At 47.9% G+C, this 288,358-nt stretch overlaps 2 protein-coding genes across 2 annotated transcripts; both read right to left on the reverse strand.

The window, feature by feature from the left end:
• Positions 1–17,852: 17,852 nt before the first annotated feature.
• Positions 17,853–155,804, reverse strand: trpv4 (transient receptor potential cation channel, subfamily V, member 4). Its single transcript, XM_038816919.1, has 16 exons — positions 155,668–155,804; positions 114,316–114,707; positions 89,492–89,664; positions 79,531–79,683; positions 67,963–68,103; positions 40,711–41,009; positions 39,524–39,703; positions 38,954–39,112; positions 35,544–35,636; positions 33,664–33,737; positions 30,850–31,015; positions 28,035–28,101; positions 26,891–27,225; positions 24,655–24,782; positions 19,750–19,874; positions 17,853–18,153 (listed from the first exon to the last, which is right to left on the reverse strand). Exons 2-16 carry the CDS (start codon positions 114,690–114,692, stop codon positions 17,993–17,995), a joined length of 2,631 nt encoding a protein of 876 aa, XP_038672847.1. The 5' UTR covers positions 114,693–114,707; positions 155,668–155,804; the 3' UTR covers positions 17,853–17,992.
• A 71,348-nt stretch (positions 155,805–227,152) lies between these two features.
• On the reverse strand, positions 227,153–281,919 carry gltpa (glycolipid transfer protein a). The gene is made up of 5 exons (XM_038817024.1): positions 281,698–281,919; positions 243,782–243,840; positions 238,914–239,047; positions 233,003–233,153; positions 227,153–231,875 (listed from the first exon to the last, which is right to left on the reverse strand). The coding sequence occupies exons 1-5, from the start codon at positions 281,798–281,800 to the stop codon at positions 231,693–231,695; spliced, it is 630 nt and encodes a 209-aa protein (XP_038672952.1). The 5' UTR covers positions 281,801–281,919; the 3' UTR covers positions 227,153–231,692.
• Between the last annotated feature and the right edge of the window lie 6,439 nt (positions 281,920–288,358).

A 288,358-nucleotide genomic window follows, 5' to 3' on the forward strand; every position in this document is an offset into this window, starting at 1 on the left:
CCCCTCAACACACTCCTGTTAGCTAACTCTTCAGCTAGCAGGGCGGCATCCACCCAGAGTGAAGAAAAATGGTCAGAAAAAAACTCAAAATATACAACCCCCTGATACCATAGCACTCCAACAGGGAGCTATATATTTTCACAACAGTTAGAACAAAAATCCACATAAAACTGAACCCCTACCTAAGCCCAACTTGTAAAACACCCCAACAAAGACAGAAATATTGCAAACATTAACAAAGAACCACAACAATCACATATCAACATGCCATCGCCAACATCCACAAACCTCAATCACCCCACGCCCAGTCCATGCTTCTTTACAAATTAACCAACCTTCCCCAGCACATCAAAAAAAGTATTTTCCCTCAAGTCACTCTTAGCCGGGCCGAGTACGCCACCCCAATCCGGACACCTCATTTGTACGGGGCGTCCTTGGCTTAGTTGAATGCAGCCCGCTTCTTTGCCAGCTCCGCTCCCCATCCTGAAATACCTGATGGTGTGATCTTCCCATTTGTAGTCGCGATGCTCTCTTGCCCATGTCAGGAACCGCTCTTTTCTTTGAAGCTGTGAAACTTCACAATTACCGTGGTTTGCCAGGACCAGGCTTCTGTCGGAGTGTCCGGTGGGCTCGGTCCAGCTTGGGAGGGGACGCAAGTCCATCCTCCCCCACCATCTTCCCAAACATCTCCACATAATACTCTGTGGGGGATGGGCTTCCCACCCCCTCTGCCAGCCCCACAATTCAGATGTTTTGTCTCCTGGAACGATTTTCCAAAACGTTCATTTTGGCCTTCAGCGCTTTATTCACATCGGCCATCAGAGACATCTCCACTTCCAGAGAGGCAATCTGGTCGCTAGGCCTCAAAAGGCCTTGTGTCATGGTCCCATGTACCTTTACCGTTTTGTTGGTCCTCTCCACTGCCAAACAGACGGGAGCCAAGGCCTCGTCCATCAATTTGCGGAATTCGCCCGACACAACCCGTCGGTGTTTGTCACATTCTGTCGTCAAGGTGCTGCTGGTAAACATCTCGGCCGTTAGTGGATTGGCCAGAGACCTCGAGGCTGCCTCTTCCATCTTTTCCGCCGGCGAGTACCGAGAGGCCTACGACTCTGTCGACGAACTTCTACCTTCAGCCTTTTTCCACCTATTTCACCTATGTAAGTATCTTATCACATTAAATGCGTGGTTTTTAAATGAAACTGCCCCCCAAAGACCTCCTGAAACTAAGCGAAAAGGACTAAAAGTGCAGTACCCTAGCGGAAGTCACCTCGTGCACATCTCCACTCCCCCCCCCCCCCCCCTCCCCCCATACGAAAATCAAGTGACAATTAAGTTGACATTCCAGTCTATACTTGTCAAACCAAAATGCAAATCCAAACTGCAGTGATCTAATGAGTAATCTTGATGCACGTGTACCTTCTGCTGCTTTCAGGCTCCTCCACACACGCTCACCCCTGACCCAGGAAAACTGCCTCCAGATTCTGATCATTGGCCAACTCCAACTTACTTTTTTTTTTTATTTAAAAAAAAAACAAATTTTATTGAAAAATTTTGAATTTATACAACAACATCAAACCATACTAAAATACCAACAATAACAATAATGACAACAATCATGAACCTTCGCCCCTCCTCAATGAACAACCCAACATATTAACAACAACTTAAATTAACACAATGTTAAGTTACATAACCGTAGCGAGAAAAAAAAGAATAGAAACTATAATTAAGAACTCACCCCCCCCCCCCCCCCCCCCCCCCCGGTTGCTGCTGCTATTGACCAAGTTACCTATCTTTGAGCCAGGAAGTCCAGAAAAGGCTGCCATCGTTTATAGAACCCTTGTATTGATCCTCTTAGGGCAAATTTGACCCTTTCCAACTTTATAAATCCCGCCATGTCATTGACCCAGGTCTCCACACTTGGGGGCCTCGCATCCTTCCACTGCAGCAAGATCCTCCGCCGGGCTACTAGGGACGCAAAGGCCAGAACACCGGCCTCTTTCGCCTCCTGCACTCCCGGCTCCACCGCAACACCGAAAATCGCGAGTCCCCACCCTGGTTTGATCCTGGATCCAACCACCCTCGACACCGTCCCCGCCATCCCCTTCCAGAATTCTTCCAGTGCTGGGCATGCCCAGAACATATGGGCATGATTCGCTGGACTCCCCGAACATCTGGTGCACCTGTCCTCACCCCCAAAGAACCTACTCATCCTAGTCCCGGACATGTGGGCCCGGTGCAGCACCTTAAATTGGATGAGACTAAGCCTCGCACATGAAGAGGAAGAGGACTCTCTCCAAGGCATCTGCCCAAGTCCCGTCCTCTATCTGCTCCCCGAGTTCCTCCTCCCATTTAGCCTTCAGCTCCTCCACTGACGACTCCTCCACCTCCTGCATTACCTTATAGATGTCAGACACCTTCCCCTCTCCGACCCACACCCCAGAAAGCACTCTGTCCATCGTCCCCCGCGAGGGCAGCAAAGGGAATCCCTCTACCTGTCGCCTAGCAAACGCCTTTACCTGCAAGTATCTGAACATGTTCCCTTGGGGAAGCCCAAATTTATCCTCCAGTTCCCCCAGGCCCGCAAACCTCCCGCCAATAAACAGGTCCCTCAATTTACTGATGCCCACCCTTTGCCACCCCCTAAATCCCCCATCCTTGTTCCCCGGGATGAACCGATGATTGCCACCCAATGGAGCCTCCATCGAGCCCCCTGTTTCCCCCCTATGCCATCTCCACTGTCCCCAGATTCTTAGGGTCGCCGCCACCACCGGGCTCGTGGTAAACCTCTTAGGGGAGAGCGGCAACGGCGCCGTTACCATGGCACCCAGGCTCGTACCTCTACATGACGCCATCTCCATTCTTTTCCACGCCGCAACTCCAACTTACTTAAGTACTTCCCTGAAGCTCTCCACAGGATCAACATTGTCGCTGTAACTTCTGATTCTGATTGGCCAGGCGCCAGGAGCACTGATGGCTGAGCATTGGTCTCCTACTGCATCCACTGGCAGATTCGTTCCTCACACTGCTGATCACTGTGGTGCACATTGTATACTTTCCCAGGTCTCGTCATGGGCCAGATTAGAATCTCCCAAGGGCTGGATGTGGGCCATAGTATGCCCAGGTCTGATCTATGTCCTCTGATCCGACCATCACCCACTACAGCTGAAGATCCTGATCCACTCTCTCCTCAGCCACCTTCTCCCCCACCCCAACAGGAGTTGACTGCTTTCAGAAAAATAAGCTTTCAAATTTGATTTATGTTTCTGAGATAATAATTGTTGTGTTTTTTTATAAACTCAACTGGACGAGCCATATAAATTCTGTGGCTGTAAGAGCAGGTCAGAGGCTGACTCCCCAATGCCTGTCCACCATCTACAAGACACAAGTCATGAGTGTGATGGAAATTGCCACCTGCCTGGATGAGTGCAGCTCCAACAACACTCAAACTCGACACCATCCAGGACATTGATTGGCACCCCATCCACAAACATTCACCCCCTCCACCACCGCGCAGTAGCAGCCGTGTGTATCATCTACAAGATGCACTACAGGAACTCAGAAAGGCTCCTTAGGCAGCACCTCGCAAGCCAATGTTTTTCAAAGTGCGGGTCGGAGCCCGCAGGAGGGTGCCAAGAGGGTGGCGGAGCGAACGGTTGCCCATTTCCATGGGGGTCCCAATCGTGGGAGAAGTGCCCAACCACTGATACCGGCTTATACATTGAGAACGGCAGCCGCTGCCGCCTTTTGAATGAAAATAAAGAGGCTGTGTGTAGTCCTCCAGCCAGATGTGGCAGCAGAGAGCAGATCATGCGTCCTGCAAGTACACTTGATCTCAAGCGTCCTTCCTGTACGCATTTATGGCACCAAATCATACAGCAGAGTTGCTTCTATTTTCCAGCTGCTGGCAAGAAGACTGTGAAGATGGATCGTTTTCTGAAAAGTAAGAAATGGCCAGAGACTCAAGTAGGCAGTGAACCTACTGGACAGGACCTCGCAAAAGAATCTGCCGGAGAGAACTGCATCAGGAGAGTTGGGGAAGGCCAAAGCAGTGTTGGTGTTAGCTCTGTACATAGCTCCATGGCCTCTGGTTAAAACCCTACAAAGAGAAACCTTAACTCAGGAACAAAGGTGTATAATGATGATTTCTTGAGGTATGGTTTTGTCAATTGTGCCAATGCAAATAAGGATGCACCCATGTGTTAAATGCAGAGTGGAACTGGAAAATGAGAGAAGTTTCTGATTTTGAAAGAGAAGTGGTGGGTGAAAAATTCCTTTTGCAGTTTAGACCCCAGAGTCAATTATTAACTTACAGTTCATTCCAAATTAAATGTCTAAGCTGCTGTAGCTGACCTGTGTTATCACAATAAAAACACAACAAAAGCCCATGAGGCTGTCGGTATTCTGACGTAGCATCTCCCAGGAGTATCCAATACTGAGTAAAACAAGCATTTTGTTGCTATTGACCTTCACGACGACCTCCATGTGCAAGGTTGGCTTTTCCGTTTTCATAAAGATGAAGACGGCACAAAGGAACTGGCTGTAGTCTGTACCTGATAAGCACATTGCCCTCTCCTCCTGTGACCCTGATTCATGTGATATTGTACGGACCAAGCAGGCTCCCCTTTTGTATTCAAGATAAGCGAACATGGTGTGGGTTGTGAAGGTCAGCCGGCATGGGTCCCGAAGGTCGGCCGGTTGGCAAACGTGGGTCCCGGGAAACAAAAGTTTAAAAAACACTGTTCTAAACCCATGACGACTACCATCTAGAAGGACAAGGCAGCAGGGATACGGGAGCACCACCACTTGGAAGTTCCCCTCCAAGTCACTCAGCATCCTGACTTGGAAATATATCACCCTCCCTTCACTGTCACTGGGGCAACATCCTGGAACTCCCTCTCTAACAGCACTATGGGTGTACCTACACGTGGACTGTGGCGGTTCAAGATGGTGGCTTACCACCACCTTCTGAAGGGCAATTAGGGATGGGCAATAGATGCTGGATTAGCCAGCTATACCATAGCCTGAAGAATTAAAAAAATTAAGAATTATACTTTAACACTGCAGTTTTTCTCCATGTTTACTCTCTTCATGTTGATTCTGGTGGCTGAGGCTGAATGTGCCATTTGACCCTTCTCAATGCTCAAGGCCCTGATATCTATCTCTAGAGTGCCTTAGTTATGCATTCTTTGTTAATCCTATGATTGATGTACAGTTGGCATAGGCCCAATGTTAGATTGCAAAAGAGATGGGATTCCTGGGCCTCCCCCATCAACCTTTTGTTACACTGCGTCTGGCATGAGAGTCCAGTCCCAATCTCAGCTTGACAAGGCAATGTGGACACGGGCTGTCTTTATTTCCTTTTCAGGGAAACATAGGGGCTGGTTTAACACAGTGGGCTAAACAGCTGGCGTGCAATGCAGAGTAATGCCAGCAGCGCGGGTTCAATTCCCGTACCGGCCTCCCCGAACAGACGCCGGAATGTGGCGATTAGGGGCTTTTCACAATCACTTCATTGAAGCCTACTTGTGACAATAAACGATGATTATTATTATTAGACCTGTAGTCGTTCCTTGGAAACAAGGGGGCAACCCTGACCCCTGCAAACAGTTACACGGCAGCAGGGTTTACAGCTCTGTCCTGATTCCACAGCCCAGTTCCCATCCAAGGATGATTTGGACCCCATTAGTTGAGTTTCATCCTGTTTACTCGGTGTCGTAGAATATTTCACAACTCCTTTCCAATCACTGCCAATGTAATATCACATTTCCCTTTATATACCATTTCCTCCCATTGTAATGCGCAGAAGCATGAGTTAAGGAATCAAACATGGAAAAAAATACTTTATTAGAAACCCTGTTTTAAAAACTGGTGCATAAAAGTGCTCACCCTCACGGAGCGAGGAGTAATTCACTGAATTTACAAGGATGGTTTTTAACATCAGCAATATGTTACAAAAATGGACACCCTAATCACTTAGCATCTCAATTTGGATCAGAAAGTACATTTCCAGAACTGGCCTAAAGGGAGATTTCAAGTTTTGACCAACTTCACATTAATATGGAGATCAGTCCTCGTGCCTTCTCTTCCGTGTCGGCTAACTCCAGCAGTGAGCATCTGACCAAGAGAATTGCAGCTAAAAACAGATTGCTTTGCAATTTGTTTATGGTCCTAATTAGTTATCTTTTCATCTAGATATACTTAAACAAAACTTCTCCGCATCAATCAGTAACTGTTCCCGGGGAAAAGACAACTTCCTAACTGATGGCTTCCTAATCTGTTGACCTAAGCAATTTATTTTTGTCATGTCCAACCCAATTATATACGGCTGTTAGCTTTCTGGCTAATCTTCAAGTTTTGCCAATGCTGCATTAACAGAAATACTTCCAGTAAGCCAAACTGTCGATGAATGTATCTGTCAGCTTTTAAATTCATAGAATTTGCAGTGCAAAATGAGGCCATTCGGCCCATTGAGTCTGCACCAGCTCTTGGAAAGAGCCAGCTACTTAAGACCACACCTCCACCCCATCCCTGTAACCCAGTGACCCCACCTGATTTCTAACAATTAGCTGTCGAATAAGCCTGCCCAACAATAACATTACTTTATGTAAAATACGAGAATCAATTGACACATTAGTTTCAAGACACAGTTGAGTAAATAGGGGGATTGAGCTCACTCCCCTCCTACTCCTCCGAAGACACCGACCCACATTGGAATCCATGGACAGGGTGAATAGATGGTCCATAGAATCCCTACAGTGCAGAAGGAGGCCATTGGGCCCATCGAGTCTGCACCGACCCTCTGAAAGCGCACTCTACCTAGGTCCATTCCCCCACCCTATCCCCGTAACCCCATAACCTTCCTAATCCTGCACATTTTTGGACACTAAGGGGCAATTTAGCATGGCCAATCCACCTAACCTGCACATCTTTGGAGTGTGGGGGGAAACCAGAGCACCCGGAGGAAACCCACTCAGACACGGGGAGAATGTGCAAACTCCACACAGACAGCCAAGGCCAGAATTGAACCCGGGCCCTGGTATTGTGAGGCAGCAGTGCTAACCACAGTGCCACCGTGCCACCCATGCAAACCTGGAGAACGTCAACAGATTATCATCTGATCAGCCTCAGGGCTAAATCTCAATTTGCTTTGCATCCACGCAAGTATACTTCGCAACAAGTCACTGGGCCAGGAGTACTACCTACCGCCCCCCTATCACCCCTGACACCACAGCTGGAAGCAGAGGCAAGGAATTGAACAAGGGGCCTGGTCTGTCTCGCCTTGTATACACTGGCTAATATATGGGCCACTACAGTGCAAATCAATATCATAAATATTGGATATGACTTCTGGTCAAAAGCTGAAATTTCCTTTTAAACACTCCACCATGTCCGTTGGTTGTCATCAATAACACAGGCACATATATAAATTTAACACTTTGCCTCAATATTCACCTACATTGCAGTGCAACACATCATGAAATATTTTATATTATTGGTTTGCATATCTATATAACACAAAGTTAACATTTAAAATTCATTGATAGGTAAGATAATAAAATATACAAAAGATATAAACTGGTCGACAAGCAGGGCATGTTGGATGAAGGATATGGCAGAAAACCTGTTTTTTTTTTAAAAAATTAATCTGGCCTTGACTATGAAAATGTATTTTTATTATCATTGTTGTAATTTTGTTCGGCCAACACTTAAACCTAGACCATGAGACAATGTCATTCAGAAAGTGCTCCATCAAGTGTTCTTCTCCATATGATCCAAAATCCTCTTCATCCCTGAACCCTTCAATATTGTTATTTTCCTGAAGCTCAAACTAATTATTTTTCAAAATACATTGTGGATCTCTGTTTCCACAATAACTTACGGCAGACAATCCTACACGTCCACCCGCCTTGTGAAGAATTCCTTTCTGACATCTCCTTTAACTTTCTCTGAGATTATTTTATATTTCTGCTTCTCGTTACTATCTTGTGGACAAGTGGAAACAATCTATCTCTCTTTAAGTTAGCTGATCATAATTTGGAAGATCTGAATCCGATCAACCTTTCAAAAGCCCCAAGTTCTCAAGTCTGACTGTGGGATAGTAATCCTTCAGCTGTGGGAGCAGTCTTGGAGAATCTCTGTTCCACCTTTTGCAGAGAACTGGAAGGGTGCAATGCAGATTCCCCAGAAACTTAATCCTTAAGAGAGTAGAAGATACCTTTTGTTAAAGACTGGAAGAGATAATTGGTTGAAATCGAAGGATTTTAGAGTGCACATCAGAAAAACAAGGGAATAGTAAAGAATGGGAAAGTCCATGAATTGTAGACTGCTGAGTTTGTCAGTTTTTTTTGCTTTGAGGTTGGAATTAAGCCCTTCATTCAACCATCTCTATTATTTTGCCCTAACCCTAGTGATTGGACGATACTGCTTATAAGACCATAAGACATAGGAGCAGTATTAGACCATTCAGCCCATCGAGTCTGCTCCGCCATTCAATCGTGGCAGATTGTTTCTCACCCCCATTCTCCTGCCTTCTCCCCATAACCCCTTATTAATCAAGAACCTAAAGACACTCAGTGAATTGGCCTCCACAGCAATCTGCGGCAAGGATTTCCATAGATTCACCACCCTCTGCCTGAAGAAATTCCTCCTCATCTCTGTTTTAAAGGATCATCTCTAATCTGAGATTGTGTCCTCTGGTTCTAGTTTTTCCTACAAGTGGAAACATCCTCTTCACTTCCACTCTATCCAGGCCTCTCAGTATCCTGTAAATTTCAATAAGATCCCCCCCTCATCCTTCTAAACTCCAACGAGTACAGACACAGAGTCCTCAGCCGCTCCTCATATGACACCCTCTTCATTCCAGGGATCATTCTTGTGAACATTTCTCTGGACTTTTTCCAAAAATCTGCACAACGCAATTTAAAAATGTCTGCAGTTATTTTGTCCAAAACCTCAATAAAATTCAAGGTGCTAAAAAATTGATTGCGGGGTTAGGCTAATTAATGACTACTTAGACTTTTCGTCTTCAGAGTTCAAGTGAGTTAGTGAGAAAATGCAGGGGGACGGGAATGTTACTTTGCATGTAAATTAGAGTGTTGGTCTTCCTGTATGTGGTGAATGTATTTCACCTAATACATGAGTTAGAACATAGAACATAGAACAGTACAGCACAGAGTTGTCTGTACTGTCTGTATAATGATGTGACCCATGACCTGGAAGTAATGATATGGGCTACTTCCAGGTACTGCACTGGAACCCCGGTGGGCTCCACCCTCACCAGGGCCATATATAGTCCGACCACCTGTGAGTGGTACACTCACTTGTACAGCCGACTCTGGCAGGCGGGTTCATGGATATTAAAGCCACTAGTTCTCACGGTCTCAGGGTGAATTGACGGTATAACACTGTAAAATTTGTGACAGGGTACGGCACAACATAGTCTGACACCCTACTTAGAACTTGCAGCCTAAGAAACCAGGAACAGAATGTCAAGGTGTCTTACGACAGCATTGCACCAATACAGTATCAGCTACTAGTGATAGATTGTGTTATGAACATGATCTGAGCTCTAGCAATCTGGAATAGCAGGCTGTGCCCAGCATGCGTTCAGACTGGTGATTCCCAATCACTAAGCTTCATTGCTTTGGGGAAAAGTATGAAGTGATTTTCTACAGAAAAGCAGCTGGAGGGAAAAATCCATTACTCACCCCCTCCCCCACGCACCACTCTGATTTTAAAAAAACTGTTTTGCTATGCTATTGGTGGGAGGAGGGAGTTAGTGGGCAGGGATAATCTGATTGCCTTTTAGAAGATTTAAGTTCCTTGTGAATCTGTCCTGTACCTTACCAGTTCTCTATAATGAAGAAGGTGGAACAGAGATTCACTTGAATGTCACCAGAATTGGCTGGAAGAAAAACAATAAGGAATTGGGAGAACCTCACTCTCCTTCACCGGCCACCGCACCCCCCCCCCCCCCCCCCCCCCCTCCAGCCCAACCCCACAAATACTGGCTTTGTTTTGTTTATACAGCACTCTTGGATCTAAACCAACAACCCTAAGCATTTCAGACCTCTGAGTTAATAACTCACCAAAGCTAGAGGAGGAGATGCTAGAGTAGGAAGGAGGATCAGCATCTCTGCGTGACTGGGAATCCAGGAATGCAAACAGCACATTGCTGGAAAACCTCTATTGCAAGTCCAGCAGCAGCGGTGGATGAAGAAACAGAGTTAACGTTTCGGGTCCGTGGGACTCTGCTTCAAGAAGAGCCTTATGGACTTGAAAAGTTAACTCTGTGTCTCTCTCCACAGATGCTGCCAGGCTTGCTGGGTTTTTCCAGCATCTTCTGCCTTTAGTTCAGATTTCCAGGATTGCAGTATTTTGCTTTTATTTTAGTCGGAATCCAGGAATTTTTCTAAAATGATGCACAGCTTATTGATGCCATAGAGGGTGAATCTCACTTCACAGCAATGTAAATACCACATAAAAATGACTGTCTTTTCCTCATTATCTCCCAGTAATGAGCCAATACCCTTGGCCAATGTAGTTTCAGCTACAATCTACTGGGCCAGGAACCCGTTACAGTAGAAATTGGTCTTGAGCCTGTGCTGAGTTTCATTCTCTTCAACAGAACAGAGCATTGATTGGCATCTTGTTTTACCTGCCCTATGATTCACATAGCGAATTGGGGGAGAGTGCAGATGGGCTGAGGTTATGTAGTCGGATCACCGGCAGTGATGGAAGAATGTTGCCCACCAGATATCAGAGTTCAAATTTATCAAATGTTAGTTTATTTAATCATGAAGTATGCAAGTTGATCCTTATATAGTGAGATTTATAAATAAGATTGAAGAGATCCACAAATGTTCTGCACAATTCCATATGAATCAATGTGGGAAGTGCACCAGTGTCGCATCCCTAATCAAAGACTTGGAATGGGAATCACTACAGCAAAGGAGGGAGGAACATAGACTGACCATGTTCTGTACAATATGGAAGGACAGGTGGGAATTGATAGAAACAAGCATTAGTTGCCCCCTGCCAATGATAAAACATGAGGCAGCCATCCACACAGACCACAAAGACTATGGGCTGGATTCTTCATCGGTGGGATCCTCCGTTTCGTTGGCAGCGAACTCATGCCTGCGGATTTCCCAACGGCGGGAGGGGCCTACAATGGGAAATCCATTGGCCGGCTGCCGGGACGTGGGATCCCGCTGCGGGCGGGGGCGCGCTGCACACGAAAACGGGACGGAGAATCCCTCCCTACTTGTTTCCAAGACAGTGTGTGTCAGCAATCCTACTTCTCGTGGACATTTCCACTATGGAACAAGCTGCCAAAGGAAATAGTCACAGCCCCATCACTGGAAATCATCAAGACCCATCTTTGGATGATTTCCATTTAAAACGTTTCATTATTAGGACCATTATCTCTGCAGGCCATGCCTGGTTTAGCTAGCGCCAACCCATATAACTGTTGGCGGAATTCAGATCTTAGTGATGCAGACACAGCTAAAACAGAAAGAAGCTAAACACATTGTCTGATGTCAGCTAAGTAGTTAGAAAATAAATACCATTTTGTCTTCATTCTAGCTCCACAGCTCAAACCCAAAGGGAGGCAACATGGCCCGAATCTTCCCTTTACCCCAGCAACAAAACTCCGAAAATCCACACAGTCCTGTCTTTAAAGGGAAGCTGGATAATCACATGAGAGAAAGGCAAGAGAAAAAATATGTTTATGGGGTTAGATGAAAAAGGGTCTGAGCAGACTTATGTGGAGCATAAGCACCAGAATGGAGCTGTTGGGCCGAATGACCTATTTCTGTGCTGTAAACATTAAAACAATATAATCCAGATATCAGTTATTGGCCATCTGGCAGGAAGGACTCTGATGAGAGGCGGAAAGGAAGCTTGTTTCTGACACACAAACCATTCTCTTTGCTCCCTTCCAACCTTACAGTTTTCATAAGGACCTGCTCACATGTCTGTTATTAGGTGTCACAGTATAGTCAGCTCTTGTGCCTCTGAGTTCATATGAAAAGTAACACAGTGTTGATTTTCTTGCTGCAGCTACATTACCAGTGGGATATGAATCACCCCTTGGCAGGAATACTGGGATTCTGAGAGTCAGCACTGTAGGCCACAACATCATGCAGCTTCCAATTTCAGAATCAGTTTTCAATCGTCACTGAAGGCACCAAAATAATTTTTAAAAAGTAATTGAAAACCACCATCTCGAGCAGAATCTGCTGATGGACCCAGTCATGGTCCCGGTGGTAGAGCTCTTCTACCACCCTCCTGCCACCTTGTTTTATCCAGCGTAAAAGACTCCCAATCATTTTTACTCGCAATGCCCACAAAATGCAACGGGCAATAATTTCTGTTAGTGCCGGGTTTGGGGATGGTGATGGGAGGGGAGATGCGGACCAGAGGTTTGGCAACTAAAACTGAGCCCTGTGTTTATCTATCAGACTTGTGTTGATCTTGGTCTATCGTGCTTTGCACATGCTCCTTCAAAGTGTCAAGGCTAATCATTAAAAATGTAATTATTTCATGTTTGTTTTTTAAAAGAGGTCTGTATGTCAAAAATTCACTTGACGGCCTACAGATTTCCCTTGGAAACAGTACCTAACTCCAGAACAGCCCAGGTTACAATGAATGTGATGTCTGGCTTTGAGACATAGAGGCCAATTTTAACCATTGTGCACAATGCCCTACCTGCTGCTCTTCTGGCCCATTTAAGGAGAGGAACAAAGCACAGAATGCACACACTACACCCATTCTTCCCTCAGAAGTGGCAATTACAATTACAGGATCCTGATTTGCATATTACAAGTGGTTTCCCATGGAAACAGGCGGGGATTCCAGCTATCCTTCTCAGGATCCCAGGTCAGGGCAGCATGGTAGCACAGTGGGCAGCACTGTTGCTTCACAGCTCCAGGGTTCCAGTTTCGATTCCCAGCTTAGGTCACTGTCTATGTGGAGTCTGCACGTTCTCCCCGTGTCTGCGTGGGTTTCCTCCGGGTGCTCCGGTTTCCTCCCACAAGTCCCGAAAGACGTGCTGTTAGGTGAATTGGACATTCTGAATTCTCCCTCTGCGAACCCAAACAGGCGGCAGAATGTGGCGATTATGGGCTTTTCACAGTAACTTCATTGCAGTGTTAATGTAAGCCCACTTGTGACAATAAAGATTATTATTATAAGATAACAGTGCTATTGTAAATGCGGTGGCAGGTGACAATATGCCAATTTAATGACTGCTACAGCCCATTTACACTTGGTGAAAGTATCGAGGCAGAGTGAATTATTCATCCAATAATGAACCTGCCTGAAATCCATGGGTAATATAAATTAGGCTTGTTCTGCAGCGGGAAAAGCACTTGCTGCATCAGCTAAAGCTGGACATCATCTCCATAAACAGTTGGCCCACAAACCTATTTATCTATTAATAAACAGGTGAGGTCAGCATAGCCGACCCTTAGCAGCAGAAGAATATATTGTGCGTTAGACAGTGTAATGGTTCGACAATTGCTAAACTGCAGATCATGTGAGCAAGTCACAAGAGTTGAGTACCATATTATTTAGCTATCATTATGTTTTGTATTATATGCACATTTATGCATAGTAGGTAATTTTCTCCCGTGGAACATGTCACGATACCTTATTACTTTCCTGAGGATATATTTCAATTTGATTTATCTTTGTTGAGAATAGGTTCAGGGTAGAAGCCAGAACAAATCAGTCACGCTCCTTACTCTGCGGGTTCTGGGTCAGGTACACTGACAGATACAGGAGCAATTCCACTCTGCCTGCAACTGGAGGCTGACTGAAGGCTCCAGACATGTTCAACACAACTTGGCTGCATCCAAAATGATAGTTAAGATGATGATACATCAGCTTGGTTAAGATCAAGTGTGGGATCAGGTTTGAGATCAGTTCCCTTTCCTTGTCAGCTTGGATCTAGTATGTCTCTCTTGCGGGGATTCAATTCAAATTTGTATTCAAACCTCCCATGTTGCGTTCAGGCTGGGGTGAGGTCGGGGGATTTTATTTGTGGGCCTCGGAGATCGGGACGCCATTTGAAAATTTGCAGATGATACAAAGTTAGGTGGGAGGGTAAGCTGTGAGGAGGATGCAGAGATGTTTCAGTGGGATTTGGACAAGCTGAGTGGATGGGCACATGCATGGCAGATGCAGTATAATGTAGATAAATGTGAGGTTATCTGCTTCGGTGGCAAAAATAGGGAGGCAGATTATTATTTGAACGGGTGTAAATTGAGAGAGGTAGATACTCAGCGAGACCTTGGTGTCGATGTGCATCAGTCGCTGAAAGCAAGTGCAGCAGGCAGGAAAGAAGGCCAATGGGATGTGGACCTTCACAGTGAGAGGGTTTGAGTACACGAATAGAGATGTTTTACTGCAATTGTAAACAAAGTATTGTGTGCAGTTTTGATGCCCTTAACTGAGGAAGGATGTTGTTGCTATGGAGGGAGTGCGGCGAAGGTTTACCAGGCTGATTCCTGGGATGGTGGGACTGTCATGTGAGGAGAGACTAAATCAGTTAGGATAATATGCATTGGAGTTTAGAAGAGTGAGATGGGGTCTCATAGAAACTTACAAAATTCTAACAGGATTAGACATGGTAGATTCAGACAGAATGTTCCCGATGGTGGGGACTCCAGAACTAGGGGTCATAGTTTGAGGATAAGGGGTAAACCTTTTAGGACTGAGGTAAGGAGAGATGTCTTCACCCAGAGAGTGGTGAATCTGTGGAATTCACTACCACAGAAAGTAGTTGAGGCCAAGACGTTTTGTAATTCCGAGAAGGAATTAGATATAGTTCTTGGGGTCAAAGAGATCAAAGGATATGGGGAGAAAGGTGGGATCAGGGTATTGAACTTGATGATCAGCCATGATCATAATGAATGGCGGAGCAGGCTTGAAGGGCCGAATGGCCCTCTCCTGCTTCTACTTTCTGTGTTAAATGCGCTCGCTCTGGGACTTTGTTCCCAATTGTTTGAATCGAGCCCTCAGTAATGGTGACCAGGACGTTTTTTTAAATTTTCAAATTGAGGGGAAATTTAGCGTGGCCAATCCACCTATCCTGTACATCTTTGGGTTGTGGGGATGAGACCCACGCAGACACGGGGAGAATGTGCAAACTGCACACGGACAGTGACCCGGGGCCAGGATCGACCTGGCCGGGGCCTCGGCGCCGTGAGGCAGCAGAGCTAACCACTGCGCCCCTAGGACAGCCATCATTGACTGTTGTGAAAACCCAGCGGTTCATTCTGGAAGTCTGCCAGCCTTACCCAATCTGGTCTACTTCTGATACCAGACCCAGAGCATGTGACTGATTCTTAACTACCCTCTAAAATGCTCCAACAAAAACCCCCACAGTTCATGTGGAACAAATGCTGTGCTTGCCAACACGTCTCATGAAAGAATAAAGAATAGGAACTGGACAATAGCAGCGTGTGCAAAGGGTAATTTAGTCTTTCTGGTTCTGAATCCAGGCCGTTGGCAGGGGTGGAATTAGTTGAGCACGATTATTTACTCTGGATGGGTATCAAAATTGAAAACGCCTAGCTTGTCCCATTGAATTTCCGAGGCAGAGGTTTCATGCTGACAAAATAACTCGCTACATGTCACCTGCACAGTTGTGTAAAGCCAGCCAACTGGTTCACTTGATCACTTGTCACAGAACCTGAAGCAACTCCTTCAACAAATCTCCTGGGGAGGAAACTAACTGAACTGGCACACAGCAAGAGGGCATTTCTGCCTTTGTGTAAGCCATGGCTTGGTTGTTGGCATTGTCAGCTCTGAATTGCACGTTTCTGGGTTCAAGTCACACTCCAGGGCTTGAGTACAAAAATCAAGGCCGACACTCCTGTGCAGTACTGAAGGAACACTGCCCCGCTGAAAGTGCCATTTGTCAGATTAGATCCTAAACTGAGGTACTATCTGCTCGGAAGATGTGGGAAAACCCCTCGGCCTGCATTTTTATCTTGTTGGACAAGTGCGACCGCTGGGATCGGACGTGGAGGTGAAATCCGCTCCCGTCCTCCACTTCACGCTCTCTCAGTGCGTCTCACTGGTCAGGGAAATTCTGGCCCATGCGCCAATACTTAACCTTCAGTCACTATCACAAAAAACAGATTGTCTTCTCATTATCACATCACTGTTTCTGGGAGGTTTCTATTAACAAATTGACTGTTGCTTTTCTGAAATTAAAACAGTGACTTCAAAAAGTACATCATTGGCTTTAAAGCACTTTGAGATGTCTGGTGGTAATGGGAAATGCTAAAGAAATGCAATTTAGCACTGGGCTAAATCGCTGGCTTTTAAAGCAGACCAAGGCAGGCCAGCAGCACGGGTTCAATTCCCGTACCAGCCTCCCCGAACAGGCACTGGAATGTGGCAACTAGGGGCTTTTCACAGTAACTTCATTTGAAGCCTACTTGTGATTTTCATTTCATTTATATTATTTATTTATTTTACAACCCTACTCTATTTCCTGATACTGCAGAAGTAGCACTAATCACCATTCCAGTACCACTGACAAGCCAAAAGTATCGTGACATTTGCACAGGCTGGGATGAAGATAATTCTTTCTGAGTCCCTGGAATGTGGAAGAAACTGTTACAGTTTTGACACCAGGTTCAAATCCTTTCTAACGATGCTATACCTGACAATAGAGATCTCTGAGAGGGAACATATTTCATTCCTCATACTATAGCCCCTCACCCTGATGATAGCCAGGCCAATAAGTGAAAAATATCATTCTTGGGCCGAAATCGTGTTCAGCACGGGAGCGGAGAATGGCCGTTTACCCGGAAACCGAGACCGGAGCCGCTGAAGCGATTCTCCGGTCCCCGAAGAATCGCTTGGGACTCGCTCGCATGTGATCTACACGGCGCGGGTAAGGGGCCATTGACAGAGGCACCCTCCCACGACTCCCCACGCAAAACTGGCTGAGTTCACAGCGGCGTGATTCTAACCACGTATCGGCCATCGGGAACCTCGGGTGGTGGCTGCGGTCGCCCTGGTGGGGGGTGGGGGGATCCTTCATGGGGTGGGGGGGGAACGGGGGGACGGCCTCATGGACGGCCAGGGAGCGATTGGGCGACACGGACCTCTGGGCGCGCACGATCTCGGGGGGGGGGAGCACAACGTTGTTGATGACGGTCCGCGGTGTGGGTCCGCCATGTCGCACGGCGCCGCCGCCAGAGGGCGCCGCCATGCGCATGTGCGGACTCCTGACCGGACGTGCAGGGCCCCATATCCACAACCAGAGCTCTGGGGTCTCGGCCGGAGTATTGGATAAAATTTGCTAGGGAATGTTTTTATGATGCTTGGTACAGGTTTTAACCAGTGTCTTTTAGTCAGACACTTACTCTAAATTTGGTCCCTCATCTGACTAAAAGACACTGGTTAAAACCTGTACTAAGCATCATAAAAACATTCCCTGGCAAATTTTATCCAATACTCCAGCCGAGACCCCAGAGTATTGGCTGAAATGTCTGTTGTTAATAGAACCTGCTCAATGTTTCCCCTTTTCTTCTATCACAGTTATGAAATCGGGGAATCCTTGTGGAAATTCTATCCCATAAACGTAATACCTGTGCCATTACCACACTGTATGATTGTCCGGTTTCGGGGTGGGGTGGGGGGGGGGGGGGGGGGGTGGCATTGGTGTCGTTGGTCCCAGTTAGATGTTACTGCAGGAGGGCAGAGTGAAAAATAGCTTCACAACAGTCGAGGGTGGGTGGGGAATATCTGAGGTAATCTGTCCTTTAAAGGCGGCAGCGTTTGAGTGTTAAACCAACACTGAACTGTCATGGAACGTGTCCAGGTCCCTACAAGGGACAGTGTGCGTCTTGTTGCACTAACACTCGATAATAAACATTCCCCCGTAAGAACCCCTACTTGGTTTTCATTTGACCCTGGCTTTGTGAATTGACTTCCAGCATTTATCAAACAACATAAATTAAATGTGGGTGTCATCCTTCTTCCGGTGGCTATGCTGCGGGAAATTGCCATATCCATATTTCCTTTCCATTGCGAGGTGTTCCATTCCCACCACATAATCGTCAGGACGGGAACTCTTGTTCAACTCCACAACTCGTGGAACCACAGTCGACCAGCGGTCTGCGTGAATGGAATAGGACAAGCATTTAGTAATCGAAGAGGCCAGGTAATAACTTGTCTGAATTGTCTGCCCATCACATACTTTCACCTTTACAGGTGAGAGAAGATAGATTTACTCAGTGATTTACCAATGCTGAACTTCAATGTTAGCTATGGTTAAGAAACACCCAAGTTTCTTATTTTTTAAACTTAAATTCTTGTTTTGTTTTTAATGGTTAAGTGCACAAGTCCAAACTTTATGGTTTTAATTCACTTGAGGAAGCATCTCAGATTCCAGGAGGTACAGTTTTTTTTAAATTCAGACACGGGATATGCACATCACTGGCTTGGCCAGCATTTGTTGCCCATCCCTAATTGCCCTTGAGAAGGTGGTGGTGTGCCGCCTTCTTGAACCGTCGCAGTCCGTGATTTTCATTTTTCATCTGATATTCATCAGAAAGGAGTTTATAAATAAATTGCAGCCTGGAATAATGGGTTATATGGAGGCAGACGAGGGATTTTTCCTCCAGATCTCAAGGTTTTGGCCTAGATTTCTGGTGCATATTTTTGTCAGGGCAGGACAAGAATGCATCAATGATCCAGAACAATCTTCCAGACTAAGGGCATTTTCAATGTTTTGGGTGGGTTGGCTGCCATGGAGTGGACACTGACTGACAGGCTGTCTGTAGGCCAACAAAGTTTGAAACCTCAACCTTTTTAAAACTTGTTACAGCCTGTACAATGGATTGTCTTTGTGAAGTGCCTTGAGACATTAAAGGGGATATATAAATGCAAATGTTACTGTTGCCCATAAGTTTTCTGCCCCTTTATAGTTGAAATGGACCATGTGCCACCCTTAATGCTGGACACCTTGACCTTGAATAGAAAAATCTAGGTCTTTGTTTTCATGCCCAATTAAGTCATGTGAGAACATTACTCAATGTTAGGTTTGAAGTTTTAAAGATTTTCTGTAAACTTTTTTTTCGGCGTCCCAGAGAAATTATCCCTTTGGCATAAGGTCATTCTCCAGGTTGGCAGTTAGGAACAACATGTCACTGTATTCAGTGACATCTGTATTAAAACAAACACTAACCCCAAAAAACTAACAATCATTGGCAGATCCAAAGAACTTGCGTGGTGAACAAAACTGCTCTGAAACCACGGACGTTTGCCAACTACCAACTACGGAGCAAGTGTACCTAGCCCTTTTACAGCTTAAACGTGGCACACAGTCTGTAGCAAAGCCACTGTATCTGGAACTTACACTGAGTCGGGTTCACTTCCCTTAACAGCCTGATTCCTGTATGCCCCCAAATTCTCATGATGTCAGGGCGAGGTGACAAGATTTTGTGCTTTAATGAAATGTGGAACTGTGTATACCCTGCATGAATAGAGGCAGAGAAATCACCCTATCTCTGGAGGTGAATGTTTTCACTGGGCTATGCCGGGGATACATTGGGTTCTCTGGCACTATGCATGCTGGGAAATGAACCCCCAATTTACCAAACTTTAACATGTCAAAGATAGCTGTTTCCAATGTCAAAGGTGTCTGTAATTTACAGGTTGCCCTGCGTTTATTATATGAATGGTTCTCTTGTAAGTGTAAACAAAACTCACCTCGTCGCAGCCGCCCAATAGTGTGGGTAAAACCAGCATCATATTGGTAAGTGTCACTCCTTCCCGGATCTTCATTGATAATTCCAACATTTTGGTTCCAATGAGACCAGTTGACCTCATCCACCCTGGAATATACATGGCGAGAGAGGTGTCATGGTTTTCTTATAAGGATAGGTTGAGTAGGTTGGACCTGTACTCATTGGAGTTTAGAAGAATGAGAAGCAACTTTATTGAGACATATCGGATTCTCAGGGGGCTTGCTGGGTAGATGCTGAGAGGATATTTCCCCTTGTGAGACAGTCTAGGACCAGACGCATAATCTCAAAACACCAAGGTCAGCAATTTAAGACAGAGGCGAGGGGGAATTTCTTCTCTCAAGAGGTAGTAAATCTGTGGAATTCTTTACCTCACAAGGCTGGAGAGGCTGGGTCGTTAAGTATGTTCAAAGCTGAGATAGACAGATTTGTAATCAGTAAGCGGATCATGGGCTATGAGGATAAGGCAGGAAAGTAGAGTTGAGGATTATCATATCAAATCAGCCATGATCTCATTGAATGGTGGAGCAGACTCAATGGGCTGGATAACCTACTTCTGCTCCTACATCTTACGGTTTCGCCTTTTGGGTTGGGTCAAATGGGAAACACCTGGAAGTAATTTTCCCCGGATTGGTCAATTGGTGGCCAGAGGGTAGATTGTCATTCAATTAAGGGCAATGGGCAGAATCATGGAATCCCTACAATGCAGAATGGCGCCATTCGGCCCACTGTGTCTGCACCAAGCCTGTGAAAGAGCACCCTAACCAGACTCCCACCCTATCCATGCAACCCTGTAACCACACTTAACCTGCACATCCCTCAACACCACGGGGCAATTTAACATGGCCAATCTATCTAAACTTCACATCTTCGGACTGTGGGAGGAAACTGGAGCCCCCGGAGGAAACCCACGCAGGCATGGGGAGAAAGTGCAAACTCCACACAGACAGTGACCCAAGGTCGGAATTGAACCTGGGTCCCTGGTGCTGTGATGCAGCAGTGCTAACCACTGTGCTACCCCTTTTGAAGCTGGAGAGCCAATAGGACGCATCCAACCTGGTCGGGGATGCAGCCTCCCATTGTTGGTAAGAGAGAGAGAGAGGATGCCCATGCCGCATATTTTTAAAAGGTTTAAATTAAACAATTAAAAATGCCACCATGTGGCCTACTCCAAGCAGATGGTGTTGTTCCTGTAGCTCAGGGGAGCTGTAGACTAACTGAAATTTTCGAGTCGCCCTCTAACAATCAGCCTTAACAAGCCATTAAGCATTCTCAATCAGCTACCCACCAGTTGGGGGCAGGTAGCCCTTTTGGTGCCCGACCCACCCATGGTAAAATGGCTAACCAACGTGCTGGTCGGCAGTGTGAATTTTCACGTTCACATACCTGCACACTCACCCCCATATGTGGGCAGAATTCCTGCCCAAGGGCTCTAAAATGACAAAAAGATGTTTCCATTGCAGCCAAAACAGTCTCTATATAATCTCTACCAGTCTCTAGTAGTGAATCATGACTGTGGTTCACATTTGGAAGATGATGGCCTGAATGTTATACCAGTAGAACAGTATAAACAGTGTGTAAGATTACACAGTCTTAACAGACTAGGCCAATTGCTATTTCACTTGAATGAAGATGTCAGATACATTATTCAACCCAACTACTCGGGATTGATTTGAAATTCCATCCCATAGAACATAGAACATAGAACACTACAGCGCAGTACGGGCCCTTCGGCCCTCGATGTTGCGCCGACCTGTGAAACCATCTAAAGCCTATCTGACCTACACTATTCCATTTTCATCCATATGTCTATCCAGTGACCACTTAAATGCCCTTAAAGTTGGCGAGTCTACTACTATTGCAGGCAGGGCGTTCCACACCCCTACTACTCTCTGAGTAAAGAAACTGCCTCTGACATCTGTCCTATATCTCTCACCCCTCAATTTAAAGCTATGTCCCCTCGTGTTGGTCATCACCATCCGAGTCCCTGCCAAAACATCTCACAAGTCCTGATATTTTTAGTTCCCTCTGAATTAAGGTTTCCATGAAACCTCAGACACTGTAAGCTCCTCTCAGTGAGCACAACTGTACATAAGGTTTAGAACAAAAGTTGGTAAAAGGTGGGTTAGTGTTTCAGGTGGAAACCGTTCTTGGTCCTGACAAAGGGTCTCAACCCAAAGCACCCTTTAGCTGCTGACATATTTGCTGTAATTTCTGACATTTGTTTTTGTAGCATTTCCCGTTTGCACGACTTGGGCCCTTTCTTGGGTAAGGAGCTGTAGTTGATGGGTGGATGTGTTGGTCAACTTGGCTACTGGCAGGTAACTGGCACCAAGAATTGTTATAAATCAGCCATGGTGTCTCTGCACTAGTCACTGCAACTTTCCCTTTTTAAAAATAAATTTAGAGCGCCCAATTCACTTTTTTTTCCAATTCAGGGGCAATTTAGCATGGCCAAACCACCTATCCTGCTCATCTTTCGGGTTGTGGGAGCAAATCCCACGGTGAATGTGCAAACTCTACACGGACAGTGACCCAGAGCCGGGATCGAACCTGGAATCTCAGCGCCGTGAGGGGGTTAGTGTGTGTGTGGGTTAGTGTGTGTGTGGGGGGTTAGTGTGTGTGTGGGGGGGTTAGTGTGTGTGGGGTTAGTGTGTGGGGGGGGGTTAGTGTGTGTGGGGTTAGTGTGTGTGGGGGGGGTTAGTGTGTGTGTGGGGGGGTTAGTGTGTGTGTGGGGGGGTTAGTGTGTGTGGGGTTAGTGTGTGGGGGGGGGTTAGTGTGTGTGGGGTTAGTGTGTGTGTGGGGGGTTAGTGTGTGTGGGGGGGGTTAGTGTGTGTGTGGGGGGGTTAGTGTGTGTGTGGGGGGGTTAGTGTGTGTGGGGGGGTTAGTGTGTGTGGGGTTAGTGTGTGGGGGGGGGTTAGTGTGTGTGGGGTTAGTGTGTGTGTGGGGGGTTAGTGTGTGTGGGGGGGGTTAGTGTGTGTGTGGGGGGGTTAGTGTGTGTGTGGGGGGGTTAGTGTCTGTGGGGGGGTTAGTGTGTGTGGGGTTAGTGTGTGGGGGGGGGTTAGTGTGTGTGTGGGGGGGTTAGTGTGTGTGGGGTTAGTGTGTGGGGGGGGTTAGTGTGTGTGGGGTTAGTGTGTGTGTGGGGGGTTAGTGTGTGTGGGGGGGGTTAGTGTGTGTGTGGGGGGGTTAGTGTGTGTGTGGGGGGGTTAGTGTGTGTGGGGGGGTTAGTGTGTGTGGGGTTAGTGTGTGGGGGGGGGTTAGTGTGTGTGGGGTTAGTGTGTGTGTGGGGGGTTAGTGTGTGTGGGGGGGGTTAGTGTGTGTGTGGGGGGGTTAGTGTGTGTGTGGGGGGGTTAGTGTCTGTGGGGGGGTTAGTGTGTGTGGGGTTAGTGTGTGGGGGGGGGTTAGTGTGTGTGGGGGGGGTTAGAGTGTGTGGGGGGGTTAGTGTGTGTGGGGTTAGTGTGTGTGTGGGGGGGTTAGAGTGTGTGGGGGGGTTAGTGTGTGTGGGGTTAGTGTGTGTGGGGGGGGTTAGTGTGTGTGTGGGGGGTTAGTGTGTGTGGGGTTAGTGTGTGTGTGGGGGGGTTAGAGTGTGTGGGGGGGTTAGTGTGTGTGGGTTAGTGTGTGTGGGGGGGTTAGTGTGTGTGTGGGGGGTTAGTGTGTGTGGGGTTAGTGTGTGTGTGGGGGGGTTAGTGTCTGTGGGGGGGTTAGTGTGTGTGGGGTTAGTGTGTGGGGGGGGTTAGTGTGTGTGGGGGGGGTTAGTGTGTGTGGGGGGGTTAGTGTGTGTGGGGTTAGTGTGTGTGTGGGGGGGGTTAGTGTGTGTGGGGGGGTTAGTGTGTGTGTGGGGGGGTTAGTGTGTGTGGGGGGGGGTTAGTGTGTGTGTGGGGGGGTTAGTGTGTGTGTGGGGGGTTAGTGTGTGTGGGGTTAGTGTGTGTGGGGGGGGTTAGTGTGTGTGGGGTTAGTGTGTGTGGGGGGGGTTAGTGTCTGAGTTTTGGGGTTTAGTGTGTGTGGGGGGTTAGAGTGTGTGTGTGGGGGGGTAGAGTTTGAGTGTGGGGGAGTTTAGTGCGTGTGGGGTTAGTGTGTGTGTGGGGGGTTAGAGTGTGTGTGGGGGGGGGTCAGTGTGTGTGTGGGGGGGGTAGAGTTTGAGTGTGGGGGGGGTTTAGTGTGTGGGGTTAGTGTGTGGGGTCGGGGGGGGTTAGTGTGTGTGTGGGGGGGGTAGAGTTTGAGTGTGGGGGGGTTAGTGTGTGTGGGTGGTTAGAGTGTGTGTGCGGGGGGGGGTTAGTGTGTGTGTGGGTGGTTAGAGTGTGTGTGTGGGGGGGGGTAGTGGGCGTGTGTGCGGGGTTTGGGTTTAGTATGTGTGTGTCTGGGGGTTAGTGTGTGCGTGGGGGAGTGTTAATGTGTGTGTGCGGGGGATTAGTGTGCGTGGGGTGGGTTCCTGACTGTGGGGGGTTAGTATGTGTGTGGGGGATTAGTGTGCGTGGGGTGTTGGTGTGTGTGGGGGGGTTAGTGTGTGTGGGGGGGTTAGTGTGTGTGTGGGGGGGGGTTTAGTGTGTGTGGGGGGTTAGTGTGTGTGTGGGGGGTTAGTGTGTGTGGGGGGGTTAGTGTGTGTGGGGGGGTATAGTTTGAGTGTGGGGGGGTTTAGTGTGTGTGGGGGATTAGTGTGCGTGGGGTGTTGGTGTGTGTGGGGTGGGTTCCTGACTGTGGGGGATTAGTGTATGTGTGTGTGTGGTGGGGGGGGGGGGGGGGGGGGGGGGTTAGATAACCCACTACGCCACCGTGCTGACCTCACTGCAACTTTCCCACATGTTCACAACAAAACTAGCTCAGGTATAAGTGAAAAGAGAAAAATAACACAGAGTCTGATATCTCTTCTTACCGAAAACACCACCTCCGATCAGGTGTACCATCAGAATTGATTCCCACTGTAACCATCTCTCCCGAACGAAATGCTTTCCTTAGAAACACTGGGAACGATCTCTCGATATCCAGGATTGTCGTGGCCCACTGTTAATAGCAATAAAATGATTTCAACAACGATTTTGCCTGTTTTATTTGAAGTTTAGGCACCTCTTGCAGCAGGAGACTGGATCCAGGTATCACAGCAGGCGAGTGGTCACATGGATGTACAACTACTTCTCCACCTTCATGTCTGCATCCTCAATTTCTGTCTCAGTCCTTTCTTTATTTCTGTCTCCTTCTTTCCCTCTCCCTCACTTCTGTCTGTCTCACTCCTTTGTTTCTGCCTTTCATCTTCACTTCTCTCTCTTCCACATCACTTTCTCATTCTCCATTTAATGCTCTTCCTCCTCCTTTGATTCTTTCCTTCCAATTCTTACTCAACTCTCTTTACTGTCATCTCTCTCTAAACGTGTGATGGGGTGGGAATTGTTTGGGGGAGGGGGGGGCAGTGGAGTCGGGGCTCAGGCAGAAAGTGAGCGAGAGGCAGCATCATCAGTGACCCTTGGGTCAGGGCTCGGTGTGAACATGCATTTATGCACCATTTGCCATGGCAATAACAGAATAGTTATGCGACTGGACTGGTAACTTAGAGACCTGGATTAAAGATCTTTTTTTTATAAATGTTTTTATTGAGTTTTCATGTTTTATATTGAACAAATTACAAATTATTAGAGAGAGAAAAAAAAATGCGCAAAAATTAACATATATATTTACAGGTAAACATCTTCGTAATAATAACTGTGGCCGCCCCCCCACCCCCCCCCCCCCCCCCCCCCTTTAGCCGGCATACATATTTTACATTCCCCAATATGGCCGAGGCACATGTTTATACGCATTTATTTACAGTTTGGTTTTGGGCCTTAGCTAGCCATCAAACCCCCATAACGAACCCGGATCTTAAGGCAAGAGTTCAAATCCCGCCATGGCACCTGAGGAATTTAAATTTAATTAATTTATTAAACCTAGGATTTAAAAAAAACTAGTATCAGGAATGATAGCCACAAAGCTCCGTGTCAGCTCCATGCTCTAATCCTGTTTACTTCTACATCCGCCCTTCTGCTGACCATGGAGTGATCATTTCACACAAAAAAAACATTATCAAGGATTTAATGATTACCTCAAGATTTGCACCGTGAGTTTTGGCAAACCTAACACTGCCTCTCACCCCTCAGATAAACACGGCCTGCCACTTAATCACAATATTCCCCACGGACAAGATATTCCCCATGGGTCTGCAGCCTTCTTCCGGCACCCCCCTCCCCATCACTACCCCCACCTCCCACCCTGTGGAGCCTGGGAATCAACACACTAGCTGGTACCACAAAATTCCATGCCCATCTGCCTCCCTGCCAACCTCTAACCGGCCTGAAAATTCAGTCTTGGATTTGTAGGCAAATATTTTCAATCAGAACATATAACAAATAAAATTGACAGACAACACCACCGATTCTCTGAGTATTGGGGACAACCATTCGCCTCACGCTCCAGTCAGGTGCTCTCCTCTCCTCCAGAACGGGTTCTAGAATCTAAAGCTTCTGCTGGTCCTGATCAGGAGAGAAGATGTTGGGAACAGGAGGCGGCAGTCAGCTCTCCCGTTGAAAGAGCCAAAAGTGGTGTCTGATTATTTATTCTCCGGGACGGACCACCCTGTCAGGAGCTTAGACACCTTATAATTTTGAAAAAATAGTTAGAAGTAGCCATCTCAAATTTTAAAAGGAATGATCTTGCTTGACAAATCTCAGCATTCTCTCAGTTCATTCCCGACATGGTAGATGGTAGAAATGCAGTGGATGTTGTATATATGGACTTTCCAATAGTTGCAGGGTTTAGAAAGAGGGTCAATTGTCACAAGAGATCAGAGATTGGGAGAAACCTCTTCACCCAGAGAGTTGAGGCTCTGTAGAATTCACGTCCGGGCTCCCTGATGGAGGCAGGAACTACGTCAACATTCAAGATTAAATGAAAGAGGGAAAAAGAACGAATGGATATGGGAACTGGTTGGAGGGGAGAGAGTAATTGGACATATTTGCTTGTGGGAAGAGTAAATGCTGACAGAGATTGGTTGGGCTTGTTGAAACTTCTCATTGTGATTAGGGAATATTCAAATCCAGGGATTCAGCTATATATGCAACATCACAACCTCTGACACCTACCTGCAATCTCCAGATTTGCTTGCTCTTCTTAGAGACTTGCCCCACAGTTTCCCCCATCAAGGCGATTAACATGTTCAGCAGAAGCACGAAGGTTAGGATGATGTAGGAGACCAGGAGAATGACAAAGACGATGGGGTACTTGGCACTGTTGATAACATCCAGGTCACCCATACCGATGGTGAGCCGGAAAAGTTCCAGCAGGAACTTGCTGAAGGATAAATTGTCTCTACAGATGGGATACGTTGAACTTGTGCAGTTTGGGGAGTCAGATGTTATATCACAAGTCTGAAGCGTGATATCGTCACTGGGACAAGTCATCAACAGTGAGACCAGAGCTGGAATGGAAAACCGAGATATTACACCATTAAAATGTTAACATTTACTCACTTACGTTTAACAACAGAGAAATGCAAATGTATGTGCCTCCATAAATTTGTTTTGAAAGCAACTTTAATAAAAGATTTGTTTCTTTAAATCTCCCTTTTGTTTCCCCGTACTTCCTGCTGCAATTATCACATAAAATCCAAAAGCCTGGGGTGCAATGCACCCTTACATTTGCCGGTGTAAACCGATCTTGAAAAGTGTGCAAGATAATTGTAGTAGTATGACTAGGGGTATTATGGTACCTGGGAGTCTGAGCTGCCATTGGTGCAGAGGACTCGCTGCCCATTGGCCCAGGTATGTCATGTGCCTCTCAGCCGATTGGCTGAGAGGTAGGTAGCTCCCCCTACGAGGCGGGGTATAAGAACCCGTGTTCCCCAGCAGTCTGCTATTCTTCTGTACGTCTGCTGCCGGGTCCCCTTCTTGTGTATTAAAGCCTATCGTTCGGACTTTATCTACGTTTCGTGTCCGTTGATTGTGCATCAATAATCCCAGAATAACTATAGCTAACCACTGTCATCTCCTACAATAGGACAGTTAAGATTATGAATGTAACATGTGAGGAGTCATGAGTACAAAGTCATGTCCGACCACACCCCTTCACCTTACATCTTCAACATTTGATGTGTTTCATTAGTGTGGACCCCTTTTCCACCCCCCCCCCCCCCCCCCCTCCCCCCACCCCATCCTGGCTTTCGTTTTAAATGCTGTTGTACCCTTGCCAATATTCACAGCAAGATGATGGTGTTTTCACAATACCAACCTGATGTGAAACCAATCATGAACAACACATAAACCAGAAGGAACCGGAAAAGATCTTTAACCAGGATCTGGAAAAAAAAAACAAGGCAACTTGTCAGAAGATTGAAATGTCTGATGGAAATATTAAATTACAATGGCACTGCATTTATTGATGGTTGGTGTTCTGCAGATGTGACTGTAGTTTCTGGAGCTTGCTGCAGGTGTCAGCAGAGCTACAAGATCTTCCAATGCTGAAACAACCATAGTGGCTTCCCTTGCTGGACTATTTTCCAATACTGAAATTGGAATCTTCTGTACAAGTCTCTGCTGAATGTGACTCAGAGAAGCTTAATTTTCATTCGGGACATATTGATTCCGTGCCAGACAAAACAATGCATATCACAAGCAATTCAATCTCTTTATCCTTCCTATCTATCGACTCACAATGGCCAAATGTTCATCTTCAGCTCTTTCCTCAGGCCAAAGAGTTACCAAAGTGCACCAAAGTACATCAGACACCAGCCCTCTAACCATCAGACCCAGAACCCTGAATCCTATGTCTAACGCACCAGCTATGGTTGCCAACTCTGCCCCGACATAATCCTGGAGTGTCGTCTCATGCTCGCTTGCTCCAACTACTCCCCACATTCCTGCTTCAAATCATTTTTTCTAATGCCCGTTAATTTTTCTCCTGGGTTGATGTCCAGGAGATTCATCTTTAGTTCTCAGAGACTCTAGGACCGTTGCATTGGCAATTCTAGTGCCAGCACACTGCAAAGTGTGCCGGCAGCACATGGTGACACTGTCAGGTGACTCATTAAGGTGGCAGAACCAATGTCAATGAGGGCTGCTCCCCACAATCTGGAGAAGCTTCTGCGGCAATGCTCCAATTTCCCAATACACATGAACGACATTGAAGGAGATTTTAAATCAAAGGTTTTGATCGTGGGTATGCTCTGGTCTTGCACAGAAGCCTTCCACCCCACCATTGTGCTTCAAAATACCACCTCCTCTCCTTTACCCTCCCCTCCAAAAATTCCTTAAAAATGGAGGCACTATCTGCGGCTAATTGCCTCATGATGTCTCACCTCGATTCGCTAAACAGATTGAGTGCCACATTTGAATATGTTAATGAGTTGATCTTAAGGGGCTGGTTTAGCTCACTCAGCTAAATCGCTGGCTTTTAAAGCAGGCCAGCAGCACGGTTCAATTCCCGTACCAGCCTCCCCGGACAGGCGCCGGAATGTGGCGACTAGGGGCTTTTCACAGTAACTTCATTGAAGCCTACTCGTGACAATAAAGCGATTTTCATTTTTCATTTTTCATTTTCATTATGCATGATGTTATTTAATTTGAGCTCAACGCCCAAGAAACTGTCATTCAGAACTGTGGAGCCACAAAAGAATGATCAGCCCCCACCTGTATCTGAATTGTATATGCTGCTTATTTTTACTGCTGGCTGTAATAGGTAGTACTGGTTGTTGATCATCGGTAGTCATTATTGTTTTTACAAATTGCCTCTCAATTAACTTGTCCGTTCGTTTTGACTGATCCTCACTGTAAAGTGATCCCAAACTCAGGCCTGGTACGTTACCGCCCCGCGACCTTCCACCTCCACCACGGGTGGGATTTTCCGGTCCTTCCCACAGGCAGGATCTTCTGGGCCCACCAAAGGCAAACCCTGTGGGATCAGGGGTTATGGGGAAAATGCAGGAGAATGGGGATGAGAAAAATATCAGCCATGATTGAATGGTGGAGCAGACTCGATGGGCCGAGTGGTCTAATTCTGCTCCTATGTCTTATGGTCTTACAGGACAGGGGAGCCACGCAAAATGCCATAGATATCGGCGGGATCTTCCAGTCCCTTCGGCGGCCAATGGGAACCACCGCTGCCTGGCAATGGTCAAATCAGGTATGTTTCCAAAAGGCCTTCCCTCTAATGTATTTGAATCTAAGTTACCCTCGGAAATGGCTGAACAAGCCGCTCAGTTCAAGGGCCACGAGGGATGGGCAATAAATGCTGCCCCCGGCCTGTGTCACCCACATCTCTCTACCCCTCACCCAACCTCCCTTTACAGGGAGGGTCCGTTAAAGAATCTTTCCTTTTAAACTTGAAATGTTTTGCCCTCAGGCTGTGTATATTGTTACAACATTTATAAATAAAGTACACTGTTGGGAAAAAGTATTGATTTCAGGTATCAGGAATCTAAATTATGGGAAATGGTTGAGGAATTTTGGAACAGGAGGAGGTATTTAGCCCCTCGAGCCTGTTCTGTTATTTCATCGGATCGATCTTGACTCCACTGACTCAACTTGTTTTCATATTCCTTAATACCCTGTGCCTAACGGGGAAAAAAACTATCATCGCAGTGTCGACAGTTTGAATTGATCCAGCCGCAACAAGTTTTTGTTTGGAGGGACAAGGTTCCAAATCTCCACCATCATTTGTGCGAGGGTCGTACTCCCTGACATCACCCCGGAACAGCCGTGCTCCAATTTTAAAGGTTGCCGCCACTTGTTCTGGACATCCGCCCAGGACGTTGGGCGTATCTTCACAGGATAACAAATGGATGCTGCAAAACGATGCCACAGATGTTTCAGGTCTGTGACAGGATAACAGGTTAATAATTAACAAGTCAGGGGTGGGCTGAGATCTCTTATTCAAAGGATGGTAGATTGATATGATTTGGGAATGGGCGGAGCAGCCAACACTCGTGATCAAGGGAAGATTGGATATATTTGTAGAAAGCAACAGGTTGAATCAAGCTTCTTGACTCCACGGGTCTTTCCCCCTGAACATGTGCAAGCTCCAAAGTGTTTTAGATCACTGTACCCACCTTCTGTATCATGATGCTGTAGGTCCCTGTTAGTTTCAGGCCTCTGGTGAAGTAGAGTGTGTTTATCCAGCCTAAGACCAGAGCAAACACCATTACAGCAAGATAGGATTCCTCACCGGCCACGTACAGTCCCGCCGACACCAACACCAGGATGGAATAAATAAAACTGCAACACAGGAGCACCATAGTGGCTTGGTCAACAGAAGGATAAACGTAACTCCACAGATAGACTGAACAACGGCCCACACTCTCAGAACCACTCTTAGCTGGACGGGCTAACAGAAGGGGTGGGATCGCAGCCACTCTCCCATTTCCCCATGTTTCTCCCGCTATATAGCCCAATACTGCAGGAGTGTGATTGGGCAACATGTGACCCCTGACCTTTGATCCTGAAAGCCAGTCCTGTTTGACCTGGTGGTTCTAATGTGTCGGCTTGTCTTGTGTGAAATTTACGAGAATTGTTTATAGCACCGCTGTCTCATTTCTGGATGAGTCCTAAGTTGGTTCGTGTTAAACTGCTGATCTGTTAGTATCAGCAGAATAACATAAATGTGAATTAACAAGAACATGGATCATATGAGGCTCCCAAAAATCCATGTTGCACATTAATATTGCCCAAGAATCAAATTATGAGCACCCTTGCTGTATCCCAATAATGTATCTTTGTGTATTATCACCTAGTGACCTATGACCAAATTTTCACAGGTTCTCACTTAACTGGGGCTCCTTGATGTCTGTTTTCTGGGTGGGCAGGGTGACTGGGACATGCCCTTAAAATACTGGAAGTCTTACAACATCAGGTGAAAGTCCAACAGGTTTGTTTCAAATCAGAAGCTTTCGGAGCGCTGCTCCTTCCTCAGGTGAATACTGGAACAGGGCCACTTGCTATCCAGGCACCAGCAGAAGGAGCTGTAAAGCAACACTGAAATAGGAATCTACACAAGCTCTGTCACAGGCTTTTCTGCGGCCAGTGAGTAAAAGGGAGCGGATTTCAGCAAAGCGTTTTCAAGGCAGCTCATCTTTTTCTCCTGCAACAGCACCACCAGCCCTCATCATGCACCCAAACACCAAACCCATCACCTCCTGAAGCCTGAAGAAGCGAATATGACCCGGGATCATGCAACACCCCTGATGGAGGCCATCAAACCCATTGGGCAGATAATTGATCTAGCGAAGCACGTCAGGGTTATGCAAATCTGGAAACATCCTCCAATCAAGGTGGAGGTGAAAGGTCTGGAGCTGTAGCTCTTCAAATATTGGGTTACAGGCATTTGGGGGAATATTGAAAGCATTAAATAAATGTGAATTGATTCTATCTGTATATTTCCACATTTATAAGCCTCCCATACTACAAGCGCACACCACCACTCCAACTTACATCCTAATTCATATCTCTTGATTTTTCTCCCAGTACCTAGGAGCATAAGAAATAAGAGGAATGAGTGAGACAGCTCCTTGAACCTGCTCATGCACTCAGAAAGATCTTGACTGGACTTCTGCCTCAACTCACTGTCCTACTCTATTCCCATAACCTTTGATTACGTTTGTGCCCATTTCAGTCTTGAATATACTCAATGACTGAATGGCCACAGCTGTCTGTGATAGAGAACCTCCAAGATTCACAACTCTCAGGGAAAACATTTCTCCTCATCGAAATCCTAAATGGCCCCAATCTCGCCACATAAGGAAGCCAGGAACAGGCCTCTTAGCCCAGGAGTCAATCTGGTGAACCCTCATCGCACCCTAGCCAAGGCAAATGTATCCTTCCTCAGGGACTGTACACAGTACCCCAGGTGTATCAAAGCTCTATATCACTGCACCAAGACATCCTTACTCTCATAATACAACCCCTTGCAATAAAGATGGGCGCCATTCTCCAAAATGGAGACTAAATGTTCGCGCCGTCGTGAACGCCGTCGTGAAAGGCGAACAGGGCCCGGGTCTGACCTATTCTGGCCCCCACAGGAGCCAGAACCTGGTCGACCAGGGGTGGACGGCGCCGGCGGGAACCAGTCATGTCGTAGCAACCACTCGGCCCATCCGGGCCGGAGAATAGCGGGGGCCTGTGTGAAGCGCCTCGATTACCCTCTCGGCGGATTCTCCAACGTGCGCGGCGCAGACCACGATGAAGCCGTTCTCGCCAGTTGTGAGAATGGCGGTACGGCGTCGGACCAGCGTCGTGCGGGAAAATGGCGAATCGTAAACATCGATTCTCTGGTATGGCGCGGCATGGGCGAATCGCGCCCCATATCTCTTGCACTATCAGCTATGTCGTACTATCTCTCTAAGTCTCACCCTTAAGACGGCTGTCTTGAACAATGTGATCCTAATGGAAATCTCAAATATGAAATTAAGATTTGCAGACACAAAGAGATAGCATTGAACAAGATAAGAACCTTCCTGTCTATCTGCAGGTTGAACTATCCATAAACTTGACATCTGTACTGAACAAGTTGGTTTTACTCTGATGCGTCCAAGTTGTATTTGCTGTGGACAGATTTGAAATGTTTGTTGGTACTTTCAATAGTTTGACTGATGAGGGATTAATCTGGGGGGGGGGGGGTGGTCCCACTGTAAATATTCTAGAATCCCTTCTGAAAGTTGTGTTCTGGATTCCAGGCTTTGATTTACAGCGCAAATCAATACAGGTGCTGTAAAATCTTGCATACAGGTCACAGCTTTATGAGACATCCTCGTTATTGTAGATGTAAGGCAGTAAATTATCTTCTAACAAAATTAAGACTTCTTTTTGCAAAGTGAGCACTTTATAATCTGAAGTTTAATTTACTTTTAGGGAAATAATGAAAGCCTTACTAAAGCAACTGGAAAGATCCATCAATGAACATGGAATTCACTCCTGGACATTTCTTCAGGAACAAATCCTTCACCTTTGGAACGGAAAAAAGATTTTATTTAGTTTACTTTCGTACACGAGGCATATTTTACACATTTTTTTCTTTCTCTTCATTGCTATCGGTTCTCCAAATACCAACGTTGAATTCCCCTCCTGAATCTCTGGCAATGCTACATTAATACAGAGAGAGTTGTGTTGGGGGTGTTGGGGGATAGAGATTGATATTCCTTCTGATTTTCACTTTCCTCCGCTCATCCCCGCTCAACAGTTTATCTCGAGTTGGCACCTCCCACAGCAGCACAGCTATAGTCAGTCTCAGCCTGTTCTAATTGGACCAAGGGGGGGTGGCCCCAGTGGCCACAATGCCCACCTGATGAATGCCTCTTTTGAAGGGCATCACTAAAGACATGTGAGTCACTTAAACTGAAAGATGCTTCAAGTAAAGCCACCAATTGAAATAATTGAAAGATGTAAGTCTGATTTCAACAGACAAAAGTAGGACATTTCTAAATTACATCACAATATTGCTCCGTGTGTCTATTAGACACGTCCCTTGTTGCGCACCATATGAACTGGTCCACAATGCATGCTTCCTGAGAAGTCTGCCTGGTGCGCACTGCGCCATAGGAGCAAGACAAGCACCCACAACAATCTGCAACCTTCACCATCCGCTGCACCCAGACGGCAATCACCCTGGAAGCATCGAATTGCTATTGCCTCACTGCTCCTGCGGAGGGAGCTCCTCACTTGGGGTTAGTAAACCCAGGTCTCCAGTGAGTTTGCTATCATTAAATGTGCTTCTGGAGGGACTACAGTTGTTTGCAGGAATCGTCAGCCAGGGTATCGGGTATCACAGCTCAGCAACTCTTGTTGGAAGATACACGTGCAGTTTTTGAGTAAGATCTGACTTGGTCAGTCAGGCTGTTCCGGATTCACTGTGGTCACATGGACAAAATAATGGGAGAGTTGGCAGTGCCTGGGGAATCCTATCCCAATGTGAATCAGCAAAGTCCAGGAAGGGAGGATACTGGAAGAACAAGGCCATTGTCTACCCCTTCCTCTTTTCAACTCTGATCATCTTAACTGCCCCATTGATCCAATAGGTCCCACACCACTGGTTCTGTGTTTCAAAGCAAATAAATTAACACATTTATATTAAAACAAACAAAATGTTCTTCAACAAATATTGTGAGAAATGTCCTGTGGTTCCTTCTATTTTCCCATCTTTACTTCATAATAGTCAGCGTTATATGTTTAGAATAAAGTCATTGATGAAGGTATTATAGAAAGGTTGTGGTATATTTATAAATGTATATTTTCAAAGCTGTTCAGTTCCGTGCACTGACAGGAAATGGCTCCATTTGTCCTGCTTAAGGGAAGTTCCTGACCGGGGGGAGGGAGCCTTCAATACTGAACTATCCAAGCCGGGAGGTCCCAGGCTGACCCCTGGGGCTTTGCTAAGCCAGATCATCTCAGCTGAAGTTTCAAGCCACTGATGTGGTGAATGTATAATACTTAATTCACACTATGTATCATTGTGTCCCTGTGGGCTCCGTCTGTGAGCCGTTGCGCGGCTCTGCCCACAGGGGGAGATGAGGATCTTGTACAGGGCTCCACCCTTGGCTCCGCCCATGGCCCCTCCCACTACCGGAAGTATAACGTGCTACAGCCTTGTGAGTCTGCCCTCAGTTCTTCTGGTCGCAGGCAGGCTCAGTTGTAAGTCTATTAAAGCCACAGTTTACTTCCTCTCGTGTCTCGAGTGAATTGATGGTCGCATCAACTGACCCCCATTCCCTTGGATTTAAGTGAGAGGCAAAATAAATAATGTTTCTCTGCTTACGTTTGTGAAGAAAAAGAAGATGGCGGTGACGACAGTGATCATTTCTCCAGCCAACCGTAGGTAGTCGCCTGTGGTATTGTACGGGTAAGGAGGCTGCGAGACATTTGAAGGAGAGAATTATTGATGAAGCTACAGTGAGTGATGGAGCAGGGCTCCAGCCTGAAACAGGAGCAGAAGGTTAGTTAGAGATAAAGCAAGAACAGGTTCCAACCTTCCCACTCCTACCGTCATAGGGGATACAAGATAGGGTGATTTCTGGAGTATGGGTGGGAGAGGGGAATCTATAAAGAACTCATGGAGTCAGAGGAAACGCAGAGGAGCTAAAGCACAAATGGGAGGAGGAGTTAGAGGGAGAGATAGAGGCAGGTCTCTGGATGGATGTGTTAAGCAGGGTCAACACGTCCACATCATGCGCCAGACTTAGCCTGATACAATTTAAGGTCGTTCACCGGGCACACATGGCGGTGGCCCGGATAAGCAAGGTTTTTGGGATATGCGAGAGGGCCAGCGAACCATGTCCACATGTTTTGGGCATGTTTGAAGCTTATGGGATTCTGGCAGGGGTTTGCATATGTCATGTCCACGGTGTTTAAAAACAAGGGTGGAACCGAGTCCAGAGGTGGCGATTTTCGGAGTGTCACAGGACCCGGAAGTCCAGGGGGCGAGAAAGGCTGACGTCTTGGCCTTTGCCTCCCTGGTAGCCCGGAGACGGATACTGTTAGCATGGAGGGACTCAAAGCCCCCGAGTGTAGAGACCTGGGTCAATGACATGGCTGGCTTTCTTAGTCTTGAGAAAATCAAGTTCACCCTAAGAGGGTCAATGCTAGGGTTCGTCCGGAGGTGGCAGCCGTTTGTCGACTTCTTTAGTGAAAATTAACTGTCAGCGGCGCGGGGGGGGGGGGGGGGGGTTAGTCTATATTACTGTTCTCGGAAGGTAGGACCTGTGAGGGAGGTAGAGGGTCTTTGCACTATGTTTATAGTTGTTTGTATATGGTTTACTGTTCTGTTATAAAATCACAAATGCCTTAATAAAGTATTTTACAAAAAAAAGTTGAGGCAAGAACTGTGTGCTGTATCTTCTATGCCTTCATTTTCTCCCCCTTCATTTGGTGTCTGCCCAGCAACCACTGCCAATATGGCGGCTACATATCCTTAGTCATTGTGTGAAGCCAAACCCATGGGGTGGGCCCAATCATTTCAGGATGGCTGACCCTCTGATCCCCTTTCTGCCCCTCCTGTGGAGTGGCATATCTAACAGAGGGGGCACTGGACGAGTAACCCAGAGACCCAGGGTTATGCTCTGGAGGCCCAGGTTCGAACGCCACCACGGCAGATGGTGAAATTTGAATTTAATAAAAATCTGGAATTGAAAGCCAAGTGATGATCATTGTTGATTGCTATCTGACATGGCCTACGTGTGTCTCCAAACCCACAGCAATATGTTTGACTCTTGTGGGAAAGCTACTCAGTTCAAGGGCAACTAGGATTGGACAATAAATACCAGCACTGCCATGTCCAATAATTTTTTTTTAAATGCTGCTGTACAGTGTACAGATGGCATCGTGGCACAGTGGTTAGCACTGCTGCTTCACAGTGCCAGGGACGCGGATTCGATTCTGACCTTGAGCAACTGTCTGTGTGGAGTTTGTTCATTCTCGACGTGGGTTTCCTCCGGGTGCTCCCGTTTCCTCCCACAGTCCAAAGATCTACAGGTTAGGTGTCCTGGCCATGCTAAATTGCCCCTAATATGTCCAATAGGTTCGGTACAGTAACAGGTTACAGGGATAGAGCAGGGATTTGGGCCTGGGTGGGTTGCTCTTTCAGAGGAGCGGTGCAAACTCTATGGGCCGAATGGCCTCCTTCTGCAATGTAGAGATTCTATGACTCTATGATTATTCTTTGATATTCTAAAGGCAAATGAGGTGGCACAATTGTTAATACTGGAGTCACTGATGCAAAAAGTTTTAACATTCATTTTGAACCTTTATCAAAGAGGAAACAATATTTGTCCTGATATTACTTTTAAGTATGCACACTCCTTTAGGTTTGAGCCGCTGGTTGGATTTTACACATTTATCAGACTTGCCATCTGCATTAAGGCATAGTTACACAGGCAGCTATGAATGATTGTTCAGATAGGCTGCAGGGAATTGCTCAACATGTTGTTAGCTCACTTTGTACCAACAGCGAAGCAGAAAAGCTAGGTTCAGCCTGCAGCATAGCATGAGCTCCTAAACAACACGGAACAGTGAGAGGTCAAGTTCAATTCAGCACAGTTCACCTCCTGGTCTGGGCAGCCAATGGACAGCTGAATGTTCAGTGGAGGCTGAGAAGACTCCCGATAACGGGAGAACTGAGAAAAACAGATGGAGGCATTCATGGACCTTGGATTCTGTGATCCTGAGGCAAAGTGCTGACGGCGTTTCCGACAGCGTCAGCACTCAGCCTCAGGACCAGCAATTCTGGCCCCTACAGAGGGCCAGCAGGGCACTGGAGCGACCCTCGCCGCTCCAGCTGCTGATCCCAGCGTCAACTGGGCACCACGGGGTCCGCGCATGCGCAGTGGCACCGGCGCCAACGCGCGCATGCGCAGTGCCTCCCTTCTCCACACCGGCCCCAACTCAACATGGCGCAGGGCTACAGGGGCCGGCGCAGACGAAAGGAGGCCCCCAGCCAGAGAGGCCGGCCTGCCGATCAGTGGGCTCTGATGGGGGGGCCAGGCTACAACAGAGGCCCCCCAGGTGTTGCCCCCCCCCCGCCCCCCCCACAGGCCGCCCCCGGACCCTTCGACGCCGAGGTACTGCCGACTAAGAGCAGATTAGAACGGCACCAGCGGAACTCGGGCCTTTTGTTCCGGCCACTCAGCCCATCCCGGCCCGAGAATCGCGGGGGGGGGGGGGGGGGGGGGGGGGGTGGTGGTGGAGAGCGGCTCCCGGCTAACGCCGGGTCCCAGTATCGGGGCAGCGTGGCGCGATTCGCGCCGATCACGCCGATTCTCTGGCCTGGCCCCAGGCTGAGAGAATCCCGCCCCTTATTCCTGTAGGTGACCAGTTAACCAGTCTATGAAATATATATTGTAGCGCAGAAGGGGGCATTCAGCCCATCATTGCTGTGCTGATCCTTTGAAAGAATACTTGCTCTCTCCTCAGAGCACTGCAAGCTTTTCCCTTTTCAATATATATATATGATTCTCTTCAGAATTCAGGCTCAAAGGGCTGATTTGCGAACTTCTGCTCCTACTTCCTAGGAATCTGCTTCCACCAACTTAGCAGACACTACATTCCAAATTCAAGATGAATCTAAAGGGCCCATCCGCTGAACTGAATCTGCCGCGCACTCCAAGCAAAGTTTGAGTGTACATCAGAACAGACAGGTCACTAATTGTTAGATAAGCTCCAGCTCACACTTACTTTTCCTTCCGATGGCCTGTAATATGCAATGAGGGTAAATATGACCATGGCCGTGATATAGGAGATAACACTGAGGTAGAAGGACACAGCTGCAAACTTCTTCCACTTGTCACGAAATAATTCATTAATGGGTTCCACAGCTAACATTTCATAACGATTCTACAAAAAAAAAGTTCAAGACAACAACAACTTGCATTCATATGGCATCTGGAACACAATAAAACTTCACACGCCACATGACAGGAGAATTATCAAGCAAAATATGACACTGAATCTCATAAGGAGACTCTAGGACAGACAAAGAGCGAGGTGATAAGGTGCATCTTAAAGAAGGAAAGAGATAGCGAGGCGGAGTGGTTTAGGGAAGGAATTTGGAGATACAAATGTCATCACCAACATGCTCTGCCAATTGGGGAGAGGAAGACAGAAGCATCTTAAATTATCCTCACCAAAATGCGAGAAATGGCCACCTTTGTGGGTGGTATTGGTGGGATCAGCGCACACATAGAGCCGTGTCTCAAAGGGAAACTAACACCAACAGGAGTGAGGGGAAGAAATTGGTTCAGCTACCTCTATCTTTCCATTGTAGACCAGAATCTCCAGCAGTGACACCTCCTCGCCACACGTGTCTATCGCTGAGAGATCGTAAAGCGAGGAATACACCGGTCCGTAGGCCCAGTCTCGAAATTTGCGGGAAAGGTGACGAGCGCTTTCATCCTGTATCTCTCTCCTGATAATGTGTTGAAAAACCTGCCAGAAATATAAACACTGTAGATTTAATAACATTGAGATTTTTAAAGTCCGATAGGCTTTGGAAAGTTTGTGTTGTGCAAACGCACTGTGGAAATCCCCCCCCCCCCCCCACACTGAACAATCAAAGACACGCTGTTGAAGTGTCATCACTGTTAGAATGTGGGAAGTGACGCAGCCAGTTTGTGCACAGGAAGCTCCCACAAAAATAGCAATGAGGCAGCGACATTAGCCGGTGGGAAAATATTGGACTGTAAACCAGGAAGAACTTCCCGGCTATTTGAACAATTCCACTGGATCTTTTACATGCGAGGCCGGGGGGGGTGGGGGAAATTTGTGTTAACAGCCCATCCAAACAACTGCATTGGAATGGGACGCAAACCCAGAACATTCAGACTCAGACTCAACGTGGCTGCCACTGAGCTGCATTTGGTACAGACACGGCTGATGTTTTGAAGCGATGTGCCTGATCAGACTTTTACTTACCCAAGGAAAAAAATAGTGGGGCCATACCCCAATTGGACTGGTTTAGCTCACCAGGCTAAATCGCTGGCTTTAAAGCAGACCAAGCAGGCCAGCAGCACGGTTCGATTCCTGTACCAGCCTCCCCGGACAGGCGCCGGAATGTGGCGACTAGGGGCTTTTCACAGTAACTTCATTGAAGCCTACTCGTGACAATAAGCGATTTTCATTTTCATTTAGTTATGCTTTGCTGCACATTATATCACAACCCCCCTCCCCCCCCCCCTCCCCCCCCACCCTGCGCCCCCCCCCCCCCCCCCCCCCCCCCCCCCCCGCGTGGACAGTGTGCAAATCCAATGTCCCACCTACACTTTTATTTAGGTCATGCAGACAGATTGGGTCCTTTCCGTAGGTTATTACGCAACTGCCGGCCCAGCACAAACCACCCTCTTCTCCCCACTTGGTTTCAGACAAATATTGAGGGAAACATCCCATAAACGAGATAATCTTAAACAAGCGCCTGAAGTAAGAATCTATTCAGTTACCCCAATCTTGCCAAGCTTCGCTGCCATCTTGAGTGGCGACAGCCCATCATTGTTTAAAATGGCCTCCAGGCTGCATTCCGGGTACACCTTGGCGCATTTGATGAGGAACAAGTCGTACATTTTAGTCAAGAACTTGGTATTCTCCCTGGTGTTATCAGCGATGGCGACCAAAGCATGCAGTACGGTGTTTCCCCGTGAATCCTGCCTTCGTAGGTCCACAATCTTATCGGGGTTCTCAGTGAGGTAGTTAACGATGTCAGGCTGGTTAGTGCAGGCAGCCAGGGAAAGGGGCAATTCACCTGAGGAGATAAAGACCTAAGACAGTTAACGGATGTGGAGAAAAAACACAGTTCATTCTTGGGAGGGAAGGACTGATGTGTTTTTCAGGGGTCTGATTAATTTTGCAGGGTGGGAGGCATTGGTGGGTCCTTGGGGAGTGTCTGATGAGATTTTTCAGTGGTGGGGGGTTGGGAGGGGGAGGGGAGGGAAGAATCGGCAGAGACTCTGATGCACCAGTGCCGAAGGTGTCAGAAACACAAAAATGATCAAAGACCTATCCACTTTGGCCATTCCCAGGCCGGGTACAGAAAGGATTAGTTACCTGAGCAAAGTTAACTTGAATCTTCCCAATGTGGAAGTTCATTTCTTACAGCCTCTGTTTAGGAAGATCAGACTTCCGACTATCCAGTGGATCCTGCTGAGTGGGCATCAGGGATTTAAAACCTTTGGACTGGCATTCATTTGATCACTCGACCTCCAGCACTGATCCTCCAAGTGCTTGTAGCATCACTCGGACGGCTCCACCTCCACATGTGGCCGCAATGGTCACTATGGCTGCATCTCTCGCCTAGGAACTTGGAATCTCTCACCCACCATAGAGAAGTTTCTCCATGCCCCTCCTCTTGACCTTGACTTCACTTCCCTCATTCTCTCTCCCCATGTAAAGAACAGGGCCTTCCTTTGACAGTACTGGTCACCTCCTTGGGTCTGGACATTATCAGTGCGACCGACATGGTTATTTGGCTAAGTTGGGATGCCAGTCTGTGGTCGTGTTGCTGTCATTCAGAGTACATCCTTACCTTTGGGGGTGGAAACTTAAGATCCGTTCCTCATTAGCTGAAAAAGGGGACGATTACTAGCATGTAAAATTCAGGATCTGTGAATTAATGACTCCATTGTCCACTCTCACCAAAGTGAATGGGATGAGGGCTCTTCATGGTTGGAATTGAGAAAATTTAAGAGATTAAAAATAACAAACTAACAGCATTTCAGCCAAGCATCAACAAATATATTATTCAGGAATAATTCCATTTCATTCAAAGGTTCCCAGTAAATGTCTCACTCCCTCAGGTGCAGACCCAAATCCAAGGGCAATATTCCCTGGCAAACATAATGGAATAAGCTACAGAGAAATCTTTATGATTTAGGGATACAGATGGAAAATGATCACCTTGATCCCAGGCATGTTAGCAGATGCTCCTGCTCACTCATTCTCCCTAATAATCCATATACAAATCAAATTGTCTATTTTTGTTGATAACATTTCTGTTTGGTCATTCAAGCTGCCTCTATTTGTTTGAATGTGGACAGAAAGGTGATCTGCAGGCCCTGACCCAACCCCTAATTCAACAGCCTTTCTCAGAATTACAAAATTAATGTACAGAATGGACAGAGCAAGCCCTTAATCCATCACCTTGCAGACCATTGAGCGATCAGACAAAAGATTTGGAACTCCAGAACAGATTGTCAGTGATAGTGGTTCATTTCAAAGGAGTTTGAGGACTGTTTGAAAGGGAACGGTATACGTCATATCAAATCAGCTCCATATCATCCAGCAATGAATGGGTTGGTTGAACATTTTGTGCAATCATTAAAGCAGTCTATCAAAGCCTTGAAGGGCCAGGGAACATTATCCAGCAGAGTAAACAAATTTATTTTATCTTATCGGATCGCTGTACATGTTACCATCCAAAGTTCACCGGCAATGCTGTTGTTCAAGAGGAAACTACAAACACAGTTTGATCTGTAAACTCCACCTGATACTTCAGAGATTGTCAAACAACAGCAAACACAAATTGCTAGGAGGCAGAAAATCTTTAAATGACAAGTATTCAACCAGGGAGAGAGTGTGCTAGCTAGGAGTTAGACCACTAATGAGAAATGGGTTCCAGCTACGATCCTAGCAAAGACAGGTCGAATATCATTCACCGTGAAGACAGATGATGAAAGAGTTTGGCAACTTCATGCTGATCAGTTACTTGCTGCATGAAGTGAGTTTGCAGAAACCTCTCAAGAGGTTCTACCTTTAGAAGATCTGGAGAGCTTTGGAATGGAGACCAGAGACAGTCACATGTTCAGATTCTGTTTCTGAGGACTTTTCAATGCCTAAAGTGACAGATACTGCAATAATTACTCAACAAGTACCATTTACAGAAAGGAATGAGGGCACTTCTGAAGTCGCAAGTAGCTGAGTTCAAGAACTCCAAATTCTACCAAAAGTAATAGGCGTTTACCACAGAATTTGTCTTATCGAATTGTATATTTGTATAGAAATAACACATCAGGGGATCTGTTGCATAAGTGTTAATTGTTGTCATTGCAGTAATGAAGTAAAGAGGGAGGGGTGATATGTATCTGGAAATACATTCTTGCTGGTTCTGTATCACGTGATGTGTAGTAACGTCAGCAGAGATCACACGGGCTTTTGGCAGATTACCGTCTTGGTTAGCACTGCTGCCTCACAATGCCAGGGCCCTGGGTTCAGCTTGGATGACTCTGTGAAGTTTGCACATTCACCCCATGTCTGCGTCGGTTTCCTCCGGGTGCTCCGGTTTCCTCCCACAGTCCAAAGATGTGCAGGTTAGATGGATTGGCCGTGCTAAATTGCCCCTTAGTGTCCAGGGATGTGCATGTTAGGTGGGGTTATGGGGTTACACGGATCAGGAGGGGGGAGGGGGTCTAGGTAAGGTGCCCTTTCAGAGATTCGGTGCAGACTCGATGGGCTGAATGGCCTCCTGCTGCACTGTTGGAATTCTATTCTATGTTATTGAGCAATGCCCCGACTAAACCCCTCAAGGTTCCAGAGTATGGGCACCTACATACATTTTCCCTTTGAGGCAACAAACTTGTGGGCAGCACGGTAGCATTGTGGATAGCACAAATGCTTCACAGCCCCAGGGTCCCAGGTTCGATTCCGGCTTGGTTCACTGTCTGTGCGGAGTCTGCACATCCTCCCCGTGTGTGCGTGGGTTTCCTCCGGGTGCTCTGGTTTCCTCCCACAGTCCCACAGGTTCCCATACCAGCCTCCCCGGCCAGGCGCCGGAATGTGGCGACTAGGGGCTTTTCACAGTAACTTCATTGAAGCCTACTCGTGACAATAAGCGATTTTCATTTCATTTCAAGATGTGCAGGTTAGGTGGATTGGCCATGAAAAATTGCCCTTAGTGTCCAAAATTGCCCTTAGTGTTGGGTGGGGTTACTGGGTTATGGGGATAGGGTGGACGTGTTGATCTTGGGTGGGGTGCCCTTTCCAAGAGCCGGTGCAGACTCGATGGGCCGAATGACCTCCTTCTGCACTGTAAATTCTATGTAACAAAGAAATGTAACAAATTCAAACTGAAATTGAATCCAATTCATGGTCCCCACAAAAGAGACCTAGTAGATCCAAGCTGACAAGAACAGGCATTACACCTGGTCACACACCTTGATCCTACCCTGATCCTAGCCTTAAGGCCGAGAAGCAATGCACGCTCCTAATTCTATAGCCTCGCTATCAGGGTGCCCACCCAACCAGGAGCAGGGTGGGATTTGCAGTTAGCAGTCTGACCCCAGTGTGACCCGACTCATTTCACGTGGGGTGGCTAGATTATATATTCAGAACATTAGTACAGTACTCCAAAGTTGCAGATCAACTCTGCTGCGTCATTCAGTGTGGGCACGTAAAGGGTCGGCCATCATTGGGGGGAAATGCCTCATGAAATCTCTGATGGGCAGAGGTTGGAGGTGGCAGATGAGCTTTCTGTCTTTCATAGTGCATGGCATCCACTTCAACGGACAGAGAAAGCCTCTCCCATATTGGGCACCTGAATTTTCACATAAAATGCGGATGAGCAGGCATTTCTTTCCTCAAGAGGATTGTGAATCTTTGTCATTCTGTTGCCCGAAGAGCTTTGGATGCTCAACTGATGAGTATATTGAAGACAGAGATTAATAGACTTTAAGGTGCAGTCCACAGGGAAACAGGACATCGGGACAGTGGGGCAGTTGAGGTGGAGATTAGCCATAATCGTACTGACTGGCGGAGCAGGTTTAAAGGACAAATGGCCTGCTCCTGCCCCTACTCCTGAAGTTCCAGTGCTGGTTTCAGACATCCACTAGGTGAATTCTAACTACTGCCCAGTTCCCTCCTGCACTTCAGTTTCCCTCCATGTCGAAGCAGTAGAGTCCCCACATGAATGTCACTCAGGCAGGTAATGGAGGATCAAATCCTGGCATCAGAGTACTTTGCAACAACACTCCAAACCCCATGTCGCATCGCATTATTATTCAAAGCATGTGGTGACCTATACTGTTACATAGGAGCTTATCCTAGATACCTGGACGGCTGAGGGAAGTGCGTCAATTATTTACAGTTAATTATACAACCTCATATCAGCCATTGGCTTCAGTCTACTCTGATCTGTGGAGCTGTGCCAGGTATCAAATTAACAATCTGTTATTTACCCCATTAAGTTCATACTATAGCTATCATCTCTGATTAGGATAATGGAGCAGGAAGCAGTTGCTAGGAGACAGATCTTAAAAGGTGATATTGAAAGTACCAAAGCAGTAAGTCATTTACCATAGTGAACACAAGTTGAATTCGCCCATAACAATAGAAAATTCTCAGCACCCACTGATGACCAAGTTTATCCAACACCCACTCAGTAAACTATCAAACTTTAGAAGCTACAATGTACCAGAAGGTACACATAAAAATGCGTGTATGCATCTTGTTATGGAACGCTGACAGGAAATTCTTCTTCACCTGGTCCATGTGTGGAATAGATTTGCAGGCTGGAGTAATGCAAGTGGGAACCATGGAATCAACTGGAAGCGGCAATGGAGAGACTGTCGGATAAAAATGAATTTAGATGGGCCAATGGCCTTTCTTGTCCATGGTTTTCTTCTCTCACAACACACACATTACACCAGCTTCCTACATACACACAGACAAACACAAGGCTCTGAATGGGCAGGTGTCTCGTCCCTCTTATCAGAAGAGGCCTTTTGTTACTTTTTGTCCCATCAATCCGTCACAAACTGAAGAGAAGAAACAATCACAGCTAATGTGCAATTGCTGATTAAACCGGTTAGAAACTGGACATAATTGGCAACGTGGAAAAGTGCCAAACATTCCTGGGTTTATAAATGCTTTTTTGATTACCATTGAAAGGAAACAGTAACAGGAATAGAAAAACCTTTCTGTGCTGAGTCTGTGGAGTGCCAGAACTCCTGTACCTAAAGGCATCTCCAGCATTAAACTCGCTAGACACAAGGTTAGCCACTGGGAAACGTTTAAACAAAAAGCTGGCATTCCCAGGAGCTGGCTTTTTGTAAAACTATTAAGTTTTTTTTCTGGACTAAAGCGAACAAAATAAGACTTGACCCCGTGGGGTCAAAGGGCCAAAGGGTCAACGTGTGCGTGTATTGATAAGCTCTCAAAAGAAGATGCTTAATTGGGGGAGGGGGACTGGGGAATTGTGTATGTAAGCCACGTTGGCTGGCTGTGGTTCTTGGTTGGGTAGGTGTTATGCAGGTATACCTGGCACCCCGTAAAACCTGACAGAACATCAGTCGTAAAGGCATCTCCTAATAACCATCTGACTCGGGGCCCTGTGCATCTCAGAGCCATGAGTGTGTCGCGCCCTCTCTGTCCGATTTATGTACAAGGACAACAACTGTGAAAGGCAGGGCAATTGTGCGTCATGAGGCTGGAGGTAGAAAGCAGAATCTTACAGAAGCACAGTCATTATTTTTACTGAATTACAAATGGAAATTAGATTTTTAGCATTTAGAAAGAAATCAATTAAGCTCAAAGTTTTTTTTTTGTAAATTACTTCCTTATCAAACAGCCACTTCAATCAGTTTAATAATTAGCTAATGGAATCTCACCAGATCTACCTGAACATGCCACTAGCTAAAAGAAGATCTGATCAATCATTATTATTTATTATTCAATAGACATGGTAGCATAACCCCGCGGGGTCAAAGGGTCAACGTGTGCGTGTATTGATAAGCTCTCAAAAGAAGATGCTTAATTGGGGGAGGGGGACTGGGGAATTGTGTATGTAAGCCACGTTGGCTGGCTGTGGTTCTTGGTTGGGTAGGTGTTATTTGCTTTGTTGTTTATCCTCTTGAAAGTTGTTGTTAAAAATTTAAAAATGAAATGAAAAATGAAAATCGCTTATTGTCACAAGTAAACTTCAAATGAAGTTACTGTGAAAAGCCCCTAGTCACCACATTCCAGCGCCTGTTCGGGGAGGCTGGTAGGGGAATTGAACCGTGCTGCTGGCCTGCCTTGGTCTGCTTTAAAAGCCAGCGATTTAGCCCAGTGTGCTAAACCAGCCCCAATGCTGTAACAAAAATATTTTCAAAATAAAAAGAAGATGCTTAATTAGAGGCAAAGAGTGCAAAACCAAGACGCTATGCTAAACCTTTCTAAATCACAGGTTAGGCCTTGGCTGGAGTATAGTGTCCAAATCTGGGAAGAGGCTTCAGGAAGGATGTCAGGGCCTTGGAGAGCGTGCAGGTGAGATTTACTGGGATCATAACCAGAATGGTAGACTTCAGTGACACAGAAAGACAAGAGTGGCTGGGGCTGTGTTCTTCACGCTGGCAAGGTTAAGGGGAGATTTCAAATAAGTGTTTGAAATTACAAAAGCTTTGATAAATAAGGAGAAACTGAGGGCCAATAATCCTCACTGGTTTAAGATAATTGTCAAGAGCACTAGGAGGGATATCAATTGGGGAGGATGGAGTGAGGCACTGCGAAGGGTAAACGTGACCTCCTCTTGTGCAAGGATGAGCCTGATACAGTTTCAGGTGTTGTACAGGGTGCATATGACTCGGGCAAGAATGAGTGGGTTCTTTCAGTGGGTAGTAGATGAATGTGAGAGGTGTGGGAGGGGGCCAGCGAATCATGCGCACATGTTTTGGGATTGCGAAAAATTGGGAAGTTTCTGGGCGGGAGTGTTCACGGTCTTAGCCAGGATAGTCGAGGAGGAGGTGGACCCGGACCCTTTGGTGGTGATATTTGGAGTATCAGAGAAGCCGGAGCTCATGGAGAGGAGGAAGGCCGATTTCGTGGCCTTCGCCTCTCTGACTGCACGGCAGCCAATTTTGCTGGAGTGGCAGTCGGCATCGCCACCGGGGGAAGCGGCTTGGTTGGGTGACCTGTATGATTTCCTGCGGTTAGACATGAGTTAAGGGGCTCCTCAGGGGGGTTTGAGGAAAGGTGGAGGATGTTTACGACCGTGTTTGAGGAACTGTTCGTCGCGGGGGGCGGGGGGGGGGGGGGGGGGGGGGGGGGGGGGGGTGGGGGGGGGGGGGGGTGAAAGAGGGAAAAAATCTGTACAGACTGTACAGTTGATTGTTGGGAAGTATGTTTCCCGGAATGTTTATTCGCTGTAACCTGTTTTGAGGCATGTTTGTAATAAAATACATTTAAAAAGAAGAGCACTAGGAATGACAGTAAGAGAGGTTTGTTTTCTGCAGCGAGTTTGATCACGGCGAAGGCACTGCCTGAAAGAATGGTAGAAGCAGATTCAATAATCATTTTGAAAGAGGGAATCGAATATAGGAAAATATGAAGTGCTGCGGGAAAAGAACAGGGAAGAGGGATGAATTGGATAGAAAGATGGAAAATAGGAGCAGGCGTGGCCATTTGGCCATTTAATACTGCTCCACCATTCAACGTGATCATGGCTGATGGTCTATCTCAACGCAATACTCCAGCGCTCTCCCCATAGGTCTTGACACCTTTAGAGTCTAGACGTCAATCTATTTCCTTCTTAAGTGTATTCTGTGACTTGGCCTCCACAGTCTTCTTGGTAGAGATTTCCACAGGTCACCACCCTCTGAATGAAGAGGCTTCTCCTCCTCCCAGTTCTAAATGGCCTACCCTGTATCCTGAGACTGTGACACCTTGTTCCAGATCCCCCCCAGCTAGAGGAAACAACACCACTCTCTCCAGACTGTCTAGGCCTGACAGAATGTTATGGGCGAAATTCTCCGACCCCCACGACGGGTCGGAGAATAGCGGGAGGGCCTTCCCGACATTTTTTCCCGCCCTCCCGCTATTCTCCCCCACCCCCCGCCCAACTCCCGACCCGAATCGCTGCCGCCGTTTTTTTACGGCCGGCAGCGATTCACAGCTGTTCGATGGGCCGAAGTCCCAGCCCTTTACGCCGTTTTTACGAACGGCAAACACACCTGGTCTGGCCGTTCGTTAAAAACGGCGTCACAAACTCGCTTTTCATAACCATGGCACCGATTGGCACGGCAGTACCACGGCCGTGCCAAGGGTGCCATGGGCCCGCAATCGGTGGGCACCGATCGCGGGCAGCGGGCCCGATGCCCGCGCACTCTTTCTCCTTCCGCCGCCCCGCAGTATCCATTCGCGGGGCGGCTGAGGGGCAACCCGGCCCGCGCATGCGCGGGTTTCGCGCAAATACGCGATGACGTCATCCGCGCATGCGCGGGTTGGAGTCTTCCAATCCGCGCATGCGCGGCTGACGTCATATGACGCGTCAGCCGGCGCTAACTCCGGCAAGCGGGCTTAACGATATTCGTTAAGCCCGTCATGCCGGAGCCTACGGCGTCGGGCTGCTAGCCCCGACCGGGGACCAGAATCGGTTCCCGGTCGGGAAGGGGCGCGCTGGCGTCAAACCCACCCGGGTTTGACGCCAGCTTTACGATTTCTCCCAAAACGGGAGAAATCGTAAAGCTGCCGTAAAACCCGGGCGGGTTTTACGGCAGCACGGCCCTTCCCGACCGGGGACCGATTCTGGTCCCCGGTCGGGGCTAGCAGCCCGACGCCGTAGGCTCCGGCAAGACGGGCTTAATGAAAATCATATGACGTCAGCCGCGCATGCGCAGTTTGGAAGACTCAAACCCGCGCATGCGCGGGTGACGTCATCGCGTTTTTGCGCGAAACCCGCGCATGCGCGGGCCGGGTTGCCCCTCAGCCGCCCCGCGAATGGATACTGCGGGGCGGCGGAAGGACAAGTAGTGCGCGGGCATCGGGCCCGCTGCCCGTGATCGGTGCCCACCGATCGCGGGCCCATGGCACCCTTGGCACGGCCGTGGTACGGCCGTGCCAATCGGTGCCATGGTTATTAATAGCGAGTTTGTGACGCCGTTTTTACGAACGGCAAGACCAGGTGTGTTTGCCGTTCGTAAAAACGGCGGAAAGGGCTGTGACTTCGGCCCATCTAACAGCTGTGAATCGCTGCCGGCCGTAAAAAAACGGCGGCAGCGATTCGGGTCGGGACTTCGGCGGGGGGGCGGGAGAATAGCGGGAGGGCGGGAAAAATGTCGGGAAGGCCCTCCCGCTATTCTCCCACCCGTCGTGGGGGGCGGAGAATTTCGCCCTATATGTTTTAATTAGATCCCCTCTCCTGCTGGGGCAACACGGTGGCCCAGTGGTTAGCACTGCTGCCTCACGGCGCCGAGGACCCGGGTTCGATCCCGGACCTGGGTCGCTGACCATCTGGAGTTTGCACATTCTCCGTGTCTGCGTGGGTCTCACCCCACAACCTCCTTTGAGCAGGTTTTCTAGGAGGTACTTCAGAACAAAGAAAAAGCCTCTATGAATAAAATGCAGTTAGAAACAGCACCTTCTCAAAAGGTGTTCTTCTGAAGTTCTTCTGAGAAAGAGCAGGTGCTCTGCCTGAGTGCTGGCGATATTGCCAGGTTGGCACTGCCAGGGTGCTGGCGATATTGCCAGGTTGACACTGCCAGGGTGCTGGCGATATTGCCAGGTTGGCACTGCCCAGGGATGGGGCAAAAGTGGAGAACTGAGGAGGGGGACCTGAAAGGTAAGGCCTGACAGGGAAGGCCTGACAGGGAAGGCCTTGACAGCGATTGTGATGGAGCTTTGCCACTGATTCGGGAGGGGGGAGGTGAACCTTGCAAACAATTGGGGGGAGAGAAGTTTTGCCGGTGATTGGGGGGGGGGGGGGGGGGGGGGGGGGAGTGCCTTAACAATTATTGTTTGGGGCCTTGCCAGCGATTGGTGGAGGGGCCTTGCCAGTGAGTTTTGGGTGGGGGGCCTCACCAGTGATGGGGACGGCCTTACCAGTGGTGGGCGTTAAGGGGCTTGGATGCTGCAGTGTTTTTCTGAGATTGGGGGGCCCTTAGAGGATCTGGCTCAGTGAATCAACCAAAAAGTATTCTAAGTGTGAAGGACAGCAAGTCTCACTTTAATGTGCAGATTTCCAAAGTACCCAATCTATTGCCTTTGCCTTGGAGACCTTGCGTGAGTGTTGTTCAGTAAGAAGTCTTACAACACCAGGTTAAAGTCCAACAGGTTTGTTTCAAACACGAGCTTTCGGAGCACGGCTCCTTCTTCAGGTGAATGGAAAGGCTTGTTCCAGAAATGTTTATATAGACACAGTCAGAGATGCCCCGGAATGCGAGCACCTGCAGGCAATCAAATCATCAAAGATGCAGAGAGAGAGGTAACTCCAGGTTAAAGAGGTGTGAATTGTCCCAAGCCAGTTCAGTCGGTAGGCCTCTGCAAGTCCAGGCTTGTTGGTGGGGGCCGAATGTAATGCGACATGAATCCCAGATCCCGGTTGAGTCCGCATTCATGCGTGCGGAACTTAGCTATAAGTTTTTGCTCAGCAATTTTGCGTTGTCGCGTCTCCTGAAGGCCTCCTTGTAGAATGCTGACCCGGAGATCAGAGGCTGAATGTCCTTGACTGCTGAAGTGTTCCCCAACTGGAAGGGAACAGTCCTGCCTGTTGATAGTCGCACGATGCCCGTTTATTCGTTGTCGCAGTGTCTGCATGGTCTCGCCAATGTACCACGCTTCGGGACATCCTTTCCTGCAGCGTATGAGGTAGACTACATTGGTCGAGTCGCACGAGTATGCGCCGCGTACCTGGTGGGTGGTGTTTCCACGTGTAATGGTGGTGTCCATGTCGATGATCTGGCATGTCTTGCAGAGATTACCCTGGCAGGGTTTTGTGGTGTTGTGGTTGCTGTTCTGAAGGCTGGGTAATTTGCTGCAAACAATGGTTTGTTTGAGGTTGCGCGGTTGTTTGAAGGCCAGTAGTGGGGGTGTGGGGATGACCTTGGCAAGATGTCCATCCTCGCTGATGATGTGTTGGAGGCTGCGAAGAAGATGTCGTAGTTTCTCCGCCCCAGGAAAGTACTGGACGACGAAGGGTACTCTGTCAGTGGTGTCCCGTGTTTGTCTTCTGAGGAGGTCGGTGCGGTTTTTTGCTGTGGCGCGGTGGAACTGTCGATCAATGAGTCGAGCGCCATATCCCGTTCGTACGAGGGCATCTTTCAGCATCTGTAGGTGTCTGTTGCGCTCCTCCTTGTCTGAGCAGATCCTGTGTATACGGAGGGCTTGTCCATAGGGGATGGCTTCTTTAATGTGTTTCGGGTGAAAGCTGGAGAAGTGGAGCATCGTGAGATTATCTGTGGGCTTGCGGTAAAGCGAGGTGCTGAGGTGACCGTCCTTGATGGAGACGAGTGTGTCCAAGAATGGAACTGAATTTGGAGAATAGTCCATGGTGAGTTTGATGGTGGGATGGAACTTATTGATGTCATCGTGTAGTCGTTTCAGTGATGTCTCGCCGTGGGTCCAAAGGAAAAAAATGTCATCGATGTATCTGGTGTATAGCATCGGTTGAAAGTCCTGTGTGGTGAGGAAGTCCTGTTCAAACTTGTGCATGAAGATGTTGGCATATTGAGGTGCAAATTTGGTCCCCATGGCTGTTCCGTGCGTCTGGATGAAGAATTTGTTGTCGAAGGTGAAGACGTTGTGGTCTAGAATGAAACGGATGAGTTGCAGAATTGCGTCTGGAGATTGGCAGTTGTCGGTGTTGAGGACTGAGGCTGTTGCAGCAATGCCGTCGTCATGGGGGATGCTGGTGTAGAGTGCCGAGACATCCATTGTGACGAGGAATGTTCCTGGTTCAACTGGTCCATGGGTGCTGAGTTTCTGTAGGAAGTCCGTCGTGTCGCGACAGAAGCTGGGTGTACCTTGTACGATGGGTTTCAAGATGCCCTCGATGTGGCCAGAGAGGTTCTCACACAGGGTCCCATTGCCTGAAACGATAGGACGGCCTGGTGTGTTGGCCACATCGAGGGCATCTTGAAACCCATCGTACAAGGTACACCCAGCTTCTGTCGCGACACGACGGACTTCCTACTCAGCACCCATGGACCAGTTGAACCAGGAACATTCCTCATCACAATGGATGTCTCGGCACTCTACACCAGCATCCCCCATGACGACGGCATTGCTGCAACAGCCTCAGTCCTCAACACCGACAACTGCCAATCTCCAGACGCAATTCTGCAACTCATCCGTTTCATTCTAGACCACAACGTCTTCACCTTCGACAACAAATTCTTCATCCAGACGCACGGAACAGCCATGGGGACCAAATTTGCACCTCAATATGCCAACATCTTCATGCACAAGTTTGAACAGGACTTCCTCACCACACAGGACTTTCAACCGATGCTATACACCAGATACATCGATGACATTTTTTTCCTTTGGACCCACGGCGAGACATCACTGAAACGACTACACGATGACATCAATAAGTTCCATCCCACCATCAAACTCACCATGGACTATTCTCCAAATTCAGTTCCATTCTTGGACACACTCGTCTCCATCAAGGACGGTCACCTCAGCACCTCGCTTTACCGCAAGCCCACAGATAATCTCACGATGCTCCACTTCTCCAGCTTTCACCCGAAACACATTAAAGAAGCCATCCCCTATGGACAAGCCCTCCGTATACACAGGATCTGCTCAGACAAGGAGGAGCGCAACAGACACCTACAGATGCTGAAAGATGCCCTCGTACGAACGGGATATGGCGCTCGACTCATTGATCGACAGTTCCACCGCGCCACAGCAAAAAACCGCACCGACCTCCTCAGAAGACAAACACGGGACACCACTGACAGAGTACCCTTCGTCGTCCAGTACTTTCCTGGGGCGGAGAAACTACGACATCTTCTTCGCAGCCTCCAACACATCATCAGCGAGGATGGACATCTTGCCAAGGTCATCCCCACACCCCCACTACTGGCCTTCAAACAACCGCGCAACCTCAAACAAACCATTGTTTGCAGCAAATTACCCAGCCTTCAGAACAGCAACCACAACACCACAAAACCCTGCCAGGGTAATCTCTGCAAGACATGCCAGATCATCGACATGGACACCACCATTACACGTGGAAACACCACCCACCAGGTACGCGGCGCATACTCGTGCGACTCGACCAATGTAGTCTACCTCATACGCTGCAGGAAAGGATGTCCCGAAGCGTGGTACATTGGCGAGACCATGCAGACACTGCGACAACGAATAAACGGGCATCGTGCGACTATCAACAGGCAGGACTGTTCCCTTCCAGTTGGGGAACACTTCAGCAGTCAAGGACATTCAGCCTCTGATCTCCGGGTCAGCATTCTACAAGGAGGCCTTCAGGAGACGCGACAACGCAAAATTGCTGAGCAAAAACTTATAGCTAAGTTCCGCACGCATGAATGCGGACTCAACCGGGATCTGGGATTCATGTCGCATTACATTCGGCCCCCACCAACAAGCCTGGACTTGCAGAGGCCTACCGACTGAACTGGCTTGGGACAATTCACACCTCTTTAACCTGGAGTTACCTCTCTCTCTGCATCTTTGATGATTTGATTGCCTGCAGGTGCTCGCATTCCGGGGCATCTCTGACTGTGTCTATATAAACATTTCTGGAACAAGCCTTTCCATTCACCTGAAGAAGGAGCCGTGCTCCGAAAGCTCGTGTTTGAAACAAACCTGCTGGACTTTAACCTGGTGTTGTAAGACTTCTTACTGTGCTCACCCCAGTCCAACGCCGGCATCTCCACATCATGAGTGTTGTTAGTACTGGTCTCCACAAACTGGGATCAGATGGAATGCCGCTTGTGAGGGTCTCCCCTGGGGTCAGAGGCACCCAGGTGCATGCCCTTTTGGCAGGCACAGCCAACCTGACACCTTGGCAGTGCCTGGTTTGAAGTGCCAAGCTGGCATCTTTTGTGTCGTGGTGATCCGGCTGGGGGAATGCCCTGTGTGGTGGTGGTGGGGGATCCTCCCATAGTCCGCTGGGACTAGGGGGGTTCAGCAGTCGTTTCAAGAGCTCCTGAGATTGGGACGACATTTAGAAAAGGTATCCGGATCTCTCGTTACAATGAGGAATTCCGGTGAGCGGAGCACTCAGTGCGCGTTCTCCGCTGAGGCTCCCTATCTAATGTGAGTGCAGCATGGTAGCACAGTGGTTAGCGCTGTTGCTTCACAGCACCAGGGTCCAGGGTTCGATTCCCGGTTTGGGTCACTGTCTGTGCGGAGTCTGCATGCTCTCCCCGTGTCTGCGTGGGTTTCCTCCGGGTGCTCCGGTTTCCTCTCACTAGTCCCGAAAGATGTACTGTTACGTGACTTTGCCATTCTAAATTCTCCCTCTGTGTACCCGAACAGACACCGGAATGTGGCGACTAGGGGCTTTTCACAGTTACTTCATTGCAATGTTAATGTAAGCCTACTTGTGACAATAATAACGATTATTATTATTATTTTATAGCATTGTGTTTCTCGGTGCTGCCAGTGCCGGGAAACACACGGCTGTGCGTGTTCGTGATGGGACTTTGTTCCCATTTAGTTCAATCCTGCCCATCATGTAACTTGGAGGGAAACTGTGAGGTAATGGTGCTGTCATGAAATTGCTCATTTTGTTGGTGTTCCGTGATTTTGAACTTAAGGAAACTTGACCCGTTGTGGTGGTATGAATGTGAGCACTGCCATTGGTGCAGAGCATTGGTTTCCCATTGGCTCTGGCTGGTCATGTGCCTCTCGTCCGATTGGCTGGGACTAGTCATGTGACTACTCACCAATTGGTCGAGAGGCAAGTAGACCCCGCCTCTGAGGTGGGGTATAAGTACCCAGAGTTCCCGGCAGTTGGCCTTTCTCTGTAGTCGACCACCGGGCTAACAACTAGCTGATTAAAGCCACAGTTTGGATCTTCATCGTGTCTCGAGTCCAATTGATGGTACATCACCCGTGTAAAGGTCAGTTAACCTTATTCTTTCCATTGAACGTGTGCAATCTACTTTACTGTGAACCCGGCTCAAACCATTTAATCTGCACAGGGAACTTTCTCCTAAAATAATCACTGATTTCTGGGCACAATCAACCAAACGTCACAATATCCATCCGTCTATCTCCAGATTTCCCTCTGGCCGGCTGCCCTGCTTGAATAAGATCATCAGAGAGCCATCAGACAGAATCACAGGAAAGTGCAACACTGAAAGAGGCCAGTTGCCCCATCAACCTAGCCCTATCCCCCAATCCTAGTGGAATTCAATCTAGCTCCTTTTTGAAGCAGCCAATTGGCTGAGCTTCAATTGCTGTGAGTCGCCTCTACATACATTAATCACAGGGGAGAAAAACGTCTCAAGCCCTGCTCTCATTTCTCAGTTTTAAACCTGAGACCTCCGAGTTCTTTGCTCAAGGTAGTTTCTTCCGGTCAGTGGTTCTCAAATCTTCTGGTCTATGGGACACTTCGGCAGAGTGAAGGATCCCAGGGATCACCTCGCAGTCCTATCTCACCTATTGCCATCACGGGGCACCTCATCAGAATTAATAGGAGCTGATGGAAACTAGAAATATTTCACTGCGTTCTCACTACTAAATATAATAAGTCTGTGTATTAATTTTTAAATTAAATATAAGTAAATTATTAATTCATGCCAGAAACAAAAGTAGAGGCATTTCCATGTTATTAACGTTAATAGATGCTTATTTGAAACATTCAATACCTGTTACAAAATCATTACAATAATCTTCTATAGAGAAATGAATCCTTACCTTACATCTACACTTCACCCCGGGTGGCACGGCGGCACAGTGGTTAGCACCCCTGCCTCAGGGGGCTGAGGACCCGGGTTCGAACCAGGCCCCACTGTCCGTATGGAGTTTGCACATTCTCCCCGTGTCTGCGTGGGCCACACACCCACAACACAAAGATGTGCAGGGTAGGTGGATTGGCCACACTAGCCTCTGGCTGGGCTGGTACCCAGGCAGTGCCACCTGGGTGCACTGCCAGGGTGCCAGGCTGGTGGTGTCAAGTTGGCATTTTGCCCACGCTGGGGATCGGATCTGTGGGCGCCCTGCCAGTATGTGGTGGGGTGGGATGGGGGGGCTCGCCGACCCCCAACTTGGAGGGGTCAGGGGTCAAAAGATCACTGGCGTATGCTGACTCACGATAGATTCAAATATCAGCAATTGTAGAGTAATCGCGTCATTCCTTTTTTCCCCCATAAATTTAGAGTATCCAATTCCCCTTTTCCAATTAAGCGGCAATTTAGCGTGACCAATCCACCTACCCTGCCCATCTTTTGGGTTGTGGGGGCGAAAACCACGCAAATACAGGGAGAAGGTGCAAACTCCACACGGGCAGTGACCCAGAGGCGGGATCGAACCTGGGACCTCGGCGCCGTGAGGCAGCAGTGCTAACCACTGCGCCACCTTGCTGCCCATCGCGCCATTCCTGATGTGGCTTCTGAAAATTCAAAGGAGCTAAAGATTTTACAAATCGAATTGCATTGCTGGCAGGGATACAGAGTTGGGTGGTGTTTCCATCAGACTTTTTCTTTCACTTTGATGTTGGGCCAGACAGAAAGTTAAAAGAAAAGGAACACAACAGGGATTATTGTGCCCTGGCTCGGAAAAGGAGCGAGGGTTTCCTCGGGGATCCACCTCATCCGTGACCAGCTCAGAAAATCCAGTGGAAGAGACAGGGCGGAATAAACAGAAAGCGCAAATGTCACCGAGCCAACAGAAGCACGCAGGGTAGGCCAGGCAGGAAGCCACACCCCGAGGAAGGTACTTTCAAAACACACATTTACCTCAGAACTTGAGCGGGAGGAAAACAGAAGACCTGCTTCTGAGACACTGCTCCTTTCATACACTTTGAGACACAGTCAACTAAAGCTGTGCCATTACTATGAATAGTCTGTTCTTCTTGATGACCTTATTTTAAGCTGCATTCTCCCTAGAATTGCCCCCCCCCCCCCACCTTCCTGCTAAACTGGCAGCAATTTATTACAACTCCCAAACATGGAATGTTGCTCATTTTGTAAAAATGTATTTAAAGATTTTGGTAACGCTTAAAACAGAGACTGTAAATTGGAACAGTCTGGGGGCCGAGGGGAGGGGAGGAAAAGAAAAAGACGATAGAAGTGCGATTTTGAAATACTGGCGAGAACTGGCGTGGTAAAAAAAAATCTGCTACTGGCGACATGATATCAGATCATCAGACCCAAGTTGGCTCCTTCGACAAGCAGGATTCCACGCCAAATTCCACCAGGAAAGCTATACTCAAGTCCTCAAGCTGTTGTGGGAACAGGGCCTGAACTGGGGTTAAAGCCCAAAAGGCCTTCACAGAATGGAATATTTAATTTAAATGCACACGTCTGAATGGGTTAGAGGAGCAGGGGGGGTCTGTGGGTAGAGATACACAAAGAACTATAGGAAGTGATGCAGATTAATAAAGCCATTGGATAAAACAAGCAAAACACCAGGACTCATTTCCGGGAGGGGCATCATTTAAAAGCAGCAAAGTTATGGGTGGCGCGGTAGCACAAGTGGATAGCACTGTGGCTTAGCAGCTCCAGGGTCCCAGGTTCGATTCCCCGCTGGGTCACTGTCTGTGCGGAGTCTGCACGTTCTCCCCGTGTCTGCGTGGGTTTCCTCCGGGTGCTCCGGTTTCCTCCCACAGTCCAAAGACGTGCAGGTTAGGTGGATTGGCCATGATAAATTGCCCTTAGTGTCCAAAAAGGGTAGGAGGGATTATTGGATTACGGGGATAGGGTGGAAGTGAGGGCTGAAGTGGGTCGGTGCAGACTCGATGTGTCACTATCTGTGCGCAGTTTGCATGTTCTCCCCGTGTCTGCATGGGTTTCTTCCGGGTGCTCCGGTTTTCTCCCACAAGTCTGAAAGATGTGCTGTTAGGTAATCTGTGTTGTGTTATGCTGCTTCGGATAATACAGGCTGCTACTTGATGCAGTCTTAACTAAAGGATGCTCCAGACTCTGAAATGAGTTCAACGTGTTTATTGAACTATTAACACAGTCCTCAAATGAGTTCGGCTCTCTGCTAATCTAACTGTAGTAACTCAGTCTAACTGTACCAGCTTGCTCGAAGCCACGTGCTGGGGTGTGATGCTGCTGATCAACCCTGTCTAACTCTCTGGATGTCTGTCTGTGGAAAGAAGCAGGGTGTGAGTGCCTCATCCCTTTTATAGTGTTTATGTCATGCCCCCTTGTGGTGATGCCACCTCTGAGTGGCCTGACTGCCCATTGGTTGTGTCCTATTCTGAGTGTTCATTGGTTGCATGTTTGCATATCATGACAATGTGGACATTTTGAATTCTCCCTCTGAGTACCCGAACAGGCGCCGGAGTGTGGCGACTAGGGGATTTTCACAGTAACTTCATTGCAATATTATTATTATTATTATTATATAATCCTCAACTGCACTTTCCCTCCTTATCCCTATAACCCTTGATTCCCTCACTAATTAAAAATCTGCCTATCTCAGCCTTGACCACACCAAATGACCCAGCCTCTTCAGCCCTCTGCGGTAAATAATTCCAGAGGTCCACTACCCTCTGAGAGAAGAAATTCCCCCTCATTGCTGTCTTAAATGGGTGACCCCTTACTCTGGGATTATGCCCTCTGGTCGAGACTTCCCCACAAGAGGAAACATCTTGTAAAGCCCCCTGAGAATTCTATATTCTTGTTTAAAAGTCCCTCCGCGGCCTCAGGCCTCCCTATCTCTGTAAGCCCCTCCAGCCTCATAACCCTCCATGATGTCTGCACTCTTTCTTTCAAGAAGGGACAACTGCTGAATGCTAATGGTCAAAATCATGTGGGCGTTTCAAGTGACTGAATATTTTTCCCTCAATGAATTTGAAATGACCATTTCTGGTGCAAATTCGGCCATTGTTCTTCCTTGAGCACAAGGGGAAACAGTAGCTTGGGAAACTGGAGCATGTTGGTGCCAGTTTCAAACCTGTATCCTGACTTTCTGCACAAGTGACTAATTCATTCTACTCTAATCAATGCATCTCTGAACTTACTTTTGTTTCCTAGATGGAATGGATAGGATGACCCAATTGGCCTTGTTTGACAGGTCCATAACCAGGGGGCATAGGTTTAGGGTAAGAGGTCGGAGAATTAAAGGGAATGTGAGGGGAACATTTTTCATGTACAGGTTAAGGAGATCTGGAACTCACTGCTTGAAAGGCAGCTAGGGGCAGAAACCCTCAAAATATTTAAGAAGTCCTTGAACATGCATTTGAAGTGCTGTGAACTGCAAGGATCGAGAGCTGGAAAGTGGGATAAAACCTGAAAATGCTGGGTAAACTCAGCAGGTCTGGCAACAGAGTTAACGGGCGAGATTCCCTGGCCTCCCTGCGGCGTGTTTCCCAGCTGCTCACTGTTGGCTGGTGGTGGGATGTCTGGGCCCTGTAGCCACCTGGGTTGGCCACTTCCTCACACAAAATGGAAGAACGCAAAGATTACAGGGAAAAATGGACATTGACAAAGAAACAAGCAGTCTGCAGAATTCCCTGTATTCTAGCTGCCACAGAAACCAGACAGAATTGTAACTAACGAGCTGCGCATATTAAGTGAGCGATTCACGGTGATTCCCAGGCACAATGGACACAACAGTTAACTGCAATCGCTACATTCTATGGAAGGTCAGACATTCTGGCGCCAGTAGAGTCTAAGACAAAGGACACCAATAAGGTGTAAGGAACTGCCCGGTGATCGAGGAACGGCCCCGTTATTGGGGAAATTCAAATCAATCGATTGGGAAGAGACCCAAACGATTGCAGGTTTAGAGAGGGTCCGCCCAGAAGGAAGCGAAGCCCCTGGGACCTATAAAAGTCAGGTCCCAGGACTGATTCGTTCTTCTTGACCAGCCGGCCCTCCCAGCAGAACACATTTGCAGTAGAAGAACCTTGAGAAGGAGAGGCCTGGCCAACAGCAGCCGCCATCAAGTAAGTGTCATACAATGTGGGTCATACAGACCCATATCTCTGCTGAACGCAGACGCCAAAATACTGGCCAAAATCCTAGCCAAAAGGCTAGAAGACTGTGTACCTGAGGTGGTCACAGAGGACCAGACGGGCTTCGTCAAAGGTAGACAGCTCACCTCGAACATCAGGCGCCTGCTGAACGTGATAATGACCCCCTCCGGGGAGAGAACACAAGAGGTGATCGTCTCCCTGGACGCAGAAAAGTCCTTCGACAGAGTCGAATGGAAATACCTCATAGAGGTACTGGAGCGGTTCGGGCTTGGAACAGGGTTCACCGCTTGGGTAAAGCTCCTGTACAACACCCCCATGGCTCGACAGGTGACAGATTGGCTCCATAGCTATATTGGCTCCATAGCTATATTGGCTCCATAGCTATCTGGTCCCGTAGTATTTTGAGTTTTTGTCTGGAGTTCAAGGGCCCTCTGAACACAACACCTCTCTCTTTCTCTGCATCTCCTCAACCAAGGCCGACAGCACAGCAGAAAATCCTGGAGCTAGTTGTGAAATTATTGAATGTTTCCCAGGTCAGATTCCGCTGTATAATGACTTCCAGCACCTGCTCCAGCCATGATGCACTTCTCCTTTAAGAGCTGCCAGCTGGTTTTTAGTACATAGATTAGCTTTAACTGGTGTTAGCCTTTCACGATTTTGGACCCTGCCAAGACGTGCAGCCATTCAACAGCATGGTTAGAGCCAGCTGGACGTAACAATGATGGTAATGAGCAGGCAGCATGAAGTTAGCGTGTTGTCGATATTGTAAGGAATGGGCTCAGGTTAATCCTGCATTGCGATCCCCAGGCCAGTTTTAGGGGCTGATGGGTATCGACAATATAAAGCAGTCTCAGGTATGGCTTGCTCCAGGCCTGAAATCCATGAAAAGTTCTTTAGGGTGTGTCATTTATTCATCAAAAGATTTGTTTGAATCTTACCAGTCCACATTTGTGTGGTAGGAAGGCAAATACATGTTTTGGAACCACATTTTTGAAATATAATTTCTCGTCAGAATCAGACAGGAGCAAGACAGGGGTCCGGAAATAGAGAAGGACTCTGGAGACATGAAGGACTCGAACCATTTGGGCTTATAGTTTGCGGATAGCAAACAAGGGCGTCAGGAGATTGAGGGAGTTAAAATTGATGGGAAGCAGCCACAAAGTTGTCAGTGCCTCGATTCAACCTTAATCTTAACGTATTCTCTTGTGTGAAATGTCATCAGTGTCATCTGAAAACCCAGCAATGATGTCCACTCATTCCATTCTATCCTTCACTTCAGTAGTTCCATCAAAAAACTCAATTATGTTACAAACATACACAGGATTTAGGAGCAGGAGTAGGCCATTCAGCCCCTCAACCTGCTCCGCCATTTGATAAGATCATGGCTAATCCGATTGTGGCCTCAACTGTACGTTTGTGTCAACCCTGTATAATCTTTGACCCCCTTGCCATTGAAGAATCTAGCTCACTTAGCCTTAAACATATTCACCCACCCTGCCTCCACTGCTTAATACCTAACTTCAATAGAATCCAGAACTGCTTATTCATTCCATACTTTTCCAACTGCTTACTAAATCTCATAATGGACTATAGAAATTTTCCTACAAACCTGTACTCAACTCATTCGAGTGCAGTTACTCAATTTGTCCCTCTCATCCCATATTTTCTACCTCCCAGTTTTCCAGTATTAGCCTTCAGTTCCTCAAGCTTTGGGAGATTATAACTAATACACTCCGCACTGATGCATGTCCTTAATTAACTTTGGATTCAAACCTGGCTTCAGGTTCAATGTTCCTGTTTATGCTAATTCTTGGGAGCTGGGTCATTTGTGACCTTAGTGAGTGGTAGTCCCTTCCCTTTTGTGAGTTTTCCCAGGCCCAGAAAAGCATCCCATGCTCAGGGTGAGGAGCCGGCGGTGGAACCAACAGATGTTCTGAGGTAATGGCAGAAGAGAGCCCCAAGGGACAACAGTTGCTTCCAGGCGGAGGATACTTCAGGAAGAAGGGCTTTGACAAAGAGTCATCCGGATTCAAGACGTTAGCTCCCGTTTCTCTCCATAGCTGCTGCCAGACCTGCTGGGATCTGGCCAGTATTTTCTGTTTTTGTTTCAGATTCCAGTATCCGCAGTCATTTTGTTTTATCTTCAGGAAAGTTTCCTTTAAGCAAAAGGAAGGCAATGAGAAACCACCTCACCCATTCTCCTCCCTTGTCATTTTACTCACTGAATTTGCAAAGTACAAGCCTGTGACTTGTGGGGAAATGAACAGAGGACTTGCTCTTCGGCAGACCAAGTTGGTCTCTTGAATTTCACTGCTTCATTAATCCATAGCTTTCCCGGTTCCTCTGGAATTGTAGACTTTTCCATGGTGAAGGTCAAAATGAGTTATGGTCTGGAATGCACGGCCTGAAAAGGCGGTGGAAGCAGATTCAGTCGTAGATTTCTGGAGGGAATTAGATGACAACTTGAAAAGCAAAACATCGCTCAGCTCTGTGAAAAGAACAGGGACTGCGACTCATTGAGGAGCTCTATAAAGGGCTGTCATTGATACGATGGGCCAAATGGCCTACTTCCGAGCTGCTCCTGTCATAGATTCTTCAGTCTCCTTGACCTGCATAAACATACGTTCCTTTATCTTGTTGCCATGTTCACATGCTCTGTAGAACATTCCCATCAGTTTTCCCATTCTTCCACATTCCTTAGCTCCACCCCAGAAGTTTCTGGATACTCCATCATTGAATACATTTAAGTCTGGGCCAGGCAGCTTTTTTGGTCTCTCGGCACTCGGGGATATGTGGAACGGGCAGGAAGGTGGAGATGAAGTCCGAGGTCAGCCACGATCAAATAGGATAGAGGAACAGGCTCGGCAGGCCTATCCTTGCTCCTATTTCCTGCATTCTTGTGTACCCAACATGATACATGCCATCCATTTGACCGCTTCCTATTCCCAGCTTTATAGTGCCTGACACTGTCTCCCTTCTATTTTTCCCACTCTTTCCAATATCTTTATAATCTGTCCTAACTCCTAATCGTGCCAAATTGCAGCATTGTCTCTGAATTGCTCCCACTCATACCCCTCCTGCAGGTACCTCTCAGTTCCTCTAATTTACTTGAAAAATTTCACTGAATTCACTGTGAGCAATGTATCCCCTTTTCCTGAGGAATTGTGTGGTGAGTTTGGGTTTGAATCCACTTTAGACGGAAAGGGTGAAGGTGTCCTTTCTCTGTCACAGGTAACAATCCAGGAATGTGGGCCAGGATTCTCCCCCAATTGGCGGGTGGGCTGTATCGGCGGCAAAAAGTGGCGTGAACCACTCCGGCATTGGGCTGCCCGTAAGTTGCGGAATCCTCCGCCAGCCGGCGCGAGTTAGCGCATGCGCGGGAGCGCCAGCGTGTTCTGGGGCATGCGCAGAACCGCTGCCAGTGTCCCTGTGCATGCGCAGGGGGTTTCTTCTCCGCGCCAGCCATGGCGGAGCTTTACAGAGGCCAGTGCGGAGGGAAAGAGTGCACCCACGGCACAGGCCCGCCCGCAGATCGGTGGGCCCCGATCGCGGGCTAGGCCACCGTGGGGGGCCCCCCCCCCCCCGGGGCTGGATCCCCCACGCTCCCCCCCCCCCCCCGAGGACTCCGCAGGCCGCCCTCAGAGCCAGGTCCTGCCGGTATGGACCTTGTATATTTCACACCGGCGGGGGACCGGGAGAAAACGGGCGGCCGCTCAGCCCATCGGGGCCCGGAGAATTGCCAGGGGGGTCGCTGCTAACGGCCCCCGACCGTCGGGACGTGATCCCTGCCCGCAAACTGGTGCTGGAGAATTCGGCAGCCGTCGTTGGAGCGGCGGGGCAGGATAAACGCCCCCCCCCCCCCCCCGGCAATTCTCCGACCCGGAAGGGGGTCGGAGAATCCCGCCCGTGATCTGTATCGATCCAAGTGAAATGGACAAATCCTATCCACACTGAATTACTCCTGAGATTGCATTTTAGTCTCCCACCAAGCCGCTGGAAGGCCGGGAGCTCACAAAATAAAGTAGGTGGCCAACCCCCCCACTTTCCTGCCCACCCTGGCCTGGCTTTAAGCCTTTAAGTGGCCAAGTAACTGCCCCACAAAGTCCTCAATTTGCCTCCCCGGCAATTTTTCAGCCTGCGAGGGAAGGCAGGAGCAAGGCGAGGAGCCTGGCAGCTTTGGCTGCTTGGGCTGCTATCGGGTAGGAAAGGGGTGTACCTGTTCTGGGATGATTCACAGTGCCCATTGGAGACAATCACCCCCCCCCCCCCCCTCCCCAAGATTATCCGCCTCCCATCATTCCTCTCCCAACCCCCTGGCCTTTGTGACCTGACCATCCTTGGTGGAAGTTCCACTCCGACCCAATTAAGGCCACCCCCAGCATAATATCACTGTGGGGATTTCTGGTCTGCGAGGTGCTGGGGGGTGGGGTGGTGGTGGTGGTGGGGAGGGGGGGGGGGGGGGGGGTAACCAGTCCCCCTGAAAATCCACCGCATGAACATCTGGTAGGTTGTGCTCTTACAAGCTTCATTCGCCTGATTTGTGACAGGATGATGTTTTCCACAATGTGCAGTATCTTTCTGCCAATATTGTGAGTGCCTTTGCTGAAATCTATCAGGAAATACTTACATTCTCATAGTGTGACTGCTCACAACAAAAATACCTCATGATACTGTCGTAATTCCTCTTCAATTGTTTTGTTAGTTGTTTGTTGAAATACTGACGCAGGCAACAAAAATACAAATAACAGATGGCAGCTGAATGTTGCAGCAGTTCGCAAAATAGAGATTTACAGTAAAATCTCTTTCCCTAAACCCCACCTCCCCATCCACCCTCCACCAATGGTCGACCCCTTGTAGGAATGCGGTTCCTGTGGCGCTAGCACAGTACCAAGCAACCATTCTTCATCGGCAAGTCTTGATCATGAGTGGCAGCATGCTATTTGGTCGTGGGAACCTTCATGAATGAGTCAGATCGCATCCTCACACAATGTACACTTTGCAGGTGTTGCTAGATGGTGATTGGATAGAAGGGGATGTGGTGATTAGAACTCTAACCACTAAGATCGAACAAACTGACCTACCATCATCCAACTGTGATCAGTTAGCCCATCACAGACTGGGTTCTGACAGCGAGGCCTTACAGGGAACTGTAGCTAGTTCCTCACCCCAAAGTGCAATTTATCATCAATTTCTGAGCCAAATGTTAACATCAAACATGTTCAAACATTTCTCCCCCAACATCTTTCAACTTCAGAGATTTTGAACAAGGGGGATGTATCCTCCAAAACACAGGAATTCTAGAGGAGGGGTACGGTGGTGTTGTGGTATTGTTACTGGACTAGTAATTGAGAGTCTGGACTAATGATCGAGATAAAGGCGAATTCCAACTTATCAGAGAAGAACCCCTTCCTTTCAAGACCTACCCAAGCCCCTGAAGAAAGGAATAAATTACTTCAGCTGTTAAATCCACATTGCTGGGCAGCACGGTGGCACAGTGGTTAGCACTGCTGTCTCACAGCACTGAGGTCCCAGGTTCGATCCCGGCTCTGGGTCACTGTCCGTGTGGAGTTTGCACATTCTCCCCGTGTCTGCGTGGGTTTCACCCCCACAACCCAAAGATGTGCAGGGTAGGTGGATTGGCCAAGCTAAATTTCCCCCTAATTGGAAAAAATGAATTGCGTACTCAAAATTGTTTTTTTTTAATCCACATTTCTATCAGTGCGGGTGCGGCCATTGCCAATGTCCGTCCGTCCGTCCGTCAATCCATCTATCTATCTATCTATCTGTCTGTCCATCTGTCTGTCTGTCTATCCATCTGTCTGTCTATCTATCTGTCTGTCTGTCTGTCTGTCTGTCTATCTGTCTGTCTGTCCATCTATCTATCTGTCTGTCTGTCTGTCTGTCCGTCTATATATCTATCTGTCTGTCTGTCTGTCTATCTATCTATCTGTCTGTCTGTCTGTCCGTCTATATATCTATCTGTCTGTCTGTCTGTCTATCTGTCTGTCTATATATCTATCTATCTGTCTATCTATCTGTCTGTCTATCCGTCTGTCTATCTATCTTTCTATCTATCTAACTGTCAACGTACTGTAATCAAAACATGAAAGAAAGAAGTATTGAATTTACATAACACAGTTCCGAAGTGTTGAAAGTTCCGACGCAATTAATTACGTTAATGTGCAGTGACCACTGCCAAGTAGACAAACAGGGTAGTCATGTCGTGCATGCCATGATCTATTGAACGGCAATATGATAAGTGGCTAGTTAATGAATGGTTTGTGCTATTGGAATGCTGGCCGGAACTGCAAGAAAATTCCATTCTGAATAGGCAGACAGGGGGTCCCTTTTGTGTCGATACGCAGTGCACACCTCTGACAGAACAGCACTCCCTCAGTCCTGAGCTGGAATGTCAACTTCGATGATGTGCTCAAGAACTAGAGTGGTTGCCATCTGAATGCGGCTGGTGCTAGTTTTGTGGTCGGCCAATGATCAGTCGGAACCGGATAGTAAATGTCGAACGTCGTCACAGCCAGCTGTTAGGACTTTTCATCCTGACATTCAAAACCAGCTCCAGATAATGGTGTAAAACCCACTGCCCCACCGAACGCACCAACCCTGTCTGCACCAAGGATTATCTAACAGCAATTTATTCGTCATTTGTACCTTTTTCCAATTTCTTCCTCTCATCACATTAAGTGATGAGATACTGATCTGGGATATTGATCTGGCCCAGGCTCTCTGCCAATGCTTGGGGACTTACTGGGCATGTTTGGGGAACAACCCTCTCCACCCTCTCTCAGTCTTTCTTTCCACTCTCTGTCTGTGGAAGCAACTAAACGGAACTGAAAGTGAGATTGACAAATGAGAGAGTGAAGTATCCTCTTACCGAAATAGAAGTATCCTCCTTCGTCTTTGGGCTGGAAGAATTTCCCTCGGGCCTGTGCATGGACATCAGCTCCCTTTTCAACCAGCAGTTCCACGTAGTGTTTACAACGACGTTCGATCGCGATGTGCAGTGCAGTCTGGCCTGAGACAAGGGGGAGAAAATCAAGTCAGATGTTTTTTTATCATTAAAAGGAAGAAGACAATTCTTCATTGCCTTTGGAGGGCTGCCAAATCTGGTTGGATGAATTCCTGGAGGTTTCATCCCATGATGTTCAACCTTGAGCCACGCCAATCCCACACTTGCATCCTACAACCTCCTGCCTTTCTTCAGCCAATTGGAAAGCTTTTTAATCTCAACTATCGGCCAGACTGTCTTTTTATCCAACTCAGATGTTGAAAGAAAACCCCCTGCGCTGGATTCTCCTTCGGCGGGAAGATCCGCTTCGCCGGCAGTGCACTCACGCCCACGGATTTCCCGACGGTGCCACAATGGGAAGCTGCATTGGCCGGCTGCCGGGACGGAAGATCCCACTGCCGGGGAGGGCGCGTCACACCTGAAAATGGGTGCAGCAGGACGGAGAATCCCTCCCCCTTTCCTAATGCCGCAATGAGTTTTCACCCAGATTGATTTCAGCTGCAATCTTCCAATTCCTGGACATCCTGGGAAGTTTGGCAAACTTCTCTCTTTCCTTTCTTCCCCGTGGCAGTGCGTTTGGCAAATCTCTGTCAAAGAAGGAAAGTCTCGCATTTCCCGCTCCTTTCACAAGCTTGGTAAATCCCAAAGCACTTTACACCCAATGAAGTCCTTTGAAGTATTCTGTGATTTAGTGTGGGGTGTGAAGAGCTGTAGTCGAGGTAGCTGTGGGAATCGGTGGATTTGTAATGGATATTTGTGGACAGTCTATCCTCAGAAAATGAAATAGAAAGGTCAAGGAAGGGAAGGGAAGTGTCAGAAATGGACCATGAGAAGGTGATAGAGGGGTGGAAATTGGAAGCGAAATTAATACAAATTTTCAGGTCCGGGGGGGGGGGGAACATGAAGCGGCTCTGAAACACTTGTCGATGTACCGTTAAGAGTTGTGGGAAGGACGCAGAGTAGGACTGGAACAAGGAATGTTCCACATACTCCATAAAGAGACAAGCAAAACTGGGACACATTCGGGTACCCATAGCCACACCTTTGGTTTGGAGAAAATGAGACATGTTATCGGAGAAATTGTTGAGTGAGAGGACAAGTTCAGCCAGACGGAGGAGAGTGGTGGTGGATGGGGATTGTTCGGGCCTCTGGGGGGGGGGGGGGGGGGGGGGGGGGGTAGTGCCATTGTTCAGGATTGTTCGGGGTGGAGGGGGGAGGGGGAGAAGATGGTGCTATTGTGGCACTGTGACTGGACTAGCATTCTAGAAACTCAGGGTGATGTTCTGGGGGACCCAAGTTCAAATCCAATCATGGCAAATGGTCAAATTTGAAATCAATAAAAATAAAATAAATAAAACCATTACTGATGATGGAAAAATGTATCTGGTTCGCTGATGTCCTTTAAGGGAAGAAATCTGCGGCCTTACTAGATCTGGCCTATAAGTGACTCCAGGCCCACAGGTTGGCTCTTAGCGGCTGGTTTAGCACAGTGGGCTAAACAGCTGGCTTGTAATGCAGAACAAGGCCAGCAGCGCGGGTTCAATTCCCGTACCGTCCTCCCCGAACAGGTGCTGGAATGTGGCAGCTAGGGGCTTTTCCCAGTAACTTCATTGAAGCCTACTTGTGACAATAAGCGATTATTATTATTATTAAATGCCACCTAAAATGGCCTAACAAACCATTCAGTTGGGGGGGGGGGGGGGGGGGGGCAATAAGGGAGGGGCAATAAATGCTGGCCCAGCCAGCAATGCCCACGTCACATGAAAGAATATTTTTAAAATGTACATGTCTACTTCTGTTTAAGGGGCCACCTTTATGGAGAAAAGCCAGATCAACTTTTAAATATCAGCCTGACTGAGGGATCAGGAAATGTGTAGAGGGTAAGTAATCATTGCAATAACCCTCACCTTTAAATAAACCCCTTAACCTTTTTCTTCAATCTTTGATCCAGAGAAAATAATCTTGAAAAACAAAAGACAGCTTTCAGCTTCGAGATTGCTATATCCTTTTTTTAAATACGGGATATTTTGAATGCTTTTACAAGATTGAATTTGGATCAACTGTATATTTCAATAAAACCAAAAAAAATTCCATTCTGTTGACCTAAATGCAAAAAAACTTCAATTATCCCAGGAACGGTATTGGAAGCTTCCTGTTCTGGAGACTGAGTTTTGATATTGACTTTTCCATTCCCATTTCCAACAAAATAATGCAGTAAGGTGAGTTCAAGGGACCTATTTTCCTACAGTGGGGTTCCAAGGTGGAGCCGCCTCTCTCAGGGTGCACATGGAGAAATCACAGGCAATCCCTATTGCCGCCTAACGCTCTGGGCTTGATTCTCCCCCCCCCCCCCCCCCCCCCCCCCCCCCCCCCCCCCCCCCCCCCCCCCCCCCCCCCGGGGGCCGGAGACAGGAGTCCACCCCTGAGAAGAAAGAGTCTGGGAGTTTCACTGAGGCGCCCTCTGAGCTAGCATGGAGACAGCTTCACTGTCCAATCAAGGGCGGCAGGCGGGCTCTCGAAGCTGTAGGCCCAATTCAAGGCCTTCCAGCCTGGGAGGGGTAGTAATGGATGGTAAGTAACCGCGAGGGCACTTCAAATTTCTTTCAAGTTTAAATAAAAAAGCAGAAAAAAGAAGCTGGGCCCACACTGCGGAAGTAGGGGTGTATCCCTCCACAAGGTGATCTTTTGGCTGGATCTGCAGTCAGGAAGGCAGGGTAGGGCCTGTAGGCCTGCCTGGAACACTGGCCTGCTGCTGGGTGTCTGCCTCCTAGCAGTTAAACTCATCCTGCCAGTCTGGACATTGGAGGAAAACTGGAAATCCCAGTTGGCCTCCTTTAAGTGTCCTTTACAATGAGATCAATCGCTCATCTGCCTCAGCCAAAAATGGCCAGCATCAAATTCAGCCCGAATAGTTGTTAAGGTTATCAGTTAAGACCATAAGGCCATAAGTCATAGGAACAGAATTAGGCCATTTGGCCCTTCAAGACTCTTCTGCCATTCAATCATGGCAGATATGTTTCTCATTCCCATTCTCCTGCCTTCCCCCCATAACCCCTGATCCCCTAATTATTCAAGAGCCTATCTATCTCTGTCTTAAAGACACTCAGTGATTTGGCCTCCACAGCCTTCTGTGGCAAAGAGTTCCACAGATTCACCGCCCTCTGGCTGAAGAAATTCCTCCTCTTCTCTGTTTTAAAGGATCGTCCCTTCAAGTCTGAGATGGTGCCCTCTGGTTCTAGTTTTTCCTTCAAGTGGAAACATCCTCTCCATGTCCACTCTATCCAGGCCTCTCAGTATCCTGTAAGTTTCAATAAGATCCCCTCTCATCCTTCTAAACTCCAACGAGTACAGACCCAGAGTCCTCAAATGTTCCTCATATGACAAGTTCTTCATTCCAGGGATCATTCTTGTGAAGCTCCTCTGGACCCTTTGCAAGGCCAGCACATCCAGGGGCTGGTTTAGCACACTGGGCTAAATCGCTGGCTTTTAAAGCAGACTAAGGCAGGCCAGCAGCACGGTTCAATTCCCGTACCAGCCTCCCCGAACAGGCGCCAGAATGTGGCGACTAGGGGCTTTTTACAGTAACTTCATTGAAGCCTACTCGTGACAGTAAGAGATTTTCATTCATTTCATTTTCATTCCTTCCTTAGATATGGGGCCAAAAACTGCTCACAATACTCCAAATGGGGTCTGACCAGAGCCTTATACAGCCTCAGAAGTACATCCCTGTATTCTAGCCCTCTCAACGTGAATGCTAACATTGAATTTGCCTTACTAATTGTCGACAGAACCTGCACGTTAATCATGAGAATCTTGAACTAGGACTCCTAAGTCCCTTTGTGCTTCTGATTTTCTAAGCCTTTTCACATTTAGAAAATAGTCTATGCCTCCATTCTTCCTACAAAAGTGCATAACCTCAAACTTTTCCACATCGTATTCTATCTGCCACTTCATTGCTCACTCCTAGCCTGTCCAAGTCCTTCTGCAGCACCCCTGCTTCCTCAATACTACCTGTCCCTCTACAGATCTTTGTATCATCTGCAAACTTTGCAACGGTGCCATCAGTTCCTTCTTCCAGATTGTTAATGTATATTGTGAAAAGTTATGGTCCCAGCATTGATCCCTGAGGCACACCACTAGTTATCTGAAAAAGATCCCTTTATCCCCACTCTCTGCCTTCTGCCAGTCAGCCAATCCTCTATCCATGCCAGGATCTTACCCTGAATACCATGGGCTTTTAACTTATTTAACAGCCTTCTACACGGCACCTTGTCAAAGGCCTTCTCAGAAATCTAACTAGATTCACTGGTTCTCCTTTGTCTAACTTCCTTGTTACCTCCTCAAAGAACTCTAACAGATTTGTAAGACATGACCTCCCTTTGACAAAGCCGTGCTGACTCAGTCCTATTTTATCATGCACTTCCAAGTACTCGCAATCTCACCTTCAATAATGGAGTCTAAAATCTTACTAATGACTGAAGTCCGGCCTATAATTTCCCACCTTCTGCCTCCCTCCCTTCTTAAACAGTGGTGTTACATTAGCCGCTTTCCAGTCCTCTGGGACCCTTCCTGCCTCCAGTGATTCCTGAAAGATCACCACCAATGCCTCCACAATCTCCTCAGCTATCTCTTTCAGGACTCTGGGTTATAGTCCATCCGGTCCAGGTGATTTATCCACCTTCAGACCTTTCAGTCTCCCCAGAACCTTTTCCTTAGTGATGGCCACTGCACTCACCTCTGCCCCCTGGTTCTCCTGGAGCTCTGACATCCCACTGGTGTCTTCCACCGTGAAGACTGATGCAAAGTAACTATTCAGTTCCTCTGCCATTTCTTTGTTTCCTATTACTATTAAAGGAAGCATTTGTAAGGTCTAAAAGGCTGAGGACAGATGAATCCCTTGAAGAATATCAAGCGAGTAGGAAGGAACTTAAGTTAGGGGTTAGGAAGGCGAAAAGGGGTCATGAAATGTCTTTGTCAAACAGGATTAAGGAAAATCCTGAGGCGTTTTATACATATGCAAAGAGCAAGAGAAAAGGTTGGACCGTTCAAGGATTTGGAGGGAATCTATGTATGGAACCAGAGGAAATGGGAGAGATACTAAATGAATACGTTGCCTCAGTATTCACAAAGAGAAAGACTTGGTGGATGAGGAGTATAGGGTAGAATATGTAGATATTCTGAGTCATGTTGACATTACTAAAGAGGAGGTGTTGGGCATCTTAAAAAGCATTAAAGTAGATAAATCCCCAGGGCTTGATGGGATCTACCCAGGATTACTGAGCAAGGCAAGGGAGCCAATTGCTGGGGCCTTGACAGTAATCTTTGTATCATCATTGGCTGCAGGTGAAGTTTCAGAGGACTGGAGAGTAGCCAATGTTGTTCCATTGTTTAAGAAGGGCAGCAGGAATAATCCAGGAAATTATAGGCCGGTGAGCTTTACGTCAGTGGTAGGGAAACTATTGGAAAAGATTCTCAGAGATAGGATTTACTCACATTTGGAAACAAATGGACGTATTAGTGATGGACAGCATGGTTTTGTGAAGAGGCGGTCGTGCCTCACTAATTTTATCGAGTTTTTCGAGGAGGTGACAAAGTGACAAGCTGCTCCAAAGAACCATCTCTTAAACGTTCCACAAATTCCATTTCTTTGGATCCACTAGCAACCTGATTTCCCCAGTCCACCTGCATATTGAAGTCCCCCATGATTATTGTAATATTGCCTTTTTTACATGTCTTTTCTATCTCCTGATTTATTTTCTGCCCCACATCTTGACTACTGCTAGGGGGCCTGTACATAACTCCCATTAGGGTATTTTTACTTTTGCGATTCCTCAACTCTATCCACAGAGATTCTATGCCTTCTGATCCCATATTGCTTCTTGCTATCGATTTAACTTCATTCCTTACCAACAATGCAACCCCGCCCCCTTTGCCCATCTGTCTGTCCTTTCAATATGACATATATCCTTGGATATTTAGATCCAAGCCCTTGCAGCCACGTCTCTGTGATGCCCACAACATCGTACTGGCCAATTTCAATATGTGCACAAGCTAATTTACCTTGTTCCGTCTACTGGGCACATTTAGGTACAACAACCTCAGTCCTGCATTGACTTCCCCAATCTCATATTTGTCGCCCTTTTTTCCTGCCTGAAGTTGGATCCCTGCCACCTTCTATACTCTCTGTTCTATTATGCGTTCTGGAAACTTTACTGACCACTCCTGAGCCCTCAGCCCCTTTAACTAGTTTAAAGTCCTCGTCCTTAACCTGTATTTCTACCTTCTCCTTTAACTTGGATTTTCTAATTCTCAATACAACTGAACCCTCCCCCCCACTATTTAGTTTAAAGCCCGATCTACTGCAAAATATCAGGATTTAAGCTTCCTCCTCCTTCCTTACCCCTAATCTTACTCTGGTTTACTCTTATACTTGACAGCAGCTAATTTGTTTGAACAGCATTCCTCAGATTATTGCTGAGGAACAACACTACAATGTGAAAATACAAATGCACTCAGTAATACAGCTTTCATATTGGATCATGACAAGTAGTCCATTTTTTGTGTCAATAATTCACAGATTTCCTTTTAAATGTAAAGGTGAAATGCCCCAGGCGGAATTTTACGCCAGCAGGATTTTACAGTCCTGCCCCTGATGTGTCAGAGCCACAAAATTCCACCCCACACTTCCACTAACGGTGAGCATGCATCCTTTTGGTAAGCTTTCACAAAGGATGGCCCCAGGAACAGGCCTGGGACTCAGGGTGTGAGGTGTGGTTAGGAGTCAGTCGTATTTGAGTGTTTTAAATCACATTGTGACTTGCTGGTGGCTCCGTGGGGTAGCATTTTCATTTCTGAATTAGAAGGCTGTGGCCTGAACTCCAATTCATAAATTTGAGCATTTAATCGATACTGACACCCCTTCTTTTCCTTCTTAAGCAGTCCCTCAGAATCAAGGATAAGTTGTTTCCACTCCGCTTCCCCGGATTTCGAGATGGATGATAAGTCCAATGTGCTGTCTGAAGACTCCGCCACATATGGGGCAGATGGTGCTTGAAGGGCCGGGTAGATGAGTTGTTTGGGGTTTGTGAACTCTCTCTGACACCTCGACTTTGCCTCTGCGTGCTCCTGATGAAGTTTCTCGATGCCGTCCCAAATGAACCTTCTCCAGCTTTAATCGGGCACAAGCCAATGTCTTCGTTGGGGATGTCTGGCCTCTTCCACGATGCTTTGAGGAGATCCCTAAAGAATTCTGCTGTACCCCTGCAACCCGGTTCCAAATAGAGCAGTTGCTTCAGTAACATTGAGCATACATACAGCGCAGAAGGAGGCCATTCGGCCCTTCGAGTCTGCACCGACCCACTTAAGCCCTCACCTCCACCCTATCCCTGTAACCCAATAACCCTTCCTAACCTTTCTGGTCACTAAGGGCAACTTATCATGGCCAATCCACCTCACCTTCGTGTCTTTGGACTGTGGGAGGAAACCGGAGCACCCGGAGGAAACCCACGCAGATACCGGGAGAACGTGCAGACTCCGCACAGACAGTGACCCAGCGGGGAATCAAACCTGGTCCCTGGCGCTGTGAAGCCACAGTGCTATCCACTTGTACTACCGTGCTGCCCTCTGATATTGGGCAAATAAATGACATACCTAACCTAGCAGGGCTGCTGTTCAGTAATTTGTGCTCGATACCAAGCAAGTTGGCTTGGCAGAGGACACTGCTGTTGAACCATCTTTCTTGCCAGCAGATTTGGAGAATTTTGCGAGGGCACTGCTGGTGGTACTTCACCGGTGCTTTGTGGTGCCTGGTGTAGGTTGTCTAAGTCTCCAAAGCATATAGGAACATGGGGATCACTGCTATCCATTAAACCATTACTTTAGTCTTGGGTTTACTGTCATGCCAGTGAAGTGTCAATGGGGACCTGCTTCTTTACATGGGCTCCATTCTCATCAGGCACTTGTATAAGTCCAGCAAAGGTCAAGAGGATTGGGTTGCATGGTGGGTGAGGAAAATCTCCCTTTAACTTTGTATTTGAACCCAGTGCTGCAGTCTGATGAGGAGAGGGTGCAAGGAAATTAATTTGAAGGGATTGCTGTACAGTGACTGCATGACTGAGGTAAAGTTCCGATGCAGCTGTGATGCTCCCCACAGTCAGCTAGCCCGTCAGCCCTCGCAATTCAGGATCACCCAGTGAAGTCCGTGGAGATGGAAGAGAACGGAAACTGAATGAATATCCCCCATTTTAGACTATCAATCAAGATCAAAATGAACTCTTCCCCGCCCCCGCCCGCCCCTTGAGGTTGAATGTCCCATCCTGATGGTTCTCATTACTCTGAAGCAACAAAACCACAAGAAATTGTCTGGTTTTCGCTGGCAGTAAGTTACAGCATTCCACCACCCCCTCCCCCACCCGCTCCAGTCACAGCGACAACTTTCTGCCAAGTTCCCTGGAAGTGAGTGTCAAGTCCTGGATGGCCCCTCACTGAGCAAGCCTTTCATTATTTTGGGAGAGGATGAGATTTGGTGCTGTTTGACGTGCTGGGGAATATGGCCTTGAATCTATCTAATGGCGGCATTCCTGAGACAGAAATGCTGCAAGAGGCAACAGTGCTGTACTCAGCTTGCAATGAAATTCTTCCCCTCTGGCTCGAACCACATCTTCCACCCAATGTTTACATCACAACAAGTACTCCACATCAATGCAGTAATAAATAATTGACTGGCCGCAACGCTGCTCCAAACTCACAACTTATGATCTAATTTTCTGACTGTCATTTATAGATTTGTTTAAGGAGAAACAGAAGGATAAAGACCGCCTGTGCTAAAATTATCAATGCATGTATAAAACATGCGTTTAGGATTCAGTTGCAACATCAAACAGGAGAAATCCTCCTTTGTGGACTTTTCGAAACTGTGATAAATTCCTGCCAGGAAACTGCTTGTTAACTCACTGGTGGCGCATGGTCATCACTTGACACCTTGATACAGTGTGGGAAAAGATGATTGGGGATCAGAGATCTTACACAGAACACTCTCAAATGACCTTCTAACTTGTTCCATTGATGGCCATATTGTAAAATACAGAGCATCTATAGTTTCAGCCATAACCTGTGCGGAGTTACCAGATCACAGTTAGGGTTGCAGTTGGAATTTTACAATTGACGTCAGTGTTACGGGCTATGGTGGGGGGTAATTGACCAGATTTCCAGCTTCTCATGGGGCTGGTTTAGCACACTGGGCTAAATCGCTAGCTTTTAAAGCAGACCAAGGCAGGCCAGCAGCACGGTTCAATTCCCGTACCAGCCTCCCCGAACAGGCGCCGGAATGTGGCGACTAGGGGCTTGCCACAGTAACTTAATTGAAGCCTACTCGTGACAATAAGCGAATTTCATTTTTTTTTCCCATTCTATTCAGGTCCTCTTGTTACAGGTCTGTGGACACTCATTGCCACACTGGGAGTACAGGGGGTGATTCTCCGAGCCCCGCGCCGGGCCGGAGAATCGCTGCAACCGCGCCACGACGCCCTGACACTGGCTCACGATTCTCCGAGGTGCGGAGAATCGGTTCTGGCGCGTTTGGCACGGCGCGCAGAGCGGCCACGCCGATACAATAGAGTCCCGCCGGCACCGTTCACCCCTAGTCGCTGCCGGCAGGAACTGCAGGAACGGTCGTGGGGCAGCCTGTGGGGGGGTGGAGGGGGGCTCCTTCACCTGGGGGGGGCCTCTGATGGGGTCTGGCCCGCGATCGGGCCCACCGATCAGCGGGCTGGCCTCTCCCCCCCCCCCCACTCCCCGGGCCTGCTTTCTGGTGCGCCAGCCCCTGGACACCGATGCCATGTCGAGTCGGGGCCGGCCGCTAAAGAAGTCCCCCGCGCATGCGCAGGTTGGCGCGGCGCCGGCTGGAGCGGCATGAACTGGTCCAGCGCCGTACCAGGGCCCGGTTCGCGCCATCGTGAAACACGACGGCGTTCACGACAGCGCGAACACTTGGGCTCCATATCGGAGAATTGCTCCCACAGTGTTCAATTCTGGTCGCCACACTACCTGGCGATGTGGAGGCTTTAGAGAGGGTGCAGAAGAGATTTACCAGGATGTTGCCTGGTATGGAGAGCATTAGCTATGGTGAGAGGTTGAATAAACTGGGTTTGTTCCCACTGGAATGACGGAGGTTGAGGTGCGACCTGATAGAGGTCTGCAAAATTATAAGGTGCATAGACAGAGTGGATAGTCAGAGACTTTTTCCCAGGGTAGAGGGGTCAATTACTCGGGGGCATAGGTTTAAGGTGCGAGGGGCAAGGTTTAGAGGAGATGTACGAGGCAAGTGTTTTACACAGAGGGTAGTGGGTGCCTGGAACTCGCTGCCGGAGAAGGTGGTGGAAGTGGGACGATAGTGACGTTTAAGGGGCATCTTGACAAATACATGAATAGGATGGGAATAGAGAAATATGGACCCCAGAAGTGAGAAGATTTTAGTTTAGACGGGCAGCATGGTCGGCGCAGGCTTGGAGGGCCGGAAGGCCTGTTCCTGTGCTGTACTTTTCTTTGTTCTTTGTTCCTTTATAAATCCATTACCCCTCCAGGACAATCCATACCAGAGGACCCTGGAGTAGGTGGGGCCTTTGAAATGCCAAGTTCATCCCTTTCCCAACATCTCCCTGGGATCTTGCTTAGTATTCAGCCTCCCCCTAACCCCCAAAAAGGCCACTGGTGAAAGTGGATGGGTAGGAGTGTGGTTTGACAGAAGGGAGGACCCTCAGGCCTCGTTCTAACCCGAGATCAGGATACCAGCTCACCAGATCTGGGTTCTAACTGTGAATCGCGGTCCAGCCAACAAAGGTCACCAATTCAATGTGTTTCATTTGTCTCACTTAAAAAAGGGGCGAGTGAGGCACTGAAGGGGAAGAGGGAGGTCAATCATTCACAAAAACCTCCTCTGCCCCTCGTCACAGCCTCAGTCACACTGTGCAGCCTCCATGGGTAGGTGGGTGCGTATGGTGTACAACTATTAGTACAAGTGCCTGCCTATGTTAGCCATCCATCCGCTCCCCCGACCCAAGTACTTGTGATGTCAATACCAGAGTTCACTGGTTGAGCACTTGCCATGCAGTACAAAATGGCAGGCGGACCTTCCAGTCTCAAGTGTGCAGAGGATCAGCCTGAATTGTGACACCCCCACTGTGAAATAGCCTGATGATACTCATGGGTTAACCTCGCACATGAAAAGTATTGGCCATCTGCCGGAGGTACCATAGGGTGGTCAATGTATGTAAAACTGCGCTAGAGAGAAAATTATTAATTTTAGCAACACCACGAGCCACCTCAGTTTATTATTCCCACAGTCTACTGGGTAAAAATGGTCAAATCCCACAAAGTTTAAAGTACTGCAATAAGATAGCCTACAGCAAAAAATGTTCTCAACCATTGCCTTCTCACCTCGGTAGTAAACATCGCGGAATGGAGCGTTGATGAATTCTCGAAGGTTTCCTGTTTTTTCGGCAATCTCGAGCACCACTGGGATGGTATCATTCTTCCCATTGGTCAGGTTTAACAGTGCTTTGGGCAAACATGTCTTTCCTGTTGAGGGTTCTGGGAACAAGAGAAAGGTCAAAGGCTGTTATTTTTCAACTCTCAATATGCTGCATCGACGTGGACGTGCAATGAACTGACACCTAGAGCCAGGTTTTCCCATTCCGAATCGGGGGGGGGGGGGGGAATGGCGACCCCCACAGAAATAGCGCCAGTCTGCCATCATCCTTCTCAACTCTGCTGACTTTTCTGAGAATGGGGCAGGGAGGTGGAGGAGCAGGTGGAGAGGCGATGCCGCCAGCCCCATTAATTGGGCATGTTGAGGTATTTCGGGAGTTTGTTAAGAGTTCATCTTTTGAACTCCCGAGATTTTCATGGGGCAGGCATCCATTAGGAATTCTCTGATGGTGAAGATAACTCTGCAGATAAAGATCCTTTTTTTCCCCTTAAGATCATGAAGAGATGGCAGTCACAGCAATGGCTGCCAATTTGACCATTTTCCTCACTCCTTCCTGCCCTCACGATGGCCACTAATTGGGTGGCCGATCCATCTCAACGATCATTAAGACTCCGACCCTGCCAAAATTGGGTTTCAAGGCAGGCTCGAAACAGGCGGAGGAATGGTCCCAATTCCTGCCTCCAATAGGACAATCTGGCCCCACGAATCTGAATTTTAACATAGAAAATAATTTATTTTTGCTTAGTAATTCTACCCCTAGTGATGCACAGTTATTGCTAGTAGAGTGTTTAACTCTAAATCCCGTTCATCATGCAGCTCCATTGGTGCTCATGTCTCCTCCCATCTCACCCCAAACTTATCCTGTCCCTGTTAAATCTTAGGATTGTGTAAAGGATGGTAATCCTCAGATGTTGCCTGGTGCACCGCAGGACGTTAAGGGGCCATCCCATTGTCTGACCATCCTGTTTATCCGGCCCTCTTTCTTAAATGTCTCCAACAATTATTGTGTGAAAATGTTTGGTTTCCCTGCCAACATTCCTGTGGCTCACACACATCAGTATTAACTGCCCAAAGTGTGGCCAACCAGAGATACAAAATCGTACCTCTGGTAGCCAAGATTTGAGTCATAAAAACGTATTTATTTTAGGCTCCGTATGTACATGTTTTGCCTAAAATAACACCCAACGTCGTAAAGGTTTGCCTTTTTTTTGATCAGCCCTTGGTTGAAGTTAATAATTACCTCAGGCAGCTGTAGCCAAAGGAATTAACAATAAGAAATTAAAGATGGTTGCCATTCTTATACATCCTCCGGATTCATGAATGATCCTGTATTCATGGGTGACCCCATAATATGTTAATGCATTACGCTATAGTTAATAGATTCTACTACACTGCACTCAGTTAATCAAATTGTATAGACTAATGCTTTACCCTGTATTTTATAGGTTCAGAGAAGAGTTTGTGCTCCGTAGATTCTGAGCTGATTATCCTTTAGTTTCTGAGTTGACTCTTTATTCTATAAATTTGCAAATAACCCCACATTCTATAGATTCATGGCTGATTTTGAATGCAAGAGATTTCTGGCTGACCTTGGGTTTTATAGATTCACGGACAGACGGCAGAGTGAAACAATGGTTAGCACTGCTGCCTCACAGCGCCAGGGATCCGGGTTCAATTCTGGCCTTTGGTAACAGTGTGGAGTCTGCACGTTCTCCCAGTGTCTTTGTGGGTTTCCTCTGGGTGCTCCGGTTTCCACCCACAGTCTAAATACGTGCAGGTTAGATGGAATTGCCATGTTAAAATTAACCTCTAGTGGTAGGTTAGGTGGGGTTACGGGGATAGGTGGAGGAGTGGGCCTATGTAGGGTGCTCATTCAGAGGGCCGGTGCAGACTTGATGGGCCAAATGGCCTCCTTCTGCACTGTAGGGATCCTATAGGTGACTATGAACTATCGATCTACCAGTGATACTATATTGTGTGGATTGTAGTTGTTTAGATTCTGGGCTGATCCTATCATCTGTAGATTCATGATTGGATCCTTTAGTTGATTTAATCTTTCTGAACAACGTTAGGGAAATACACCCTGACGTTCACTGAAACTATTGAGCAATCATCACCTATGTCTGTTCTCTGTGACTGAATGATTCCCGCTGCTCTATACAATAGATTACAACTGTGTCTGAATTTCTCTTTCTAATCCTCCTCCAAACCTGGGGCGCGATTCTCCGCAAATGCAACGAGTCGTAAAGGCTGCCATGAAACTGGCCGTGTTTCACGGCAGCCTCTGCGCCCCCTCCCAGGATCCAATTCTCCCCCCCGGGCGGGGCTAGCAGCGCGGCCCTGTGAAGCACGGCATCGCGGGCTTAGCGACCGTCGTTAAGTCCGCGTGCCAAGCGTCACGGCGGCTGACGCGCACGATGACGTCAGCCGCACATGCTCGGATTACGTCATCACGCAAACGCGTCAAACCCGCGCATGCGCGGGCCATCATGCCCTTCAGCCGCCCCGCGGACTGATCCTGCGGGGCGGCGGAAGAATAAATAGTGCGCGGGTATCGGACCCACTGCCCGCGATCGGTGCCCACCGATCACAGGCCCATGCCACCAATCGGTGCCATTGTTGTCCGGGGCGGCACTTTGCGGCCGTTTTCATGAACGGTGAGAGCAGGTGAGTTTGCATTCGTGAAAACGGCCGTAAAGGCCTGGGAACTCGGCCCATCGGCCTGGGGAGAATCGATGTTTGCCGTAAAAAACGGCGAGCAGCGATTCGTGTCGTGGGCGGCCGTGGGGGGGGGGGGTCGGGAAAAATGTCGGGAAGGCCCTCCCGCTATTCTCCGACCCGTCATGGGCAGCGGAGAATCGCGCCCAAATGAACCTTGGAAAATGTGTTTTTCTATACCATGAAAAACAGTGTAACATAGGAAACAACGTATGCCATAAAAGAATTCAGCATACATCACAACATAACATGACAGACTGTGGAATACCAGAGAATTCCTTAAAATCCAAACATAAATAAGAATATGGTACAAAGAATAAAGAACAATAGGGAAGAGGCCTTTGGGCCCTCCAAGCCTGCGCCGAACAGGCTGCCCGTCTAAACTAAAACATCTACACTATCCCTCTATTCCCATCCTATTCATGTATTTGTCAAGATGCCCCTTAAACGTCACTATCGTCCCTGCTTCCACCCCCTCCTCCGGCAGTGAGTTCCAGGCACCCACTACCGTCAGTGTAAAAACTCTTCCTCGCAAATCTCCTCTAAAATTTGCCCTTCAACCTATGTCCCCTAGTAATTGACTCTTCCACCCCTAGCTTCTGACTATCCACTCTGTCCATGCCCCTCATAATTTTGTCGACTTCTATCAATTTGCCCCTCAACCTCCGTTGTTCCAGTGAGAACAAACTGAGTTATCCAATCTCTCCTCGTATCTAATGCCCTCCATACCAGGCAACATCCTGGTAAATCCCTTCAGTACCCACCCCAAATCCTCCACATCCTTCTGGTAGTGTGGCGACCAGAATTGAACACAATACTCCAAGTGTGGCCTAACTAAGGTTCTATACAGATGCAGCATGATTTGCCAATTTTTTATACTCAATGCCCCGGCCAATGAAGGCAAGCATGTCGTATGCCTTCTTGACTGTGTTCTCCACCTGTATTGCCACTTTCAGAGACCTGTGGACCTGTACACCCAGATCCCTCTGCTTGTCAATACACTTACTGTATATACCCCACCTGTATTAAAATGCATTACCTCACATTTGTCTAGATTAAACTCCATCTGCCATCTCTGTGCCCAAGTCTCCAAACCATCTATATCCTGCTGTATCCTCTGACAGTCCTCATCATATCCCCAATTCCACCAACCTTTGTGTTGTCCGCAAACTTACTAATCAGAACAGTTACATTTTCCTCCAAATCATTGATATATACTACAAACAGCAAAGGTCCCAGCACTGATCCCTGCGGAACACCACTAGTCACAGCCCTCCAATCAGAAAATCACCATTCTATTGCTACCCTCTGTCTTCTATGACCTATCCAGTTCTGTATCCATCTTGCCAGCTCACCTCTGATCCAGTGTGACTTCACCTTCTGTATCAGTCTGCCATGAGGGACCTTGTCAAAGGCCTTACTCAAGTCCATGTAGACAACATCCATTGCCCTACCTTCATCAATCATCTTTGTCACTTCCTTGAAAAACTCGATCAAGTTAGTGAGACACGTCCTCCCCTTCACAAAACCATGTTGCTTCTCGCTAAAAAAGACTATTTATTTCCAAATGGGAGTAAATCCTGTCTCAACGAATCCTCTCCAATAATGTCCCTCCCAATGATGTAAGGCTCACCAGCCTGTAATTTCCTGGATTATCCTTCTACCCTTCTTAAACAATGATGTGGAGATGCCGGCGTTGGACTGGGGTGAGCACAGTAAGAAGTCTGACAACACCAGGTTAAAGTCCAACAGGTTTGTTTGGAATCACTAGCTTTCGGAGCACAGCTCCTTCATCAGGTGAATGAAGAGATGGGTTCCAGAAACATATGTATAGACAAAGTCAAAGATGCAAGCCGATACTTTGAATGGGAGTCTTTGCAGGTAATTAAGTCTTTACAGGTCCAGACGGAGCAACTGGAGAAAGGAATAATCACAGGTTAAAGAGGTGTGAATTGTCTCAAGCCAGGACAGTTGGTAGGAATTTGCAAGCCCAGGCCAGATGGTGAGCGGGGTGAATGTAATGCAACATGAATCTAAGGTCCCGGTTGAGGCCGTACTCATGTGTGCGGAACTTGGCTATAAGTTTCTGCTCGGCAATTCTGCGTTGTCGCGCGTCCTGAAGGCCGCCTTGGAGAATGCTTATCCGGAGATCAGAGGCTGAATGCCCTTGACTGCTGAAGTGTTCCCCGACTGGAAGGGAACATTCCTGCCTGGCAATTGTTGCGCGATGCCCTTTCATCCATTGTTGCAGCTTCTGCATGGTCTCGCCAATGTATCGCTTTGGGACATCCTTTCCTGTAGCATATGAGGTAGACAACGTTGGCCGAGTTGCAAGAGTATATACCACGTACCTGATGGGTGGTGTTCTCACATGTAATGGTGGTACCCATGTCGATGATCGTCTTGCAGAGATTGCCATGGCAGGGTTGTGTGGTGTCGTGGTCGCTGTTCTGAAGGCTGGGTAGTTTGCTGCAAACAATGGTCTGTTTGAGGTTGCTCAGTTGTTTGAAGGCAAGTAGTGGGGGTGTGGGGATGACCTTTTCTTCATCGATAACGTGTTGAAGGCTGCAAAGAAGATGTTGTAGTTTCTCCGCTCCGGGGAAGTACTGGACGACGAAGGGTACTCTGTTGGTTGTGTTTGTCTTCCGAGGAGGTCGGTGCATTAATTTGCTGTGGCGCGTTGGAACCATCGATCGATGAGTCGAGCGTCTGGATGAAGAACTCGTTGTCAAAGGTGAAGACGTTGTGATCCAGAATGAAGCAGATGAGTTGCAGAATTGCGTCTGGAGATTGGCAGATGTCGGTGTTGAGTACTGAGGCTGTTGCAGCAATACCGTCGTCATGGGGGATGCTGGTGCAGAGTGTTGAGATGTCCATTGTAACGCGCGACAACGCAGAATCGCCGAGCAGAAATTTATAGCCAAGTTCCGCACACATGAGTATGGCCTCAACTGGGACCTTGGATTCATGTTGCATTACATTCATCCCCCACCATCTGGCCTAGCCTTGCGAAATCCTACCAACTGTCAGTTTCATCTTCTTCCAGTTTCACCTACCTCGCTATTTTTTACCCAACTCCAAAGTGCTCTCGTCCAGTCAAGTAGTACTCAGAGTGCAGACAAGCAGCACTGTGTGGCTTCCCTGTTGATAGGCCTCAAATTCCAATGCTCTAGAAACTGGATTAAACCAGTTGCACAATTTACTGGCTACAGTTGAGTGTAACTCAGCTGACCCCCTGTTTCAGGAATGCAACTACCCAAAGGAGCAGCTTTTGATTACTTGATATAAGAACTGAAGATAGGTTTAATTACTACTTAACCACTTATAAAATAAAAAAGAGTGGCTAAGGTAAATATTGGTCATTTAGAGGATGAGGAGGGAGATTTAATAATGGGAGCTGAGGAAATGGCTGAGGAACTGAACAGGTTTTTTGGGTCGGTCTTCACAGTGGAAGACACAAATAACATGCCAGTGACTGAGGGAAATGAGGCTATGACAGGTGAGGACCTTGAGATGATTGTTATCACTAAGGAGGTAGTGATGGGCAAGCTAATGGGGCTAAAGGTAGACAAGTCTCCTGGCCCTGATGGAATACATCCCAGAGTGCTAAAAGAGATGGCTAGGGAAATTGCAGATGCACTCACGATAATTTACCAAAATTCACTGAACTCAGGAGTGGTCCTGCGGATTGGAAATTGGCAAATGTGACACCACTGTTTAAAAAAGGAGGTAGGCAGAAAGCGGGTAATTATAGGCCAGTGAGCTTAATTCCGGTAGTAGGGAAGATGCTGGAATCTATCATCAAGGAAAAAATAGCGAGGCATCCGGATGGAAATTGTCCCATTGGGCAGACGCAGCATGGATTCATAAAGGGCAGGTCGTGCCTAACTAATTTAGTGGAATTTTTTGAGGACATTACCAGTGCGGTAGATAACGGGGAGCCAATGGATGTGGTATATCTGGATTTCCAGAAAGCCTTTGACAAGGTACCACACAAGAGGTTGCTGCGTAAGATAAAGATGCATGGCATTAAGGATAAAGTAGTAGCATGGATAGAGGATTGGTTAATTAATAGAAAGCAAAGAGTGGGACTTAATGGGTGTTTCTCTGGTTGGCAATCAGTAGCTAGTGGTGTCCCTCAGGGATCAGTGTTGGGCCGACAATTGTTCACAATTTATATGGATGATTTGGAGTTAGGGACCAAGGGCAATGTGTCCAAGTTTGCAGACGACACTGAGATGAGTGGTAAAGCAAAAAATGCAGAGGATACCGGAAGTCTGCAGAGGGATTTGGACAGGTTAAGTGAATGGACTAAGGTCTGGCAGATGGAATACAATGTTGACAAATGTGAGGTTATCCATTTTGTTTGGAATAGCAACAAAAGGGATTATTATCTAAATGGTAAAATATTAAAACATGCTGCTGTGCAGAGAGACCTCGGTGTGCTAGTGCATGAGTCGCAAAAAGTTGGTTTACAAGTGCAACAGGTGATTAAGAAGGCAAATGGAATTTTGTCCTTCATTGCTAGAGGGATGGAGTTTAAGACTAGGGAGGTTATGTTGCAATTGTATACGGTGTTAGTGAGGCCACACCTGGAGTATTGTGTTCAGTTTTTGTCTCCTTACTTGAGAAAGGACGTACTGGCACTGGAGGGTGTGCAGAGGAGATTCACAAGGTTAATCCCAGAATTAAGGGGGTTGGATTACAAGGAGAGGTTGAGTATACTGGGACTGTACTCATTGGAATTTAGAAGGATGAGGGAGGGTCATATAGAAGCATATAAAATTATGAAGGGAATAGATAGGAGATGCGGGGAGATTGTTTCCACTGTTGGGTGAAAGCAGAACTAGGCAGCATAGCCTCAAAATAAGGGGAAGTAGATTTAGAACTGAGCTCAGGAGGAACTTCTTCATCCAAAGGGTTGTGAATCTATGGAATTCCCTTCCCAGTGAAGCAGTTGAGGTTCCTTCATTGAATGTCTTCAAGATAAAGATAAATCGTTTTTTGAAGAATAAAGGAACAAAGGGTTATGGTGTTCGGGCCGGAAAGTGGAGCTGAGTCCACAAAAGATCAGCCATGATCTCATTGAATGACGGAGCAGGCTCGAGGGGCCAGATGGGCTACTCCTGCTCCTAGGTCTTATGTTCTTAGAACTCACCACTTGAACTCTCTGTTTGTCACCCAACTCCAAAGCATTCTTGTCCAGCCAAGTAGCACTCACAGTGCAGACAAGTCGCACTCACAGTGCAGACAAGCAGCACTGAGTGGCTCCTCCCATCCTATAAAAGAGCATCCACATCCCTCACCACAGTCTTAAACAATAGGGTAGGTAAATTACAGGGCACAGGTTTACCATAAAACTGATTCGAAAACCCTGACTGTCCTACTGCGGTTTGCTCAGCAAGCTGCTCCTCTTGTGGTCGAATAGCACACCAACACTCTGGTGTAGCATTCCGTCCTTACCAGCTGGGCATTAGTTGTCGCCTGGACAGAGAGCGGGTTCTGCCTCTGGTACTCAATCCTCGGTGCCCTTCACGAGACTCTCATGGCAAACGCTGCCCAGCGAAGTGGTGTCCCGGGAACTGTACCTAAGCATTGCTACGAGTCTTGCAAGAGAAATTTAAGGGTGGAACCATTTTCCCACATCAAGAATCTTGCCTCTTGTGTATCTTATTTATTCCAAACTCATAAAATAAAAACCTGATTCCAAACTGCTCCATTATGCAGTTCTGATTCTAACTGAGCTATAAATATTGAAAATGCTGGAAATATATCATGGGTCGGTCAGCATCCGAAAGGAAAAAAAATCCTCCACAAAATAGATGGTCTCACGTGAAATGCTCACATGCTTTTGTCTTTCAGACCTGCTGCTTCCTGCCCATATCTTCTGCTTTTATTGCAGATCCACAGCCTTCGCCATTTTTCATTTGCGTTGGTCACTCATGGCTTACCCCCACTCTGATTTTTCTTTTCTCTCTCTCTCTCTCTCACTCTTTCTTTCTCTCTCTCTCTTTGGGGAGAAATCAACGTAAGAACATAAGAAATGAGAGCAGGAGTGGGCCATTCGGCCCTTTGAGACTGCTACGCCATTCATTACTCGCATGACTGATCTTCTACCCGAATTCACTTTCCCAACCTAACCACAACATCCCTTTTTTCCCCTTTGATGTTGAAAAGTCTACTGAATACACTCAAAGACTGAGCACCCACAGCCCTCTAGGTAGAGAATTCCAATCAAAGAGTCACGATCGTTTGGGTGAAGAACTTATTTTTCATCTCGGTTGGGGTAAATGTTATTCTGAAGAGTGTGACCGATGAGATTGTCGACCATTCTTCTAAAATGTTGGGAATCCAGGGCAGGTCTACTTCACAACTCAAAGAACAAATTCACTCATTGTAGCTATCAGTCCAGTAACCTCCATTTCTCCCGCCCCTCTACAGAAAATATAAACTTCCTCAGGTAAGGGAACTGTAAAGAGTGCTGCACATCTGGTCTCACCAAGGTTCTATATAATTGCATTAAAACTCCTTTCCTGTTTCACCGCAGTCTCTTTGTAATAAAAGGTAGCATACAATGAGCTTTCTAATTCCCTACGTGCAGTGGGTGTAGTGCAATTGTAAAGGGATTCTTTTATAACAAGCATTTATAATCTTGCAAAGGAAATACCCTCTCTTCGCAGTCAGAGACTTTTTCCCCGGGTAGAACAAACCATTACAAGGGAACATAAATTTAAGGTGAATGGTGGAAGATATAGGGGGGGATGTCAGAGGTAGGCTCTTTACCCAGAGAGTAGTGGGGGCATGGAATGCACTGCCTCTGGAAGTAGTTGAGTCGGAAACATTAGGGACCTTCAAGCGGCTATTGGATAGGTACATGGATTATGGTAGAATGACGGGGTGTAGATTCATTTGTTCTTAATCTAGGACAAAAGTTCGGCACAACATCGTGGGCCGAAGGGCCTGTTCTGTGCTGTATTTTCTATGTTCTATGTTATCTTGCTTCATGTAACATACCAGAGGCTAATTCGATCTCCAGATGTTGGTAAGCTTTAACTAACATTACAGTGGCAAGATTATGGGAGCACTAAAATGTGCATGTCTTGTTACTTAAACAGTCAAATAGTTTACTGACGTCTCACAGTGATTATAACTTCAGCGGTACCCAGTACATCTCGACAGTTTTCACATTACCTCGAAATTCCTCATCCGTCAGGCGTTTCTTTTGACTCAATAGGAAGACAAGCAGGCCATCCAGTCCAGCAACAGAGCCTTGCGACACAATGTCAAACAGAAGCGTCCTGTTAAAGACCTTCAGAACAGGCGGTGGTTCAGGTGCAGGGGCCTTTACTTTTGGGCTGTTTTTACTGGAGGAGAAGAAGAAGAAGAACATGAGGCAGAGATTTAGAGGGAGAAAAAGGTTACACAACTGAAATGTGTTTTGGGTCACCAGTTCAAAGTGCACCATACCCTTAAAGGAAACTTAGTCAAAATTAATTGAATAGGATTGTTAGCTGAAAGATCTCTGAACATTCATCTGCTCCTCCAGAACATCTGGTTACCTCCCACAGTCCAACGATGTGCAGGTTAGATGGATTGGCCACGCTAAATTGTCCGTTAGTGTCCATAAAGGTTATGAAAAAAATGAAAAATGAAAAAATGAAAAATCGCTTATTGTCACGAGTAGACTTCAATGAAGTTACTGTGAAAAGCCCCTAGTCGCCACATTCCGGCGCCTGTTCGGGGAGGCTGTTACGGGAATCGAACCGTGCTGCTGGCCTGCTTGCTCTGCTTTCAAAGCCAGCGATTTAGCCCAGTGTGCTAAACAGCCCCAATTCAGGTGGGGTTACGGCGATGGGGTGGGGGTATGGGCTTAAGTTTAAGTACGCTGCTCTTTCCACGGGCCGGTGCAGACTCGATGGGGCGAATGGCCTCCTTCTGTATTGTAGGGATTTTATGGTTCTATACTTGTGATGACTTTATTTTGTTGAGGAGGCAAGAGCTCATCGAGGTGAGGAATTTTTAGTTTGCAGATATACTCTCAGCTCAAGTTGAAGGCAGGATAAATCTCTATTGTGCCTCGTTAGCCAGCTTTGATGCCATCCTGAGAATCCACTTCAAGTAACCATTTCTGCTGCCTTGCGCCAAACCTGCTTCTTCTTTTTCTGAATAAGACTGTCAGTAAAAATCATAAAGTCTTTATGGCACAGAAGCCAATCAATCTATCGAGTCCGCTTCGTACAGCAATCCAATCGATTCCATGGGCTGGTTTAGCACAGGGCTAAAGAGCTGGCTTTTAAAGCAGACCAAGGCAGGCCAACAGCACGGTTCAATTCCCGTACAAGCCTCCCCGAACAGGCACTGGAATATGGCGACTAGGAGCTTTTCACAGTAACTTCATTTGAAGCCTACTTGTGACAATAAGTGATTTTCATTCAATGATTACCGTCCGGTGGCCCTGACGTCTGTCGTAATGAAGTGCTTCGAGAGGTTGGTCATGAAGCGCATCACCTCCATACTCCCAGCACGCCTTGATCCACTGCAATTTGCATACCGCCGCGATTGGTCCACTGCAGACGCCATTCCCTGGCCCGACACTCATCCCTAGAGCATCTCGACAACAAGGACTCCTACATCAGACTCCTATTTATTGATTACAGCTCCGCCTTCAATATCTTAATCCCAGCCAAGCTCGTAGCAAAGCTCCAAAACCTAGGACTTGGCTCCCCACTCTGCAACTGGATCCTCGACTTTCTGATCCACAGACCACAATCAGTAAGAATGAACAACACCTCCTCCACAATAGTCCTCAATACCTGGGCCCCGCAAGGCTGCGTACTTAGCCCCCTACTCTACTCCTTGTACACTCACGACTGCGTGGCAAAATTTGGTTCCAACTCCATCTACAAGTTTGCTAACAATACGACCATAGTGGGCCGGATCTCGAATAACGAGGAGTCAGAATACAGGAGGGAGATAGAGAACCTAGTGGAGTGGTGCAGCGACAACAATCTATCCCTCAATGCCAGCAAAACTGAAGAGCTGGTCCTTGACTTCAGGAAGCAAAGTACTGTACACACCCCGTCAGCATCAACGGGGCCGAGGTGGAGATGGTTAGCAGCTTCAAATTCCTAGGGGTACACATCCCCAAAAATCTGTCCTGGTCCACCCACATCAACACTACCACCAAGAAAGCACAACAGCACCTATACTTCCTCAGGAAACTAAGGAAATTCGGAATGTCCACATTAACTCTTACCAACTTTTAGAGGTGCGCCATAGAAAGCATCCTATCGGGCTGCATCACAGCCTGGTATGGCAACTGCTCTGCCCAGGATCGCAAGGAACTTCAGAGAGTCGTGAACACCGCCCAGTCCATCACACGAACCTGCCTCCCATCCATGGACTCCATCTACACCTCCCGCTGCCTGGGGAAAGCGGGCAGCATAATCAAAGGCCCCTCCCACCCGGCTTACTCACTCTTCCAACTTCTTACATCGGACAGGAGATCCAAAAGTCTGAGAACACGCACAAACAGACTCAAAAACAGCTTCTTCCCCACTGTTACCAGACTCCTAAACGACCCTCTTATGGACTGACCTCATTAACACTACAGCCCTGTATGCTTCATCCGATGCCGGTGTTTATGTAGTTACATTGTGTACCTTGTGTTGCCCTATTATGGATTTTCTTTTATTTCCTGTTCTTTTCATGTACATAATGATCTGTTGAGCTGCTTGCAGAAAAATACTTTTCACTGTACCTCGATGTACGTGACAATAAGCAAAATCCAATCCTTCGCTCCATCCATGTAACTCTGCAAGTTTATTTCCCTCAAGTTTATTTCCCTCTTTTTGAAATGATTGATCATCTCTGCTTCCAATACAAGCAGAGAATTCCAGCTCGGCCATTGCCACTATTAATTGGTACCAAATTTGTCACTTGTTTGGGTTATACTTTCAAGCCTCAAGGGTTGAAATTATTTATCATGGCAGATCCCAGTAATGGCTAATTAACGGAACTAATTATACTGGCTGAGAAATATGTATATAAAATGAAAAATGAATTAAATGAAAATCGCTTATTGTCACGAGTAGGCTTCAATGAAGTTACTGTGAAAAGCCCCTAGTCGCCACATTCCGGCGCCTGTCCGGGGAGGCTGGTATATGCTTCATTTCCACAATTTTCTTTCCTTTTTTTGCCCTCTCCTCTCTTTTCAGTGTTGAACCACAATTCAACACTGAGCAACAGTCCTCCAACTACCTCTCACTCCTCCCAAGTAGCCATTCTTTAAGCAACCCGTTCACGTCTTCACCTGATCATATACAGAAGGGGAAGTGTATCTCACTTGAGGAAGTCATCAGCTACGAATCGGGAACACTGCTGTCAGCCCCCTGTACATATTACACATCCCTTTCCTCAGAGGTGCTTTGGGAGTTCAATGAATTTATAATACTCCGTACTAACTAATATGTTGCAGAAACAGCTCCAACTCAGGAACTCTTACTATCTGCTATTGTTTATTAACTTATTTAATAGGGTCTTTGTCATTTAGTTTTAATTCAGGTAAGTGAAGATCCAGCCAGGGTTGGAGGCAGATATTGTAGCCTTCGCCTCATTGATCGCCCGAAGGCGGATCCTGTTGGGATGGAGAGCAGCCTCTCCACCCTGTGCCCTGGCGTGGCGGGGGGGGGGAACTGTTGGAATTCTTAACTCTTGAGAAGATTAAGTTTGAACTGAGGGGAAGGGTGGAGGGGTTCTACAACTCATGGGCGTGATTCAATAGTGGAGGGGAGGGGTGTTGGGAGGGTTGGGGGAGGGGGACTGTGTGTGTTAATGGTGACTATGAGTGATTCCTGATTCCTTTTTGTTATTTGTTTATGTTAACATGCGGGTTGCTGCTTGGGGGTTTGGTGGGAGGATGGGATTGTTGTTGTTGATATGAGGATTAACATTGTATTCATTACTGCTTATTGTTTGTTGTTAGTGGGTATAAATTTGGGAGAAAATGTGAAAAAGGAGGAGAATAAAAATATTTTTCAAAAAAGGTAAGTGAAGGTACAGAGGCCTTGTGGTGCAGGGGCAATGTCGCTGCCTCTAGCCCAGAAGCTCTGGACTTAAGTCCCACTTCGGGACTTGATGGCTACAGAGAGAGAGCCAAGCAGGCTGACTATCAACCTGCAAATCTTTCCAATGTGCCTGATGGTAGATTGTAAGAGTGGGAGAGTTTCCTGGTCAGTCATACTGCAGAAGGCAACAGCAAACCACAGCTGTGGTTTGCCAAGCATAATAGTGGACCAGCTCAATATTCGCCAAAGCCTTCTTAGGTCATGGTACCTGGAGGTGAAGGAATTCCAGAGACAGAGTACAGCCTGCCTATTTAAAAGCTAGAAGAAGAGTATTGAAAAATGCAGTGGAGACGCTTGTTTCATAGCTATGGCCAGAATTTTCGAGAGTCCCCCCATCCCACGAACGTCAGAGGCAGATCTCCTGGTCTGCTGAAGTTAATGGTTATTTGCCTGGCTCGCCCCGTCCTGTCATCCAAGAACCCATGGCAGGAGTCGACTTCAACGGGACCGAAAGACTCCACCTGCGGAAAGGGCAGAAAACATGCCCTATGTTGGACCGTCACTGGTGTTAAGGAACACAAGGCTCCCCTCATTCCTCAGTAATGGAGACTGCGCAGGTCTCAGGTTCAATCCTTGTTGATCTGAGTTGAGCTGATAATGGGGATTATTACCTCATTGGATGAATTCAAGGGGAAGCAGGATAAGGACCTGAGGGAGAAGTGAATTGAAGGATATGTTGATGGGATTAGATGAAGAAGAACAAGAGGAGGTGTGCAGCACGCCCACGTGGACATGTTGGTTCCAGTGATCTGCTTCTGGAGATATTTTGTAATGCTACCCAATTGATTTTGCTGAAATATTGCTCAAAAACAGGATTATGTTTGACAACAGTCAAGCAGCCAGCTGAGATATTCACCCGTGTGTGACTAATGGACACATGGGTGAAAGTTCAGAGGGCAAAAGCCACCAATGGAACCTTATTTCAACACGGCTCAGTATTTTCAGCAGGCGAGGGAAGAAGCACCTCAAGATACGCTGAACAAGGGCAGCATGTGGCGCAGTGGTTGGCATTACAAAATTTGACACTATCCACACTCCCCTCATTCTGGCTTCTCCCATCTTTGATTTTCATCACTCCATTGATGGACATGCCTTCAGCTGTCCAACCCCTGGAATCAAGCATCTTGTGAGCTTCCTAAAACCTCCTCCTGCAGCTTGGTGTCAAATTCTGTTTAATAATCGCTCCTGTGACATGTCTTGAAAACATGTTGCTTTGCTTTCATCTATTGTCTTTCAACCTTTTTACCCTGGGACCCACTTTTACCAGCTGCCCAACATTTGGGATCCACACGGGTCGACTTTCATGGCCCTCGCCGGCTGACCTTTGCGACCCACGCCGGCCGATCTCGCAACCCACCCATGGCCAACCTCCGCGACACACCATTTTCACTTACCTTTAATGCGACAGGTGAGCCTGCTTGGTCCTCAGGACCTCATTTGCTTTGTCATTAAATGTTACATTTCTGCTAAGGACTTCAGCTGATCATTTAAGTTCTCACTGCATCCTTTGAAAAAAATCAAAAGGTTTGTCCACAAACTCGCCAATGCTTAGTCTTCAAATGCCTTTGACCTTTTGAGGGTTTTAAACTCTCCTTTGCCAGTACTTCCCTGTATATAACACACATTGGTCTTTGCATCCTGATTTGCGTTGGCACAATTAACAAAGCCATACCTCAAGAGGTGGTCTTTGTACTGCTGCATATCCAATTTCAGTTTTTTCTTTGTTGGCTGTTCACCAGAGGTGCTGGAGCTCTATCTGGAGGTAACACCAGCACTGCTTTGTCCTGCCGTAGATTCTGCGGAACAGCTCTCTCCAGCAGATTCAGTTGTGAGTTTCAGGCCATCGGGTACACCGCCTCTTTGTGTCCCTAGCCAATCTCTTCCTTATAACAAAATGATCCATCTTCAGTTCTTCACAATTCTTTGCCTTGCTAACTCACAGCTGGAAAATGGATGGAATCTCTCCTCTGTGAATTCACAGAAAAAGCGTACGACATCAGTGTACGTTCCGGATGCGTAATCTGCTCTCTGCCACTGGGTCTGGCTGGAAGATTGCATCATTCCATTTAAAAGCTGGTCACAGCCGGCATTCTCACGGTAGCACGGTGGTTAGCACAATTGCTTCACAGCTCCAGGGTCCCAGGTTCGATTCCGGCTTGGGTCGCTGTCTGTGTGGAGTCTGCAAGTTCTCCCCGTGTCTGCGTGGGTTTCCTCCGGGTGCTCCGGTTTCCTCCCACAGTCCAAAGATGTGCAGGTTAAGTGGATTGGCCGTGCTAAATTGCCCTTAGTGTCCAAAATTGCCCTTAGCGTTGGGTGGGGTTGCTGTGTTATGGGGTTAGGGTGGAGGTGTGGGCTTGGGTAGGGTACTCTTCAAAGAGCCGGTGCAGACTCGATGGGCAGAATGGCCTCCTTCTGCACTGTAAATTCTATGAAATCTATGAAAAGCCGACCATGGTCGTTGGGCTCTTCTCCCGCAATTGGGAACACCGCCAGGAACACTGCGTCTGATCGCTCGGTGACCCTCCTGAAACCTGCCCACCCGCGGGTCGCGACCCACATTTTGAATAACACTGCTTTGAGCAGTATATGAATGCGAGTCATTGTTGAAAGGCTCAACATAGAGGCACTCTATCCACTTTTAAAGAGTGTCATGCCCAGCGGAAATACCTGGGAGGCCATTTTCTTTAATTATTTCCAAACTTACAACTTTAATGAGATCAATTGGGTTAATAATTGAGGTTCAACTCAAACTGTGGAATTTTAGTAATGAGCGTTTTAAAGTAGATGGTTTTAATGATTTTATTATTATAGTGGATACATAACTCCCCCCTCGCAGCATTTAACATGTTCATTACGAACCACACACAGTCCAATTTCAACGCTGTTGTCGAAAACTTTCATGAAGACAGCGTCCCTTTAAGTGTTGTCCGAAAGAATGTGAAGGTTATATTCAAGAGAAATTTCTGCAGATTTAAAAAATAACTCAAACACGGTGGGGAATATTCAGAACTTTTAAAGAGGTTACTTTTTGTTTGGAATGAGATCATCCAGGGCTTCCTCATAAACTCGAATGATTACGCCCTGTTCTGGTAAAAGCAACAGATGTAACAGAACCCCATTCACCATTCAAAGTACTCAGGCTTAAAGCACAAAGAGTCTGAAGAATCACTGTTCAGGTGCATAGACTGCGACTTTGTAACCACAGGTTGAAGAAAAAAGTCCCGCCCCACAGTACAGCAAGAAAATGCCTTGCTCTGTTGGAACTGAGGAAGGAAAAATATTCATTCCCAAACCACATGTATGTGTGAGCAACATAATCAAACATCACCTCACATAGGTCGCATTCATCTGCAAGACAACAATTTTGTTTCTCTATTTTTAAAGTCTTAACATGATATTCAGAAAAAAAACCCAAATGACATTTAGTGGGTTTTCGTGACCAGCGCCAGTCACAGAACTGAATTCCTCTAATTAACTCCCTGCTTATTTCCGTAGCAAAGACATCATTCCTGTGTAATCAGTAAGGAAGAAATATAAAGCTCTCAGATTGTTCAATCCTTTTCCTGGAAAGCACTGTCTGTCTCTCACAGACACACTTACATGTACACAAAGGAAATACAACTCGCATTTATATCGCTCCTTTGATGTTAAGGAAAAAAAACCCAAATAAAAATAGTTAGTGAGCAGGGTCAGCGAGCGAGAAATTAGAAGGCTGACTGATGATTTGATTTCAAAGATGTCTTTTAAGAAAAAGGGGGAGAGGGTCTTGCTGATGCACTATCAATTACCACAAAGACGAGAGTAGTGGAATAATCGAGGCTTTATTGAGCAAAGATGTGGTGCCTCTTGGAGCTGGAACTAGAATGGCTGCAGCATGGCGAGCACACACATTTATACGCCGCCTACTGGGCGGAGCCAGCAGGCAGGGATTTACCCATGTACCTCTACTAGACGGGCAGTGCCGTAATACATGTAATATATTACTAGTGGTGACTACCACACATGCACAGACACAATGGGTGGTGTCTTCCGGTCCCGCCGATGTTTATGGAATTTTGCGTGGCTTGTCCATCCTGCTGCTAAGGAACCCGCTGTGGGGGGGGGGGGGGGGGGGGGGGGGGGGGGGGGGGGGGGGGGGGGGGTCACCTTCAGCAGGACCTGAAGATCCTTCTGGCAGCAAGGAAGGATAAATCCCACCCGATGGGTTTAAGAAGGGTGTTCCAGCGCATTGGGCTGATGCTTTCTGCCAGGAATGATGGGGCAAAGAGAGAGGACAAGCACAATAGGCCCAAGTCAAAGAACAGAGGGTTACGGAGAGGATGCGAGAGCAAAGGGGATTTCAGAGGGAGAATAGAACGGCGCTGCACAGGAAATTAGATGGCAAGGACAATATTTGATTGCCTTTAGAAAAGAATCTGGTAGAATGTGGGCCAGAATTTTATGTCAAACTATCAGCAAGACGAATGGCTTTCACCATTATTCATGAGTAAATGGTACAGCAGCTTCAAGCGAGGAGCAGACGCAGAGATTTGTGAATACCCAAAAATTGCTGGCAGGTCTCACTGCATCTTATCCTTAACCTCCCCTTTTTGCAAGAAGTTTGTTTATTTGCCCTTTATGCTTATTGCAGAAAGTTAATTCTTATCATTTTATGCACAAGAAACATCTTAATGACTGGATAAGTGTTAATGACTACCAAACAACGTCTTTAACAATGAAAATGAACTATTACAAAAGTGGGATCTCATTCCGTCAGGTGTTGAACCTTTCAGGGAGTTTGTAAATTTCAGATTTTTAATTTAAAAAGTTGATTTCTTTTACTTTGTCTCACTTCATCTCTTTATCTCACTTCATCCAAACTTACTTTCCCTCTCCCTACTTCTCTCAAACTTGATTTGACGTTGAATTCATCCCTCTAATTCACCCTCCTTCTCAATTCTTCCCATGTTGAATGTTGAATTCAGAATGTCCAATTCACCTAACAAGCATGTCTTTCGGGTCTTGTGAGGGGAAACCAGAGCACCCGGAGGAAACCCACGCAGACATGGGGAGAACGTGCAGACTCCGCGCAGAGAGTGACCCAAGCCAGGAATCGAACCCGGGTCCCTGGAACTGTGAAGCAGCAGTGCTAACCACTCTGCCACCGTGCCGCTCCAATAATATTGTATATTATAATAATATCAGCAGCAGTTGGCTGGTTTATACTGACAGCAACATCATGCCATGTGATACACAATGGACCGGATACTCTGTTGGTCGACGCCAAAATCGGGAAATGCGATTTGGTGGAGAATAGCTTCCAACGCCAAAAGCATGGGAGGCGCCGATTTGATGTCAAATCGCGATTCTCCGTCACCTTGAAAACGGCGTCAATGGGACAAGTCGGGCGTGATGAGGACATTAAATCACGGCATTTACATTTAATTCTTTGTATTTAGTGAGTCTGGATTATGTGATGGATAAATGTTAGCCAGCACTATAGGGGAACTCATACATTACAACAATGACTACACTTTAATAGTACCTCATTGGCTGGAAACTCTGTGGATGACCTGAGGTCATGAAAGGTGCTATATAAATGCAAGTTTATTTTAGTCAAGAATGTCAGGAAAATACTTATTAGATAATCATTTCCTATTAAGATTCTGAACAAACAACTATCAATTAATTTGTTCTGGTGCTTACAAGATGGGTAAATGCTCGGATACTGAGGGAAGTCTTTGCCTCTTTGAGTTGTACGGTGGGAACATTTACATCCATTTGAACAAGCAGACTGCGTCATGCTTTTACATCTCATTCAAATTACAGCAACACTGGCAAAGCAGGACCACCCTCTACCTCTTGGACACTCTGTCTGGGTTATGCCTTTCATGGGGTGGCATTTTCTGGTCATATTCACAGTGGTGGGACCTATCATCCTGTTGAAGCTGCACCCCTGCCGCAGCTTTCACACTGTGAAGGGGTGCATTCAACAGGAAACCTGCTGACAACAGGCAGACCAGAGGGTCCCACCGTTGTCCACTGGCGAGCCGCTCTTCGCCGCTACGGAACACGCCACAGAGGGAGAGGAAAATCCTGCCCATGGGATTAAACACATTGCCTGATTCACTGTGTCAGACAGTGGGCTCAAGCTCCGTAAACACATAATGACTCAGAGCAGAGACTGTTTTCACTGAGTCAAACTAAATATCCCCCCCCCCCGGTTACTCACTCAGACTAATCCCAACAGTGTTCTATTCAACCCTGTCGCCCTCCCCATAACTCTTTGCTCCCTTGTCAATCAAAAGTGTATCTGACTCAATCTGGAATTAATTCCAATGATCCAGATTCCCGTGTCTCTGGGGAAGAGAATTCCATGGACTATCGACCTTCTGAGAGAGAAATATTCCACGCGGCCGCGATTCAGCGGCCTCCTCGCTCCTGACTTGGTGTCAGGGTGAGGCTTTGAACCTCGTTCGATGTCGCAATCTGGATCTCACCCTACTGAGCATGATACAGGCAATAAAATAAGCATTTTGATCTTTTTGGATAGTCGCAAATTTCCCAAAGAACCTAATAGAAAAAATTTATATGTGTCGGAAATATTTTCAATGCCTCCATCTATGTCTTATACTCCCGCAGATATACATATAGATCACTCTGCACTTACTGCAGAGCCCCATACCCTATTTGAACAGTATTCATCATCCCCCACCTCCAGCAAATTCCCTTCCCTCAAATCAAGGGGCGGGATTCTCCAATAATGGGGCTATGTCCCACACCCGCGAGAAAACGTGCACGAATCACTCCGGACTTTTTTCTGGAAAGTTGAGGATGATTCTCCGTTTTTAAGGGGGCTTTCAGGGCCCCGGAGTGCTCCACGCAGCTACGGCTGCCGATACGGGGCCCTGCACTTCCGGCCGTGGGTCTGTGCATGCGGCAGCCCTGCACAACAAGGCGGACCCACACAGCGAGCCGGCGCCGAAGAAGTAGACCCCCCCCACCCCCATATCGCGGGCACACGTCGATCGGTGGCCCTCAATCGCGGGCCTGGCCATTGTGTAGCCCCCCCCCCCCGGTAACGGATCCCCCCCACCAGGATGGCCACCGCAGCCGCGACTCTGAGCTCCCACCGGGTGGAACCATACGTGAACCACTCCGGCGGTAACTCGGCTGGTCGTCCGCGGAGAATCAACGGCCTCCGACCTGTCGCCAGAGAATGGCGGGAAGGTGTCGCGGGTCCAACGCCCCATTCTCCGCCACCCCACCGGGCGCAATGGCGACCCGGAGAATCCCGGCCACGGTTTCTCCTTTCATACCACACTACAAACTATCTCTCCAGCTCTTCTTGGCCTCCTAGCAGGGTTTTCTTTCTTATCCCTTATCGCCTCACTGCTCCCTCCCTCTCATCACCTTCAGTTCTTTTCAAATCTATTTTAAAGAGCAGCATGTTCAGCCCGATCATCCTATGATGTGACACACCTCAAAATGGAACGATAAGTTAGAATATTTCACAATCAGAATTATTTATTTTCTTTCTCTCCTTTCTTTGTAGGTGCCCAGCAGTGTACATCCTGGGGGTTACCATTGACCAGAAACTGAACTGGACTTGCCATATAAATACTGTGGCTACAAGAGCAGGTCAGAGGCTAAGAATCCTGTGTTGAGTAACTCGCCTCCTGACTCCCCAAAGTCTATCCACAAGTCACAAGTCAGGGGCGGGATTCTCCCCTACCCGGCGGGGTGGGGGGTCTCAGCGTAGCGGAGTGGCGCCAACCACTCCTGCGTCGGAATTCTCCGCACCTTTAGGGGCCAAGCCCTCACATTGAGGGGCTAGGCCCGCGCCGGAGTGGCTCCCGCTCCGCCGACTGACGCCAAAACCGGCACCATTGGCCTTTGACGGCCGCTGGCCGGCATTGGGGCTGGCCGAAAGGCCTTCGCCGGTTCGCGCATGCGCCGGTGCGTCAGCTGCCGCTGACGTCACCACCGGCGCATGCGCGGTAGAGGGGTACTCTTACGCCTCCGCCATGGTGGAGGCCGTGGCAGCGGCGGAAGAAAAAGAGTGCCCCCACGGCACTGGACCGCCCGCCGATCGGTGGGCCCCGATCATGGGCCTGGCCACCGTGGCGGCACCCTCCGGGGTCCGATCGCTCCGCGCCCCCCCCAGGACCCCCGGTGCCCGCTCGCGCCGCAAATCCTGCCGCCACCAGAGGTGGTTGAACCACGGCGCGGGAGAGGCCTCTCAGCGGTGGGACTTCGGCCGATCGGCGGGGCGTGGTTCCCGCCCCCGCCAGTTCCCGGGTGGCGGAGAATTCCGGCCACGTCGGGGGCGGGATTTTCGCCGGTCCTGGACTATTCTCCGATCCTGCGGGGGGTCGGAGAATTTCACCCCAGGGGTGTGATGGAATACTGTTCACTTGCCTGGATGAGGGCAGCTCCAACAACACTCAAGAAGCTTCATGCCATCCAGGACAAAGCAGCCCAGCTGATTAGCAGCCCCTCCACAAACATTCACTCCCTCCACAGGGGCAGCCATGTGTACCATCTATTTTTTTAAAAAATAATTTTTATTCAAATCTTTACATAATATCAACAACAAAAAGACAGAAATTTTTGTTTTACAAAGAACAGAAAGAACAGTCCCCCCCCCCCCCCCCCCCCCCCCCCCCCGCACATACACAGCAGAAGAGATAAACTAACACACATCATTCCCCCAAAACATCTGCCCGTCCCTTCAATAGACAGGACAGAACCCCCCCCCCCACCGCGCATACACAGAAGAGGAAATAAATTAATGCCCGACATTGGCACAGAACAACTATGCCCGTCCCTTTAGTACAAAACAACAAAACACCCCCCCCACCTCCCTCCCTCCCTCCCCCCCTCCCTCCCTCCCTCCCTCTCCCTACCCCCCCCACCCCCCCCTCCCCCCCCCCACCCCCCCCCCCCTCCCCCCCCCCCCCCCCCCCCCCCCCCGGGTTGCTGCTGCTGCTGGCCTGTTTCTATCGTTCTGCCAGGAAGTTCAGGAATGGCTGCCACCTCCTGAAAAACCCCTGCACTGATCCCCTTAGGGCAAATTTCACCTTCTCTAGGTTGAGAAACCCTGCCATGTCGTTGACCCAGACCTCCACGCTTGGGGGCCTCGCGTCCTTCCACTGAAGAAGAATCCTCCGCTGGGCTACCAGGGACGCAAAGGCCAGGACACCGGCCCCTTTCGCCTCCTGCACTCCCGGCTCCTCCGCAACCCCAAATATTGCGAGCCCCCAGCCCGGTTTGACCCTGGATCCTACCACCCTCGACACCGTCCTTGCTTCGCCCTTCCAAAATACCCCCAATGCTGGACATGCCCAGAACATATGGGCATGATTTGCTGGGCTCCCAGACACCTAATACACCTGTCCTCACTCCCAAAGAACCGGCTCATCCTTGTGTACCATCTATAAGATGCTCTGCAGGAATTCACCAAGGTACAGAGATACATGGAAGATAAGAGCAGGAGGAGGCCTTTTGGCCCTTCGAGCCTGCTCCGCCATTCATCACCATCATGGCTGATCAACCAACTCAATAGCCTAATCCTGCTTTCTTCCCATAGCTTCTGATCCCATTCTCCCCAAGTGCTATATATCCATTGAATATATTCAATGATAAAGGGGGTGGTGTATGAATATGGGGGAAAAGCCAGCAGGATGTTGGTGCATCAGCTGAGGAAACAGGAGGTGGCGAGAGAGATAGGGAAAGTAAAAGATACAGGAGGGAAGGTGGTTGTGGACCCGGAGGGGGTGAATGATGTGTTTCGTAAATTTTATAGCCGACTTTATAAATCGGAACACCCAGCTGGGGAGGAGAATATGAAGTGGTTCTTGAGGGGCTGGAGTACCCAAATTAGGGTTAGGGTTAGGGTCAGACGAGGAACTGGTAGAAGGCTTGGGAGGCCCAATTGGGCTTGGGGAGGTGATAGTTGGACTGGGGGCGATGCAATCGGGTAAGGCTACAGGTCCTGACAGATACCCGGTCGAGTTTTACAAAACGTTTTCCGGGCTGCTGGGGCCACTCCTGATGAAGGCTTTTAATAAGTCCAACGAGCTGGGGGTACTCTCCCCAACGTTATCGCAGGCTTCAATTTCCCTTATTTTGAAGCGAGATAAGGATCCACTGAGCTGTGGATTGTATAGGCCGATCTGCCTTTGGATGTAGATGCGAAGTTGGCAAAGATCTTGGCCAAACGTATAGGGGACTGTGTCCCGGGAGTATTAGGAGAGGACCAGACGGGATTTGTGAAGGGTCGGCACTTGATGTCCAACATTAGATGGCTCCTAAATGTTATAATGATGCCTGTGCAGGGGCGCGAGGTCGAGGTGGTAGTAGCCATGGATGCAGAAAAGGCCTTTGACCGTGCGGAGTGGAAGAACTTGTGGCATATCCTCGAAAGGTTTGGGTTCTGGCAGGGGTTTGTGGATTGGGTTCGGTTGCTATACCAGGCACAGGTGGCGAATGTAAAGACCAACTAGGTCCGGTCAGAATACTTTAGTTTGTGTAGGGGGACAAGACAGGGATGTCCGCTCTCCCCACTACTGTTTTCCCTGGCCATAGAGCCCTTGGTAATGGCCCTTAGGTGATCGAATGTCTGGCGGGGGATAGTGAGAGGGGGTTGGAGCATAGGGTCTCGCTCTATGTGGACAATTTGCTCCTTTACATAGCAGACCTGTTTGGGGTGTGTGGGGGGGGGGGGGGGGGGGGGGGGGGGGGAGGGGAGATGCCTGGAATGATGGAGATATTGGAAGAATTTGGTTGGTTCTCAGGCTATATGTTAAATATGGATAAGAGTGAGGTGTTTGCGATCCCATGGGGGCAGGAGAGGAGACTGAGGGAGTTACCGTTTAAAGTGGTGGGGAAGAGTTTTAGGTACCTGGGGAACCAGGTAGCTAGGGACTGGGGTCAGCTTCATAAACTAAATTTGGGCAGGGTGATTGAGCAAATGAAAAGGAACTTCAGTAGGTGGGACACGCTACCGCTGTCATTGGCGGGGAGGGTACAGACATGTGAAGATAACAGTCCTCCCGAGATTGCTGTTTGTGTTTCAATGTCTTCCAATTTTTCTCCCGAAGGCTTTTTTCAGGAAGATGAACGCGGCGATCTCGGGTTTTGTGTGGGCTGGTAAGATCCAGAGGGTGAAGAAGGTACTTTTGGAACTCGGGTGCGGGGAAGGGGGCTTGGCCCTTCTGGATTTTATTGACTATTACTGGGCCGCCAACATATCGAAGGTTAGGAAGTGGGTAGTGGGGGAGGGGTCAGTGTGGGAGCGAGTGGAGGCTGCATCCTGCGAGGGTACGAGTTTGGAGGCTTTACTAACGGTGCCCCTGCCATTCTCGCCGGCACGGTACTCCATAAGCCCGGTGATGGTGGCAGCCCTGAGGGTGTGGGGACCATGGAGACAGTACATGGGATTGGAGGGGGAGTCAGTGTGGTCACCGATCTGTGATAATCACCGGTTTGTTTGGAGGTGGCAGCCATTCATCGACTTCTTTAAGGAAAACTGAACGTCAGCAGAAAGAGAGGGGGGAGAAAAAGAGGGGGAGGAAAAGCAGAGGCATGGCAGTGTAAAATAATAGACAGGGAATCTAATATATGGGTAGTTAGGAGCTAGGGCGGGGTGGTAGTTGGTTATGTTCTTGTAATATTGTTACGTGTGTCGGGCCGCTGGGCTGTTTAGAATGTTAATTTGTTAACTGTGAAAATTACAAATGCTTCAATAAAATGTTTTCTAAAAAAAAAGAACATATTCAATGATTTAGCATCAACTACTTCCTGTGGTAATGAATTCCACAGGCTCATCACTCTTTGGGTGAAGAAATGTCTCCTTATCTCTGTCCGAAATGGTTTACTCTGAATCCTCAGACTGTGACCCCCTACTCCTGGACACACCCACCATTGGTAACATCCTCCCTGCATCTCCCCTGTTTAGTCCCGTTAGAATTTTATAAGTCTTTTTGAGGAGGTGGAGGACAGGTGTTGGAGGTGTGGGGGAAGTCCGGTGAATCATGTACATATATTTTGGGCGTGTCCGAAGCGATTATTAATATCATTATTATTTTGGCAGGGATTCGCAGTAATCATGTCAAAGATCCTGGAAATTGACTGTCAGCAGAAGTGGGGGCGAGGGGGGAGGGGGGGGGGGGGGGGATGAGGGGGGGTAGGGGAGGCATGGGAGTGGAGAATAAGGGCAGGGAATCTAAGATATGGGTATACTAGATGGAGTTCGGGCGGGGGATGTTGGGCATGTTACTGTAGGGTTTATACTGAAGGCCCTGTATAATTGCAGCAACACATCCCGGCTTCTGTATTCGAAACCTCTCGCAATGAAGGCCAACATACCATTAGCCGCCTTTACCGCCTGCTGCACCTGCATGCTTACCTTCAGTGAATGTGCACAAGGACACCCAGGTCCCACTCCACACTCCCCTCTCCCAATTTACAACCATTCAGGTAGTAATCTGCCTTCCTGTGTTTGCTTCCAAAGTGAATAACCTCACACTTATCCAAATTATACTGCATCTACCATTGATTTACCCACTCGCCCAACCTGTCCAGATCATGCTGTAGGGTCCCTGCATCCTCGTCACAATTCACCCTCCCACCCAACTTGGTATCATCTGCAAATGTTTGAGATGTTACATTTTGTTCCCTCATCCAAATCATTAATATATATTGTGAATAGCTGGGGTCACAGCACCGATCCCAGTGGTACCCCACTGGTTACTGCCTGCCAATTTGAAAAGGACCCATTAATCTCTACTCTTTGTTTCCTCTCTGCCAACCAGTTTTCTATCCACCTCAATACATTTCCCCCAATCCCATGTGCTTTAATTTTGCACAATAATCTCTTATGCGGGACTTTGTCAAACACCTTCTGAAAGTCCAAATATACCACATTGACTGGCTCCCCCTTGTCAACTGTACTAGTTACCTCTTCAAAGAATTCCAACAAATTTGTCAAGCATGATTTTCCCTTCATAAATCCATGCTGACTCTGACTGATCCTGCCACTGCTTTCCAAATGTTCCTCTATAAAGTCCTTGATGTCAGGCTTACTGGTCTATAATTCCCTGCTTTCTCTCTCCCTCCCTTTTTGAATATTGGAGTGACATGAGCTACCCTCCAATCTGCAGGGACAGTTCCAGAGTCTATAGAATCCTGGAAGATGACCAGCAATGCATCCACTATTTCCAAAGCCACCTCCTTCAGCACTCTGGGAAGCAGATTCTTGGGCCCTGGGGATTTATCCACCTCCAATCCCATCACTTTTCCCAGCACCATTTCTCTGCTAATGTTGATCTCCCTCAGTTCTTCCCTCTCACTAAACCTTTCATTCTCCAACATTACGACAACTTTAGTAAGACTTCTTAGGCAGCACCTTCCAAACCTTCCATTCCCACAACCAATACGATATAGGTCAACGTCAGCAGACACATGGGAACACCACAACATGGACGTTCCCCTCCAAGCCACTCACCATCGTGACTTGAAAATATATTGCCGTTCCTTCACTGTCACTGGGTCAAAATCCTGTAACTCCATCCCTAACAGCACTGCGGGTGCACCTACACCACAGGGTCCACAACGATTAAAGAAGGTAGCTCACCACCACCTTCTTAAGGACAATAAGGGATGGGAAATAAATGCGACGCCCACATCCCATAAATTAATAATAAAAAAACACAAACCAGAAGCCCTCCAGACCAAGTCCAAATAACCAGTCTGTGTTTCTATTATTCAGCATTGAGACACATTACACAGCTAAGGCATATTACCAGCACGTGTCACTGGATGTTGTGATAGAAATCAGCAACGGGAACCCCAGCTTTTGCTCCTCCTTTCACTCATTGCTGCAAGAAATTGTACAACTTTGATAATTGAGATTCAGAACCTTAGCAAGGTTTGGTTTTCGTGTTACAAAGTGGCATCTTTACCAATTTGGCCTTTGGGAGAATTGACCCCTCCTGAACTCTAATATACTGCTGTCCCAGTGTGCTGCAATCTCAGCTTTCTGTTATTCTGTACTTAACAGAGTCCTAAGACTATTATCTGGAATATAACAGACTATCAGACAGCTCAGCAACAGGTTCCCAATGTCAATGTTAAAATAACAGCAATCAGAAAATCTAGGGTTCTAGAATAGACACTCCTGAATCTCTGTTACTCTGTACATTAAACATTCCTGGCTCTATTATCTTGCATTCAACACACTGCTGCTTCCTCTCCAATGTAGCAATGTAGTCAAAACATAGTCTGCAGGCCAAATTCAAACCTCGAGCTCCGATGAGGAGGAATTTCTTCTTTCAGAGTTAGTATTTGGAATTATTTTCTACAGATAGCAGTGGCGGTTGGGTCATATTCAAGTCGGAAGTGTACAGATTTTTGACTTGCAAGGTAGTCAAGGGTTATCGGTGTGGAGTTGATTGCTTTCCCCCCGTGCTCCTTCAGGCGTTTGAGCTCCCCCTCTGGGGGTGGGGTGGCTTGCCTGTAATTGTACAAACGGTCAGCCAACTGGAACCCACTGACAAGAGAGAGGTTCTACCAGAACTCATGTATATAATTGTTGTAAAATAAATGTTGTTTACTTTTCCTTACTTTCGATTCCCCGAGCCTTATTAAACTCAGGGTCAGGCAGGGAGGAGCGGTAAGGCCACAATCAGATCAGCCATGATCTTATTGAATGGCAGAGCAGGTTCAATGGGCTGAATGGCCTCCTGTCTCTAACTGGGATCATCTTATATTCTCATTCTGATCTCATTCAACCAGGTCTTGAAACACCTGGCACAATATCAGAACACATTTGTATTTGCATAGTGTTTTTCTTTTGCACAGGAAATCCTAAACCACTAAATCGCCAATGAAGTACATTTGAAATTGGTGACAGCAGCCAATGAAACAGGAAAGTAAGACACTGGAACACAAGAGTTAGCAGACCACTCTGCCATTTGAGCCTGCCCCACCATTTGATAAGATTGTGACTGATCTGATCATGGTCTGAACTCCACTTTCCTGTCGCCCTCCCCATAATTCTTTGCTCCCTTGTCAATCAAAAGTGTGTCTAATTCAATCTGGAATAAATTCCAATGATCCAGATTCCCGTGTCTCTGGGGAAGAGAATTCCATGGACTACCGACCCTCTGAGAGAGAAATATTCCCTTCGCCCGCGATTCAGCGGCCTCCTCGCTCCTGACTTGGTGTCGGGGTGAGACGTTGAATCTCGCTCCATGTGGCAATCTGGAACTCGCCCTCACTGGGCATGATACAGATCTGCATATTTAAATGAACCGCGTGGCTCAGTCAAGTATACGTTCACCACATTCGCTGGGACTCAATGGCCATGCCTGAGAGACCGCGCCATGGCACCGTTTAATATTGGTCTACTCAAATGTAGAAAAGGCATAATGGCACCTGGGGGGGGGGGGGGGTCTCTCAGACCATTGGAGTCCCTCAGGTGGTCAGGGTTAGGGCAGGGTGGCACCCTGCTTTCACTCTGGAACCTAGTCCCTTTAGCACTGCCAGCCTGGCAGTGCCAACCTGCTCACCCTGGATGTGCCACCTATTGCCAAGGTGCCTGGGTGGCACTGCCATGTTGGCAGAAGTACTGCCAAGGTTCCAGGCTGGCAGTGCCAGTGTGCCCAGGTTGGCAGTGCCAGGGACCGGGTCCGGGGGGGTGCTTAGCAGGTAGAGGAAGGGTACAGAGGGCCTTTCCAAGGTTTGGGAGGTGAGGAGGTGGGTGACGAAATGGGGGTAGGGAGCCTGAAAGGGGTGGTTGCTTGTAGTTGGGGGGAGGGGTGGGGAGATCGGGCAGCCTTCCAAAATGGCACCCGGACCTATGAGTGTTTCCTGCCGGCAAGCTTCAACACAGTGGCAAGGGCAGAGTGGTACTGAATATCAGTGCCGAGAAATATCCGGCTAAACCTGTCATTCAGTGGATTTTTAAAACAATTTCCAATTAAGGGGCAATTCAGCGTGACCAATCCTCCGACCCTGCGCATCTTTGGGTTCTGGGGGTGAAACCCACGCAGATACGGGGAGAATGTGCAAACTCCACACGGAAAGTGACCCAGAGCCGGGATTGAAGCCAGGTCCTCGGCACTGTGAGGCAGCAGTGCTAACCATTGCGTCACCGTTCCGCCCCCATTCAGTGCACTTTAACACAAGTCTGCTGAATTGTGCCCTCCATCGCTGCCTTAAAAGAGACTAGTCTCTCCCACAAGAGGAAACATCCTCCCAGTATCCACCCCATCAAGACCCCTCAGAATCTTCAATGTTTCATTACCTTGCATTCTTCCAAACTCCAATGGGTGGAGGTCCAACCTGTACAAGTGTTCATGGGGTAAGCCTTTCATCCCAGTGATGTGTCAAGTGAACCTTCTCTGAACTGCTTCCAATGCAATGATCCTTTTTCAAACAATACCTAAACTCTACACAATATTCCTGAGGTAGTCTCACCAAGGCCCTGTACAGCGACAATAAAACCTCTCTACTTTTATATTCCATGCACCTTGCAATAAATGCCAACATTTAATTTGCCTTCACTCTACTTGCTGTACCTGCATGCTGACTTTTTATGATTCGTGTACCAGGACACCCAGATCCCTCTGTACCTGTTCTGCAATCTCTCTCTATTTAAATAGTATACTGCTTTTAAATGTTTCCTCCCAAAGTTGACAACTTCAAATTTTCCCACATTAAACTCCATTTGCCAATTTACCCCTACTCCCTTAGCCCATCTATATCCCTTTGTAGATTCTTGACCTCCTCTTGACAAGTTGAAAAGTGAAAAATGAAATGAAATGAATGAATGAAAATCGCTTATTGTCACGAGTAGGCTTCAATGAAGTTACTGTGAAAAGCCCCTAGTCGCCACATTCCAGCGCCTGTCTGGGGAGGCTGGTACGGGAATCGAACCGTGCTGCTGGCCTGCTTTAAAAGCCAGCGATTTAGCCCAGTGAGCTAAACCAGCCCCTTCCTATCACCCAAGGCATTGATAATTTGTATAAAGTTGAGGCTCCAGCACTGATCCCTGTGGCACTCCTCTAGTTAAAGCTTGACAACCAGAAAAATGTGCCATTTATCCCTACTCTCTGCTTTCTGTTAGCTAAACATTCCTTTATCCGTGCTATTATGTTACTCCCTACACCATGGGCGGGATTCTCCTGCACCTGGCCAGATAGCCTGATACCGGCGCCAAGATCGGCGCAAACCACGTGAATCCTCCGCACATCTGGGGGCTAGGCCGGCGCTGAAGGGCCAACACGAGTTGGCGCATGCACAGAACCGCCGGCGTGTTCCTGCACATACACAGGGGGGTTCTTCTCCGTGCCGGCCATGGTGGAGCCCTACAGAGGCCAGCGCAGAAGGAGGCACAGGCCCACCCGCAGATCGATGGGCCCCGATCGCGGGCCAGGCCACCCAGGGTGTCTCACCCTGGGGCAGGATCGCCCCGCACCCCCCCGAGGACTCACCTAGCCGGCCTACAAGCCAGGTCCTGCCGTGATGGACCATGTCCATTTCACGCCGGCGGGACTGGCCAGGAAACGACGGCCGCTCACCCCTTTGGGGCCCAGAGAATTGACGGGAGGGATTGCTGCCAACGGCCCCCAACCGGCGCGGCGTAATCCCCGCCCCCGCCCGAAAGCCGCCGCCAGAGAATTCGGCAGCCGGCATCGGAGTAGCGGGGCAAGATTCACGCCGCCCCCCCCCCGGGGATTCTTCAACCCGGCGTGGATCAGAGAATCCCGCCCCATGAGTTCTTATTTTGTGCAGTAATCTTTCATGTGGAACCTTATCGAATGCCTTTTGCAAATCTAAGTACACCACATCTACATGTTCTTCTTTATTCACCCTATTTTTTACTTCCTCAAAGAACTCTAATTAATTAAGCAAAATTTCCTTTTCACACAACCATGTTGACTCTGCCTGATCCAATTATGATTTTCTGAATATCTTGCTATGATCTCCTTAATAACAGATTCCAGCAATTTCCCATGACAAATGTTAGCCTTACCTGTAGTTACCTGTTTTCTGTCTCGCTCCTTCCTTGAAAAAAGGTATTACATTAGCCATTTTACATTCTGCTGGGACCCTTCCAGAATGTAAGGAATTTTGTTAGATTAAAACATTTACTAGCTCTATAGCCACTTCCTATAAGACGCTAAGATACAGGCCATCAGATCCTAGGGACTTGTCAGCCGTGAGACTTAGTTTCCAGTTCCTTTTACCTGGTGATGATGATTGTTTAAGTTTCTCCTTCCATTTCACCTCTTAATTTTGAAGTATCTTTGGGAAGTTTCTTAAGTCTTCCACAGTGAAGACAGACACATAGTACTTAATTAACACTTCCGCCATTTCCTTGATTTCCAATATTAATTCCTCAGATTCAGTCTTGAGAGGACCAACACTCATTTCCTATTTAAGTACTTGTAGATACTCTCACTATCTGTTTTTATCTTTCTAGCTAGCTTTCTCTTATACTTTACTTTCTCCCTCTTTATTTTTTTGTCACTTTTTGGCTCTTAAAATGTGTCCAACCTTTTGACTTGCCACTAACCTTTACAGAATTGTGCAGTGCTTCTTTCAATTTGAAACTATCCTTACTTCCCTATTTAGCCACAGATGATGTGCCCTTCTCAAGGAGTCCTTCTTTATCACCGGGATAAATCTTTGGTCAGAGTTGTAAAATATCTCCTTAAAAGTCTGCATCTCTACTCTCTTATCTTTTAACCCAGTTTCCCAGTTCACTTTACCCGACTCTGCCTTTATACCCTTGATTGATTGATTGAGCAATTGATTGGTTTATTGTCACGTGTACCGAAGTACAGTGAAAAGTATTTTTCTGCGGCCAAGGGAACGTACACACTACGTACATAGTAGACAAAAAGAATAATCAAGAACGTACATTGATAAATAGTACATCAACAACGGTGATTGGTTACAGTGCAGAACAAGACCAAACAAAATAAATGCATGAGCAAAAGCAGCATAAGGCGTCATGAATAGTGTTCCTACAGGGAACAGATCAGTCCGAGGGAGAGTCGTTGAGGAGTCTAGTAGCTGTGGGGAAGAAACTGTTCCTATGTCTGGATGTGCGGGCCTTCAGACTTCTGCATCTTCTGCCTGATTGAAGGGTCTGGGAGAGGCCGAAGCCTGGGTGGGAGGGGTCTCTGATAATGCTGTCTGCCTTTCTGAGGCAGCGGGAGGTGTAGACAGATTGATTGATTTATTTAGGTTTAAAACATTTGTCCTAGCTCCACATCTCGCACCTTTAAACTGAATGTGAACTTCTAACATGTTATGATCGCTGTCACTTATTGGCTTCTTTGCTATGAGGGTATTGATTAAACCTGTCTCGTTACACATTACCAGGTCTAGCATAGCCTGCTGCCTGATTGGCGTTAGAACCTACAGCTTTAAGAATTTGTCTCAAATAAACTCTATGAACTCATTTTCCAAACTAGTTTGGCCAATCTGACTCTCCCAATCTACATGTAGATTACAGTTACCCATGATTACTGGGGGTAAATGACAAGATAATTTGTTACAATAATGTTGTTTGAGGGATACATATTGACCAGATTACTCTACTCCTCTTCTTCAATTGTGGGCACCTCTGACAGTGTAGCACTCCCTCAATCCTACACTGGAGTGTCATCCGAGAGTATGTGCTCAAATTTCCAGATTTAAACTTGAACGAACAACCTGTGAACTCATATTTAGATCCAGCATTGCTACCGAGCCACAGCTGACACTATTAACCTTTACCTGCTTGTAGGCAAAACCTGGTTTCATTTATTCTTAGACGCAACTCTGTGAATTCCTCAAGCCTTACGGACTGGATAGGGTGCTCCCTGATAGGTGGATTTAGATCAATCAGGAGTTGGCCTTTACCAGTGATCCAAGACCAGGGTGGTTACAAGGGCCGAGGCTGAAGGTCGCACATTTCCAAGTGACCAGAGAACAGAACATGAACCTTTTGTGTGAAGGAAGTCATGCAAAATTTTATATGAGGAACTCCAGATTATTTTTACAGTAAGGGACGTCAGACACACACAATGAGAGAGAAAGTAATAGAATGAGTTGATAGGATTGGAAGGAGAAGGATGGGAGGAGGCTTCTGTGCAGCATAAACGCTGGCATGAGCCATTGGTTTAAATGACCTATTTCTGTGCCGACTGCCGAACATCCTACATGACCGTGTAATTTTATGTCTGGGAGCCTGGATTATTTGTGAATTGAGCCTTGACAGTTTGTGCCTTACAGATTTGATTTTTGCACAGGAGGCTTGGATGACTTTATGAATCGAGGACTCACATTCTTATGTATGGGGGAGACTTGCATTTTTGTATTGCGGAAGCTCACATTTTAAAATAATCCAAATGTCCCACTCATTGGTTGTGACATGAACCTCTGATACCCAACTCCAAAAGACTGGACAATGGCTGTTTCACACAATACATTTCCAGTCGGGAATCCATGTAGGAGACCTGGTGGTGCCGTGGGAGCGTCCCTACCTGTCAGTCAGGAACGCTAGGCTCACGTCCCACTTTGGGACTTGATGGTCAACACAAGCTGCAATTGTAATGTGACCAAACCGGTATTGGCCTGCAAAATCCTTCCAGCACACCCCTGATTGAGAGTTTCCTGGTCAGTCATACTATAGCCAGGCAAAGGTAAACCACTACATTACTTTGGCCACCATAATCATGGATGATGTCCATAGTTGCCAGTGCCCTCTGAGGTCATGGCACCAGAAGGAAGACGTTAATCTGTAAATAGCTGCCCCTACCCTTGCTGGTTCAATGTGTAGCAGGGCTGCTTTCTCGTGTTCAAACTGTTCAGCAACGTTATATTTCGCGTGATTTCTGCCATACTCACTCTTTTGCCGGTTTCTTTTTTTTACGCTTGTCATCGCTACCGTGCCGATAGGACCCATAGTCAAAAAGCGAGTCCATGGGAGCCTTTTTAGGGGCAGGGGCCATACTGGGCATGGACGAGTCGTAGATGGAAGACTCCAACAGGTCTATCGGATTAGGCATTCGGTTCTTAAAAGCCCCTTGGAATTTTGACCTGAGGTTCTGTTTATTGCTGTCTCCATTTTCCCGGCCTGTCAACCGAGGCACTTCAGCAGTTCCACTGCTCTCATCGTTCTCAAATAGGTTGGCCAGTGAAGACAGAGGGAAGCCATCTTCAGTGAGGTTCTCCATGCTGCTGCAGCTCGGTTTCCCAGAATCCTTAGCTTCAGGCTCAGCCATTATTGCAAAGTAAACCTGAACGGTAAAACAAAACAAAAGAAAGACTTGCATTTATATAGCACCTTTTATGGTCACAAGACATCTCAATGTGTTTTACAGCCAATTAAGTACTTTGTTGTGGAGTGCGGTCAACGTACAAAGTGCTGTAGCCAATCTGCTCACAGCAAACTCCCACAAATAGAAATGTGATGATAACCAGTTAACCTGTTTTGTGATGTTGATTGAGGGATATCACCAGTGGTGATATCGCCCCTGCTCATCTTCAAAATAGCACCATGGGGCCTTTAACATTCCGAGCAGGCAAATAGGGCCTTGGTTCAACTTCTCATTCGGAAAATAATGGCACATCTAACAGTACAAACATCACTCAGTACTTTACTGGTGTTAGGGTGGGATTTTCCATCCATTCCCGCCAACGTGATCGCCCGATCTAACAAAATGCAACCACCCGTGCCACCCCCACACTTACCCCACCCCCACCCCCAATCGCACACCCAACCTCACAGGTAGACAGTCGGGATGTCAGGCGGGAACTCTTGTTATTGAAGAAAGCCCTAGAAAGTGGAGGCAATGTTGGGCCAGTGAAACGCCCTTTGGACCAATTAGCAACATTCGCCATCTAGATTCCCGCACACGAACTGGGCAAGGGGTTGGAGGTCTGGGGTGGACGATTATTGGCAATTTAGTTGAACTGAGAATTTTGGGAGACTTCCAATGGGAAAAAGAAGGCTTTTTGTATCGAACAAGGAAGGCTGCCTGTTCCTACTCTAATGAAAGTCTTGCATTTATGTATGGAGTACCTTTTGATGGCCTCACGATGCCCCAGAGAGTTTTGCTGCAATCGAAATACTGAAATAGTTCAGTAGTTATTCTGTCCATTCCCAGATCGGCTCCATCAGGTAGATCACCTACTTCCAACTCTGGAACATTCCCCCCCTCTGTCCCTATTTCAGTAGATCATATACCAAAATCTTCACTCATATCATGGACACCTCCAGATATTTCAACGTCCTGGTGACATATTAGCTCCTGCTCCGGAGACAGGCGTTGCCTGATGACAGGTGACAGGGTCACATTGCCATGCTGGTGATAGCATTGCTATTGCCATGGTGTGAGGGAACATTTCTTTTTACTATTGGCATCCCTGCAAGACAATTTTGTTCTGAGCCGGGCCACACGTAATATTTTTAGCACTTTTATGAAATCACGCTCAAACATAATAAGGCACTTAGAAGAATGCAACAATGCTCCCTTTTTTAAAGTGAACTCGTTCAAATGCAGCACAGAAGTGTTCTCCCATGAATTAACAGTTTTTAAATCTTAAATATAACAATTCACAGCTCCAGGGTCCCAGGTTCGATTCCGACTTGGGTCACTGTCTGTGCGGAGTCTGCACATTCTCCCCGTGTGTGCATGGGTTTCCTCCGGGTGCTCCGGTTTCCTCCCACAGTCCAAAGATGTGCAGATTAGGTGGATTGGCCATGATAAATTGCCCTTAGTGTCCCTCAGTGTTGGGTGGGGTTACTGGGTTATGGGGATAGGGTGGAGGTGTTAACCTTGGGTCAGAGACGGTGCAGACTTGATGGGCCGAATGGCCTCCTTCTGCACTGTAAATTCTAAAACAACCTGAAAAAAGGCACTGCGACACAAAAAAGCTCTCTTTTATTTAAAAAAAAAGTGTCACGGGAACACCAAGAGAATAATGTTTTATTCATGACCTTGAATCTATGTTGGAGGGATGCCAATACTGCTTTATATACATGTTTTCATGGTTCATGAGGGAATAGTTCCTGCAGTTATTTGGACCATCAGTTACGTTTTACATAAAGATGTGTTTGGTCATGTTAGTTTCTGCTTGAATGAAAGCAATCAATACTGTACAACAAGTGTTTATTTTCAAACAGACACCAATTTGGAGAAATGAAATATTGAATTGCCTTCTTGTACCCGTTGTCTCAGAGTTCCCCACTTGTCGAGATACTTTGGGAGGTTTTCCAAGTTAATGATCTCATACAGTGTAAGTTGGTGTAAAGCAACTTTAAAGGAATCTTCAACAGTTTCATAGCTTACACCCTGCAGACTCCTAGCCAACAACTCTAGTCCCTTTCTAGTGGTTCTGATTGATACATTATCAGATGCCGATCATTAAGAGATTTTCTACAAATTTTCTACAAACTGATGTTTGCACCAATAGATCTTATTAGGGTTTTGGGGAATGTGGCAAGGTGCAAGGAAGGTGCTCACAATGACAATGGACGTAACGAATTTCTGCAGTTACCGTACTCTGCAAACTGCCCACCTATCCATACCCCTTGTCCCCAATTTCATTCCCCTCCCAAACACCGCAGACTGAACCAGACTGTCCTCCACCTCCATGTCCTTCTCAACCTCAAGCCGAGATTCTATTCCCAGATCCGCTCCATCAGGTAGATCGCCTACTTCTCCCTCTGGAACATTCCCCACCTCTGTCCCTACTTCAGTAGATCATATACCAAAATCTTCACTCATATCATGGACACCTCCAGACTTTCCATTGCAATGTTCAGCTAACTGACTTCTAGCATTTCATAAACAATGCTGTGAAGCATTTTTGGAGTTTATTTTATATGCTATTAGTGCTGTATAAACGCACGTTTTGTTCGTGTTGTGCTGAAGAAATATCCTTAAATGTTCACAGGCCATCATAGCAATGTTATGATCCACTCAGGATTTGTTTATCCCTGGAACAAACATTAGCATGGTCGCTGGTATATTCTAGAAGGATTACTGAACCCTTCCCTTGCAGGAAGCCAAAAAGGAACAGCTTCACACTACAGGATAATTATAGAGTAGTGAAAAAGAATGCCTGCATTCCAACACAGTCTCTCAAAGCCATCAGGAAATCACAAGCGCCGACCCAACACAACCCTACAATCCCTTCCAGTGCAACATTTTCAAACTGGAGTCACTAAGAGGATTCATGAGGTTGTTTGGGGATGGATTCTCCAAAACCGGTCACCGGTAACAGAGTTCCTGATGCAGTGTAGAACCCAGCGTCGTCCAAAATGCAGGATCCCATTCCGATACTCGGGGCCCCTACTGGTGACGGTATCGAGGCCTGCGCCCCACGTCAGCGGGAGGATGCAAATAGGTCAAATTGGCCCATTGGCAGGGAATAGTAAATCACCTTTGAGCACATAATCCAGAATGATGCTGGTAGTACTGAGGGAGTGCTGCACTGTCGGTGATGCTGCCTTTTCAATGAGATGGTAAACCAAAGGCCTGTCTGCCCCTCTGATCCCACACCACTAATTGCAGAAACATACAGCAGGTCTCCTGTTCTCCAGACGAACATGTATCCCTCATGTTGCAGCTCTGCTGTTTTTGGCAGTGTGGTAGTCACCACTGTTGTATTGTGTGCACTGCATACGAGGGTATTACGGTAAGGCCCCTGTACTACAGGTACGGGGGTAGATCCCTGCCTACTGGCTCCGCCCAGTAGGTGGAGTATAAATGAGTGGGCTCTCCGAGCTGCAGCCGACGCCCTTCACTCCATTCGGTCGCTCCTGTGCACTGCGACTAACGAAACTCCCATGAACGTCTCTTTGCCTTCCCTAGGACATCCACCTCCAGGGTTTCGCTCCCAACATGGCTGGCAGCTCCAGGATCCATTCTCCTCTGCAAGCACGTGCGGCTCCACAAGGCAGACCCGTTGGTTGAGAGTGTACAGCTTCTCCACGTGAACCCGCAGTACGCCTACGTAGCGTACCCCGATGGCCGCCAAGACTCAGTGTTCCTCAGGGACCTGGCACCAGCTGGGTCCCCACAACCCCCCCCCCCCCCCCCCCCCCCACTGCCCCGGCGCCACCCTCCCTCCCCCCGGCACACTCCAACACAGCCCCCGCTCCAGGACGATCTGCCCTCCCCTTGGTCCCACCCGTGGATGAAGATGAGGCCGACACGCTCCCGGAGTCACCGACGACCGAACCGACGCCTGAATCACCACCGGGACTGCGGCGCACACAGCCCGACCATCTAAATTTGTAACCTCTTCCTTAAATTTTAATCAACCTGTATGTAAATAGTTTCCACCATCCCTGCTGGACTCTTTTTTAACAGGGGGTGAACAATGTGGTAGTCACCACTGTTTGTATTGTGTATACTGCATACGAGGGTATTACGGTAAGGCCCCTGTACTACAGGTACGGGGGTAGATCCCTGCCTGCTGGCTCCGCCCAGTAGGCGGAGTATAAATGTGTGGCCTCTCCGAGCTGCAGCCATTTCGGCAGCAGCTGCAGGAGGCTACACATCTCTGCTTAATAAAGCCTCGATTACTCTCTACTCTCGTCTCGTTGTAATTGATAGTGCATCAGGCAGCTTGCCTTAATTGCTGCAGTTCCCAACGTTTCAATAGTGAATACACTTCAAAAGTATTTCATTGGTTGTAATGTGCTTTGGAGGGTCCTAAGGTGGTCAAAGGTGTTGTATAAATGAAAGTTATTTCTTTATATTGTGGTGCGATTCAGCGGAACAAAGTTAAATTTCTTTTTCGAGTGCCTTTGGAGGGGAAAATAGCAACGGCCACGTTGACGAGATCATGGCCCGTATTCAATGGAACTTAGGGCCAAAAATGAGTCCCTACGGGATTCTTGACATTACTGGCTCCCTCGCCATCTGATTCCCCTGTCTCGCACCTCAGCTGCTCGTTGCTAATAAGGGGAAGCTGCTTTTAAACGCTCCCTCGTCACTCACTCCCAGTCAACACAGACCTGCTCCTCGCTTTGGTACTGCTGTCTTGGTCAGGTTTCTTGATGCTATGGATGAGAGGCGGGCCACCCTGTTCCCCCACTGGGGTTGGAGGACCAGCCGCAGGGTGAGCAATGCCACCTGGGAGTCAGTGACAGCAGCTGTCAGAGCAGGCAGCGTGACCAGGAGGGCCAGCCGCAGGGTGAGCAATGCCACCTGGGAGTCAGTGACAGCAGCTGTCAGAGCAGGCAGCGTGACCAGGAGGCCCAGCCGCAGGGTGAGCAATGCCACCTGGGAGTCAGTGACAGCAGCTGTCAGAGCAGGCAGCGTGACCAGGAGGCCCAGCCGCAGGGTGAGCAATGCTACCTGGGAGTCAGTGACAGCAGCTGTCAGAGCAGGCAGCGTGACCAGGAGGCCCAGCCGCAGGGTGAGCAATGCCACCTGGGAGTCAGTGACAGCAGCTGTCAGAGCAGGCAGCGTGACCAGGAGGCCCAGCCGCAGGGTGAGCAATGCCACCTGGGAGTCAGTGACAGCAGCTGTCAGAGAGGCAGCGTGACCAGGAGGCCCAGCCGCAGGGTGAGCAATGCTACCTGGGAGTCAGTGACAGCAGCTGTCAGAGCAGGCAGCGTGACCAGGAGGCCCAGCTGCAGGGTGAGCAATGCCACCTGGGAGTCAGTGACAGCAGCTGTCAGAGAGGCAGTGTGACCAGGAGGACCAGCCGCAGGGTGAGCAATGCCACCTGGGAGTCAGTGACAGCAGCTGTCAGAGCAGGCAGCGTGACCAGGAGGCCCAGCCGAAGGTGAGCAATGCCACCTGGGAGTCAGTGACAGCAGCTGTCAGTGAGGCAGCGTGACCAGGAGGCCCAGCCGCAGGGTGAGCAATGCCACCTGGGAGTCAGTGACAGCAGCTGTCAGAGCAGGCAGCGTGACCAGGAGGCCCAGCCGCAGGGTGAGCAATGCCACCTGGGAGTCAGTGACAGCAGCTGTCAGAGAGGCAGTGTGACCAGGAGGCCCAGCCGCAGGGTGAGCAATGCCACCTGGGAGTCAGTGACAGCAGCTGTCAGTGAGGCAGCGTGACCAGGAGGGCCAGCCGAAGGTGAGCAATGCCACCTGGGAGTCAGTGACAGCAGCTGTCAGTGAGGCAGCGTGACCAGGAGGCCCAGCCGCAGGGTGAGCAATGCCACCTGGGAGTCAGTGACAGCAGCTGTCAGTGAGGAGCGTGACCAGGAGGGCCAGCCGCAGGGTGAGCAATGCCACCTGGGAGTCAGTGACAGCAGCTGTCAGAGCAGGCAGCGTGACCAGGAGGCCCAGCCGCAGGGTGAGCAATGCCACCTGGGAGTCAGTGACAGCAGCTGTCAGAGAGGCAGCGTGACCAGGAGGACCGCCGCAGGGTGAGCAATGCCACCTGGGAGTCAGTGACAGCAGCTGTCAGAGAGGCAGCGTGACCAGGAGGACCGCCGTCCAAAGTCGGAAGAAGACCAACGACCTGCGTAGAGCTGCAAGGATGAATTACCACAGGCGGAATTCTCCGGCCCCCCGCTGGGTTGGAGAATCGGCACGGCGCTGCACGAATCGTGCCACACCGCCCCGACCCCGGGACGCAATTCCCCACAGTGCGGAGAATCGGTGCCATCGGCGCCGGCGTGGTCAGCACGGCGCCAGTCGGGATATGCGCCGGCTCTCTGGCCCCGGGTCGGCACGAGTCCCGACCCAAAACGCTGAGTCCCGCCTGCGCCGTTCGAACATCCTCTGAGCCGGTGGGACCTCCGACCTTGAAGAGTCTAGGGGCGGCCTCTGTGCCCCCCCCCCCCCCCCACCCCCGGCTCCTTTCCTCCACGCCGGCTCCTGTAGTCCTGCGCCATTTGACGTCGGAGCCACCGCGGGGAAGAAGGCCACTGCGCATGCGCTAGTTGCCGCTGTCCCAACTGCGCATGTGCGGACCCCCCGGCGCCAACTTCAGGCCGGGATCGGCAACTGAGGCGGCAGAGGCCGCTCCAGCACCATCCTAGCCCCCTGTGGGCTGCAGAATGGGGTCCCAGAACGGGCGCTGACGCCGGAGTAAAACACTCCCGTTTTTACTCCGGCGTCGGGACTTAGCCGCCCGTTGGGAGAATCCCGCCCCACATCTCTCCTGGCGTGAATTCCGCCTGCCACCCCTCACATACCCAGACACCACTTTCCAATCCACTGGCTGATTTTTCACACCCTGCCCACATCAGATGTTCGTGCTTGTTCCTCAGAACCCCCGGCACCCACCAGCACAACCTTTTCATAGTTGGCTAAACAGCTGGCTTGTAATGCCGAACAAGACCAGCAGCGCGGGTTCAATTCCCGTACCAGCCTCCCCAAACAGACGCCAGAATGTGGCGACTAGGGGCTTTTCACAGTAACTTCATTGGAGCCTACTCGTGACAATAAGCGATTATTAATTAATTAGTTAATCATGTCTAGGTGCGGTGCCTCCCCCCCCAGTCCTCCTGGCATGTTGGACCTTTGCCACTGCCTGTCCTCCATTCTCCTGTTCCTCCTCAGGCTCGTCCCCCAACCCCTCCTGGTCCGCCTAATCCTCCTTCTCAGATGATGACGCATGTCCCTCCGCCTCCTCCTCTTCCTCCAGCATGTTGCCCCGCTGCTCTGCCAGATTGTGAGTGGCACAGCAGACCACCACAAATGGGGAGACCCTCTGGGGGGTGTACTGCAAGGCACCACCAGAGTGGTCAAGGTATCGGAACTGCATATTGTGCAGTCTGATTCACCGCACAATGACGGCTCCGGTGCCCTGGAGCGGCATATCGGAAAATAGAAATGGCTACTCACTTCCTGACTCCCTCAGTAGCCATTGTGCCACCTTCATGTTTTTGAAAAGGGGTAGTGAACGATACCCACGGACTTTTCGTGGTGAGTTGGGTTCCCGGGAGGCTGCTGCATTTGACTTCAACCTCGTTAATGAGATTTAAATTAATCCAAATTAGGGTTGATGATATTCTCGCCACTTTTGAACAAGATCAGGAACTCGCCATTGGGAGCGGGCCAGGTGAATGGCAAAATGGTTCACACCTGAAATGAAAATTGCTTATTGTCACAAGTAGGCTTCAATGAAGTTACTGTGAAAAGCCCCTAGTCACCACATTCCGGCGCCTGTTCAGGGAGGCTGGTACGGGAATTGAACCGTGCTGCTGGCCTGCTTTAAAAGCCAGCGATTTAGCCCAGTGTGCTAAACCAGCCCCTGTCTAAATGAAGTTACTGTGAAAAGCCCCTAGTCGCCACATTCCGGTGCCTGTTCAGGGAGGCTGTTACAGGAATTGAACCATACTGCTGGCCTGCCTTGGTCTGATTTAAAAGCCAGCTATTTAGCCCTATGCTAAACCAGCCCCTGCTGCGAATCTCGATTTTCCCTCTCCCACTATTCAACCGGCGCACCCTAATCTACACCGGGAGCAATGCGGTCGCTGTATCTGTATTTGTTGAATTACAGGTGTGTTATTTATGTAGCTCTGTAGTGTTAAGAAAACAAAGGTAGTTTTAAGGGATTTACATTTGTGTTGGTAAACATTAGAAATAAGGTATAGTTCTAATGGTGTTTAGTTTCATATTTCTGTGCCTGGAAAGGTAAAACCTATTGTTAGATTCATGTTGGACAAAGGTGTTTGCATGTATGGGGGTTAGTTTCAATTGCAAATCATAGAATCATAGAATTTACAGTGCAGAAGGAGGCCATTCGGCCCATCGAGTCTGCACCGGCTCTTAGAAAGAGCACCGTACCCAAGGTCAACACCTCCACCCTATCCCCATAACCCAATAACCCCACCCAACACTAAGGGCAATTTTGGATACTAAGGGCAATTTATCATGGCCAATCCACCTGACCTGCACATCTTTGTGACTGTGGAGGAAACCGGAGCACCCGGAGGAAACCCACGCACACACGGGGAGGATGTGCAGACTCCACACAGACAGTGACCCAAGCCGGAATCGAACCTGGGACCCTGGAGCTGTGAAGCGATTGTGCTATCCACAATGCTACCGTGCTGCCCATAGTGAAATGTGATTCTATTTGTGCTTAGAGACAGCAACAGCTCAGCAACTGTGGCCTTGTAAGGTAGATAAGCTTTTATGTTTTAGTTTAGCTAATTTGATTGAAGTTGTGGCTAGGTAGGCAGCTTTGCTGGAAGTAGTTGGTTTTATAAGGCTAAAGGGGGAACAGCTCTCTCAGCCTTGCCAGAAGAAAAGCCATACAATGGAGCTGTGGTTAAAATAACAGATGCCAAACACCTAAAGTCTAGCTAGTTAAGGAAACTAGAGGAACGAGGAGAAGTTTCCAAGAAGTCTGGTGTTAACAGAACAGAGGAAACTGGAACCAGAACATTTACTGTTCAGCAAAGTCACAGAGTTGAAAAGGCATTGGATCATGAGAGACCAGAAAGATATTTGCAGTAGTGCTGAGAGTCTCCACTCCATGATATTATGTAGTAGTTTATAACAATAATCCAGGATTACCCTATTGTACAGGGTACAAAGTTGCAGTAACATCAGATTAGTAGGTCTGGTAACCCAGAGATAAAGTTCAGGGGCAGGATTCTCCGGCCCCCGTGTTTCGGCGGGATTCTCTGCTGCTGTCGATGGGAATTCTCATTGAAACCACCCAGCGCCATCGGGAAACCCGTGGGCAGGGGGTGCACTGCCAGTGGGACCAAGGAATCCCTCCGCCAGCGAATGTCCGGAAAATTCCGGCCCTCCTATTTTTTCAAACAAATCCGAAAATCGGAATATTGAAAAATTAAGTCATTGAAAAGATTGATTTTTATTCCTCGCCACCTGCCTTTGACAGTTGAGAGGTGAGCAAACACAACTGAAATCAAGACTGGATGGAGAAATGTCAGTAAAGTCGCCACCTATCCATTTTTGAAACTACCAGGGTTCTTTTATTTTTAGCGGGAGTTTAAAAATTGCTTAAACAAATAGTAAACCTGAGCACGATAGATGAAAATAAACTGTCAATTTTTTTCCACTTACATCCCTGTCATGATGTAGAGGAGTTAGATGTTGAGGCTTTCAATCTGTTTTCATCATGATCAAAACAAAATCTAAGTTCAAATCATCTCCCATCATATGGGTTTGAACTTGGCAGGGAAAAAAGTAGCAAGTTCGAGCTAACAACCGGGGAGTTATGAGGACACTGGAATGAACATCCAACTTAAATAAACACAAGCCTTGAGTTGCCAAGAGCACCATCACACACGAGAGTGTTGGTTTTATTAATCTTTCCACCAAGAGAACAGGCAGCCTCATGACCCACAAATCCCAGGTTGTCATAGCAACTGGCCACACGGAATGATTTACTGCAAACACCTCTTTGACACGTATTCTATTTCCCCTTCTCCCACACATGGACCATGGCCAGAGAAATGTAAAGATCTGAATGGATCTTTTAGCATGGGTCTAAAACACAGCCAAGTAAATTTCAGGAGGACAGGAGGAGGCCATTCAGCCTGTTTTTCCGGCCCCACCCAATTTGGCCATGGCTGATCTGAACCACGCCCCCACCTACCCACTTGTCCTCCAGATGCCCTACACCACGAATACCTGTTCAACAATTCTACCGTGTTTTCTATTTTGGGCGCTGTCTTATGAAGAAAGGTTGAGGGAGCTAGGGCCTTTCTCACTGGAGCAAAGAAGGAAGAGAGGTGACTTGATAGAGGTGTACAAGGTGATGAGAGGCATGGATAGAGTGGATAGCCAGAGACTTTTCCCCAGGGTGGAAATGGCTGGCACAAGGGGACATCATTTTAAGGTGATTGGAGGAAGGTATAGGGGAGATGTCAGAGGTAGGTTCTTTACACAGAGAGTGGTGGGTGTGTGGAATGTCCTGCAGCAGAGGTGGTGGAGTCAGAGTCATTAGGGACATTTAAGCGACTCTTGGACAGGCATAAGGACAGCAGTAAATTGAAGGGGTGTAGGTTAGGTTGATCTTAGATTAGGATAAATGGTCGGCACAACATCGTGGGCTGATGAACCTGTACTGTTCTATGAAAAGGCTGTCAGAGAAAGACATCAACAAGAGTCAGAGGAGATGAGATACGTTAAGGAGCAATAGTTCAGTGAGTTTTAAAAGCCTGTGGTTTTACGGAAGAGGAGAAGGGTAAGTATCTCCAGAGTTTTTACATCCTGACAAACAATTTGGGAAATGGCTCAACCAGTCATGGTTTTGACACAGTGACAATTCAGAGAGCAGGACATGCATGTCAGATAGCCCATTCACAACATGGCAGACTGTCCACAGAACGAGAATTTCCTGCACTTATGCCTCAATTGTGGGATAGGGAATTTTCTTTCAACTCCTAATTTTAATACATTTCAAATCTACTTTTTCTTTTGAAGCAGAAATAAATGATGGTGATTTTCAGTATCCTGCCCAGTTAAGTTATAATTGAGGAGAGTCAGACAGGAGTCCTATGAAATTAGCTTTCTTCAATTAAAAGTTCCTGAACAAGCACTTACCACTTCATTTTAGTTCTCCGGTGCAAAAGAATTGATAGTCACATTCTTGTCGGTTTTGTACTTCTACATTTCCTGGCGATGGGCTATTAATTTCCATTTGGATTCTAGGTTTCAAAGCAATTATTAACATCTCTTCCCTCATCAATCACTTAATCATTTTACTTCTGAAAGGGACACTATCAGGAAGGAAAATGCATTTGAAGGACACTTTTTTTAAACCAATCTCCTCATTGCTAAGGGCATCATGATAGCACAGTGGTTAGCACTGCTGCCTCACAGCCCCAGGTTCAATTCCAGCCTCAAGTGACTGTCTGTGTGGAGTTTGTACCTTCTCCCCCTGTCTGCGTGGGTTTCCTCCGGGTGCTTCGGTATCCCCCCACAGTCCAAAGATGTGCAGGTTAGGTGGATTGGTCATGATAATTTGCCGCTTAGTGTCCCAAAAAGTTAGGTTGGGTTACTGGGTTACGGGGATAGGGTGGAAGCCTGGGCTTAAGTAGGGTGCTCTTTCCAAGGGCCGGTGCAGACTTGATGGGCCGAAAGGCCTCCTTCTGTACTGTAAATTCTATGATCCTACGTGTTGGCCCCTTGCACGGGGGATGCTTCTTTGGGTGGGGGCTGTCCTCTAATTCTTCATGGCTGGACAAGTGAGGGCCAGTTTGCTGATCCTGCATTTGGATACCGAGCTGTGCCCACTCCTGTCTTTATTCAATGGTCAAGAAGTTGCCCTTTCCATTAGAAATTAGTGGATGGTGGCTGGCAGTTGGGAATCTGACTGATTTTAGCCCAAGCAAACTGTTACAGCAACTTCACAGGCTGTGGGCTAATACCTTAGCACCAACCACCGGGAGGCGCTGGCATAGTGGTATTGTCACTGGACCAGTAATCCAGAGACCCAGGGTAATCATCTCTGGACCTGTTTCGAAACCCACCACGCCAGGTGGTGGAATTTAAACTCAATAAAATACCTGGAATTAAAAGTCTAATGATGACTGTGAAACCATTGTCGATTGTCGTAAAAACTCATCTGGTTCACTAATGTCCTTTAGGGAAGGAAATCTGCCATCCTTACCCGGTCTGGCCTACACGTGACTCCAGACCCACAGCAATGTGGTTGACTCTGAAATGCCCTCTGAAATGGCCCAACAAGCCACTCAGTTGTATTCCACCGCTACAAAATACAAAAAAAGAAATGAAGCTGGACGGACCAGCCAGCATCGAACCAGACATCGTAAACGACAACAGGAGAGCCAGCCCTGTCGACCCTGCAAGGTCCTCCTTACTAACATCCGGGGGCTTATGCCAACTTTGGCAACAAAGTTGGGAGATCTGTGTCACAGCCTGACATGGCCATGGCCATGCATTACAGACAATATCCCAGACACAACTATCACCATTCCTGGGTATGTCCTGTCTCACTGGCACCAAGCAGAGATGGGAGCACAATGGTATACAGTCGGGAGGGAGTTGCCCTGGGAGTCCTCAACATTGACTCTGGACCCTATGGCTTCAGGTCAAATATTGGCAAGGATACCTCCTGCTGATTACCACATACCGGCCACCATCAGCTGCTGAATCACTTCTTCTCCATGTTGAACACCACTTGGGAGGAAGCACTGAGGGTGGCAAGGACGCGGAATATGCTCTGGGTGGGGGACTTCAGTGTCCATCACCAAGAGTGGTGGGTTGTACCACCACAGACGGAGCTGGCCGGGTCCTAAAGAACATAGGTGTTAGACTGGGACTGCAGCAGGTGGTGAGGGAACCAACACGAGGTAAAAACATACTTAACCTCATCCCCACCAATCTGCCAGCTGCAGATGTATCTGTCCATGACACTATCGGTAGAAGTGACTACCACACAGTCCTTGTGGAGACAAAGTCCCGTCTTCACATTGAGAATACCATCCATTGAGTTGTGTGGCAGTACCATCGTGCTAAATGGGATTCAATTCAGAACAGATCTAGCAACTTAAGGCTGGGCATCTGTGAGACGCTGTGGGCCATCGGCAGCAGCAGAATTGTACTCAACCACAATCTGCAACCTCATGGCCCGGCATATCCCCCACTCTACCATTATCACCAAGCCAGGGGATCAACCCTGGTTCAATGAAGAGTGCAGGAGAGCATGCCAGGAGCAACATCAGGCAGACCAAAAAATGAGGTATCAACCTGGTGAAGCTACAATACAGGACTACTTGTGTGCCAAACAGCAAAAGCAACAAGTAATAGACAGAGCTAAGCGATTCCACAACTAACGCATCAGATCTAAAGTCTGCAGTCCTGCCGCATCCAGCTGTGAATGGTGCTGGACAGTTAAACAACTCACTGGAGGAGGAGACCCACAAATATCCCCATCTTCAATGATGGATTAGCCCAGCACATATGTACAAAAGACAAGACTGAGGCATTCGCAACAATCTTCAGCCAGAGGGCAGCAGGGTAGCATGGTGGTTAGCATAAATGCTTCACAGCTCCAGGGTCCCAGGTTCGGTTCCCGGCTGGGTCACTGTCTGTGCGGAGTCTGCACGTCCTCCCCGTGTGTGCGTGGGTTTCCTCCGGGTGCTCCGGTTTCCTCCCACAGTCCAAAGATGTGCGGGTTAGGTGGATTGGCCATGCTAAATTGCCCGTAGTGTCCTAAAAAAATAAGGTTGGGGGGGGGGGGGGGTTGTTGTTGGGTTACGGGTATAGGGTGGATACGTGGGTTTGAGTAGGGTGATCATTGCTCGGCACAACATCGAGGGCCGAAGGGCCTGTTCTGTGCTGTACTGTTCTATGTTCTAAGTGCTGAATGGATGCTCCATCTCGGTCTCCTCTAGAGGTCCCCAGCATCACAGATGTCAGTCTTCAGCCAATACGATTCACTCCACGTGATATCAAACAGCTGAAGGCACTGGATACTGCAAAGGCTTTGGGCCCTGACAATATCCCGACAATAGTACTGAAGACTTGTGCTTCAGAACTTGCCACAGCCCTAGCCAAGCTGTTCCAGTACAGCTACAACACTGGCATCTACCTGGCAATGTGGAAAGTTGCCCAGGTGTGTTCTGTACACAAGAAAGAGGACAACTCCAACCCAGTCAATTACCGCCTTATCCGTATACTCTCCATCATCAGCAAAGTGATGGAAGGAATCATCAATAATGCTATCAAACAACACTTACTCAGCAATATCCTGCTCACAGACGCTCAGTTTGGGTTCTGCCAGGTCACTCAGCTCTTGACCTCATTACACCTTGGTTCAAACATGGACAAAGGAGCTGAATGCCAGAGGTGAAGTGAGAGTGACTGCCCTTGACATCAAGGCAGCATTTGACCGAGCGTGGCATCCGGGAGCCCTAGCTAAACTGGAGTCAATGAGAATCAGAGGAAAAACTCTCCGTTGGTGCAGTCATACCTGGCACAAAGGGAGATGGTTGTGGTGGGTGGAGGTCAATCATCTTACCTCCAGGCCATCACTGCAGGGGTTCCTCGGGGTAGTGTCCTCAGCCCAACCATCTTCAGCTGCTTCATCAATAACCTGCCTTCCATCATAAGGTCAGAAATGGGGATGTTTGCTGATGACTGCACAATGTTCAGGAACCATTCGCAATTCCTCAGCTAATGAAGCAGTGCATGTCCAAATGCAGCAAGACCTGGACAATATCCAGGCTTGGGCTGGCAAGTGGCAAATTACATTCACACCACACAAGTGTCAGGCAATGCCCATCTCCTACAAGAGAGGATCTAACCATCGCCCCTTGACACTAATGGCATTATTGTCGCTTAATCCCTCACAATCAACATCCTGGGGGTACCATTGATCAGAAACTGAACTGGACTAGCCACATTAACACTGTGGCTACCAGGGCAGGAATCCTATAGCGAATAACTCACCTCCTGACCCCTCCAAAGCCTGTCCACCATCTACAAGGCACAAGTTAGGAGTGTAATGGAATACTCTCCACTTGCCTGGATGAGTGCAGCGCCAACAACACTCAAGAAGCTCGACACAGGACAAAGCAGCCCCGCTTGATTGCTCCCCCTCCACAAACATTCAAACCCTCCACCATAGACAAACAGTGGCAGCCGTGTGCATTGCAGTAACTCACCAAAGGTCCTTAGACAGCACCTTCCAAACCCACCATCACTACCATCTAGAAGGACGAGAGCAGCAGATACCTGGGAACCCCACCACCTGGAGGTTCCCCTCCAAGTCACTCACCACCCCAACTAGGAAATATATCGCCGTTCCTTCACTGTCGCTGGGGCAAATCCTGGAACTCCCTCCCTAACAGCATAATGGGTGTACCTACACCTGAAGGACTGCAGCGGTTCAAGAAGGCAACTCACCACCACCTTCTGAAGGGTGACTAGGGACGGGCAATAAATGCTGGCCTAACCAGCGACACCCACATCCCGTAAATTAATTTTTAAAAACAGGAACTGAATCTGGGATCTTCCTATTCCTTACATCACAGTACAATACCAGGCATTGCAACTAATCTTTCTTAAAATTGAAGCTCACTTTATGGATGCAATTGTAATGTTGTGACAATTACAGTGGGAAAGGTATTATTGTGCTTGTACTTGGAGAGAATACTTTTCGTGTAATAAACTCCCACATCTATTTTGGACATCAAAATTGTTGAGAAACTTTCACACCTAATCTGACTGGGGATTGTTCCTTCTTGTAGTTTGAGAGAGGAAACCAGAGGAATCTTCTCAGTCCTGGCCCCAGGCTATAGATTAAGTTCACAGTTCAATACAACCAGAGGACACTTGTCTACATCGAAAGGGAGAATGCTGGAAAATCTCAGCAAATCTGGCAGTATTTGTAGGGAGAGAAAAGAGCTAACGTTTCGAGTCTGATGACTAGCTTTGACAAAGAGTCATCGGACTCGAAACGTTAGCTCTTTTCTCTCCCTACAGATGCTGCCAGACTTGCTGAGATTTTCCAGCATTTTCCCTTTCATTTCAGATTCCAGCATCCGCAGTAATTTGCTTTTATCCATTTTTTTACACTTGTCTACATCTCTGTCAAAGCTGCTGTTGGGAATGAAATGGGTGATCCAGAAGATTCGCCCATCAGTTTTATTTTTCCACTAACTTTTGTTATTTGGATCAAACTCACGAACGCCCTAGGCTGAAAATCCTTTAAAACTTAAGAGTCGATGGGTGGGATTCTCCTTTGCCCAACGCCAAAATTGTGTTCAGCGATTGGACGGAGAATGGGCTCTGATGCTGAAACCGGGGCTGGCGCCGGTTTGACGGCGGTCAGTCATGCTCCGCCCCTCCAATGGCAACACCGTGATGTGTGCTGTGTCATCGGCCGGCCCACCCGCGATGCTCCACCCCCGATGGGCCGAGTTCCCGACGACGCGGGATACGTGTGGTCACACAAATCGCGAACCCAGCGTGGCAGCTGCGGACTGTGTCCAGCGCCGCCAGACTCAGCCAGGATCCGTGCCGCTGCCCGGAGTGGCTTCTGTGAGGGCTGGGGGGCCTGGTGGAGGGTGGGGTGGCTAGGGAGTGGGCTTTGGGGTTGCGGGTGGTGGGTTGGATCCGCGCATGACCGGTGCCATATTGTCTGGCGCGACCACTGCAGGTCGTCAGCCGTGCGCATGCGCGGACAGGGACCAGGCCATTCTCCGGCTGATTTTGGCGCGGAAGGCGGGAGATTCAGTCGGCGCTGGTGCTAGCCCCTCACCGGTACCAGAATCGGTGATGGATTCGTGCCGATTTTTTTCAAGTGATCCTCCCGCGGATTCTCCGATCGAGCCGGCACTGAGCCGCAGATACGGAGAATCCAGCCTGATGTGTTTACACATTCCCTGCAAATTTCCCTGATACCTGCTGCATTATTTCCAAAGCAGGCCTCACCTCATAATAATGATCTTCATTATTGCCACAAGTAGGCTTACATTAACACACAATGAAGTTCCTGTGAAAATCCCGGCATCTGTTCAGGTACACTGAGGGAGAATTCAGAATGTTCAATTCACCTAACAGCGGTCTTTCAGGATTTATGGGAGGAAACCGGAGCATCCGGAGGAAACCCAGGCTAGACACGGGGAGAACGTGCAGATTCCACACAGTGACCCAAGCCGGGATTCGAACCAGGGACCCTGGAGCTGTGAAATAACAGTGTTAACCGCTGTGCTACTGTGCCACCCCTATAATTGTCAAGGACCATGCAAAGGAGAAGTGCTTCGCTTCTGAGTGGAAAGGAAAAAGATGCCAAAATCGTGTTAGGCGATCGGGCGGAGAATGGGCTGTCACCAGTTCGATGCTCCACCCCTAATGGGCCAAGTTCCTGTTGGCGCGGGACACGGGTGGTCTCAGCCGTGTGGGAACCTGGCGCGGCGGCTGCGGACTGTGTCCAGTGCCGCCACACTCGGCCGGGATGCCTGCCGCTGGCCGGGGGTCTTCCACAAGGGCTGGAAGGATTAGTGGGGGTTGGCCCAGGGTTGGCCTAGGGGTGGATGTCTCATAATGTCTCGCGGATGGCGGGTCGGCTCCGAGCATCGCCACGCCATGTTGTATGGTAAAGGTCGTCAGCCGTGCGCATGCGTGGCCCAGGACCCGGGGGGGGGGGGGGGGGGGGGGGGGGGGGGGGGGTCTCACCCAGCGCCGATGCTAGTCCCTCATTGGTCCTGGAATCGATGAGGGGTTGGCACTGATTTTTTGGTCATAATGCTCTGCTGCCGCCGGCATTTTGCCGTTGAAATGAACAATCCAGCCCCTTTTCTGTCCTCTCCTGTCAAGCAGCTATTGAGAGTCACTGTTACAAGTCCGAGAATAGTTCACATAGCCAACAATCCCCGTTTTATTAAAAGCAAAAATACTCTGGATGCTGAAAATCTGAAAGAAAAACAGAAAGTGCTGGAAAAACGCAGCTGATCAGGCAGCATCTGTGGAGAGAGAAACAGAGTTAGCGTCTTGAGAATATGCCTCCTCTTCGAAACAATCTCTTTTTTAAAGTTTCTGCTTGAAAGTCATCGGGATTAGAGATGTTGTTCGAAACTGGAACATGCAGGCATTCACCATCTCGGTAACGTGAGCTTCCAAAGTTGCAGCTGACTCAGTTTGGGGCAGCAGGTAATGAGTTCAAACCACTGCGTATATAGCATTGATTTTAAATTATTTTTTATTTGTTGATGGGATGTGGGTGTTGCTGGCTGGGCCAGCATTTATTACCTATTCCTATTTGCCCTTGGGAAGGTGGTGGTCAGCTGCCTTCTTGAACAGCTGTAGTCCATGTGGGGTAGGAACTCCCACAGTGCTGTTAGGCAGGGAGTACCGGGATTTTGACCCAGCGATAGTGAAGGAACAACGATATTGTTCCAGGTCAGGATGGTGAATGATTTGGAAAGGAACTTGCCACCATTGCTCTTGTCCTAGGCGGTAGAAGTCGTGGATTTGGATGGTGCTGTTGAAGAAGCCTTGGTGAGTTGCTTCCAACTTAATAGTTACAAGATTCTGTTCCTTGGATGAGAGTTTCAACCAAGATGGATGTTAAAGATGAACATGCAGTACTCATGGCCAATGTTCCTCCATCAGTTAATGCCACTATTTACTGTTTATTCAGCAAACTGTACTTGAGACGATTACTGATACAGAGTGGCTGCAGGATCTACCAATGTAGTTGTGGTGATATACATCACTGTATGTACACAAGGGGTTAATGTAAATAGACTACAACTAAGTAACCACTAGAGGGAGCACTAGAGATGTCATGACATGCAGACATACAGCCAATGGGTCATTACAACAGGACACAACCAATGGGTAACCAGGGCACCAGAGGTGGCACTACCACAAGGGGGCACTTCACAACCCATATAAAAGGACAGGGCACACATGCTCTGCCTCTTTCCACAGACAGACATCTAGAGAGTACATCAGGGTTGATCAGAAGCATCACACCCAGCACGTGGCTTAGAGCAGACTGGTTTAGTTAGACTGAGTTAGTACAGTTAGATTAGCAGGAGAGTCGAACTCATTTAAGAACTGTGTTAATAGTTCAATAAACATATTGAACTCATTACAAAGTCTGGACCTTCCTTTATCAAAGCATACAGGAAGCAGCTTCTGCTACACGAAGAAGCAGAACACAACAGTAGTAATAATCACAGGCGTGGGCTTGCCATCAACAAAAAACCTGCCAACACTTACTGGTCTAGACTCTCACGTGGACAATGTGAACAATGTGATGTGTCAGAAGACTCTGCCACTCGTAGAAACATAATCCAGCAAAAATCAGTGCCTCCAGAAAGGAGGCAATAATACTATCAAGAAAGCACTCTTCCACATAGAAAACTGCTTGGAACAAGCTGACGTTCCATAAGGCAATAAGACCATAAGACATAGGAGCAGAATTAGGCCACTCGGCCCATCGAGTCTGCTCCGGCATTCAATCATGGCTGATATTTTTCTCATCCTCATTCTCCTGCCTTCTCCCCATAACCCCTGATCCCCTTATTGATCAAAAACCTATCTGATTTGGCCTCCACAGCCTTCTGCAGCAAAGAGTTCCTCTCTAACCTTGTTCTTTGTTTCAGTTCAATCCTCTCTCACACCACAGTTAGGATCAGTGGCACCAGTGTAAAATTCTGTGAACAGACTTTCTCGTTCAAATGAATCCAAGAATTATGAAATGAACAATATGCAGGAGACAGTGTCTGAGATTGACTTTGCCCCTTCCAGCATCACCAAACATCATCCTTCCGTACACTGCTGCACCTGCTGTGATCAGCAACGCTTCAACCTGAACCAGGACACCCTTGGGTTATAACACAATGTGAAGGTCAGCATCGAGGGCAGCACGGTGGCACAAGTGGCTAGCACTGTGGCTTCACAGCGCCAGGGTCCCAGGTTCGATTCCCTGCTGGATCACTGTCTGTGCGGAGTCTGCATGTTCTCCCCGTTTGTGCGTGGGTTTCCTCCGGGTGCTCCGGTTTCCTCCCACAGTCCAAAGACGTGCAGGTTAGGTGGATTGGCCATGATAAATTGCCCTTAGTGACCAAAAAGGTAAGGAGGGGTTATTGGGTTACGGGGATAGGGTGGAAGTGAAGGTTTAAGTGAGTTGGTGCAGACTCAATGGGCTGAATGGCCTCCTTCTGCACCGTATGTTCTATGTTCTATGAGACTGGTCAATGGAGACAATGAAACTGTCCTCTGCCATTGTATACAGTAGATACAGAGGGAGAGGCAACAAAGGGAGTAAAAATCCACAAGATTGAGAGGTACTGAAGGAGCAGAGACAGAGACAGCACAAGGCGAGTGGGCAAGAGGGTGAGGAAGAAATTAACACAAGTTACCAAAAGAGATTAAGTGTGGAATGAGAAAGAGAGGTGAAGGAAAAATTATTATTGATACCGTGTCACTGGGGAAATTTGGAAGTGAGTGAATGTATAAACTTGAGATGGTCAACATCCTCTGTACCCCGAATATGGTGAAATGAGAAACATTCACTGGGGTTAAGTCCTATTCCACCATCACTGGGAACTCTACTCATGGAATTAAATAGGATTCATGGTAAACTGCTACCAGAGGTATGACAGTGCAGAGAGAGAATCTCCCAAAAAAGAATACCCAGAGATCATTTCTAGTTAAGAAAACGATTGACGGGACTCTTCCATTGAATCAGCTGATGATGGGGCTTGTTTAGCACAGTGGGCTAAACAGCTGGCTTGTAATGCAGAGCTTGACCAGCAGCACGGTTCAATTCCTGTATCGGCCTGCACAAACAGGCGCCGGAATGTGGCGACTAGGGGTTTTTCGCAGTAACTTCATTGAAGCCTACTTGTGACAATAAGCGATTATTATTACTATTATTGAATCTATTCGGTGCTGCAGCAATGTGTTATACAGACTAGGGAGGTTACCGGTTACCCGAACTCGGCACAGGTCAGAGAACATAGCTGGCACCTTCCTCATCTGTCCTGGGCTTGGTGAGATTATCTGACTGAGCCACGAAGGGCCACAAAGTAAGTTGTTTCAAAAGACAGAACCATTTGAGGCAACCTTGATTCCCCTGTGCCGGGGGAGTTATTTGCAGCTCCAAGCACAGAGGGGTTAAGGATAATGCAGGAGGTTAATGACAGGGGATGTATCATTTACTGAATAGAAGCAGTCTCCCATGCAACCACGTGTCAGGCAGGATGCTGTGTGTGCTGCTGTGGGTATTAACATTTGATGTAGTCCTCCATCCCCAGCACATACCAAAGCAACATAAAAAAGCACAAGATTATTAAAGGATGCAGCATCTGGAGGCGATTTCAGAGAAGGCTGCATTTCTGTAGGGCAAGGGTGTGACCCCTTCATGTGGGTCAAGATGTTCCTTCAGCTGAAGCTGGTGGTGGCCACACCCAGACGAGGAGCTAAAGATAATCTCAAATCTTTCAATTACAATATAACTAGAGCTGTAAGAACAACCACATCTTTGAAGTTGCATTCCAGCTCTGCATGCATCAAGTCCTGAAACTGCCTGGTAAAGCCTTTTCGTTTTGTTTTCTGCTTCCAGTTTCTCTCCAATTTAGCCATCCGTTACCCTGAGGGTGCAGAGTCATGCGAGACCACAGTTCTATAATCAGCAATTATTCTCTACTACCTCACGCAAATGGCCATTCTTCTCGTGTGGTTTGTCCTCTTTAACAAACTTCCCCCACTTCCTGCTCCATGGGATGGACCGGTGCGCAATCTGTCATTAGACCTTTGTCTATGATTTGTAGTCTTCGGTTTATATGGGAGCATTAGCTTCCCCTGTGATTGGAATTATGATATCAGCTCTGTTCATCAATCCTGCCCCCCCCCATTCCCAACAACTCAGCTCAAGGGCCCATCAAATACATTGTGGAACCACCATAAGGCAGCACGGTAGCACAGTGTTTAGCACTCGCTTCGCAGCTCCAGGGCGCCAGGTTCGATTCCTGCTTGGGTCACTGTCTGTGCAGAGTCTGCACGTTCTCCCCAAGTCTGCGTGGGTTTCCTCCGGGTGCTCTGGTTTCCTCCCACAAGTCCCGAAAGACGTGCTTATTAGGTGAATTGGACAGTCTGAAATCTCCCTCTGTGTAGCCGAACAGGCGCCGGAACGTGACGACTAGGGGATTTTTGCAGTAACTTCATTGCAATGTTGATGTAAGCCTACTTGTGACAATAAAGATTTTTATTATTATATTGTAGTACCCTCCCTCCATCATGCTCAAACCTCTCATTTGTTTTACAAATATATCTGGATTTTCCGGCCATGTGTTTCTCGGCCGCGTGCCAATCGCTGGCGATGGGAATCTGTCTTCCCACCGCTTGTCAATGGAATTTCCCATTGAAGACAACCCACGCCGCTGGAAAACCCGTGGCGGAGGGGCGGGGGCACTGCAGGTGAATCCCAATGGCCAGGGAATTCCAGCCATTGGCTCAAAACCGGTGGGGTTTGCATTTGCTCAGAAGCAGCTGTGTCCCAGTCTGTGTGACAGCCGTGCACCAAAACTAATCTAAAACCAATATTTATGCTTGAAAGAAAAAAATATGGGGTGACAAGTAGAGAACGATTAAAAAGCTGGAAAGCTCGGCGCATGTGTTACCCAGAGAGAGATTAGGAATGGAGACTGCTGTATTCACACAGCCCCATCCTGTACTGTACATAACCTGGTTGCCAGGTTCTGCTCGTAAAATTCAGAATTTCCCTGCAATTTTATTACATCTTTCGCAGAGAAATTAATTTGTTGCGTTGAGGGGGGAGCTGTGGATCCAGAGTGGGTGTGGGAGCGTTGGGACCGGGTGATACAAAATGGGTGGGGGGGGGGGGGGGGGGGAACACAAAATGGTGGGTGGGGTGGGGGAAGCACAGAGAAGCACTATGAGGATCCTCTCAACATCCCAATCCGATGCTTCCTCGTGGCAGAGAGAAGGTCAGAGAGAGGGAGAGGCATCTCATGGTAGCTGGTTACAAACCAGCACTGACCAGTTAGATGATAACATAACAAAACCTGTTCCATTTGCCTCAATGGTCACATAACCTCCCAGTGCTCAATGTCCAGATTAGTACATCAGGAAAATCAAGCGGCAAAAAGTATTTGATTCAGCACCTTCAGTAGAAGAGGAGGATGAAAGGACAAGTTAGATCCTCTGCCGGAATGCATCCCAAAGCGCTGTAAGGTTTACTGTGTTATTAAGTAAAATCATGATCACAAGCAGCTTCTCAGAACTACTCATTAGGGTATAAGTGTGCATTTTCTTCGAGAGTGACACAACAGTGCGAGACCTACCATCTAGACTCCACATAGTTACTTTGGGCCAACACTGTCATGGGTACACACAGCTGACGCTGCACGGTCTCTACTCTCTGCTGCTAGAGCCTTTGACATATTCTCCTTCAGGTCTATTGCTAAGCTCAACTTTAAATACAGAGCCTCACCATCAGGAATCTCCTAAACAGAGAGTCGCAACTTTATGGCTCATAGTTAGAAAGTGAATCCCATTATTGAAGCCTTTGCTCTGAGTCTCTATGCTGCCACTATATTCTTCATTCATTAATCTATACAGCGAATGTTGACAAATTATTTAATGATGGAATTTGAGCATTTTTTAAATCGCACATCAGTATCTTCACAATCTCACAATTAGAGCCCATCATAAAGTGAGAATATCGCAATGAGAACTTCCGTTGACAACTTCTTCTCTCAGGCAGACCCTGAAGATCCAGGGTGATTTGCTACCACTGTGGTTCAATGGGTTCCAAGATGGCCGATTAGCCCAATGCCTGATCTTCAGGCTCTGCCACATGCGGTGCTTAAGGTGTCAGGTGTGATGGAACCATCAATTCAGCGAACACGTGTAGTTGGATCTGAACAGAGGCTTTAATACACTTACAATAGAGTCAACCTATTCGTCGTTGAACTTCAGGTGAAATGGCAGGCTGGCTCTAAGGCACTGATCTTTATACATCGGTCCCAGGGGGAGGAGTCCTGGGCGGAGCCAAGGGAGGAGCCCAGTACAAACTCACGCGTACTCCCAGAGCGACTCCCCCTGGTGGTCGGATAGTGCAACTGCACTTACAATGGGTGGATAACGAACATACATACATGGAGTGATATTGGCAACTATATATAGTGTGAATCACATTCACCACAAGGTGGATGAGTGGTTGGGAGGTTTGTGTGCTCCCCCCGATGCCTCAACTTAACCTCTGCGCGTTCCTGACAAAGTCTTTCATGTCTTTGCTACCTTCCACGATGAACCTTCTCCATTTTGGTCAGTCACAACCCAGGGACAGCCATGAGTCCACAGGGATGTTTGACCTCTTCATTTCGAGAACATCCCTGAAGCACTTCTGCTGTCTATCTGGGAGACTCTTGCTGTGACCAAGTTCCAAGTAGAGTCCTTACTTCAGGAGTCTGGTGCCAGGCATGTCTTTTAATATAGGATTACATAGGGTATCAGATGCATAAACAGGCCATTCAGCCCATCCAGTCCATGTCACTGTTTATGCTTCACTTAAACCTTTCCTCATCTAAATCTGTCATCGTAACCCTCTATTTCCTTCTCCCGCATATGCTTATCGAACTTCACCTTAAATGTATTTGCACTATTCTCTTCAACCACTCGCTGTGGTAGCAAGTTCCACATTTAAACCACTCTTTGGATAAAGAATTTTCTCCTGAATTCCCTGTTGGATTTCTTGGTGGCTACCTCATATTGATAGCCTCTAATTCTGCTCTTCCTGACTAGAGGAATCATTCTCTCTGCACCCAGCCTCTCAAGCATTTCATCATTTTAAAGACTTTTATCAGGTCACCACCTCAACGTTCATCTTTTATAGAGAACACAGACCCAGCTTGTCAATCCTTTCCTGCTATGTATAATAAAGAGGGAGTCTCAGCAACAATTTGTCTCTTTAGGAGGTAAGAGCCGCCGTCATAGCTTTTTTTAAATGTACATTCTTGCCCAGGATTTCCTTGGGGATTTTCCTGATCATTTCCTGTAACTTCAACAAAATTTGAAGATTGCCATATACCTCAGGCAGGCAGACAGTTATGGAGCTTGATCAGGAGAACCCCCATTGCCTCAGGAAATTCCTGACCATAAGTCATAGGAGTAGAATTAGGCCACTCGGCCCATCGTGTCTATTCCTCCATTCAATCATGGCTGATATTTCTCTCAAAGCCATTCTGCTTTCTCCGCATAACCCCTGATCCCCTTATTGATAAAGAACCTATCTATCTCAGTCTTAAAGACACTCAGTGATTTGGCCTCCACAGCCTTCTGCAGCAAAGAGTTCCACAGATTCACCACCCTCTGGCTGAAGAAATTCTCCTCATCTCAGTATTAAAGAATCATCCCTTTAGTCTGAGATTGTGTCCTCTGCTTCTAGTTTTTCCTACAAGTGCAAACATCCTCTCCATGTCCACTCCATCCAGGCCATGCAGTATCCTGTAAGTTTCAATAAGATACCCGTTCATCCTTCTAAACTCCAACGAGTACAGACCCAGAGTCCTCAACCGTTCCTCATACGACAAGCTCTTCATTCCAGGGATCATTCTTGTGAACCTCCTCTGGACCCTTTCCAAGGCCAGCACATCCTTCCTTAGATACGGGGCCCAAAACTGCTGACAATACTCCAAATGGGGTCTGACCAGAGCCTTATACAGCCTCAGAAGTACATCCCTGGTCTTGTATTCTAGCCCTCTCGACATGAAAGCTAACATTGCATTTGCCTTCTTAACTGCCGACTGAACCTGTATATTAACCATAAGTGAATCATGAACAAGGACTCCCAAGTCTCTTTGTGCTTCTGATTTCCTAAGCATCTTCCCATTTAGAAAATAGTTTATGCCTCCATTCCTCCTTCGAATGTGCAAAACCTCACACTTTTCCACATTGTATTTCACTACGCACTCTCCTAGCCTGTCCAAATCCTTCTGCAGCCCCCTTGCTTCCTTAATACTACCTATCCCTCTACAGATCTTTGTATTATCTGTAAACTTAGCAACAGTGCCTTCCGTCCTTCTTCCAGATCATTAATGTATATTGTGAAAGGTAGTGGTTCCAGCTCAGTTCTCTGAGGCACACCACTATTCACCGGCTGCCATCCTGAAAAAGACCCATTTTATCCCCACTCTCAGTCTTCTGCCAGTCAGCCAATCCTCTATCCGTGCCAGGATCTTACCCTTAACACCAGGGGCTTTTAACTTATTTAACTGTCTCCTATGCGGCACCTTGTCAAAAGCCTTCTGGAAATCTAAATAAATCACGTCCACTGGTTCTCCTTTGTCTAACTTCCTTGTTACCTCCTCAAAGAACTCTAACAGATTTGTCAGACATGACCTCCCCTTGATGAAGCCGTGCTGACTCAGTCCTATTTTATCATGCACTTCCAAGTACTCTGCGACCTCATCTTCAATAATGGACTCTAAAATCTTACCAACGACCAAAGTCAGGCTAATCGGCCTATAATTTCCCACCTTCCCTCCCTTCATATTTAAAAAAAAATTTAGAGTACCCAATTAATTTTTTTCCAATTAAGGGACAATTTAGAGTGGCCAATCCACCTACCCTGCACATCTTTGGGTTGTGGGGGCGAAACCCACGCAAACACGGGGAGAATGTGCAAACTTCACACGAACAGTGACCCAGAGCCAGGATCGAACCTGGGACCTCGGTGCCATAAGGCAGCAATGCTAACCATTGCATCACCGTGCTGCCCTCTCCCTCCCTCCCTCCCTTCTTAAACAGCAGTGTTACATTAGCCACATTTCAATCCTTCCTGCCTCCAATGATTCCTGAAAGATCACCACCAATGTCTCCACAAACTATTCAGCTATCTCTTTTAGAACCTTGGGGCGTAAACCATCCGGTCCAGGTGATTTATCCACCTTCAGACCTTTCAGTTCCCCCAGAACCTTCTCCTTAATGATAGCCACTGCACTCACCTCTGCCCCCTGGTTCTCCTGGAGCTCTGGCATCCCACTGGTGTCTTCCACCGTGAAGGCTGATGCAAAGTAACTATTCAGTTTCTCTGCCATTTCTTTGTTTCCTGTTATTACTTCTCCAGCCACATTTTCCAGTGATCCACTGCCTATTTTTGCCTTTCTCTTACTTTTACATATTGAAAAAACTCTTCCTATCTTCCTTTATATTGCTAGCTAGCTTGCACTCATAATTCTCTTCTCCCCCCATATTGCTTTTATCGTTGTCCTCTACTCACTTTTAAAGGCTTCCCAATCCTCTGGCTTCCCCCTCATCCTCGCCACTTTGTGTGCTTTTTTTTTCTTTTTATGTTGTCCTTGATATCCCTCGTCAGCTGGGGATGCCTTGTCCTCCCCTTAACATGTTTCCTCCTCCTTGGGATGAATTTCTGTTGTGCCTCCCGAATAACCCCCAAAAACTCCTGCCATTGCTGTTCCACTGTCTTCCGTGCTCGCCTTCTTTTCCAATCAACTCTGGTCAGCTCCTCCCTCATGTCTTTGTCATTACCCTTATTTAATTGTAATACCGTTACATCTCATTGCAGTTGCTCCCTAAGGGTTCCGTCACCTTAAGTTCCCTAATCAAGTCTGCCTCATTACACATCACCAAATCCAGAATTTCCTGTTCCCTAGTAGGAAACAAGCTGCTCCGAAAAACCATCTAAAACTTAGAACAGTACAGCACAGAACAGACCCTTCGGTCCTCGATGTTGTGCCGAGCCATGATCACCCTACTCAAACCCACGTATCCACCCTATACCCGTAACCCAACAACCCCCCCCCCCTCCCCCCCCCCTTTATGCTAACCACCATGCTACCGTGCCGTAAGTGGAATCTCTTAGACATTCCACAAATTCAAGGGGCTGGTTTAGCTCACTTGGCTAAATCGCTGGATTTAAAGCAGACCAAGCAGGCCAGCAGCACGGTTTGATTCCCGTACCAGCCTCCCCGGACAGGCGCCGGAATGTGGCGACTAGGGGCTTTTCACAGTAACTTCATTGAAGCCTACTCGTGACAATAAGCGATTTTCATTTTTTTCATTTCAATTTCCTTTTCTTGGGATCCACTACCAACCTGATTTTCCCAGTCCACCTGCATATTGAAGCCCCCCATGATTATTATAACATTGCCTTTTTTACATGCCTTTTCTATCACCTGATTTATTTTCTGCCCCACATCCTGACTACTGCTACTTACATTTCCAATTTTCCCTCTTTCTTTATATTTTCTCTCCCATCCTTTTAGTTTGGTCACAGTGAACACAATGTCCACTAACTTATTTCCCTTTCCTTCAAATGCTGTAGGTAACCAGGTTGTTTGAATGTGTGTGAGAAGACCAATTTCGCACAGGTTGAAGTCAGGAATTTGCCCCGTGGGGTCTCTCTTGGTTGCGTGTCCCATATTGTGAGGGACGGGGGAATACCCTACGTTTGTAACCATCGTCAATCATTTAAACCTTCCCAAATCCCAATTCTTTCCAATGCTCTCAGCACTTAAAAAAACAGGATCACATGCTCTGTTGATCTTCCTTGGTCAACTGGGTGACTCTCTTCATAATTTAGTACTTCGGGGCGGCATGGTGGCTCAGTGGTTAGCACTGCTGCCTCACAGCGCCGAGGACCTGGGTTCGATCCCGTTCCCAAGTCACTGTCCGTGTGGAGTTTGAACATTCTCCCCGTGACTGCGTGGGTCTCACCCCCACAACCAAAAAGATTCATAGAATTTACAGTGCAGAAGGAGGCCATTCAGTCCATCGAGTCTGCACCGGCTCTTGTAAAGAGCACCCTACCCAAGGTCAACACCTCCACCCTATCCCCATAACCCAGTAACCCCACCCAACACTAAGGGCAATTTTGGACACTAAGGGCAATTTATCATGGCCAATCCACCTAATCCGCACATCTTTGGACTGTGGGAGGAAACCGGAGCACCCGGAGGAAACCCACGCACACATGGGGAGGATGTGCAGACTCCGCACAGACAGTGACCCAAGCCGGAATCGAACCTGGGACCCTGGAGCTGTGAAGCGATTGTGCTATCCACAATGCTACCGTGCTGCCCCAAGATGTGCAGGGTAGGTGGGTTGGCCACGCTAAATTGCCCCTTAATTGGAAAAAAAAAAGAATTGGGTGCTCTAAATTTATTTTTAAAATTAAGCTAGAACTTCAACATTCTTTCGCTCTTCTCTGTCACCTCTCCAATGCACCTCAGACCTTTTCAGGATAGGATGCTCAAGATGGCATAGAATATGCCCTTACGAAGGATGGAATTGTTTTATTTTGGTTCCTGCAGTCAGGTGATACAGTGATGGATAACCACTGTATTGTTAGACCCGTTGATAAGAGCTTTTAAGTGACTGGATAGTTTCAACGGTTGGCCAACAATCACAGTCTTAGAACATTTCCAGGGAGATCACAATCCTTATTCATCACAGCAAACTGTTTTCACACGACAGAAAGATTAATGAAAGTAGCCTTGCAGCTAACATTGCAGAAGAACTTCCTAAACAGCACAGTAGCATGTTTACACCACAATCAAATACCATCGAAAGCTGATAAACACGCAGTTTGCCAGCCAGAAAATGTGAGCGTTTCTATAAATATCTTAGGGTAAAAAGTCAATTGGCATCCTGGAGGCTATTTAAGTACTTTGGGTCATTTTGCTACATTAAGGACACTCTATAAAGATTACCTCGTTCATCTGGGGAGGGAAGGTGGCCAGAGTGAGGAAGGTGCTGCTACAGAGGGGAAGGCAGGCAGGGGGTTTGGGTCTCCCGAACCTGATGTACAACAACTGGGTGGCGAATGTGGAGAAGGTGTGGAGCTGGGTCAGAGGGATTGATTCCCAGTGGGTCAGAATGGAGGAGAGTTTGTGCAGGGGGTCAGGACTGAAAGCACTAGCAACAGCGGCGCTCCTGATAGCTCCGAGGGAATACTCAGCAAGTCCGGTAATAATAGCTTCATTGAAAATCTGGAGGCGGTTTCGCCAACACTTCGGGTTGGGGACAGGGTCAAGGGAAATGCCGATTCGGGGGAACCACAGATTTGAGCCAGTGAGGTGTGATGGAAATTTCCAGAAATGGGAGGAGAAGGGGAGGGTAATTTCCAAGGTGGTGCATGTGAAACTGGACCCGGGTCCCCGGGAGGCCATATTCGGGACCAGCCAGGGTTGGAAATGGGTGCCGAGGCAGATATTGTAGCCTTCGCCTCGTTGATCGCCCGAAGGTGGATCCTGATAAGTTGGAGAGCAACCTCTCCACCCTGTGCCCTGGCGTGGCGGGGGGACCTGTTGGAATTCTTGACTCTTGAGAAGGTTAAGTTTGAACTGAGGGGAAGGGTGGAGGGGTTTTACAATTCTGGGCATTATTTATTATGCACTTTCAAGAACTGGATAACATCGAACATTAGTTGGGGGGTGGGTGGGAGGGTTGGGGGGAGGGGGGCTGTGTATATTAAGGATGACTATGGGTAATTCCTGATTCCTTTTTGTCATTTGTTTATGTGAACATGCGGGCTGATGTTTGGGGGTTTGGTGGGAGGATGGGATCGTTGTTATTGATATGGGGATTGACATATCTGTTGCTGATTATTGTTTATTGTTGGTGGGTGTAAATTTGGGAGAAAATGTGAAAAAGGAGGAGAATAAAAATATATTTTTTGAAAAGGACACTCTATAAAGAGTTAAGTTGTAGTTTCGCTTAGCCAGTCATTCATCAACTTACCGGAAACAAAACAAAAAGAGTCAATTAAATACTTCCATCTCTACCGGCATAATTAGATTTACAAAGATGTAGCTGACTTTCGTGTTAAATTTGTAGGTTAACTCAACGCATTCAGTACTTCGACTGCCAACTAGATAATCAGAAACATTGAATGAGGAATCTAGACAATGGAAGTGGATAAGGTGGTGTGCAAGTGAATTCCGGGCAATTAGGAGGAAAAGGACAGTTTGAGAGAGCACACGGGACCTCGAGCTATTGAAGTATTGAGTACAAAAGCAGGGAAGTTATGCTGAACCTTTATAAAGGTCACAACTAAAGGCCACAGCTAAAGTACTTGTCCAGTTCTGGGGCAGCACGGTCGCATTGTGGTTAGCACAGTTGCTTCACAGCTCCAGTGTCCCAGGTTCAGTTCCCGGCTTGGGTCTGTGCGGAGTCTGCACTTTCTCCCCATGTCTGTGTGGGTTTCCTCCCACAGTCCAAACATGAGCAGGTTAGGTGGATTGGCTGTGCTAAATTGCCCTTCGTGTCCAAAATGGTTGGGTTGGGTTACTGGGTTACAGGGATAGAGTGATGGTGTGGGCTTGGGTCGGATGCTCTTTCCAAGGGCCGATTCAATGGGCCAAATGGCCTCCTTCTGCACTGTAAATTCTAGTAAGAAGTCTTACAATACCAGGTTAAAGTCCAACAGGTTTGTTTCAGGTGAGGAAGGAGCAGTGATCCGAAAGCTAGTGATTCGAAACAAACTTGTTGGACTTTAACCTGGTGTTGTAAGACTTCTTACTGTGCTCACCCCAGTCCAACGCCGGCATCTCCACTGTAAATTCTATGAGAACTATTGGTCGCCACTCTTTAGGGAAAGAGATGAGGGTCGTTGAAAGGTGGCAGAGAAGATTTACTAGAATGGTTCCAGGGCTGAGGGAGTTTAGCTTGTGGGTACTGTACTTGTTATGATGTATACAGTTGCTCTTCCCAGTAGGGCATGTTTGGCAAATACATGCCGGCCTCACCCTCCCTGTTGCTGCCAGTTTTCACAAAATTTCAGCAGACAGTAACACATCATATTTTTCATGTAGGAAGACACAAGGCTCTTCACAGGAACATGAAGAAAAACAAAATTGACACTGTGGCAATATTGAGATGTGACATTATTAAAGCAAGCTTATTAAAGCAATCTCAGAAGACTAAGGAAATTTCTCAGAAGACTAAGGAAATTTGGCATGTCAGCTACGACCATCACCAACTTCTACAGATGCACCATAGAAAGCATTCTTTCTGGTTGTATCACAGCTTGGTCTGGAGCCTGCTCTGCCCAAGGAAACTACAAAAGGTCGTGAAAAAGACCACTTTTTTTGACTTGCCGGACGATGCTGACTCCTTTGCCCGAAAGCACATTGTGCTTTGTTTAATCTGTTATTTGGCACCGTGAACAGGCACTTTGTATTTTGTTTCTTTTCATGTTCATTGGTTGATGGTATTCTTGATGCCTTTAGTTATATTTGAGTGATTTTATGTTTATCCCTAATATTAAGTTATATTTCCCTTTCTCTTTTCATTTTTATCATCTGCCGTGACTCTTGGTCCCCAGCATGGTGCTTTAAGTTTAACAATTTTCACTCTCCAGTTGGAAGTCTCCCTGTTCACAAGGAGGTCGGGTTAGTTAACGGGAGTGGTATTAGAGGGTTTTCTGCAGTTCGTAAAAATAGTTTATGAAATGAGTTTAGAGTTGGAGTTTAGTTACCTTTTGTTAATCGTCGGCTTTAGGTTAAGTTATTGTTTGCCACCGCTCCATTTTCTTTTGGGTGTGGTTATGCTCAACTGTAATGGCATCTTTGGGGTGGGATGGGGTGGGGTTTTAGTTTGTTGGCCTCTCTTTATGGAGTCAGCTGACCTGGCTCGGTGGCCATCTTGGGCAGATCTCTTTGCTTTGCCTTAGGTGTGTCTCTTATTTAACATCTCTCCTTCGGAATGACTGACTTCGGTTTGAGGGGGGGTGGGGGGGGGGGGGGGGGGGGGACAGCCAACCTGGCTGACTACCTGGAATGTTCGGGTTTTGAATGGCCCTGTAAAACGGTCAAGAGCACTTGATCATCTTAAGAGCCTAAAATCTGATATTTTATTTTTGCAGGACATCCATTTACGTATCGAGGATCAGACCAGGTACGCAAAGCTTGGCTGGGCAGGTTTTTCAATCCAGTTTCAAAAGCAGGTTCGGAGGCATGGCAATTTTAATTAATAAAAGAGTCCAGTTTTCTTCTTCCCAGCTTGTGGCTGACCCCAATGATCGATATGCAATTGTCTGTGGCTCCCTGAACACCCCAGTAGTTCTGGTCAACATTGATGCCCCAAACTGGGATGGCACGAATTTCATTAACTCTCTGTTAGCTTCCCTCCCCAACCTTGACTCACAGGGGCTGGTTTAACACAGTGGGCTAAGACAGCTGGCTTGCAATGTAGAACACGACCAGCGTGTTCAATGTAGCAGCGTGGGTTCAATTCCCGTACCGGCCTCCCCAAACAGGTGCCGGAATGTGCCGACTAGGGGCTTTTCACAGTAACTTCACTGAAGCCTACTTGTGACAATAAGCGATTATTATTATCTTATTTTAGGAGGTGACCTGACCTGTGTTTTGGAACCTAAATTGGATCGTTTTAATCCCAAATCTTTTGTCCCATAGGGGGTGGCAAGTGCTTTGTCTTCTTTTATGGCTCAGATGGAGGGCAGATTTCCTGGTTTTTATTTTTTTGCACCCAAATGACAGAGATCTTTCCTTATTTTCTCATGTTCACAATGCTTACTTCCACATTGATTTTCATTGTAGATCGGCTTCTCCTCCCTTTGGTGATGACGGCTAAGCACTCAATCTCTGACCACACCCCACAGTTTGTTGATCTGTTGCTGGAGTCCAGCCCCACCCAACACTCTCCCACCCCCGAGTTTGGATTTGGCATTTCTGGCTGATAAACAATTTTGCGGGCGCCTATTGCTGGCTACATCAAATTAAATAAGTCCGACTCAATCTCCCCTTCCACATTGTAGGAGACTTTTAAGGCCGACATTAGGGGGAAATTGTTTCTCATAGCTCACATGTGCTAAAGAAGATGTTGGAGCAGCATCCTTTTACATTAACCTGTATAATTCAGAGCGGATGAGTCGATCGTGTCTGATTTTCTGGATGGCCTGTCAAGAATTGTGAGTTACACCCCGACGAGATTTTAAAATGCATTGGGCTAATTCAGACTGGTATGGCCTCTGGTCTGGATGGCTTTCCAATTGAATTCTATAAGATGTTCTTGGTAAAGCTCACCCGTTTGTTATTAGTTAGGTTTAATGACTCCTTATCTCGCTGTTCATTGTCTCCGACCCTTCCACAAGCCTCTATTTCTTTGCTTCTTAAAAGGGAAAAGGCCCCGACCGAGTGTGGTTCACACCGTCCTATCTCACTTTTAAACGTGAATGCTGCTCGCTAAGATTCTGGGACTCTGTTGAAGCCTTATACTCCAAGTATAATTTCAGAGGATCAAACTGGTTTTGTAATGGGCCTTCAATTATACGTCGCCTATTAAATGTTATTCTTTCCTCCTCTCTTGTAACTGAGCCAGGGGTGATAGTATCTCTCGACACTTGGAAAGCATTCAACAAGGTGGAATGGGACTATTTATTTCAGATATGGAAGAGTGAACCGGGTCCTATACTCACTGGCAAGGCTTGGAGAGATGCCCTTTACAGGGTCAACTCCATGTCTTCATGTACCCCGTTCAGCCTAATTCAGTTTAAGGTGTTACATTGGACGCAATTGCCCAAGGTAAGGATGAGTGGGTTTTATACTAGCTTTGAGAAGAGAAGTGATCACTGCTCGCTCACCCCCACAGATCTACGCCTATGTTTTGGTCCTTCCCTAAACTCGCTAGTTTCTGCGCTCCCTTTTTTAACACCATGCCGGAGATACTCTGGTTGGATTTATTCCCATGTCTGTTGGTGGCCATATTTAGGGTTTCAGATTCAAAAGATATTCACTCTGGGGTAGAGGCGAATGCTGTTGCGTTGGTCTCACTGATAGCCCGGAGGTTGTACTGCTGGGTTGGAGGTCTCCCATTCCGCCCAATGCCGTTAGGGGACAATGTCCTTCTTACACTTGGAGAAAACTAAATCCACCATCGGGGGTTCAATGGAGAGATTCTACCTGAGATGGGGACCGTTTATCTCCTTTTTCAAAGTTGCCGTGTTTAATGTTAGTTTTTCCTCTTTGTAATATTTGTATTCTTGTGCTTTTTTGATTGTTTGTTAATTCGAAAAACTTTAATAAACAGACTTTTCAAAAAAAAGAAGACTACAATTATTCACTGGTGGGCCTGCGAGGTGAAACTGGTACCCACGAGCCTGTGCGAGGTAAATCCTTCCTTTACAAAGATGAAAGGAATCCTCTGCTACATAATAATAATCTTTATTAGTGTCACAGGTAGGCTTACATTAACACTGCAATGAAGTTACTGTGAAAATCCCCCAGTCGCCACACCCACCGCCATTAAAAACAGGGAAAGGGGAAAGAAATATTAATCGACCACAATCACAGAAACTGCCCCAGTCTACCTTTCCCCATATCGACCATCCTTATATTCTCTGAGTCAGTCATTTACTTCTGAATTACCACAAAAGATGTATTTGCTCTAGAGAAGGTACAGAGGATACATAAGGATGTTGGCAGGATTGGAAAATTGCAGCTATGAGGAAAGACTGGGATTGTTCTCCTTGGAGCAGAGGAGGCTGAGGGGCAATTTGATTGAAATGTGTAAAACTGTGAAAGGCCCGGATAGAGTGGATGGGAAGGGCACATTTACCTTAGCAGGAAGGTCAGTGACGAGCGGGCATAGACTTAGTAACTGGCAGAAAGAGTAGAGGGGAGATGGGGAAATGTTTTTTATCAGCCAAAGGGTTGTGGGGGTCTGGACCCTACTCCTTGAAAGGGTAGCAAAGACTGAAATCTTCAACTCATCAAGGTGTCTGGATGTGCACCGGAAGTGTTGTGACTTCCAGGGCAGTGTTTTTCAAACTTATTTGCCCAAGACCCATTTTTACCAACCAGCCATTCTTTGGATCCCATGCCAGCCAACTTCGCGACCCACATGAGCTGACCTCCGCGACCCATACTGCCCGGACTTTGCGACCCACACCGCCTGAACTTCACAAGCCACCATTTTTGCATAATGTGACAGGTGAGTCTGCTCGGTCCTCACGACCTCACTTACTTTGTCATTCAATGTTACATTTCTGCTCAGGACGTCAGCTGATGATTTAAGTTCTCACTGCCCCCGTTGAAAGAAATCAAGAGGTTTGTCCTCGAACCTGCCATGCTTAGTCTTCAAATGTCTTTGATGTTTTGAGGGTTTTAGGGCGGGATTCTCCGACCCCCCCGTCGGGTTGAAGAATCCCCGGACAGTGACGCGAATCCCGCCCCGCCGTCCCGACACCGGCTGCCATATTCTCCGGCGCCTTTTTCTGGGCGGGGGCCGGAAGATCCTGTGAGGCCTGGATAGAGTGGACATGGAGAGGATGTTTTCACTTGTAGGAAAAACTAGAACCAGAGGACAGCATCTCTGATTAAAGGGACGATCCTTTAAAACAGAGAGGAGGAGGAATGTTTTCAGCCAGAGGGTGGTGAATCTGTGGAACTCTTTGCCGCAGAAGGCTGTGGAGGACAATTCACTGAGTGTCTTTAAGACAGAGATAGATAGGTTCTTGATTAATGAGGGGACCAGGGGTTTTGGGGAGAAGGCAGGAGAATGGGGATGAGAAAATATCAGCGATGATTGAATGGGGGAGCAGACTCGATGGCCAAATGGCCTATTTCTGCTCCTATGTCTTATGGTTTTATGGGCAGGATTCACATCACGCCGGTCGGGGGCCGTTGGCAGCGGCCCCCCCAGTCGATTATCCAGGCCCCGATGGGCCGAGCGGCCAGCCGGTTTTGGCCAGTCTCGCCGGAGTGAATCACTCAACTCACGTACCTGCGGGACCTGGCAGATAAGTCGGCGAGGGCGGTCCTCGGGGGGGGGGGGGGGGGGGGGGGGGGGGGGGGAATCCGACCCCACCAGTGGGCTTGATCCGTGGGGGCACTCCTTTCTTCCGCGCCAGCCCCTGTAGGGCTCCGCCATGGCCGGTGCAGAGAAGAGAACACCCCATGCATGCGCCAAAATAGGCCGGCCGGTCTGCGCATGCGCGGAACCACAGCTGCGGTTCTGCGCATGTGCAAACTCGCGCCATCCCTTCGGCGCCGGCTGGAGCGGCGGCAACCCCTCCGCCGTCCACCTAGCCCGCAAAAGAGCAGAGAATTCCGCACTTTCGGAGGCTATTGACGCCGGAGTGGTTGGCGCCTGTTCTCCCGCCAGCGTGGGGACTTAGTCCCCAGAAGGGAGAATCCCGGCCTTAATCTTTCATTTGCCAGTACTTCCCTGCATATAACACACATGGGCTTTGCATTCTGATTCGCACTGGCTCAATTAAAAAACCCATATCTCAAGAAATATTCTTATTACTGCTTTGTTCCTGATTTCAGCTTCTTAATGGGTTGTTCGCCAGAGGCCCTGGAGCTCACACCAGCACTGCTGGCAGCTACAAAATGGAGGAATCTCTCTCGTGCCCAGAGCACGACATCAGTGTACAGGATGCATGGCCTGCTCTTGCTGCCACTTCTGGAGAATCTGCCCCTGAGTCAGCGGGCTGATGCAGGCAGAGATGGTCTGCCTCGCTGGGCTCGGGCTGACGCAGGAAGAGATGATCTGCCTCGCTGGGCTCCGGCCTGCGCACAGCTGAGGGACAGCGCCCTGCGGGTAGGTTTGATCCATGGGGGGACTCCTTTCTTCCGTGCCGGCCTCTGCCAGTCCCATGCATGGGACGGCCGGCATTTTGAAAGCCGGTCGCGGCTGTTGGGCAGTTCTTCCCGGGATCAGGAATGCCATGATCGATGGTTCAGCGGCACTCCCTGACACCCACCCATGACCCACCCGCGAGTCATGACCCTGGGTTTGAACATGGCTGCTCCAGGACTACACACCGACTGCTGGAAAGTGGGATTAGACTGGTGACTGGCTACAAGCAGCCTCTTTCTGTACCGTTAATTTTCTATGATTCTACAGCTGGGTTAATGCTGTAACCTCCATCCATCAGAAAATGGAGGATCAAAATCAAATCAAAATCATCTCAGGCTATTAGAAGCAGCCAATGAGAAGGACACTTTCAGGCCAGCTATCTGACCTGGATTTACCACAGGTAAAATGACACTGTGTCCCCACCAAAAGACTCAACCCTGTGACGTGTTTGGGAATGGAAGGAATTAAATAAATGCATGTGTACATCTGTATAGGTTGGTGTGTGTCTGTGGAGGGGTGGGGAGGGGAGTCAATATCTGGTGCTTGATCAAGGACTAAATCTAACTGCAGACAGGAGAGTGCCTGATCTATTCAACAGCGTGTGGAGTTCCACATGATTGATAGCGTGACGTACCTACTACTATTTAAATACACGCAGGTTTACTACCACTGTCAAATTATCATTATTATTATTATTATTATTATTAATAATAAATTCCAACACATTGGCTGAGAATTCAGCAGACATTTCATTTCTGTCTTTAGGACCATAGGTAGGCAGCTACTAATAGCCTTTGATCAGCTTCAATTGCAAATGCTGCTTCTTATTGCAGTCCTCCTAAGATGCCAACATTTCATTCATCAACATAATGAATCACCACATTGTAAGAGTAACTGCCTATATTTTTTTCCAGGTGCTTCGCCAAGAGTCATTTTATTTGAGCATCTACAACAGCTGAGCCTTTTACTAAAGTGGGTTTTCACCAGAGCCTTAGTGGGCCCAATAGCATCGCCTGGCTTCTCCACTGACTCTCTTCAAGCCTCCCCCAGTTCCCGTCTCAATGTTATCCACCTGTCTGATTTTTATTTTTCCCCATCTCTTTTTACCCTCAATTTCCCCTTCGATTGTTGCGAGGAGAAGATCTTAATTCCCAATGCCTGTGCTTGGCTATCTTTCTCTTCCTACTGTACTTAGCAACCATCTGCTATTGAAGAAGCTCCTGTTTTAACACTTCCTGGCTCCAGGCAAAAATCTCCACCATTCTCCTCTGATGGTTCAGCTGGTTAATGAACCGTTCAATGCCAAGCTGAGCCTCAACGATCAAGGAGGTTAGACGTTCAATTCCAACTCCTTGCTAAGCTTGAACTTTGAAGCGGTGCTGGATTGATCTTTGCTGCCACAGTGGGGAGAGGAAATCCCACCAGTGGCTTTCTGCTCTTGATCGCAATCTGACGATTTCTGCTGGGACATGCATGGGCGTCGACATCAGCCAATGAGAGGGGCTGAGCTCACCTGTGATGCCCCTCCAGAGTTGAATAGTCCAGCAACACCCATATGGAGAATAAACACTTGGTCAAGATAGGTGGGATGTCTAGTTTCGACCATCAGAAAAGGAAGAAGAAACGTAGGGGATAAAAGACCCTTTAGGGAAGGAAATCATAGAATTTACAGTGCAGAAGGAGGCCATTCTGAAGCCCACACCTCCACCCTGACCTGTAACCCAACTTAACCTCTTTTGTTTTGGACATTAAGGACAATTTATCATGGCCAATCCACCTAATCCACACATCTTTGGACTGTGGGAGGTGAGCACCGGGAGGAACCCCACGTAGACACGGGGAGAACGTGCAGACTCCACACAGACAGTGACCCAAGCCGGGAATCGAACCTGGGACCCTGGAGCTGTGAAGCAACTGTGCTAACCACTGTATTACCGTGTTCTGCCATCCTTACCTGGCCTATGTATGACTCCAGACCCACATCAATGTGGTTGACTCTTAACTGCCCCTCAACTGCAATTAGGGATGGGCAATTAGGGATGGGCAATAAATGCTGGCACAGCCAGCGGCGCCAACATCCCATGAACGAATAAAATTTTTTCAATGAGAGGGTCTTCTTTGCCAGCCCAGTTTGTAGGGGATGAAATGCCTCTGCATTCTTAGTCCACAAATCATACCTCACTCCCAGAAAAGCTTCTCTCTTCAAAGTGACCATCCTTGTTTCATATCTCAACTTAGGTCAATTTTAATATCGGCTTGATTCGAAATGTAATTAAGAAGGATTGATCAATTACAAATGTCAGCCTTTGATGTACCGGAGGTATTGCCACCTCTGAGTGAGATGGGTCTGAGCCCCTAGACAGCTCTGGAGACCAGCTCTCATTGCTGAGTTGGCATCCAATTGATGTGGGTGGTCTCTAACCCCCCCCCCCCCCCCCCCAAACCCCCCTACCCCCACAGTGTCACCTGGAGAAGTCCTTTCGCGGAAGGAAATGGAATCATCTCAGCTCTCTTCCCCAACCAGCAAATGAAGAATCTCATGCCCCGAGACTCAGGCGTCTCAAAAACAGGCCATTCAGCCCGTCTAGCCGGGCGACCAGTTGATTAGCTCACGGTTGATCTGTACATCAAACTGTATTTACCCGAGTTGGCTCGACATCCTTACTGGAGTTAGTCCCTGCCCCGGGGGCAGAAGACAATGAATGAATGAATGAATGAATGAATGGAGAATCAGCTGTCTGAGAATATCTGACAATCTGAAGATGTTGATTCACTCCTGTGTCCCCCCAGCTACCCGGAGCTCAGTGCGTTGCCCCCAGTCCAGAAGCTGTGCAAATGTTCACTCGTTTGCTTTGTCAGTTCGATTTTCTCTCTCTCTCTTCCCCCAACATATACAGGCTGCGAATCATAAAGTTATGTCCCCGGGGGTTGGACGCACAGAGCAGCCTGTGAATCAATCCCTCACTCCTTGTGCAGGAGCAGTGACAATAAGGAGTCAGGTCTGCATATATCTGACAACTGCAGAGAAAGTGTGTGGAGCCTGGGAGAGGGGAGGACAGAGAGAGAGAGAGAGAAAAACCAGGAAAGGGGGGATTCAGACAGAGCAGGATAGGGATTAGGAGAGGGGGGGGGGGGGAGCGATTGAGAAAACACACAGGTCTGGGAGCAGCAGAGACAGGGAGAGAAAGTTAACAGAAGAAAGTTTAGTTACTGCTGAAACCTACCTTGGAGCAGTTTTTTCTTGTCCTTGCCTCCTGAAGCAGCGCAGGGTTGGATTTTCCAGCGGATTTCCTTCCCTCCTGATCTTGGCGACACAAAACACTGGAGCCAATCTACTGATAAAACATCTCCGAGGATCTGCTACCCGCCAGGGTTTTGCTTTCTCCGCTGATGCTCTCCCTCGCCTCCACCCCCCCACACCCCCCAGCCTGGGTAACTCTTAAAGGCACATTGCCCGGTTTGCTCTGCTCAATCCCAAACGACTTGAGCAGTCCCGTCACAACCTTGGCAAGACCTTTCCCCATTCGCTCACTCCGCCTAATCCCTGTGCCCTCCCCGCCCCCATCCCATTCCCAATCTATTTCCCCCAGAAATAACTACACGTTGCACTTTTTATCCCCGCAGAGCTCTCAGCTGGCCCAGGATACATTTCTATTCAAAAGTCCAAATACTGAGGGTGCTGGAAATCTCAAATCTTTCGGTGAGATTCCCCTGGAAAGATTCCTCAGTGTGTTGGCGAGCGGGAATGGCTGCGAGATTCCCGGCGCTCGGCCGGCTCAACGTTAATTGATCCACTTAACGAGGCCCCACGGGCTTCTCGCCGCAAATGAAGGGTCGCCAACGGAACTGCGCTCGCTCGACCCCCGCCAACAAGGTCGGGCAGCATTTAAACAGCTCTTGCACAGCCAACCCCAGTGAACTCGCACAAAATGGCACCCAGGAGACCGACCCCAAGATTCTGGGATGCAGATCTGGCCAGGTTCCTGGATGCAGTGGAGGCCGGGAGGGATGGCCTGTTCCCCGAGGGCCCTGGAGGGTCAGTCACAGAGCAGCCAGTGCTGCCTGGGACGACGTGAGCTTGGGCAGTGTGACCAGGAGGACTGGCCTCCAGTGCCGGAAAAAGGTCAACGACCTACATCGGGCAGCACGCGTGAGTCAACAGCAATGGCTCTGCCCCCAGAGAGCATTCACCCCCCCCCAACTCTCCATGTGACCCCCAACCCTCCCTCCAAACCCCCTCCCTCCAACCCCCCCAACCCTTTCTTCAAACCCACCTCCCACCACTGTGAACCCGCGTGTGGCTAACCATGCCTTCTACCAGGCTGACCTTGATGAGCTTCTGCGGGACATTTTGTATGTCCCGCTCTCAGATGGGAATGGCTGCGGAGCTTGACCCAGTCACAGGTGGGCATTGCCATGGTGAACCCCAGGGCCCTAAGGGCACTGAGCGGGAGCGGGGGCACTGAGTGCCAACCCTGACCCATCCCATGGAACGACCAGCTCCCCCAGATTCCAGCCCTCTGATGAGGCCGGAACAGAGCGTACATATGCCGCCGACAAGTAAGCCAGGGCCACCTGGCCCCTGAGTCCCCAGAGGGCGCATGCCAGAGACATCGAAGGCCATGGGATGTGGTAAGGAGCTGGCTACCTCCACCTCTGATGTGCATCCTGGGGACACTCTTAGACGTAGCAGTAGAGCACGGAAGTCAAAGCACATTGAGAATCACTGAGGGCAGTGGGTGGGCGAGCAGTTGCCCGCAGTGTCTCGCCCCCATCCTCCCATGGCGGGCCCACCCCTGAGGAGGGTCCCCTACCCCCATCCGAGGGTCAATACCCCTGCCAAGCACTGGGGTGGCAACCCAGCACCCTCAGGCTCTTTACCTGTGAGCAAATATGGCTACTCACCTTCTCAGCTCCCCACAGAAATCCGCTTCACGGTTTTCAAAAGGAGTACTAATCGGCGCCAGTGTGACCACTTGCTGGGGAGGTCGCTGAAAGACGGGAGGCCGTTGGATAAGGGGTGGCTCTCGTTCATTGTCTGGAAATGGGGCATAAGTGGTGATAACTGGTTTCTGGCCACGCTACGATGAGACCCTGATTTTGCCTACAGGAGCGCACCGGTTGCATCGCAAATTGTTTAGCGCCTGCCGCAGTTCCCGTTTTCGGCCTCTCCCGCTATTCACCGGCCTCGTTTCACTCGAGCAAAAAAGATGCTGCCTGACCGACTGAGCATTTCCGCCATTTCCCTTGTTTAATTTTTATTGTTATACTTTCCCTCGTATGGTTTTCTGGCTAACGCACCATCTTCATTTCCTAACTGATTTTCCCCTTTCCCTACCTGACAATAAGATACTAACAACAAATTATGTTTGTGTAGCACCTTAGGCATAATTAATCCTCACAGGAGCGTTAGTGTTATAACCCGCAATGGTTTTACGGGGTGGGAACAATGAACTCTCCCGTGAATCTCCCAGTATACAAGCTCCGCCATTAAGGTGGCGGGAAATCTCTAAACAATGTGTAGCTGTGTGGAATATAAAGCTGGCCAGTTAGGCACTGGCAAGGCAGACCCAGCTGGGATCTTCGTGTGGTGTATATAATAGTTATTGTAAATAAAGTAGGTTTCTTCAAACTGCTCAGTGTGGATTCCTGCATAAGACACAAGATATAGGAGCAGGATTAAGTCATTGGCCCATTGAGTCTGTTCTGTCACAATGGGGAGATAGACTGTTTGGTGCCATGGGTGGGAGCTATCAAGTCAGCTAGATCAGCTGAACTCACGGAAGCACAGTGGGGGGCGAGCAGGTGTTAAGCTGGAGCTTGATAAGGGAGGTTGGGTTTCTGGTGATGTTATGGGGGGGGGGAGTGGGGTGGGGGGGGAGCTACTTTGCTGACAGGGGAGGAACTGTTAATAGGGGACAAATGGGAGGTCGGGGACGGCGAAAGCCCGAGGGAGGACTCGAGAAGGCCGGGGACGCGAGCTTGAGACTGGCCTAAAAAGGGTGATGGCTAGTCAGCAGGCCCCCCCCCCCCCCCCCCCCCAACCAGGCTGATTACATGGCGCATTAGAGGGTTGAATGGGCCGGTCAAGAGGGCTCGCATGTTCACGCATTTGAGGGGGCTGAAGGCGGACATGGCAATGTTACAAGAGACACTCCTAAAGGTTATGGACCAGATGAGATTGAGAAAGGGGTGGGTGGGACAAGTATTCCACTCAGGGCTGGACTCAAAGACCAGGGGGGTAGCGATCTTGACCAATAAACGAGTGGCATTCGAGGCAGGGAGAATCGTGTCAGACAGGTGAGTGGGAAGCTGGGTGCGGGTGGTACTCGTGAACATATATGCTCTGAATTGGGACGATGTGGAATTTATGAGGCGGGTGTTAGGTTAGATCCCAGACTTAGAGTCACATAACTTGATTATGGGGAGAGATTTTAACACAGTCATCGATCTGGAATTGGACCGGTCAAAATCCAGGACATGGAGAAGGCCGGACTTGGCAAAGGAATTTAAGGGGTTTATGGAACAGATGGGGGGGGGGGGGGGGGGGGGGGGAGAGTAGACCCATGGAGGTTTGCACGGCCAAGGGCAAAGGGGTTTTCTTTTTTCTCCCATGTCCACAAGGTATACTCTCGCATCGATTTTTTTGTTCTGAGCAGGGCGCTAATACCGGGGGTGGTGGATACTGAGTACTCGGCAATCACAGTGTTGGATCATGCCCCACATTGGGTGGATCTATGGGTTAGTTTGGAGAGAGGACAACACCCGCTATGGAGGCTGGATATGGGTTGTTAGCGGACGAAGCGATCTGTGGTCGGGTGAACAAGTCCACCCAGAACTACCTGGAAACAAGTGATACGGGGGAGGTCTCTGCAGCAACGGTTTGGGAAGCTTTGAAGGCAGTGGTCAGAGGGGAATTAATCTCGATACGGGCCCACAGAGAAAAGGCGGAACGGGCTGAGAGCGATAGGTTAGTGGAGGAGATACTCCAGGTGGACAGGAGATACTCGGAGGCCCCAGATGCGGGGCTACTGAGGGAGCGGCGGAGGTTACAGGCGGAGTTTGGGCTGTTGACTACACGGAAAGCGGTGGAATAGTTGAGGAAGGCAAGGGGGGCGATTTATGAGTGTGGGAAAAAGGCAAGCAGAATGTTAGCGCACCAGCTCAGAAAAAGGGAGGCGGCCAGGGAGATAGGGAGAGTAAAGAGTAGAGGTGGAATCACGGTACTGGACCCAGTGTGGGTGAATGAGGTGTTTAAGGACTTTTACAATAAATTATATGAGTCAGAACCCCCGCCTGGAGTGGAGGGGATGAGGCAGTTTTTGGATCAGTTGAGGTTTCCGAGGGTAGATGAGGATCTGGTGGAAGGACTGGGAGCCCCAATTGAGATTGAGGAAATAATCGAGGGGCTGGAGGGCATGCAGTCGGGCAAGACCCCGGGGCCTGGCGGCTACACAGTAGAATTCTGTAAGACGTTTTCAGAGATATTGAGCCCACTGCTGGTGAGGACATTTAATGAAGCAAGAGAGAAGTGAGTCCTCCCCCCAACAATGTTGCAGGCCTCGATTTGATTGATCCTGAAACGGGAGAAGGATCCGGAGCAATGCGGGTCATACAGGCCAATTTCTCCACTGAATGTGGAAGCCAAACTGCTGACTAAGATACTGGCCACAAGGATAGTGGACTGCGTCCCAGGGGTGATAGGGGAAGACCAGACGGGATTTGTAAAGGGCAGGCAACTCACGGCCAATGTTCTAAGGCTTTTAAATGTTATTATGTTGCCCTCAGAAGGAGGGGAGATAGAAGTGGTAGCAGCGATGGATGCGGAGAAGGCTTTTGATCGGGTGGAGTGGGATTACCTGTGGGAGGTGCTGGGAAGGTTTGGGTTTGGTGAGGGCTTTATTGACTGGGTGCGGTTGCTCTATCAGGCACCAATAGCGAGTGTGCGTACGAACCGGCTGAGGTCGGGGTATTTTAAACTACACCGAGGGACGAGGGGCAAGGGATCCCCCTCTCCCCGTCACTGTTTGCTCTGGCCATAGAGCCATTGGCCATGGCGTCAAGAGCCTCTAGGAACTAGAACGGGCTGGTTCGGGGAGGGGGGGGGGGGGGGGGGGGGGGGGCATGGCTAGCTTTCTCAGCCTCGATAAAATAAAGTTCACCTTAAGAGGGTCAATGTTAGGGTTCAACCGGAGGTGGCAGCCATTCGTCGACTTTCCCGGGGAAAATTAGAATGTCAGCAGAAGCAGAATTCCAAATGTGGGATGGGAGGACAGACTGTTGTTTTTATTGCTGGGGAGTGTGAAGATTGGGATGGGGGTGGAACTGCTTCTTGTTCCATGTTTATTTCACTGCTATAGATGTTATTATAAAAACTTGCAAATATCCCCAATAAAAATATATTTTTTTTAAATGAGTCTGCTCCGCCATTTCAATCATGGCTGATATTTTTCTCATCCCCATTCTCCTGCCTTCTCCCCATAACCCCTGATCCCCTTATTAATCAAGAACCTATCTATCCCTGTCTTAAAGACACTCAGTGATTTCGACTCCACCGCCTTCTGTGGAAAAGAGTTCCACAGATTCACCACCCTCTGGCTGAAGAAATTCCTCCTCATCTCTGTCTCTTTAGTCTGAGATTGCGTCCTTTGGTTCTAGTTTATCCTACAAGTGGAAACATCCTCTCCACGTCCACTCAATCCAGGACTCTCAGTATCCTGTAAGTTTCAATAAGATCCCTCCTCATCCTTCTAATCTCCAACGAGTACAGGCCCAGAGTCCTCAACCATTCCACATACGACAAGCTCTTCATTCCAGGGATCATTCTTGTGAACCTCCTCTGGACTCTTTCCAAGGCCAGCACATCCTTCCTTAGATATGGGGCCCAAAATTGCTCGCAATGCTCCAAATGGGGTCTGACCAGAGCCTTATACAGCCTCAGAAATATATCCCTGGTCTTGTATTCTAGACCTCTCGACATGAATGCAAACATTGCATTTGCCTTCCTAACTGCCGACTGAACCTACACGTTAACCTTAAGAGAATCTTAAACTAGGACTCCTAAGTCCCTTCGAGCTTCTGATTTCCGAAGCCTTTGCCCATTTAGAAAATAGTCTGTGCCTCCATTCTTCCAACAAAAGTGCATAACCTCACACTTTTCCACATTGTATTCTATCTGCCACTTCTTTGTCCACTCTCCTAGTCCTTCTGCAGCCCCCTTGCTTCCTCAATACTACCTGTCCCTCTACAGATCTTTGTATCATCTGCAAACTTCGCAACAGTGCCTTCAGTTCCTTCTTCCAGATCATTAATGTATATTGTGAAAAGTTGTGGTCCCAGCACCGACCCCTGAGGCACACCACTAGTCACCGGCTGCCATCGTGAAAAAGACCCCTTTATCCCCACTCTCTCCCTTCTGCTAGTAGCCAATCCTCTATCCAGGCCAGGATTTTACCCTTAACTCCATGGGCTCTTAACTTATTTAACAGTCTCCTATGTGGCACCTTGTCAAAGGCCTTCTGGAAATCTAAATAAATCACATCCACTGGTTCTCCTTTGTCTAACTTCCTTATTACCTCCTCAAAGATCTCCCCTTGAGCGAGCCATGCTGACTCAGTCCTATTTTATCATGCACTTCCAAGTACTCCACGATCTCATCTTTAATAATGGACTCTAAAATCTTACCAATGACCGAAGTCAGGCTAACCGGTCTATAATTTCCTGTGTTCAGTCTTCCTCCCTTCTTAAACAGCGGTGTTACATTAGCCACTTTCCAGTCCTCTGCGACCCTCCCTGCATCCATCTGTTAGCAAACAAAATTCAACTTGGGGCAGGAGATACAAATAGCTTTAATAAGAACTCCTCCATCACAGCTGCGACCAGGGATCAAACCCAGTAATTATTTAGTCCCCTTGATCCAATCTGAGTTATAGTTCATTAGTTCATGTTGGGGATCTAAGCTGCCATGGCAACATGCACACTGTAGACCAAGGGTGGGCAAACTTTTCCGTGCAAGGGCCACATTCAGAAATTCACAATTTTAAAGGGCCGCATAGTATATTAAGTAAAATAATTACTTCACCCGGTTATGATTCTGGGCGCCTCATATAGAACATAGAACAGTACAGCACAGAACAGGCCCTTCGGAACTCGATGTTGTGCCGAGCAATGATCACCCTACTCAAGTCAACGTATCCACCCTATACCAGTAAGTAACCCAACAGCCCCCCCCATTAACCTTAAAAAAAAAAGAAAATTCTTTAAAAAAAAATTTTTATTTTTTTTTAATGACTTGGTGGGCCGCATAAAGACCTTTGGCAGGCCGCATGCGGCCCGCGGGCCGTAGTTTGCCCACCCCTGCTGTAGACTAAAGCTATGGTAGTGGCTTTGACTTTTTTACCATCACATGGCTCACCAGGAATCTCACCCACTCATACCACCTGCTATTGACGTGGATTTGGAAGGATTTGAATGTTGATTCTCAACCTGTTTGGCCGAGCAAGTCCTGGGGTGGGACTTGAACCCAGACCTTCTAGCTCTGAGGCAGCAACACTACCAAATATGCCACAAAACTCCCGATAGCAGCATTAAACCACGTAGTGTACCTTTCTATTTGTTCTATTATAAGATAAGCTTTAACTCACTTTTTTGTTTCAATTGCATGATATAGGATAGCCTCAGTAGAAGTTCTGAAATGGTCATGTTCCTTGTTACTGATGCGTCTCCATGGTTGAACAGGCTGTCCAAGTTCACAGCCTAGATTAACACATGAAGAGTGGTCAATTGCACAATACTCTGGCAACAAAAGCAGGCCAGACATTGGGAATTCTGCGGCAAGTAACTCACCTTCTGACTCCCCAAGGTCTGTCCACCATCGACAAACCAGGAATGTGATGGAATAACCTCCACTTGCCTGGATGAGTGCAGCTCCAACAACACTCAAGAAGCTCAATACCATCCAGGACAAGGCAGCCCACTTGATTGGCACCCCATCGACCATCTTCAACATTTACTCTCCACTCAGTTTACAGTGGCAGCAATGTGTATCATCTACAATATGCATTACAGAAACTCGCCTTTGACAGCATCATCCAAACCCGTAACCTCTACCACAGGGAAGGACAAGGGGAGCCGACGCATGGGAACACCACCACCTGCAATTTCCCCTCCAAATGACTTATGTTTTCAAGGTTTTACAATTGCCACATCAAAACTAAAGGGGAAGAGAAAAAAGCCACAGGTATCAACACAAAACAGGTACAACGCATAACAGAGGCCATTGCAAACACAGGAAGAAGACCAAATGAGTCGGGGACAATATTCCCAATGTGTTCCCTCCATGGATACAAGATCTGCCCGCGCCCAAACACAATACAGCCAACAACACAGAGGTACATCAAGCCCATTGATCCTAAACAGAGATAACAGAGGAATAACCCCTCCACCCCCATCCCCGGAGTGCCCCAGAGCAAAGGGGAACTGAATGGACACCCACAATGCAAACAAACTCCTTTCCAGGCCCAGGACAGAGCAGACAACCACCATAGAACTACACGACTACAAGGAAAGGACCGGGTACAACAAGTTCAAGGAAATCTCAGGCCTCAGACCTCAAACCTCAGGGTCTCCCACAGAAAATTAAGGAGCGGGCAGCAACAAGCAAGCAAGACCCGAGTTACCAAACCCCACCCACCGGGCGTCAGATCCAAGGGAGGAACAAGCCGCCAGAGCATCAAACAGTGACACATCCCCTCGGGGGTCACCAGGAGAGCCATGAGGCCCAAGGTCAAGAGCCTTGAGGCCCGAGGTCAAGAACCTTGAGGCTCGAGGTCAAGAAGAATATCATCAGGTCCCAGCCGGAAGGTTCCAGGCAAGAGGGGGCCATCAGGGCATCCCCCAAAAGAGGGGAGGGACGGGGTCACCCTGGGAAGGAGGATGAGTCCACCCTGCCCCCCCCCGGCATGAGGGAACCAACCCCGACAACTAGGACCACTCAGGAAAATGGGCAGGCTTACCACAAGACCATTTATCAAAAAGGCCCACTCATTTAAACATAGCACCAAGGCCCACCATTTTAACATCCCCACAATTAGCTCAGGAGAAAACCAAAACAAAGGGAGGGTCTTGGCGGAAACCACACCCCCAAGGGTCTCTCACAAGGAAAAATTGTTTGAATACCAGAATTGCCCAGACTACCGCCCAAGGCATTCCAAAATGGACGAGAGCCCACCAACTGAACCACAGGGGGACCCATCGCCTACCCGGGGAAAACAAAAGAAAGGATAACACTTGGTCATCCCAAAGTCATTGTTCACCAGGGTACCAGACCCAACCACACCGGGCTCACCTTGCAGGCACCCTGAGAGACAGAGAGCGACAGAGAGCACCCCCATTCTTTGGGGACAACAGGATACCGACCACGGCTTTGGCTCCGGCCCAGCCCGGCACTGTCACAAAAGACTCAGGAGACCCTAACCCCAGGCACTTCCACAAAACCCCAACCCTTACACCCCACCAAGGTTACACCAATCCAGTCCTAATCTGGGCAAGGAACTCCTCCCACACAACAATAAGGGACATACAAACTGGCCTTGGCCAATGGGGAACCCAGCAACAAGGAAGAAAAACCATCACGGCACCCACATCATGGACGCCCTGGGAAGGAGGGCCGGTCCTCTCCTGCCCCCACCCCTCCCCCCAACATCGAAGGGGCCCCACCACCCTACTAGGCCAAGCCAGCACCAGAAACACCACCACACCCACCCAGGTGGGAAGGGATACTGAGGGCCACCCTCATCCTCAGTAAAGTTCCAACAGCAACAAAATCTGCCAGAGAGGGAGGCCCACATCGGGAGAAATGACTGACTCCACCCAAGGGAAGTGCCAAATATAACCCAGTCCTCGTCAGGATAATGTGCTGTCTGCCTGGGCCTAAAAAGAAAAAAGCACGGATGCTCTGAATCGGAATTTTTTAAAAAGTAGAAAAATAAACTGGTTAGCTCTAAGTGTGGGGGGGGGGGCCTTGCTCCATCGTTGTGAGGAAAATCTAACCCTCCCAACTCCCACCCTCCGCCCCTCACCTTGCTCCAGCTCCCCCCTCCTTCCTTCCAGGGGAGACCACAAGAGAGAATCAACAACAACAAAAAGCTCCCACTCCCTCCCCCACAAGGGCTGTCAGACAATGTAAGACCCAAATTTATTTACGATAAAGAATAAAGGCTATGCACAAATCCTATATTCGACATTTGGCTAAATATGGGACGGGATTTAACTAAACGAGAACAAAGTCTCACAGCGAGCCCATTTAGCCACCTGTTTTTCGGTGCTCGCAGTGACAACAAAACAACGCTATTAAATGGCACACAGTTTAGCGAGGGGGCCTCAGTGGGGAATGCATGTCCAAGGCCACACATAGCCCCATTTTGAGCGGAGCACATGCTGGAACTCCTCAGTGCAGAGAGAGATCGGATTCATTTATAAATCAAATGGCACCCAGGCGGCACTGCCTGGGTGGCAAAGGCTGAGCCAGGGTACCAACCTGACCAGAGGGAAAAGCACAGTCAGGCCCCTGATCCTCTGGGAGACCCCCACGAGGGCCGATCCGCCTGGTCCCCATTTGTGGAGACTAGTACTAAACACGCTCGCTCGGCGTCTCTGAGGCCAAGGAGATAGATCCCCCACATGGATGCCTCGGGAAATTGCATATTAAAGTAAGACTTGCTGTCTCGCTCTAATATGCAGATTTCCCAAAACGCGACCCCGCCCACAATGGGCGGGGTTTACATTGCAACGTCTCGCGAGACCGTGCTAGATCTCACAAGGCTTTGCAAGCTGGGTAGATCCAGGGAGCGGGTCTCTCATCTTCTATCAGCCACACTGTGCTGCCGTGAGCTGCTTTCTGGCTGCAACGTGGCTGCTGGATTGCGCCCATGATATGAATCAGTTGAATCTGGATAATCAACGGTACAGGCCCATCACACCCACATTATTCACTTCCCTGTCAACTGGAAATACGACAACATCAAGCAGACAACAACGTGATCAACAGGGAGAAAAATCCAGCATAATAACCAAAATGCAGAAACGTAAGGCAGTCATCAGGATAAAGTCTTCTTCACTGGTGCCCGAAGAAAGCCTAAATTGAGGATGAAGCAGGACCAAGATCAATGATCACTCTTCAGAATCTCTCAAGGATTCCAAAGATCAATTACTTCCATTACTTCCACCATGCCCTCTCACCGAGACTCAGGCAACAACATAGGCTCTGGCGAGGGTGGTGACACGACCAGTTTGGCCACCCTCACGGCCATATCCAAACAAGAAAACACAGGATGAGTGATTGGAAGGTCAAACCCATCCCAAGTCTGGAAGACATGATTAAATGTGCTCCGTCTAATTCAGTTTACCCAGCCTTCAGGTCGCGATTCCCGAAACATGCCGCCCAATTCTGGAACTCAGCTGGGAACGTCTCCATCGCTTCACCCCAGAAACTAGACTCGGCAGCACTCCTCTCCTGTTGCCCCTGGCCCTCCCAGCTCCATCAGGATGGACAACAGGCCACGCATCAGGAACTCAACCATACTGAGGCCGGCTTCCACCAGGGACACTGCTCTCAGGGACATACTCTTGAAGTTTAGAGTCTGTTGCAGAAAACACAGGAGCCAATGTGCGCACAGCAAGACTCCACAAACAGCAATGTGATACTCACCTGTTTTTGTGATGTTGAATGAGGAATAGTAGCCAGAACACGAGGCAGAACTCCACTATTCTTCTTTGAAATAGTGCCATGGGACAGTTTACATTCAGCTGAGTGGACAGGCACAGCCTCAGTTTAAAGTCTCATCATAAAGAGTGAAGAACACACTGGGATGGTCACCCGTTCTCACTTCTAGCAGTGACGCTTACAGATTTGGGCGTGATTCTGCCAACTAAAGTCTGCTGTTTATGGGGTGTTTCTTGGCGACTGCAGCACCGAGAAACATCCCATATCCAACAAAATTTGCCTTTTTTATGGCCACGGAGAGAGTCTCTCCACCGAGGCTGTACTTAAGAGATTTTCAGGAAAGCAGCATGGTAGCATAGTGGTTAGCACCGTTGCTTCACAGCTCCAGGGTCCTAGGTTCGATTCTCGGCTTGGAACGTACGGAGTCTGCACGTTCTCCCCGTGTCTGCGTGGGTTTCCTCCGAGTGATCCGGTTTCCTCCCACAGTCCAAAGATGTGCAGGTTAGGTGGATTGGCCATTCTAAATTGCCCTTAGTGTCCAAAAAGGTTAGCTGGGGTTACTGGGTTATGGGGATGGGATGGAGCTGTGGGCTTAAGTAGGGTGCTCTTTCCAAGAACCGGTGCAGACTTGACGGGCTGAATGGCCTCCTTCTGCACTGTAAATTCTATGAATTTCTATGAAATTAAATCTATTCTATGAAAAGCTCCTCGCAGATCGGTCCCACTTTATCTGGCATCTCCGATATGCCCCCCCCCCCCTCCTATCAGGCCTCCTCCCCGCTTTCTTGATCACCCCTCCCCCCCAACCTTGGGAGGTCCCACTCACTCCCCTCTATGTGACAAGGCCCCCCCCCCCCCCGCTTGGGGCCCAACCTCTGGCAATGCAAACTGACAGTTGACAGCCTTGCAATGCCAAGGTTCCTAGATGCCAGGGGGAGTGTCAGGGTACCACCCTACCCTGTCCCCGACGACCCAGGGGTCTCAATGGCTTGGGAGAGCCCCCCCGGGGAATTGATCCACATTTGTGTGGACCAGTACTCAGCGCCGGCCCTAGGGTTGCTGGCGCCCCGGGCAAGCTGAACTTCGGCACCCTTGGGGGGGGGGGGGGGGGCCGAGAGGAGGGGGGGGGGCCGAGCCGAGAGGGGGGGGCGGGGACCAGGGGGGCGGGGACCCGGGGGGGGGGGGGGCGGGGACCCGAGGGGGGCGGGGACCCGAGGGGGGAGCGGACCGAGCGGGGGCGGACCGAGCGGGGAGCGGACCGAGCGGGGGGCGGACCGAGGGGGGGCGGACCGGGGGAGCGGACCGAGCGGGGGGCGGACCGAGGGGGGGCGCCCTGGGGGAGGGCGGCCACCGCGCATGCGCTGGTTGGCACCGGCCCAACTGCGCATGCGCGGGACCCGAGTCTTTGGCGCCCCCTAGCACATGGCGCCCCGGGCGACTGCCCGTGTTGCCGGTGCCTTGAGCCGGCCCTGCCAGTACTAAATGGCACCCTGGTGACGTCCCCCAGGTCTGGCCGGTGTGCCTCGGGCGCAGGGCACACCCAGTGCCCGGGTATTTAAACAAACCACTCAGTTCATTGAAATATTCAGATCTGGATATCGCCCAGCAAGGGTGCGACCCAGATTGCGGCTGGTGAAGCCAGTCAGGAGACTCCTGATCGACCCAGCGCCTGGCACGTACCCCGATTCAGGGCACGCGCGCGATTCACACGCTGTGCCCGACACGGATCCGCTGGATCGCGCCCGGAAACTAATGAAACACAACAAGTTTCCTCACATCAATGAGCTATCTGAAATGACTTTAAAAGATTCCTTTCGGTGGAGAAATAGTGAACAAATTCTGAAACATGACACAAGACAACACCAAAAGCCTCAAAAAGAACGATGCTGATTCGGAACAGGTACAAGACGTTGGTACAACGGTGTTTTTTTAACTGGGTGTGGGTGATGTGAGTTGAACCACCGTTATTGCCCACCCAAATATGTAGGTAACTGAGATTGTATGTTGAGATGTAGTCAGTGATTTATTGTTGCTCAGCTTCCTTATTGTCTTGTAACTTTTTATTTTTGCAAAATCGATTCAATTCTTCAGCGAACGAACCTGCCCAAGGTTAATGTAGAAACTTACAGGACCTGTTGAAGAATGTTGGGCTGTGCTAAAAATAACCTCCAAAATACCAGAAATGGTAAACGATAAACATTCCCGTGTGTTCTTCAGTCAAAAAGTCTTCATTAATCTAAGTTTGGTGAGGTCTCAAATTACATTCCTATTATTAGCTCTCTCCTATCTTTTAATTTTCCTTCATGATAAATGCTCTAAGTTATTGCATGAAAACAATGGTGCTGTCAGAGTCGTAGAACGGGGAAGGAGAGAGGAGCCACAAAAGGAGGCCCGTTAGGTCCATCTTGTCTTCCATGGTCTTTGGTAAAGAGCTCCAATTAATCCTCCCCTACTCTTTCCCCATAATCCTGTAAATTCTTCCTCTTCAAATGTTCATCCAATTCTCTTTTGAATGTTACGACTGAATCTGCTTCCAGGAGGTGTAACCCAGATCAGAACAACAGGCCATGTGAAAAAATAATGGGCAAAAGTCTCCTCCGTCCGCCGCCAGTTGCGGTGGAGAATTAGGCGCCGTGAAGGCTGGCGCTGATCCGTTTCGATGCTCCAGTGGGCAGCGGGAACAAAGTTTGCGCCCGCACCCGATAGCTGTGAATCTCCAGAATGATATAGATGGATTGATGGAGTAGTCGGTAAAGTGGCAGATGGAATTTAACACAGAGAAATGTGAGGTCATGTATTTAGGGAGGTTATACAGTTATAGAGAGTACACAATAAATGGGAATATACTAAGAGGAGTAGATGAAGTGAGCGATGTTGGCGTACAAGTACACAGGTCCCCAACGACAGCAGTTCAAGTAGACAAGGTTGTTAAGAAAGCCTGTAGAATGCTCTCCTTCATTGGCTGAGGTATAGAGGTTTAAGGATATAATGTTGAATTGTATAAGACTGAGGCCACAACTGGAGCATTGTGTGCAGTTCTGGTCACCACATTACAGCAAGGATGCAATTGCTCTGGAGAGAGTGCAGAAGAGGTTTACAAGAATGTTGCCAGGGCTAGAAAAGTGTAGCTACGAGGAGAGATTGGGTCGGTTGTGATTATTTTCCTTGGAACAAAGAAGGCTGAGGGGGTGACTTAATTGAGGTGTACAAAATTATAAGGGAAGAGGTAGTGTGGACAGGGTAAAATTGTTTCCCTTGGTGGAGATTCTAGAACCGGGGGACATAGATTCGAGATTAGAGAGGGAAAGTGTAGAGTGGACATGAGGAAGAACCTTTCTACGCGGAGGGTAGTGGGAATCTGGAATTCGCTGCCCGAGTTGGTGGTGGAGGCAGAGAGACCCTAAACTCTTCTAAAAAGTACCTGGACCTGTGTCTTAAGTGCTCTAAGCTACAGGGCTATGGACCGGGTACAGGAAGGTGGGATTAGAAAGGGCACCTGGCTGGATGGACAAGATGGGCCAAATGGCCTCCTTCTATGCTGTAACTTTTCTATGGTTCTACCCAAGTTCAGGTCAAAGGTACATATCAATGAGGGTATATGTCAATGACTCCTGGGAAATGGGTTAAACTTCCCACTAATCTGAAAAGCAACAGTCCATCACCCCTCTCTGCTTTCTGTCCCTTAACCAATCCTTACTGTGACTGTTTGTTTAGTTGCTCGTTGACATCTTGAATCGTGAAGGTTGAAGCTGTCATCGTCATAGAACATAGAACATAGAACATAGAACGATACAGCGCAGTACAGGCCCTTCGGCCCTCGATGTTGCACCGACATGGAAAAAAAAAACTAAAGGCCATCTAACCTACACTATGCCCTTATCATCCATATGCTTATCCAATAAATTTTTAAATGCCCTCAATGTTGGCGAGTTCACTACTGTTGCAGGTAGGGCATTCCACGGCCTCACCACTCTTTGCGTAAAAAACCCACCTCTGACCTCTGTCCTATATCTATTACCCCTCAATTTAAGGCTATGTCCCCTCGTGCTAGCCACCTCCATCCGCGGGAGAAGGCTCTCGCTGTCCACCCTATCTAACCCTCTGATCATTTGTATGCCTCTATTAAGTCACCTCTTAACCTTCTTCTCTCTAACGAAAACAACCTCAAGTCCATCAGCCTTTCCTCATAAGATTTTCCCTCCATACCAGGCAACATCCTGGTAAATCTCCTCTGCACCCGTTCCAAAGCTTCCACGTCCTTCCTATAATGAGGCGACCAGAACTGTACGCAATACTCCAAATGCGGCCGTACCAGAGTTTGGTACAGCTGCATCATGACCTCATGGCTCCGGAACTCAATCCCTCTACCAATAAAGGCCAACACACCATAGGCCTTCTTCACAACCCTATCAACCTGGGTGGCAACTTTCAGGGATCTATGTACATGGACACCGAGATCCCTCTGCTCATCCACACTACCAAGAATTTTACCATTAGCCAAATATTCCGCATTCCTGTTATTCTTTCCAAAGTGAATCACCTCACACTTCTCCACATTAAACTCCATTTGCCACCTCTCAGCCCAGCTCTGCAGCTTATCTATGTCCCTCTGTAACCTGCAACATCCTTCCGCACTGTCTACAACTCCACCGACTTTAGTGTCGTCTGCAAATTTACTCACCCATCCTTCTGCGCCCTCCTCTAGGTCATTTATAAAAATGACAAACAGCAACGGCCCCAGAACAGATCCTTGTGGTACGCCACTCGTAACTGAACTCCATTCTGAACATTTCCCATCAACTACCACTCTCTGTCTTCTTTCAACTAGCCAATTTCTGATCCACATCTCTAAATCACCCTCAATCCCCAGCCTCCGTATTTTCTGCAATAGCCGACCGTGGGGAACCTTATCAAACGCTTTACTGAAATCCATATACACCACATCAACTGCTCTAACCCTCGTCTACCTGTTCAGTCACCTTCTCAAAGAACTCGATAAGGTTTGTGAGGCATGACCTACCCTTCACAAAACCATGCTGACTATCCCTAATCATATTATTCCTATCTAGATGATTATAAATCGTATCTTTTATAATCCTCTCCAAGACTTTACCCACCACAGACGTTAGGCTCACCGGCCTATAGTTACCGGGGTTATCTCTACTCCCCTTCTTGAACAAAGGGACCACATTTGCTATCCTCCAGTCCTCTGGCACTATTCCTGTAGCTAATGATGACCTAAAAATCAAAGCCAAAGGCTCAGCAATCTCTTCCCTGGCTTCCCAGAGAATCCTAGGATAAATCCCATCCGGCCCCGGGGACTTATCTATTTTCACCTTGTCCAGAATTGCCAACACTTCTTCCCTACGCACCTCAATGCCATCTATTCTAATAGCCTGGGTCTCAGCATTCTCCTCCACAATATTATCTTTTTCTTGATTGAATACTGACGAAAAGTATTCATTTAGTATCTCGCTTATCTCCTCAGCCTCCACACACAACTTCCCACCACTGTCCTTGACTGGCCCTACTCTTACCCTAGTCATTCTTTATTCCTGACATACCTATAGAAAGCTTTTGGGTTTTCCTTGATCCTACCTGCCAAAGACTTCTCATGTCCCCTCCTTGCTCGTCTCAGCTCTCTCTTTAGATCCTTCCTCGCTTCCTTGTAACTATCAAGCGCCCCAACTGAAACTTCACGCCTCATCTTCACATAGGCCTCCTTCTTCCTCTTAACAAGAGATTCCACTTCTTTGGTAAACCACGGTTCCCTCGCTCGACCCCTTCCTCCCTGCCTGACTGGTACGTACTTATCAAGAACATGCAATAGCTGTTCCTTGAACAAGCTCCACATATCCAGTGTGCCCAACCCTTGCAGCCTACTTCTCCAACCAACACATCCTAAGTCATGTCTAATGGCATCATAATTGCCCTTCCCCCAGCTATAACTCTTGCTCTGCGGGGTATACTTATCCCTTTCCATCACTAACGTAAAGGTCACCGAATTGTGGTCACTGTCTCCAAAGTGTTCACCTACCTCCAGATCTAACACCTGGCCTGGTTCATTACCCAAAACCAAATCCAAAGTGGCCTCACCTCTTGTTGGCCTGTCAACATATTGTGTCAGAAAACCCTCCTGCACACATTGTACAAAGAACGACCCATCCAATGTACTCGAACTATATCTTTTCCAGTCAATATTAGGAAAGTTAAAGTCTCCCATAACAACTACCCTGTTACTTTCGCTCTTTTCCAGAATCATCTTCGCCATCCTTTCCTCTACATCTCTAGAACTATTAGGTGGCCTATAGAAAACTCCCAACAGGGTGACCTCTCCTTTCCTGTTTCTAACCTCAGCCCATACTACCTCGGAAGAAGAGTCCCCATCTTGCATCCTTTCTACCACCGTAATACTGTCCTTGACTAGCAGCGCCACACCTCCCCCTCTTTTGCCCCCTTCTCTGACCTTACTAAAGCACCTAAACCCCGGAACCTGCAACAACCATTCCTGTCCCTGCTCTATCCATGTCTCTGAAATGGCCACAACATCGAAGTCCCAGGTACCTACCCATGCTGCCAGTTCCCCTACCTTATTTCGTATACTCCTGGCATTGAAATAGACACACTTCAAACCACAGACCTGAACACTGCCGCCCTCCTGCGAAGTCAAAACTGTGCTCCTGACCTCTCTACTCTCAATCTCTCGCACCCCAAAACTACAATCCAGGTTCCCATGCCCCTGCTGAATTAGTTTAAACCCCCCCAAAGAGTACTAACAAATCTCCCCCCCAGGATATTGGTGCCCCTCAGGTTCAGATGTAGACCATCCTGTCTATAGAGGTCCCACCTTCCCCAGAAAGAGCCCCAGTTATCCAGAAATCTGAATCCCTCCCGCCTGCACCATCCCTGTAGCCACGTGTTTAATTGCTGTCTCTCCCTATTCCTCATCTCACTATCACGTGGCACGGGCAACAACCCAGAGATAACAACTCTGTTTGTTCTCGCTCTGAGCTTCCATCCTAGCTCCCTAAAGGCCTGCCTGACATCCTTGTCCCCTTCCTACCTATGTCGTTAGTGCCAATGTGGACTACGACTTGGGGCTGCTCCCCCTCCCCCTTAAGGACCCGGAAAACACGATCCGAGACATCACGTACCCTTGCACCTGGGAGGCAACATACCAAACGTGAGTCTCTCTCGCTCCCACAAAATCTCCTATCTGTGCCCCTGACTATTGAGTCCCCAATTACTAATGTTCTACTCCTTTCCCCCCTTCCCTTCTGAGCAACAGGGACAGACTCCGTGCCAGAGGCCCGTACCCCATGGCTTACCCCTGGTAAGTCGTCCCCCCCCACAAGTATCCAAAACGGTATACTTGTTACTCAGGGGAACGACCGCAGGGGGTCCCTGCACTGACTGCTTCTTCCCAGTCCCTCTTACAGTTACCCATCTATCTCCAGTCTTTGGTGTAACTACTTCCCTGAAGCTCCTATCTATGACCCCCTCTGCCTCCCGAATGATCCGAAGTTCATCCAGCTCAAGCTCCAGGTCCCTAACACGGTTTTTGAGGAGCTGGAGTTGGTGCACTTCCCACAGATGAAATCAGCAGGGACACTGATGGCGTCCCTCACCTCAAACATTCTGCAGGAGGAGCATTGTACTGCCTTCCCTGACATCCCCTCTAGATTAAAAAAAACAAGAAAAAGAAAAAGAAAGGAAGAGCTTACCTGATATTACCTCAAACCCTGATCCCGCTGAAAGGTAAGCAAACTTAAAGGCACTCACTCACCTTCACGACAGGCCCCTGCTCCCGCTTCCCAACCACCGTGGGGTGGGGGGGTTGGTTAGAGGAGGAGGTAGGGTGGGAAACACTCACAAAGTGTTTCGGGTTTAACTGTCACTTGCCAACAGCCCCTCCACAAACCACCTTCAACTTAGGCTGACCGCACTGCACGTATGCAAATTTCCCCAGAACAGCTGATCAGTAGCTCTGCTCTGCTGCCCTCTGCTGGTTGCTTGCCTTTACTCAAACTCCTTGGGTCTTCTTCGCAGGTTCACCTTCACTTAGGCTGACCGCACTGCACGTGTGCAAAATTTCCCCAGAACAGCTGATCAGTAGCTCTGCTCTGCTGCCCTCTGCTGGTTGCTTGCCTTTACTCAAACTCCTTGGGTCTTCTTCGCAGGTTCACCTTCAACTTAGGCTGACCGCACTGCACGTGTGCAAATTTCCCCAGAACAGCTGATCAGTAGCTCTGCTCTGCTGCCCTCTGCTGGTTGCTTGCCTTTACTCAAACTCCTTGGGTCTTCTTCGCAGGTTCACCTTCAACTTAGGCTGACCGCACTGCACGTGTGCAAATTTCCCCAGAACAGCTGATCAGTAGCTCTGCTCTGCTGCCCTCTGCTGGTTGCTTGCCTTTACTCAAACTCCTTGGGTCTTCTTCGCAGGTTCACCTTCAACTTAGGCTGACTGCACGTGTGCAAATTTCCCCAGAACAGCTGATCAGTAGCTCTGCTCTGCTGCCCTCTGCTGGTTGCTTGCCTTTACTCAAACTCCTTGGGTCTTCTTCGCAGGTTCACCTTCAACTTAGGCTGACCGCACTGCACGTGTGCAAATTTCCCCAGAACAGCTGATCAGTAGCTCTGCTCTGCTGCCCTCTGCTGGTCATAGTGATCACATGGTCCAAAAAGTAGTTAGTACATAGAGAACATGGGTTAGTGAGCCCTTCCGCTAAGATTAAAGGGACCCTAGGCGCAGGACCCATTTAGTAGAGCACTAACCTTAAATCCCACAATGAGCATTTTTGGATGGATTATTCCCTGACCACCAATCTAACACAATCAAAACCAATATGAGGCGGTGTATGTTAATAGCCCTGTGTGATGTCAGTCAGTCAGTCCAACAGGAATTTATGCCAGTCTTTATGCTCTACATGAGCCTTAACCCAACTTACTCCATCTCGCCCGATCACCATATTCTTTTCCTTTCCCCCTCATGTACTTATCCAGCTTTCCTTAAATGCAGTCTTGCTATTTGTCTCAATCTTGTGCAAGAAGGTTTCATATTCTCACCACTCAGAAGCGGGATTTTCTGTTCCTGATACTAACGGCGGAATTCTCGCTTTCTGATACTAAGTGTTGACGCATGGGCAGGATTCTCTACCACAGCAAAACTGACGCCACACCTTGATCGATTCAGGAACTGTGGAGGGCCACATGGAAACAATCGATTCCAATGAGGAATGGTACGTGAAAGTTGTCAGGATGGCCGAGTGGTCTCAGGCGCCAGACTTAAGCAGTCATTGAGAAATGGTACGTGATTCTCCAGGTCCGTGATTGACACTCGGGAGGTTGACAAGCTGCAGCCGCATGTACACATTACACTCCCCACACACACTCATCCCGGCCAACAAGATGGCACGGGTTGATCTGTCCGTACAGCTGATGGGTCAGCTGGGGTCAGAGGGCATCAAGGGGGAGGGGGGTGCCCTGGGGAGACACCCAAACGACCTGTGGCCCTAGGTTCACAGTGGGCTGTCAGCGGCATGTGCAGCTGCATGGCTGCCTTGCCAGCTGCGGCAACGGTATTCCGTGCCCATCCACCCTGACTCCAAAGCCCACCTCCTGGCCACCTGCTGCTACTCCCCCCGGTCCTGGCACAAGCCCCCCCCCCCCCCCCCCCCCCCCCCAGCCAGCAGCACAATTGTCAGCAAGCTATGGCGATGCTGGACACTTTCCATACCCCTTCTCTCCCCCTCAGCCCCTCCCACGACACCTGTTTCACGATTTTTAAAAGCACAAGTGAACCATGTCATCAGCAACTTGGCCCATCGGAGATGGAAAATCATAGAGGCCCTGGAGAATACCGGGTCAGGGCTGCTAATGACATGCAAATGGCATTTACTGTACATGTGTTCTGGAACACATTGATGCCAATGTTGCGGCACTAGATCATGACGTGAAACCGGCACCCGACATGACAACGCTAGACTTACCTCTCAGAGGGAGGTAAGAGACTGCTGTGTGCTGTGTTTCACAGAGACATAGCTCACCCCCGCCTCACTGGACTGTGCCATACAACCTGAAGGCTTCTCAATTCATCGGGCGGACTGCACCACGTCATCAAGCAAAGCAAAGGGTGGAGGAGTTTGCCTCCTCATCAACTCCTTGGATGTGGTGACCCTGGCGACCTACTGCTCCCCAGACCTGGAATACCTGACTGTGAAGTGTCATCCATACTATCTTATTCATGAGTTCACTTCAGCCATTATCACAGCGGTGAAGAAGGCCCTGGACGAACTGTACACAGTTATAAACAACTACGAAACAGAACACCCGGAGGCCTTGTTCATCGTGGCGGGGGACTTCAACAAAGCCAACCTCAAGAGTGTACGGCCAAAATTCCACTAGCACATCTCCTGTCCCACCAGAGCCGACAACACTCTTGACCACTGCTACTCAAAAATCAAGGGCGCCTACCGTTCCGTCCCCCAACAGCACTTTGGGAAAATCGGACCATAAGACTGTGCTCCTTCTCCCGACATACAAGCAGAAACTCAAGCGGGAGAATCCAGCTAAGAAAGTCGGGCAGTGCTGGTCGGAGGAAACGGAAGAGCTCTTACATGACAGCTTGGAGACAGTGGACTGGTCCATATTTAAGAACTCAGTGACCAACTTAAATGAGTATGCCACCACCATCACAGACTCCATCAGCAAATGTGTGGACGACTGGGTGCCAAAGAAAGCAGTACGTACGTTCCCCAACCGGAAACCATGGCTCAATCGCGAGATTCACTCCCTACTGAAGGACAGGTCTGAGGCGTTCAAGTCAGGCGACCCTGACCTATACAGGAAATCCAGGTACGATCTCTGCAAAGCCATCTGAGATGCCAAGAGAGAATATCAGACCAAGCTAGAGTCACACACCCATACCCACCATCACAGCTTCCGAAGTCAGATCGGCCTTCCTGAAAGTGAACCCTCGGAAGGCGACAGACCCGGACGGGATCTCTGGTCATGCACTCAGAGCCTGCGTGGACCAGCTGGCAGAGGTGTCCGCGGACATCTTTAACCTGTCCCTACTCCACTCCGACGTCCCCACCTGCTTCAAGAAGACCACCATCATACCGGTGCCAAAGACATGCCTCAATGACTACCGTCCGGTGACCCTGACTTCAGTAGTAATGAAGTGCTTCGAGAGGTTGGTCATGAAGTGAATCGCCTCCATACTCCCAGAATGCCTAGCTCCACTGCAATTCGCATACCGCCGCAACAGGTCCACAGCAGACGCCATCTCCCTGGCCCTACTCTCATCCCTAGAGCATTATGACAACAAGAACTCATCCATCAGACTCCTTTTTATTGACTGCAGGTCCACCTTCAACACGATAATCCCAGCCAAGCTCATATCAAAGCTCCAAAACCTAGGACTTGGCTTCTCACTCTGCAACTGGATCCTCGACTTTCTGACCTACTGACCACAATCAGTAAGAATGAACAACAATACCTCCTCCAGAATAGTCCTCAATACCAGGGCCCTGCAAAGCTGCTATACTCCCTGTACACACACGACTGCATGACAAAATTTGGTTCCAACTCCAACTACGAGTTTGCTGACGTAACGACCATAGTGGGCTGGATCTCGAATAACGACGAGTCAGAATACAGGAGGGAGATAGAGAACCTAGTGGAGTGGTGCAGCGACAACAATCTATCCCTCAATGCCAGCAAAACTAAAGAGCTGATCATTGACTTCAGGAAGCAAAGTACTGTACACACCCCTGTCATCATCAACGGGGCCGAGGCGGAGATAGTTAGCAGTTTCATATTCCTAGGGGTGCACATCACCAAAAATCTGTCCTGGTCCACCCACGTCGACACTATCACCAAGAAAGCACAACAGCGCCTATACTTCCTCAGGAAACTAAGGAAATTCGGCATGTCCACATTTACTCATGCCAATTTTTACAGATGCACCATAGAAAGCATCCTATCTGGCTGCATCACAGCCTGGTATGGCAACTGCTCGGCCCAAGACCGCAAGAAACTTCAGAGAGTGAACACAGCCCAGTCCATCACACAATCCTGCCATCCACTGACTCCATCTACACCTCCCGCTGCCTGGGGAAAGCAGGCAGCATAATCAAAGACCCCTCCCACCCGGCTTACTCACTCTTCCAACTTCTTCCATCAAACAGGAGATACCGAAGTCTGAGAACACGCACCAACAGACTCAAAAACCGCTTCTTCCCTGCTGTTACCAGACTCCTAAATGACCCTCTTATGGACTGACCTCATTAACACTACACCCCTGTATGCTTCACCCAATGCCGATGTTTATATAGTTACATTGTATACCTTGTGTTGCCCTATTATGTATTTTCTTTTATTTCGTTTTCTTTCATGTACTTAATGATCTGTTGAGCTGCTCGCAGAAAAATACTTTTCATTGTACCTCGGTACACGTGACAATAAATAAAATCCAAAATTTTGGCGTCAAAACCGATTCTCCGCCCAAACACGTTTCCCGATTCCAACATCAGCTGATGGAGAATCCCGCCCATGATGTTTTTTCCTGAATTGTATTGGATTTCCTGCATTTATATTGAGTACTCCGTGACCTTGGGGTGTTCCAAAGTGTTTCACAGCCAATCAAGTAGTTTTTATTGAAGTGTAGTCACTATTGTACTGTAGGAAACACAAAACCAATTTAAACACAGTAAGTTTACATGTACAACAGTATTAGAATGGCCAGCCAATTGGGCTTTGGTCACCTTTGCCCTTCAAGCCATGGAGTCTTTCACATTCACTTGATTGGACAGTAGAAGCCTTGGTTTAGTATTCATCCAAAAGACCCGCCTCCAACAGTGCAGGACTCCCTCAGCCTAATGGGCAGCACGGTAGCATTATGGATAGCACAATTGCTTCAAAGCTCCAGGGTCCCAGGTTCGATTCCAGCTTGGGTCACTGTCTGTGCGGAGTCTGCACATCCTCCCCGTGTCTGCATGGGTTTCCTCCGGGTGCTCCGGTTTCCCCCCACAGTCCAAAGATGTGCAGGTTAGGTAGATTGGCCATGATAAATTGCCCTTAGTGTCCAAAATTTGCCTTAGTGTTGGGTGGGGTTACTGGGTTATGGGGATAAGGTAGAGGTGTTGACCTTGGGTAGGGTGCTCTTTCCAAGAGCCGGTGCAGACTCGATGGGCCGAATGGCCTCCTTCTACACTGCAAATTCTATGATATCTAATGTGTGTGTGAAAGTCCCTGGAGAGGGAGTTGAACCCACTACCTTCTGCCATCAAGGGGCGGGTTCCGATAGCTCACTGTCAGGCATCTTGGTTAACTACAGGTCAAAGTGCAAAACAATCCGGGCTTCGGCCTCACCACAAACCTGACTTGATATGTATGGCACTGTGCAAGCAGGGAGAATGGCTCAGTGAGATTTCAAGAGCAGTTGACTGCTATTCCTCCCTTGAGGGTTAACAGCTACTGAATTCTATTTTCTGTAGATGGCCCTTGATGTTTAAGGAAGGAGAAAGAAAGTCAGTGATGACAATGATCAGCTGGTCTAACTACAACCTTTACCTTGTCTGCCTTTTTCCCCTTCTCAGTTGGTAACATTCCCACCTCTCAATTGCATCATTGTTAGATTAAGCCCCATTCTAGAATCTGAACATATTAATTAATGCTGATACCAGTGCTGAGACAGTACCGCAATGTTGGAGACCAGCTGTTAAATTGAAAGCACACTGTAATGACGCACACTCACAGACATCTTTAGAAACACGGAAGGATTTTCTTAATAAGAAAAACTGTACAGAGCCCCCCCACCCCGGCTGTCCCAGTCTCTACATGACTTTGTCATGTCTTCCTGATGTCATCTGCCTTTGAGTGGACTCCACTGTGGTGATATGCATCACTGTAAATACACAAGGGGTTAATGTAAATACACGTAGACTAGATAGACACTAGAGGGAGCACCAGAAACATGACACACAGACATTCAACCAATAGGTCAGTAAGATAGGACACGACCAATGGGCATTCAAGACACACACAGAGGTGACACTACCACAGGAGGGCATTACACCAACCCATATATTAGAACACAGCTCACATGATCTTCCTATTTCCAGTGGAGACTCTCAGTGAGTACACAGGGTTGATTTGAAACACATCACACTCACCACGTGGATTGTAGCAGACTGGTTCGTCAGTCTGAGTAGCTATAGCAGGATTAACAGGAGAGTCGAATCCAAGTAGAATTTTTAACAGTTTAATAAATGTGTTAAAGCTATCTCCAAGTCTGAACCTTCCTTTGTCAGAGTGCACATCAAGGGTGCAGCTTATGCTACGTCAAGAGCATAACAAAACATCCACCATCTGAGGTGATTACCCAATCTTGAGTCCCAGTTGGACCCCCAAGCCAGGTGACCTTCTTCTGTTGTGTTGCCCTTAAAGGGACGGTCACCGCACACACCTATCTATTGCAGTGGTTTAGCTCCGGCATTGTGAAACCCCGGAGCGTGACCAGCGGGTGGGTCGCGGCCGGGTGTCGGAATGGTCGTGGAGCCGTCCGTTGGGGCGCTCCCGATCGCGCAAATCCGTGCGCAACAGCCGCAGCAGCCGGCTGTTAACTATGCCGGCTGGAAGCCTTCAAAATGGCCGTGAACATATAAAAAGAATTCAGCCGCACTATGCGCATGCGCACCAATGATCGGGCCTGCATGCGCAGTACGGCCGCATTTTTTTTTATACAGTTGCAGCCTTTTTTTTCAAGTTCGGGCAGCCAAAGGGATCATTGGGGCCAAAGGGACCAAAAACCATTTCCTCCATTTTTGTCAGCAACAGACAAGGTAACAGAAAATGGTGGGTGGCGCAGGTCGGCCGGCGTGGGCCGCGAAGGTCGACCGGCCTGGGTCACGAAGGTCGGCCGGCGTGGGTCACGAAGGTCGGCCGGCGTGGGCCGCAAAGGTCGGCCGGTTGGTAAAAATGGGTCCCTGGAAACAAAGTTTGACAAACACTGGTTTAGCTGACCATTCAAGGTCACATGGCGTTACTCAATAAAGAAGCAGAGGGTTTTTGCAGCAGTTTACAAAATAAATATCTCTCAATCAACTGCATCCAAAGCAGATCACACGGTCATCCATCTTATTGCTACTGGGGGATCACAGGAGCCACATTATAATTCTGAAAAGTGCTTAAGTACTTCTGAGAGTTGAAATTAGGCACAATGTAAATGCATTTTTTTTTCTACATTTTCCTCTCCTGAAAGTGCTGGGTTAAGATTTCACACAGAATCATTACATTCAACACAAACCTGAGCTGAGAAGCAGATGATGGATGGAAATTGATCCTTGGATCCCATTACCACGCTCAGCCAAGGTGAAGATTTAATGTTGGGGGATTGGAGGGAAATAACCAAACATGACTCCTGGCTCCATGGCGTATTCATTTGAAAAATGTATACTTGAAGTTGACAGATGCGGAAGAACTCTGAGCGAGACAGGCCTAATACAGGCCACACTGCCAATTAATTTCTTGACGGTAAAATTCAATAGGCCTTAGGCCCTTAATTCACGCATTAATACATCGCTTAGGTGTTGGCCTGGGATGTCAAAACAAAGGGCCCACACCGACCCATTTGGGCACAGGGCCCAATTTGTGATCAGTGCCTTTTCTGCATTAATTTCTACACTAAATGTGTTTTTTTAATTCATTCATAGGGTGTGGACATGACTGTCTGGGCCAGCATTTACTGCTGATCCCTAATTGCCTTTGAACTGAGTGGTTTGCTCGGCCATTTCAAATAGCAATTAAGAGTCAACCACCACATTCATAGAATCATAGAATTTACAGTGCAGAATGAGGCCATTCGGCCCATCGAGTCTGCACCAGCCCTTACAAAGAGCACCCTACTGAATCCCATGTATCTACCCTATCCCCGTAACCCTCCCCCAACATGTTTTTGGACACAAAGGGCAATTTAGCATGGCCACTCCACCTACCCCGCACATCTTTGGACTGTGGGAGGAAACCGGAGCACCCGGAGGAAACCCACACAGACACATGGAGAACGTGCAGACTCCGCACAGACAGTGACCCAAGCCGGGAATCGAACCTGGGACCTTGGCGCTGTGAAGAAACTGTGCTAACCACTGTGCTACCGTGGTGCCACATCGCTGCAGGTCTGGAGTCACATGTAGGCCACACCGGTAAGAACGGCAGATTTACCTTCCCTAAAGGACATTAGTGAACTAGATGTGTTTTTATGACAATCGACGATGGTTTCATGGTCATCATTAGACCTTTAATTCCAGATTCCTTTTTATTGAATTAGAATTTCCCCATCTGCCCTGGTGGGATTCGAACCCGGGTCCCCAGAGCATTACCCTGGGTCTCTGGGTTACACGCCCAGTGAACAATATCATTTTGCCAACACATCCCCTTCCATCAACCATGTTGAATTCAAACGTGGGTCCCAGGAGTGCAAGGAGGAGTTTGTACATTCACGGACTGACTCACACCACCACAACCCAAAGGAAAGGCTCAACTTTGAAGAGCTCAACTTCATTTTTTCTAAGAATGCGTGCAATCAATGGTTTATTCAAACCCCCGAATTTCCCAAAATAATAATAGTTAGCCTGTAATCAAAGAACTGAAAATACAACCTTCCATCTCAGCTTGACTGATACAAGGCTGAAAGCAGCAGAGCTTGGATTCTCCATTCTGGAGACAAAGTGCTCCCACTGGTGGAGAATCAGGGTAACTGCGTACTGTCACCAGGAGCGCCGGCCAGGAGCAATTCGTGTCATTTGAGTGGGTCGGCACCCAGCCCCCCGTGCAGCCCACCCGATTCCCGGACCCACAGGTGTCGGATTCACTGGGGTCGAGGACGGGAATCACATTCAGAGCCTGACAGGCTGGAGCAGCTTTTAAACGCTCCACTCAGCACAGACTGTCTTCCAGCCAAGAAGACGACTGCACGATTACCAGCACATACTTCCCAACAATCAACTATACAGGTTTTTATCCCTGTTTCACCCTCCCGCCCCTCATCCCCTCATTCCTCCCCCCTCCACTGCGACGAACAGCTCCTCATACACGGTCATAAACATCCCCCACCTTTTCTCAAACCCTCCTGCGGAGTCCCTTAACAAACATAGAACATAGAACAGTACAGCACAGACCCTTCGGCCCTCGATGTTGTGCCGAGCAATGATCACCCTACTCAAACCCATGTATCCACCCTATACCCGTAACCCAACAACCCCACCCCACCTTACTTTTATTAGGACACTACGGGCAATTTAGCCTGGCCAATCCACCTAACCTGCACATCTTTGGACTGTGGGAGGAAACCGGAGCACCCGGAGGAAACCCACGCACACACGGGGGGGACGTGCAGACTCCGCACAGACAGTGACCCAGCCGGGAATCGAACCTGGGACCCTGGAGCTGTGAAGCATTTATGCTAACCACCATGCTACCCTGCTGCCACGGTATCTTCGCCAACCACAGGAAGTCGTACAGGTCACCCAACCAAGCTGCTACTCCCAGTGACAATAAAATTTGCCGCCTTGCAATCAGAGAGGCGAAGACCAAGACATCGGCCTTCCTCCTCTCCATGAGCTCTGGCTTCCCTGAGACCCCAAATATCGTCACCAAAGGATCCGGGTCCACTTCCTCCTCCACTATCCTGGCTAAGACCGCGAACACTCCTGCCCAGAATCTTTCCCAATTTTTAGCAACCTGAAAACATGTGCACGTGATTCGCTGGCCCGTGCCCACATTTCTCACACTCATCTGCTACCCCCTGGGAGAACCCACTCATTCTCGCCCGAGTCATATGCACCCTGTGCACCACCTTAAACTATATCAGGCTTATCCTTGCACAAGAGGAGATCTCGTTTACCCTACACAGTGCCTCACTCCATACTCCCCAATTGATCTCCCCTCCCAACTCCGCTTCCCATTTCTCCTTGATCTGGGCAGCACGGTGGCACAGTGGTTAGCACTGTTGCTTCACAGCTCCAGGGACCCAGGTTCAATTCCAGGCTTGGGTCACAGCCTGTGTGGAGTCTGCACATTCTCCCCGTGTCTGCGTGGGTTTCCTCCGGGTGCTCCGGTTTCCTCCCACAGTCCAAAGATGTGCAGGTTAGGTGGATTGGCCAAGCTAAATTGCACTTAGATTAGGGGGGTTAGGAGGTGTGGGCTTGGGTAGGGTGCTCTTTCCAAGAGCTGGTGCAGACTCGATGGGCTGATTGGCCTCCTTCCTTCCTTAGGGGCAGCACGGTAGCATGGTGGTTAGCATAAATGCTTCACAGCTCCAGGGTCCCAGGTTCGATTCCTGGCTGGGTCACTGTCTGTGCGGAGTCTGCACGTCCTCCCCGTGTGTGCGTGGGTTTCCTCCGGGTGCTCCGGTTTCCTCCCACAGTCCAAAGATGTGCGGGTTAGGTGGATTGGCCATGCTAAATTGCCCTTAGTGTCCTAAAAAATAAGGTTAATGGGGGGGGGTTACTGGTATAGGGTGGATACGTTGGCTTGAGTAGGGGTGATCATTGCTCGGCAGAACATCGAGGGCCGAAGGGCCTGTTCTGTGCTGTACTGTTCTATGTTCTATGTTCTATGTTCTGCACTGTAAATTCTATGATTCACCACCCGCTCGCCTCCCTGCTTCCCCCAGCCACTTGTATGTATCCCTAATTCTTCCCTTCCGTTCAACATCCGGAAGCAGCAGTTGCTCCAACAGGATGTTTCCCGGCAACCTATGAAACCCCCTCCAGACCTTTTGCGCAAGGTCCCTAACCTGCAGATATATCTGAACTCACTTCCCCATGGTAGCTCTACCTTCTCCCTTAGCTCCTCCAGACTGGCGAACCCTTCCTCCAAATACAGATTCCTCATCTTGGCCAGCCCCGCTTCCCTCTACCTCCTGTATACACTATCCATCCCCCCCAACTCAAACCCATGATTCTCACACAGCGGCGTTAACACCGACATCCCTTCCACCCTAAAATGCCTCCGCTGATTCCATATTTTCACTGTGAACTGCACCACTGGGCTCCCTGAATACCTACTCAGAGCTATTGGCAATGCTGCCATCACCATAGCCCTCAAACTAGACCCCTTACAAGATTCCTCCCCCATCCTAACCCACTCTACCCCTTCTCCTTCCCACCACCGCCGCACCTTGTCCACATTCGTGGCCCAATAACCAACTCCCCCTGCTGCCTCTGCCTCTGTAGCAGGGTCCTCCCCACCCTCGGCACCTTCCCCGCTCATGTAATATCCGAAATAATTGTGTCCACTTTCTGAAAAAAGGCCTTTGGTCTAAAGATCGGGAGAGCCTGAAAGATAAACAAGAACCTTGGCAGAATATTCATGTTCACCACTTGGACCCTCCCTGCCAACGTTAAGTGCAGTGTATCCCACCTCTTAAGATCCTCCCTGGCCTCCTCCACCAGCTTCGTTAAGTTCCACTTATGGAGCCCAGTCCATTCCCTCGCTACCTGAATCCCCAAATAACTAAACCTATCCCTCGCTACTGTAAATGGCATCCCCCCTAAATTAGCCCGCTGTGCCAGCTCATTCACCAGGAATACCTCGCTTTTCCCTACATTCAGCGTGTATCCTGAGAACCCTCCAATCCTCCCCATCAGGCCCATAATCCTTCCCATACTCTCCAACGGATCCAAAACATACAGCAACAAAGCATAGAACGACACCCGATGCTCCCTCTGTCCCCTCATTATCCTCTGCCACTCTTCCGACCCCCTGAGAGTCATCGCCAACGGCTCTATGGTCAGCACAGCATCAGTGACAGCGGGCACACCTGCCTTGTACCCCTGTGTAAGTCAAAGCTTCGTGAGCTTATATCATTCATCCTCACGCTCACACTTGGTGCCACATACAGCAACCGCACCCATGCCACAAATCTAGGCCCAAATCCAAACCATCCCAAAACCTCGAACATGTACCGCCACTCCACCCGGTCAAATGCTTTCTCCACGTCCATGTACACCACCAACTCCGATATCAGAGCCCCTGACGGATTCATCACCACATTCAACAGCCGCCTTATATTACTCGCGAGCTGCCTGCCCTTCATGAAGCCTGTTTGATCTTCTGCAATCACCCCGGGGAAACAATCCTCCACCCTCCCCGCCAACAACTTAGCCAATACTTTCACATCCGTGTTCAATAGTGATATGGGCCTATACAACCCACATTCCACCGGGTCCTTCCCCTTTTTCGGGATTAGTGTGATTACTGCCTGCGTCATCGTCTCCGGCAACTCCCCCTTCTCCAGTGCTTCAATAAACGCCCCCAACAGATGTGGTGCCAGTTCCGCCGCAAATTCCTTATAAAATTCCGCCGGGTATCCATCCGGCCCTGGGGCCTTCCCCAACTTCAGATCCTGCCTCCGCAGCTGGTGCGCCAGCATGCGGCTCACCTTCTCCCCATACTCGTATTGTACCCCTCTTGCCCCACGCAGTTGCCCAACCACCCTCCCCATTGACAGTCTGTCAAATTGCCCCTGCAGCTTTTTCCTGCTCGCCAATCCCTCCACGGTGGGCACCCTTGAATATTCCCTCCACTATCTCGCTCACTAGACGGTCATGTTCCTCCCTCCTTTCCCTATCCACACAAGCCTTAAACAAAATAATTTCCCCAGGAAATTAGTGCTTCCCATAAAACGGCCGCCGACACCTCATTCTGATTCAATTCCACATACTCCTTAATCGCTGCCCGCACCTTATCAGAAAAACCTCCATCCGCCAACAATCCCGAGTCAAACCTCCACCACAGGTCTCATCCCGATCTAAACCGAATATCCAGCCAGTGGGGTACATGGACCGAGATAACTAACCCCGCATACTCTACCCCCTCCACTCCAACCAAAATCTCCCGACTTATTACAAAGTAATCAATCCTCAAATACACCTTATAGACATGTGAAAAGAAGGAATACTCCCTTTCCCCGTGTTCTGAAAGCACCACGGATCCACCATACCCATCCTCTCCATAAACCATCCCATCTCCCTTGCCATTTGTACCCTACCCATCGAACTGGGGCTCGACCTATCCACCCTCCAAGCTTTTGTCTTTGGGATGTTACTTGTAATACCGTTTGTATTGAGTTGGGGTCTGCGAACGAGCTGCTTGAGTTAAAATTTACATTTGCACTGATGGGGGATGGAGGTGCGAATGTTAGATGTTTGATCTTTGTTTTGATTTTCTTTGCGTGTTTCTTTTGGGCAATTGTGTTGGGATTGTTTACGTTTTCATATGTGTGTCCGAGTTGGGGGGGTGGGGGGGTGGGGGGGAGAGAGACAATAGGTGGGAAAATGTCTGGCGTCATGGGCGGGAGCCACCAAGCTAGCTGGGCGGGCTAGCTCACGGAAGCGCAGTGGGGGGTGAGTAGATGGTATGCTTGTTGGAGGGGGCTGTGGGTATGGTGCTGTTACTACGTGGGGGAGGGGGGGAAATGTTCTGCTGACAGGGAGGGACTTTTGCTGTGGGATAATAGGGAGGTCAGAGATGGAGGCTGCCTGGGGGCGCGCCTGCGGATGCGTGGGGCGCAGGCTGGATACTGGCCTAACAAATGTGATGGATGATCGGCGGAGTGGGGACGGTACGAGAAGCCCCCAACCAGGCTGATCACATGGAATGTAAGAGGGCTAAAAGGGCAGGTTAAGAGGGCATACGTTCGTGCATTTGAGGGGACTGAAGGCGGACGTGGTAATGTTACAGGAGACGCACCTTCGAGTAACTGACCAGGTCAGACTAAGGAAGGGATGGGTCAGACAGGTTTTCCACTCGGGGCTGGACTCTAAGACTAGAGGGGTCGCGATCCTGATTAACAAGCGAGTGTCATTCGAAGCGGGAAGAATAGTTGCGGACGTGGGGGAGTCGGTACATAATGGTCAGTGGAAAGCTGGAGGGGCTGCTGGTGGTACTCGTGAATGTGTACGCGCCAAATTGGGATGATGTGGAGTTCATAAGGAGGATGTTGGGGAAGATCCCGGACCTGGATTCACATAAGCTGGTTATGCGGAGGGGAACTTTAACACAGTCATTAACCCAGGGCCAGACCAATCTAGCTCAAGGACAGACAGGGTGCCAGCAATGGCAGAGGAGCTAAAGGGGTTTATGGAGCATATGGGGGGGGGGGGTGGACCCATGGAGATTTGGGCGGCCGAGAGTGAAGGAGTTTTCCTTCTACTCGCACGTGCATAAAGTATACTCCCGGATTGACCTTTTTATTCTGAGCAGGGCTGATAAAGGAAATCCTACAGGTCAACGGGAGGTATGCGGAGACCCCAGAGGCAGGAACAACGGAGGTTACAGGCGGAGTTTGGCTTGTTAACTACAGGGAAGGAGGTGGAGCAGCTGAGGAAGGCGAGGGGGGCAATCTATGAATATTGGGAGAAGGCCAGTAGAATGCTTGCGCAGCAGCTTAGAAAGCGGGAGGCGGCCAGGGAGGTTGGGAAAGTAAAGGACAGAGATGGGAACCTGGTCGGAGATTCAGCTGGGGTCAATAAGGCTTTCGAGGAATTCTACAGCAGGCTGTATGAGTGGGAACCCCCAGCTGGGCCGTAGGGGATGAGGCAATTCTTAGACGGGCTGAAGTTCCTGAAGGTTGACGAAGATTTGGTAGAAGGGCTGGGGGCCCCGATCGGGTTGGAAGAGATAGCAGATGGGCTGAAGGTCATGCAATCAGGTAAAGCCCCGGGACCAGATGGGTACCCCGTGGAGTTTTACAAAAAGTTCTCTGGGATGCTGGGGTCGCTGCTGATGAGGACATTTAATGAGGCAAGGGAGAGAGGGGGGCTTCCCCCGACGATGTCACAGGCCACTATCTCATTGATCCTGAAGCGGGATAAGGACCCGGCGCTATGCGAGTCCTACAGACCGATCTTCATACTAAATGTAGACGCCAAATTGTTGGCTAAGATCTTGGCTTCAAGGATCAAGATCAAGGATTGATTACTGCATCCCGGACGTGATTGGGGAGGACCAGACTGGATTTGTTAAGGCGAGGCAGTTGGCAGCCAATGTAAGAAGGCTGTTGAATGTTATCATGATGCCCCCAGAAGGTAGGGACATAGAGGTAGTGGTCGCAATGGATGCAAAGAAGGCCTTTGACCGGGAGGAATGGGATTACCTGTGGGAGATACTTGGGCGGTTTGGATTTGGGTGGGGCTTCATTGACTGGGTCAGGCTGCTGTATCAGGCGCCCGTGGCAAGTGTTCGGATGAACAGGCTGACATCGGGCTATTTTGGGCGATTGGGGGAGCTGCCGTTTAGAGTGGTCGAGGGAAGCTTTCGGTACCTAGGCATCCAGGTGGCGTGGGAATGGGAACGGCTGCACAAGCTTCATCTGGCCCGACTAGTAAACCAAATGAAGAAGGATTTTCGGAGGTGGGACGTAATCCCGTTGTCACTGGCTGGGAGGATACAGACAGTGAAAATGACGGTTCTACCGAGATCCCTGTTTGTGTTTCAGTGTCTCCCCATCTTTATTCCTCACTCCTTTTTTAAACGGGTCAACAAGTTGATCTCAGGCTTTGTATGGGCGGGTAAGACCCCACGAGTGAAAAAGGGGATGTTGGAGCACAGCCGGAGGGAGGGCGGGCTGGCGCTCCCGAACTTTAGTAATTATTACTGGGCGGTGAATATAGCCATGATTAGGAAGTGGATGGTGGCCCGGGGGGGGTGGTCAGTGTGGGAGCGAGTGAGAGGCGGCATCTTGTAAGGGCACTAGTTTGGGGGCATTGGTAACGGCGCCCCTGCCGTTCCCACCGGCACGGTACTCCACCAGCCCCATGGTGCTCGCAGCCCTGAGAGTCTGGGGGCAATGGAGGAGACATGTGGGAGAAGAGGGAGCATCGGTCTGGTCCTGAATTTGCAATAATCACCTGTTTGTCCTGGGGGATAGATGGAGGGGTCCCTACATGGCAGAGAGCAGAGATCGAGAGGATGGGAGATATGTTTATAAGGGAAGCTTTCCCAGCTTGAGGGAGCTGGAGTTGAAATTTGAACTGACGGGAGGGAATAAATTTAGGTACCTGTGAGGAAATGAACAAAAAGGGATGGCACTGAAGCATTGTGGGAAGTCAGGCTAAGTCAGGAGCATCATGGTGAGGGGGATGGGTGATCACAGGGGCCTCAGGCAAAAGGAATATGAGGGCAGCCTATTGGGACCAGTAATTGCTAAGATTACCTTATATGGCTAGGTTAAGGAATGTAACGGAACCTATAGAAACCCTACAATTGCCAAGTTACCTTATTTGGTTGTGTGTATGACCTCATTTTTTTTTACCAATATCTATGGGACCAAGTTTCTTTGTTCTGTGACTCACTCACTCTGGGGACTCTACAAGACCCAGGCAGAGTGAGTCAACTTGCAAGACCCGCAGTTAAATTAAAGTTGTTACCTACAATCCGACTTAGTATTTTTACTGAGACCAGACTGAGGGCAAAAAGAACTCGAATTCTCATTTGATGTCAGGAGTGGGATCTTAACAGACGATCACCGGTCAGCTGCGAAATCAGAATTAAACTAGTCTCAGATGGAGAGAGAGGAAACGGGCCCACGATGTCAGTAGCTGGAAAATGACCATGTCGGCTTTCCTCTGTCTCGTAGTCCGATAAAAGTTTGATCACTCCCACATGGTCGGTAAGATCGTCTCGATGAGATCAAAGGTCAGTCTGGCGGATTAGAAAATTAAAATTCAGTCGACGTAGGTACGACTGAGGGTTAATGAGAACTGAGGGACTATCCTAGCGATAATTCAGTTAGAAACTGAGGGAATATCGTAGTGATAGTTCAGTTAAGGGCCGATTGGAGAACTGAGGGAATATCAAAGGATAATTCAGTTCCGCGTGTGTGTTGAAAACTAGAATTGATTAAGTTAAATTGTATTCTTGGACTGTACTGGCAAACATCGCAAACTGAAGAATAGTTTGAGATTATGGGGAATTGTTTAGATAACACGAGTGGTCCAAGTAGTTCGTTACAAGGATTATGCAACGCATATCCAGACAAAGCAAGAGATTTTAACAAATGTCCGCAACTTTAAGAAAGAAATTGGGAAATGAATGGCCACTAGGGGGAACCAAAGATCTGGAAATCGTTAAGAAAATTCAGGGAAAAATCTGGAAAAAGAACAAAAGTATGAAAGCGAAAGAGTTAATAGGATTATGGAGACAATATTGTCAAGAGGAGAAAGATAAAACCCTGTTATCAAGTTGGCAAGAAAACTCCCTTAAAATGGGAATATCAATTAGTGATGGGGGGAACCAGAAAACTCTGGAAATCCTGAAAAAGGAGTGTGCATTCAAAAAACGCGCACAGAAAGAAAGGGAGACGCCTAACAGGGCAGACTCGAGTGAGAAAAATGGACTACGTGGTTCAATGGCTGGCCTTGCATTGACAGAGGTAGACGACGACCTAGAGAATTGGACCATGTCCGGTAGGGTCCCGATGGCACCTGCGGGAATGCCCCCACCACCTCCTGCGCCGCCAGGGTATCATCATTTATATCCAGTCGCTGTTTCCCAGATTCAAATCATGCCGGCCACTCCAGTCCCTTTAGACTCAGTCTCACAGGCCCAGACGATTATTCCGCTCCCTCTGGCCAATCACATAATAGCTCCGGAGGCACCGACACCAGCCCCTTCAATTCATAGCTCAGGGACTACTTCCTCACCCCCGACACCCGTGAGAAAAGGGAAGCCCCGTTATACAAGCCCGGTTAGCTGGGGGACACGATCTCAAACTATGAAAAAGGGATCTGAGACCATCCGGAAACAATTACGCCTACGGCCTAGATCCCTTAAGGCCAAGGTGAGAGGACAGAAAATTCTGTCACCATGGGATGAGGACAGGGACGGTTTTGAAGACCCCCCCCATATCGGAAGGGGAGGACTCCGACATCTCTGAAGGGGCAGAGGGATCCCCCCCATCTACACCACCTTTGACGCCTCCTAGCGAAACTCTGAGACAGTTGCCGATTAGGAAAATGCCCAACCCTGATGTTGCTACAGGTGCAGCTCAGCCCACGATAGATGTTTATTTTCCGTGGAGACCTGGTGAGATGATGAATCCCAGACATGAAGAAATCCCTGTTGCCTTGGTGGACTATCTGAGAACCACCATCTCCGTTTATCAAGCTGACTCTCGGGACCTCTGGGCCCTAGTCCAACAGGTCTTAACCCCAGCCGAATACCGCAGTCACCTCAACCACTTGAATTATGCCGATCACGCTGCACTTCAGCAGGCCCATGCCCTGGACGATGATAGACGGGCACAAATCCTGAAAGCACTAAGTGCCACATTTCAAAAGCCCATAAACATCTCTGCCATCCTAGATATCAAACCCAAAAAGACCGAGGAGCCAGTGGAATTTCTGGAATGCTTTAATGAAATCTACCGTGGGCAGTCAGGCGACTTGCCGTACCAAAATGGTCAGAATTCCCCTCAATATTGCCCTATGTTAATGCATTGCCTACCACCTTCCGTGGCCACCGCTGTAAATGTAACAACATGAATTGGACAGAGAACGACCCTTCCCAGATGACCCGGGCAGTTAGATTTTACTGGAAGGAGGGCGGAGGCCAAGAAGGAGGCCCAGTTACAAAAATTAAGACTGAGTATGTAGTGAAAAAGGACGATCCGAGACCCCAACCGAACGCAGGTACGGTGGCTTACCAGCTGGAACCCCAATATTGTGACCTCGGGTGGGTGGATCAGCACGGGGAAGGATATCATATCCGCCCAAATGGACCCTCAGCCCCTCTCTACGGCCTGACGTATGCACCAGCAACCTTGCAACAGCCACCCCCTCTGAGGGGCCATTGGTCCACCGGGAGAAGGGGACGGGGAAGAGGGCTGGGATATAGAGGGAACAATGCATGTTTCAATTGTGGCCACGCAGATCACTGGCATCAGGAATGCCCATTTAGAAGACAGGTGGCAGGAGGAGGATACCCAACGCCAAGGAGGGGGTACCCACCGAGGTGAGGACAGACGAGGTACACCGACTTTCCCCAAGCAAACCCCTTCCCACCACAAGACTGACTAGCCAATTCAGTCATACGGACTCTCCATTCGGACAGAGAACCCATCGTTTTTCTGCAGATAGGAGATCAACATGACCCATTTATGATCGACACCGGAGCAGCCATGTCTTTGGTTCAATCGGAACTCCCACCACTATCCAACCACACCCAGCATTTGTTGGGATTCCAAGGCCAGGTGTGTCAATATCCCATTTCTGGACCGGCGAAGGTAACTTATGAAAATTAGTCGACAGATCGTTAATTTGTGGTCACCAGCGGATTGGACTGCAATTTGCTGGCCCGAGATTTACTGTGTATCTTCCAGCTACGGCTAGAATATGGGGATGAGGGGGTAACGGTTCAATCATGGAGGCCGAGACAACTATGTCTCTACTACACCCCAGTGGTGGACGTTGGACATAGAACATCACTGTACCACGTTACCCTGGCTAATGACAGAACTGGACAGAGCCGGGAGTTAGAGGACAAATATCGGTCATTAGTTGGGACCGAATGGCCAATCATGATTACAGCCACAGTCACGGGACAAGAACGTACAGCCGACTTTGTTACAATGCCACCACATTTATGGCGACAATCAACCTCTGTGGACCCCCATATTACACGCCAAGTCCACAACCCATACCATGCCAAGGATCTGGGGCCTATGGTAAGGAGGGCAGTGGACCAATCGGATCCGACAGAGTACGCACTCCAAGTACTGCCAGATGGCACTTCCATACGGTACTCCGAGGCCCCTGAGACGGTTAACACCCAGCTCCAGCATCATCTGGGGCGCGACGTTTTGGAATATGTCAACCCATAGGTTTGGGCAGATCGCCCGTGACAGGTGGGACAAGCGAAGGTTACACCCATTAAGGTAGCGATTAAGGACCATGTGACGCTGCCCTCCATTCGGCAATACCCCCTGAAACTCCAAGCCACCCCATCTATAGCCAAATTAATCCAAGGACTGTCACAACAGGGAATCCTGGTCCCTTGCCAATCTGGATGCAACACGCCCATACTCGCGGTGCCCAAACCTGACAAACTGGATCAGTACCGGCTAGTACAGGACCTACGTTCAATCAATGCCATTGCACAGCCATTACATGCCCTCATCCCTAATCCCTCCCACATACTGGCTCAAATCCCAGCCTGAGCCCGGGTCGACATAGTCGACCTCCAACACGCTTTCTTTGCCCTCCCACTCGCGCCTGAAAGCCAGTATTTGTTCGCCTTCACCTACAATGGCCAGCTGTATACCTGGACCCGACTTCCACAGGGAGTCGTTAACTCGCCCACGCTCTTCTCCAGATGTCTGCAGACCCATCTCCAGGATCTGAATCTGGTACACGGTTCCACTCTTGTACAGTACGTAGATGACCTGTTGATAACCAACCCCGATGGGCCCAGTAACAGAGAAGATGTGATACAATTATTAAACCTCCTGTCCTCGATGGGCTATCTTGTTTCGCAATCCAAGGTACTGGTGGCCCAGACGAAAGTCAAATTCCTGGGGGTCCTACTCACAGCCACAGAAAGAAGTCTCGAAACCAGTCGAATTGAACCTATATGCCAATTACCCACTCCTACCACAGCAAAGGAGGTCCGTCACTGGCTGGACAGTGGGTACCAAATATCGCTGTCTATCCTAAGCTGCTGACGCCTTACACCAGCAAGGAAGGGACTTTCACTCTCACTACTGAGGCCCTTGACGCCTTCCGTCTCTTAAAACAGGCCTTAGTACAAGCCCCAGCCCTGGTCAGGCCCTTATATGACCGACCATTCCAGCTGTAATGTACTATTTTGGAGGGGTGCTCAATGGCAATACTAACCCAGCAACATGGGGATAAAAACCGACCAGTGGCATACTACTCTTCCAAACTTGATCTGGTAGCGCTGGGTCACCCTATTTGCACCCAGATTCTGACAGCTATATACAACAGTTTGCAGTCCGTCGCCAATATAACTCCAGCACGACATTACTGTGTACAGCTCCCACTCGGTCACCGCACTGTTGGGTCAGCTGCAGACTCAACATCTCACTACGGCTCGTCAGAATAGGTACCAAATATATCTCTTAAATAACCCTAGACTGAGGTTTAAACATTGTACCACTATCAACCCAGCTTGCTTTCTCAGCAGCCCCCCCCCCCCCCCACCCCCCCCCCCCCCCGCCCCCGATCACAAAGAGGCGTCTGGCCACGATTGTCTGACCCTGATTCAGGAAGATACTACAATAAGGGAGGATTTGACCGATACCCCGTTAGATCAACCTGACATGACCCCTGTATGTCGATGGCAGCACGTTGGTCAGCCCGACCAGCCAAAACCTTACAGGGTACGCAATAGTGGATCAGGATGGCCGGATCGTGGAATCAGCAGCTTTCCAAACCCCCTACTCGGCCCGGCAAGCTGAACTCTTTGCCCTCACCCACGCCTGCATACACGGGACGGACCACCGGGTGAACATTTATACCGACTCGAGGTATGCTTTCGGAGTCGTCCATGATTTTGGACAACCCTGGGAAAAATAGGGGATTCCTCACCTCAGAGGAGACTGGATATCCCACCGAAAGTTAGTTAATGATCTACTGCAGGCCCTCCTTTTGCCCGCGCAAATCTCTGTCATTAAATGCACGGCCCATACCAACGGTAAGACCCCCGTTGATGTTGGTAACAGACGCGCAGACCATGAGGAGCGGACAGCTGCGCAGACTCAGCAAGTGGTGGTGCCTAAGGTAATGATCCAGACTAACTAGCGACTTGCTACTGGACACTTGGTGGCACCCCAAAATACAGATGCTTGCCCAGCGTATAAGTAACCGGTGTTTAATCTGCCAACAGTATAACACCGGCAAGGGTAACCCTTGTGAGATGGGGAAAACCCCTTTGCCCAGCGATCCCTTTGAAACGCTCCAGATGGATTAGATTGAGTTGGAAAGATGCCAATGTTATAAATATGGTTTGGTTATTGTGGACGTATTCAGCAAATGGATTGAGGCATATCCGACCACTGATAACAAAGCTGCTATTGTGGTTAAGGTTCTAATGAGAGAAATCATTCCTCGGTATGGAATACCAGCTCAGTTAAGTTCCGAGAACAGGCCCCACTTTATCGGTCAGATTAACAAGGAGTTCTGTTCCCAACTGGGAATACGCCAACAGTTGCATTGCGCATATAGGCCACAGGCCTTTAGGCTCGTTGAAAGACACAATCAGACTCTCAAGACCAAGTTAGCTAAACTGAGAGCGGAAACGGGGTTAACATGGCTTAAGTTGCTCCCTGTCACCCTTTTCCAGCTGTGGGTTACACCCGTAGGACCGGCCCGACTCTCTCCTGCAGAGATCCTTTACAGCAGGCCCCTCAGAAACCCCTGGAACCAAAAGGTCCCCTAACTGGTCCAGTTTCACCACATGACTGAAGAAATGACGACTTATGTCTTATCCCTCACCAAAGCTCTCAAGGAACTCCATGGCCAGGTTAAAGCGGTTCACTTGACACCGACCCCATTGTCTAGCTCGCCTCAAGTGCAGCCTGGAAGTTATGTCATGGTAAAAAGATTGGGTCCGGAGAGGGTTGGAACCTCGGTGGGAGGGGCCCTTCCAAGTTCTCCTTACTACCCCCACTGCAGCTAAAGTAGAAGGGAGGAGTGCTTGGGTCCACCTCCACCACGGCAAGAAGGTCGGTCACTAACCTGCCCCCTTTCCCCAGGACAGTCTTACAGGTTTGGAGCATGTCAGTTTGGATGCGGGGCACCTGGGCTGTCTCTACCTCGTCCCGATCGTCATGCTCCCACAGGAAGTTAAAATCATGCCGAGAGGAGGGGATAGGTGGAGAGTGCACGGGCTGAAGGGAAAATCGTGATAAAATGGAAAGGATAAAGCGGGAGGCACGACGGGAACGCGGGTTATCGGAAAGCCTACTCACTTCACTTAGGACCCAGAAGGAAGGGGACCTGGGGACCATGAATCTCTTCCTCCAGACCTATCACCGCATGTATGGCCAAGGAATGGTTGTCTGTTACCCGGACCCCGCCTCGGTGGCCAGATTATTTTTGGTTTCGTCACTCTGGCACTCTGACACTCCCCAAGCGTTCCCAGCCACCGCACGAGCAGGTTACCCTCCCTTACGACACTGATTCAGCCCCAGCGGCAATTTGCCTTCCCCTTCCCTGGGATAATTCCCATTCACACTATGACAGGCTCCAAAGGTGGAAGGCAACCACTTCTCTCCCAATAGAGACCCCCGGTCGTACAAAAACTGTTTCGCTAGAAAGGGGTACGGATGTATGGTGGTAGAGATTGAAGAGGATATAACATGTCTGTTCGCCACCTGTACCGAACGGAAGTGTCATGTAACCCAGACGTTAGGTCAATGCGTCTGCCACAACACCACCTGCGTTCCGTTGAGAGCAGGCCTCCAGCTCCTCTGTGGTTGGGCAAATGTCTCTCACATAACTGAGACTTTTACATTGCCTGGGAGGCCGAAAGGGCATCCCGAAGCTGGATGAACTGGGCCACTGGGAGATCCCTGAAACACCACCCACCAGGTACGCGGCACGTACTCGTGCAACTCGACCAATGTAGTCTACCTCATACGCTGCAGGAAAGGATGCCCCGAAGCATGGTACATTGGCGAGACTATGCAGACGCTGCAACAACGAATGAACGGGCACCGTGCGACAATCACCAGGCAGGAATGTTCCTTTCCAGTCGGGGAACTTCAGCAGTCAAGGGCATTCAGGCTCGGTTCTCCGGGTAAGCGTCCTTCAAAGCGGCCTTCAGGACTCGCGACAATGCAGAATTGCTGAGCAAAAACTTATAGCCAAGTTCCGCACACATGAGTGCGGCCTCAACCGGGATCTGGGATTTATGTCGCATTACATCCACCCCCCACCATCTGGCCTGGACTTGCAAAATTCCACCAACTCTTTCTGGCTTGAGACAATTCACACCTCTTTAACCTGGGGTTACCCCTCTCTCTGGATCTGTAATGATTTGATTACCTGCAAATGCTCACATTCCAAGCATTGTATATATTGTGTTGCCCTATTATCTATTCTCATGTATTTTCTTGTCTTTTCTTGAATTTTGTTTAATTCCCTTTTCTTCCAGGTACTGAATGATCTGTTGAGCTGCTTGCAGAAAAATACTTTTCACTGTACCTCGGTACACGTGACAATAAACAAATCCAATCCATTGTCCGGCATCGCTGACTTTGTCTATATAAATGCTTCTGGAACATACCTCTCCAGTCACCTGAGGAAGGAGCAGTGCTCCGAAAGCTCGTGTTTGAAACAAACCCGTTGAACTTTAACCTGGTGTTGTAAGACTTCTTACTGTGCTCACCCCAGTCCAACGACGGCATCTCCACATCACCGATGCATTGGCTGTGATGCCAGACAACAGATACTACTTCTTCTCTAATGGCACAACGACCAATGTTTTGTCACCCCCATTTCCCCGACAAATCGCTATCGGAACTCTAGTCCCCAGCAGAGTCCCCTGCCCCTCTGAGTGGGCCCATCACCATCGATTGGCACACCGGGCAGTCTCAGCAGAATTCTGCGAGAACTGGAAAAAACCCCGGGTCCTAGCGCCCAACCGGGGCCACTCAGCAGGATGGGGAATCCTAAGTGTCCAGACGCTGGGAGGCGTGGGGGGTTCTGTGGCGCTCAACAATCGGAACTACGTCATCTGTGGCCTCACTATTTTGGGAAACGAAACACTGGGAGCTCTTGGGGCAATAACAAAAGAATTGTCCCAACTACGATTGTTTACCATACAGAACCGATACTCCCTTGATTATCTCCTGGCCCGTGAAGGTGGGGTGTGCGCCATCGTAAAGGGAAAATGTATCATGGGAGTTCAAGACCTAACCGTCAACATCACTAAATTCATGGACCAGATACGGGACCACTTAGACGGTATGAACGACCCAGGTTCCTGGGGAAGTTGGGGATTCGGAGGGTGGACGGACTGGATGATAAATATGGCCATGTACTTAGCCGTCGCACTTGGTTGCATCCTTGTAGGTCTAGCCATCGTTAAATGCGCGATAGGCAGAGTACAGGTTGCTCTGGAGCAAATAAACACCCCTAAAAAATCTTGATGGTTAGGTCCCATGAACAGCCGACAGACGACAAGGCATTACAGCGAGAGCTGGCATTGCAGCGGAGAATTTTCCTGGACGAGGATTAAGGAGGAGGACACCGGATACAGGACTCAGCAGGAGGAAATATTAGGGGGTGGATCAGTAGTTATCATAGAATGATAAAAGGAGGGAATGAGGAAATGAACAAAAGGGGATGGCACTGAAGCATTGTGGGAAGTCAGGCTAAGTCAGGAGCATCATGGTAAGGGGGATGGGTGATGACAGGGGCCTCAGGCAAAAGGAATGTGAGGGCAGCCTATTGGGACCAGTAGTTGCTAAGATTACCTTATATGGCTAGGTTAAGGAATGTAACGGAACATATATGATGCGACCATCAATTCACTCGAGGCATGCGTGTCATAATATACACACAAGTATATGATGGTGCACAGACAGACATTGATTGACACACAGGATGACCAATGAACACACAGAACACAGCAGCCAATCACCAGACAGGACACGGCCACCATAAAGCCAGAGGGCACCAGCTTTCCCGCTCTCTGGGGATGCAGCCTCTGAGACAGTCGGAGCCCGTGAGCAACAACTAGAACATCCACCATGTGGTAGTCAGTTAGTCTGGTCAGGTTAGCCTCAGGTCTCCAGTCAACTCAGCATAGTGTCAACCCACAGTCAAAGTATGTATGATAGTTAAGAGTTCAATAAAATAGAGTTGCATTTCTTCAAGTGTTGGAAGCCTCTCTCTCACTGCTACAGTAAACGCAGTCCTCGCAGACCCATCTTACCCAACACATCAATGAGTAGAAGTAAACCGTGGCTTTAATCAACTTCGAACAGTGCCTGCCTGCGACTGATCCAATACTGAGAACTGCCTACAGGTCCCTTCAAGGGGAGGAGCCATGGGCGGAGCCCATACATGCCCCAACATGTTCCCCTGTGGATAATGCTACACAATGGGGGTTAGAGTGTAGGAGCTGGACCCTCTCTACCAAAGGATCGGACTTATGGCTCCTGACGTGCTTTCTGAGTAGGACTGGCCCCGGTGTCTTCAGCCAGGACGGAAGCGAGGCCCCTGAGGTGGATCTCCTAGGGAAAACAAATAGGCGGTCATGAGGGGTCTCGTTTGTGGCCGTGCAAAGTAGGGACCTAACAGAGTGGAGCGCACCAGGGAGGACCTCCTGCCAGTGAGAAACTGGGAGATTCCTGGACCGCAGGGTCAGTAGGACGGTCTTCCAGACCATCGCGTTCTCCCACTCCACCTGCCCGTTTCCCCTGGGGTTATAACTGGTAGTCCTGCTCGAGGCGATGCCCTTACTGAGCAGGTACTGATGCAGTTCGTCGCTCATGAACGACGAGCCCCGGTCACTGTGGACATAATTGGGGAAACCAAACAGAGTGAAGACACTATGTAGGGCTTTAATGACGGTGGCAGCGGTCATGTCGGGGCAAAGGATTGCAAAGGGGAAGCGGGAGAAATCATCAATAATATTGAGGAAATATGTATTGTGGTTATTGGAGGGGAGGGGCCCTTTGAAATCGATACTGAGGTGCTCAAAGGGCCGGGATGCCTTTCCCAGGTGAGCCTTATCTGGTCTATAGAGGTGCGGTTTACACTCTGCACAGATCTGGCAGTCCCTGATCATGGCTCTGACCTCCTCGGTGGAGTAGGGCAGGTTGCGGGCCTTGATATGGTGGATAAGCCGAGTGACCCCCGGGTGGCAGAGGTCATCGTGGATAGCCCGCAGTCGGTCATCTTGCGCGCTGGCGCATGTGCCGCGGGACAGGGCATCTGGGGGCTCGTTGAGCTTCCCAGGACGATACACTATATCGTAATTATAGGTGGAGAGTTCGATCCTCCACCTCAAGATCTTATCGTTCTTGACTTTGCCCCGCTGCGTATTGTCGAACATGAAGGCTACCGATCGTTGGCCGGTGACGAGGGCAAACCTCCTACCAGCGAGGTAGTGCCTCCAGTGCAGTACGGCTTCCACGATGGCTTGGGCCTCCTTCTCGACTGAGGAGTGCCGAATTTCGGAGGTGGTGAGGGCACGCGAAAAAAACGCTACCGGTCTGCCTGCTTGATTGAGGGTAGCGGCAAGAGCCACCTCTGATGCGTCGCTCTACATGTGGAAGGGGACGACTCGTCCACCGCGCGCATCACGGCTTTGGCGATGTCCGCCTTGATGCAGCTGAAGGCCTGGCGGGCCTCAGCCGCCAGTGGGAAGATGGTGGCCTTGACTAGTGGGTGGGCTATGGCCGCATAGTTGGGGATCCACTGGGCATAATATGAAAAGAACCCGAAGCACCTTTTCAGGGCCTTGGGGCAGTGGGGGAGGGGGAGTTGCAGGCGGAGGCGCATACGGTCAGGGTCAGGTCCTAGAATCCCGTTTTCCACGACGTAGCTGAGGATGGCTAGTCTGGTTGTGCGGAAAACGCATTTCTCCTTGTTGTACGTGAGATTTAGGGTTTGGGCGGTTTGGAGAAATATGTGGAGGTTAGCGTCGTGGTCCTGCTGATCATGACCACAGATGGTGACATTGTCCAAGTACGGAAATGTGGCCCGCAGCCCGTACTGGTCCACCATTCGGTCCATTGCTCTTTGGAACACCGAAACCCCATTAGTGACGCCAAAGGGGATCCAGAGGAAGTGGAAAAGGTGGCCGTCTGCCTCAAAAGCCGTGTAGTGCTGGTCCTCCGGGCGGATTGGGAGCTGGTGGTATGCAGACTTCAGATCCACCGTGGAGAATACCCGGTAGTGTGCGATCTGATTCACCATGTCCGCTATCCGGGGGAGGGGGTGCGCATCGAGGTGCGTGTACCGGTTTATGGTTTGGCTGTAATCTACAACCATCCGGTTCTTTTCCCCGGTCTTGACGACCACCACCTGAACTCTCCAGGGGCTATTGCTGGCCTCGATGACTCCGTCCCGCAAGAGTCGCTGGACCTCAGGCCTGATAAAAGTCTTGTCCTGTATGCTATACCGCCTGCTTCTGGTCAGTGACTGGTTTTCAGTCAGCCGTGAGGTTTGCGAAGAGTGGGGGAGGGTTGACTTTTAGGGTTGCGAGGCTGCATATGGTGAGTGGGGGTAGGGGCCCCCAAACTTCAGGGTTAGGCTCCTGAGGTTGCATTGGAAATCTAGTCCCAATAGGAGAGGAGCGCAGAGGTCTGGGTGCACATATGATTTAAAATTGGCGTACTCGGGGCCCTGTATTGCTAAGGTTGCGGTCATGCACCCTTGGATTTGCACCGAGTGCAACTCAGAGGCGAGGGAGATGGTTTGGTGCGCCGGGAAAATTGGGAGCGAGCAGTGTCTTACCATGTCCGAGTGAATGAAGCTGTCTGTGCACCCGGAGTCGAATAGGCAAGGCATCTCGTGCCCGTTTACCCAGACGGTCATCATAGAGCTCCGGAGGTGCTTGGGTCGCAACTGATCCAGGGTGACCGCGCTGAGTTGCGGGCAGCCGGCGTGGTCAGAGGTGCTGGGGCGGCTCCGCGATGGCTGCCTTTGTTGATTGTACGCGTCGAGCGGCGTAGCAGATGGCGGCCAAGATGGCGGCCCCCATTGGTCGAGCGTGGCGGGAGGTGAGGAAGATAGCATCCAAGATGGCGGCCCCCATGGATCGCACGTGGCCGGCCGCGTGGAGAGGATGGCCAATATGGCGGCCCCCGTGAGTCGCACGTGCTGTGAGGGCTGGAAGATGGCTGCCCCCACGGATAGCATGAGGCTGATGACACATCTGCAGAGGGTGGAGTCGGCAGACATGCTGCCACACTGCGGGGTCTGCGGGCCTGTGAGTCTGAGGGTCGGGCCTGTGAGTTAGAGTTCTTGGACCTGGCCAGGCAAACTTTGGCGAAATGTCCTTTTCTCCCGCAACTGCTGCAGTTCGCGTTACGGGCCGGGCAATGCTGCCGGGTGTGTTGGGACCGGCTGCAAAAATAGCAGGGTAGCCCCCCCCCCCATGATGGGCGGGTGGCCGCGCGGCACAGGCCTGGGATAGTCTTTGGTCGGGGGTCCACGAGAGGGTCACGTGGTCAGCCAGGAACGCGTTAAGGCTCTGGAACGCTACTTCCAGAGAGGCCAACTTTACCATATGATCCAGGTCCAGAGCCCACTTTTCGAGTAGGCGCTATCTCACATAGTTGGACCGGACTCCTGCCACGTAGATGTCTCAGAAGGCGAGTTCCATATGTTGAGTGGCCGTAATGGCCTGGTAGTTGCAGCTGAGTGCAAGGACTTTGAGGTCCCGTACAGAGTCTTCTAGTGATTCCCCGGGACGCTGGCGGTGAGTGGTGAGGATGTGTCGCGCGTAGACCTCGTTCACATGCCGTACATAGAGGTGTTCGAGCATCATGAGGGCGTCTGCGTAGGAGGAGGCCCCGTCGAGTTGAACAGAGATTCGATGGCTCACCCGTGAATGGAGGAGGCTCAGCTTCTGTTCGTCGGTGACAGAAGGCATCGAGAAGGCTGTGGGATAGGCCTTGAAGCAGGGAAGCCAGTGCGAAAAAATTTCTTTAGCCTCCGCGGCCTGCGGATCGAGTTCCAGTCGGTCAGGTTTGAGGGCCGATTCCTTAGTTGCGTTTAAGTTGATTAAATTGATGCGACCATCAATTCACTCGAGACATGAGTAGAAGTAAACCATGGCTTTAATCAACCTAGAACAGTGCCTGCCTGCGACTGATCCAATACTGAGAACCGCCTACAGGTCGACTGCTCTTTATACCTCCCTTCAAGGGGAGGGGCCATGGGCAGAGCCCATACATGCCCCAACATGTTCCCCTACGGATAATGCCATACAATGGCCCATAGGAGAAGCCCACAAGGGCAACAGCACAGATACAAATTCAAGGGCAACAGCACAGATGCAAATACCATGGTGGATTATTGGTATTATATGTTCACCACACCTAGCCCATCCCAGATGGCCCTCTTCTCTGCCCTGTCCACGTCACCTCTCACCTCCTGCTAATTCGTAACACCATTCTCCCCACCACAACATTCTTCCCACAGACACACTGCAGATTCCTCACTGAAATCAGACACACTGCAGATACCTCACTGAAATCAGACACACTGCAGATTCTTCACTGAAATCAGACACACTGCAGATACCTCACTGAACTCAGACACACTGCAGATACCTCACTGAACTCAGACACACTGCAGATTCTTCACTGAACTCAGACACACTGCAAATTCTTCACTGAAATCAGACACACTGCAGATATCACACTGAAATCAGACACACTGCAAATTCCTCACTGAAATAAGACACACTGCAGATGTCACACTGAAATCAGACACAGTGAAGATATCACACTGAAATCAGACACACTGCAAATTCCTCACTGAAATAAGACACACTGCAGATGTCACACTGAAATCAGACACAGTGAAGATATCACACTGAAATCAGACACAGTGAAGATATCACACTGAAATCAGACACACTGCAGATACCTCACTGAAATCAGACACACTGCAGATATCACACTGAAATCAGACACATTGCAGATACCTCACTGAAATCAGACACACTGCAGATTCTTCACTGAAATCAGCCATACTGCAAATTCCTCACTGAAATCAGGCACATTGCAGATTCCTCACTGAAATCAGACACACTGCAGATACCTCACTGAAATCAGACACTCTGAAAATACACCACTGAATCAGACACACTACAGATACGTCACTGAAATCAGACACACTGCAGATATCTCACTGAAATCAGACACTCTGCAGATTCTTCACTGAACTCAGACACACTGCAGATTCTTCACTGAACTCAGACACACTGCAGATTCTTCACTGAACTCAGACACACCGCAGATATCTCACTGAAATCAGACACTCTGCAGATACCTCACTGAACTCAGACACACTACAGATTCTTCACTGAAATCAGACACACTTCAGATACCTCACTGAACTAAGACACTCTGCAGATATCTCACTGAAATCAGACACACTGCAGATATCACACTGAAATCAGGCACACCAAATTCCTCACTGAAATCAGACACACTGCAGATATCGCACTGAAATCAGGCACATTGCAAATTCCTCACTGAAATCAGACACACTGCAGATATCACACTGAAATCAGACACACTGCAAATTCCTCACTGAAATCAGACACACTGCAGATATCACACTGAAATCAGACACACTGCAGATATCACACCGAAATCAGACACGCTGCAGATTCCTCACTGAAATCGGACACACTGCAGATATCACACTGTAATCAGACACACTGCAGATATCACACTGAAATCAGACACACTGCAGATATCACACTGAAATCAGGCACACTGCAAATTCCGCACTGAAATAAGACATTTTTGTTTTACATTAAACCTTAGATGCTTCTACAAATGTCTTACTGAAAATCAAAACAACATTAAATAATGAAATTATTATAAATAAATAATATAATTGAAGTAACTAGGCAGAAACACAATAACATGGATAATATGGTGGTGCATTGGTTAGTACTGATGCCTCACAATACCAGGGACCTGCGTTCAATTCCGTCCTTGGGTTGGTAGCACAGTGGTTAGCAATGGATAAAAGCAGATTACGGCAGATGCTGGAATCTGAAACCAAAGAGAAAATGCTGGAAAATCTCAGCAGATCAGACAAGATCTGTAGGGAGAGAAAAGAGCTAACGTTTTGAGTCCAGATGACCCTTTGTCAAAGTGGTTAGCACTGTTGCTTCACCACTCCAGGGACCCAGGTTTGATTCCCAGCTTGGGTCACTGTATATGTGGCATCTGCACGATCTCCCTGTGTCTGCGTGGGTTTCCTCTGGGTGCCCCAGTTTCCTCCCATAAGTCCCCAAAGATGTGGGGCGTGATTCACCGCCCCCCACGCCGGGTGGGAGAATAGCAGGAGGGCCTCCCGACATTTTTCACGCCCTCCCGCTATTCTCCCGCCCCCCCACGCCCGACCCATGCCACAAGGCCGATGGGCCGTGCGGCCGGGCCTTCACGCCCGTTTCAACACGGCAGCAAACACACCTGCTCGCTGCCGTCGTGAAACGGGCGCCAGATGCCCTAGATGCATCTAGAGGCCCGATTGGCACGGGAGCACCACGACTGTGCTCTGGAGGGGACAGGCCCGCGATTGGTGCCCACCGATCGTCGAGCCAGCGTCCAAAACAGATGCACTCTTTCCCCTCTGCCGCCCGGCAAGATCAAGCCGCCACGTCTTGCCGTGCGGCTGAGGAGAAAGACGCCAACTGCGCATGTGTGGGTGACGTCATCGGCCGCGTCAGCCACCGTGACGCTTTGACGTACGGCCTTGACGACCGTCGTCAAGCCCGCACCGCCGTGACGCACAGGGCCGTGCTCCTAGCCCCGCCCGGGGGGGAGAATCAGCCCCGGAAGTGGCCGTGAAGGCTGCCGTGGGTCACGGTCTGTCCCACGGCAGCCTTTACGATTCTCCGCGTTTGCGGAGAATCTCGCCCATGCTGTTAGGTGAATTGGACATTCTGAATTCTCCTTCAGTGTACCCGCCATACTGTGGCAACTAGGGGTGTGGTGAACGTATTGCTACTGCAATTCACCACTGTATTGTACTGTATTATGTTGATGCCCCTGTGGGCTCCGCCTGTGGCTCCGCCCCCTTGGGGGTGGTATATAGAGCTGCAGCATGTAGGCAGCACTCAGTACCGAGCAGTCGCAGGCAGGTACAGATCTAGCTTATTAAAACTACTGTTCACTTCTACTAATTGGCTCGTGTGGACTGATGGTCGCCTCAAGGGGATTTTCACAATAACTTCATTGCTGTGTTAATATAAGCCTACTTATGACACCAATCAATATTATTATAATTATTGGGTGACTGTGTGGTATTTGCACATTATCCCCATGTCTGCATGGGTTTCCTACAACCATGGAGTTTCTGCAGTGCTAAAAGAGGCCATTCAGCCAATCGAGTCTGCACTGAGCCTCTGAATGAGTACCCTACTTATGGCCACTCCTCTGGCCTATCCCCAGAATGTAACCTGTACATACCTGGACACTAAGGGGCAATTTTGTCATGGCCAATCCACCTAACCTTCATATATTTGTACTGTGGGAGGAAAACAGAGCACTCGGAGGAACCCACGCAGACACGGGGAGAATGTACAAACACAATACAGACAGTCACCTAAGGCCAGAATTGAACCCGGGTCCCTGGTGCTGTGAAGCAGCAGTGCTAACTACTGTGCCACCGTGCCACTGCCATTTCCTCCGAGTGCTCCCACAGTCCAAAGATGTGCATGTTAGGTGGATTGGCCATGCTAAAATCAGATAAATCGCTGAAATAAGACGTACTGCAGAAACCTCACTGGAATTTGACACAATGCAATTACAATTGTTCTCTTATTTAATCAATATAGCTGTAGCTTTGATTAACTCCAGCTGCCAATATGCTAGACTGTAAGGATTTAGTCGACTTTTAGTACAGAGACTCAATCGGCAGCTGCAGCGACAGGTGAGAAAATAAACGGTGACAGCATTAAACGGGTAATACATTGAAAACAGCAAAACAACAGCTGACAAAGAAGAGAAACTAAAGGCGCAATTCTCCGACCCCCAAGCCGGGTGGGAGAATCCCGGGAGTGCCGTGCAAGTCCCGCCACGCCGCCCTGGCACCCGCACGCGAATCTCCTACCCCCCCAAAAACGGCGTGCCGTGTTTCACGACAGGCCGCTCGGAGAATCCCCGCTCGCCGTTTCTAACGGTGGAGCGGCGATTCTCCGGCCCGGATGGGCCGAGCGGCCTGTCCAATCCGATGGGTTCAAGCCGGCGCCAACCACAACCTGGTCGCTGCCAGTGTGAACAGTGCGCGAACGCGGCGTGTGCGGCCTATGGGGGTGGGGAGGGAGGATCAGGGGGGTGCTCAGTAGGGATCTGGCCCGTGATCGGTGGCCACCGATCGGCGGGTCGGCGTCTCTAAAGGACGCACTCTTTTCCTCCGCCGCCCGGCAAGATCAATCCTCCATGTCTTGCGGGGCGCCCGCGGGGAGGACGGCAACCGCGCACGCGCGGGTGACGTCATGTAAGCGTCGCCGGCCGCGTAATTTACGCGCCGCCGGTTTGACGCGGTTTGACGCGGCGCCAAGGTCCGGCGCACGTATTTGACGCGGTGCCGCTCCTAGCCCCCTGTGGGTGGGAGAATAGGGGGCGAGGAGCGGCCTCCGCCGCCGGAGTGAAATACTCCGGGTTTCACTCCGGCGTTGGTGCTTAGTCTCCCGATGGGAGAATTTCGCCCTAAACCTCTGAAAATGGCCACATCGACCTCACTGGGACTTTTCCTCGAGAATGTGAAGCTCCTGCATGGAACAGTTTGAGGTTTTCCTCCTTGCCAATGGAATTGAAAATGACCGAATGGTGGCAGATTACTTCAGTGCGATTGGACCTAAAACCTTTGGTTTATTAAGAAGCTTGGTACTGCCTGACAAAGCAGGCGCACAATCATACAAGGACATCATAAAAGTCTTAGAGTTCCATTTTTCCCCAAGACGTTTGTCGTAGCAGAAAGATTTAGGTTTCACAAAAGAAACCAAGATGTAGGAAAGATAATTGCGCAGTACGTTACAGTACTTAAAAAGAAGCATTGAATCCAAAATGCAAACTGTGGAAAAACTATCTGCAGCCTGGTGTAACACGAAGAGGAATTTACATGTCATACGGGAGGACAAGAGTGACAATGGGTCCATAGAAGAAGGCCCCTCCACATCTTGTCAGTGGGAAGGTAGCTCACAGGGTTAATACATAACTTTGCTGCTTCGAGGGCAAACCAATATGTTTGGAACTGGATACATGGGCAGCAGTTTCTCTGGACCCAGATTTTGTGTTTCAGGAAAAGCTTGTTGCCTGCAAAAATCATTCTGAAGACTTATAGAGGAGAATTTGAACCTATGATGGACAGAACAGAAAATAATGTGAACAAAATGGACAAACTACTAGGCTCCCACTGTTTTTGGTGAAAGGTTTCATTGTACTGTCATGACTGGAGAAGATCCGGTGGATGTACATAAGACCATCAAACATAGGAGCAGAATTAGGCCACTTGGCCCATCGAGTGTGCTCCGCCATTCAGTGGGCAGGTAGCTCACAGGGTTAATACATAACTTTGCTGCTTCGAGGGCAAGCCAATATGTTTGGAACTGGTTGAGATATTTTCTCATCCCCATTCTCCTGCCTTCTCCCCATAACCCCTGATCCCCTTGAACATAACTTTTCAACAGAAGAAACTGGTCTCACAATTTGTTGCCAAGTCAAGCTTTCTCTTATGGAAGAACCTGATGTGAGCCATCACCAAATCAAGAAAAAACAGCTCCAGGCTCACCTCCTCAGTCTAGCTTGACTGAAGTTGAAGTTGCCTCACCTTCACCTGCATTCGATTGTTATGGGCCCGGACCTCAGCGATCACCATTACTAAATCTACTCATTCCTATAGCTCTCAGGAGGAATAAAGAGAGGAACTCAAAGTAGAAACTCAAGAAAGAGTCGAACGGAACCCAGTCCTCCCCAGGATACCAAATCTGCCCAGGCCATCGAAGGAGAAAGGATGGATTCTCAAATTCAAATAACAGATAAGCTCTAACTGGTGGTTATCCTCAATCTTTGTGAGGACTGAACTACCTCTACCAATCCTCACCATCCACACGTCCTCCCGCCCTAGCGCCACTTATCTTCTCTTTAAACAAGATGAGGGGTGTTTAAAAAAGCACTCCGCTCCCACAATCTAAAGGAATCATAACACATGATGACAAAAAAAGAGTATAACTGTGCACAAACCAGATTTCACATAATCTACTCAATATGATTTTGCCAGACCAAGATAATCGGCAACACTCGCCTTCATGCTCACAACTACCACAGCCTTGCAGGAAAAAAGGCAACAACAAATAAATAATCAATAATATAATCACAAGGGAGTAATGTCCAGGATTATAAAAGAATTGCAAGATAAAGACACCATCCATGTTGTTCAAGAAGACAGAGGTCAATACAGGGTCAACGCTCTTCAGGATCTGTCAAAGATTCCAACGATTGAAACATGAAGCACCATCACTTCCACCATGCCATCGCTCCGATGTCTAGGCGATCCCCATCCCAGGCCCCGGCCGGGGGGAATGACTCGACTGGCTCGGCCACCTCCAACCCTTCTTGACGAGCACTGAGAACAGGAAGAAATAGGACCAGTGATCATTGACCCAACCAATCTCCGGCCTCAAAGACCTGCTAAGTTGTGCTCCATTGAATCTGACCAAGAAAGGTGTTCTTTCAAGTGGGAGAACTCTCTCATCTGCCTCCACCATTCTCCTAAAGATACCTCACAATGCCTCAAAGAGATCCCCAACGACCTGCACCGCAGAGTGAGATCTTCAACCAGGACAACATGCTCAATGGCGTCCATCCTCCGATGCCCACGGTGCCGCTGAAGAGATAGCCCGCTCACCAGCAACAACGCCATTTCAAGCTGGGCCCCCCCCCTAGCCCACTCCGACTGCCAAGAACAAACAAGTGTTTTTAGGATTTATCTCAGCTCTGCTTTGCTAAGCACAAATCAGGATCTACCAGGGACATAGCGCTAGCCATATAACACAAGAAAAAGCAAGTATGAAATGTACCAGGATAAAATAAAAGATTAAAAGATGAGGCCCCCCCCCACATTTTTTTTTTTGGAAGCATTTTACCCTCTTTCACTAATTCAGAAAATATTTTGTTCAACCCACATTTCCAATAAGGGGACAGTAATATATTCTGTATGGTATCTGGGGCCTCACGGTAGTAGGGGCCTCACGGTAGCATGGTGGTTAGCATCAATGCTTCACAGCTCCAGGGTCCCAGGTTCGATTCCCGGCTGGGTCACTGTCTGTGTGGAGTCTGCACGTCCTCCCCGTGTGTGCGTGGGTTTCCTCCGGGTGCTCCGGTTTCCTCCCACAGTCCAAAGATGTGCGGGTTAGGTGGATTGGCCATGCTAAATTGCCCGTAGTGTAAGGTTAATGGGGGGAGTGTTGGGTTACGGGTATACGGGTTACGTGGGTTTAAGTAGGGTGATCATTGCTCGGCACAACATCGAGGGCCGAAGGGCCTGTTCTGTGCTGTACTGTTCTATGTTCTATGTATGTTTTGTCTGGCTTGATGTCCTTTGCAAGCCAGTGCATTGTGGGATTGCAGGATTCACATTTTCTCATTGGTTTGACTGTGACAGCAATAAAGAAGTTGCAATGTTCTTTCCTCTGTCTTCTTGTGTCCTCACTGATCGTGAAAGGTCCCAGGACCAAAGACATAACAATATCCTTCTGTGTTTAGATCTAACATTCAGAGGAGTGCCCCCAGTGGACCAACACAGCACTTCCGTTACCCACTGCAGCCTATCAGTTAATGCCAGTTAGCTGAATGGCAAAGTTGTCTGACTGATTGAAATAAACGAAAGGATGTTAGATTAATCTTTAATATTTGGTGCTTTCAAAGGAGCCCTGAGGATGACATTGGAAATAATTGTAGAGAAATAATAGATCTCTTCATCAGTGAGATGATTAGTGTAGTGCTGCAGGCAGGAATTTAAATGACTCCACGAAGCAACCGTGGGTGAGAAATTCCACATTGTCGCGACTGAGTTATTTAAGGTGACCTGCAGTGTTCAAACATTTGCACAGCAAATGAACACCAGGATCAAATGAAACTGCAAGTGACTAATACAGCCGGCCCATAATTGAGCAGCTTAGCTGAGGCTCCAGATGTGGACAGTCTCTGAGATATGGTGGCTGGAACAGCCTCTGAGTATTGATGAGCGAGATTTGAACTCATTCAAAGCCCGCTCTCTTGCAGAGTTGAAAGTGTGCCAGCATGTCCGGTGCCAGCATTTTGTTGAAATTTAACAAATTAAACACGGGAAGCACAAATAAGGGTTCCATCATAACCCTAATATGAGATTACACTGGTCGGAGGTATAGTTCCTGTGCGACTATCTCAGAACCAGCAATAGCACTGTTCATAGTTGGGTTATGGGTTGTTTTTCTTATTTCAAAGGTGTTTTTGTCCATAATCGATGATTTGTGGATTCTTTCTTTCTTGTTGGTCACAAGATGCACAAAATTATAATTAGGCAGAGAAAACAGACAATGCTGGAAATACTTAGGTCAGTAAGCATCTGGAGAGAAAACAGGTAAGATGGGGGTCTCCCCCATGTTGGAGAGACCAAATGCAGACCAAGTGATTGTTTTTCCAAACACGTCTTTGATTTTCATGAGTGTGGCGCTAACAATTGTACACAAAGACTCGAGACATGTACAATCGAGGCTTTATTGCTATGTGATGCTATTCCTCCGGCGGCAGCTGTAGAATAGGATCTCAGTGACTCACACGCATATTTATACACAAGCTCCCTGTGGGCGGAGCTAGCCGGCAGGGGCTTACCGGAGGAACCTGTATTACAGGTACAGGCATACATCCCCCTACTGCAAGTACACATATCTACAGTGGTTATATCCCCACAATGAGTGCAACCTGAAGCATCCAATTGCTTCAATTCTACAGGGTGTTTTTCAGTCCTTTGGCCTCAACATAGACTTGTGCGACTTCCAAATCTTAAATATCGCTCTCATTTACTAGCTTGTAGCTGTTCTGGGAAATTTAGGATGGGCGTTCCAGCGTATTTGAGAACAGAAGAGGTGTGTGTGGGGAGGGGGGTGGGGGGATTAGTGCTTGGCTTGGGAAATCTACTTACTGGATCCCATTGAGTGTAAATTGTGAGTATTAAAGAGGTGTAATTTTGCACTTAACAAATTAAGATCGGTGCTGGCAATGAGCCTTTCTCCCCACTCCAAAGTTTATTTTCTGTTCATTTATTGGACGTGGGCATCACTGGCATTGCCATAATTCATTGCCCATCCCTAATTGCTCTTCAGAAGGTGGTGTTGAACCAACTATTTGAATTGCTGCTAACCTTGTGGTGAATATGCATCCAGAGTACGGTTGGGGAGGGAGCTCCAGGATTTTGACTTTGTGCTAAATGGAAGAATGGTGAAAGATTTCCCAGTGATACCGGTGTGGGTGAATTGAAGGGTAACTTCCAGGTGCTCAGGCTCCCATTGCCCCTGCTGCCCTTTTCCTCTAGGTGGCACATTGTTGCCAGTTTGGAAGGAGCAGTCAAAGGAGCTTTGGTGAGCCTCTGCAGCTCATCTCATAGATGGTACACACTACAGCCACTATACATTGGTGACGGAAGGATTGAACGTTTAAGATAGTGGATAGTGCTCTAATCAAACGAGTTGCTTTGTCCTGGACAGTGTTGAGTTTCTTGAGTAATATTGGAGTTGCATTCATCCAGACAAGTGGAGGCTGTTCCTTTACACCCCTGACCTGTTGCTTTTACATCATTGTCAGGATCCTGGATGAGAAACCCCACAATTTGCAATTTATAACTGTGAGGAAAGGATAATTCTCCCCAGGAGGATTAACACTGACCAATAGGTCAGGGCGGCACGGCGGCACAGTGGTTAGCACTGTTGCTTCATAGCACTAGGGACCTGGGTTTGATTTCTGGCTTGAGTCACTGTCTGTGTGGAATCTGCACGTTCTCCTCGTGTCTGCGTGGGTTTCCCCCCCCCCCCCCCACCCCCGAGTCCTCCAGTTTCCTCCCAATGTCCAAAAATGTGCGGGTTAGGTGGATTGGTCACGCTAAATTGCCCTGTAGTGTCCAAACGTTAAGTGGGGTTGTTGGGTTAGGGGGATAAGGTGGAGGTGTGGGCTTACGAAGGGTGCCCTTTCAGGGAAAGGTAGTTATTAAACAAAATGTTATACAACAGCTGCCAAAGTTAAGCGTTAAGTTAAGTGTTAACCTGGTATCAAAGTTTTGTATTTGTAACATTACTTTTATTAATAAATGTTTTACATTAAACTTTACAAACTTCGACAGATGTCTTATTGCAACATCAAAACTCAAAATTAAATTATGAGATAATTATAAGTGAATAAGATAACTGAAGTAAACAAGGCAGAAATATAATAATGATAGACACAAATCAAAACAAAAATCAGGGCGGATTCACCAGTCCGCCAGCAGCATTTTCCGACACGCACACCCCCACCAGCAGTGGGATTCATGGTTCCCACAGCCAGCCAATGGGATTTCCCATTGTGGCCTCCTCATTATGTCGGGAAACCCGCAGGCATGTGTGAGCTGCCGGCTGAGTGGAGGATCACGCTGACGGAGAATTCCGCTGCAGGTGTTATAAGGACAGTGACAGCTAAAAGGAAAAAGCCCTGGGGGAGCAATTTCCAATCTTATGACCAGGTCGGAAACATCTTGTAACACATTTTATGACCCCTTCTGTAGGTCTTTAAGGAGACGGTATTATTTATATTTTGTCCTGCTTCAAGAATCTCCATTGTTAGTGAAATCTGACTTCTCTTCTTCCCGACTAAATTTTCAGCTGCCATACTTTAAATTAAAACCATCGAACGCTTTTAAGCAAACCGCACTTAAAATTATATCATAATATAGTGTGGTAATTTCACAGACTTAAAACAAATGACAAAACCTATGTTCACTTATACATCTTAAATAATAATCATCTTCAATCATTAAAAAAATTAAAAGTTACTTTAAAAGAGCCACTAACAATAACATTGCCTGTTTAAAAGGATGAAGAAAAAAAACTATTTTAAAAACTTCAACATATCTTTAAAACAGCTGTGAAAGCTGTTGCTTGTTGTCTTCAATGGGACCTCTTGTTTGTAGTATATATATAAATGGTCTGTAGGAAAATGTGGGTGGTCAGATTTGTAAGTTTGCAGATGACATGAAGGTTGGCGGAGTTGCTGATAATGTAGAAGATACGACAAGATCCAGATGGATTGGAGGCTTGGGCAAAGAAATGGTAGATGGAGTTTAATCTGGACAAATGCGAGGTGATGCATTTTGGAGGATCAAATCTTTTTTAAAATAAATTTAGGGTATCCAATTCTTTTTTTCCAATTAAGGGGTAATTTAGCGTGACCAATTCACCTACCTTGCACATCTCCGGGGGGAGGGGAAACCCACACAGACACAGGGATAATGTCCAAACTCCACATGGACAGCGAACCTGGGTCCTCGGCTCCGTGAGACAGCAATGCGAACCACTGTACCACTGTGCTACCCCTGGAAGATCAAATCTAGCTATGACTTATACTGTAAATGGCAGAACACTTAGGAACATTAACATACAGAGGGATCTGGGCATGTAGGTCTACAGTTCCCTAAAAGTGGCGACACAGGTGGCCAAGGTGATTAAGAAGACATATGGCATGTTTGCCTTCATCAGCCAGAGCACTGAGTACAAGAGTTGGGAAATCATGTTGCAGCTATATAAACCCTTGGTTAGGCAGCATTTGTAGTATTTAGGGCAGTTCTGCTCACCACATTATCAGAAGGATGTGGAAGCTGTGGAGAGAGTGCAAAGATGGTTCACCAGGATGTTGCCTGGTCTCGAGGGTGTAGGCCATGAGGAGTGGTTGAATAAACTAGGATTGTTCTCACTGGAAAGACAGAGGCTGAGGGGAAACCTGATAGAGGTCTACAAAATTATGAGAGGCATAGACAGGGTGGATAGTCAGAGGCTTTTTCCAAGGGTGGAAGTGTCAAATTCAAGGAGGCACAGGTTCAAGGTGAAAGGGGGAAAGTTTAAGGGAGATGTGCTCTGCAGGTTTTTCACGCAGAGAGTGGTGGGTGCCTGGAACGCGCTGCCAGAGGATGTGGTGGAAGCAGGAACATTAGCAACATTCAAGAGGCATCTGGATGGATACATGAATAGGGAGGAAAGAGGGATGTGGTAGTCACCACTGTTGTATATATCACATACGAGAAGTAATACGGTAAGGCTCCTGTACTACAGGTACAAGGGTAGATCCTTGCCTGCTGGCTCCGCCCAGTAGGCGGAGTATAAATGTGCGTGCACACCGAGCTGCAGCCATTTCGGCAGCAGCTGCAGGAGGCTACACATCTCTGCTTAATGAAGCCTCGATTGCACTCTACTCTCATCTCGTCGTAATTGATAGTGCATCAATTTATTAAGCAGAGATTTTACAACGATGGACCTCCACATCAAGCCAGATCGCCTGCAGCTGCAGCCCCAAGCAGACAACGTCAAGTCGGCCTTCGCCCATTGGCTAGCTTGCTTTGAAGCCTACATCGGATCAGCGACAGAACCACCCTCAGAGGCACAGAAACTCCAGATCCTGTATACACGGCTGAGCTCCGATATCTTCCCCCTCATCCAGGACGCACCTACCTACACTGAGCCATGGCGTTGCTGAAAGAGAACTACACTCAGCAGACCAACAAATTCTACGCCAGGCACCTCCAGTCCATGCAGCATCAACTCCCCGGTGAGTCTGTGGAAGATTTCTGGCGTGCCCTGCACGCCCTGGCGAGGGACAGCGATTGCCAGACCGTTTCGGCCGCTGAACATTCTGAACTCCTAATCAGGGACGCTTTCGTTACAGGCATAGGGTCGGCGTACATCTGCCAGCGCCTCTTAGAAGGGGCTATCCTCGACCTCGCGGCGACCAAGAAACTCACGATCTCACTGACGGTCACCTCCCGTGATGTAAAAGTGTACGCCCCCGATCGCACGGCGCCCCCCCTCCTGGGCATCATGGACCCCACCAGTGAACACCCCATCGTGGACCCCACCAGCGACCGCCCAGCCAACCCCAAGCCTGCACCGCGTGGCAGCCAGCCATCCCTGGGGGGCCCAAGTGCTACTTCTGCGGACAGACAAAACACCCCTGGCAGCGCTGCACGGCGCAGAGCATGCTACGCAAGGCCTGCGGGAAGAAAGGACATTTTGCTGCTGTGTGCCAGGCCCGCTCGATCGCCTCTGTAACCAGGCCTATTTTTCCTGCACCCCCCATGTGCGACACGTGGGAGCCGCAATTTTCACCCTGCAATCCACGTGGGTGCCGCCATCTTCCTCGCCTCAGAAAACGTGTGACCTGTGGACGCCGCCATCTTGCTTGCCTCAGGACACGTGCTGCCCATGGGTGCCGCCTTCTTCACCCCATCAGGCCTCATGTGGCCCGTGAGTGCCTCCATCTTTAACGCCGCCCGCCACGTGCGACCCGTGGGCACTGCCATCTTCCCCGCCTCAGAACCCCTGCTCGTCGGGCACCTCATCGGGCCGCTCATCGCCTGCAACCGCCGCCGACCAGCCAGGGGCCTTCCATCACCAGTTACAGCCCGCCTCCATCACGATCGACCAGTCCCGGCCGCACAACCTCGCAACTGTGTCGACGACGGTAAAGGTCGATGGGCACAAGACACCCTGCCTTCTTGACTCCCGGAGCACAGAGAGATTCATCCACCTCGATACGGTAAAGCGCTGCTCCCTCGTGGTACACCCCATCACACAACGAATCTCCCTGGCCTCCGGATCCCACTCCATGGCGATCCGGGGGTACTGAACTGCCACCCTCACCATCCAGGGCGTAGAGTTCAGCGACTTCCGGCTCTACGTCCTCCCCAACCTCTGCGCTGCCTTGCTACTCGGCCTGGACTTCTAGTGCAACCTCCAATGTCTCACTCTGAAATTTGGCGGGCCCCTACCACCCCTTACTGTATGCGTTCTCATGACCCTTATGGTCGACCCGCCTTCTCTGTTTGCAAACCTCACCCCGGATTGCAAACCCGTCGCCACCAGGAGCAGACAGTACAGTGCCCAGGACTGGACCTTCATCAGGTCTGAGGTCCAGCGGCTGCTGCGGAAAGGCATCATCGAGGCCAGCACAGCCCCTGGAGAGCCCAAGTGGTAGTTCTGAAAACCGGGGAGAAAAACAGGATGGTCGTTGATTACAGTCAGACTATCAATCAGTACACACAGCTTGACGCGTGCCCTCTCCCACGCATATCGGATATGGTCAATCAGATTGCACAGTACCGGGTCTTCTCAACAGTGGACCTGAAATCTGCCTACCACCAGCTCCCCATCCGTAAGGCGGACCCCCGGTACACTGCGTTTGAAGCGGACAGCTGCCTTTACCACTTCCTTAGGGTTCTCTTTGGCGTCACTAATGGAGTCTCGGTCTTCCAATGGGAGATGGACCGAATGGTTGACCGGTACGGACTGCGGGCCACCTTCCCGTACCTGGATAACTTCACCATCTGCGGCCACGACCAGCAGGACCACGACGCTAACCTTTCCAAATTCCTCCACACCGCCAAACGCCTCAACCCAACGTACAACAAGAAGTGCGTGTTCAGCACCAACCGCTCAGCCATCCTCGGCTATGTGATGCAAAGTGGAGTTCTGGGGCCTGACCCCGATCGCATGCGCCCCCTCATGGAACTCCCCCTCCTCCACTGCCCCAAGGCCGTGAAACGCTGCCTGGGGTTATTCTCATACTATGCCCAGTGGGTCCCTAACTATGCGGACAAGGCCCGCCTACTCATTCACTCCACCGTTTTCACCCTGACGGCCGAGGTTCATCAGGCCTTCAACCGTATCAAGGCCGACATCGCCAAGGCCACGATGCACGCGGTCAACGAGACTCTCCCCTTCCAAGTTGAGAGCGATGCATCAGACGTCACTCTGGTCGCCACCCTCACCAGGTAGGCAGGCCCGTGGCATTCTTTTCACGCACCCTCCATGCCTCCGAAATTCGTAGAAGTTGTGCGGCATTGGAGGCATTACCTGGCCGGCAGGAGATTCACTCTCCTCACTGACCAACAGTCAGTTGCCTTCATGTTCAATAACACACAGCGGGGCAAGATCAAAAATGATAAAATCTTGATGTGGAGGATCGAGCTCTCCACCTACAATTACGAGATTTTGTATCGCCCCGGTAAGCTCAACGAGCCCCACGATACGTTATCCCAAGGTACATGTGCCAGTGCACAAGTGGACCCACTCCGGACCCTACACGACGCTCTCTGTCACCTAGGGGCCACCCTGTTCTTTCACTTCATAAAGGCCCACAATCTGCCCTACTCCATTGAGGAGGTCAGGGATATCACCAAAGACTGCCAAGTCTGCGGGGAGTGCAAACCGCACTTCTACCGGACAGACCCCACACATCTAGTGAAGGCCTCCCGCCCCTTTGAACGCCTCAGCGTGGATTTCAAAGGGCCCTTCCCCTCCACCGACCGAAACACGCACTTCCTTAACGTGGTCGACGAATACCGGGACTGCGGTGCTTACAACAGAGGATCAAGGCACCCAATCGGCTGAAGTTGTGAACTTTCCCCAAAATGTTTACCTTAAAATGCATGTAAAAAGTTTTCCACGACCCCCGCTGGACTCTTTCTTAACAGAGAGTGAATGTGGCAGTCACCACTGTTGTATATACCACATACGAGGTGTAATACGGTAAGGCTCCTGTACTACAGGTACAGGGGTAGATCCCTGCCTGCTGGCTCCGCCCAGTAAGCGGAGTATAAATGTGTGTGCTCACCGAGCTGCAGCCATTTCGGCAGCAGCTGCAGGAGGCGACACATCTCTGCGTAATAAAGCCTCGATTACACTCTACTCTTCTCTTGTCGTAATTGATAGTGCATCAAGAGATACCGACCGAGTAACAGCAGAAGTTGTTTTTCAGTTTGGGCATCATGATCAGCACTTGGAGGGCTGAAGGGCCTGTTCCTGTGCTGTACTACTCTTTGTTCTTTTCTCTTCAACACAGACCTGCTATTTAAATCCCTGGCCTCAATGGGAGTTGCCTTAATTTCCCCATCAGAAGTGCGTGCGCTGCACTGGGGCCAGCACAGTATCCTGACACAGGCCGAGGCTGCTGCTGGGGTTGGAAAGCTCATTGCAACTGTTGAGCACTGCTAAGAGGGCACTACTCCACCTCTGTATCGGCAGGCCATGGTTTCCCACCGATTAACGGAGGTTATGGGCCAATCTTTATTTGCCTGGTATTTGGTATCCTCAGATGGCTGAATGCAGTGAGAGCACAATTGCATATATACAGTCACATATAATTCAACACTATACCTGCCCAGCTTCAATACATTTTATCTTTTCCCTGCATTCCAACTGCAGTTGTCTGGGTCTTGATATTTAACCTGTTTTTGCACTTGATTTTATTCGATATTTGTACTTGTAAAAAATTGCCAGCTTGTAAAAGAAACCCTTTGGTGGTATTTCGTGGTAGGAAAAGACAGCGGATCAGGTGAGTATTGATGTGCGTTGGTATTTCCCTGAATGCTTACAATATGTATGTGATGGGGCTATTTCGCGGCACAGTGGTTAGCATTGCTGCCTCACAGTACCAGGAAATGGGTTCAATTCCAGCCTCAGATGTCTGTGTGGGGTTACTCCGGGTGCTCCACTTTCCTCCCACAGTCCAAAGAGGTGCGGGTTAGGTGGATTGGCTATGATAAATTGCCCCTTAGTGTCCAAAAGGTTAGTCGGGGATAGGGTGGAGGTGTGGGATTAAGTAGGGTGCTCTTTCCAAGGCCGGTACAGACTCGATGGGCCGAATGGTCTCCTTCTGTACTGTTAAATTCTATGATTCTATGATTTGGACACAGACTGAATAGCCATTTCGCTTTCAGAGTTGATACTTTGTGGCACACACTGCCATCTAGTGCACGAGCTGCAAGTAACTGCAGCTGCCGTGAGGCAGGGAAACAGCTCTTTGACTGCATAATAAATACCTGGTTGGATGCTAAACGAGTACAGAGGTGGTCAAATACCCTGCATAGTTGTCGGTTCCTGTCCTGCTGGAACAGGGTAAATATATGGGAAGCAGGCCACTAAAGAATGGGAGCACATGAATATTCTGGATTTTCATTTGATTACTTTCAGAGATCAGGAAATACAAATAGGTGGAATTTAGAATCCATGATAGTAGATATGGTGCATTATCAGTAGAAGGAGCAGGTTAGATGGGGCTGAATGCCCATATCTCATTTCACTCTATGTCCAATGCTATTCTGCAACTAGATCTGAGAGGACAATAAGGAGGAGAGCAACGGTTCAATAAACTCCTTGAATGAATTCAGACTATTCTAAAGTTCGTCACAGTCAGTGTGCGGAAGAAACACAGCAGCTAATTTACCCACACAAATCGCAATGAGATGAATAAACAATTAAACTGTTTTAGTGTTGTTGGTTGAGGAATAGATTTCAATGACCACAATATAAAAGCTACAGGAGGTTCATTAAAAAAAAGGAGTCATTCATTTGTGAAGGAATTTATTCTTAAACTGTTCAACCACACTTGGCCATTAGATTAGGCAATGACACAAGATTCCCAGTGTCAGATTCATATGTCTTTCGTGGTTTCAGGGCATCCGAAAGCACTCCACACACACTTCAGAATTAGAAGATAAAACTATAATATTATTAATAATAATAATAATCGCTTATTGTCACAAGTAGGCTTCAATTAAGTTACTGTGAAAACCCCCAATCGCCACATTCCGGTGCCTGTTTGGGTAGACTGGTACGGGAATTGAACCCGTGCTGCTGCCTTGTTCTGCATTACAAGCCAGCTGTTTAGACCAGTGTGCTAAACCAGCCCCTAATCCAAGATTTGACTCCAACCTTTCCATTTCAACCTCGTGTACCTCCTGGGTCTGTCGCAACGCTCCAGTGATGCCCAACGCAAAGTGGAAAAACAACACCCCACCTTCCAATTAGGCACCTTCTGGACATAACATTGAGTTCAACAAATTTAGACTGTGAACTTTTCCCTCCATCTTGACCCCCCCCCCCCTTTTGTTTTTTGATTCCCTTGACTTGTCATCCCTCCCCCATGTGACCACCTGCCCATTGGCATTAATTACTCCTCAGAAAGAGGTGAGCCACCATCTTGACCCGCTGCAGTCAATATGGTGTAGGTACTTCCACGGTGCTATTAGGGAGTGCCAGGATTTTGACCCAGTGATATAGGAATGGCGATATAGTTCCAAATCAGGTTGGTGAGTGGCTTGGAGGAACTTTCAGGTGGTGGAGTTTCCATGTATCTGCTGCCCTTGTCCTAGGTGGTAGAGCTTGCGGGCTTGAAAGGTAGTGTCGAAGGAATCGTGGTGAGTTGCAAAGATCCCTTCAGCTACCGATAATTCCTGATTGATAAGACTACCTGCTGCCACCTCCAATGATGACCTGTACTGCACAAGACTCACAATTCTCAACTCTCCAGCCATCTCCACGTTGCCATGGCTGTCATTTCTACCATGCCTGGCCAGGGTGGTGGGGGGGTGGGTGGGTGGGGTGGGGGGGGGGGGAGCCTGAGGGGTGGTGACATATTTTCTGAATGGGGTGGCACGGTGGCACAGTGGTTAGCACTGTGGCTTCACAGCTCCGATTCGATTCCCGGCTTGGGTCACTGTCTGTGCGGAGTCTGCACGTCCTCAGTGTCTGCGTGAGTTTCCTCCAGGTGAACAAAGAACAGTTCAGCACAGAAACAGGCCCTTCGACTCTCCAAGCCTGTGCCGACCATGCTGCCTGTTAAACTAAAATCTTCTGCACTTCCGGGGTTCGTACCCCTCTATTCCCATCCTATTCATGCATTTGTCAAGATGCCGCTTAAACGTCACTATCGTCCCACTTCCACAACTATCTCTGGCAGCAAGTTCCAGGCACCCACTACCCTCGGTGTAAAAAAACATTTTCCACCCACAAGTCCCAAAAGAAGTGCTTGTTCGATGAATTGGACATTCTGAATTCTCCCTCTATGTACCCAACAGGTGCCGGAATGTGGCGACTAGGGGATTTTCACAGTAACTTCATTGCCGTGTTAATGTAAGCCTACTTATTAGATTATTATAATAAAGTTGCTGAAGGCAGTGCCCTTGCTTCCCAGTTATAGAACATAGAACAGTACAGCACAGAACAGGCCCTTCGGCCCTCGATGTTGTGCCGAGCAATGATCACCCTACTCAAACCCACGTATCCACCCTATACTCGTATCCCAACAACCCCCCCCTTAACCTTACTTTTAAGGACACTACGGGCAATTTATCATGGCCAATCCACCTAACCCGCACATCTTTGGACTGTGGGAGGAAACCGGAGCACCCGGAGGAAACCCACGCACACACGGGGAGGACGTGCAGACTCCGCATAGACAGTGACCCAGCCGGGAATCGAACCTGGGACCCTGGAGCTGTGAAGCATTGATGCTAACCACCATGCTACCGTGCTGCCCAAGTTATGCCGGGTGGATTGGCAGCCTTATCAATCAGTCAGTGACCATCCCAAATAATGAATTGAGCGTGAAGCACATTGGACCATCCCAACATCGTTGAAACAAAATAAATACAAGTTCATTCTTGCAAAGGCAGGTGTTCTTCTGAAGGAAAAGCAGCACCAGCCTCACCTCATTGGTTTCCTTCATTTTCTGAAAATAGAATGGAAACCGTATAGGGTTTGCCCAAACTGGAAAATAACAGATTTACTCTGGGTAAATTAGATTGTGAAAGTACACAACATGGACAAAATGCAAGGCCACGATTACTCTAAACTCTGATTGATTCTGAGACTGAGACCCTGTTGTTCTCTCCCCCCCCCCCCCCGGGAGTCAGGGGAAACAACATCCCTCCATCCAGCCTGTCCATCAGGGCCATGATCATGTGTGGGGTTACAGGATAGAGTGGGCCTAGGTAGAGTGCTCTTGCGGAGGTTTGGTGCAGATTTGATGGACTGAATGGACTCCTTCTGCACTATCGGTATTCAGTGATCTTGCATCATGATCCCTGAATTTTATATATAGTTTAATTAGGTTTCCTCTCATTCTTAATTACTGTGAACTCAGGCCCACAACCTGATGTCTCCTTGTACGACAGTGCTGCCATCCCATGAATCAGTCTGGTGAACCTTCACTGCCTTCCCTCTTTGGCAATGGATAAGGAGATCAAAACAGCCCACAATACTCCAGGTGTGGTCTCACCAACAACGTTTTTCTCAAATCATACATTTGAAAACTATAATAGTCCTAGAATTTGGTTTAGAATAGGAAATGAGGCATTTCATCATTTAAGTATCTCCCCCATGGTCACTGTAGTGATTGTGATTAGTTTCGACTTCTAAAGTAACTTTTTCATTGCTGATTTTAATTAATTCAATCCCTAACGCAATTTATGGTTTCAGCTACTATGTTATTTTGCTGCAGGAAATTTTCTTTTTGTTTTTAAATCTGGGATTCTGTCCTAGAACATGGAATGTTTCAAATATTAGAAATAGTGTCCAATCACCAATATTTTCCAGTAGGTTTCAAAATTGCTCTGCAAATAACTTGAGCAGGGAATGTCCATAACCCACAGGTCTAGAATTAGATTTGGGTCTTTAAGGATTCATGCAGCTCCAAACCTCGATCCATCAAAGCCCAAGGTGTGGTGATCGTCAAGTTAAATCACCATCAGTCAGCTCTCAAAGGGGAGAGCAGCCTATGGCCCTTAAAATTGTTGAAATGAGTCTTCATCATGATTGCCATTCCAGTAACAGCATTGCGGCTGTAGCATAGTGGTTAGCACTATTGCCTCACAGCATCAAGTTCCCAAGTTCGATTCCCAGCTTGGTCTGTACGGAGTCTGCACATTCTCCCTGCGTCTGCGTGGGTTTCCTCCTATAAGTCTTGAAAGGCATTCTGAATTCTCTGTGTACCCGAACAGGCGCCAGAATGTGGCGACTAGCAGATTTTTAAGAGTGAAAAAAAATGAAATGTGTGAGGTTATATAAATGCAAACTTCTCCTTCATAGGAATTATTGCAACACAGAAATCATGACACTACACACCACTGTGACAAAATAGGCTCAAAGTTTTATTGCAATTAAAACATTTGTACCAATCTGACTGGAGATAAACTTTATTCATTCGTTTTTAAAATAAAGACACTTTACATTTTAGGATCCATGTTGAGGAAGTCTCTCCATCAATACACCTTCAGAATAATTATAATCCACTTTAAACAAAAAAAAACAATAAGTGAGCTGTAGATCCCCACACTTGTCAGTAAACACATCTTATGGAGCAGTGATGAACAAGATGAAATAGGGCAGTGCCCCCTTAGCCGATCACACCGGAGGCAATAAGACCCCAGGGATCCAGCTATAAAAAAAAAGGTGCTGGGAAAGAAAGTCAGGAGTTCTCATTCCCGATGAGCAAATCCTGCTGGAAAATATGAGCCCGAATGTCTGGTCAGGTGAGGAATCAGGCTGGGCTGTGTCCTTAATGGTAGCCTGGCCAGTAACACCACCCAGGCTCATAAGAATGCCCCTCTGGACCTTGTACTGAAAGGTATCCATAAAACCTCCTGCATTAAAAAAAGGTTATTTTAGGCCAGGGGGAAAGATTTCAAAAGAGAATAAAACTCAAATCACAGGATCCTGATGCTGAGACTCCCTCCTTTAGTAGTGCATTCTCCAATATAAAAAAAGGATCCTTCATTCAAGTAGGGCACAATTTATAAACATGGTCTGTAAGACTGAATAGAATCTTGTAAAAAACAAAAGAGAAACTCTAAAGTTTACAGAATCTCGTGCATAAGAGAACTCAATTTAGATGTTTAGTTAAGGCCCATGTTCCACTCAAGGCAGCAAAATATATATCCAGATACAGCAGTCTTTTTACTTCTATAGTTAGAATAGCAAACTGTTACCATAGTAAAAACAAACAATGGTACATTCCCTCCCCCCCCCCCACCCAAAAAAATAAAGTAAGTAGAACACGTGGAGATTTAAAAGTCAGCAGAATCACACAGGGAGGGGATGGGAATAGATGGATTTGGGTGACATCATAAACCACAAGCTCAACAGTTTACAACCAAACAGCCTGAAGCCCGCTGAAATGACACACTGGCCACCTCAAATTTTAAGTGACCTGCCAAAGCAGGGGAAGGGTTCATTTATTCAGGTCTATAGACGCTCAGTCTGTTCATTCCAACAGCCAGTGTGCTCAATGCTGGTCATGCACAACATCCACGCTAACTTAATAATGATCTTAAATTAAATCAGTGTCTGGTTATCAGGAAATAATCGGATCAGTAACAGAATTTGAGTTGGGGGCACTATTTGCAGTGTTTAGCACATGTAACCTTTTACAAATACACTCCAATATAAATTGCAAAACAAATCTTAAGGTTCCCAACTGGCTCAGGATTATTGCAAAATTCCTCCAAAAAACATACAAGCTGCCACAGATCTATGTTCTGCAGTGGAGGATTTCATTGCTTTGTGCTAGCTGGGTTAGCATCCAGTCAGCAGTGCATCAGAAGGCAGTGGTGCAGCAAGCACGTCAAGACAACAACAGAAACACAAGAGATTCTTCATCATTTTAACAAATATTTTAATTATGTCTAGAAAAAGCTGCCAGCACTGAAGAAAAGAGAACATGCAAGGCACAGGAAGCAGCCCCACCGGAATCCAAGACAAAGAGTCCAGATAGATTCAGATGAAGGCTCTCCTTTCGATTTCCTCCTTCTTGGATATCAACCTCTCTGCCAGCCCAGCACACCCTTCAAAGTCAACCTGACAAGGCTTAATGATCCCTCATTAGAACTGGCAACTTTGCCTAAATGTTGGAAGGAACATCTCTAGACGGACCAAGCAGGTTTTAGTGAATGGACCCATTTGAATCATTAATCCATCTCAGTCAGTCGCTTTTCAGCTTGCCATGCATTAGAGATAGGTTGCCACCTTGTAATACACAACAGAACTGTATAATATTGCTAATAATGCGGGCTTTTCTAGGAAATGAGCTGTCATCACAGGTTGCAATAAATGGAAGGCTCTAGTCATATTTCCAAGCATTTTACTGTGGAATATTGGAACATGTATGCATTAACACAAAATCAGTGAAAAGGTTATTTTCCCAAAAATGTGTCATACCCATAAGTCAACCAGTAATCATAGTAAACTCAACTGGTGCATAATCAGGTTAAGATTAGCTCACTTTGCAGTGTTAAAGCAAGGGTCAAAATATTGCACATATCCAGTTAATGGTCTCACCCACTGTTCAATTACAATGCAAATGTTGACACTACCATTACCCGACTTCATATCCTTCGCTTGAAACCCAAATCTACTTGAATAATTCTCAGGCCCTTGCCATCAAGCAGAGATAGTTGTGAGAGGGAAGGCATTCTATGCTGAGGGACAGGAAGGGAATGCAACACTTGTACACGCACTCACACACACACACACACACACACTGCTGCCCTCCTGACAAGCTCAGATTTTATTCAAGCCAGAAGTTTCAGGCGAGGTAGAAATAGTGAGTGGAAAAAGATTTTAGAAATTGCAAAACTTAATGACTGCAATCTTTAAGGATTAAAAAATGTCATGCCCCATGGTTATAAAAGCTGCGGTCCAAAAAACCAATGGCATTACTGAGATTTCCCTAAATACACTATTTATTCATTAATTCCATTATTCTTTAACAAATCCAAAAGGAGAAAAAAAAATTAAATAGAGACGTAATCAAACAAAGATGTCATAAAAGCACACAAGATCAGCAAAGTGCAACAGTCAACAAGCATATCAGAATATGTGATGCCCAAGTTTCAGGCCATTGCATGAGATCCCACATTAAGACTAAAACGCAGTACAAACAAACTCTAAATCTGCTCAACATCAAACGTACTTAAATGACAGACTTATTCTGCGGAAGCAGTTAGCTGGAATGATCTTGGGACACTATTATTAAAGCGGGAATCCTCTCTCCTATCGCAAATCAGAAAAAGGTTCATTATTTCTTGAAAACGTATTACTGTCCAACTATCATAGTTAATAGGTCCAAGTATAATTTAAAACATGGTTTCAGATTGCTAGGAGTGAACCTGGTCTGCCCAGGTCTCAAAACAAACATCATTTATAACGAGCAGCAATGAGAAGGCACTGAGGTTTCAGTCACGACTATCATGGGACCACCAATACTCCCACATTGCATCTCCCACCCAGCACCATGCAGTGCACCCCCCCCGTGCTTCAAGTGATAGCAAAACACAGTTGGCACACGTGTTTGATTCAGGTCAAGTTAAACATAATTTGCCAAAAATTCCTTTGTTTTTTCAATGTGACAATTGAAGCAACAATATATACAAGTTCTGTTTTGGAAATCTTGTGCTCAAAGTGAGGGGATATTGGTGCACAGGAATACAAGACATCGCCATATTATTAGCATCAAGCACTCAATGGCCGCACTGCTAAATACCAAGCTCCCTCTACTCGACTATTTTTTCCATCCCATCTTTTTTATTGCACTAATTTGACAATTCTCCAAAACCAAAAGCTACTCGGTCACATCTTGGAGTGATATTAACAACTTATTGCCAAATTATCTACCTCTTTCCAGACAGGAATAGTCAATAGACTTTTTTTGTCAAGAGGGACAATCCTGAGCAGCAACTCATGCTAACAGCCATTGTTTGAATATAATAATTAAGACAAAACACACATCTCAATTCTCCTGATGCTGAATGGGTAAAGGAACCAGTTGTTGCCGAAGTACAGAACAAGGAAGTTCCAAAATTTTAATCACTGGTTTTGTCAGTCAGCTGATCTGAAGTCCCTGGGCTTGAAAGACTTATCAAGGGACTGTAATCCCGTTTATCTAGAGGTCATTGGATGGCAAATAATCATACAATAAATTAAAAAGCTGGTCATATTAGCTTCTTTTCAGCTATTCAACATTGCACTCTCAAAAGGAGTGCAGTTTGAAACTGGCTATAGCAGGAAGTGAAACATCAATCTGAAATTGCAAGATAGCTCAGCAGTGAGGGGGGAGCGCAGACAGAATCACCACTTATAGCCAGCAAATGAACAATTAGCAAGGGCACCTCCCAACAGGGTGTTGAAATATTTGAAATGCAACAAGTTTAAAATTAGAAAAGGACCATCTGGATTTTTTAAAACCAGCTGATTCAGCTTATTGCTCTCGGCAATAGAAACCAAGGTCAGACTAGGTTTAAATTTATTCAGATACATTTTGTTTCAGCTTCACCAATTTAGACTAATAGGAAATTCTTAATTTACAGGTTGCATAGTCTCAGCCTCCAGCTCACTGTTATAGCCATTTAAAAGTGCCAAACTGATGGCAGGTTTTGGATATCCAGCAATGATCTTGAGATTTCCAGATTAAATAAATGAAAGGGGGGAAAAGGCCAGACAGGAAGCTCTCCAAAAAGAGCAATTAGAAAAAACCTACAATTTTATCTCTTTAATGTTAACGTCCCTAGTAATCTTTTGCTAACAAGGTCAAAAAATGTTCTACTTCCAGTAGGATTTCGGGAAAGGTTTTCTAAATTGTACATACTACAACCCATTTTAAAATATTTTTCTTTACTTAGAAAAAAAAACAGGGCGAGAGCCCCCCCTGATGTTTTAATTAAAGTGAGCCATCCAGAATGGAATATTACAGACTTCATCCCAGGTCTGGTGTCATATTAGTTAGTTGCCACATGCCTGGCAGGAACTGCCTTCAGCTCCCGTGGTTTGAGGATGTGGGCCAGGAAAGGGGGGGGGGAGAGACGCAGGCAGAGATTCCATGCTGAATCACTGCTCAGCAACTTGAGCCAAGTGGAGATTACCTCTGAGCCTGTACTATGTGCAGTGTCCCGCCACAGCCAGTCTGCTGATATAACTATCTAGGCTCACACAAGATGAATGGACCATACCCCAGCAGGCATCAGCAGCACTGAGAGAGGGGCAGGAGGGGAACAATAAATGGGATTTGGTGATTCAATGTGCTGGAATTTGACATCCAAAATTGTCAGTTTATCTAAATTTAACCATAGAATAATACATAGGATACCCGTAAAATGGCAAGGAACAGTTTTAGAAAAGGATGTGGCTTCATTTATCAGTATGAACTGCTATATTTAAACTATTTAAATTATTTTAGGAAGTTAGCTATGCCTCCTGGCAGTTGAAAAGTAAAAGATGAAATATTTGCAAGTTGAGCTTTTACATTTCCCGCAACATCTCCATTATAAACAGTCAAAGGCCACATTAGTTCCCTGGTGAAAATTTAAAAATGTATTTTGGGAGTAACCCTATAAAATCCTGTAAATTTGTTATATGGTCAATTAATACAAGCAAAGAAAATAATATACACTCCATTATTTAATCAGATAAACCAATAGCTAGAAGGACTAAAGGGATGGATGGACCTTATTGAATTTGTTAATTACAGTACTAGGGTTCAGAAGAACACAGTAACTCACACACAAATCAACTTCACAGAGATTGTGTCTCTTCTGCCTGGATTCCACATAAATTATTACTGCTGGTTAATGATCATTACCCATAGAAACAGCAACCTAAAAAGTTATCAAAATCACAGTGATTACAGTTAGTTAATTGGAGAGAGAGAGAGAGAGAGAGACAGACAGACAGACGTAAGTGCAGGTGTTAGACCTTGTAATCCATCTCTGCGTTCATTTTTGTGTACATTTCATAGATTGCATCAATAGTCACAGTGAAGTTGACTAAAAACAGTCTGATTTTCTCTACACATTCTTCTTCTTTGACATCTCTACCCTTCGACAGCGCTTTCATAAAGTCCGCTTTGTATGGAGCTGCGTAAACTGCGGCCTGCAAAACAAAATGCAAGGTCACGTACTGCAGTCAACACATCAAATCTTGCCCCTCAACATATCCCAGGTGTCCAGCATCCTGCCTGATGTCCGGTCTCCCATACCTGGTGGGTTTTGACACTGATTGCATCAGTAACTACACACTCTTCCCTCAAGAAAATTTAATTAAAATTATAGATTTGGGGAGGACAGACAAAGCAAGGGAATACTCAATAAACGGGAAGATATTTCATGGGGTTGAGGAAGTGAGAGATCTTGCAGTGAATGCCCACAGCTCCTTGTTGATGGCAGGCCAGGTGGCCAAGAAGGCATACGGAATGCTTTATTTTATTGGACGAGGCATTGAATACAAAAGCAAGGGATACAATGATGGAACTGTATAAAACATTAGTTAGGCCACAACTGGAATTTTGTGTACAGTTCTAGTCAGCACAACATTACAGGAAGGACATAATTACCATGCAGAGAAGATTTATAAGGATTTTACCAGAGCTTGAAAATTGCAGCAATGTGGAGCGAGAGATTGGATAGGTTGGGGACGTTTTCCTTCGAACAGTGGAGGCCAAGGGGTAACCTAATTGAGGTGCGCAAAATTAGGAGGAGCGTAGACAGAGTAGAAAGGAAAACCTTTCATCGGGAGGGTGGTGGCCATCCGGAATGCGTAAGCCGAGGCTGAAACGTTCAACTCATTTAAAAAGTACCTAGACCTCTATTTGAAGTGCTGTAACGTGTAAGGCTATGGACCAGGTGCTGGAAAAAAGGAATGGAATGAACGGCTAATTTTTTTTTCTGCGCAGTCATGATGGGCTGGATGCCCTCTTTCTGCACTGTAACATTTCTATGGTGTTGTTGGAATATTCAAAGTATGTTTAAACCTGGAATATTCTAGTTGGAACAATTCTTTGAAGTGTTTTTTCCTGGTCTCCCCATCCCCAGGAAAATGCAGAGATCCAAGGGCAATCTCCCACAGGCCCTGGGATATTTCACAGGGATGGTCAGTATGCATGCGTGAGCCCGTGCATGATTGATCTGGAAGTAACTTCCAGAAAAGGCTTGCCAAGTTTGGTTGCAGCCTAGTATGTGTGAGCAGGTTCAAGCAAGAAGCGAATGCAAAAGAAAACTCACAGAAAATAGTCTTTGTACAAGCCAGCCATGATATTTCTTCAGGGCCAATTCGTATGCTTTTGTTGCATTGACTCGAATGAGGTTTGGATTTGCATCATCCCGCTCCCCATCTGCAATGCTTTGCAGCATAACCTGTATGAACTTCAAACCCCTGCAAAAGTGGATGGGGAAAGAAAATAAAATCACACAAAAACAAGATTTCCCCCCCCCCCCCTATTTTCAAAAATCAGACTAATTTTTAAACATGAATCTAATAGTCACTGATATTACACATTGCATCTATTTATTTCAGTTCACATACCAATGTAGAAACAATGGTAGGACCCCCAATTAATGTAAATGAATTCATTTCCAGACTGCTATCAGAATTAGATCCTTGCAAGCTCGAGTTATCTTCCTTAGCACAATGGCAGCACTCTTGCCTCGCAATCAGAAGGCTGTGCATTCAAGCTGCACTCCAGAGAACATAATAAAAGCTGTCAGTTCAGCACTCTCCCGAGGGGCTCCAACACTGTCACAGGTGCCATTTTTGGACGAGATGTTAAACTGTAGTTTGCCTGCACTCTCTGGTGGTTACAAAAGATACCATCGTACTTGGGATTTTCCTTTTTCCCTGGTTGACATTCATCACTTGACCAACACAAAATACAGATTGACTGATCTTTGTCTCATTGCTGTTTGCAGGACCCTGTTGAGTGCAAATTGGATGGACCGTTTCCCTGCAACACAACAGCAACTACATTACAGAAGCGTTACAATGGCTGAAGTGTTTTGAGATCTCCAAAGGATAACGAGAGGGGCTAAGATAAATGCTCGTTCTCCCAAAGATCTAAATCCAATAGGAAAGGCAGCTCCTTCACTTTAAAAAAGGTGTAATTTGGACATCTGCAAGTACACTTCCATTCCTTGGCCACAGAATTTGCATCACAAAAGTTGGCCATTTGGCCCAACTGGGCTATGTTGGTGCTTACCTGCCACTTCAGGTTTAGGCAATAATGTTGGCCAAGCCAGTGACACCCACACCCCGTGTCATAGAACATAGAACATAGAACAGTACAGCACAGAACAGGCCCTTCGACCCTCGATGTTGTGCCGAGATTTGTCCGAAACCAAGATCAAGCTATCCCACTCCCTGTCATTGTAGTGTGCTCCATGTGCCTATCCAATAACCGCTTGAAAGTTCCTAAAGTGTCCGACTCCACTATCACAGCAGGCAGTCCATTCCACACCCTAACCACTCTCTGAGTAAAGAGCCTACCTCGGACATCCTTCCTATATCTCCCACCCTGAACCTTATAGTTATGCCCCCTTGTAACAACTACATCCACCCGAGGCAATAGTCTCCGAACGTCCACTATCTATCCCCCTCATCATCTTTAAACCTCTATTAAGTCACCTCTCATCCTCCTCCGCTCCAAAGAGAAAAGCCCTAGCTCCCTCAATCTTTCCTCATAAGACCTACCCTCCAAACCAGGCAACATCCTGGTAAATCCCCTTTGAAAATGAAAATGAAAATCGCTTATTGTCACGAGTAGGCTTCAATGCAGTCACTGTGAAAAGCCCCTAGTCGCCACATTCCGGCACCTGTCCGGGGAAGCCGTACGGGACCCTTTGAACCCTTTCCAATGCTTCCACATACTTCCTATAGTGAGGTGACCAACTGCACACAATATTCCAAGTGTGGTCTCACCAGGGTCATGTACAGTTGCAGCATAACCCCACGGCTCTTAAACTCAAGCCCCCAGTTAATAAACGCTAACACACTATAGGCCTTCTTCACGGCTCTATCCACTTGGGTGGCAACCTTCAGAGATCTGTGGACATGAACCCCAAGATCTCTCTGTTCCTCCACATTCCTCAGAGCCCTGCCGTTGACCCTGTAATCCGCATTCAAATTTGTCCTACCAAAATGAATCACCTCGCACTTATCAGGGTTAAACTTCACCTGCCATTTTTCAGCCCAGCTCTGCATCCTGTCAATGTCCCTTTGCAGCCTACAATAGCCCTCCACCTCATCCACTACTCCACCAATCTTGGTGTCATCAGCAAATTTACTGACCCACCCTTCAGCCCCCTCCTCCAAGTCATTGATAAAAATCACAAATAGCAGAGGACCCAGCACTGATCCCTATGGTACACCACTGGTAACTGGTCTCCAGTCTGAAAATTTTCCATCCACCACCACCCCCTGTCTTCTATGTGATAGCCAGTTACTTATCCAATTGGCCAAATTTCCCTCTATCCCACACCTCCTTACTTTCTTCATGAGCCGACCACGGGGAACCTTATCAAACGCCTTACTAAAATCCATGTATACAACATCAACTGCTCTACCTTCATCGACACACTTAGTTACCTCCTCAAAGAATTCAATCAAATTTGTGAGGCAAGATTTACCCTTCACAAATCTGTGTTGACTATTCCGGATTAAGCTGCATCTTTCCAAATGGTCATAAATCCTATCCTTCAGGACCTTTTCCATTAACTTACCGACCACCAAAGTAAGACTAACCGGCCTATAATTACCAGGGTCATCCCTATTCCCTTTCTTGAACAGAGGAACAACATTCGCCACTCTCCAGCCCTCTGGCACTATCACCGTGGACAGTGAGGACCCAAAGATCAAAGCCAAAGGCTCTGCAATCTCATCCCTTGCCTCCCAAAGAATCCTAGGATATATCCCATCCGGCCCAGGGGACTTGTCGACCCTAAGGTTTTTCAAAATTGCTAATACATCTTCCCTCAGAACAGCTACCTTCTCCAGCCTAATCGCCTGTATCACACTCTCATCCTCAAAAACATGGCCCCTCTCCTTGGTGAACACTGAAGAAAAGTATTCATTCAACGCCTCTCCTATCGCTTCTGCCTCCATGCACAAGTTTCCACTACTAACCTTGACCGGCCCCAACCTCACCCTGGTCATTCTTTTATTTCTCACATAAGAGTAAAAAGCCTTGGGGTTTTCCTTGCACCGACCCACCAAAGACTTCTCATGCCCCCTCCTAGCTCTCCTCAGCCCTTTTTTAAGCTCATTTCTTGCTACTTTGTAACCCTCAAGCGACCCAACTGAACCTTGTTTTCTCATCCTTACATACGCTTCCTTTTTCCTCTTGACAAGACATTCAACCTCTTCTGTGAACCATGGTTCCCTCACACGGCCATTTCCTCCCTGCCTGACAGGGACATACCTATCAAGGACACGCAGTATTTGTTCCTTGAACAAGCCCCACTTTTCATTTGTGCCTTTCCCTGACAGTTTCTGTTCCCATCTTATGCTCCCTAATTCTTGCCTAATCGCATCATAATTACCCCTCCCCCAATTATAAACATTGCCCGGCCGTATGGCCCTATCCCTCTCCATTGCAATACTGAAAGACACCAAATTGTGGTCACTATCGCCAAAGTGCTTTCCCATAAACAAATCTAACACTTGGCCCGGTTCATTACCAAGTACCAAATCCAATGTGGCTCCACCTCTTGTCGGCCTATCCACATATTGTGTCAGGAAACCCTCCTGCACACACTGTACAAAAACTGCCCCATCCGAACTGTTCGACCTATAGTGGTTCCAATCAATATTTGGAAAGTTAAAGTCTCCATGACAATTATCCTGAGACCTCCACACCTATCCATAATCTGCTTTGCAATTTCTTCCTCCACATCTTTATTACTATTTGGGGGTCTATAGAAAACTCCTAACAACATGACCGCTCCTTTCCTATTTCTAACTTCAGCCCATATTACCTCTGTAGGCAGATCCCCTTCGAAACTGCCTTTCTGCAGCCGTTAAACTATCCTTAATTAATAATGCTGCTCCTCCACCTCTTTTACCACCTTCCCTACTCTTACTGAAAGATCTATACCCGGGAACTTCCAACAACCATTCCTGTCCCTTTTCTGATCATGTCTCCGTAATGGCCACATCATCGTAGTCCCAAGTACCAATCCATGCTCCAAGTTCACCTACCTTATTCCGGATGCTCCTTGCATTGAAGTAGACACATTTCAACCCACCTTCCTGTCTGCCAGTACACTCCTGCGACCTTGATACCCTCCTCAGTACCTCACTACTCTCAACACTGGTTTCTGGACTACAGCTCGTCTTCCCATCCCCCTGACAAATTAGTTTAAACCCCCCCCCGAAGAGCGGTAGCAAATTTCCCTCCCAGGATATTGGTGCCCCTCTGGTTCAGGTGCAAACCGTCCTGTCTGTGCAGGTCCCACCTTCCCCAGAATGTGCTCCAATTATCCACGTAACTGAAACCCTCCCTCCTACACCATCCCTGCAGCCACGTGTTTATCTGCACTCTCTCCCAGTTCCTCAACCCGCTGGCATGTGGCACCGGCAACAAACCAGAGATGACAACATGATTTGTCCTGGCTCTCAGCTTCCACCCTAGCTCCCTAAATTCCTGTTTTAAATCCCCGTCCCTTCTCTTACCTATGTCGTTGGTACCGATGTGTACCACGACTTGTGACTGTTCCCCCTCCCCCTTAAGGATTCTGAAAAAACGGTCCGAGACGTCACGGACCCTGGCACCCGGGAGGCAACATACCATCCGTGAGTCTCTTTCGTTGCCACAGAACCGTCTATCTGTACCTGTAACTATCGAGTCCTCAATAACTATTGCTCTCCTGCTCTCCCCCTTCCCTTCTGAGCCACAGGGACGGACTCAGTGCTGGAGATCCGGTCACAGTGGTTTACCACTGGTAGGCCGTCCCCCTCAACAGCATCCAAAGCGGTATACTTGTTACTGAGGGGAACGACCACAGGGGATCCCTGTACTGACTGCTTCCTCCCAGCCCCTCTCACCGTCACCCATCTATCTAGATACTTCGGAGTAATTACATCCCTGAAGCTACTATCTATGACCACCTCTGCCTCCCGAATGATCCGAAGTTCATCCAGCTCCAGCTCCAGTTCCCTAACACAGTTTCTGAGGAGCTGGAGATGGGTGCACTTCCCACAGGTGAAATCAGCAGGGACACTGACAGCGTCCCTCACCTCAAACATTCGGCAGGAGGAACATTGCACTACCTTCCCTGCCATCCCCTCTAGATAACTTGCGGATAAAAGAAAGAAAGAGCGTGACTGATATTCACTCACCCCCCTTAGGTTAGAGGAGGTGGAAGGGTGGGGGACACTACAAGTGTTGTGTCTCGGGTTTAGCAACCGCCCAACTTAAATAAAGGTAAAAATAAAACACTTAAGCACCTACCTGATTCCCAAGCTACACTCCGGCTCCCCCTCTCTCTCTCTCCCGCAAAATAATTTTAATAAAATGCTGTTTACTGTTTTTCACCAGTTATATCTTGGTTACTAGTTTATTTTTCTTACCATGGCTGTTCATCACAACAAAATCAATTTCAAGGTTCGTTACATAGCTGATTCAATGACTAATGACTTGGAAAATAAGATGAGGCACTATCTAAACAAGTGGTTGTTCACAGCTGGCAAAAGCACTCGTTTAGAACATAGAACATAGAACATAACAAAGTGAAAACCTCATTTCCACTTAGTACAATTACTGCAATTACGATAAGGCAAATGAGATAGTGTTGGGGCAGGAGGAGGTAGCCTTTCATAGGGCATCTATAGAAGAAATCTACCATAAAGACATGAATAATAGCAAAAAGCTAGACAGGGAGACATGTAATTTGAAGCCCCATTTAAATGGCTATCTAATAGTGAAAAGTCAGCCAAGATTTCTGTGCCCGAGGGCTACCCAGTCCTGCCTCAGGACCTCAGGAATACAGGTTTAGGCATTGTTGTGGCCCCCACTATAGTAAAAATAGCTCCACTGTTCAAGCTCATGTACAAAGAAAAACCACTTGGTTGATGGCAGCTAAATTGTGGAGAGAAAGCCAAAAACAAAAAGGAGAATACAGCTACATAAATGAGACTGTTCACCTTTTTAGCCACATCAGCGCCAGTGTAGCTCCGACCTTTGGCCACTCAGTGCCATGTTGTTCCTTCTCTGCTTCCAGGATTAGCTGCAATGTTTTGAATTTTGAGGGATTTGTCTCATACACAGTCCTAATTTTCTGTATAAAATAAAATAAAATCAACTTTTGCACATACGTCGAACATTCAGGAGTCAAAATTCAGTCCTTTAGTTAGCTACAATTTCCTCTGAAATGAAATGAAAATTGCTTATCGTCACAAGTAGGCTTCAAATGAAGTTACTGTGAAAAGCCCCTAGTCGCCACATTCCGGCGCCTGTTCTGGGAGGCTGGTACGGGAATTGAACCGTGCTGCTGGCCTGTCTTGGTCTGCTTTCAAAGCCAGCGATTTAGTCTGTGCTAAACCAGGAGTGAAAGGCGTGACCAAAAGTGACCAGTTGAATGAATGGAGCTTTCCTCCAAATATACACTGCATTTAACGGTAAGCTACAAACACATGGGACTGGGGCAAGGAGTACATACTGAATCATTAGTTAATAACATTGCTCTTAATTATCATGTAATTGATGAATGATGCAAATCAGTAATGTAGTGGCTATACAACTGCTCAAGATTTCTGGATGAAACCTTTGTAATCCTTCTCCTCCTTCAAGATGCTCCTTAAAACCTATCTCTTTGACCAAGCTTTCAAACACTGATCCTAATATCTCCTTTCTGGTCTGATTAAGGTCCTACGAGGCTTGGGACAGTTCACTATGTTAAAGGCACTACAGAAATGCAAAGTTGTCGATGGAAGCCAAACTGCTAAATTGGAGCTGTGCTGAACCTTGTTTATCAATGGATAGTATTAACTGCACATCTCGTCTGCCGTTACTTCCCACCCACAACAGTGCCAGCTCCCTTCTTCCCATTATCAATTCTTCATACTGCTCCGTTCCCTCACTATTTCCTCACTCAGACCCCAGACCCAAGTTTCTGGTTTATTCCTGGGCCTGAGTACTCAATAGCTCACATTGTCACAATTTATTTTAACATTCCGTGCCTTTATCTTCTTACAGACAATGAAAGCTCCAAATGAAATCAGTCATTTAATAAACAGGGACACAATTTCCCATTGCTTTTTAGATTTCAGTAGCCAAACCCCTTCGACTCCTGGTTCAGAAGATCATGGTTCGTGCCCTGTAGGTTGACATTTCATTCTATTACTTAGGGGCTTGATGGTGCAGATATCTTTCAGATCAGATGTGAAGCTATGGCCATATCTGCTTATAATAGAATAAATAGGAGGAGTAGCCCATATGCTTTCTGCCCGACCTTCAGCTTCAACTCCACTTTCCCCGCTCACCGTATCCTTTGATTCCCTAACACACCAAAATCTGTAAGACAGTAAGATCGCACATAGTTGCCCTGTATCCTATACTCATTCCCTCTTCAAAGAGCCATGTTAGGCAAGCATCCTCAAAGTTTCCCTACATTACAACTGTGATTCCTATCATAGAATTTACAGTGCAGAAGTAGTCCATTAAGCACCCTACTCAAGCCCACGCATCCACCCCATTCCCCCAACCCCACCTAATCTTTCTGGACACCAAGGGCAATTTAGCATGGCCAATCTACCTAGCCTGCGCATCTTTGGACTGTGGGAGGAAATTGGAGCACCCGGAGGAAACCCATGCAGAGAAGGTGCAGACTCTGCACAGACAGTGATCCAAACCAGGTATCGTTCCTGGGAAGCCATGAAGAAACAGTGCTAACCAATTTGCAACCATGCCGCTCACACTGTGCTACCGTGGCCTTTTAGATTTAGATCCCCCACTGTGCTAACGTGCCTTTTAGATTCCTCAATAAGAACAAAATACTTTTGAGGACTTCCGGTGACGGCGGGCAGGAGGCAGCCGCACAATGGAGGGCTCCCATTCGGGAACGGCATTTTCGGGGCTTTAAGCCCGGTCCCAGGGTCCACGGAGGAGGCAAAAGCAGGGAGAAGGCACAGAGGAGGCACAGTGAAGGCACAGTAAAGGAAAATGTCGAGGGCGAGCAAAAAAACGGCCGTCAAAAAAACAGCTGAAGGTCCGTCGGGGAGTGGAAAGGTCACCGCGGGGTCACCAAGGGAAATGGAGGCTGGAGCACCAGGGGAGGCTGCGTTGCTTACGGCTGAAGAAATGACTGCGGTGATGGCTGCGGAATTCGAAAGGCAGTTTACAAAATACATGGAGACAATGAGGAAGGAGATGAGGGAGGTTTTGAGTGTGCTGATGGAGGAGGCGATTTCCCCGGTGACGACGGCGGTGGCGAGCGCAGTGGCGGAGGTGCGGGAAAAAGGGGAGGCACTGAAGGAAGTGGAGGAGACATTATTGCAGCACGGTGATCAACTTACCTCGATGGGGAAGGAGATGCGGAAGATGATAAGAGATTAACAAGGATCTGCAAGGAAAAAATGGAAGACCTGGAAAACAGATCCAGGCGACATAATTTGAGGATTGTGGGGCTGCCCGAAGGAGTGGAAGGCCCGAGGCCGACTGAGTATTTTGCCGCGATGCTGGCGAAACTATTGGGGGAGGGGAAGGATCCCTCCCGATATGAACTGGATAGGGCTCATCAGTCGTGGAGGCCTGTACCAAAGGTGAGTGAGCCACCAAGGGTAGTGACTCTGTGCTTCTGTAGGTACAGTGTGAAGGAGAAGGTCCTGTGTTGGGCCAAGCACAAGCGGGTGGTGCAGTGGGCTGGAGCTGGTATACGCGTATACCAGAACTTTACTATGGAGCTGGCAAGGAGGCGGGCGGCCTTCAACCGGGTGAAGTCGCACTGTACATTAGCAAGGTGCAGTGCGGCATTGTATATCCAGCGAAGCAGAGGGTGACTTACAAGCGCAAGGACTTTTATTTTGGAACGGCGGAAGCAGCGGAGAAGTTTGCGAAGGCAGAAGGACTGTGGCAGAACTGAGAAATTGAGAAATGGCCATGTGCCGACGTAACCTCATGACTATATTTTCTTCATTTTTGTTTCACTGCGTGCGGGTGTATGGGCTAAAGGAGCAATGGGACTTGAACTCGAAATGAGGACTCTGGGGTGTAGGTGGATATGCGGGGTTTGTGTGCTAAAAGGGGATTTCTGGGCTTAGGGCCGGGCAAGGGGGAAAGGGACCCGGGCGGGGGCCTCCACGTTGGCCGGTTTAAGTGTGTGTGTGTGTGCGGGGGGGGAGGGGGGGGTGTCCCGGACTCCTTTTTCTCCTTTGTTTTATTGTTTCCACCGTTGGAGGGTTTGTTTTATTGGATGCATATATTGATAGGTGGGCCGTTGTTTGGGGTGGTGGGAGGATGGGATCATTGTTATTGTTAAGGGGATTGATTTTGTATTTGTTACCGTTTACTGTCTATGGGTGGGGTGTAAATTTTGAAGGAAAATGTGAAAATGGAGAATAAAAACATTTTTTAAAAAAAGAACACACTTTGGGACAACTGGAGCTCATGAATAGTGCTATATAAATGCAAGACTCTTTTAATCCTCTCCTTGTACCAACCTGAACCACCAAGATGACTTAACACTTCTCCCAAAACAATGCAGTGTTCCTTCAGTATGGTACTAGAGTGCCACCATAGATCAAACACTAAATTAAGCCCCAGAGTCATGCTCTAGCCCAGACCTCTCTCAATCAGAGGCAAGTGCATTATAACTGAATCACTCAGACCTCTGACAGGGAATGTCTTCTTTAAAAGGCAATGTAAGAACCAGAGTAGAAGTAAAGGAGTTTACACAATGCTTCACAGCGCCAGGGTCCCAGGTTCAAATCGCGGCTTGGGTCACTGTCTGTGCAGAGTGTGCACGTTCTCCCCGTGTCTGCGTGGATTTTCTCCAGGTGCTCTGGTTTCCTCCCACAAGCTCTGAAAGATGTGCTGTTCGGTGAATTGGACATTCTGAATTCTCCTTCTGTGTACCCGAACAGGTTCCGGAATGTGGCTGAGGATTTGTACAGTAACTGCATTGCAGTGTTAATGTAAGCCTTCTTGTGACACCAATAAAGGTTATTATTATGACTTAATTTATGGAACTAATATTCAATATTACGAGCCAAATTATTGGCCAACATTCCCAGACAAAGTTAAAAAAACCTTGAGAATGGCCAAAAAACACACTGAAAAGATAAATAATACAAAAATTCCCAAGGTGAGAAACTAAATATAAAACTGATAAAGGAGAGTTCAGATTGATTAGAGCCAATATTCAGGAATAACTCCACGGTGCATCTTTGTTGGGGATAGGGAGAGGGTTTGGTAAAGGCAGGTAGAGCTGAAAGCTGCAGGTTTCTATGAAAAGTGGAGCGATGTGCACAGAATAGTCTCCCTCATATGGACATCTCTAGGGCTGCGCAGCCTCACAGCAAAAACTGCGAGCAACAATGAAAACGGTTCCCTGAGCAAATCTAGTTGTAGTGTTGACATTACGTTGCTCGTTTCAGGGTTTAAAATATTTGTGGCAAATTGCACAAGGTCTTATCATTAATTCCCCTGACACACTTATCAAAAGCACAGGAGGGATAGGCTTTCACAAGTACAGGCAGTGTGCCATCAGCTTATTGTTGCAGTGCCTCTCATGTGTGAATGACAGCAAGCTATCCAGCCATGGAGGCCATTACAGCTACGGTGAACCACACACACACACACACACACACACACACACACACACACACACAACTGGCAGCAATGGCTACTGGACAGTGACCAGGAATGGGAACCCTTATCAGGTGGAAGAAAACACAATGAGATTCGTTGTACATCCTACACTGCAACACATTCAAGTCATCCATCCAAAACAAAAATAGGGTAACTGGACAGACCAATTCACACATGTTGGTTTGCCACAGCCCTGACTACTTACAGTGATGTTACCAGTCACATCTGCTTTGATTGGTGAGAATACTGTTGACCCAAGGCAATCTGAAAATAAATAAATGCAATTTGATTCACTATTATTAAACAATATGTTATGCAACAGGCAAGTCTAACTCTCTGCAAAAGCGAGCAGTTAGTGCAAATAGTTTGACCATTTAGAAGCTTAAAGGAATAGATCACGATACATTTTGCACGTCGTTTTCTTAGAATTTGGGTGCAGTCTGAATTTACTAAATGTATATGTTCTGAATTAAAGCCAGTTTGACGTAATTCCGACACTTCATTAGACCATTAGTCATGCTTATTTCAATTTTTTTTCTTTTTTTACATGGGGGGGGGGGGGGGGGGGGCGCCTCGCCTCGCCTCACTCTACCACACGCAGGCAGATTACCCCCGGACACGGTGCTGACACGGCACTACCAAGGTGCCTGGCCTACAGTGCAAGTGCTAGGGTACCACTGTGCCCAGAGTCTGAACACCAGGGGACCTCCAATGGCCTGGGAGTCATTTACGGTAATCTTTTGGAGGTTGGATGGCATTGAGTGTCCGGGGTGGGGGGGCTCTATAGGTTAATGATGACATGGGCGATTCCGGACTCCTTTCTCTTTTTCGCCTGTGTTTTATTTTTCCACTGTGGGAGGGTTTGTTTTCTTTGATGCATATATTGACAGGTGTGCGTTGTTTGGGGTGGTGGGAGGGTGGGATCATTGTTGATGTTAAGGCTTTGTATCTGTTATCGTTTACTGCTTGTTGGTGGGGTGTAAAGTTTGAAGGAAAATGTGAAAATGGAGAATAAAAATATTTTTTTTAAAAACAAAAAGATCTCGCAGGGTGTTCAGAACATCGCAAATCTTGGGCAATTTAACGGCCTCATCGCATGAGACAGGATGGGCTGTTCGGTCCCACCCATAGTATTAGAATACAGAAACAAATCATATTGTCCCAACTGGTCTATGTCCATGTTTGTGCCATGATGTGGAGATGCCGGCGGTGGACTGGGAAGTCTCAAAACAGCAGGTTAAAGTCCAACAGGTTTACTTGAAATCACAAGCTTTTGGAGCACTACTCCTTCCATCAGTGAAGTGGAGGCAGATTCACAATCACAGCAAGTATAGGAGAGACACAACTGCAAGATAATTCCAGATTGGAATGTGAAGAATGGCTGGAATGTGAGTGTTTACAGATAAGACATCTTTACGTGAACAGACAAACAGTTGAGAGTGGAGTGGGTGGTAATCACAGGTAATTGAGGTGTGAATTCTCTCAAGCCAGTTAGTAGGATTCTGCAAACCCAGACAGTATGATGGGGTTACATGCAATGTGACATGAACCAGAGATCCCGGTTGAGCCGTCCTCATCCCTGCGGTTACCAGTTTCTGCATGGTTGTGTGTCTTGAAATCCACCTTGGAGAACGATTACCCAAAGAAAATCAGAGGCTGAATGTCCTGAACTGCTGAAGTGTTCCCCGACTGGAAGGGAACTCTCCTGCATCGCGATTGTTGCGCAGTGCCAGTTCATCCATTGTCATAGTGTCTGCATGGACTCGCTGATATACAACGCCTCAGGATATCCTTCCCTGCAGCGTTAGGAGGTAGACAACATTGGCCAAGTTGCACAAGTGTGTACATTGTACCTGGTAGGTGGTGTTCTACAGTGTGATGGTAGTTCCCATGTCGATGATCCGGCATGTCTTGCAGAGGTTGCCATTGCAGGAGTGTGTGGTGTCATGGTCGCTGTTCTCCTGAAGGCTAGGTAGTTTGCTGCGAACAATGGTCTGTTTGAGGTTAGGCAGTTGTTTGAAGGCAAGTAGTGGAGGTGTGGGGATGGTCTTGGGGGTGATATTCATTGTCATCGATGACATGTTGAAGGCTCCAAAGCAGATGTCATAGTTCCTCCACCCCGGGGAAGTACTGGAGACGAAGGGTAATCTGTCGGTCATGTCCCAGGTTAGTCTTGAGGATGCCGGTACAGTTTTTCGCTGTGGCGCATTGGAACTGTCGATCGATGGGTCGAGCGCCATATCCCTTTCTTACGAGGGAGTCTTTCAGCGTCTATATAGTGTCTGTCACGTTCCTCCTCGTCCGAGCAGATCCTGTGTATATGTAGGGCTTGTCCGTAGGGAATGGCTTCTTTAAAGTGTTTAGGGTAGAAGCTGGAGAAGTGGAGCATCGCGAGGTTATCGGTGTGCTTGCAGTAGAGTAGAGTGCTAAGGTGTCCATCCTTGATGGAGATACACGTGTCCAAGAATGTTACCGACTCTGGAGAGTAGTCCATGGTGAGATGGAACTTGCTGATGCAATCATGTAGTCATTTCAGTGATTCTTTGCCATGAGTCCAAAGGAAGAAAATGTCGTTGATGTATCTAGTGTATAACGTTGGTTGAAGGTCCTGTGCGGTGAGGAGGTCTTGCTCGATCTTGTGCATGAAGATGCTGGCGTATGGAGGTGCGAACTTGGTCACTATGACTGTTCCGGGTGTCTGGATGAAGAACTGGTTATCAAAGGTGAAGACGCTCTGGCCCAGGGTAAAGCAGAAGAGTTGTATGATTGCATCTGGAGATTGGCAGTTGTCGGTGTTGCATAAAGAGGGTGTTGCAGCAATGCCGTCGTCGTGGGGCATGCTGATGTAGAGTACGTCATATTCCAATCTGGAATTATCTTGCAATTGTGTCTTTCCTATATATGCGGTGATTGTGAATCTGCCGCCACTTCACCCGAGGAAGGAGCAGCGCTCCGAAAGCTTGTGATTTCAAATAAACCTGTTGGACTTAAACATGGCAAAAAGTCTCGCAACACCAAATTAATGCTACAGCACCAAATTAATGCCCCATCACATCAGCCAGCTACATCAAAGCATTTAAACCCATAGATACGGAGGGATTGTAATCACATCCACACAACGGAAGCTAGTAAGTGGATTTTGAACATACACAATATATCAGCAAAGAAATCAGCAAAATAATCATATCTGCATTGGATAAGTATGACCGTGGTTAGTAGCAGTAGATCCGACTACGCTTTCTGATGTACTGCTGATCAGTTTAAGTTAGACCGAAAGTTATTTTTCTTTTCTACTTGTTTTTCCTAATCTCTTGAATATGCAGATAAGAATCCACAAATGCTACTAGTTCCTCAGTACAGCATGGAGGTTGCATTCCACATCTCAATGCATTGCTTTTACACTAAAACTGCAAAACAATTAGTTCAAATCACATCAGATGGGGCAGAAACACGGATTTTCCACTACCAGGTCTAGGGATTCTGATGCCAACTCATCGCCTCTATCCACTCACAGTTAGGAATAACCCAGCACAGACCAGGGAAAATCAAACCCGGAGCTTTCCGGGTTTAGATGTGAAGGAGTTGTGATGGACAGCTTTTCTTTGATGAACTGTGCATTTGATAATAATAATCTTCATCATTGTCACAAGAAAGCTTACTTTAACAATGCAATGAAGTCACTGTGAAAATCCCCTCGTCGCCACATTCCGGCGCCTGCTCAGGTACACAGAGGGAGAATTCACCTAACAAACACGTCTTTTGGGTCTTGTGGAGGAAACCGGAGCACCCGGAGGAAAACCAAGCAGACACGGGGAGAACGTTCAGACTCCGAACAGACAGAGACCCAAGCCGGGAATCGAACTTAGGACCCTGGTGTGGTGAAGCAACAGTGCTAACTACTGTGCTACCCTTTCATCAGCATTGGTCAGGGCATTTGCCAACTGAGCTGCGAAGATCAAAATTTATTTATTTATTTATTTAAAATAATTTTTATTCAGATTTTAACAACAACAGATTTTCTCCCAACAAAGAAAACAAAAAGAAAAAACAGAAACCCCTCCCCCCCCAATACAAAGCAATAAATTAACAACAAGAAAGAGTAATAAACATAGAACCGTAAGAAGAAACCCCCATAACCGAGCCAAAGTCCCCCCCAGGGAGACAAGGGGCACCCCTGCCTCGTCCCCCGGGACAGCCGAAAGTCCTCCGACCTCCTCCCATTCGTCACCACGCTTGCCACCGGAGCACTGTACAGTAGCCTCACCCGACTAATGAACCCCTCACCAAACCCAAATCTCCTCAACACCTCCCACAGGTAACTCCACTCCACCCTATCAAAAGCTTTCTCCCCATCCATCGATGCCACTATCTCCGCCTCCCCATCCGTCGCCGACATTATAACATTAAGAAGCCGCCGCAGGTTGACATCCAGCTGCCTCCCCTTCACAAACCCCGTTTGGTCCTCATGGATGACCTGCGGAACCACATCCTCCACCCTCCTGGACAGTATCTTGGCCAACAGCTTCGTGTCCGCGTTGAGGAGCGAGATCGGCCTGTAAGACCCACACTGGAGGGGCTCCTTATCCCGCTACAAAATCAGAAAAATTAGTGCTCTGGACATCGTCGGGGGCAAAACCCCCCCTCCCTCACCTCATTCAGGGTCCTCACTAACAACGGGCCGAGCAGGTCCGAGAACCTCTTGTAAAACTCCACCGGGAACCCGTCAGGCCCCGGTGCCTTCCCTAACTGCATGCCCCCAACGCCTCGATCAGCTCCTCCAACTCGATTGGGGCCCCCAGACCCTCCACCCACTCCTCCCCCACTCTCGGGAACCCCAGCTTATCCAGAAAGTGGTCCATCCCGCCGCCCTCCCCAGGGGGCACCGACCGGTACAGCTCCTCATAAAAGGACCTGAACACCCCATTGATGTCCCTTGTACTCCGCACCAGATTCCCTCCTACATCTCTAACTCCCCCATCTCTCTCTCTGCCTCCCGCTTCCGGAGCTGGTGGGCCAGCGTGCGACTTGCCTTCTCCCCGTACTCATATACCACCCCCTGCGCCCTCCTCCACTGCGCCTCCGCCTTCTGGGTGGTCAATATATCAAACTTCGCTTGGAGACTACGACGTTTCCTCAAAAGCCCCTCTTCCGGGACATCCGCGTACCTCCCGTCTACCCTTACCATTTCTTCCACCAACCTCTCCCTCTCAACCTTCTCCCCCTCTCCCCGTGTGCCCTAATAGATATCCACTCCCCTCTAACCACCGCTTTCAATGCCTCCCAGACCACCCCTACTTGCACCTCCCCATTGTCATTAGCTTCCAAATATCCCTCTATGCACCTACAGACCCGCCCACATACTTCCTCCTCTGACAGAAGCCCCACATCTAACCTCCATAGCGGGCTTTGATCCTTCCCCTCCCCCAGCTCCAGGTCCACTGAATGCGGAGCGTGGTCTGATATAACTATCGCCGAGTACTCCGCCCCTACCACCCTTGGAATTAGTGCCCTGCTGAGGACCAAAAAAAAATTAAAAAAATAAAAAAATAAAAAAATCGATCTGGGAATAAGCATTGTGGACATGGGAGAAAAACGAGAACTCCTTACCTCCCAGCCTCAGAAACCTCCAAGGGTCTACCCCTCCCATCTGGTCCATGAACCCCCTCAGCACTGTGGCCGCCGCCGCCGGCCTCCTGCCCGTCTTGGACCTCGAACGATCCAGAGCCGGGTCCAGCACAGTATTAAAATCTCCTCCCAATATCAAGCCCCCCGTCTCCAGGTCTGCAATCCAGCTCAGCATACGCCGCATGAAGCCAGCATCGTCCCAGTTGGGGGCGTACACATTGTGCCCCCCCCCCCTCCACATCACCAGCAGTTTCCCTTCGGCCCTTCCAGCAGCAACCCGGTACCTCCCCCCAACCCCACCCCCCCCCCCCACCCCCACAGTTAGGGCCCCCCTAGCTGCGTAAACCCTTCCATCGTACTTCCGTAAGTCAGCCAACTCCTGCTGCTCCCGCCACCCCAACGACCCCCCCCGGTGCAACACAACCGCCACTCTCCCCACCCGGTGCCGGCCCCTCCCACTCCACATCCAGCGTGGGAAAGATGCCCTCGCTTCCATCCCAAACCCCCCCCCCCCCGGCAGGAAAAAGAAGGGTGAGTGACCCAACGGGCCCGTGAAACAGCTCCCCAGCCCTCCACCAGTGAAAAAAAAAACACCAAAATAAATAATTAAAGAGCCCCAAAAAAACAAAGAACCAAAAAGAACCAACAAAAACAGCAAACAGGAAAAAAGGATACCAGGGAGGACAATGCCTCCGGACAGTGTACGTCAGTCCCCAGCCCCCCCAGTCCTCAGTTCCAGTCCAGCTTCTCTGCCTGGACGAAGACCCAGGCATCCTCCAGGGAGTCAAAGTAGAGCTGGCGATCTTTATAAGTGACCCAGAGGTGTGCCGGCTGTAGCAGGCCGAACTTTACCCCCTTCTTGTGAAGCACTACCTTCGTCAGATTAAAACCAGCCCTTCTATTCGCCACCTCCGCACTCCAGTCCCGATAAATCCGGATCTCTGCATTCTCCCACCTGCTGCTCCTCTCCTTCTTCGCCCATCTCAGCACACACTCACGGTCAACGAAGCTGTGAAAATGGACCAGCACCGCCCTTGGTGGCTCGTTCGGCCTGGGCTTCCTCAGCAGCACTCGATGGGCACCTTCCAGCTCCAAGGGCCCTTGGAAGGACCCCGCACCCATTAACGAGTTCAGCATCAAGGCCACATAGGCCCCCAAGTACGAACCTTCCAGCCCCTCCGGGAGGCCCAGGATCCGCAAATTCTTCCAGCAGGAGCGGTTCTCCATCTCCTCCATCCTCGCTTGCCATTTTTTGTGGAGTGCCTCGTGCGACTCCACCTTCACTGCCAGGCCTAGGATTTCATCCTCGTTCTCCGATGCCTTTTGCCGTAACTCACGGATCTCTGCGCCCTGAGCCGTCTGAGTCACCATAAGCTTGTCCAATGAGGCCTTCAGCGGTTCCAGGAGCTCAGCTTTCAGCTCTTTGAAACAGCGCTGAAGCAGCTCCTGCTGCTCCTGCGCCCACTGCTGTCACACTGCCGCCATCTTGTTTTTCCTGCCCCGCACCTTTCTCTGCTCCAAAGCCGATTTTTTAACCGCCCCGCTCCTGGTCCAGTCGATCCACTGGCAGATGACCGCAGGAAATGTGTTCCCCCACAGGGAAAAGTCCAGCCAGCGCCGCTACGGGCCCTTAAAAGAGCCCAAAAGACCGAAAAAAGCAGGAGCCACCGAACGTGCGGCTTAGCTCCGCATCACCGCAACCGGAAGTCAAGATCAAAATTTATGACAGCCAACATTTCAATTCAGAAAAAAAACATCCAATAAAATTAAATTGATGGATATTAATTTTCAGGTCAAAATGAATTGATAATGACCAGGCAGTTGGTTATTCATTACATAAATGATAAACAAAATAGTATAAAAATGGAATAAAACTCAACACATCAATGGAAAGCATCAATAATAGAAACTAATAGTACTTCTGGCCCAAGCTGGCACGGTTGTGTTTCCAGAACTGAATAATTCATTTTCTAGAGATAGCACAAAAAAAAAATTGTAATGAATTCTTTTATGTTCACAACGATACAGCAACAATAACGGGTAGAGCTCTGCATGGAAAACCATCCACGGGTCATTAAGATGCTAATCGAATATTGAAATTGGACACATTAGAACGCACATTGTAGAGGAGCCCAATTTGAAAAAAAGCGCAGTCCCTAGGATGTGCTGGGCTGACTGATCATTGTTGGACAGTGGTAGTGTAACTGCAATTGGCTTTAGTAACCCTAACGCTTCTCCACCAACATCTCCACAAACCACTTTGGCATTGATCATCCCACAACACCACCCCAAGGAGCGCACGCCGCCTTCTTCACTAAGATGGAGTAGCAGCCATCTCAGTTGCTTTCCCCCTTCACCGTCAAGCCAAACGTTCACTCGGGTTCCTCTCTCTAACAAGCCCTTAAACTATTTTGTGCCCCAGTCTCCATCTCTGAACTTGACACCATCACCCTTTAAACCCTCTCTTCTATTGTCCATCTCAGTGGAACTTGCTTGATGCCGCATACGAATCGTCTTCCCTCTTACCAATTGTTATAGAATATTGTACATCTTATTCAAATCCACTGCTGATTTCACAAGTGCTGTGACCGCATTAGCTTCTTCCCAGTGTATTTAACTGCACAGTATTTAACTGCCGTTAGCTCTGTTACTTTGATGTTTAGCTACTTGCTTCCATTTTTGAGTCCATACTATATTTTAAACTTTGTTATTTTGATATATTAAAGATTAGTTTTCACCACATCCTTTCGACTAACTTTTTGTGGTCAAGTTACCAAAGAAAACCAATGACAATGGAGAGGTCTCGGTGAGTGTGTTCTAGGAGGCGCTGAAGGCGGTGGTTAGAGGGGAGCTGATCTCCATCGGGGCTCACAGAGAGAAGAGGGAGAGGAGGGAGAGGAATAGATTGGTAGGAGAGATACTTAGGGTGGATAGGAGATATGCGGGATCCCCAGAGGAGGGGCTGTTGAAGGAGCGCCGGAGTCTCCAAACGGAGTTTGACTTGTTGACGACGGGGAAAGCTGAGGCCCTTTGGGGCAAGGTACAAGGAGCAGCGTATGAATATGGGGAGAAGGCGAGTCGGATGCTGGCGCATCAGCTGCGGAAGGAGGCGGCGGCTAGGGAAATTGGGGGAATCAGGGACAAGGGAGGGAATACGCAGTTGAACGCAAATGTGCGGAGGCTTCTGAATGTGATTATGATGTCCTCGGAGGGGGGGGGGGGGGGGGGGGGGGGGGGGGGGGGGGAGATGCAGAGGTGGTGGAGGCTATGGACGCGGAGAAGGCCTTTGACCGGGTGGAGTGGGAGTATCCGTGGGAGGTGCTGGGTAGGTTTGGGTTTGGGGAGGAGTTCATAGCGTGGGTTAAATTGTTATACCAGGCCCCGGTGGCGAGTGTTTCGATGAACCGATTGAGGGCAGAGTACTTTAGACTGTACCGTGGAACGAGGCAGGGATGCCCTCTGTCCCCCCTGCTGTTTGCTTTGGCGATCGAGCCATTGGCCATGGCGCTGAGGGAGTCTAGAGGCTGGAGGGGTTTGGTCTGGAGGGGGGTGGGGGAGACGGACTGCGTCTCACTACACGCGGATGATTTGCTTTTGTATATTATGGACCCGGTAGAGGGGATGGGGGAGGTTATGCAGATCCTCAGGGAGTTTGGAGACTTCCCGGGGTATAAGCTTAATGTTGGGAAGAGTGAGCTCTTTGTGGTGCACGCACGGGGCCAGGAAGAGAGGTTGGAGGAGCTGCCGCTCAAGATGGTGGAGAGGAGTTTTCGGTATTTGGGTATTCAGGTGGCCAAGAGTTGGGGGGGTCTTGCATAGGCTCAATCTGGCGCGGGATTCGGAAGTGGATGATGGAGGGAGAGGGGGCGGCATGGAAAAGACTAGAGGCGGCGTTTTGTGTAGGTACTCTCGCCTGGGGGCACTGCTGACGGCACCGTTGCCGCTTCCGCCAATGCGGTATACCACGAGCCCAGTGGTGACGGCGACGCTGAGGATTTGGGGGCAATGGAGGTGGCACGGGGGGGGGGGGGGGGGGGGGGGGGGGGGGGGGGGGGGGGGGGGGGGGGGGGAGACGGGGACCTCAGTTTGTTTCCCGATACGGAATAACCATAGGTTTGCCCCGGGCAGGGTAGATGGTGGGTTCTGAAGCTGGCATCGGGCAGGAATTAGAAGGATGGGGGATCTATTCATTAACGGGACTTTTGCCAGTTAAAAGGCACTGGAGGAGAAATTCGGGTTACCTGAATGCCTTCAGGTACATGCAGGTTCAGGCGTTTGTTAGGAAGCAGGTAGGAGAATTTCCATTGCTGCCTGCCCGAAGGATACAGGACAGGGTGATTTTGGGTGTGTGGGTCGGAGAGGGTAAGATCTCGGAGATATACCAGGACCTGCAGGAGGTGGAGGAGGCCTCAGTGGAGGAGTTGAAGGGCAAATGGGAGGAGGAGCTGGGTGAGGAGCTGGATGAGGGCCTGTGGGCTGACGCCCTGGGCAGGGTCAATTCCTCCTCATCTTGCGCCAGGCTCAGCCTGATCCAGTTTAAAGTGTTACACAGGGCACATATGACAGGGGCAAGGATGAGTACTTTTTTGGGGTGGAGGACAGATGTGTGAAGTGTTCGGGGAGCCCAGCAAACCACGCCCATATGTTCTGGGCGTGCCTGGCACTTGCGGAGTTCTGGAAGGTCACGTCCAAGGTCTTGGACACTCGGGTAAAACCGAGTTGGGGATTGCATTATTGGAGGATCCGGGAGTGCAGGAGTCGAAAGAGGCCGGAGTTCTGGCCTTTGCCTCCTTGGTAGCCCGGAGAAGGCTCTTGTTATTGTGGAGGGACGCGAAGCCCTCCAAGTGTGGAGGCTTGGATCAATGACATGGCGGGGCTTCTTAGGTTGGAGAGGATAAAGTTTGCCTTGCGAGGGTCCTTGCAGGGGTTCTCCGGGCGGTGGCAACCGTTCCTTGACTTTCTCGCAGAACGTTAGGTGGAAGTCAACAACATTCAGCCCGAATATCTCCATCAAAAGCATCCGTGTCACTAACAAGTTAACTCAATCACCTCGGATTCATCTCTAAACACTTCCCTTTGGCGACAAAATCTGCAGACAAGGGATCAGCTTCCACAAGAACACGGATGATATGCAGCTCAATTGTTCTGACTGTATCAAACATTCAGTCCTGCACGAGTTACAACTTCCTCCAGACGTGGTACTGGAAAGGTTGAAGCCATTGTGTTTAACCCCCACTCAAATTTCATACCCTGACCACTGGTTCCATGCCTGCTCCTGGTCAGTGTCTCATAGAAACATAGCAAGTAGAAGGAGGAGGAGCCCATTCGGCCCTTCAGAGTCTGCTCGTCGCCATTCATTATGATCATGGCTGATCAAGTTCAATACCCTGATCCCACTTTCCACCTCTATATATCCTTTGATCCATTTAGCCTGAAGAGCCAAATCTAATTACCTCTTGAAATTACACAGCATTTTGGCCTAAACAACGTTGTGTGGTAGCGAATTCCACAGATTCATCACTCTCTGGGTGAAGAAATTTCTCCTCACCTCAGTCCCAAAAGATTTACCCCTTATCCTCAAAGTATGATCCCTAGTTCTGGACTCCCCACCATCGGGAACATTTTTTCTGAATCTATCCTGTCTAACCCTGTTAGAATTTTTGTAAGTTTCTATGAGATCCACTCTCACTCTTCTAAACTACAATGAATATTATCCTAACTGATTTAGTCTCTCCTCATGAGGACAGTCCCACCACCCCAGTAAGCAGCCTGGTAAACCTTTGCCGCACTCCCTCCATAGCAAAAACATCCTTCCTCAGATAAGACACCAAAACTGCACACAATACTCCAGGTGTGACCTCACCAATGCCCTAAACAATTGTAGTAAAACATCTCAATTCCTATACTCAAATCCTATCGCTAGGAAGGCCAACATACCATTTGCCTTTTCTACTGCCTGCTAACCGGTGAGCTTACTTTCAGCGACTGATGCACGAGGACACCAAGGTCTCGCTGAGTATCCACCTTTCTCAATTTACACCCATTCAAATAATAATCGGCCTTCCTATTTTTCTACCGAAGCAGATAACCTCACATTTATCCACATTATACTGCATCTGCCATGCATATGCCCATCCACTCAGCCTGTCCAAATCCCACTGAAGCATCCTCCTCACAGCTCACCCTCCCATTCAACTTTGCCGCAAAATTTGGAGATAAAACATTTGGTTCCCTCGTCCAAATGAATATATAATTTGAATAGATGGGGTCCTAGCACTGATACCTGCCAGTCAGAAAAAGACCCATTTATTCCAACTTTTTACTTCCTGTCTGCTAAACAGCTTTCTATCCATCTCAAGTCACTACCTGTAATCCCATGTGCTCTAACTTTTCATATTAATATGCGATTAATCTGCCCCGAACAGGCGCCTGAATGTGGCGACTAGGGGCTTTTCACAGTAACTTCATTTGCTTGTGACAATAAGCGATTTTCATTTCATTTTCATTTCAAATGGTTGGAGAGCCTGCCAAGAATCACTGTCCAGATCGTGCATGAACAAATCTCCATTTCAATGAGATCCCCAAGAGCAGGCTTCTGCTCAATGCAGCATTATCAGGGACAGAGAAAGAAAAAAAAATAAAGTCTTATGAAACGGTAAAAGCAACGGGGAGACACAAGGAAGTTGTGTGGCAGTCAAAAAACATTTAATCCAAATCACTAGATGAGACGAGGATAAATTCCAAGCAAGCTGGCATAACTCAGTACTAAACCTTTGTGTTTAAAAAAAAATGAAATCAGCTAGTAATATAGGGCAAGTCCTAATTATCAAATTTTCAGACACAAGTCATATTATTTCTGTATGCTATATGGGCTGGTAGAAATTTATAAAAAAAAGTATGAACGCATTTTGCTCCTGAGACTTGAGATTTGCAATTATTCTCTCATTGGAGTAAACAGACAATACAGAGAAAAGAACAACCTGCTGTAGAGGGGAGAACAATTACTCGACCAGCATTTTTAATAATAATGAGAGCTCAGTATTGAAACTGTAGTGAATGCAAGAACTTGCGTTTGTATAGCACCTCCAACATAAAGCATTCCAGGCCCTCCATAAATAAAATTTAACACCTAACTACGCAACGTTATTCGAGCAGGTGACAGTAAACTACAAAGAGGCAAGTTTTAAGGAGTGTCTTAAAAGAGAAGAGTAGGGTGACAGAGGGATTTAGGTAGGGAATTCCAGAAATTAGGGGCTTGGCAGCTGAAGGCAGGGCCACCAATTATACATGCACAGGAAGCAGTTCAGCGAAGGGTCACAAGGTTAATTCCTTGGATGAAGAGTTTGCATCATGTGGAAGGGTTGAGCAGGTTGGACCTTGAATGAGAAGCGATTTTATTTGAAACACGCAAGATGTAGATGCTGAGAGGATGTTTGCCCTGGAGGGGAATCTAGAACGAGGGACAAAGTTTCAAAATAAGAGGTCATTCAAAGACAAAATGAGGAGAAATTTCTTCACTCAAGAGGGTCATTCATCTTTGGAATTCTTTTCTCCAGAGAGCCTTGAAGGATGGACCATTGACCATATTCAAGGCTAAGTTAAAGTTTTTTTAATCTACAATAATCAGAATATTAAACTACTCACTGGAGGAGGAGGCTCCACAAATATCCCCATCCTCAATGATGGAAAAGTCCAGCACTTCTGTACAGAAGACAAGGCTGAAGCATTCACAATAATCTTCAGCCAGACATCTTGAGTGGCTGATCCATCTCCGTCTCCTCCAGAGGTCCCCAGCATGACAGATGTCAGTCTTCCGCCAACTCGATTCGCCCCACATGATATCAAGAAACAGCTGAAGGCACTCAATAATGCAAAGGCTATGGGCCCTGGCAATATTCCGGCAAGAGTACTGAAGAACCGCAGCCCTAGCCAAGCTGTTCTAGTACAGCTACAACACTGGCATCTACCTGGCAAAGTGGAAACTTGCCCATGTGTATCCTGTACACAAGAAGCAGGACAAATGCAATTCAGCCATTTACTGTCCTATCAGTCTACTCCATCATCAGCAAAGTGATGGAAAGGGCAACAGTGCCATGAAGCGGCACTTACTTAGCAACAAGCAGACACTCAGTTTGGGTTCCACCAGGGTCACTCAGCTCCTGACTTCATTACAGTCTTGATTCAAACATGGACAAAAGAGTTGAAGTTCAGAGGGGAAGTGACTGCCCTTGACATCAAGGCAGCATTTGATAGAGTAGGTCATCAAGGAGCCCTCGCAAAACTGAGTCAACAGGAATCAGGGGGAAAACCCTTCACTGGTTTTCAGGGCTGCCTTCAGGGCAGCACGGTAGCATGGTGGTTAGCATAAATGCTTCACAGCTCCAGGGTCCCAGGTTCGATTCCCGGCTGGGTCACTGTCTGTGCGGAGTCTGCACGTCCTCCCCGTGTGTGCGTGGGTTTCCTCCGGGTGCTCCGGTTTCCTCCCACAGTCCAAAGATGTGCGGGTTAGGTGGATTGGCCATGCTAAATTGCCCGTAGTGTCCTAAAAAAAGTAAGGTTGGGGGGGGGGGGGGGGTTGTTGGGTTACGGGTATAGGGTGGATACGTGGGTTTGAGTAGGGTGATCATTGCTCGGCACAACATCGAGGGCCGAAGGGCCTGTTCTGTACTGTACTGTTCTATGTTCTATGGTTGAGTCATATCGAACACAAAGAAAGGTGGTTGTGGTTGTTGAAGGTCAGTCATCTGAGCCCCGGGACATCACTGCCGGAGTTCCTTCGGATAGTGTCCTCGGCACAACCATCTTCAGCTGCTTCATCAATGACCTTACTTCCAACAGATGTGGGGATGTTCGCTGATGATTCCACAATATTCAGCACCATTCGTGACTCCTCAGACACTGAAGCAGTCCACATGCAAGTGCTGCAAGGAGGTGGACAATATCCAGGCCTGGGCCGGTAACTGCCAAGTGACATTCTTTGTTTTTATTAATTACGGGATGTGGCATTGCTGATTAGGCTAGCATTTATTGCCCATCCTGAGTTTCCCTTAAAAAGATGGCGGTGAGTTGTCTTCTTGAACCGCTGCAGTCCTTGACGTGTAGATACATCCACTGTTCGGTGGTGGAACCCACTGTTCGGTGGAGGAGTTTTGTTTGTTTATAAATTTAGGGTACCCAATTCTTCCTCCTCTCTCTCCCCCCTCCCCAATTAGGAGTAATTTAGCGTGGCCTATCCACCTAGTCTGCACATCTTTGAGTTGTGGGGGTACGATCCACGCAAATGCGGGGAGAATGTGCAAACTCCACACGGACAGTGACCCAGAGCTGGGATCGAACCTGGGTCCTCAGCGCCATGAGGCAACAGTGCTAATCACTGCGCCACCGTGCAGTAGTGGAGAGTTTAAATGTTTGTGGAAGGGGGAAGCAATCAAGCGGGCTGCTTTGTCCTGGGGAGGGGGGGTGGTCATAGGTGAGTCACTCACTGTAGGTTCCTAGTCTTTGACCTGCCCTGGTAGCCACAGTATTCACGTAGCTAGTTAAGTTCAATTTCTGACCAATGGTAACCCCCAGGATGTTGATTGTGGAGGATTCAGTGATGGTAATGCCATTGAATGTCATGGGGCAGTGGTTAGATCCTCTCTTATTGGAGATGTCATTGCCTGGCACTTGGGTGTGGTGCAAATGTTACTTGCCACTTGTCAGCTATCCCCACATCTGGTCTTATGATGGAAAGGAGGTCATTGATGAAGCAGCTGAAGATAGTTGGGCCCAGGACACTACCCTGAGGAACTCCTGCAGTGATGCCCTGGAGTTGAGATGATTAATCTTCAATCAGCACACCCATCTGCCTTTGTACCAGGTATGACTCCAGTGCCTTCAGCTGTTTGATATCACGTGGAGTGAATCGTATTGGCCTGAAGACTGACATCTGTGATCTAGTGACCTCTGCAGCAGACTGAGATGGATCATCTACTTGGTAATTCTGGCTGAAGATTGTTGCGAATGCCTCAGCCTTGTCTTTTGCACACATGTGCTGGGCTCCTCCATCATTGAGGATGGGGATATTAGTGGAGCCTCCTCCTCCAGTGAGTTGTTTAATTGTCCAGAACCATTCACGGCTGGATGTGGCAAGACTACAGAGCTTAGATCTGATGCATTTATTGTGGAATTGCTTAGCGCTGTCTATTAGTTGCTGCTTATGCTGTTTGGCACACAAGTAGAGTCAGAGTCACAGATGTTTACAGCATGGAAACAAGCCCTTCGGCCCAGCTGATCCATGCCGCCCAGTTTCTATCACTAAGCTCATCCCATTTGCCTCATTTGGCCCAGATCCCTCTCTACCCACCTTGCCCATGTAATTGTCTGACTGTTTTTTTGAAAGGACAAAATTATACCCTCCTCTACCACTGCCTCTAGCGGCCCATTCTTGATGCTCACCACCCGGTGTGTGAAGAAATTACCCTCTGGTCTCTCTTCTATCTCTCTCCTCACACCTTAAACCTATCCCTCTAGTTCTAGACTCATCTACCTTTGGGAAAAGATGTCAACTATCTACCTTATCGATGCTCCTCGTTATTTTATAGACCTCTATAAGATCACCCCGCAGCCTCCTACACTCCAGGGAAAAAAGTCCCAGCGTCTCCTTATAACACAGACCATCAAGTCCTTTTCGTAGCTTCACCAGGTCGACAATTAATTGTTCGGTATGCCTGATGTTGCGCCTGGCATGCTTTTTGCGCTCTTCATTGAACCAGGGTTGATACCCTGGCTTGATGGTAATGGTAGAGTGGGTGATATGCCGGGCCATGAAATTACAGATTGTGGTTAAATACAATTTTATTGCTACTGATGGCCCACAGCGCCTCATGGATGGCCAGTCTTGAGTTGCTAGATCTGTTTGAAGTCTATCCCATTTAGCACGGTGGTAATGCCACACAACACGATGGAGGGTATCCTTAATATGAAGACGGGACTTTGTCCAACAAATCAAAGTGAATCCCAGGTGCCGAAAAATCTGAGTTCTGTTGCCCGAAAGCTAGCAGAGTGCTCTCTTTTGTAACTTTTTAATTTCTCACTTCCTCCAAGATAAATGTCCATTCAGCATCCATGGATCAGAATGTTTTCATTCAGGACGCTGGAGTCTCTGGAATTCTCTTCCTCAAAAAGGCAGTGGAAGCAGAATCTTTGAATATTTTTAAGACCGAGCTGGATAAATTCTTGATTAACAAGGCAGTGAAAGGTTACCGGGGGGCCAGCAGGAAAAGGGAGTGTGGTTACAATTAGATCAGCCATGATCTAATTCAATGACAAAACAGACTCGAGGGGCAGAGTGGCCCTACCCCTAATTCTTATGTTGGTACCTATGTACGGTGGGCTTGGGCCTTTACTTACAATTTCTAAAATAAAACCTCTACATTCTGCTCAGTTGTGAATTAACGCCTGTCTGCGAAATATCATAGATTCCTTAAACATCATGTGCCACTTCCCCCAAATGTATATTAAAAAAAATAATGTGAACATAAATCTGTGAAATGGTGTTTTGTTAGAGTATATAATCAGCCAACAGTAAAACCAGAATTAAACCATATCCCAACACTGGTTAAGCATATCTGAAACTACCATCTCTTCAACCAAGTGGATCCTGGGAAACTTTGCAGGGTCATTTCCAACAAATCTTGTAACTTGACAGTTCTCAGCCTCCCACTAAATACCACCCTCCCCACACTGAAAACAATAAACACATTGGAGCGAACACAACAATTCAGGACAAGAGAAACTTGCCCAGAAACGTAATGACGCTTCTGCATCCACAACTCTCAAACCCGTTTTCAAATGCAGCATACCTCTGTCTGTACCACTGAACATTCTGCGTAAACCCCAGAAACGTTGTGAGGCTGTTTAGCACAGGGCTAAATCGCTGGCTTTGAAAGCAGACCAAGGCAAGCCAGCAGCACGGTTCAATTCCCGTACCAGCCTCCCCGAGCAGGCGCCGGAATGTGGCGACTAGGGGCTTTTCACAGTAACTTCATTTGAAGCCTACTTGTGACAACAAGCGATTTTAATTTCATTTCATATAGCTAGCTGACTGACTAGAAGTGTTTCAGAAATAAAAAGGGGAATGAGGGTCTCTAAGCCAGACAAAAGGAGGGAAAGCAAGCAAGAAAAGAAAAAGAGGGGTGGAAAAGCATTTAATGAACGAGCAAGTGCCAGACACGAGTTACCAAAAAACCAAAAGCACATGCAACACACAGAATAACAGAGTCAGATGTAGAGACAAAGGGATATTGTAATTTTTTTTTTTTTAAATGCACAAAATAGGGAGACCAAAACGGAATAGGAAAACGCATTCTCTCATTCTGGAAGATAAGTGCACCTTGTCCAGGAATAGTTGATGTGGGGCAGCGTAGTTAATAAAGAGTCAGATCCCTGCATCAGAGAGTATCTTAGATCGAAAGATCAAGATGAAGAATCAAAAACAGAAAAGGTAAGTCTGACAGCATCTGTGGAGAGAGAACAGAGATGACGCTTCGAGTCTGGATGGCTCTTTGTCAGAGTATTTGTAATGTGGGGCACAGTATAAATTGGTAAATTAGAGTAGAATCAGTTTGGGTGGAGCTAAGGAGCAGCAAACAGTAGATGTAAAATAGGACACAGTATAAATCAGGACACTTTAAAAATTCATTGCTACAGGATGTGGACTTTGCTGGCAGGGCTAGCATATGTTGCTTATCTCTAATTACCCATGAGAAGGTGGTGGCGCGCTACCTCTTGAAATCCCTGAAGTTCATGTGGTGTAGGTACACCCACTGTGGTATTAGGGAGGGAATTCCACGGTTCTGACCCAGCAACAGTGACGGAAAGGCAATATAGTTCCAAGTCAGGATGGTGAATGACTTGGAAGGTAGTGTCCCCATGTATCTGGTGCCTTGACCTTTAGTGCTCGTAGTTTGGAAAGTGCTGCCCAAGGAACCTTGGTGAGTTCCTGCAGTGCATCCTGTAGATGAGACACACTGCTGCTACTGTGCGGTGGTGGAGGGAGTGAATGTTTGTGGAAGGGGTGCCAATCAAACGAGGTGCTTTGTCCTGGATGGTGTCAAGCTTCTTGAGTGTTGTTGGAGTTGCACTCATCCAGACAAGTGGAGGGTATTGCATCATATTCCTGGCTTGTGCCTTGGAGGTGGTGGACAGGCTTTGGGGAGTTGGAAAGTGAGTTAGTCGCCACAGGATTCCTGGCCTCTGACATGCTCTTGTAGATATACATATAACAAGGGCAATGCAGTAAAGAGAATTTCAATCTATAGACTGGGTAAACCCAATTAGCACAAATTCTGTAGGGAATGCATTCCTGGAATTTATACAAGATGGTTTTCTAGAACAGTATGTTGACAAATCAACTAGAGAATGGGCAAGATCTAGCATTGTGCAATTGAAATGGGCTAATAAACTCATTATAAAGCAACCTCTTGGGAAGAATGACCATAAAACAGGTGGAATTTTTTTAATAGTGATGAAGTTTACTTTGAAACTAGGGTCTTAAGTTTGAGCAAAGGAAACTATGAAGGTAGCAGTGGCAAATTGGGAAACTGCTGAAAAATAGATAAGCAATGGCTAGTATTTAAATAATTAAGACATGGTTTACAACAAACTTACATTCTTTTAAGGCACAAAAACCCAACCTGAAAGGTGATCCAACAACGGCTAACAAGTTAAAGGTTGTATCAGATCAAAGGAAGAGGCCTATAATGAGAAAATCCAACGATTGGGAGCATTTTTGTTTTCAGGAAAAGGGAACCTGCTCGTATGTAAAAGGAAAAAGATTAGCAATGCCAAACATGGTCCCATTATAGGCCCTGAAATGATAATTTACAATGGAGAATGAGGAAATGGCAGAGAAACTAAACAAATCATGTGTACCTGTGTTCAGAGAGGAAGATCAAAAACAAAACTCCCAAGAATACTAGAGAACTGAGGGACTAGTGAGACTGAGGAGCTTCAAGAAATTAGTACAGACAAAACTTTGTCAAAAAGAGTCATCCACTCAAAACGTTAGCTCCCTTCTCTCTCCACAGATGCCGTCAGACCAGCTGAGATATTTTCTGTTTTTGTTTCAGATTCCAGCATCCGCAGTAATTTGCTTTTATTTAAAGAAATTAGTATTAGTTTTTTAAAAAGTAGTACTGGAGAAATGAATGGGACTGACAGTTGATAAATCCCCTGGACCTGATTATCTGTACCCCAGAGTGTTGAAAGAGGGGATTATAGAGCTAGCTGATGTGTTGGTGATTATGTTCCAAAATTCTACACGGATTCTAGAACAGTTCCCACAGATTGAAAGGTTGAAACTGTAACCCTGTTATTTAAGAAAGGAGGAAGAGAGAAAATAGGCCAACGTGTTTGTGGTTTCCTGACATCAGTGGTAGGGAAAATGCAGGAGTCTATTATAAAGTATGTGGTAACTGAACATTTAGAAAATAACAGTAGGATGGAACATAAATGAAAGGGAAATCATGTTTAACAACATTTTTGAACTAGCAAAATAGATAAGGTGGAACCAGTGAATGTGGTGCATTTGGATTTTCAAAAAGCTTTCAATAAGGTCCCACGCAGGAGCTTAGTTAAGCAAGATTAGAGCACATAGAGGAGGGTAACATACTGACATTGTTTGAGAATTGAATAACGGACAAGAGGGATAAGTGGATAATTTCCAAGTTGGTAGACTGTGACTAGTGGGATATCACAAGGATCAGCGCGTGGACTCCACCTATTCACAATCTAGATCAATGAGTTGGATGTGGGAACTAAATATATTATTTGCAAGTTTGTTGATGATAAAACCAGATGGGAACGAGTGAAGAAGATGCAAAGAGGCTTCCAGTGGATTTAGACAGGCTAGGTGAGTGGGCTCGAACAGGATTTTTCAAAAAGTGCGGATCGCACGCTGCGCATGGGTGCCAGACGGGTCACAAAACAACGGTTTTTATATGTAGCACACATGGGGCCCCTTTTAAATGCTAACCAATTTTAAAAGACAATGGCTGTTATCCAAATGGTGTCAACAATTCTTAAGTGTACAGCAATATCAGAACATTAATTAAAATAATTGTAAGCAGGCAAATACGGAAAGCTGCTAATAGCACAGGCAGATATGGCCACCATATCTTCTTGCAGCTCATATGAAATGAAATGAAATGAAATGAAAATCGCTTATTGTCACGAGTAGGCTTCAATGAAGTTACTGTGAAAAGCCCCTAGTCGCCACACTCCGCCGCCTGTCCGGGGAGGCTGGTACGGGAATCGAACCGTGCTGCTGGCCTGCTTGGTCTGCTTTAAAAGCTAGCGATTTAGCCTGGTGAGCTAAACCAGCCTCTGGTGAGCTAAACCATATGATGCACTGGTTGCTAGGCTTTTGGTGGCAGCAGGCCCAGAGGTGCACTTGTGCAATGGTCAACTCCACAGTGGGGGAGGCAGGTTAGGAGGGCCAAAAGCATGGCCTTGCCGCATGTTTGATCACTAGTTGCCACAGAGAGCGATGCGATCATGACAGAAACTTCACCCGAGAGATTTGACTAGAATTGTGTTTTAAAAAACATGAACACGATTTAATCCATCTCTCAGTCAATAAGACATAGGCTCTCTTCAAGTATGGGGAAAGAAGTGGGAAATCCAGCAACCCTCCAGGCGGAATGTACAGCAAGTCTACTCAACAATATAAAATAATAAAATGCTGAGGAAATAATTAATATCTGAGAAAACTTTGTTCAACGTCCATTCAATCTGATTAATGACACCCAGAACTGTTAGTTTGGTTGTCGAGGGGAATTTTAGTCTTGTTGGCATTCATCGATGTTGATAATTCTGTTTCTAATAGTGCACTTTGAAGTTGAATAAAAACTTACATCAAGTAATTGAATTACATTTAAACCAATTACAAATCAAGATGTTAATATCACTATCGTCAGAGATTTGGCTGTTTTATGACAAGAACCACATATGGCTCTCTCCGCCCAGTGATATCTGTTCTTTGTTCTACTCTCCTCCGTCTTCTTCCTTCGCTTGTTTTTGCCTCGAGGCAACATCCCACAATTAATGCAGGTTCACAATTGTTGGAAGCCCTCCAGTAGATCTCATGAGTGACACTGGACAGTGAATTTGTATAGATAGGAGGACATCATAGGCATGTTTGCTCGTGTCCTCATTCAAAGCTGGCATAAATTCAATGTACCAGGGGTTACTGGATAGTGACCAAGAGGAGGAAAATTATTGATTTTCTTTCCCTCCCTTACCAAAAGTGTTAGTGTCCCAAACACTGCCTTAACCCAGGATAGACTTAACGTGACTTTTCGGGCAGCACGGTAGCATGGTGGTTAGCATAAATGCTTCACAGCTCCAGGGTCCCAGGTTCGATTCCTGGCTGGGTCACTGTCTGTGCGGAGTCTGCACGTCCTCCCCGTGTGTGCGTGGGTTTCCTCCGGGTGCTCCGGTTTCCTCCCACAGTCCAAAGATGTGCGGGTTAGGTGGATTGGCCATGCTAAATTGCCCGTAGTGTCCTGAAAAGTAAGGTGGGTGGGGGGGGTGGGTTTGTTGGGTTACGGGTATAGGGTGGATAAGTGGGTTTGAGTAGGGTGATCATGGCTCGGCACAACATCGAGGGCCGAAGGGCCTGTTCTGTGCTGTACTGTTCTATGTTCTATGTGACTTGGGTCCTGGAAACTGGACTCCTGGGTCCTAGCATGCGTGGGTCCTGGAAACAAAAGTTTGAAAATCACTGGCCTAGAATACATGGCTGATGGAATATAATGTGGAAAATGTGAAGTATGCTTAGAAAAAACAGAAATGCAGAGTATTTCTTAAATGGTGTCCTTGTTCATAAATCACAAAGCGAGCTTGCAGATGCAGCAAGCTATTAGGAAGGCAAATAGTTTGTGTCCTTTATTGCAAAAGGATTGGAGTACAGCAGTAAAGAAATCATTTCTGTAATTGTATATAGCCTTGGTACAGTTTTGGCCTCCTTACCCAGCAACGGGATATACTTGTCATAGAGGGTTGTGCAACGAAAGTTCACCAGACTGATCCCTGGGATAGTCATATATGTTCTATCGTTTAGAAGAACGTGAAGTCAGTTTGTGAAGAATACAAAATTCTTAAGACGGTTCATCTAAATGCCCTGTCTGTCCATGTGGTGGCTAGGGGACTAGAACCAGGGGAGAGAGACAGACAGTCTCAGAACAAGGCCATTTAGGACTGAGATGGACAGATTTCTTCACACAGAGGGTGATGAATCCGGAATTCTCTACCCTAAAAGGCTGTGGAGGCTCAGTCAGAATATATTCAAGAGAATGATTGATGGATAAACCATTTTGGTTTCAACTTATCCATGGATTTTCCAGTGCATCAGAATGAATACATCAGCAAAAATACACTAGCACACATCAGCAAAAAAGCTCTGGAAAGAAAAATCAAAAATAGAATTCTTCCATGGTACAGTGGACAAATTTACCACAAAAATGCTCTATGTTCAAACCTGAGGTAGTTAAGTAGTGATAACATTTACATTTTGTCTAGATAGTGGTATTGCAGGATAGACTTTGGGTTTACTCAGAAAAATGTACCTTAGTCAATTCAAGAACACGAGCAGAATAGGAGGTGTACACCACACAGCCCCTCATGCTTGCTCTGCCATTCAATATCATGGCTAATCTTGGGCTTAATTCCATTTTTCCACATACTCCCCATACCTGGGATAGAAAATTCCAAAAGATTCACAGCCCTTTGAGTGAAGTAATTTCCCTGCATCTCAGTCCTGATTGCTGGTGAAACAATACCCCAGCATAAATTAGCACCTTTAGGAAGCGTGGGCTGGGAGAGGGACAAAGAGAGAAAATACTCCGAGGTTATTTCAAGTATCTCGTGCTATTGTTGCGCTAGCAATTTGGTCTAGATTCCAACATAATGTTGAAGCACCTGGAGATGTCGAGAAGCAATGAGATGCTTCATCAACGTGCATTTATTTCCCTTTGTTTTACATTCGAGTCCCTCACAAATGGAAACCATGGCTTGATTTTCATATCGCCATTCCAGGAGCAGAGCTTGACCTTAGCATTCCATCACCATCCCAACCTCTCTCAGCACAGACCATGAAAGTCATATTTGTAACTTTCACGATTTGTGTGGCTCAATGGTAGCAGTTACCTCTGCAATTGGGTAGATTGAACTACTGGGGCTTTTAAAAATACTTTTCACTTTAGTCAATTCTTATAAAATGTAATTTCTATTTCGTTGGGTAGAACATGATATCGGATACGCTGATGTCAAAACCTATGGAAAAATCCACTCCCTTCTCCTCCATCCAGAAATGGCCTGGTTATGGAGAACAAATAAATATCCTGGACATTCAGAGTTTAAAAACAAAAAGCACATACAAACCAGAACAGTTAATAATGTAGCCTTTATTTAAAAGCAACAAAAGGCTGATTCTCCGTTTCGAGTACAGTGCTGCCACTGACCAATAAAATACAATAGCACATTTGTGTGAATAGAGGTCTCGTGTTACTGGAAAGTCAAGAGAATATCACCCCAGCGCTCGAGGGAGATGGAAAGGTCTGCCCGATTATTCTTTATAGATTCACAGGTCTCAGCACTGGAAGATACTGCAGGGAGTAATTAATTGAGATGGAAAGCTTTATATGGCACGTTGGAAAGAAAACTGCCAAAGAAGCTGCTGTAATAAAATAATCAGAATCCTGCGCTAGAATGCAGGTTAACTCAACATTTTTGGGTGAATTTTGTGTCAACCAGGTTAGTATGTTAAGTGTTGGACAATGAAGCACTGTGCATTTCATACATCAAGATTAGGTGCAAATTAAGCTCTCAGTACATTATTCCAAAAAGGTCGCTAGAAGCTGAGAATAGTGCCTCTTACTGCACTACATTTTCATTTCCCATAAAATATATTTAAACATCTTGTATACGTGGAAGTGCAGAGGGCAACAAGTAACCAGCCAAAGTTTGAGATTAATGTGGGGGTGGGAACAAGCTTATGCTATAACAACACTTTAATCATGTTAGCTATGACCATTAATAAATGTCACTGTCCATCAAGAGTACACCACATAAGTCACATCTATTCTTGGAGTCATTTTCTGCAACAATATAAATCTTTTCTGGTTATTTCCACTCCTCCCCCGATGCCGATGGCTTATACTGGTGTATGATTCCATTGGTTCCCTTTAATACCTCACCCAATTCTTCATCTGAGCTCCTCTTGCTTGCTTGCTCAAGGGGTCATTCAAGTTCAACCAGCTTGTAAAATAAACTAGAGGGCAAAGTCCAATCCCGGCCTCGCCCAATGTGCATTTATTTTTTTTTATAAATTTAGATTACCCAATTAGTTTTTTCCAATTAAGGGGGCAATTTAGTGTGGCCAATCCACCTTCTCTGCACATTTTTGGGTTGTGGGGGCGAAACCCACGCAGACACGGGGAGAATGTGCAAACTCCACACGGACAGTGACCCAGAGCCGGGATCGAACCTGGGACCTCAGCGCCGTGAGGCAGCTGTGCTAACCACTAGGCCACCGTGCTGCTCTACATGGCTCACTTTATTCCAGGTCACAAGGGATACAACAGGTAGCTTTGAAATACAAATGAAAATAATACTGTTCACAATAATTTAGTAAGTTACATAGCCCTTCAAGTTTTGTATCCACCACTAATCTACTAAAAGCTCATTTGGCAACTGACATTTTGCCAATGGAAAGATTTTATCCCTGGCCATTCAACAAGTTCTAAATGTTCTTACCATACTGCTGTAAATACAAAACAGGCGTCCATGGTAACAAATGATATAAATCAATTAACTGACACTATTGTAGCATCTGTTATATGATTCACGTAATCTCTCTGGTCAAATTTTCCCCAAGTCAATTGAAATTTGTGCAAAGACTCAAGTGAATAAGAAATAGGATATTTACTGAGGATATTTACTGGGATATCAAATCAAGAAACACACCCTGAAATCGGCAGGCCACTCAGTCATGGAGAAAGCTACATCACTGTTATTCTGGTCATCAAATTGGCACTTTCCATCAAGGGTCACTGGAAAGCAATCAAAAACAGGAACTCTACACAACGGTGTAACTCATGTGGTCATCCTGGAAGAGCAGCACTCCACCAATCCAGGACAGACCCAAACTGAATTGGAGACCACCCTCGTCTCAATGGCACTTCCACCCATTTGACTCATTAGAGGTTCACCTTTTTGGATAAAATGAAATACGCCCCATGTAAAGTCAAATTTCAACCTGGACAATTGAGGAGAATGTTATGCAGAAAATGGTGCCTGCTGAATAGAAACCATTCATGATCAGCTGTAAATGCAGACAGTACAGAGGTGAACCAATGTAATTGCAAGGTCCACTGGTACAAATGCCCACTTTTACGAAATGGATTAAAGAAAAATCAACCTTTCCCCTTTTTAATAATAATAATTTTTATTAATGTCACAAGTAGGCTTACATTAAAACTGCAATGAAGTTACTGTGAAAAGCCCTCAAGTCGCCACATTCCAGCGCCTGTTCAGGTACACAGAGGGAGAATTCAGAATGTCCAAGTCACCTAACAGCACGGCTTTCAGGACTAGGAGGAAACTGGGGCACCCGGAGGAAACCCACACAGACACAGGGAGAACGTGCAGTCTCCGCACAGACAGTGACCCAGCAGGGAATAGAACCTGGGACCCTGGAGTGGTGAAGCAACCGTGCTAACCACTGTGCTACATTTTCTGCAGCACGGCACACCCTCCACTTGCTGCTGAACAGGAAGTTGTTATGGGCCAGGGTTTAGAAAATCCCAAAGTGTATCATGGAGTTCACCTGACCCGTAACTTTTACTAGATTGTGGTATGGGGAGCACACGGCCCACTCTGCAGGTGTGGTACAGCAGAAATGGAAAAGTATTTTTTAAAGCAAAACAATCTTTATTCTATGAACTCAAGTTAACCTTTTTAAAACATAGTGAACATCTTAGCAAACATTAATTCAAATACAACCCCCAAAGACTACAACACTAAGTAATAATTTAAGCTTTCCTTTTAACATCCACAAGACTTAAAAAATAAAAAACTTTTAACAGAAGCACATCAGGTTAAAGTCACTACTGAGAGCAGTTATTAGTTTTAAATCACCAAAGGATCAATTTACAGTCTTTAGGTTAAGAGAGAAAGACTAATAGCCCTTCTGGCTGTGACTGCAGCTATCCAGCTCTGAAAATGAAACTAAAACACACCCTGCAGCAAACAGCCTAAAACGAAAGTATAAAGCTGACAGACAGCCCAGCTCCACCCACTCTGACATCACTGCAGTAATAAACACCCATTTCTTAAAAGGTACTCTCACATGACAAAGGCACAAGCCAAAACTGTACCGTAGATATTAGAGATTGGAAAATTGAGCGAACAGCCATTATAAGTAAACGTTAATGGCTGTACTTTGGCTCAGCGCCCTCTTTCTCTCTTCCCAAACAATATAATCCTTGGAACATTTCACAAACCCACTGCCTCGCTCACATTGCTGTCTGCAAGCTGTGATGTTTCATCATTAAGTGCAAGTTGGTAATGTCTAATATCATTAGAGTAAAAGGGAGAAAACTCTTCTGAGGTTGGGCTGGTGCAAGTAGGGGTCAGGTTCACTAGATTGATTCCAGAGGCGAGGGGTTTGTCTTTTGAAGAGAAATTGAGCAGTTTTGGCGGATACTATTGAGAAAGTAGACAGAGTGGATGCTTCCTCTTGTGAGACAATCCATAATGGGAGGTTATAGTTTTAAGATAAGTGTTAGCAGATTTAAAACAGAAATGAGGAGAAAATACTTGCCTCAAAAGATTGTGATCCGGTGGAATTCACTACCCCATTGTGGTGAATGCTGGGACATTTGAGTAAATTTGAGGAGATAGACAGATTTTTAATTAGTTATGGGTTGAAGGGTTATGGAGACCGGGCAGGAAAGTGGGAGTTGAGGCCGAGATGGGATCAGCCATAATGGTATTGAACGGCAGAGCAGACTCGAGGGGCTAATTGCCTCATCCAGCTCCTAGTTCTAATGCAGTAACTTATCTCTGCATCGAACTGTGCTACTGGACCTAATTGGGCTGCTTGATGTGGATAAAGGGTTACGGAATTGGAATTCCCCATCCCAGGGGAATTCAGAAGACCTTTTTTACATACTTGGGAGGACCACAACTTTGCTGATGATCTTGCTCCCATCTCTTCAAGATACATCCACATCCAGATGTCTGACAGACACAGCACGAATGCAAAACAGCACGTTCTGCATATCAATAAGCCGAAAACACAAAACACGACCATCAACACACCAGTAGTGCCTCAAATTGCAAAAAGTGCATTTAGCAGACTTTGAACCATCTGCAAGTCCAAACAGTAGTCTTAAGACCAAAATCAGACTCTATAGCATTAATGGAAAGTCACTCCTGCCATATGGGTCGGAACGCTGGTGGATAGTGAAGACAGACATGGCTAAGTTGCCTACGCAAGATCTGTAACATCTAATGGGCAAATAAAATTTCCAATGAGGACCTATATGGAAGACTGGCTGCCACATAATTTTCCTTGAGATTAAATGCCAGATAAAATGGCTTGGACATGGTAAGGATGTTCTAAGAGCGATTACCAAAGACTGCTGTAAGATGGGCACCAGCTGGGAAACATAAAGGGGGCAGGCCAGAAACAACACGGAGTAGGTCTGTAGTGACTGAACTGGAAGAGCCCGAACCTACATGGGGTGAGGCACAAGCCACAATACGAGACGGGGTCTAATGGAGGAATTTTGCGGCCTCATGTCCCACCGGGCCAAGGAGGATAACTAACTAATACCCAACTGGGTAGTTTGATGTGGACAATGGATTCGTGAAATAGAAACAGTTTCATTCTCTAGGGTCAATGCGCTTTACACTGATCCAAAAGAAAATAACATTATGCTGTGCAACAAAATAAAAGGTCTTCACCAATGCTCCACAAAGCGTCTCTGCTGCCATGTTATTGTCAGATAGCCCAGGAAAACACAGCTTCAGCCGCTTTTACTTTCCCACATTCACCAAAAGTAAGAAATATGGATTTCATGCATTCTATTTAAATGGAACCCCAGTATTAAAAAGTATTATAATTGGCAGGTACGACAAGATGTGACTTCTGCACGAGTCGGTTTCGGCAGTTCAACTCAAATTAACGAGAATCAGTGTGGGTAAAAACTGTCATCTAGTTTCATAGTATGGGCACGGTCATTAAAATGCTGGACTTTAGAAATTGCCAGAACACCTCCAGTCAAGGCAATTCAAAGGATTCTACATTTACTTATAAAGTCAGAGTTAGAAGGGTTAAAGTAATGGCAGATGGCCTTCATTTAGCTGGGGAACTATAGACAGCAAGGGAAGAGAATTAAAAATTTAAATTTTCTTGCAAATTTCAGGGTGTAGTGGTTTGGTTTTGATGCAAAAAAAGTTTAATGTTAATACATTTTTAAATTTTTCCAATCAAGGGGCAATTTAGCGTGGCCAACCCACTTACCGTGCACATCTTTGGGTTGTGGAGGCCACGCAGACACAGGGAGAATGTGAAAACTCCACACGGACAATTACCCAGGGTCCAACCGGGGTTGTTGGCACCGTGAGGCAGCATTGGTGCCACTGCACCACCATACCACTCATTATTAAATGTAAATACCTATCAGAGATTGTGTTGCCACAGAGAAGAATGATTCAGAATGGAGTCTTTATTGGAATTCTGAGGAGTCGTCCCTGGGATTTTTCCAGAATATCTTTCAGGTTAGAGCTGAAAGGCAAAGATTGTTGAGTCTAAGCCCCAAGTTCAGTAATGCAGGGAAAGAGAGTCTGCTTTGAGCTAAAAAAAAAACGGTTGTAGATCACATGCACAATTTAGCACAGCCAATCTACCTACCCTGCACATTGTTTCCGGGGGGGTGGGCACGCTGACATGGAGAGAATGTGCAAACTCCACATGGACAGTGACCCAGAATTGAACCCTTGAGGCAGCAGTGCTAACCACTGGACCACCATGCTGCCCGAGCCTGATAAATTTCCAAGGACTCTCTTGGGAGGTCATGAGGAAAAGGAGGAGATTTAATTGAGAATTTTAGGCTAAAATATGAGAGACTGCGGTTTCCTTCAAATTTAGTTGTTTCCTTTACTTGTTTGTGTTGTCAAATTAATTTTTAAACCGTGGGCTCATACAGCGTAATTACTTTCAGTTAATCACTGGGTGTTGGAATTTCTCTTTAAATACAGTCTCTACGGGATTCATAACACATGTTGAAATACAGTAGTGTTTCAGGCTTGCACCAATTTGAAAGAACAAAGAAAAGTACAGCACAGGAACAGGCCCTTTGGCCGTTCAAACGTGCGCCGACCAGGCTGCCCATCTAACCTAAAACCGTCTACTCCCATTCTATTCAAGTATTTTTTAAGACGCCCCTTAAACGACCATGATGAATCATGCCTTCATTGCAAATTTCTAGGTCCCAGGCACACCCAGGTTGGGCACCAACCCCACCCCAAGGATGTGACAAAGAAAATCCCCTGATCACTGTTAGCTCTCTACACTGCTACCCCCCTGAATCCTTCCCACTCTTCCCCACCCAATATCTCCTTCATCTCCCACCGCCGACCTTGCAGACTACCTGCCACCTCGGCTAACCCCTACTCCTTATTACAAGTCAGGTGGCTCCCACCCAAAAAGCCAACAAAAAACAGAAATGTAATCCTCCTGGCCTGTCCTCCCCACCCAAGTGCCCAAACCATGGTGTCCTTTCCTATACTCCTCTTTCTTTCCCCCCCCCCCTTCCCAAGTACCCTATCAATCTCTCCTTTTTCAACCCTAACGCCCAAGAAAAGAAGAAACTTAACCCAGTATCCTACAACATCTTCAACAAGCCCATCCCACCTTTCCCATCAAAAGTCTCCGTCAGCCATCCTCAAACCAGTCCCGGTCCCTTCTTTCAAGTATAGACTAATATTTTCCCCAATTGCTGCCATTAAATGATGAAGTATTATGGTAAATTAGATGGATTTGTAATTTTACTTGTGCTCTGGGTCGTTCTTCACTCAGCTTCAAGCTATTCTTACCCTGTGTGAGGTAACTTCACGTCTGCACTGGCGAGCTGCCTGCAGACCTTTAACAATCTAGATATACTTAAAAAAAGAGAGAACAATTTGCAGGGCTATAGAAGTAAAAGGGAGTCAAGCTCATTGAAGAGCTAACACAGGCCCAATGGGCTGAATGATCTTCTGTGTAAATTTGTATAGCACAAGAATAGGTCAAGTACCAGCCTCCCCGGAATGTAGCGACTAGGGGCTTTTCACAGTAACTTTGTTGAAGCCTACTCGTGACAATAAGCAATTTTCATTTCAAGTCAGCACCTATGCTTTTCCGCACATTGTCTGTTTGCTTGTGCGCACAAAAATTCCGAGTTGTGTTAGGTATTTCACTTTCATCTTCCCTATCAAATTCCCTATAAATTATGTTAATGATACAATTTGAACTGGCCTCTTGACCTCAAATTCTGACCCTAAATTCATGCTGATTTTGTTCAGGACAATGGAAGGCACACTGCAACTTGCCTCAACTGATCTGGCCTGGGAGATGAAGAGACAGGACTCCAGTCCCAATCACTATTCATTTAAAGGCATTCATGTCACTTAGCATGCACATGATGAATTAGTTAGGTATCGGGTGGCACCCTGTGAAACGACATGTCAACATTAGGAACAGAAACTGTTAAGGGGTGGGGAGGAAAGAATGTTAATGGGCTGCTGCAAAAGGTGACTAATAATCCAGAGACCCAGTGTAATGCTCTGCCCTGGTTCAAATCCAACCACAATAAATGGTGGAATTTGAATTCTAGAAAAATCTGGAATTAAAAAGTATAATGATGACCATCAAACCATTGGCGATTGGCATTACAACTCAAATGGTTTACTAATGTCCATTAGGGAAGGAAATCGGTCATCCTTACCTGGTCTGGCGACATGCTACTCCAGATCCACAGGAATGTGGTTGACTCTTAAATGACCTCAGGGATGGGCAATAAATGCTCGCCCAGCCAGCGATGCCCACATCCCATGAACGAATAAAGGAAAAAAAGAGATCTGGCCACCGCCTGCCCGTCATGCCAGAGTGAAAGTTGCACAGGTACATGTGCAATTACTTATAAATATATGCATATTTCTGTTAGAACATAGAACAGTACAGCACAGAACAGGCCGTTCGGCCCTCGATGTGTGCCGACCAATGATCACCCCACTCAAACCCACGTATCCACTCCACACCCGCAACCCAAGAACACCCCCCCTTAACCTCACTTTTTAGGACACTACGGGCAATTTAGCATAGCCAATCCACCTAACCCGCACATCTTTGGACTGTGGGAGGAAACCGGAGCACCCGGAGGAAACCCACGCACACACGGGGAGGACGTGCAGACTCCGCACAGACAGTGACCCAGCCGGGAATCGAACCTGGGACCCTGGAGCTGTGAAGCATTTATGCTAACCACTATGCTACCGCGCTGCCCCCCAATTGTTGTCGCTATATATGCTATATTTCTGAGAGAAAACGGGTTAAAGAGATATGGGGACAGGCAGGGAAGTGGATTTGAGAGCAAGAAGAGATCAGCCATGGTCTGATTGAATAGCGTGGCAGACTCGCAGGGCTAAATTGCCTACTTCTGCTCCTAATTCCTATGTTGCCAATTTTGCCCTGGAGCCTAACTAGAGCACATGCTGCACAAAGGGAACTGTTACTGCTAGAGGTGGCGCATAAATATCAAAACATTGTGTATGATGCTTGAGATCTTAAGTGTGGAAGTACCATTAGCCTCAGTTTCAATATTGCTACCTGTTCCTATATCTAATGCTTCATTTTGAAAGCAAGATCACTGTTCAGCGATAACAAAGTCTCAGGAAAGTTTATTCTTAAATTGCAACCATCTCCATTTTTCCCATGCTGAAGGCACCATTGTTACAGTTTATAAATACTGGCTATCCTTTGGTACTTCCTGCAACTTGCGGTTTCGATTCCCGATTTTGAGAACTGAACGGCGAGTCACTAACGGGAGCATTTCATTCGAACCCAATCCTTCCCCCATTGGAAATATTTTCCAGTAGGAGTCACTTCATAGTAAATCAGGAGTGGAACCGTTCCCTAGCCACTCACGAGACTTCGACTGGCTTCTGATAATAATCTTTATTATGGCTGCATCACAGCCTGGTATGGCAACTGCTCGGCAAGACAGCAAGAAACTTCAGAGAGTCGTGAACACAGCCTAGTCCATCACACAAACCTGCCTCCCATCCATTGACTCCATCTTCACTTCCCTTTGCCTGGGGAAAGTGGGCAGCATAATCAAAGACCCCTCCCAACTGGCTTACTCACTCTTCCAACTTCTTCCATCGGGCAGGAAATACAGAAGTCTGAGAGCAAGCACCAACAGACTCAAAAAACAGCTTCTTCCCCGCTGTTACCAGGCTCCTAAACGACCCTCTTATGGACTGACCTCATTAACACTACACCCTGTATGCTTCACCTGATACCATGTAGTTACATTGTGGACATTATGTTGCCCTATTATGTATTTGCTTTTATTTCCCTTTCTTTTCATGTACTTAATGATCTGTTGAGCTGGTTGCAGAGAAATACTTTCACTGTACCTCAGTACACGTGACAATAAACAAAATCCAAATCCAAAGTAGGCTTACATTAACACTACAACAAAGTTACTCTGAAAAGCCCCTAGTCACCACATTCCGGCACCTGTTCGGGTACACTGAGGGAGAATTCAGAATGTTTAATTCAACTAACAGCACATCTTTCAGGACTTGTGGGAGAAACCCATGCAGACAAGGGGAAAACATGCAGATTCTCCGCAGAGAGTGGCCCAAGCTGGAATCGAATCTGGGACCCCCTGGCGCTGTGAAGCAACAGTGTTAACCACGGTACAGCTCCATTTGCAACTCTGGACTATTTGCAACCAAGCTAAAAAGAGTTCTTAAAGCACTGACAGGATTTTTTAAAACACTTCTCATTCTTGTTGACTGGACTTACTGCTAACGCCATGAAAGAGGTTGTATATCCAACACAGGAGACTTGGGAAATTTGCATTATCACAGTGCTGCAACTCACCTTGAATAATTAATAAAAGATAATAGATGAGCTTGAGGGTTGTCAAGCAGTAATTCAAATCAAACAATTCTAGTGGAGGCATAGCCAAGGAAGTTGAGCTAGAGTGGTTTACAAATCAGCAGAGCTGTGGATCGAGTTACTGCCTGAAAAAGTCGTTGCCAGTTATTTTATATTCTTTACATTAAACACACAATAGGATCTCCTCTTCCATCCCCCAATTTTTTCCCCTAAAATGCTATGGTGCATTTCTACACATGTGCCAGTCTCAGTACTTTATCCCAGTGGACAGACCTCACCCATGAGTTTGGACAGTAAACATCTGCAGACTACTTAACATGAAAGGCGCCATAGCTAGGTACAAACCTGTTCACCAGACGTGCACACTTTCCTATCAGGGATTCTGATCGCCCAGAGGAGCTGGATCCCCAGGTGATTTGCCGTTCTGTAACACTTCAATGTGGCATTGACAAAAAGATCACGCACAGACCACGTGTCCTGTACTCTGACCCACAGAACCCATGACTAGTGACAGTTTAGTTGGGGGACAATCATACTCATTACCGAGTGATCATAGAAGATGACAACTGAGTAGTGCATGACAATTAACTTTACCAACTAAACTATCAGAGTACACTTTTGCTGCAGATCGGTACATCGGTACCATGAAGTAAATTCTGCAGGGTAGAAATGAAGCCTGGGAACCTCTAGATCAGGCATTGTCATACTCAGGGGCATGACCCGCGGGTGGGTCGCTGGCGGGTGTCAGGAGAGTCATGGCGTTCCCGATTGTGCAAATCCGCGCGTAGCAGCCACAGCACCCGGCTTTTAATAACGCCGGCTGCAAGCGCCCTTCAAAATGGCCGCGAACATGCAAAAAAAGGGTGGCCGCACTTCGCACGCATGCCAGATCAGTGGTGCGCATGCGCAGTGCGGCCGCTTTGTTTTTTTCAAAACACCCGCAGCCATTTTTTTTTAACAAGTTCGGCGGGGTTTCATTCGTTTGATTTTATTCATTTTATTTTTTTCATTTATTTTTATACAAGTTCAGGAGGGTTTAATTTGATAAAAATGTTACAGGGAAAAAATGCAGAACTTTGGACAGATAGAGACTCCATACTTTCCGACGCCGAAGGCTTCACCTTCATCTAACAGGTTCCATTGGAGGCGCGTGTACGAGGGCCAAAGGGACATAAAACCATTTCCTCCATTTTTGCCAGCAGCAAACAATATAAGAGAAAATGGTGGGTCGGGCAGGTCGACCGGCATGGGCCACGAAGGTCGGCCGGTTGGTAAAACAGATCCTGGGGGAAAAAGTTTGAAAAACACTGCTCTAGATGGTTCTAAAATGGCACAATTTACTTTGTCAATTGAGCATTAAAGGAGCAGTTTCTGGTTGAAGAATAGGATCCCCCCTATTCTAGAAACTAGTCACCGGTGATGGCAAGGTGAAAAGAGAATGATGACGAGATAGTGCAACGTGGAGAACGCTGCTTATTTGAAAGCATGTGATATAAATTTTAAAACAACATCAGGCAGACTATTGCCTATTTAGAATTCTAATACTTAATATGCAACAGTTAATATTCTGTAAAACCAGAACAATCTGCATTGCGTGCTGTAGATTTAACAGTGATCACACCATCCTCCTCCCTCCGTCGCCTTCGCCGTTGTCCAACTAGGTCGGATGGCCATCACTGTTTGACTCTTACCTATTTGATTGTAGATAGAATTACTCTAGTCACAACTTATAGAGTCAAAGTCAGTACCACACAGAAGGAAGCTATTAAGCACATACCCGGACACTGTTCTTTCTAGACAGCCCCACTGATCTATCCTTGGCACCTGTCCTAGCACCAAGTCCTGCACATTCATCACCCCATTCCTCACACACTCGCATTGAGTCATCATCTCCCAGCATCCCAAAGTTACATCCCTCCCCCTTTTGCTTAAAGTTCTTCTTCAATGTCCCTCCACCTTTTGGCACTACTTCCCCACCAACTTGAGGATTTATTTAAAATTATGCATAGTTATTAAGAGAGCTGATCTTTTAATTGTCCATTCAGGCTTTGTTTTTGCAGAATTCACCCCCATACTTCTAAAATGCCTTGGGACTACAATAAAGGGACAACAAAAATGCAAGTTGTTGTCAGCCGATATCTGTTGCACAATCTGCAAGTGACAATTTTAAATCTTGAATGGCACACATTAAGCCTAAATAAAATAACCCAGGCTGGACAATCCCACTGACTAGCTTCATTTCACAAACAACTCCCCAACTGAACTGGTGCCTCTTGACCATCTACTCTCTAGAGTTACGCAAGTTTGTTTTAAAAGCACTAGGCCAACACAACAAAAATCAACATTTTCTCCCTTGCAGCTAAATCTTACACATTATACTTCAGTGTCACGCCCTCTTAAAACATTTGCTATAGGGTTCAACAGGTGAATGTGTCCACAGGATCACCTTGACACAGTACACAGTGGGACTACCCCCTACAGTAAGTAAAAACAAAAATGACCTTTCCTTGATTTCAGATTTATCCATCACCGATTTTTCCTCCTTTCCTTATCAAAAGGTGTTTAGGAACTTGTTGGATTACAATTTTCCTGTTACTAATCACAATACATCAACAAGTGGTTGGGTGTTGGGTGAAATTGTGTGGGTTGAGTTATTTGCAAGATATTCAATCACTGGCCACAGCCTGGCGCTCATCTACTCGCATCTGAAATAATCTTTCAGGGTGGGCAAAAAAAGCACAGCAGATTTTCATTCCCACTTTCCTGGGATGCTGAGACCGATCGTGGTGCTGACCTGGTCCCCACAAAGAGCCTTCTGCTTTAGGCGACTCAGTGGAAACCTTGGCAATGCAACTGCAACCTGGAAACAGTTTGGCTGTGTCCCATCGACATGAAGTAAAACAGTGAATACAAATCTCTAGTTTCACAGCTTTTGAAACAAGGCAAATAAAAATTGCAGTCTGAACTTCAAAACAGAAACCAATTTGTTCAACTCACAGAAAAATAAGAATTTGAACATAAATATGAATCTCGGCTTACGTCAACACCCAGGCACACACCCAACCTTCCAGCCCACAAGTCAGTATTATAAGAGTTTCAGGTGACATCCAAACACCTTTTTCCAATCCCCAAACAGTTTGTTTTTCTCTCCCCTGCCCCCACCCCCAACACTTTCCTCTCCCCTTCCCCCACCCCCTCCCCAGCACTTTTCTCTCCCCTGCCCCCAGCCCCCTCCCCAACCCCATTTGATTATTGTTTTAAGGTTTGTCCCCTCTGAAACGCCTCTTACACGGTGGGGGGGGGGGGGGGGGGGGGGGGGGTAATGTTGTCTCCTGTTGACCCAGAACTCGGAGTCCCTCCATGTCCCGGGCGGCGACAGCCGAGCCCGGGTGACAGCCCCCAGCCCCCTCCCCCGGGCAGCAGGACCCCCTTCCCCCGGGCAGCAGGACCCCCCCCCCCCCTTCCCCCGGCCAGCAAGGACCCCCCCCCTCCCCCCGGCCAGCAGGACCACCCCCCTTCCCCCGGCCAGCAGGACCCCCCCCCCCTTCCCCCGGCCAGCAGGACCCCCCTTCCCCCGGGCAGCAGGACCCCCCTTCCCCCGGGCAGCAGGACCCCCCCCCCTTCCCCCGGGCAGCAGCCCCCCCTTCCCCCGGGCAGCAGGACCCCCTTCCCCCGGGCAGCAGGACCCCCCCCCTTCCCCCGGGCAGCAGGACCCCCCCCCTTCCCCCGGGCAGCAGGACCCCTTCCCCCGGGCAGCAGGACCCCTTCCCCCGGGCAGCAGGACCCCCCCCCCCTTCCCCCGGGCAGCAGGACCCCCCCCCCCCCCTTCCCCCGGGCAGCAGGACCCCCCCCCTTCCCCCGGGCAGCAGGACCCCCCCCCCCCTTCCCCCGGGCAGCAGGACCCCCCCCCCCCCTTCCCCCGGGCAGCAGGACCCCTTCCCCCGGGCAGCAGGACCCCCCCCCTCTTCCCCCGGGCAGCAGGACCCCCCCCCCCTTCCCCCGGGCAGCAGGACCCCCCCCCTTCCCCCGGGCAGCAGGACCCCCCCTTCCCCCGGGCAGCAGGACCCCCCCCCCCCCTTCCCCCGGGCAGCAGGACCCCCCCCCCCCTTCCCCCGGGCAGCAGGACCCCCCCCCCTTCCCCCGGGCAGCAGGACCCCCCCCCTTCCCCCGGGCAGCAGGACCCCCCTTCCCCCGGGCAGCAGGACCCCCCCCCTTCCCCCGGGCAGCAGGACCCCCCCTTCCCCCGGGCAGCAGGACCCCCTCCTCCACACACTCACCGAAAAAGGGCGGCAGGTAAGACACGCTGTCCAGGAAAGCCCTGGTGTCGATCTGCTTGTCCGCCGGCAGCTGCTTGAACTGATGCTCCGCCAGCATCGCCATGGCGGACAGCCCCGAAGCGCAGCGGCTCTCCCGAGGAGGCGGCGGGCGGGCGAACACAACCGGCCAGTAAGGCAGCGGCGCGGAACCGAACAGCGTGACCCCAGTCCTCCCGCAACACCCCGGAGCCCAGCAAGGTGACACCCACCCCGTGTCATAGCAACAGGTCAGGGCAGGGTGACCAATCAGGTGGAGCCAAACAGTTCAACCAATCCGTGGACAGGCGGGGGCAGCCAATCAGCGACGGAGTTATCAACCAATCACCTTCAAGTAAAGTTGGCCAAGTCAGGTTGGCCAACCCACAACCAACCAATGGGGAGCTAGCTCTCACAGTTTTTAACCATTAACCTGCCCAGTTTAAAAGTATTGAAGAGTTCTTTGTGGGCGTGACTCGCTTTTATATTAATAGAATCCCCGCAGTCAGAAGGAGCCCATTTGGCCCATCAAGTATGTACCCACCCTCCAAAAGAGCGTCCCACTTGTGGGTCGAGACTGAAGGCCTGGCTGAGGTGTTAACTGAGTGTTTGGTCTTCTCTAAAGAGGAGAATGCTGCCAGTGTCTCAGCAGAGGAGCAACATATAGAGACATTGAATAGCTGGAGATAGCGCAAGAGGAAGTCTTCAACTGAATGGCAGCACTCAAGGGAGGAAAGTCACCCAATCCAGTTCGGATGGATACTAGGGACCCCTCCCACCTCCCACCTGGGTTATTCTCTGTTCCAATTTCTTCCATCAGGCAGGGGATACAAAAGTCTGAGAACACACACAAACAGGTTAAAAAGCAGCTTCTTCCCCACTCTTAGCAGACTCCTGAATGCCTCTCTTATGGACTGATCTCTCTACATTTCTCCACTGAGTAGCACTACACTCCATATGCTTCACCCAATGCCTGTGCCTATGTATTTACATTGTGTATTTATGTATGTCTTATGTTTTTTCATGTATGGAATGATCTGTCTGGACTGCGTGCAGAACAATACTTTTTACTCTACCTCGGTACACGTGACAATAAATCCAATCCAATCTAGGGAATTAAGAGTGGAAATAGGCTTTGGTCACAATCTTCCGCGGATGCCTGAAGAATTGTGCTCCAGAATTAGCCGTTTCCCTAGCTAAGCTGTTCCAGTACAACTACAGCTTTGGCATCTACCCAGCAAAATTGCCCAGGTTACATCCTGTCTACAAAATGCAGCACAAATCCAACCCAGCCAATTACTGCCCCATAAATCTGCTTTTGATCATCAGCAAAGTGATGAAAGGGGCCACCAACAGTACTATCATGCAGCACTCGCTGAGCAACAAACTGCTCGCTGATGCTCAGTTTGTGTTCCGCCAGATGTGACCTCATCACAGCCTTCGTCCAAACATGGTAAAAAGCTGAATTCAAGACGTGAGGTAACATCAAGTCAGTATTTGACCAAGTATGGCATTGAGAAGCCCTCGCAAAACTGGAGTTAATGAGTTTAAAGGGGAAAACTCTCCATCACTTGGAGTCAGACCTTGCACATAGGAAGATGGTTGTGATTGCTGGAGGTCAATATAGGAGTTCCTCAGGGTAGTGTTCAAGGCCCAACCATCTTTAGCTGCTTCATCAATGGCCTTCCCTCATTCATAAGGTCATTGGTGGGGATGTATACTGATGATTTCACAATGTTCAGCACTATTCATGACCTCAGATACTGAAGCTGTATGTGTCCATACACAGAAAGACCTTCAGCTTGGGCTGATAAGTGGCAAGTAATATTCGTGCCATACAACTACCAGGCAATGACCATTCCCGCGAAGAGAGAATCCAACCTTTTCTCCTTGACATTCAATGGCATTACCATCACTGAATTCCCCACGAGCAATATCCAAGGGTTACCATTGACTAGAAACTGAACTGGACCAGCCAAATGAATACTGTGCTACAAGAGCAGGTCAAAGGTTGCAAATTCTGTGGAGCCTGTCCGATATTTACAAGACACAAGTCAGGAGTGTGATGTATTACTCTCCACTTGCTTGCATGAGTGGAGCTCCAACAACACTCAAGATGCTCAACACCGTGCCTGATAAAGCAGCCCACTTGATTGGCACATGAATATTCATTCTCTCCACCACTGATGCATAGTGGCAGCTGTGTGTACCATCTACAAGATGCACTGCAGCAACTCACCAAGGATTCTTCAACAGCACATTCCAAACCTGCAATCTCTTCCACCTCGAAGGACAAAGGCATGGGAACACTATCACGTCAAGTTCCCCTACCATCTGACTTGGAATTATATCATCATTCCTTCACTGTCGCTTGGTCAAAATCCTGGCCATCCCATCCTGACAGCACTGGGTGTACCTACACCACAATGACTGCAGCAGTTGAAGAAGGCACCTCACCAGCACCTTCTCATGGGCAATTAGGGATGGGCAATAAATTCTGGCCTAGCTAGTGATGTGAAAGAATAAAATAAAATTAGAGGGTTTCAAACGTTACCCCACCCAATTCAAAAGCAGAGAGAGGAAGCAGATAATGATGTACCAATCACACTAACAGTGCTGAACAAATATCTGAAGGCTGTAATCTATGATAAAATTAATTGTCACTTTGATAGACATGGATTAATAAATGTCAGCCACCATGAATTTCATCAATGGAATCCCTACAGTGCAGAAGGAGGCCATTCGGCCCATCAGGTCTGCACCTACCCTCCAAAGGTGCATTCTATCTATGCCCACTCACCACCCTATCCCTGTAATCCAATAACCCCACCTATCCTGCACATCTTTGGAAACTAAGGGATAATTTAGCATGGCCAATCCACCTAACCAATACATCTTTGGACTGTTGAAGGAAACCGGAGCACCTGGAAGAAACCCACGCAGACACGTGGAGAATGTGCAGACTCTGCACAGCCAGTGACCCAAGCTGGGAATCAAACCTGGGACCCTGGCTCTGTGAAGCAACTGTGATAACCACTGTGCTACCGTGCCACCTTGTTGAAGACAAATCATGTCTGAAAACCTTGACTGAGTTCTCCAACTAAACGATGAATCAGATTTTACATGGACGGGAAGCTATTCAATCTGAGACTACTCCAGGCAAACATCAAGGATAAACTGTGATTTCCTGTTGGCCGATGACTGTGCACCAGCTGCCAGTTCAGAGCTTGACATGCAGCATAGATGGACTTGTTTTCCAAAGGTCAAGAGACAACTTCAACCTTACAATTAGCACAAGGAGAACTGAAGTAATGTATCAGCTTGCTCCAGGAAAACACTACCTCAAGCCCAAGAGTTCGGACCACGACCAGACCTGTGAGCGGTGGATACGTTCACTTTTCTCAGCAGAACACTCTCTCAAGCTGTCCACATTGATGAGAATTGTCAACGCAAGTGTGTCCTTCGACAGATTTCCAACATCAGTCTGGGAACGAAAAGGACTATGTCTGCTGACCAGATTGAAAATCTATGGCGTCTTGCCCACTGTGCAACGTGAGGCTTGGTATCTGTATCAGTATCATGCCAAGAAGCTCAAACACCCGTACCTGAGCTGGCAAGGGAAAATACCAAAGCCCGAGATGCTCCCCCGAGCTGGCATACCAGATATTCACACTATACGGAGACAGTCACAACTGAGTTGGGCTGGTTATGCAGTCAGAATGCATGACATTCACTTCCCAACGTGAATTGACTCTGGAGAGATCAGGTCTGGGGTGCACTCACATGGAAGTCAAATGAAGCGCTTCTGGGATGCTCTAGAGGGTTCATTTGGGAGTTTTGACTTTGAGTTCTGGGAGAAGTTCACCGAGAATTGCAACAGCTGCTACAACCAATTTAAAAATGGCGTGGCCTCTTTTGGAAACGTGCGTATCAGAGGCAGAGAAAAAACACAAGGAGAGAAAATCCCAAACCAGCAACCCATTGAAAATTCAGTTACCTGCAGAATCCTGTCCTGTTTGCAGAAGAACCTTCTGGGCGCAGATTTGTCTTTGCAGTTATCTACCTACCCGCCAGCACCCTACCAAACACCCTATATGATGAACATTGTCACCTTTGCCTCAAAGGATGAACAGAAAATGCTGAAGGTTGCACAGTTGATGTTTTGAATATGGACGTTCAGAAGGCAACTGGCAAAGTGTTGCAAAGCCTGAAGAGCCTAAGATTAAAAAATGGCAGCTATGTGGATACGAGATGGCTCCGAGACAAAATGCAGAGTGTATTGGTGCAGAGTAGTAGCAGTGTCATGCTGGCAGGAATGTTGGCACAGATATGTTAGACTCAATGGCCTCCTTCTGTGAGCACAATTCTATGATTTTATGATGTGGAGATGCCGGCGTTGGACTGGGGTGAGCACAGTAAGAAGTCTTACAACACCAGGTTAAAGTCCAACAGGTTTGTTTCAAACACGAGCTTTCGGAGCACGGCTCCTTCTTCAGGTGAATGGAAAGGCTTGTTCCAGAAAACTTTTTCTGGAACAAGCTTTTCTGGAACAAGCCTTTCCATTCACCTGAAGAAGGAGCCGTGCTCCGAAAGCTCGTGTTTGAAACAAACCTGTTGGACTTTAACCTGGTGTTGTAAGACTTCTTACTATGATTTTATGACTGGGGATACATGTTAGCCAGGGACACTTAACTCCTTACTCTTCTATCAGCGGTACGATGGCATTTGTATAAACATCTGAATGGGGAAAAAAGATGTTAGTTTAGAATCTTTAATTATTTACTGGACTATAGCCGAGATTATCTGCTCATCTCTTCGGAGGTTCAATTCGCAACTTTCTGACTCAGAAGTGATAATGATTTTTGAGGAAACGGCAGGCATGATGGATATGAGAGTTTTGATGGAGTTTATTTGTTCTTGAGCATCCCTAATTTTAATTACTCTGCCACTGGGATTCACTCCCTAAACCTCTCCATCTTTCTGTCTCTTTTTCCTTCTCTAAGATGCTCCTTAAAGTCTACCTGTTTGATCAACTTCTGGCCGTATTGTCAAATATCTCATGTCAATTGGTGTCACATTTTGTTTGATGCTACTCCTATGACATGCCTTGGAATGTTTAAATATGTTAATGGAACTACATAAATGTGAGTTGTTGCTGATGCCTATATGGACTCCTAGAAGGTTTCAGACTTGAGATTGGTGGCAGAAAATAGAGTGCATGAAATTGATCAAAGCCTTGTGACCACTAAAAGCTGGCACATGGGTACAGAAATTAAGCAAGAAGTGGGCGGCACAATAGCACATTGGTTAGCACTGTTGCTTCACAGCGCCAGGGACCCGGGTTCGATTCCCGGCTTGGGTCACTGTCTGTGCGGAGTCTGCACGTACTCCCCGTGTATGCCTGGGTTTCCTCCGGATGCTCCAGTTTCCTCCCACAAGTCCCAAATTACGTGCTTGTTAGATGAATTGGACATTCTGAATTCTCCCTGCGTGTACCCGAACAGGTTCTGGTGGCGACTAGGGGATTTCCACAGTAACTTCATTGCAGTGCTAATGTAAGCCTACTTGTGACACTAATACAGATTATTATTAAAGGAACTTTGGTCCACTTCTTAATGAGATAGAAATTTCAAGTGGTGCTTTCGCTGCACAAAGACTTGGTCAGACTGACTAGATTGCGCTACAGGGGGCCAACATGGGCTCAAAAGGCTGAATGACCTCCTTCTATATCATGACTCTATGACTACATTGGAGCCTCAGGAAAGATATATGGCCTTGGCGTGGCTATGGCACAGATTCACCAGAATGACACCAGAGTTAAAGATTAAATTGCAAGGACAGGTCACACAACCTTGGCTGGTATACGTGACAACTTAGCAGTGTTACACAACCCAAGTTTAACAGAACAATTAAATATTAAAGGGCACAATACACTATAATTAAAATCAGGACAAGCAATTATGTTTACTTATCCAGAGAGTTCGTCATTTGCTCAGGAGACTGAATATAAGTATGATTTATCAAAGGTCTTCTTTACATACTCTATGCTGTAATTAGCACATATTATTTACTCCTGTTAAATATTTATGTCGATTGAATAATTTAAATAGGGCAAACACTGACAATGACTATGTACTGAAAAGTGGACTTTGTTTGTGGGTTTTACTGGTCTGAAAAAAATCTCCTGAAATTTGTAAAACCTCTGATAAACATTATGAAAGGTTGCATTCAGTTTCATGACTGATTATTATTTAACAAAATGGATCTCCATAAGATAAAAGTCAAATAGAAAACATAAAATAGCTTAAAGGTGACAAAACACAAAATACCAAAGAAATACAACAGCAGACAGGAACATTTTCAAAGCAGTTTAAATAAAAGTTTTAATTCAGATACATTTATATTAGAAATGGCATTCAAGATGTCCATACTTGTAGCCATCTTTATTTGTATTGAAGTGACACTCATCAGAATCATTCACATTTTTCTGATCAAAACATATTATTGCTCCTCTTGGTGGCTCTTGGCATGTCTGCATTTTATCTTGCATCATTCTTTCCAGGTCTTAATAAGGTGGCATAGAGGGCAGCACGGTGGCCTAGTGGTTAGCACAACTGCCTCACGGCGCTGAGGTCCCAGGTTCGAT

This window comes from Scyliorhinus canicula, chromosome 1 (assembly GCF_902713615.1).
Source record: "Scyliorhinus canicula chromosome 1, sScyCan1.1, whole genome shotgun sequence".
NCBI lineage: Eukaryota > Metazoa > Chordata > Chondrichthyes > Carcharhiniformes > Scyliorhinidae > Scyliorhinus > Scyliorhinus canicula.

What these genes read in the sequence shown, in the direction of transcription:
- trpv4 (XM_038816919.1), bottom strand. Translation starts at nt 114,692, where the DNA reads ATGGCTGAGCCTGAAGCTAAGGATTCTGGGAAACCGAGCTGCAGCAGC. An exon ending in CCGCGATGTTTACTACCGAG is followed by an intron (nt 68,104 to 79,530) that starts GTGAGAAGGCAA and finishes CCCTTGTCTCAG; the next exon opens with GCCAGACTGCACTGCACATC. An exon ending in TCTTCTTTTTCTTCACAAAC is followed by an intron (nt 33,738 to 35,543) that starts GTAAGCAGAGAA and finishes TCCGTTCCAAAG; the next exon opens with GTGAAGGATTTGTTCCTGAA.
- gltpa (XM_038817024.1), bottom strand. Translation starts at nt 281,800, where the DNA reads ATGGCGATGCTGGCGGAGCATCAGTTCAAGCAGCTGCCGGCGGACAAG. An exon ending in ATGTGACTGGTAACATCACT is followed by an intron (nt 239,048 to 243,781) that starts GTAAGTAGTCAG and finishes TATTTTATACAG; the next exon opens with AAAATTAGGACTGTGTATGA. An exon ending in TTGTACAAAGACTATTTTCT is followed by an intron (nt 231,876 to 233,002) that starts GTGAGTTTTCTT and finishes TTTGTTTTGCAG; the next exon opens with GCCGCAGTTTACGCAGCTCC.